At 44.1% G+C, this 288,358-nt stretch overlaps 5 protein-coding genes across 10 annotated transcripts in view; 1 reads left to right on the forward strand and 4 right to left on the reverse strand.

Moving 5' to 3' along the window:
• The window catches only part of LOC144600747 (uncharacterized), an 11,003-nt gene extending 10,869 nt beyond the window's left edge, over window positions 1-134 (reverse strand). Inside the window, exon 1 of the mRNA XM_078412668.1 lies at window positions 1-134. This exon is cut by the window's left edge and continues 2 nt beyond it. Within this exon, the coding sequence (XP_078268794.1) occupies window positions 1-80 (80 nt within the window). The 5' untranslated portion in view covers window positions 81-134.
• A 10,685-nt stretch (window positions 135-10,819) lies between these two features.
• Window positions 10,820-78,594, forward strand: map7d3 (MAP7 domain containing 3). 5 transcript variants are annotated; one of them, XM_078412249.1, is made up of 20 exons: window positions 10,820-10,895; window positions 36,119-36,223; window positions 37,678-37,758; window positions 38,450-38,613; window positions 40,074-40,188; window positions 41,053-41,145; window positions 42,056-42,166; window positions 44,952-45,053; window positions 47,015-47,140; window positions 51,071-51,222; window positions 52,377-52,582; window positions 55,718-55,956; window positions 62,620-62,731; window positions 65,957-66,137; window positions 69,060-69,164; window positions 71,035-71,088; window positions 72,784-72,862; window positions 73,590-73,734; window positions 75,377-75,642; window positions 76,763-78,594. In XM_078412249.1, the coding sequence occupies exons 1-20, from the start codon at window positions 10,850-10,852 to the stop codon at window positions 76,768-76,770; spliced, it is 2,490 nt and encodes an 829-aa protein (XP_078268375.1). In that variant the 5' UTR covers window positions 10,820-10,849; the 3' UTR covers window positions 76,771-78,594. The 5 variants fall into 5 exon arrangements, with proteins under 5 accessions (XP_078268375.1, XP_078268376.1, XP_078268378.1 ...); XM_078412250.1 differs by having other exon boundaries at window positions 51,095-51,222; XM_078412252.1 differs by lacking the exon at window positions 47,015-47,140.
• An 11,404-nt stretch (window positions 78,595-89,998) lies between these two features.
• Window positions 89,999-132,823, reverse strand: LOC144600551 (succinate--CoA ligase [ADP-forming] subunit beta, mitochondrial-like). Its single transcript, XM_078412255.1, has 11 exons — window positions 132,716-132,823; window positions 126,608-126,782; window positions 123,854-123,953; window positions 119,042-119,204; window positions 110,376-110,504; window positions 105,435-105,573; window positions 102,269-102,430; window positions 100,326-100,468; window positions 98,853-98,973; window positions 97,104-97,192; window positions 89,999-94,096 (listed from the first exon to the last, which is right to left on the reverse strand). Exons 1-11 carry the CDS (start codon window positions 132,821-132,823, stop codon window positions 94,022-94,024), a joined length of 1,404 nt encoding a protein of 467 aa, XP_078268381.1. The 3' UTR covers window positions 89,999-94,021.
• A 1,413-nt stretch (window positions 132,824-134,236) lies between these two features.
• Window positions 134,237-142,864, reverse strand: taf9 (TAF9 RNA polymerase II, TATA box binding protein (TBP)-associated factor). The gene is made up of 7 exons (XM_078411935.1): window positions 142,538-142,864; window positions 139,789-139,870; window positions 137,871-138,007; window positions 137,662-137,796; window positions 137,492-137,576; window positions 135,840-135,950; window positions 134,237-135,153 (listed from the first exon to the last, which is right to left on the reverse strand). The coding sequence occupies exons 1-7, from the start codon at window positions 142,571-142,573 to the stop codon at window positions 134,978-134,980; spliced, it is 762 nt and encodes a 253-aa protein (XP_078268061.1). The 5' UTR covers window positions 142,574-142,864; the 3' UTR covers window positions 134,237-134,977.
• A 22,042-nt stretch (window positions 142,865-164,906) lies between these two features.
• cysltr1 (cysteinyl leukotriene receptor 1) lies at window positions 164,907-184,265 on the reverse strand. Of its 2 annotated transcripts, none has more exons than XM_078411934.1 (2): window positions 184,159-184,265; window positions 164,907-167,654 (listed from the first exon to the last, which is right to left on the reverse strand). In XM_078411934.1, exon 2 carries the CDS (start codon window positions 167,649-167,651, stop codon window positions 166,557-166,559), a length of 1,095 nt encoding a protein of 364 aa, XP_078268060.1. In that variant the 5' UTR covers window positions 167,652-167,654; window positions 184,159-184,265; the 3' UTR covers window positions 164,907-166,556. The 2 variants fall into 2 exon arrangements, with proteins under 2 accessions (XP_078268060.1, XP_078268059.1); XM_078411933.1 differs by having other exon boundaries at window positions 184,154-184,244.
• Window positions 184,266-288,358: the final 104,093 nt, after the last annotated feature.

Here is a 288,358-nt window from a genome sequence, read left to right on the forward strand (position 1 = left end):
GCTAGCGCTGGATGTGTATGGATTAAGGTGAGAATTCCAAGGATCAGATGCCAACGGAATGAGTGGTGAGTACGAAACATTTCCGGTTCTTCACCGTCGAGGAGACTCTGATGTCAGGGAGTGAAATGTTAAACTGTAGTGAGACAATGTGGCGCTCATTCAATACCACCCCTCCTACAGCGCGGCGCTTCCTCAGCTCTGCCCCCCCCCTCACACACACAATGCGGCGCTCCCTCAGCTCTGCCCCCCCCCCCCCCCACACAGTGCGGCGCTCCCTCAGCTCTGCCCCCCCCACACACAGTGCGGCGCTCCCTCAGCTCTGCCCACCCCCCACACACAGTGCGGCGCTCCCTCAGCTCTGCCCACCCCCCACACACACAGTGCGGCGCTCCCTCAGCTCTGCCCCCCCCACACACACAGTGCGGCGCTCCCTCAGCTCTGCCCCCCCCCCACACACAGTGCGGCGCTGCCTCACCTCTGCCCCCCCCCCCCCCCCCCCCCCACACACACAGTGCGGCGCGCCCTCAGTACCGCCCAGGATGTTCTGTAAACTACTGATCTTTGCTGCCCTAACATTAATTATGACCGGTTCAGATCAAGTAAAGTCAAGTCAAGTCAATTTATTTGTATAGCACATTTAAAAACAACCCACGTTGACCAAAGTGCTGCACATCTGACCAGGAAAAAAAAGAAACATACAGTGGCAGGCAGTCGGCCCAACATTCATTCACCTGCTGTCGTAGCTGGGATGCGATGGCTGTTCACTGCCACTGGCCGCAGGTCTGAAGGCGATGGGATCTCAGCTCCTCTGAGCCACCCCCTACAAAACCATCCTTCCTAAAGCCCCTGTCGTGTGTCCCCGGCTGTTCGCGGCTTGATTGGGGCGTGTGTAAATATTACAGCGTTGTCTTGGATCCACGCACAGTGCGGAACAAAGTCTCATAAAACATCCCAAAGTTTACAGCATTTCTGTGACCTCCCTGACTCACAGCTCTCCGCCTTGTGTTATCTTTCAGTTAATTTATTGCCACAATTCACTTTCAAATTTCCTACATTTGCTTTTCATAAAACTGCACACATCTGTCAACATAACTGTATCACCATAATTCTGTCTCAACGCTGTAAAATACACATCTGATACTCTTGCAGACTGGGCAAGTATAGCAGGTACATTGGAATGTATGTAACAATTGTGCCTCCAGTTTTGTTTAGAGATTCAGCGTGGAAACAGGCCCTTCGGCCCACCGGGTCCGCACCGGGACCGCGCAATCACGGATCAACACTATCCGACACCCACTAGGGTGTGTTTTTACATTTACCAAGCCAATTAACATACAAACCTTTACGTCATTGGTGTGTGTGACGAAACCGAAGATCTCGGTGAAAACCCACGCAGGTCACGGGGAGAACGTACAAGCTGTCGTTTAAGTTCCTTGGAACCATCATCTCCAGGGACCTTAAATGGGGGCCCACCATCGACTCCACAGCCAAAAAGGCCCAACAGAGGATGTACTTCCTGCGGTAACTGAGAAAACACTATCTGCCACAAGCAATGATGGTCCAGTTTTATACAGCCATCACAGTGTCTGTCCTCACCTTCTCCATCATGGTCTGGTTTGGCTCAGCCACCAAGCACGACATCCGGAGGCTGCAGCGCATCGTTGGATCAGCCGGGAAGGTAGTTGCCTGCAACCCTCCCCCCATTAGCGAACTGTACACTGCAAGGGCCATGAAGCGAGCGGGTAAGATCATCTCTGACCCCTCTCACCTTGGCCACAAACTCTAAAGCACTTCCCGCCACAGCCAGACATAAAATAACAGTATTTTTCCACGTGTAGTAGCTCTACTCAACAGCCACAAGTCTGCAGCCTCTTTTTGCTCTGGTATTTTATTTCATTCTTCACATGTTTAAATTATAAGGGCTATTGAGGGCGTGCAGCGTAGGTTCACCAGGTTAATTCCCTGAATGGCGGGACCGTCATATGTTGAAAGACTGGAGCGACTGGGCTTGTATACACTGGAATTTAGAAGGACGAGAGGGAATCTTATCGAAACATATAAGATTATTAAGGGGTTGGACACGTTAGAGGCAGGAAACATGTTCCCAATGTTGGGGGAGTCCAGAACTAGGGGCCACAGTTTAAGAATAAGGGGTAGACCATTTAGAACGGAGATGAGGGAGATGAGACAGTCAGAGAGTTGTAAATTTGTGGAATTCTCTGCCTCAGAAGGCAGTGGAGGCCAATTCTCTGAACGCATTCAAGAGAGAGCTAAATAGAGCTCTTAAGGATAGCGGAGTCAGGGGGTATGGGGAGAAGGCAGGAACGGGGTACTGATTGAGAATGGTCAGCCATGAGCACATTGAATGGTGGTGCTGGCTCGAAGGGCCGAATGGCCTACTCCTGCACCTATTGTCTATTGTCTATAATGTTTTATTTTGAATTGACTACTGTATATCGTGTTGTTACTTGTGAGCAAAGCACCAAGGCAAATCCCTTGTATGTAAAAAATACTTGGCTAATAAAATGTATTAAATTCAATTCAATTCAATTATTGAACCAACCTGCACAACCCTAATTCCACCTTGCCAATGGAATACTGTTGATCACCTAGAAACACACAAAGTGCTGGAGTAACTTAGTAGGGAAGGCAACATCTCTGGAGAACATGGATAGGTGACGTTTTGTGTTGAGATCCTCATGTGGATCACCTCTTGCACTATAATGGACATTTTTTTCTGATTGTGTTTTGCACTAATATCTTGTTTTCGTTTTGCAAAATATTCCTTCCTTCAACTGTCTTTCTGAATTTTACATGTAATTTATGTTTTCAATTTCTGGTTGTATGTGTCTATGTGCCTATGTTGCTGCTGCAGCTGGATTCACGTTGTACCGGTACCTCACCCTACTTCTGCATCTGACAATAAATTCAATGGCTCAAATCTGCAAAATTGATCATAACCCACATTTAGAGACAAAATGGGGGAGAATCCCCATTCTAAATGGGGAGAGAATCCAGAAATCGGAGGTGTAAAGGGACTTGGGAGTGCTGGTGCAGGATTCCCAAAAAGGTTAATCTGTAAGTCGAATTGGTAGTAAAGAAAGCAAACGCAATGCTAGCATTTATTTCAAGTGGATATTTTTAAGGCAGAGATAAATAGATTCTTGATTAGTACAGGTGTCAGAGATAATGGGAATAATACAGGAGAATGGGGTTAGGAGGGAGAGATAGATCAGCCATGATTGAATGACGGAGTAGACTCAATGGGCCGAATGGCCTAATTCTGCTCTTATCACTAATGACCTTGTGAAAAGACTGCAGATCATGAAATCCTGACCAAAATACTACCTGATGGAGAAACTCAGCAAATTTTGTGGAGGTAATGGGCGGACGAGGTGAGAGGAAGGGATGGTGCAGAGCTGGCGTTTGTTTCTATCTGCTTGTCTCAGTGTGTCTGTGTGCGCGCATGCCCCAATGAACTGCTTCTTACCATCTCCTGGCGATCTACAAATGAAAAGCAACGGCAAGGAAACCAGCAGTGAATTGAGTTGCAAAGAAGGAAGCATGGTTTTACAGTTAACATTTGTAATTGTGTTTTCTAATTCATTTTATGTACGTTTCCATCAATGTTAAGGATTAAGGGATGTGAATACCTTCCAACTTGCATATAACCAATTATAAGGAAACATAGAAACATAGAAACATAGAAACATAGAAACATAGGTGCAGGAGTAGGCTATTCGGCCCTTCGAGCCTGCACCGCCATTCAATATGATCATGGCTGATCATCCAGCTCAGTAACCTGTACCTGCCTTCTCTCCATACACCCTGATCCCTTTAGCCACAAGGGCCACATCTAACTCCCTCTTAAATATAGCCAATGAACTGGCCTCAACTACCTTCTGTGGCAGAGAATTCCACAGACTCACCACTCTCTGTGTGAAGAAATGTTTTCTCATCTCGGTCCTAAAAGACTTCCCCCCTTATCCTTAAGCTGTGACCCCTGGTTCTGGACTTCCCCAACATCGGGAACAATCTTCCCGCATCTAGCCTCTCCAACCCCTTAAGAATTTTATATGTTTCTATAAGACCCCCCTCAGTCTTCGAAATTCCAGCGAGTATAAGCCTAGTCTATCCAGTCTTTCTTCATATGAAAGTCCTGCCATCCCAGGGATCAATCTGGTGAACCTTCTCTGTACTCCCTCGAAGGCTAGAATGTCTTTCCTCAGATTAGGAGACCAAAACTGAACACAAGAACAAGTCAGTGATTTGACCCTTTCAGTGCGGTCTACTCCAGCAGCCATGGAGTCGTACAGCACACAAACAGGCCCTTTGGCCCATTATCTCCATGCTGCCCATTGTAGCCATGTACACTAATCCCATTTACCAGCACTGGGTCTAAAGCCGTACTTCTTAGTCATTCAATTGTTTGTCCAAGTCCTTCTTAAACATTGTGAGAGATTTTGCCTCTCTCACCCCTCAGTCAGTGTGCCCCAGATTGCCACCACTCTCAGATCTCATTCAAATCTCTTACCACGTACCCCAAAGCCATGCGTAGGAAGGAACTGCAGATGCTGGTTTACACCGAAGAAAGACACAGAATACTGGACCCCAAACGTCACCCATTCCTTCTCTCCAAAGATGCTGCCTGTCTCGCTGAGTTACTCCTGTATTTTGTGTCGATCTTCACCCTAAAGCTATGGTTTCTGATTTTAGTCAGCCCTTGCTGAAGCCAGGAGTGCAAGTCTTCAGTCCTACAGCTGGGATGTTGGATGTTGTATGTCCACGGTGCTCTCAGCCTGTTCTGGAAGGGTGGGGGGGGGGGGGGGGGACCCACAAAAAGCACACCATAGTCCATCACCCAGGTCAGACAGCATCTTCCAAACCTGCGAATTTTACCAAGAAGGGCAGGGGCAGCAGTCGCATTCCCATCCTGACTGGGAAATATATCACTGGTCTCTCGTCCCCAAAGGATCGAATTCATGAAACCTCGCTCTCCAATGGCACGAGGAAGAAAAAGGATGAAAGCAGTTGGTGAAGGTAGCTCAGGAACCAAAGTAGATAGCTGGAGGAATTCAAACATCTGCAGAAGAAAAGGGTAATCGAGGTCCTACATCAGAACTGAGAGTACAGTGGAAAGGTAGCTGGTGAGAAGGAGTGAGGTGGAGGGTGGAGGCAGTCTGGTGGAGGTGGTTAATGCTTAAAACCAGATGAGCGGGGTGATGAGAGGATCATTTGCTGGGTGCAAAGGCTGGTGGAGTGACAGAGGAGAATGTCTCTCTCTCTCTCTGCTCTGTCTGAGGATGGGGGAACAGATATTTAGGATATGGTGGGACCTTGTGATGACCACGTCAGCTACTCCAGCCGTGTACTGGAGGGAGGAAATGTCAGCTGCTCAGTATCACATTCCCGAAGGCAATTAGACGGGAGCAATAAACGCTGGCCGTGACAGCGATGCCCAGCTCCAGAGACATGGATAAACACAAGAGCAAGGACATCCTACAAATATTTAATTTCTTTCACAATAAAGGTTCATGTAAACAGCAGCAAATTGGATTCTGTGGCATGTGCCGGAGTAGGTCGTGTTTATGGCAGCAGGGCGCAGTAACTATGGAGAGAGGTTTGATCAGTTACCTTTCAGTTGGGTTCTGCGGCCTTTCGCCCCATCTTGTGGAGTCAGTCACTCTGGGGTATGTGATCAGCTGACTGTATCTCGCAGCATCAGCTTTTATTTAAAATTGCGAGTATGCAAGGAACTGCAGGTGCTGGTTTACAAAATAGACACAAAGTGCTGGTTTAACTCAGCGGGTCAGGCAGCATCTCTGGAGATCATGGATAAACGACTTTTCGGGTCGGAACACTTGTTCAGACATTTTGGTGGTGGGGAGAGAAAGCTGGAATAGAAAGCTTTTCTCTTGCCCCCTTTCCCTTCCAGCTTTCCCAGTCCCACCACAGTCAGTCCGAAGAAGGGTCCCGACCTGAAACGTGACCTATCCATGTTCTCCTGGGATGCTGCCTGACTCGCTGAGTTAACCTTACACTTGTGTCTTTTTTGATTGTAAACTGACTTGTGAAGTTCGCATTAATTTTCACCGCTCCCCTTGTGCGAATGTTTCTGAATGGCACAGCTGAAACCCTGGTTCTAAATCAAAGACCCTGCCCATGATTCACACTCACGATCCTGAACAGTCGCAACCCACGCCCGTGAGTTCCCTCAACGTGTAACCCAGACTGTTGTAAAGGAGTTCAAACTAACAGGGAGGGGGTGGGGGGTAGATAAGGTTCGTGAATTTTACGAGACAAGGACAAGGTGATATTGATAACCATAAGCAGAGTATGTTGGGAGAGGACAGTAATGGCGCGGTGGCCAATAAAGTCAAAGTAGGGAGAATGGGGAAATGTTCAAGGCTGTTTATCTATATAATGGCTGTTTATATAGTGTCTGGATGAAGCATTCATAAACCGGGCAGCTGAACTAAAGGCAAACAATGCTAAATAGGTTTGTTCTAACTACGGGGTGCTGTCAATACGGAGTTTGTACGCTCTCCCTATGACCGCGTGGGTTTTCTGTGGGATCTCTGTTTCCTCCCACATTCCAAAGATCTACAGGTTGGTAGATTAATTAGCTTCTGTAAAATTGGAAATTGACCCTTAGGTGTAGGAAAGTGCTAGTGTTCGCTGGTCGGCGCGGACTCGGGGGGCCGAATGACCAGTTTCCACGCTGTCCCTCTAAAGTCTAATATTCTAGTATAATTGATATTTCAGAAGGACAATCAGAATGGAAAAGGACAGCACTTTGAGGCAGGGAGGACTGATGGTGGCACGGGGGATCAGGAAATGGAGTCGGTTTGGGTGGCTGGAGGGATGGCAGGAACCTGGTGGGGGTAGTCGCACAACCTATTAATAGTGGTCATGGTTCTGGACCCATCACTAGCAAATAACGGTGCTTTGTAACAAGGACTGTCATATTCATGTGGACTGGGAAGATCAAATTGTCTGAGGTAATTTTGAGAATGAGTTGATGGACCATGAAATCATCTCAACTATAATCCATGGAATATCACCAACAATTTGTCATGGTCCAACCACATGGACCCTATGGCTCCGAAAGCACACCACACCACACCACACCACACCACACCACACCACACCACTACCCCTTCAAATATGGAGGAAATTTGATATCTCTCTTACCAACTTCTACAGATGCACAGTGGAAAGCATCTTATCAGGATTTTCTCTCCTCTTTCTTTGGGCAAAAGGTATAAAAGCTTGCCAGATTTAGAAACAGCTTCTTCTCTGCTATTATCAGACTACCTAGTGGACCTCTCATAAGCTAAGGGTGTCATCTTCATCTCCCATTCGACCTCCAATCCTTGTGAATCTTTTCTGCACCCCTTCTTACTTAATCGCATTTTTCCTGTAGTGTGGTGACCAAAATGTAACACAGTACTCCAAGTGCAGTCTGACCAATGTTTTACACAACTATAACGTGATGTACCAGCAATTGTATTCAGTGCCTTGGTCCAAGAAAGCAAGCATACTATGTAGCTGCATTTCCACTTTCAGGAATTATGTACTTGCATCCCTGTTCCACCGTGGTAATTTCTTCTTCGCCCCAGTCCCATCGGGTAAAAATACCGAAGTTTCAAAGCGTGCACCAGACTCAGGAACAACTTCTCCTTTGTTATTATGCTTCTGAACGGTCCTTCCATAAGCTAGAGTACTGTTCAATTCACCTCCAACCCATTGTGGACATTGGACGTTGTCTATGGAATGGAAGCGCTACAATGCTGAGAAATCCCGAACAAACAGACTTAAGAACAGTTTTTACCCCAGGGCCATACGAGAACTGAACACTACCTTTGCACTAGGCAACACCGTTAAAAAATCTTGTACTTAATATAATTGTATTTATGTATTTATTTGTTTTTGCATTTATTGCATATATGTTTGTACGCACCGTCAGGATTGGCTATTTTTTAATTTCGTTGTACTCGTTGCAATGACAATAAATGAATATTATTATTATTATTATTATATTATATAACTATATTCTGCACTCTGTATCTTCCTCTTTGCTCTATCTATTGTACTTGAGTTTGGCTAGATTTTATTTATGTACAGTATAGAATTATCTGATCTGATTGGATAGTATGTGAAACAAGGTTTTTCACTGTACCTCGGTACATGTGAGAATTATAAACCTAAACTTTCCATATGGCCGCACTATGCACTTTTCTGAGTTAAATTCCATTTGCCATTCCCTCCCCACTTCCCCCGTTGCAACCGCTAACATCAGGAACAATGCAATTGCTCAGAACAGTGCATAGTGCATCCAATGTAGACAGGTTATTTCAGATCTGGTCATGTGTAATGAGGCAGGAATATTTTGTAGACAGAACAATTAACTTAAAATGATGGAATTACACATTCGGTTGTCGAGTATAAAGTTCCGTCTCAGACAAGATTTTTAATCTTAACTAAACGCAATTATATACGCATTGCCGCTGTGGTTAAAGTGGATCAGGAAATTAAGTAATAAAATAATAATCAGAATTACAACCAGGCCATAACTGGGATATTGTATTCAATTATGGTTAGCATACTTTAGGTCTATCAAAGTCCAAGAGAGGATGCAGAAAGGATTTGGTAGAATGGTTCAATGGATGAGGGATTTCCATGACAAAACCCTTCACATCACAGTTCACAATGTGACATTGGAGTATTAGTATATTTTGTTCTTCATTCATAGCATTGCAGTGTATTTTGAATACATGAAGGCTGAGCTGTGAATCGTTCGGTCGACCATTCCTCAACGCCTGTCACCATGGACCAGACACAGTCACTCCTACTTCCTGTGTCCTATCCATCAACCAACTTTAAATCCACACCAGTATATTAACGCCAAATCTACAAAATGCTGGGAGCACATCGCAGGTTCGGCAGCATCTACGGAAGAGAAACAATTAATGGTTTAGGTTCAAAACCCTACAGCAGAACTGGAAAAGAGAAAAACAAATTAGCTTAGGGGTTTGGTACAGGTTTATTATTGTTATGTGTACCAAGATACAGTGAATAACTTTGCACGCTAACCAATCATATCATATTATACAATTGAGCCATGCATAAGTAGAACAGGTACTGCAATGAGAAAAATGCTAGAGTGCAGAATATTGTGTTATAGTGTCCAGTTACAGAGAGAGGGCAGATAAAATAGTGTAAGGGCAGCAATGTGGTAGGTTGAAAGAACAAGACTACATCCTAGCTTATGGCAGGACCGTTCAGTGGTGCGTGTTTTCAAGATGGAAAGGGGGATGGGCTGGATTTCCCCGATAGGATAAGGTTTGATGACCTAACGTGGCAGTTAAGGAGCAGTTAAGATCAGAATAAGCTTCTTTGTCAGTTTAACTTGTTGCTAATGTAAGACTGTGGAGCATTAAATGAACAAGGCCAGGCTACATATAAACAAGTAACTGAGCAAAAATGATGAAGCAAGGAACTGAAGATGCTGGTTTATCAAAAAAAGACATAATGTGTTGGAGTATGTGTAAGAAAATAACTACAGATGCTGGTACAAATCGAAGGTATTTACTTCACAAAAAGCTGGTGTAACTCAGCAGGTCAGGCAGCATCTCAGGAGAGAAGGAATGGGTGACGTTTCGGGTCGAGACCCTTCTTCAGACTAATGTGTTGGAGTAACTCAGTTGGTCAGGCTGCATCACTGGAGAACATGGATAGTTGACGTTTCGGGTCAGGACAATTTAACATACTCATCAGTTTAAAGAAGCTTCCTGACCTGAATCGTCACATAGCCATGTTCTCCAGAGATGTTGTCTGACCCACTGAGTTACTCCAGCACTGTGTTTTTTTTGGAGCCAAAATGATCATCAGCAAACGCAGCCTGTCCTGATACAATCAGAGAGTGAATTACTTTAAGTTGGTAAATTTGATATCCAGCCATGGAGATTGAAACATGCCCAGATTGTGGATGTGGTGAGGTTCTCAAGCTTGTGTTGGGACTCAGTGTAACAGTGCTTTGGGTCTCATATGTAACAGTGCTTTGGGTCTCCTCTGTAACTCTTGGGTCTTAGTGAAACCATGCAGGAGGCCACAGACCAAATAACTCATCCATTCTGTGTTGAGTTTACACAGTGTGGAGAAGACTAGATTGTGATGGAATACAGAGGATTGGAAGTGCAAATGAATCACTGCTTCAGCTGGAAAGTGTTTATTTCCATGGCTGGTGGGAAGAGGAAAAAAACGGGTGTTGTACTTTTGTTGCATGGAATAGCATCATATGACAGGGAGTATAGTCATAATCATACAGCATGGAAACAGGCCCTTTTGGCCCAATTCATCCGTTCCAACCAAGATGAATACTGAATAGGTGTTATGTTGGAATGCATGTAGCACACAGAACAAAGTGGATGAGCTTATAGCTCAGTTAGAAATTGGGAGGTATGACATTGTGGCTGAGAGAGGATCTGAGCTCAGTGCTGAATATCCAGAGATTAGACATTATTGAATGGCGAGTACACTCGATGGGCCGAATGGCCTAATTCTGCTCCTGGAACATGAACCTGTTGACCTGAACTAATGGTATTTGCCCCTATTTGCCCTGTATTCTTCTAAACCTTTCATATCTATGTAACTGTCCAAATGTCCTTTTAAACATTGTAACTGTACCCACCTCTACGAATTCCTCTGGCAGCGAGTTACATATATCCACCAGCCTCTGTGTGATAACGTTGCCCCTCGTCCCCTTTACAGCCCCCCCCCCACCACAGGCCCCGCCCTCCGCGGCTTTACACCCCACGCATGCGCGCGCGTGCCGCTCGGTGACAAGATGGCGGAGGGCGCTACGTCGCTGAGGGAGTTGCGGGCCCAGTATGGTGAGAAGATGTGGCGCCGACTCGCCGGGTCGACTCCCCCCCTCCACCACCACCTCCTCTCACCCTCTCCCCCCCTCCACCACCATCTCCCCCCCTCCACCACCATCTCCCCCCCCTCCCTCCACCACCACCATCTCCCCCCCCCTCCACCACCACCTCCCCCACCCCTTCCCTCCCCAACCGGGGTCTACTCTTGCAGGGCAGCCGCTGCCGGGGGTCGGAGCGGGGAGGAGAAGGATGAGTCAGATTGATGGAGGGTGAATAGAGGGGAGTGTGGCGAGGGCCGGGGGCTAACGGGAGAGGGAGGTGAGGGCCGTACGGGGCAAGGAGGGGGGTGAGGGCCGGGGAGGTGGGAAAAGGGAGGGTGGTGAGGGCCGGCGAGAGGGAGCGTGGTGAGGGTCGGCGAGAGGGAGGGTGGTGAGGGCTGGGGAGAGGGAGGGTGGTGAGGGCTGGAGAGGAGAGAGGGAGGATGGTGAGGGCCGGGGGTCAGTGGGGTTGTGGGAGTGCTGCGGGGGGGGGGGGGGGGGAAGGGGAGGTCTGTGAGGGACGTGATGTCACTGGGTGGGAAGGGTAGGATTGTGGAAGAGAGGTGAATACTGGATGATGGGCTTTGAGGGTGGGGGTTAAGGGTGGAAGAGAAGGGGGAGGGTGGAGATGATGGATGGGGAGAGTGGTGAGGGCTGGATGGAGTGGGTGGATGTGAAGGTGGGTGGAGGGAGTTGTGGGGGGACTGGTGTAGGAGAAGGTGAGTATGGTGTGGAGGGAAGGATGGAATGGGGGTTATGCTGAGGCATTTGTGCAGAAGGGTGTGCTGAGGGCTGATTGATGGGGGTAAGAGGTTTGAGGGTGATGGGGAGCAGATGCCTGGCGTAGTTGAATGTTGCACTTTTTAACTGGTCTTCATTCCTCTTGGAATATGATTGGATTTGCCAGAAGCAGGTAGAGTTACAGTATTATTGTGTCAAACTGGATTTATTGTTCTCTGGCTTGCATCAGTAATTATCTGTTAGAATTTGTAAGCTTGATCTTTTCCTAGTTTCTTTAAATGATTGCTCCCATTCTGAAAGTGAATTGGATGCTCCATGGCTTGAGTTTTTCAGTGATGTAAAGGATGGTGAGAGCTAACCTTGATGTCATAGGAAACTTTAGATAATTTCAAATCTTGTTGCTTACAGTCATGAGAACCTGGTCTCAGGACAGGTTTTAAATATTTCATGGTTGTACTGTTCTAGTTTAATCTGAGGTGTTGATCATGGAAGTGAGTGGCACACTGCTGAGTGTAAAACACTATTGTACTGACATGGGAACATGCATCTCACCTGTTTCTTATTGGAAAGGAAAGAAATTAGGATTCTGTAATCTCGGGGAAACGCCAAATGCATTAGCCACTGCCATAGATCAGATTTACAAAAAAGATTAATTCAAGAAATGAAAGTGCATTGCCGCCTCAATCAAAACTCACAAAATATTTACTTTATTTAAATCATACAGCTGAGAAATTTCAGGTAAATATATACCATGCATTAGCTACACTTTAACATTCAACAGCAGTGCTTGCATCTATATACTAAAACTTGTTTGTTTGTTTCTGAACTACAGCCAAAACGGTACACGTTAGCATGACAATTTTAGGCCCACCTTCCTCATCGTCGTCCCTTTGGTGCTAATGGAAGAAATTTCATTGAAATCGGTGTTAAATGTTTAAGAGTTATTCACATTTTAAAGTTTAAATCTATCTCCTAATGGGGGAGGGAGGAGGAGGGGAGGAGAGGAGGCTGCACCAATGCAGGAGAGGTTTGGGCCCAACAGGTCCACTTGGTCTAGTGTCACTTCTTGCGTTTGAGGCAGCAGAAATTATGTAACGCCCTCCAGGCACTGTAGCCAGTGCAATGTGCTGTTGTCAAGGGCCGTGAGGTCCACCCCTCCACTAGGGGGACGGAGGACAGTGCAGTCGAAAATGATGTGCTGCGCTGTTTGCTGGTCTGCTCCGCACGCAGGCTGCTGATGAACGCAACCCCCAACGATGCGTAGTATCACTTAAATATGCACCAAAATGTTTATTCATTGTGTTAATTTCTCATAAACCAACTAGTATTTATATCTGTCATGAGTAATGTGGAGCATACTTGTCATTCAAATAAATGTTCAGTAAAAGTATTTCTCTCTTGTCCTTCACGTCATTGTAAGGATGTAAAACTGTATCTATGAAGTTGAGTGAGGGGAAGATATTCCAATCTGATCTAAAGGAACTAACTTCCTGCTGCTCTCTGAGAGATTGTGATGGGATTTTGTATGTCCATGAGAGAACAGTCCTGATTTACCATCCACTGAAGGGCAGCATGTTCAACATTGCAGCCGCACCTCTACACTGCAATGATGCATCCACCTGGAATTTTGCATTCAAGTCTTGCAATTTGAATTTCAGTCCATTCTTCCTAATTTACCCATTGAGCTGTTGTTGATATTAAAGTTTCAGGCAACAAGTTTAGAATTGTATATTAACCACTGACCTTATATATTCTACTAACTTGGTGATGCCCCTGTTTGTAGGAGTGTTGCCATTCGGCCAAAGATTGTTCATACATTAATATACTTAAGTTCATTGTAAATATTAAAGTATTCATAATAAAGTTATTCATAGTCAAAGACTAACCAGGAATCAATTCCACAATTTTCCACCATCTCTTGTCCCTCCCATCCCCTTTCTTGTCCACTGTCATAATTCTTAAGGGCATTCTAGTTCAGCATCTTCCTTTCCCAATGTGTCCTTACTCACTCACCAACAACCCCCTTTCACCATTGTTCACATTTATCCAGCCAATGTACACCCGTGGTCCCTGTTTCAGCTCCCATCTGATAAATTTAAGAAATTAGGAGCAGCTGCAGATCGTTTATCCTTTGTTGCCCGTGGCTGCCATTCAGTAGGATTAATCTGTTCCATTTTCCTGTCTAATTTCCAGTATAATTCCCCGCTTTACGAAGTGTAAGAGTAAAATTGTGCATTGCTGTAGTTGGTACAGCAATGCCACATGATACGAATGGCTGTGAATAACAAGTGCCATTTAGGAAATAAGCACTTGTAATTGGCTGGGAGTGTTCTATTAGAATAGTATATCAAGAGGTGTCAGACAAAATGCAGAGCTGTGAAGTGATGCACTTGGGCAGAGGGAGTGATGAGATACAAGACAGACTAGATGACGTTATCTTAAAGGCAAACCAGGTCATAGTGGGTTTGGTTAGGATTAAGGATAGCAATATACAAGAAGCTCTCTTTAGTGGTTGGTACCAGAAGTAAGAGGGAGGTTGAAATCAATGGATGAATGATGTGAGGAAAATATATCACAGAATGGGGTTATGATTCTGGACTTGCTCTCTGAACTGGTGTTGGAAACAGTCAGTGTCTTCTGCAGGGCTATGAGTGGAAGAGTAAAACTGCAACAATTAGCATGGAGTTAATAGGTTGAATGCCATTGTGCTGTTGGTAATTCAGGCCCGTCAGCCCACTGAGTTGTTCCAATCATCTATTTGTGCTGACATTGGGGGACCTGGTGGTGGTGGTGGGGGGGCTGCCCGCTGCCATGTATGGCGGCAGGCCTGGTTCACAGCTGCGACAAGATAAGACTGCTCAATGAACATTTGTAACTTTGTCGTCATCAGCAATGCGATGAGTCTTTGTGTGCTGAGGTGAGGTCTGCTGTGTATTTTTACCGAATTGTATGGAAAACAAAGAATTTCACTGTACCTAGATACATGTGACTATAAAGTATAATTGAATCATTGAAGTTGGTGTTTCAGAAGGTGAGATGTTCAGTAAGGTGAAGGTTCGAGTAGGTTAAGGTTAGACCAGGCATGATCTAATGTACAGATATTAGATTAGAGTAATATACAGATACAGATTAGAGTAATATACAGATGTAGACAGGAATAACTAATGAACAGAGAGAACAGTAATTCTACTGTTTAGGGTATTTTTCAGTTGAGTGCATCACAAGTGGGGGGCCACAGTGATTGGTGCTGGGCTTGAGCATTCACTATCTGTAATCAACACTTTGTTAGGAGCACCCAGTGTAATCTTACAATGCTTGCTGATGAAATAAAGCTGGGGAAATAGTGAATTGAGAAGAATGCACTGAGTCATTGAGGAGGATGGAGACAGAATTAATGAGAGCATGGCGGATGGAGTATAATGCGGAAAAGCAGTGATGTCATTCAAAATAAGTGGTTACCATTTAGGACAAAGATGAGGAGAAATTAACCCCAAGGGCAGTGAACATTTGGAAATGTGTACCAGCAGGCTGCCCAGGATTGAATGCTGAGTGCACTGAGGCAGAGCTTCAGTTTGGATGTTTGGTTATTTAGTGAATCAAAAAACATGGGGCTAATGCAGGAAAATATTGAGTAAAAGGATTAACCATGATCTTTTAAATTGTCAGCGCATGCATAAAAGGCTGAAGGGCCTAGCCAACCTGGGAGAGAGAGGAGCAAACAAAACAATGAACCAGGTTGTTTGGGTTTGCAGCTGTGGCATGACCCCAAAATCCTTCACTACATCACAGCAGTCGCCAGTAGAGAGAAGTGGCAGGGTCTGATTAATAACCAGACATATGCAAAGCTACATCTCTTTATTTGCCTGCTCACCGCCTCTTCTTCTGTTCTATCGGCCCAATGCTGGTTTTGGTAGAATTGCTGCCTCGCAGTGCCAGAGACCTGGGTTCAATCTTAACCTTGGGTGCTGTCTGTGTTGAGTTTGCTTGTTCTTCTGTGAAGGCATATGGTTCCTCTGTGTGCTACGGTTTCCTCCCAAGAAGGTGGAATAACATGGAACTAGTGCGAACGGGTGATCTATGGACTTGGTGGACCAAAGAGCCTGTTTCCATGCTGTATGTCTAAATTCTAAACCTGTTCCCTTTGACTATGATTGCCCCTTAATCCCTTTGATTATTAAATTCGGCTGCTTTTCTGGATCTCTGATATTCTTCCTGGGGAGGTGGTAGAAGCAAATACGAAAGCAATGTTAAAGAGGCGTTTAGACATGCACATGAATAGGCAGGGAATGGAAGGATAGACCATGGGAGGCAGGCAGATGGGATAGTTTAAAGTGATCATTGTGGGCTGAAGGGTCTTAATGCTGTTCTCTGGCGATTTGGAAAGGGCTGCTTTGAACACTTTCTCAACATTGGCAGATAATTCTGAAACCATAGCAGTTGTTATCGCTCTCAAGATTCAGAAAGTTATTGTATTTATTGTAAACATTTTGATTAAGGGACTTTGAGAGACAAACTGGAAAACTGAGGTGATAATTCAGATCATGCATCAGAATACTTTTGTCTAGGCTAGATCTATTTACTTTTTTCTGCTGGCTGTATGAGGTTTCTGCTGCATTTCTACTGTCTCCCCCATTTCTGTTGTGCAGCAGGGGTCTTTGGCTGTTACTGGAATCATGCAGGCTGGACATATCCTGGTGTTTACCCCAGGAAATGCAGATGCTAGTTTACAAAAAAGACACCCAGTGCTGGAGTAACTCAATGGGTCAGGCAGCATCTCTGGAAAACATGGATAGGAGATGTCTTGGGTTGAGACAATGTCTGGCAGGTGATAGGTGGATAAAGATGAAGGGCGGTTTTGACAGATGGATAGACAAGGGCTAGGGATGAAAGGACAAAATGTATGAGAGAAAGATAGAAGAGGCAAGAAATGTGAAACAAGAGGAAGGAATATAGGTGGAAGGGGACGAGGGGAGATATGGATGTGCACCAGCCAGAGGGAAGGGGGAGATAGAAAAGGGAATGTTGGTAAAATTGGAGAATTCAATGTTATTGAATACTAGCTCCCCTCCATGGCCTCATTCTGGCAAAAGAGGTGGCCCAGGGCAGTCAGTATGGGAAAGGAAGGGGAGTTAAAATTGTATTGCTAGATACCATTTAGATTAAGGAGCTTGTTGAAAACAGGAGGACAGGTGGGACAACCTGCATCTTGGTTGGCAAGGGCCGGTTGGGTTGAAGGGCCTGCTTCCATGTTGTATGACTATTACATTGAGAAGCTGATTAAAGATAGAATGTTGGAAATATTTGAATGTCATCATTGCTGGGGAGAGCAACCAGAGTTAATGTTTCAGGTTAATAACCTGTCATCAGGGCATACTGGATTCCTAGCATAATTAGTAAAGAAGTTATGTCTAGCATAATTAGTAAAGAAGGGTTGTCCCACCCCCCTGACATCAGTCTGAAGAAGGGTCTCAACCCAAAACGTCACCCATTCCTTCTCTCCTGAGATGCTGCCTGACCTGCTGAGTTACTCCAGCAGTTTGTGAATGAATACCTTCGAGGAGTATATGAAGAGTCATTTAACAGAGCATGGTGCAATGGACCAAATAGCTGCTTTGTTTTGAGCGATTCTAATGAGTGCCCGGAGATTCATTGGAGCTCCCAGGTGGTTCTTTGCATTGAAGATAGGAGGGTTTTATCAAATAAAGTTAATAGGTTTGTCAGAGCTTGATTCCTGCAGCACTCCAGTGTGTCCAGGCATCCTGTTGCTAGCTGAAGTTCTATTTTTACATTTATTTGCCTTGGGTTGGTTATATTTCTTCATATATTTCAAGAGAGAGTTAGATTTAGCTCTAAGGGGTAAGGTAATCAAGGCATATGGGGGAAAAAGCAGGAACTGGATATTGATTTTAGATGATCAGACTGAATGGCCAAATGGCCTACTCCTGCACCTATTTTTCTATGTTTCTATCTTTCATCGTGGCAAACAGCCAGAATGCAGCCCTCACGGTAGCGCAGCGGTAGAGTTGCTGCTTTACAGCTAATGCAGCGCCGGAGACTCAGGTTCGATCCTGACTACGGGTGCTGTACTGTAAGGAGTTTGTACGTTCTCCCCGTGACCTGTGTGGGTTTTCTCCGAGATCTTCGGTTTCCTCCCACACTCCAAAGACGTACAGGTATGTAGGTTAATTGGCTGGGTAAATGTAAAAATTGTCCCTAGTGTGTGTGGGATAGTGTTAATAGTGTTAGTGTGCGGGGATCGCTGGGCGGCGCGGACTTGGTGGGCCGAAAAGGCCTGTTTCCGCGCTGTATATATATGATATGATATAATAAGCTGCTAATTGAAGAATTTGTCAGGTAATATCAAGATTAAGTTGTTATATTGAGCATATTTCAAATCATATCTAAATAGTATTTCACTAACATTCAGGGGGAATGGGATCTGGGTGGCTTTGACATTTTGCAATATGCCTACAGGGTTGAATTGTTAATGTGGCTTCTGTTAATGTGTGCAATTAGTGAGTGTAGAAATTGATTGTTTTTGTAAATTCAAATTCCGACATAGGTTCACGTGCTTTAACACAGCAATCAAATTTACTGCCACAGTTAAAGGGCATTTCCTGTTTGATTTCCAATCTAAATACTTGCTGTGCTTTTTTCCTGTGTACCTTTATAACTTATGCAAGAAGCTAATTGACAGCAATACGAACCATAGTTCCTCAGCCCCCCCCCCCCTCACATACTCATCTCTCAAGGGTCAAACAAAATCTCGAATTCCCCAACTTTGGGTGAAGAGAACAGCCAGATATTCAACACAGGACAAATGATGGATCTGATGCTGGACTGTGGAGCATGGTAGAAATGTAATTTGGTAAGGGAGGAGAAATGTGCTTGTGACATGAACTTGCAGCACCTCAAATTATCTAGTGACATGAGGTGCCAAAAGGTTGAATTGGGATAATCAAGATTGGAGTGGTTAGAGGATGAGATGGCAGTGGGGCAGATAGAGGTTTAGGAAGGAATCATTAGCAAATTTGCAGATGATACAAAGCTGGGTGGTAGTGTGAACTGTGAGGAAGATGCTATGAGGTTGCAGGGTGACTTGGACATGCGTGAGTGGGCGGATGCATGGCAGATGCAGTTTAATGTGGATAAGTGTGAGGTTATCCACTTTGGTGGTAAGAATAGGAAGGCAGAGTATTATCTGAATGGTGTCAAGTTAGGAACAGGGGACGTAAAACGAGATCTGGGTGTTCTAGTGCATCAGTCACTGAAAGGAAGCATGCAGGTACAGCAGGCAGTGAAGAAAGCAAATGGAATGTTGGCCTTCATAACAAGAGGAGTTGAGTATAGGAGCAAAGGGGTCCTTCTGCAGTTGTACAGGGCCCTAGCGAGACCTCACCTGGAGTACTGTGTGCAGTTTTGGTCTCCAAATTTGAGGAAGGATATTGAGGAAGGGCGTGCAGCGTAAGTTTACTAGGTTATGAATGTTAGCATTCATAGCAAGAGGATTTGAGTATAGGAGCAGGGAGGTTCTGCTGCAGTTGTACAGGGCCTTGGTGAGACCGCACATGGAGTATTGTGTACAGTTTTGGTCTCCTAATCTGAGGAAAGACATTCTAGCCTTAGAGGGAGTACAGAGAAGGTTCACCAGATTGTTCCCTGGGATGGCAGGACTTTCATATGAAGAAAGACTGGATAGACTAGGCTTATACTCGCTGGAATTTAGAAGACTGAGGGGGGATCTTATAGAAACATATAAAATTCTTAGGGGATTGGAGAGGCTAGATGCGGGAAGATTGTCCCGATGTTGGGGAAGTCCAGAACTAGGGGTCACAGCTTAAGGATAAGGGGGAAGTATTTTAGGACCGAGATGAGAAAACATTTCTTCACACAGAGAGTGGTGAGTCTGTGGAATTCTCTGCCACAGAAGGTAGTTGAGGCCAGTTCATTGGCTATATTTAAGAGGGAGTTAGATGTGGCCCTTGTGGCTAAAGGGATCAGGGGGTATGGATAGAAGGCAGGTACAGGTTACTGAGCTGGATGATCAGCCATGATCATATTGAATGGCGGTGCGGGCTCGAAGGGCCGAATGGCCTACTCCTGCACCTATTTTCTATGATTCTATGTTAATTCCCGGAATGGCGGGACTGTCATATGTTGAAAGACTGGAGCGACTAGGCTTGTAAACACTGGAATTTAGAAGGATGAGAGGAGATCTTATCGAAACGTATAAGATTATTAAGGGGTTGGACACGTTAGAGGCAGGAAACATGTTCCCAATGTTGGGGGAGTCCAGAACAAGGGGCCACAGTTTAAGAATAAGGGGTAGGCCATTTAGAACTGAGATGAGGAAAAACTTTTTCAGTCAGAGAGTTGTGAATCTGTGGAATTCTCTGCTTCAGAAGGCAGTGGAGGCCAATTCTCTGAATGCATTCAAGAGAGAGCTAGATAGAGCTCTTAAGGATTATGGAGTCAGGGGGTATGGGGAGAAGGCAGGAACGGGGTACTGATTGAGAATGATCAGCCATGATCACATTGAATGGCGGTGCTGGCTCGAAGGGCCGAATGGCCTCCTCCTGCACCTATTGTCTATTGTCTATACGGTACTGGAATGATAAATATAGAATTACAAGTGCATGCAGTAATCTTACTGATGTTATACATTCTAATTGAATGTTACCCTGGGCTTTAAATGCTGTAGCAGAAGCACAGAATTGCAAATGCTGGTTAATACACAAAAGGACACGAATTGCTGGAGTAACTCAATAGGTCAGGCAGCATCTCCGGAGAACATGGATAGGTGATGTTTCGGGTCAAGACCTTTCCTCAGACTCTCAGACAGTCTAGTGGGAGGGGGAAGAAGAAAGCTGGAAAGGGGAAGAGGCAGGACGAAGTATGGTAGGTAATAGGTCAACATGGGTGAGAAGTTTTGGATAGGCATACTCTTGGAACAAAGGCCTGAAATAAGAAAGGAAGGCGCAAGATGGTTTGAAGCTTTGCAGATTGGAAAGTAGTGGGGGAGGTGGTGGTGGAGGAAAGAAATTGGAGTCCATGTGGGGGGGGGGTTGCTTTGTATGAGGTTACCCAAAATTGAATAATTCAATGTACATAACTGTTGGGTTGTAAGCTACCCAAGTGGAATATGAGGTGCTGTTCCTCCAGTTTGCGTGTGACCTCACTCTGGCAATGGTGGAGGCCCAGGACAGAGAGGTCAGTATGGGAATAGGATGGGGAATTAAAATGGTTAGCAGCCGGGAGATCCAGTTGGAACTGGGAGATGAAAAGATGCCTGTCCTCCCTTGTTTCTGAAGCATCGTGCCGCTCTGTACAGTGGATGATTGTTGTAATCTGCATGTTTCCAAGCAGCCAGCCAGTTGTGACGAGAGCAGAATGTTTGGAAAGTTTCAGATTGGGTAAGCAAGTTGTCCACTGAGGCAAGTCTGAACAGTTCAATAAGGCTTGAGAGGAAGGATTAATTGGAGATGCAAAGAACTTCAGATGCAGGAAGTGCCATGACTCTAAACAGCCTCTGTCCGTTTCTCTCCCTGGATTCTGCCTGGACTGCTCAGTTCCTGTAGCACTTTGTTTTTGGCTTCACTATGAAGCTTAGTTTGTAAGAATTGATACCATAACTTCTTTGAAGTGCTACTTGGGAGAACAGGAAGACTGATTCACAGCATTGCAACCAGTCCCATACTGATCCTTACTTATTCAATTTTGCAATGGCCGATTAACTAGCACTTCTTTCAAAGGTGGGAGGAAACCAGAGCACCTGGAGCAAGTCTGCTTGATCGTAGGGAGATCTTACAAACTTCACACAGCTAGCACGAGAGGTTACACTGAACCCAGAAAAATTGTGCAATCATCAGCAAACAACCCACTGGCAAACTTGCCAAGGCAGGAAGTCCATCAGTAAGAAGATGGTAGTTGGGGATAGAGCAGTGTCCTTTGGAATTTATGCAACAATATCTTGGGGTTGGGTAGTTCGACCCCCAACATCCTCGAGTCCCTTTTGCAAAATGTGCCTCTAGCCTGTGGTGTGTTTTCCCCTCAGTACCTATGAGTTCACTTTTACCTGAATTCCTTGATGAACACTGAGTCAAATATTGCCTGATGTCAGGAACAGCTCCTCCTTGCCTGTGGAATTCAGCTCTTGATCTACTTTTTATTGAAAACCAAAACTGGGCATTGGTGAGCAGGTTACTGGTGAGCAAGCACTTTTGATAGATCTGTAAATGTCAGTTTTCAGCACTTAAATTAGATTTGCAATGCTTTGGGTTGACTGCAGGAGGATGGGATTAGTATTGACAGGCACACGATGACCAGCACAGACATGGTGGGCTGTCGAGCCTGTTTCCATGCTGTATGACTCTGACTTTACTGATAGTGGAACATAGATTGAGAAGGTGATAATTAGGCAATTTAATTTGGGGAGAGACAAGAGAGCTCAGATAATGGAATCCGGAGCAAAGAAAATTGTTAAAGAAATCTGCAGTCAAGCAGCATCTGTGGAGCAAAGGGGTGGTCAATGCTTCGGGTCAAGACCATGCATCAGGACTCTGTTTCAGGCAACAAAGTGGATTTGTCCTCCTTTCTATGGACAGGGCTACCTTGGCATTGCTTGTCTCATCTAAGCAGTTTGTCCTCCTTCAAGCTTGCTATAATTTAACTTTGTGCAGCTCCCATTCTGCCTTTGTAGTTCCCTCTGACTTTGATAACTCAACTCCGCTGTTCCAGATGTCAACTTCTCTACATCGGCGAGACCATACGCAGGCTCAGCGATCGTTTTGCTCAACATCTTCGCTCAGTCCACCTTAACCAACCTGATCTCCCAGTGGTGCAGTACTTCAACTCCCCCTCCCACTCCCAGTCTGACCTTTCTGTCATGGGCCTCCTCCATTGTCATAGTGAGGCCCACCGCAAATTGGAGGAACAGCACCTCATGTTTCGCTTGAGCAGCTTACGCCCCAGCAGTATGAACATTGATTTCTCTAACTTTAGATAGCTCCTCTGTCCCTCTCTTTCCCCTCCCCCTTCCTTCCTAGTTCTCCCACTGTCTTCCTGACTCCAACTACATTTTCTTTGTTCCGCCCCCTCCCCTGACATCAGTCTGAAGAAGGGTCTCGACCCGAAACGTCACCCATTCCTTCTCTCCTGAGATACTGCCTGACCCGTTGAGTTACTGCAGCTTTTTGTAATACCTTTGATAACTCCACAGGTGACTGTGTCTTCAATTGCCTGGATCCTGAATGTAGAGGTTAAATTTGTTTACAAGGGCCATTCATAAAATGTTTTATCACCACTGCCCAGCTTTCGCAGAACTTTACTGAACTGACCTTGAACTTTTTGTTATTTGCCCTGCATTAAGACTGTTGTTTGAAGGGACAGGAGAAATGTTTTTTTAGATTTAGCTCTTTGGTGAGTTTATCTTAGAGTTAGTGAAGAAAAGATGAGTCTGGGAGGCTACTTCAAATTAAGAGATAGTGTTTAGATTTACTAGGTTTATTGCATTTGTGGAATGAGGTTCTTGGTGGGCTGATAGAGGCAGATACCTTACATTTATTTTTTTTAATTCCTGATTTGTTGCGGAAGAATCATGCTTCTGAATGAACAGTAGAATTTTTCTTAATGGTTGAGCTGAGATGAACCCGAATGCCCCCTCTCATCTGTAACATCCTTTGTTAATTGATGGTTGCCAAATATGGAGCACTAATCTGTTTGTAAAGGTAAAGCCTGGAGCCTTGGTGTGCATAAAACTTACCAAAAGACAGCTGTGTAAATCAATGTGAGGTTGTTAGTTAATGCACAGACTAAAAGCTGCAATAGTGTACTTGCAGATCCATTACTTAAATTATTCTTCTCCTTCCTGCAGCTGATATGTTGGTTTTTAAAAAGGCGGGTCTGTAATTGGTATCGGCAGCTGAAAGCGGCTTTTCATGCAGAAGGATTTGGATTTGTTAACGGCGCTTTCCATGAGCTATTAATGTTTTGGCAGCAAGGCAGTTCTTAAGAAGGCTAATAAGTCTGTTGTATGCAGCCCATCTAAATTACCAGACACCTGTTGAAGGAAGCTCCCTGTACACTTCTCATGGATTTCCACTGATACAGTAACTGTATCACATCTTTGCTCATTCCAATACATATTAACACTATTTGCTACTGTCATGTTTCAAAATATACCTATTCTGTGCACATGCAAGGATACTAATCAGATTGGTCTGAAATAACTTTTTGTGGCTTTCTGCTTCCACGCATTTTTTAAATAAAACGGCAAACTATGGAGTTTGTGCTTCAGAAACTGTCTTGACTGGTTCAAAGCAAAGGGTTTGGTAATGAGGACTTGGCAGACTGGAAACAACTTTTCCTGAGACTTACAGTGCTGTTGTAAACTCCTTCCTATTACTGCAAATTATTTTTATATTGCTTTAATTGTGTTTAGTTGCTTGGACATCTAATCTGCTACAGATCACCCATTGAAAGAGCCGAAAATGGTGACCAGTGTAGATGAATTGCTCCGGTCAGTTCGGTGATCTGCAGAGATCAAATGGGTGTCTGTTTGCTAGAGGTGGGGATGTTTTTGCTTGCACAACTACTGTATGACATGGATGGAAATGGGGTACAGCAGTGAATGCTGCTACGTCATGGCAACAGGGGTGGATTCAATCCTGACCTTGGATGTGGTCTGTGTGGAATTTGCATTTCTCCCGATGACTAGGTGCTCCTGTTTCCTCCCACATGTCAAAAGCAAGGCGCTATGTTAATTGGATACTGTAAATTACCCTTAGTGTAGTTATATGGCAACGGGGAGTTAATAAATATGATGTGAGACTGCAGATGCTGGAATCTTGAGCAAAAAAACAAAATGCTAAAGGAACTCTATTCCCTCTACAGATGCTCTACTCCCTGACCTGCTGGACTCCTCCAGTACTTAAAAAATATATAAACATGATTGTTGTTGTGTCATTCACCATAGAAACAGGCCCTATGGCCCTCCCTTGTGTATGCATTCATCAAGTACTTATTTATACTATTCTTACTTACCCACACCTGGTTGAAGGTATCACAAAATGCTGGAGTAACTCAGCAGGTCAGGCAGCATCTAGGAGAGAGGGAATGGGTGATGTTTCGGATCGAGACCCTTCTTCAGACTGAGGTCTTGACCCGCAACGTCACCCATTCCCTCTCTCCTAGATGCTGCCTGACCTGCTGAGTTACTCCAGCATTTTGTGATACCTTCGATTTTTACCAGCATCTGCAGTTATTTTCCTATCCATACCTGGTCCGCAGTTTACTATGCCTTAGCCATTCTGGTATTCTTCTAGACAGATGCTCCTTAAATGTCATGAGTCCATGTCTCCTTCACCTTGTCAGACTGTGCATTAGACCGTAACACCTCGCTGTATGAAAGCAAGTTACACTGATCTTGGAGCCTCTTACTCCTCACTTCATATCTTTAAACTTCTTGATTAAATCACCTCGTGGTCATTCTTTCTGAAGAAAAAGGCGCAGTCTGTTTGTCTGACCTGATGCCTACATTTGTGCTATTGTGCTTGTAAATGCTCGTCCCTGCCAGAGTATTGTCCCTGCAGTATTATAAAACGGCACCCCTAGACCATATCCAGTATTCTGAGTGGTTTTACAAACGTTTGATGAAGGTTTAGCATTACATCATGTGGGATACAGTGAGTTCTATGGCTGGGTCAAAATGATTGAAGATTAGAAGCATAAGTAGACTATCCAATCCCTTGTGTCCTATCAGCATAGATCATGGCTGATCTTTTACTCTGTGTGACATGGGGTCTGTCGAAGGCTCCACATAATTTCACTGAATTATCTTGGCCTATTGTTGTCACATGTACTGCAATACAGTAGAAATCTTTTGATTTGCATGCTAACCTGTCAAATTATGCCCTCCATGAGTACATCAGATAATGCAAGAGAGAAACATAATGCAGAAAATGAACATAATGTAGAATATAGTGTTGCAGCTACATAAAGCAGATAAACAGTGTAAGGACTGAAATCAGTTTTTTGACAGATCAGGAATTCATCCTTAATATATGAGAGATCCATTCAACAATATAATAACAGTGGGATAGAAGCTATTCTTAAATCTGGTGGAATGTGCTTTATACTTTTACCTTCTGCCTGATGGACAAATGCAGAAGGGAGAATGACCAGAGTGCAAGTGGTCCTTGATTGTGTTGGCTGCTTTCCTAAAGCAGCGTGAAGTGCAAATGGAGTTGACAGTGGGGTGACTAAGGTTAGTTCGTGTGATGGACTGGGCTGTGTTCACAACTCAGTAACTTCCATATCAAGTGTAGGAAAGAACTGCCGATCCTAGTTTACACCGAAGATAGACACTGAATGCTGGACCCCAAATGTCACCCATTCCTTCTCCAGAGATGCTGCCTGATCTGCTGAGTTACTCCAGCATTTCGTGTCTAACTTCCATATCAAGTTGTGATGCAACCCAATAGGATGCTTTCATCTGTAGAATTTGTATATCTGTAGAATTTGGGATGAGTCATTGGAGACATGCCAAATTCCCATGGCTCTCTGACAAGGCAGAGCCATTGGCACTGCTAAATTGTTGGTGACATTTGCACCTAGCTCTATCTCCACTTCAACACCATTGACACAGACGGAGGAGTATTTTCCTCTGCAGTTTCTGAAGCTGATGTCTAGCTACTTTGTTTTGCTGATATTAAGGGAGAGCTTGTTGTTTTGATACCATGCTACTAACCTGTTCATCTCCTTCCTGTATGCAGCCCTAAGGAACACTGGTGTTGAGAACTATTGTGGAGGAGGTGTTTGTCGCCTTTCCGGTCATTGCGGCCTTTATTTTTGTGCTCAAATACATTCACAATAAAAGCCAATCTACACTTTACGTTCCTAATTGCTTGCGCTGCCTGCAAGATAACTTCTTGAAATTCGCATATTAAGGCATGCAGACCTTTATAGCAAAATAGGAGAGCAGACCAGTCAGACTTTTGAGCCTACTTTGTTATTTAGGATTATAGCTAATTCTCTACTTTATTGTCACTTTCCTACTGTTTCTCAATGTCTCATGATGCGTTTTCATGTAGAAATCGATCTATTTCCTTCTTAAATCTACTCAACTGCAAGGTCACGGCAGCCTTCCGTGTGGACTACCCTCTGTGAAAACATTTTATCCCATCTCAGACCTAAATGTTTTGCCCTGAATCCTGAGACATGTCTCATGATTTAAATAATGCCGTATATTTCTATTTTTTTAAGCACAACTTGCATTGTCCACATTGTATTCCATTTGCCGTTCATGAGTCCGTCCACTATTGCAATCCTATTGTAATCTCTGCATCCTCCTCACTTTCCTTGCTCTGCTTCATATCTTCAGTAGATCTTGACTGGATATATTATTCTTGAATCCTCTTCAAAATTACTGAGCCCTGCACCTCCAAGATTTAAATCCTCTGACACAGAAATTACCTATTTATTCCAATCCTCTCATGGTCAGTCTGCATTCCCATGTTTTAATTTAACTTAATGGCTTCCTGTGGTATCGAAAACATTCAGATGCGCAGGTCCACTGGTTCACCCGTAGCCATTCTACTTGTAACAATCTCAGAACCCCCTCAATAGATCCTAAAACTTAAAATGGAAGAATAAAGGAGGAATTGAGACATGAAACTAGGGAACAGTGTACCACTGTAAGGAATATTGATGGTTAATTTACTGCAGTAATATGATCTGAATTAGAATTGTAAATTTATCTTTGTTCTCAGTTTACTGTCACCTGAAGCACATGATTGGATTGCATTTCCATTATTCATTAAAGGAATATAATTTTATCATGTAAGCCTTTTATTAACAGGACTTGTAAGAGTGATTTTATGCTGGGATGTTGTATGATTGGGCTTGGGGGGGTGGGCTGTGGGCTGTTTAAACCCGTGAGAATTTTAAATAGATGACCATTCGCAGAGACTAGAGCTAATGAACGACTGGGCAGGTGAAAGACAGGATAGAATTGGCAGCGTTTTGGGTGAACTGGAGTTTAGTAGGTGGTGAGAAGCCAGCAGGAGGACACCGGAATAGACTTTAGAGATACTGCGTGCCAACAGGCCCTTCAGCCCACTGAGTCCCAACTGATGAGCAATAGTACCCTTGCACTATCCTACACACTAGGGACAATTTACAGAAGCCAATTAACCTACAAACCTGTACATCTTTGGAGTGTGGGAGGAAACCGCAACACCCGGGGGAAAAAACTGTGTGATCACATGGCGAACACACAGATTCCATGCAGACAGCACCTGTAGTCACGATGGAACCCGGATCTCTGGCGTTGTAAGGCAGCAACTCTACCGTTACGCCTCTGTGCTGTCCTTACCGTGAAGATGGTAAAGCAGAAATTAAGAGTTTCAGCAGTATTCCATTATGTACAAAGCTGGTTCATTTACTGATAACCAACCCTCTGATTCAAAAAGTTGCCCCTGGGGTCCATCTTAAATATTTCCCCTCTCATCTTAAGACTTGCTGTTCACTTGATCCATGCCCCTCATGATCTTGTACACTTCAATAAGGTCGTCCCTCAGCCTTCTATGCTGCAAACAAAAAAGGCCTCAGCCTATTCAACCTCGCCGCATAACTCAAGCCAGTCAAGCCCAGGTGACATACTGCTGAATCAAAGGTTCTGCACCCTTTGCCACCTAGTGATCTCCTTCCTATAGCTGGGTGACCGGAACTGCACACAGTACTCTCCAATGACTTGTACAGCTATGTTGTGATGTCCCAACTTCTGTACTTTACCCTTCCCAATACAGGCAATCGTGCCAAAGGCCTCCAGCATACTGTCCATTTGACTCTCCAGGTTTAAGGAACCATGCACAAGTACTCCCAGATCACTATTCTGCAACATTCTCCAGGGCTCTACCGTTTACCTGTGTTAAGTCCTGTCCTGGTTTGACATACCTCTCCCTTTGCAATATTAAATTCCGCTTACCATTCCTTGGCCCACCATCCCAATTGATCTCAATCCTGTGGTAAACTTGAATTATAGATTGTAAAAGTTAAGGCTTTTGTTAATGCACAGCATATGTAGTGCAAAGTTAAGTTCCACTGAATATGAACTCCGAAAGCTATGAAACTCACGATTTTGGTCATGAAGCACTGAAATATGTTGGAGGGAAGAGGAGCCATATCTATATTTTGGAGAACAATCGGAGTTGAATTAGTACAAATCACCAGTAGCAGAAACCGGAATCAAGTTACAAATTGGGAAGTAATCAAAATGTTACATCACAGGAAGGCAAAAATTAATTGGCTGGTGATTACAGTAATGATTATTTCTTCTTGGAAGATTCATACTAATATGAGGAATCAGTGCAAATAAAATTAGTATTTTTAAATTTAATGATATTTAGATGGAATTATTAATTGGAAAACCTGTTGAAGTTATGATATTGGTATAGAAGGAATGGGTTTGAATTGTGAGACATTGCTATCAGTACAGAGGGAATGACCAGGACTGTACCTGATGCTTTAAATAGTTGGAGAGAGGATTCGGATGAGTGAAAATTTAGAGAATTAACGAAATTGGTAACAATAATGAAATGTTTCATTAGGAAGGTCAAAAGATCAGACTGAATATAAAAACAGGTATTGAATGACTGAAAGATTAATTTAAAAATTACTTTAGTAAATGAATCTAATCAAAAATATAAAAACAGCAAGTGTTATTGGTATTTAAAGAAAAGATATGAACAAATAATTAAACTCCATCTGCCATTCCTTGGCCCATCGGCCCAGCAGTGCGCCGAAAGTGAACATTATAGAAGGCGAGTCTTGTTAACAATGGAAAATGAGAAAGCAGTATAGAAATTAAAAGTGTATTTTTCACCAATCTTTAGTCTTAATGCAAGTAACATCCCAGAATTACCTGTAAATTGGGTAGAGAGGGAGGAATGTGAAAATGATACTGATCCTTGTAGTGATCACTGGTACTAATTAAATTGTGCAGTAGATTTGGAGAAAACTTGGAAAGAGTTGATTTTTTTGAAGAGGTAACCAAAATGATAGATGAGGGAAGTATGACCGATGTTGTCTCCATGGACTTTTACGGAGCCTTTGACAAGGTTACGAATAGGAGGTTGGTCAACAAGGTTGTATCACATGGGATCCAGAGCAAGCTAGCCATTCGGATACGAAATTGGCTTAAAAGTAGGAGACGGGTTGCTTTTCAGACTAGAGCCCCACAGCAAGTAATGTGTCCCAGGATCAGTGCTGGATCCATTTGTATTATATTGATGATTTGGTAGTGAATATAGATGGTGTGGTTTAGTAAGTTTGCGAATGACACCAAAACTGCTGGTATGGTGGGCAGTGAAGAAAGTTATCTAGGATCACATCTGGATCTTGAACAACTGGGCTAGTGGGCTAAGAAATGGCAGAAGGAGCCTAATTCAGATAAATGCAAGATGTTGCATTTGGTTAAATAAAACAAGGGAAGACTCCCAGTAAATGGTAGACACCTGGTGAATTGGAGAACAGAGACCAAGGAGTGCAAGTACATACGTCCATGAAGGTGTTTGGTATGTCTGCCTCCATTGGTCAGAATATTGAGTACAGGAGTTGGGACATTTTATAGTGGTACAAGATGTTGGTCCGGTCGCATTTGGAGTAATGTGTATGGTTCTGGCAGCCCTGCAACAGGAAGGATGTCATTAAGTTGTAAAGGGGGCAGAAAGTATTCAAGGATGTCACTGGAACTGGAGGACTTGAGTTATAAGGAGAGACTGGATAAGCTAAGACTCCGTGTCGGAGGTTGCATCCTTTGCACGCAATGACTGCTTGAAGTCTGTGATTCATGGACATCACCAGTTGCTGGGTGTCTCCTCTGGTGATGCTCTGCCAGGCCTGTATTGCAGCCATCTTTAGCTTCTGCTTGTTTTGGGGGCTAGTCCCCTTCAGTTTTCTCTTCGGCATATAAAAGGCATGCTCAATTGGGTTCAGATCGGGTGATTGACTTGGCCATTCAAGAATTGACCATTTTTTAGTTTAGAAAAACTCCTTTGTTGCTTAAGTAGTACGTTTGGGATCATTGTCTTGCTGCAGAATGAACTGCCGGCCAATGAGTTTTGAGGCATTTGTTTGAACTTGAGCAGATTGGATGTGTCCATATACTTTAGAATTCGTTATGCTACAACCATCAGCGCTTGTATCATCAATGACGATAAGTGAGCCAGTATCTTCAGCAGTCATACATGCCCAGGCCATAACACCCCCAACACTGTTTCACAGATGAGGTGGTATACAGTTCCTTCTCTCCTCCATACTTTGCTCTTGCCATCACTCTGATGTAAGTTAATCTTCATCTCATCTGTCCACAAGACCTTTTTCCGGAACTGTGGTTGCTCTTTTAAGTACTTCTTGGCAAACTGTAGCCTGGCCATCCTATTTTTGCGGCTAACCAGTGGTTTGCATCTTGTGTTTTGCGGCTAACCAGTGGTTGCAGTGTAGCCTCTGTATTTCTGTTCATGAAGTCTTCTGCGGACAGTAGTCATTGACAAATCCACACCTGACTCCGGAAGAGTGTTTCTGATCTGTCGGACAGGTATTTGGGGATTTTTCTTTATTATAGAGAATTCTTCTGTCATCAGCTGTGGATGTCTTCCTTTGCCTGCCAGTCACTTTGTGATTAGTAACCTCACCAGTGCTCTCTTTCTTCTTAATGATGTTCCAAATGTTTGATTTTGGTAAGCCTAAGGTTTGGCTGATGTCCCTAACAGTTTTATTCTTGTTTCTCAGTCTCATAATGGCTTCTTTGACTTTCATTGGTACAACTTTGGTCCTCATGTTGATAAACAACAATAAAAGTTTCCAAAGGTGATAGAAAGACTTGGTGCTGAGAACTCTCTTATACCTGCATAAAGGAGGCATTTAATCACACCTGAGAGATCACACCTGTGAAGCCATGTGTCCTAAACATTATGGTGCCACGAATTGGGGGGTACTATGTATACACACAGTTGTAATTTCTACACAATGAAACCAAAATGTATAAAAAATACCCTTTAACAAAATCTGACAATGTGCACTTTAACCACATGTGATTTTTTTCTATTGCCGATCTCAAATTGTGGAGTACAGAGGCAAATAAATAAATGATGGGCCTTTGTCCCAAACATTATGGAGGATACTATAGGCCAAGACAGACAGATGCTTGGTCCCCAAGGAAACAAAATGTTTTGGGGATAGAGCAAAAAGCTGGAGTAACTCAGTGGGTCAGACAGCATCTCGAGAAAAGGAATGGCTGATGTTTTGGTCGGGACTCTCAGAAGTGTTTGGAGGAACAGATAGGAAAGTGGAATTGTGGCCAAGAGCCACAATTGTATTCTTATTAATTGGTGGAACAGGTTTGTAGGGCCATATATCCTCATGCTGCTCATATTTCTTTGGTTCACAATGAATTGATAAAAAATATTCAGAAATTATTTGTTTTTCTGCCTGTACATCATCAATTTATTTGCTCAAGTGTGAAGCAAGGTGTTGTCAAGAGATTGGAGCTTACAGAAATCACTAAACTGTTGGCCGATGCAACAAATGTAAAAGCTTCCTGGAATGTTGGTTATTTTCCCAGGGGAGCTTGAACACAAAGAAGGAAGTTATGCTTTAGCCGTTGAAAGCTTTGGTCCGCCTTATGTCTGGAATGTATGTGTTCAAAAATGGGCTCTGCATCTTTGGGAAAGATTGGCCTTAAATAATTTAAACTGGTTGAAAGGGATAAATTACAGGAGTAGACTACACAGATGAAGTTTGTATTCTGTAGAATATGGATTATGGGCTGCAGAGGTGTTTAGGATCATTAAGGGAAATGGTTATACAAATGCTGGAATTTGAAGCACAAAATAAAACCGCTGGAGGAACTCAGTGGATTGAGCAGTATCTGTGGGTGGCGGGGAGGGGGGGGGGAGGAGGTAGGAATTGTCGACATTTCAGATCAAGACTGCATCAAATGGTGATGGAAATAAACTAGTTCCTCTAGTTGTGAAAATCTAGAAAAAAGGTATCCTTAAAATCAGCCGTTGGAAGCAGTTCTTCAAACAAATGGTGGCAATTGGAATTTTCCTCAGAGGAGCAAGCATTTTGTGGTTATTGCATTATTGAAGACATTGAATTAATGTATTTTACTTCCATTACGAATCGTTAACAATGCAGTACTGGATCAGGGTCTAACTGTTTGAAGTATTGCTCAGTTGATACTGCAATGGTTAATGTTGTTGGATTTCCTCCCAACCTTTCCAAAGTGCACTATTCGGTTTAATTACAATGCTACATTGTGCTGGTGGCCCTATGTTGTGTACGCAGCTCTCATTCTGTGTAATGCATGGATATGTGCAGTTGGTGTGGTCAGTCATCATGTCTGTTTGTGCACCTAGGATAATAAAGGAACTAATTAGAACTCATTGAGGCTTAATTTTATTTTTGGTTCATTGGCTTATACCTATTTCCTTATTACAATTCTATAGCATTCTTCCCAATCTTGGCAAGCAAAAAGCTGCAGATGCAGGAAATTGGAATCAAAGCAGAACTGCTGGAAATATATGGTACAGATGCTGTTTGACCTCCTGAGTTTTTCTTGTTATCGTATAAAATCTTGGAAAGTCCCAACATACTTTTCAACCAGTTGACGTAACGTAGGGACGAATAGTTAAGGAAAGATGGATAGACTTCTTTCTATTTAAGGAAAAGATTAAAATGTGTACTTTATTTTTCAAAGGGAAATTATGTTGGAATTTCACGTCGAGACGTGTTTAGAGATTATTCATTTTTACAAAGCAACACACAATGTTTGTAAATTTTATGGCATACTCATGGTCAGTTCACTATTTTAGAAAGTTTTCGTCAGAATGTTATGCATTGTTCCTCTGTCCTTGAGGGACATGCATGTTCACCTTATGCTGCCAATTCTTGCAGCCAAGTGTTAACTTGGTCTATGATATCTTTGATACAGCTTTCACCTGAGGCAGGAAGTTCTGGGTTAAACTTCACCCCAGGAGCTGAGTCACTATCTAGACCGACATTACAGTCAAAGACTGCACGGGCAGAAGGGAAGTGCTTGGATTGTTATATATTGAAATGTTTGAAGAATTTAATAGATTAAATACAGAAAAGAAAATTCCTCTTTTTAAAGGGGCAGTGTGCTGCGATGATGACAAGAAGCACTTCACAGAGGGAGAAGTTTGGACCCCTGAATACCCCTTGAATGTTAGATATCACTGGTGTATCAATCTAATTATTTTTTTGTTGAGTATGACCAGTTGCAGTAATTGCAGTCTAGAGAAGTACATTATGGAATATTTTGATGGGCTGCACAGTGTCAGCATGGTCCAAATGTTCCATGAGCACTACTTTCCATTGCTTTCCTCTTGGCCTTCTTTCCCTGTACAGATCCTCCCCAAGTTAGGGCAGGGTTCTGTTCCCCACAATTGTTTGTTACCTGAACAGTTCCTAAGTTGTAAATGTGGCCGTGAATAGAGTTCCCACACATCAGAAGATGCCTACAGCCTAGAGGCAGCTGCCAGTCTCCAAACAGTTCGTATGTACAAGTTGTACATGTCGGGCATCTGTCGACTTGGGAGGGCTTGTAATTACTGCTGTTCTCTTCGCATAAACAATAATCAAAGTAGCTTGCATTCATTTTGAACTGTCAAAACATTTGACCATGGTGAATTATCAGGCATGATTACAAGTCACATTGTCCTTCTCCAGGCTTTGTTATTTCATTTACCTATATATATATATATGCTTCATTTGTACAATTCATACTTTATAATCCATGCAACAGGCATTGCCAGTGTTTAGCAGAGTTTGCCTCTTGTGAATGTTCACAAAAATGCAGTGACCCAGATCTGACTTGGGGCTCCAAATTATGTTGACTGCATTCCTTAATGTTTGCAGATAGCATTATCTGTTTGATGCCTATCTATTATGCCTGCCTCTTAGAGCATCATCTCCCTGTCTATTATATTATACCGACTTGGTCCTGAGTGCACAGCACATTTCCAAAACGTGGAAGAGCATATGATAGCCATCGATTCAAGTTGGTGAAATGGGTGGATCGGTGGCAGATGAAATTTAAGCAGAGAGATGTGAAGTGTTACATTTTGGTAAGAAGAATGAGGAGAGTAGTAGACAATAGACAATAGGTGCAGGAGTAGGACATTCAGCCCTTTGAGCCAGCACCACCATTCAATGTGATCATGGCTGATCATTCTCAATCAGTACCCCGTTCCTGCCTTCTCCTCATATCCCCTGACTCCGCTATCATTAAGAGCTCTATATAACTCTCCCTTGAAAGCATCCAGAGAATTGGCCTACACTGCCTTCTGAGGCAGAGAATTCCACAGCTTCACAACTCTCTGAGTGAAAAAGTTCTTCCTCATCTCCGTTCTAAATGGCCTACCCCTTATTTTTAAACTGTGGCCGCTGGTTCGGGACTCCCCCAACATCGGGAACATGTTTCCTGCCTCTAACGTGTCCAATCCCTTAATGATCTTATATGTTTCAATAAGATCCCCTCTCATCCTTCTAAATTCCAGAGTATACAAGCCAGTCTTTCAACGTATGACAGTCCCGCCATTCTGGGAATTAACCTCGTGAACTTACGCTGCACTCCTTCAATAGCAAGAATGTCCTTCCTCAAGTTTGGAGACCAAAACTGCACACAATACTCCAGGTGTAGTCTCACTAGGGCCCTGTACAACTGCAGAAGGACCTCTTTGCTCCTATACTCAACTCCCCTTGTTATGAATCAGAGAGGTTGATAGGAATGTGGGGAGAGTAAATTAACATTAGTGCAAATGGGTGTTTGACTGTCAGCATGTAGTGGGCTGAATGACTCAAGTCAAAAAGGATAGAAGAACGTAGAGCAAAAAAATAGATTGTGGGATGAACTCAGCGGGTCAAGAAGCATTTGCGGAGGCAAAAAATGGAAATCACCATTTTTGGGTTGTGACGCTGCATCGGGACTACTGCTCTTCATTTGTGTTCAGAAAGAACTGGAATTGTGTGTGTAGTTTGGAAGTGGCAGTTGAGGAAGTGCTTGTAAAATCAAATGGTAAGCTGTGCCACTGTGAATTCTCAACAGACTCAAGGGGCCAATTGGCCTAATTTTGCTCCTATGTCTTATGGGATTCCTTCTCAGCTGCTGGATCTTTGAAATGTCGGCGGTCCATTTTCCTCCACAGGTGCTGTCCGGCTCGCTGAGTTCTTCTAGTGGAATGTTTGTTGCTCCACGTCCCAGCATCTGCATTTGCTTGTGTCTCCAGAAGTTTCAAGTTCTAATTTGTGGCCTGGCACTAGAAAGTAGCTATTGTATTTCAAGGAGGTACTTCGATTGGCCTTGCTGCTGCTGTATGATTGATTTTTTGTTTCTCTTTCTCCTACCCTTCCCTTGCTCTTAACCTGATACAGTTGCTGCAGCCCAAGCACAAGCAGATGAAAGAAGAAGCCAAAGTGTAAATAGTCCAGTACTTGCTGATCCACCACCAGTCATTGTGAAAGCACCAACCAAACCAGGTATCTACAGCACTGCTGAACACTGAATGCTACATTCCTGAGAAGGGATTTGCAATGCCAGCCTGTTGGACAATGTACCCTCTGTGGCACTTCCATCCTGTGTTTGTAATCCCCTTTGTTGTTGTGGAAATTTGAAAAGCATGTATTGATTCATTTGCATCATTTTTGTTTTAAACATACTCATTTATGAGGTTTTGGCTTCGCTAGCAAGGCCAGCGTTTATTGCCTATCCCGAACCGCACTTGTGATGGTGGTGGTGAGCTGCCTCTTCAGATGAAGCTGCTCCTAAATGGGTTGATTTTGAGAAGTTGCATTGATGCACAGTGGTGCAGCTGGTAGAGCTTCTGCCTCACCAGTGTCAGATACCCGGGTTTGATCCTAACATCGGGTGTTGTCAGTGTGTGTGTGGAGTTTGCATGTTCGCCTTGTGACCATGTGGGATTCCTCCGGGAACTCCGGTTTCCTCCCACATCCCAAAGATGTGCGGGTTTGTAGTTTAATTTCACCTCTGTAAAATTGTTGCTGGTGTGTAAGGAGTGGATATGAAAGTGGGATAACATAGAATTAGTGTGAATGGGTAGCAAAGAACTGCAGATGCTGGTTTAAATCGAAGATAGACACAAAAAGCTGGAGTAACTCAGCGGGTCAGGCAGATCCCTGGAGAGTAGGAATGGGTAACGTTTTGGGTCGAGGCCCTTCAGTCTGGATAAGGTCTCGACAGGAAATGCCACCCATTCCTTCTCTCCAGAGATGCTGCCTGACCCGCTGAGTTACTCCAGATTTTTGTGTCTGATGTGAACGAGTGATTGATGGTTGGCATGGACTCGGTGGGTTGAAGGGCCTGTTTCCATGCGGTATCTTGAAACTGAACTAAACACGAGGATGTAGTAACAAAGGATCTTAGTTAAAACTGAGGTGCATTGGAGTTCCTTCTCGGCTGCTGGATCTTTGAAATTCTCCATCCAGGTGGGTAGAGGAGATTTTTAAAGAGGTTACCGATGAATATTTGAAAGATTGGGGAATTGAGGACTGAGGGAACTTGGCACAGAAGAGAGCAGAGACGGATTGGCCATGATCATATTGAATGGCGGGGCAGGCTTGAAGGGCCAGGGAGCCTTTTCATATTTTCTTGTCTGAGCCAAGATGCCGTCCATGACATTGTACCTTTGATCTGATTGGTCCCTGGAAAGCACAGACATCTATCAGTTATTTCAAATTAAATATACATCCTCCATCCAACTCCATGCATTTTCTCATCAACTATTGTCCCAATTGGATTTCTCACCAGAGTTTCATTCACCAAACCCACTCTGATAGCCCAGTGATTTCTAATGACATGAAGGCATGTCCAATAATGCAAATATACTGCGTACATTTCTACTGTTAAGACTAAATCAAATCTTAATTGAACAGATTATTCTTTCTGTTTAACACATTGTGACTTCTCTTAACAGTAATAGATGGCTCAATTTTAAAGACTGTTGAGAGACAGAGATTAGCCAAGGCACGGAGAGAAGAAAAGGACAAGGAGATAGGTAAGTGGTAGTTCAAGTTCTCATCAGGGGAATCTTTGGCTGATATCCCACATCTTTCAGGAGGAGCATACCACTGTGCTAACTGCTATCCTGATGACAATCAGGACAACGAGGTTATTTAGAAAGGCCTTGCCTTGTCTTAAACTGCTCGAGCTCATCAAAAGTTCTCGATACAAAGCCTCAGCACTTACCACTCAAACACTGCACTTGTAACTCCAATGTTTTCTCCCAGGGATGTTCAGAGTTTGAGCACACTACCCGAGAGGGTGGTGAAAGCTGAGACCCTCAGAACATTTGAGGAGCATCTGAGCCAGAACTTGAATTGCAAGGCTACAGACCAAGTGCTGGTAACTGGAATCTTTATAGATAGCTGCCTTATGGTCTGCTTGGAGAGGATGTTCCACTGAGTCTTTTCCAATGCTGTATGATTCTGCTTCCTCAAAAGATCTCTTCCATCAGCTTTTAGTAAGCTGTCCTTGAATGACAGTGTCCCAGTTTGTTTTGTTGACACTCCTGTGAAGCCCTTGAGATGTTTGACTATAAAAGGCAATATAAATGATTGGAGTAATAATAGTTGTGGAATGTCTCAGTTATGCACTGATCTTAGAAGTGTGAAGTGTATCATTTTAGCATTTATGCTTAATATATTTTGTGACTTGTACTAATGAATTCCTTACTCCTATGTCATCAGCTGTGAAAGAATATCAACTGCTAGAGAAAGAGAAGAAAGCACAACTTCAGTACGAGAAGCAAGTGGAAGAACGACAGAAGAAATTGGATGAACAGAGGCAAAAGGAGCAACAGAAGCGAGTTGCAGTGGAAGAGAAGAGGAAACAAAAGCAGGAGGAGGAAAAGGTGAGTCACAAAGTTGTAGGTTGAATGTGTGAGGTTGTCCACCAATGGTCAGGGACCACACCTCGTACTGCACCCACCCTCCGTCTCGTCCTATGTCCTCAACAGGTGAGTACCAGTGATGTCAGTGGCGGAGGGGTGACCTGATAGAAATATATAAAATTGAGAGGAATAGATAAAGTATACACCGATCAGCCAAAACGTTATGACCACCTGCTTAATATGCTGTTAGTCCTCCGAGTGCCACCAAAACAGCACCGACCCCCCCGAGGCATGGACTCTACAAGACCCCTGAAGGTGTCCTGTGGTATCTGGCACCAAAACATTAGCAGCAGATCCTTCAAGTCCTGTAAGTTGCGAGGTGGAGTCGCCGTGGATCGGATATGTCGATCCTGCACATCCCACAGATGCTCAATCGGATTGAGATCTGGAGAATTGAGGCCAGGGCAACACCGTGAACACTTCATGTTCCTCAAACCATTTCCGAACAATATGTGCAGTGTGGCAGGGCGCATTATCCTCCTGAAAGAGGCCACTGCCATCAGGGAATACCATTGCCATGAAGGGATGTACCTGTTCTGCAACGATGTTTAGGTAGGTGACACGTGTGAAATTGATGACCACATGAATGGCCGGACCCAGGGTTTCCCAGCAGAACATTGCTCAGAGCATCACACTCCCTCCACTGGCTTGTCGTCTTCCCACAGTCAGTTTGGACCAGTCGGGATAGCCTTCTTGCCCTCACGCATTGATGAACCTTGGGCGCCCAACACCCTGTCGCCGGTTTGTGGTTTGTCCCTCCTCGGACCACTGTCTGTAGTACTCGCCACTACTGACCAGGAGCACCCCACAAGCCTTGCCGTTACAGAGACAATTTGGCCCTTGTCAAAGTCGCTCAGGTCTTTACTCCTGCCCATTTCTCCTGCATCCAACACATCAACTTCAAGAACTGACTGTTCACTTGCTGCCTAATATATCCCACCCCTTGACAGGTGCCATTGTAACAAGATAACCAATGTTATTCACTTCATCTGTCAGTGGTCAGAATATTTTGGCTGATCGGTGTGTAGTCAATCTTTTTCTCATGGTGGGGAGGTCAAATACTTGAGTGCCCAAGATTAAGATAGGGGTGGAGGTTTAAAGACGGGTTCTTGAGTGTTAGGTGCTTAGAATTGGCTGGGAGGTTGTGGAAACGGATATAATAACAAATTTTAAGAGATATTCATACGGACACATGAACAGGTAGACACAGGACACAGAGAGATACAGACCTCGCATTGGCAGATGGAATTAGTTTACATTGGCATCATGGTCAACACGAACATTGTTTACTGTGCGTGTATGTGTTCAATTTAATAACCTATATCCGCCGTGCATTTCTGTAAGTGGATTTCCATCAAAGTAACTCAGAAGTATGTAGTTCGTCAGCTTGTGCATTTTCACCCTCTTCTTGAAACATACAGGAACGCTATGAAGCTGTGTTGCGACGCACATTCGAACGGAGCCAGCGCTTGGAGCAGAGACAAAAAAGGTGGTCCTGGGGAGGAGCTCTGTCAACTGAGATGGAAACCTCAAATGGTAAGTGCCCCTCTTACATGGAGAAACCTCTGTAGAAATACTTTCCAGTATTTTTTACCAGATGTACAAATAACCTCCAGTACTGTATAATATTTAACTCACTGCCTTTAATGTGAATTTTATTTACAGGATGTGTTTAGTTCTCAAATACACTTGAATTTATATGGGAACATTAGCTTGTCCTTGGCCAAAGTGATGGCAGAATCCATTATTGAGAAAGAGAGGGAAAGTTGGCAGCTTGTTTTCCCTGGAAGGTCCATCAGTCTAATCAGTTGCAGGTGAATCTTACTGTCCCAGTAGTGGAAAAATCCTGGGAAAGCTGGAAAAAAATTCATTGGCTAGTAATAGATAATAGTTTTTGTGTTTATCACTTTATCAAAATAAAGTGTCACACTATTTATAAAATCACCTCAAACTCTTCCTTGACAATTGACACTTGCACAAACAATTTGGTTTCTTTTTCGCTCGTGTCTGATTCAGCAGGCTGAGAGCTTTGCTTCTGTACGTGCAACACAAACTCATCTCTGTACAACTTCAGTAATGTACAAGAAAGCGCTTGCATGAAGTTTGGGATTATATTTATAGGGAGGAGGAAAACAATCAAGTAAAGCTGGAAGCCATGACTTTGTTTGTGGGGGCTGGGGAGATGAGTAGGGAAGCTGTGTTTGGTATCATGAGATAGGGCTGTTGAGCAATGGGGAAAGAAGCTGGGTTCTCGGCATCAGAAACGGCCATCTTGCTCCCAATCCTGTTTCTCTTGTTCAGTTCCTCCCATCACTAATCACCGCATTCCCAGTTTTTATGCCACTGATGTTTGTTTGTCTTTGTTTCCTTTTCTTAAATGATGAATTCTCTTTTGTTTAGGTGTTCCTACCAGTTCCTTAACTCCATCTCTCAATCTGTCCGACTGCCCCCCTCCTTCCTCAGACTCTCAGACTTCCACTGAAGATGGTTCTGGTATCAGAAGTTTGAACTGACTTTCTGAAAAATTATATTAATCTTTAATGTGCTAATGGATGTTGCAAACTAACATTTTTAGTGGTGGCTGTAAGGGGAGGCCTGTCTCGGTCACTGCTGGCATGTCGTACTTGCTTCATTCCTTCGAAATATTTGGGCATGGATGTGTACCTGGTGTGTAGGAATTGTAAAGTGAGATGTTATCCTGGAAGTATTGACTTGGATTTGCATGCAGCTGTTGGCAAAAATGTACAGCACAGGAAGGCCATTCAGCCCCTCTTGTCTATACCAACTTAAAAATGGTTGGAAAACCTCTCCCATTTCCAATAAAATCAGATAATACTATAGGGTTATAGTGAACAGGAACTGAAAATCAGAAAAGTTGCTGATGCTGGAAATATGAAAAAAATTGTTCAGGAAAATACTCAGCCGTCTGGCAGCATCTGAAGAGAGAGAAACAGTTAACATTTCGGGTCAGTGATCCTGGTCTCCACCCCATTACCAGTATTCCTCTTCACTCCATACCTACTCTACAATGTAAACAGTTAGTTTCTTATTTTTGCAGTTGTGATGAAGTGTCCTTGATGAATTGTCAACTGCTTTTCTCAGATGTTGCCTGGCCTGCTGAGCATTTCCAACATTGTTTTATGTGCAATCAGCCATTAACTTATTGAACAGTGGTGCAAACTGTAAGGGCCATCAGTTGACTCCTGCTCCTTTTTCCTCTGTTCTAAAGCCATGAAAACCACTCTTCACAAATCAACTAAATTTGGTGTGGAGAAATTGAACTGATGCAAGCTGCTTCATCAAGAGTGTGCTTTCAGGATAAGATTAATCTCTCGCATGCATGGTGTGTTTTAAGATTCCAGAAACATTTTTCTTGTCTCAGTTGGACTCTTCTTTTCTGTAGCTGCAGACAAACATTCCACTTCCAGTGGGAATCTCATGAAACAAGCAGGGCCAGTAATGAGTAAGCGATTGTCTTCCTCCTCAACAGCTCTCCCAAGTTCTCCTGACAAAGGTGAGTGCCCTGTGCCTGGATAGCAAGTGTTGATATTCCAAATGTGTCACAACCTAGCTTTAAAGCATGGTATTGATTTTCAACAGATGGGCGTCATGAGTTTGGAGTATGTGCCTTTTACACTGGGTGGCACCGATGAACAACGGTAAACTGCGACCTCTCAAAGTCAAGCTGAATCGTTAAATCAGTGATTGCAAAAACTGATCTGGTTGCTTGGGATGAGTGGGCCAACATTAAGGACTTGCACTGGGCTCCTCTGTCCATATAAATGGGTGAAACTTTCCAGTATTTGGGACCATGAGGGTTGACTGCAATTAGCTTCTGCTGATGTTTTAAAAGGCAAATAACTTTAAATTGTTTCCCTAACTGACACTAAATGTGCAAGTCGCTAATGATGGACCTATTTGCCTTCACCTTGGGGGATGAATCAGTTCACATATACTGTTGACCATTTTCTGAAAGTACTGACTGCTGTGACATTGAGTGGTTTATATTGGCTGTAACCCCAACAGGGAACAGTATAGACCATACAGTTTGACCCATAGACTTTCTTAAATCTTGAATTGTTTAATTTTCCATGCATTGCTTAAATTAGGACAATGGTCAGTGCAGTTGTGCTGATTTCAGTAAAATGGTTCAAGTATTTGTCCTTGCTGCTGTGGTGTAAAGCTGTTTATTTTCAATCTTTCAGATTTACAGGTGCTTGCTTGGAAAAAAATACTAATTGACTTTAAAAATCTTTAGTACATCTGATTACCAACCATGAATTTTCTTTTAGAAACTATCTAATTATCTTGGCATGGTCACTTTGTTTTCAAGTTATTGCCTTATTGTATTCAAACTAATTCAATCAATTTTTCTTTGCATATAGAACCTTCTATTTAAATACAATTTACTTTAATTTTTAAAATCTTATTAAAAACACACCTAATGCTCTAATCTCACCATTGTGTACCTCAAAAACAGATGATCAATACTGGGCATCACTGTACTGATTAGAAGGAAGCATGTTGATGAGGATTGTGATTGGGTTAGAGTGGTGAGTGTGGGAACCTGTACTGATGTGCCTGCAGAAAACTAAAACCACTTGGTTAACCCCTACTGCTCAAAATTTTGCATGAAAGTCAAAGAGATAAGCATTTCTCTGCCTCTTTATATATCCCTTTCATAATGTTCCAAAGTATTTCACACCTAATTGTGCTTTTAAGATGGAGGCACAAGGGCCGACAGATGCTGGAGTCGGGCAGCATCCATGAAAGCAAAGGAATGATTGACAGTTCGGGTAAAGACCCTGCATCAGGTCTTCATTTCCTCTGGTAGTAAAACATCTATAAGATCACCCCTCGGATTCACATGCTCCAGGGAAACAGTCCCACCTTATCCAGACAATATTCCTGTGATTTTTTTAAAATATTGTCTCTTGCTCAATCACATTCTTCCTATCACATGGCTAGCAAAACGGCACAGACTACTCCACCTGCAGCTTAATCAAAGATTTGTATAAATGTAGCATGCCGTCCCAATTCTACACTCAATGTCATGGCAGATAAAAGCAAGTGTACAATAGGCCTTCTTCAACACTTTGTCTACCAGCATTGCCACCTCCAGGGAGCTGTGTACTTGTCATGCAAGGTCTCGCTGTTCAATAACACATTCCAGGGGATGGCTTTTTGTGAAGGGTAACCAGTTAAACTTCCCAGTTGATTTAGATCTTGTAGCTTCAGACAACCACCTTCACTGCCCATCACGCACCTATTTTGATGTCTTCTGTTAGCTTTGCTAATTATTGGTAGTACCTGTATTCCAGGTTTTTGTGAATCATGTGCCAGGCACCCTGATCCTCTGCATCTCATAGCAAAATCTTACTGTTCTGTTTGGAGATACAGCTTAGAAACAGGCCCTTTGACCCACCAAGTCCACGCTAACCACTGACCCCATTAGTGCATTCCCTTCGTGCATCATGAGTGCGTCACTACCTCTACATCACCGCCCCCACATTGTGGATCTCTCAGCACATTACTGCCTGTAGCATAGCACAGTGCTCCCTCTACATTTTGCTCCTCTGACAGTGTGGTACTCACATCATTGTCCCTGTAACAGTATGGTGCTCTCTCAGTCCTGCCCCATGACAGGTTGTGCAATCCTGCACAGTCCTACGGCATTTGTGTGTAATTCCTTCTGCACTGAAGCGTCAGACCAGATCTCTAGAGTGACTTAAACATCCCATGTCCTCACTCAATGCTTACAGTTTGGCATCTTGGGCTAACAGCCAAACTTAGTCCACAGAGCATTGATGGTCCTTTCCTGGGTAACAAAGTTTTCACTGTATCTTAATATGCATGACAATAATGAACCAAAACCAGTGCCAAGCTGTGTTTTCATTCGGTGTACACATTATTCAACTATCTTCAGCAAGTTTTCAGGAATCGCAATTGATTTGATATTTGTTTGAGAGGTGCAGTGCTTTATTAAAACAATGTGTCGTTAAGCTTCTCGGCTGCCACAGGAAGTGTTAGGCGGGGCCAGCAGGTTCAGAAAATGCTTCCTTGCCTTGTGAAATATGCAAATGTGTTATATCCAGCTTTCAATAGTCCTTTAAAGAAAAAACATAGAAGGCAATTCAATGTAGGGTGGATATTTCAATCGAGCTTTTATGTGCTTTTCATCAAAGTTAAATCAGAATTCGGCAAGTTTTAAGTTTTGGACATGAGCCCAGAACATTTGGATGCAATCTTTGTTGGTTGGGATGTTTCAATAAATAATGGACAATGCCCTTGATTCTTAGGAGATTCAGCAGAGAAGAAGAGGAGCTCCTCGTTGAATAGATTGGCCAGTAACCCTCGATCGTCTACGCAAGTAGACAAACTTCTAAGAGAAGATCATCAAGGTGGCTGATAATTGCATCAGGCATTTCACTCCTGTTTTGTGTCCTAAATGTAAAACATGTCCACGAGACTAACATTTAATTAATCCAGCATTAATCCCTTGTGGACCTGTGTGTCTGTGATGAAAAGTTGCACCAGCTGAAGTACATAAAACCTTCCATTTCACCATCTATTGCATCTGCTCCAGTGATGAGACTTTCCTTTCCAGGGCCTGAAAATGTCTTCCATTTTCATTCACTGTGGCTTTCCTTTCACTTAATTAATGGAGCTCTCAACAGTGTCCCCTCTATTTCCCCACACCGCAGCACACACAAAATCATCTTAGCCAGTGTAGAGTTATGGTTTTCTTCTTATTTCGTCTCAGGTCCATATTCATTAGATCAAGCTCCATTAGTTCCGTCACTACCAGTGGAATTACAGCAAGATACACATCTTCTCACCAGTTCAATCGGGCCATTCCCTCCTGGTCCATTCTTCTATCTCTATTAAGCATTCCCCTTCTCATGGCACTTCCCCATGCAACTGGGAGAAAGATAGCACCTGTCCTTTTCTCCAACTGCCAGCCACGGACCCAGTCGCTCCAAAAGCATAATTTTGCTTGCATTTCTTCCATTTTACATATTGCACTCTATTTTCCATCATTGGAGAAACCAAACGCCAATTGGAGATTGATTTGCAGGATTTCTATGGTCAGTATATAGAAATGCCCCAGAGCTTCCAGTCTCCTGTAACTGAATGCTCTGTTGCAATCTCCAGACTTGTCTTCAGCCACCTCCTACACTGTTCCACCGATACCAGGTGTGACCTTGAAGAGCACCTTATCACGTGTTAATGACATTGGAACTCAGTGGTCACTTGAAATTGTTAAATTATCATTGTTTTTCTTTTGCCTTCAAGTGCTGGTCTTTTTTAAAGTAATTGTTATTTTGACAGCTTTGGTCTTCATTATATTGCAGACATTCCCTTTATTTTTTCCCAGCCCACATACTGCCCCACACACCTTCCCACTTCCAAAATTCAATATTATGCTTGTTTGAACAGTCTACGACCTGAAACATCCACCGTTTCTCACCCCAAGTTGCTGCCTGACTTGCTGAGTGTATCCAGCATTCACTGTTTTTGTTTTGTAAAACCTCTGTTTAATTTCACTTTCTACTGGAGAACCTAAAAAATGTTCATAATGGCATTGAAGGCCATACTTTGTCACCATTGCCAACAATCTGGCCAGAAACCACGATATAGCTTTGCAAGTGAAAATGAACCACCTTGAGTTTGAAATGTAATTGCACACCATCCTGTTCAAATGTTAAATATTGAATTCTCTAACAGAATGTACTTGCTAATTGATAGCAGAAAGCGGCCCTGAATCAGAGTAATTCTCCTTTAGCTTGTTGAGATAATTTCCCATTTCTCATGCAGACTTGTTTGTTGCTGCTATCTCTAACTGCGTTTTACCATTTGATCACAGGAGGCTGTGGCAAGGTTGTGCTTACTGCAGAGTCTCTTGGATTCTGATTGTTGGAGTTGGTCATATCTCCACCCACTGACCCGCAGGTTAACATCATGCATCCACTCCCCGCTCACGCACACAATGAAGTGTTTGGTAGTGTATGTACCCCTTACAGCACGTGTGGCTCTTATTCTCATATTAATGAGATGCTGACTTAACCACCTTCAGTTTGAACATGTTTAGCTCGCAGTCATGCTTTTGTTTATTAATGACCAGGCTAGTGTGTTGTGTTTGGGCTCACTGCACCCAATTTAATTACCATTTCTTGGCCCATTATTTGCTTAGACTTGTATTGTTTCAGACGGTAACTTTTTTTAACCCTTTCTAGATTTTGTTTTCAATTAGCATTCACTAACCTACTTAACACATTTTGTCACTTGCATTAACTCTTCTCCCATCTGGCATCTTTAGTTAAACCATGTTGACTATTTTTGATTAATTCCTGTCCCTCAGCTCGACGTTCCCAGAACAGTCCCATGGATAGTAGTATAATCAGCCGACTGCTGACGCCCACGCAGGCCTCTTTAGCTAGGAGCAAGAGTGCCATTGCTTTACCAGAAGTTGGACAAGGTTCTGCAGGTAATTCTCTTCAACTAAAGACCATATCCCTAATATCTAGGAACTTGCTTCAGGTGACTGATTAACCTACTTGCCCCCTGACGTGACCGACACTGGCACGCACTCATACTGATGATGACGCTCCCATAAACTGAGATGTCACTTATGCCAAACTGGGATGGAAGGAAAGGGGAAGTGTAGGGCAGCGCAAAGGTTGACAGAACAGTGGCATAGGCTGCTGGGAGGTGGGATAGAGGGGAATGGGTGAGTAGATAGGGCATCAAGGCAGAGAGGAAGCAGCTAGGAGGGAAATGCAGTGGATGGGGATGGGTGTTCTTTTGATACTTGATAGCTGATGATGAGATAGGGAGGTAGTACCTGAGAATTGTTTTTTAAAAGACAATATTAAATCATTGCGTTAATGTCCTTAACCAATTGAAGGTTCATATTTAATTTGTTGACTGTTCCTTTTCTCATCCTACCACTGCTTAATATAGTAAACTTAGACTGTAGCAGGCGTAGGTCATTCCCCCCCCCCCTCCAAGGTTGTGCTCCAGTTAGAGTGCTGCCTTCCCAGAGGTCAGGCTGGTGCAGCTCTCCCTCATAATGAGTTTATCTTTCTTGAGTAAGGAGATGATCATGGTATACAATAATCTAGATGTGGTCTTGCCTAAGCTCCATATAATTGTTTTACAACATCCTCACTGCAACACTCAAAACATGTTGCAATGAAGTTCAACACGCTTCTTGCCTTCCTAACAGTTTGCTTCTCCATTCGTTTTCGGTGCTTGGTATTCAAGAACTCCTGTCCCTTTGATATTAACCTTTGCCAGTGTGTCCTCCCGTTATCTGACCGAAGTAGATGATTCGCATATATCCCTATTACACTGCAGCCACCATCTATTTGCCCACTCACTCAATTTGTTGAAATTGTATCCTTGTTATAACTCGCCATCACACTCAAATTTGTGTCTGTGGCAAATGGAGATACTACATTTGGTGTTCTCATTCAAATTATTGATGGGTATTATGCCACCTGAGAAAGCAGAGCAATTTTCGGTCCATGGCAGGGTATTGTCAGTGAACAGATGAACTGTAAAAATGCTGAAAATCCCAATGCAACCTGTTCAGTTATTCGAGCAGTTAGACTGTCAAAAAGAACTCTGGTAGGTTTGTCAAAGATGATTCCCCTTTCATAAATCTGTTGACTGTGTAATCTTTACTCTTGTATTAAGTGTCCTGTTCTCACATCCTTCATAATGTGCTCTAATGTTTTTCCTACTCTATAATTTTCTGTTTTAAACCACGGGGTTACTTTGCTGGACTCCAAGCTGCAGGGACTGTTCTGTAACCAGCTGAACTTTGGAAGGTGACGACAGAGGTATCCACAGTTTCCATGCCTGCTGCTTCGGATACCTTGGATGCAGATCATCAGGCGCTTGGGGGTTATCAGTTTTCTAGCCATGCAGTATTTTAACATTTAATTCTTAAATTTAATTTCCCCTTTTCATTTAACCAACATTTTTTTCATACTTCCAGTTATTCATAAGATGAAATATTTTAGAAGATAATGAAGTAAATGTGGACGCAGCTAATAAAAAGAAATGTTATTGGTAACTGTTAGAACTGATCAGTCAGCCGCAGTTTGTAACATCTGCCCGAGTCATTACCTGCTCCTGTGGACTGCATCCCCAGCACATAAATCTTGTGTTTTCCCTCTTACAGATGTGGAAAGATTCTACCTTCTCCATTCCCTGCTTATGTTTCATAATTGCAGTATTTACTTTTCTTTCAGATGATACTAATTATTGGTTAAATGTGAAAACTGGAGAGGAGAAACATGTTTTGAATTGTGAATCCCTGCTTTGTTTTATAGTTTCATGCTGGCATGGCATTAATGCATTCCCAGAGACATTTGGTTCCAATGTGTTTTACAGCATGTTATATGGGCTCAAACCTGAGTAGCTGAGCTGCCTTCAGTTATTCATTGGGCCCAGCCGTATGGAAGGAGCATACGGCTTTCTTATGCACAAAGGTTTTCAGTGTATCTGCCATCTATCTGAATATGGAAGGAAGACACAAAATGCTGGAGTAACTCAACGGAACAGACAGCATCTCTGGAGAGAAGGAATGGGTGTCGTTTTGGGTCGAGACCTCCCTTCAGGCCCTTCTTCAGACCAGTTTAGTCTGAAGAAGGGTCTCGACCCGAAACGTCACCCATTCCTTCTCTCCAGAGATTCTGCGTGTCCTGCTGAGTTACTCCAGCATTTTGCGTCTACCTTCGATTTAAACCAGCATCTGCAGTTCTTTCCTACACATCTATCTGAATATTCTGATCTGATGCTTATTTTCATTTCGGATAGAAGACAAATCGCCTTGATGCATGCTTTCATGTTTAGTCCAAGCTCTGTTACTTTGTTAAAATGACTTTTCTTCCCCCCCCCCATCCGGCATTCTGTAGTTTATAGCAGGAGGTAAACGCATGTGCCTCTGGAGCTCAGCCTGATAGTAATCCGATCCAGCCTAGTGTAGTCACCTTCTCCCCTGAGTCTTCATCACTGGCGTGTAATCTGATCCCCAGCAGACTAATGGTTGTTCCTTCAGAATGTTTAAAAATACTCCTTTCAAATAGTTTCATTACAGGAAATAACGTTTGCAGAAAACCCTTTTAAGCTGGAAAAGACATTTATCAGTCTATGTTCACTGATGTTCCACCATGTTAGCTGCCATTCTTATTTTTAGTTAATATTTTTAAGATCCAAAACAAATGCATGAAAATTAATCAGACTTCCCTGCATAGATTCCATTTCCCTCTGACTTCTTGTTCAAATACCTGTCCAGATTCTTCTTAAATGTTGTTACTGTTCCTGCCTCTGCCACTATCTCCGGCGGTTCATTCCAAACGTCAACTGCTGTGTATTAAATAATTGCCTCTCAGATTCTGTTTAAACCACCTCCCTCTCACCTTAAACCTATTTCCTCTAGTTTTAGGCACCCATATCAGGCACAGCACACTTTGGCTATCTATTCAATCTATGCCTCTTAATTTTATATACCTCTGTTGTGTCAACTCTCAGCATCCCCTTCAGAGAAAACGCACCCAGCCTAACTATCCAATCTTTCTTTATACCTCAATCTCTCCAATCCATGCAAGGTCCTGGTGAATTATTACCTTAAGCTCTAACTTATCACATCCTTCCTAAAGTGTGTAGCTGTGACTCTTCTAAATTGTAACCTGGTAGAAAGATTAGTTAAGGAGATTGGAGTCGATCTACCAAGATCTCTGCTCTACAATGCACTCATCTTGGAGGTTAATTTGATTTAATATTCTGATATGTGTTTAATGTCTTTTTGATGTTTGGAAGCTTTAGTTTTTATTGGTCGGAGATCTCACTTGTTTGTTTACTGTCTTCAGCATAATTTTAAACCTTTTTTCCAGTTTGGATTTTTAAATGGCTTTACCTGTACTGCATGTGACTTTGGCTGCAACATGGAGCCACCCTCTTATATAAACTTCAGCTGCTTATTTCTTCTTTGGGGTAGAACTTCTTGAACTGGAATGGTTAGAAGCTGTCTTGGGAGGAGTGCATGGTAATGCGCACAGGTGCATGTTCGCAGTTAGAGCTTCAATGATTATTCACTCACTGTGAAGTTAGCATCATGCTTTTCATTTGACTATATGGTGATCCTGCAATTTAACACATAAATATCACTACTTGCTGTTCATAGGGTGACATGGATCACTTTAGTACTTGAAAGCAAGTTCTCTAATTGCACTTTAATGTCCTGTTTCTTGCCTGATTTACTAATCATAGCTTGGTATTTCTGCTGATATTAAACTGTGGCAATGTGCACTTGGCATTTCATTTATCCTAATTACACAATTTCTTTCTCTTCTCTGCTTTTTCTTGGACTTTTCTTACTTTCCTGCTTCATATTCTAACTTTGTAGAGTCTCATCTCTGTCCTCGTTCAGCTTCAGCTGGCCCTGTGAGTCCCCCCATCAACCCAGCCAACAAGCCTTTGCGTAGCCGCAGCTCTGATCGGCAGAGGTCGATGCCAGGTGCCGCTGCTGGAGTACTAACACCGAGCGAGACCACACAGGTACGTCAGTGGGGAAGTGGCACCCTGCCGTAACTCAAAGCATTTCTAGATGGCTGATGTTCATGCTGTTCATAAACTTCATTAAACTTTGAGTTAGTGAGGAAATATTACTGCTGTGAAGAACCTTATTTTGAATCCCTTGTGATTATAATTGTTGACAGTTCAGTTATAATGTTTCCTGCTTCCTTTGTATTTTTCATTAAACTTTCACCCCTCGGTGTTTTTCTAAAATTGAGTTCAACCAATGTCAGACTTTATGGGTCAGCAAGTAAATATGAATATGAATTTCTGTGGCTGGAGCGACTAGGCTTGTATACACTGGATCTTATCGAAACATATAAGATTATTAAGGGGTTGGACACGTTAGAGGCAGGAAACATGTTCCCAATGTTGGGGGAGTCCAGAACCAGGGGCCACAGTTTAAGAATAAAGGGTAGATGGAGGTTGGTTTACCTTTCCTTAGTTAAACAAAGAGACATTGCTGACAACATTTTCAGGTAGCCATTTTCTTTACTGATCCTGCTTTGATTGATTTAGTGCTATATATGTGTTGAATTCACTACTTTGTGAGTGGGCCGTTGAGGAATATAAACAAAGCAGGGAAGAACCAACAAGAAATCAGGAGGGCTGAAAAGGGCTGTGAAATATCCTTGGCATGTAGGGTTAAGGAGAATCCCATGACATTCTACACATATAAACAAAAGGGTAGCTAAAGAGAGGATAGGATATGATATCTCCAGGACAAAGGGGGGAATTTAAACTTGGAGCCAGAGGAAATCGGGGAAGTTCTAAATGAGAAATTTTCATTGGTGTTCACTAAGTCGAAGGGCATGGAAGACAATGAGATGAGGGAGGAGTATGCTTGTATCCTAGGGCATGTTGCTATAAAGGAGGAGATGTTGAATCTTTTGCGGAATATCAAGGTGGATGTCTCCAGGGCCTAATGGGATCTATCCCAGGTTATTGAGAGAAGGTGGGACAGAAATTGCTGTGGCCTTGATATATTAAAATGTATTTTGTGTGTTCAGGTGCTTTTTATTAGTATGATGACTGTATGGCAAATGAAATTCATCGTATGTTGCAAAACATACTTGGCTAATAAAGTATGATTATGATTATGATAATGGCGAATGATTTTTGTTTAAAATTAACAGAAGCAAGTCAAAGAAAAGCGCCCTTCATCTCCTGGTTCTACAGCAAGCCGTAGACGTTCTCCCTCTCCAAACATAGCAAAGAGACCTGTGTCACCATCGACTATAGGAACCAGGAGACCCTCTTCACCATCGACCACAGGAGTCGCGAGATCCCCATCACCGTCAACCACAGCGGTGAAGAGATCAAGTTCGCCGTCAACAGTCAAGTAAATATTCTACATATTAAGAAATTAATTTCTAATGTATAAATATTGCTCTGCTCTCCAGGTATCTTGTAATACAATGAGCAGATGGTGCTAGTGGGTTTGGAATGTCGCGGGTAATGGCTGGACTTTATCAGTTAATCCCATTAACATGCAAGAAACAGTACAACATGGGAACAGGCCCTTCGGCCCACAAGGTCTGTGCCAACCATGATGACAATTTAAAGTAACAGCATGAAAATGGGCCTATTGGCCCAACAATGGTTCAATCGCACTTTATTGTCACATGTACCAAATTAGTTTGAAATTCATTTTTGCATACAGCTCAGTACGTATAACTATATAGGCATATCTTGGATGGAGTACATGTGTAAAAATAGTACACTGAGACAGAATACAAGAGTAGACAGATTTGACGCCATTTTCAAGACCCAGTTATAAGTGCAGAATTTGTTCACTTGACGGTGAAGGCCCGTTGTCCTGGCGGTGTTGCAGGGTTGGTCTGGCCAAGCCTGGACGTTCTGGTCCTCCCCTGCTGCTACTCCGCTTCGTGCAGTTGCAGGTCATGTCCTGTCCGTGCACGTGGCCTCTTCGTGCGACTCCTGATCCAGCCAAGCCTCGGGCTGCTGCAGGCCCTCCAGCGGCCCACACCACCGTCACGGTGCACTGGACTGCATCCCTCAGACGGTCCACTTATTGAGCCTCTGTTCCGCCTCCCTCCCCTCAGAGCGAGCAGGGGCCGAACTCTGTGGCTTCCGTCTCTGTTGGGTTCTCTGTTCCGAGGCGGGCGAGCCAGGACTCCTCTCAGTGTTTGGCTGCGGCTCGCCAGGATCCTTCTCACAGTCCTCGCTGACCACCAATCACCCGTTCACACTAGTTCTAAATTATCCCACTTTATCATCCGCTTCCTACACACTAAGGGAACAGTGAACCGAGAATAGTCAGCCTACAAACCCGCACATCTTTGGGATTTAAGGAGGAAACCGGAACGTCCGGAGGAACAGACACAGACAGCACCCGAGATCAGGATTGAACCGGGGCCTCGGACGCTGTGAGGCAGCAGCTACACCACTCTACTGCCCTCAAAACAGTGGGGTTTTTTCCTCTCCAATGTGGCCCAACTAATGTTTTTTTACAACTGCAACATTAATTCTTGACTTTTTGGTCAATTCCCTGGCTCATGAAGGCAAGCAAACCACCTTCAGCAAACTATGGACTTGCATCCAAAGATCCCTCTGTACATCTCTGCTCTTAAGGGTCCTGCATTTACTGTGAACTTTCCTCTTGCATTTGACCTCCCAAAGTGCAACTCCTCACTCGTCTGGATTAAACTGCATCTGCCATTCCTTCACTTGTTTCTAACTGAACACTATCCTGTTGCATTCTTTGACAACCTTCCTCACTACCCACAACTCCACCAATGGTTGTGTCGTCTGAAATCTTACTAAGCACTTATACTTTAATTTTCGTCCAGATCATTTGTATCAAAAACAGATCCCAGTATTGATCCTTGTGGAATGCCACCGGTCTATCCTTTCTAACCCATCACTAATATTTTTTAAGTTGCTGAACCTGTTCAGGGTCATCCAACTTCCTGTTATACCACCTACCCAAGCTTTTAACTGGTGTCTCCATTATAGAGAGGATTTCTTCTTCATCTGCATAAAACCTCTTCTTTACTGCCTTTCCTCTTGCCAAAGAAATACTCTGTGATTTACTAGGCTTAATCTTGAATCTAGCCCATGTAATATTATTTACCTTCTCTAATAACCTTCTTGTACAAGCTACTGTTGTGGTTACCAAGGTCATATCATCCATTTGGCCCTGATTGGAGGGAGGCGCAGTCCGTCCTGCCATCTCTTCCTGCCGACGACCCACCGTGATGCTCTAATCACTAGCTCTATCACCATTGTAAACGTTAATGGGAAAATAGTACACCCTGCCATGATGCCCATCTCTAGTCCCTGCCATGCTGTTGTAAAGTCTGCTGTATTAAAACACATTCAGACATCTTGGAAATATGCTTTCACTAAATTAACTATTGATCCTGGAACTCTAAAGAAATCAAAAGCACTCCAAATAAGACTGTGGTACAGATCCAAATGCATTTGCCAGGGCCAAAAACACTACATGCAAATCTCTTCTCTCGAGCTTGGCTGCCTAAATCTGGTGTCATATTACACTAATGTGTTCTAAACAACCTGCAAAACCTGGGACTCCTGCTTTCTGCACTGCGGTATCTATTAACCTGCCCCTTTCTAAATAATGTGCCAGCTGCTGTGCCACTATGCAAAAGAAAATCTTGCCTTCTACATTTGGGAGACATAGGCTTAAACTGACTTAACTCTGAAGACTCCCTGCTTCTCCCAAACTATTCGCAAGAGCTTCCACAAGAATCTAAGCCCATCAGGTGCACTTTTATATACCCGGTAATGGCCAAAGAAGCCTTTGCACGCCTTATTACAGCTTCCACTTAGTGGCAAAACATCTAACTTGTACTCTATCTCTCCTAAGGGTGGTATATCTGGAGAGAAACCCATTCCCCTTTTCTTTTCTGGATCTGAGTATGTCCTTTTTAAATATTCCTCTAACTCTTCTTTTGAAGTTTGTGCTTTCCACTTTTTTTTTCCTGACTAAACATTCTTGTAACAAATTTAAGCGGATCCGTGTAAAATGCTGACCTGACTCGCTCCTCCTTCTTTCTCATCCTCCTAAGGTGTTCTGCTCTCCTTAATATTGCTAACTGATTTCTTAACTCTTCTTGCAACACATTAATTCCCTCTCTCTCATCAACTGTAGCCTTTCTCCACTGCTTTCTCAACTGTCTCCTTTCCTTTACTAATCTCTTGATTTCTCTCTCTCGTCGAGACCTAACCACCTGTCTGTAAGTGTGCTGCATGTTTGTGGTTACTGTGAGCTAAATATACTGAAAGCGGGATCATCATTGTATTATTCATCAATCACATATCTAATTTGCATCATGGAAGCACATATTACAGCAGAACTACCTATAAATCTCATTGTTTTGGAAATGCTATTGTTAAGTTGTAATTTTGTTTTGTGGTGTAATAGTGACACTTTTTCAATATTAAGTATGTGTTTTTGATGTTAATTGATGTTTGATTTTATTTGACTTAGATCACGTCCAAAGAGCCGTCCTCCTTCTCCCAGCACGTTTAGGCAGCACCCTCCGTCCCCTACATCTGTCCATAAACCTCTGCCTGTGCACCGACTCCCTACTGCTGCCACTGGAGCAACAATAACCAAAAAGAAAACAGAGAAAGAGGGAAAACCAAAGCAGAAATCGGAAGTTACCGGTACAGAGAAATATTCCTCTGTAACATCTAGCAAATCCAAAGATTCTGAGCAGAAACCAGGTACTGCCTACTCAGATGAGATGCAACAGAAAGAGCCTCAGAACAATGAGGCAATGTCTTGTCCAGCACTCCCCTGTGGAATGCCCAAGTACTCCAGTAGCTAGTTATGTTGAGTGGCAGTGTGGGTTGTGAGGGTGATCCAGAGACTTTGGGGATATTGATAGTCATGAAAGGTGAGGGTTTGATTTGATGATGTTTGGAGGAACCATATACATGAATCGTTGAAAGTTAATGTGCAATAAGAGCAAACAATTATGAATTAAAACTCAAAACAAAGTGCCTGTGTACCTCAGCTGGCCAGGGGGACTCGGAGTATGGAGGGTTAGGTGATGAGCAGAGGGGTGGAGTGAAACAGGGTGGCAAGGAGAGGTGGGAGAAAGGTCTGTGCATGGGGGTGTGAGAAGACTAAACAGGGAGGGGAGGGTCAGAGGGAGTCTGTCTGAAGTTGGAGGATTTAATGTTGGTAGAAGGCTGTGGAGGCTGTCAGTGGATATTTTAACCGCAGAGATAGATTCTTGATTAGTACAGGTGTCAGAGGTTATGGGGAGACGGCAGGAGAATGGGGTTGGGAGGGAGAGATAGATCAGCAATTATTGAATGGTGGAATAGACTTGATGGGTCGAATGGCCTAATTTTACTTGTATTCCTTATGACCATTGGTTTGAAAGCTACCCAAGCGGAATATAAGGTGCTGTTCCTCCAGTTTGTGTGTGGCCTCACTCTGGCAATAGAGGAAGCCAAGGACAAAAGATAGACACAAAAAGCTGGACTAACTCAGAGGGTCAGACAGCATCTCTGGAGAAAAGGATTAGGTGATATTTCGGGTAGAGACCCTTCTTCGGACCGGAGAGTCAGGGTTCCTTTCCCCTGACTCTCTAGTCTGAAGAAGGGTCTCAACTCACAACGTCACCTATTCCTTTACTCCAGAGATGCTGTCTGACCTGTTGAGGTAGTCCAGCTTTTTGTGTCTATCTTCGGTTTAAACCAGCATCTGCAGTTTCTTCCTACACAGGCCAAAGACAAAGGTCGGTATGGGAAGGGGAGTTAAAATGGTTAGCAACTAGGAGATCCAGCATGCCTTAGTGGATAGCGTGCAAGCGTTTGTGAAACAGTCATGCAGTGTACGCTTGGTCTGCCTCGTATAGTGAAGGTCACATCAGGAACCCCAAATACAGTAGATGAGGTTGGAAAAGATGTTAGGTGAGGGGAGGTGTTGGGACAGATGATGCATCTCCTGCAGTTGCAGCAGAAGGTTCCTATGGAGGGGTGAGTGAACCAAGGAGTTGCAGAAAGAGAGTTCTTGGAGGTGGGGCTTAGTGGGAACCGGATACATGTGAGAGTGAGATCACATTAAAGGTGGAAATGTTAGGGAATGATGTGTTGGATGCAGATGCTATTGAGGTGAAAGGTGTGGACCTGGAGAATTCTATCTTACCTGGGGTGAGGGGGAGCGAGAACAAAACTGTGGAACACGAAGAGACGGGTGAGCGATGCAGGAGGGAAACACCATTTACTGAAGAAAGAGGACACCTCGGATGTCCTCAAGTAGAAAATCTCATCTTGAGAGCAGATGCGGCAGACAGAGAAACTGCAAGGGTTGACGTCCTTGCAGGAAAGAGAGTGAGAAGAGGTGTCGTCGAGGTAGCTGGGAAATTTGGTGGTAAATAGTAGATGTTAGTGGATAATCTGTCTTGTGATGGAGACGCAATGAGAAAGGGGAGAGAGGTGTCTGAGATAGTCCAGATGAATTTGAGGGGAGAGTATGTTAATGGCAAAATTGATGAAATCAACAAGGTCGGCACTGACAACAGTTCAGGACTCATCAGCCTGCTCATCCTTTCCTGTAAAATAATTCTTGTATTTCATTGGGTGGGTCCCTTCTTATTTTTCTAAAGTCTGGAGAATACAGGCCCACTTGACTTAATCTCACTTTGTGGGGAAATCCCTCCTCAGAAATCAATCTGAACCTTCCTCGATTATATTCCTCCTTTGGGAAGGAGGTCAAACCTGTATTTAATATTCCAGCTATTAACTCACAAGCATCTTGTGTAATTTCTGCACATGCTTTGTTAATTATATATTTTTGCGCTAAGGTTTTTTGCACAGACTTTCTTTTCACTGTCTTATATAATTTGTGAAAAATTACACTGCAGCCACAGTGGTGGAAGGAATGAATGCTCAGTGTGGTGGACGGATGTTGATCGAGCATGCTGCTTTGTCCTGGGTGGCATTAATTTTCTAGAGAGCTGCTGGTCCTGCACTCTGATTAAAATGGCAAACCAGGGACATTCATTGTCCATCACGTAACCGTGAGTGTAGACGTCCTGATGAATGTGATCTGGGGTAATGTTCCTGTGGTCGTGACCTACGGTGAATCTCAGAATGTTTGGCCAGATGATAAATAATCTGATTCCAGTTTAGAGATCGGGCAAAATGCTTCTAAAATTAAATTAATGATCTTCTGGATGAGTCTATGTGCCAGAATCAGATTACAGAACTGCCACATTGTTAAAGAGGGTGTAGAGGTGGTTCATTAGGCTGTTACCAGGGCTGGAGAATTGCAGTAATAGGGAGAGATTGATAAGGCTGGGGTTGTTTTTGGAAGTGAAGGCTGATTGGCAATTTAACTGATGTGTAAGACAGTTACTCTTGAATGAACAGGAGGGCCCAATTTCTTTGATCAAAGTTCAATAGCCGAAGTTCAAGTTGTGGAGCATGATAGATGATGCCTGGATTGGGGTCTGTGACTTGCTGTCAGAAAGGTTAAAGATCATATTTGAAAGATACCCACACAAATCATATCGTGCGAGACTCTGAGCAGGAAGTGGGATTAGCCTGAAAGCTTTTCTTTCATTGACACAAACACGACAGAGCACATGACTGCATCCTGTGCCATAAATATCTACGGTCTTATGATCAGCCCGTTGCTTATTCCTGGTTTGTGTATTCTGTGTAACAATTATAAAGCTGGTAAATTTCCCAACATCACCACAAAGCTGTCAACTGAAATGTTAAAGCTATCGAAAGAAACTGTTGGAAACAATGGGCCTGTAGATCACTGGGGCAGTCCTTGGTTCCCAAGGAGTGGAGTGGACAGGTGGCCTTCCTGTAACTTGAGTTGCCCCTTTATTAGTTATCCAGGCTGAAGGCGAACTTGGCCCATGGTTCATTTGCTGGCTTCCACCTGGCAAGCTGTGAGCTGGAGCAGTGAGGTTTGCAGATGCTAATGTGTCTGATCAATGAACACCTCTCCTCAGGCTTTCCTTATTGTATAAACTGCAGACAAATGAATTGAAAACCGTCACTCGGTGAGGCCTTGTTCTCTTCAGCTTGCGATTTAAGTGGCCTGCCATGTCTGGCTCTATTTGGAGCATCTTTCAGTCAAAACCTTGTGGATTTGAGGATAGCATTATCCATCCAGATGTTGTCATTTGTTTGATGCAGTGTTTTGAATAATGGATGCGGATATTCAGAGAGTTTCTTTTATATCAGAATCCTACTTGTTGCAAAATAGCCCCTCTCCACCACCTAAGTGTTGGAAAGATTTTTAATCAAGAGGTAACCCAACAAAAGGGCGTGTGTAGAAAAATACTCCTGCTATTGTACTGATTATTGAGTTGTGCATATTCAGAAATAATCTGGCATAAGACCCACTTTGACTAGGTATTTGGTATGCTGGAGGTACTCTGAATAAGTTTACTAAGGGTTACTGTATGGAGCTGGGAACATTGCAAAACAGCAGCAGGCATCAATCTACAAGCTCTTGGGCACAAATGGAAATTTATCTTCCCAAGAAATTTGGACAGGTACATGGACAGGAAAGGTTTAGAGGGATATATATATATATGGGCCAAATGGGGGGAGGTGGGACTGGCATAGATCAGGCAACTTGGTTGGCATGAGCAAGTTGGGCCAAAGGGCCTGTTTCTGTGCTGATTATGACTGTTATTGTAAATAAAAATTGGGAAGTAGGCAATCGTGGTTAGTATAACAGAAGAGAGCCATTCAGCTCCTTCTGCCTCAGGTAGTAAGGTACTTATCGCTTATCCAGTTGGTCTTGCTCAGCACCCGGTTCCCTGTGCTATTCATTTTTCTGTTCTAGTATTTATCCAAATTCCTTTGGAATGTTCCCATTGAATCTGCCTCCACTGCCTGTGCAGCTAATGCACTGCCAGTCACAGGTTGCTATGGTGAAAGAAAATTAAGGCGATTCTCTCATCCCCAGCCTGCTCAGCTTTCAGTGTGCTGAATCCGTGAGACACATCTCAACCCCCTTTACTGGCATCTCTAATTAACACTCATTTTTGTTTCCCATTCCTCCCCACAACCCAGGAATGCTTGCTGCCCTGCAACCAGCAGGGGCCTGCTGCCCATGGTTGTTAATGTGGGGGACCAGTGCAAGGAAAGTAAACGCATCATGCACATTGGCTCAACATCAGTCGACCTGCTCAAAGCATTGTCTTTCCCAGCTCCACATACAGCTCCAAACCTAAACCATGGTGTTCTATTTGCCAGACCAACCATGTTTGCTAGGTTAACAACCATATAGTAAATTTTTTCATATCCAGATCCTTCAGGATTTTAAGCTCAGTTCACCAACAGGCAGCAGAGAGACTTGGTCCAGCCCTGCCAACAAACCAGCAGTAATATTCAAACGTCCTCGTGCCGTGATTGACATTTGTAAATAAATCAAATGAATGCACAAACAGATACTGAGAATTGAGCAGCTTGTACATCTTACAAATGTTAAGAGACTGCAGGAAAATGGTTTGCGACTTGCAACCTGCAGATGTGTTGCATTGTAAACATGCTGTGCCACTTCCGTTGTATAAACGATGATCATAAAGTTGCTGGTCACAATGTTTCCATTGTGAACTGGAACAAATGTAAACTCTTCCATGGTGAAATTTAATGATCATTTCCTATGTTCCTGAGCTTAATTTCCTTGGACTTAATTTCCTTTCATTCCTTCACTGGATACTGTGATGGTCCCCGTCCTGCTAGGGTTTGCAGCTTTTAGACTGAGTTTTGTGTTTCCTTCTTGGATGTAATATTATCCCTCATTTACCCTGTTAGCTACAGTTGAGCCATACTTCCTGTTTTATATTTGCCCTAGATAGAAATGGATAGTTGTTATCGTTCATCTGCATTCGTTAAAATGTGTTAACATGTCGGGTTAGTCAGACAGTGGCACTGTATGGAAACTGGTCTTTCAACCCAACACATCTAAGCTGTCTGTCTCCTTTGCCCACATTAGACTCGGATTTCCCCTAAATATCTCCTGTTCACCGTAACTGTCCAAATATCTTTAATATTATTGTGCCTACTCCAACCACTTTTACTGGCAGCTTGTTCCATCTATGCATCACCCTCTGTCAAGTTCCTTTTAGATCTTTTCTCCCTTCACCTTAAACCTATGCCCTCTCGTGCCATAAACTTGGCAGCCTTATCCTTTACCCCAACAGAAAGATGCTGTCCCTGAACTCTTGCTATAACATTTAAAAACCTTCCACTTGCCTTGGGTTTCTTTACCTGAAAACAGTCTCACCTGATCAACCTCTGCAAGTTCCTGCCTACTGGCTCAATAATTGCCCCAATTTAGCACATATATTATTGAACTAGTCCTATATTTCTCCATAATTATTTAAAAACTGATAGAATGACGGTCATGGGTCCCAAATTGCTCCCACATTAACACTTCTGCCACTTGCCCTACCTCATTCCCTAAGAGGTGGTCCAGTGTTGCATCCCTTCCAGTAGGGCCCTCTATATAATGATTAAGCCGCTTCCTTGGATGCATTTAACAAACTCTATATCACGTCGAAACCCATTGCACTATCGGTGACCTAATCTATATTGGTGAAATTAAAATCTCCCACGAATAACCTATTATTGTTACAGCTATCTGCAATCTCCCTACATATCTGCTCTATTGGGGAACCTGTATTTCAGTCCCATCAGTGGTCATCTTTTTGTTTCTAAATTTCTACATATCTGGTCTCGCTGGATGATTCCCCCAAGACTGCTGTTAAGTCGTCTTTCATCAGCAACCCCCACCCTCTTACCTGTAGCTCTTTCATGTCTCAAGGATCTGTACGCTGAAGCTTTGAGCTGCCATCCTGTCCTTCTCTCAGCCATGTTCCTTTTTATAACTATAACATCCCAGTCACCTGAGTCAATCCACAAGCCTTCTGCATGGAAATATAGTTTAAACTACTGGTCTTTCCTGTCGATTTGCTGTAGTCCTAGTGAATTAATCTAGCTCTTTGACTTCTTTATTTGTTCCTAACTTGTCTGCCTCTTTTCTGCTCTGGACCTCCACCTCCCTGATAATCTAGTTTAAATCCTCCTGAAGTAGCAAATATCCCTTCCAGGATATTGGTTCCCTCTCTAGATTGGTTGCAGCCTGTCCCTGTTGTGTAGGTCACTTCTGTCTGAATGATCCAACAATATGAATCCCTGCACCCTGCATGTGCTCCTTTGCCACTCATTCATCTGGCTAATCCTTCTATATCAGTCTTCACAACCAAGGTTGAAGATTGTTCATCAGAAATGTGATTTAGCATGAAGTTTTTTGTATTCACATGATTTTGGGGCCTATAAATATTAAATTTGTAACTGCTGTATCCCATATTATTCATCTTCCTATTGGTGATATTGCAGGGACCACATCTGCTGAAGAAGCTGCTAAAATTCTGGCTGAGAACAGGCGTCTGGCTCGTGAACTGAAGGAGCGTGAAGAGCTGGAGAGACTGCAGTTAGCGGAAGCTGAGAAGTAAGTGTAAACAGACACGGCCTGAGGGTTATCTACGTTTGTTTGTAAGTTCAGGCTTTCTTGCATTGGCGAATGTGTTTTGGATTCAAGTTGCAGAGTCTGACAATGAGAACCATTTTGTTAGCATCCATAGTTTTAGCTTTGCATACCTAAAATGATGACTGCAGTTTCCACTGCATTACGTTACAGGAAACAGCTGGAAATGAAATCGCTGCAAGAACCAAGGAACAGTTGGAAGCAAGCGTTTCCTGGTTCTGCAGTGCTTTGCATTGAATGGTGCTTAATCCCGAGAAATGTTTCACAAAGGGCACTTTGATATATCTAAGACCAGAAAGCTGATTGTGTAGTTCTGTTTGTTTATCAGTGCTGTGATCTAATTTAGATTTTAGCAAAAGTGCACAGTGCAAGTGATCGATTCCTGGCAAAACACAAAATCCGACTGAAAGCTCCCAGTTATCACTAAACATTGAGGTGTGGCACGGTGGTGCAGCGGTAGAGTTGCTGCCTTACAGCGCCAGAAACCCAGATTCGATCCTGACTATGGGTGCTATCTGTACAGAGTTTATATGTTTTCCCCGTGACCATGTGGGGTTTTCTCCTGGAGATACCAATATCTGTGGAGCAAGAAACACTTAATGTTTCAAGTCTGACTTTTCATCAGAACCAGGAAAGGTTAGAAAATAGGCATTTTAAATTGTGGAGGGGAAGACAAAATGTTTGTGATAGGGCAGAGGCCAAGTGAAAAGACAAAACGGGTTAGTGTGAGCTAAGAGGGTGCTGAAGTCTTGTTGCTGGCAGCTAATCTGTCACAGATGTACGTAGAAGAAAACAGGGAAAAGAGGGGTAAACATTTTTGCAACTGTGGGGTAAATGAGAATACTCAAAGCCCAGCAGGTTGAGCAATATCTACGGAGAGAGACACTGAATCAACTTCAGTTCTGATGCAAACCAAAAACCTGAAATTGTTGAATTCAGCATTCACTCCTACAGATTGTAGCATTCTGAGACATCAAGTGAAATGTTGTTCTTCAACAATGCAGTGGACCAAAGGCATGGAGATGGGATGGAATGGAGGATTAAAGCCACAGGCATCTGGAACCTTGGGCTACCCTTGAGAACAATGTTCTGCAACGTAGTGACCAAGTACAGTGCCCTCCATAATGTTTGGGACAAAGACCCATCATTTATTTATTTGTCTCTGTACTCTACAATTTGAGGTTTGTAATGGGAAAAAATCACATGTGGTTAAAGTGCACATTTTCAGATTTTATTATAGGGTATTCTTATACATTTTGGTTTCACCATGTAGAAATTACAGCTGTATTTATACATAGTCCCCCCATTTCAGGGCACCATGATGTTTGGAACACATTGCTTCACAGGTGTTTGTAATTGTTCAGGTGTGTTTAATTGCTTCCTTAATGCAGGTATAAGAGGGCTCTCAGTGCCTGGTCTTTTTCTCCAGTCTTTCCATCACCTTTGGAAACTTTTATTGCTGTTTATCAACATGAGGACCAAAGTTGTGCCAATGAAAGTCAAAGAAGCCATTATGAGACTGAGACTAAAGCAACAAGGGAGTTTTTCAAAGCTAAAAAATGGTCAGTTCTTGAGTGGCCAAGTCAATCACCCGATCTGAACCCAATTGAGCATGCCTTCTATATGCTGAAGAAAAAACTGAAGGGGACTAGCCCGCAAAACAAGCATAAGCTAAAGATGGCTGCAATACAGGCTTGGCAGAGCATCACCAGAGAAGACACCCAGCAACTAGTGATGTCCATGAATCGCAGACTTCAAGCAGTCATTGCATGCAAAGGAAATGCAACAAAACACTAAACATGACTACTCTCATTTACATGACATTGCTGTGTCCCAAACATTATGGTGCCCTGAAATGGGGGGACTATGTATAAACACTGCTGTAATTTCTGCAAGGTGAAACAAATGTATAAAATTGGCCTTTATTAAAATCTGACAATGTGCACTTTAACCACAGGTGATTTTTTTCTATTACAAATCTCAAATTGTAGAGTACAGAGCAAATAAATAAATGATGGGTCTTTGTCCCAAACATTATGGAGGGCACTGTGTGTGCTTGGTTTCTCGGTTCTCTGTGGGCATTGAGTCCTATGCATTAAATTGAAGTACAACTAAATCCCTCCTTCACTGTGGATAGGAAGGGTTTAGAGTGATACGTCTAAAGTGGGCAAATGGGATTAGCTTAGATGCACATCTCAGTCAGCATGTGCGAGTTAGGCTGAAGGGTCGGTATCCGTGGTGTATGACACTGACTCTGACCTGTTTGGGCCCTGGATGGAAGGAAGGAAAGCGATAAAAGGGCAGTTGTTGGTGAATTGTGGTATGATGGGACGGTGCAGAAGTCGGAGTGGTTGGAGGTGCCAACATAAATTAGGTACGGTAGGATGTGTAAAAATGAGTATTTCATGTTTGGCGCAGACTCAATGGGCCAAACATTGAGCTGTACCTCTCTAACTCATGGGAAGCAGGGAGTCAGGAAAGAAATAATGCTCCTTCCAGCCAGACTCTGCTAATGTTTGTGCTGGCGAATAATCTTCCAGCTTGCCTCCCAGCTGTATACCAGACCTCCCTCCAGAACAATGTCCCGTTTTGGGAGTGTTGCTCTCTCCCTGCCCCATTTGTCGTTTTCACAGCACCCATGATTATTCAATGCTCAGTCTGGCTGGTGTGGGGATTGTCTCTAAAAGCTGATGGTCTGCTGTTCTTGCTGCGTAGCCAGGTTGTGAATTGCAGAGCCCAGTGCTGTCAGGGAACAAACAGCTCCTCTTTTAATGCGTCGTTCTGGGGATTTATTTTGTGTTGTTTTTGTGTTGATTCTGCTGCAAGTGAGCTTTTCATTATACCTGTATCTCGACATACCCGTCTTGACTTGAATGTCGCTTCAGTCATTTACTTGTTTTTTTCTTTGCTTTTGAGGGGAGAGGGGTTCCGATTAAAGCAGTAATTGTTTAGCACACCAAAAATCCAAGCTCTGGGTACGGAGAGAAGTAATTGGAAGGCTGCATGTGGGTGCACCGTGCACTGTTCCAGTTGGTGGTTCTGCAATTCACAGACCTAGAGAATAAATGTGGTGTATTGGCCCTGGTTTGTATTTGGGTAACAGTCAAGACTGACACTGCAGAGATTTCGTTTTTAGTTCATTGTAGTGTGTACTAAGGTACGGTGAAAAGCATTTGCAATTCTTTTAAGGCACAAGAAAGAAGAGCTAAAACAGAAGGAGGCAGAAGAGAATGCTCGCAGGGAAGAAGCAGCCTCCATGCAGAGAGAAGAGAGTAAGCTTGCAGAAGACGAGAATCAAAGAAAGGTGGACGAGGAGAGGCTTTTCCAAGAGCTTGAAGAGCAGGACCGCCTTGCTGATATAAAGCTCCAGGTCAGAGTTCTCCATTAATGGCAAAGAAAACATGCAATCTAATTTAAACCTTGAAATCTAAGAATATGTATAAACAAAGCTTCTTATGCCTTTTCCCTAAATATGTGATGAATTGGTTTTCTGGTGTGTACATTTAGTTGCACAATGCTTGGTCATTAGTTCTATGAGACTGGGCCAAATCACCTTTCATGCTACAAATGTTGCTTCATTCAGTCCACAGCCACTTTCCTTTTTGTAATCCAAAGTCATCCTGATCAACCAAACCTGTGTTCTTTTGAAGACCATACATACTTAGCCAATCAGTTTATTATAGACAATAGGTGCAGAAGTAGGCCATTTGACCCTTCATGCCAGCACTAACATTCACTGTGATCATGGCTGATCATCCACAATCAGTACCCCGCTCCTGCCTTCTCCCTATATCCCTTGACTCTATTGAATCAACCTGTAATAATTAAGATCTGTGCAATCTGTATATTTATTACTCCACAAAATATAGTACTTTGTTCTGTTGGATCTTTCCAGCAGTAACTAAATATTATCAGTCACATTCTGCTCAGTTCAGATTGAAATTATCTTTAGTCACTAGGTCAAGATAAATATACGAAAAGAAAGACCAGATGAGGAGGTCAATGTCTTGAACATTTGAGCTCTTTGAAGAGGAGAGGATGATGATATGAGGTAGGGCAATGGATGTTGGCCACATCGACTTTGGAAAAACTTTCAAAGGTCCTTGTTGAAACCCTAGCTAATTTTGAATCAACTCTACCACATCTCCGTGGATCCATAGCTGATACAGAAGATTAAGACACATGGAATCCATGGAGATGTGGTAGAGTTGATTCAAAATTGGCGTGGCCACAGAAGACAGAATGTAGAGGTGAAGAAGTATTATTATGACTGGATATGGCGGATCGCGAATGCCCTGATGGTTTATTATGACTGGAAGTTAGTGACCAGTGGTGTTATGCAGGGATCAGTAACAGGACTTCTGTGATTGTGTTTAAATGACTTGGACAAAATGTCGGTGGGATGATTAGTACATTTACAGTCAACATAAAAATTAAGAGTTTTGGATAGTGAGGATGGTTGTCAAATGATTCAGTGGGATATGGAGCAGTTATAAATATGGTCAGAGAAATTATGGATGGAGTTTAATTTGACACAGTATGAGGTGTTACACTTTGGGAGGTCAAATGTAAGGGGATAATATGCAATTTAATGGAATGACCCTTTACAGCATTGATGTGCAGAGGGATCTTGGGGTCCAAGTCCATAACTCCCTGAAAGTGACACAAGTAGCTAGAGTGGCAAATAATGCAAATGAAATGTTTGCTTTCATAGGTGGGTGCATTGAGTATGTGTCTGAAAGTCATGATGTAGCTTTAAAGGACTTTGGTAAGGCTGCATTTGGAGTATTGCTTGCATCTGGTTGCCCCATTACAGCAATAATGTGAAGGTTTTTAGTTGGGGCATTGAGTATAAGAGTCATAAGTCATGATGCAGCTCTGCAAGACTTGTTAGGCTGTATTTGGAGTATTGTGTGCAGGGCTTTAGAGTGGGTGCAGAGGAGATCCACCAAGAAATTGCCTGAACAAGAGAATTTTAGCTAGAAGGAGAGGTTGGATTAACTTGATTCATTTTCTCTTGAATAACAGAAGCTAAGGGGAGACCAGATAGAAGTTTATAAAATTCTCAGAGGTGTAGACAGAGTGAGTAGCTGGTCTTTTCCCCAGAGTGGAAGTATCAAATACCATGTGATGGGAAGAAAGTTTAAAGGAGATTATGTGGTAGTTTTTGTTTAGAGTGTGGTGGGTGCTTGGAACGCACTTCTAGGGGAGGTGGCAGAAACTGTTATGATAGGATAGTTTGAGGCATTTGAACAGACACATAAGTGAGTAGGGAGTAGAAGGATATAAACCATATGTTGACAGATATGCAGTTTAATTTGGCATCGTGTTCGACAGAGACATTGTGATCCGAAGGGCTTGATCCTGTACTGTTCTGTTCTATGTTAGTGGACCCAGCACCGATCCTAATGGAACACCACTTGTTATAAACCTCCCATCTGAAAAGCAGTCCTCTACTACCACCATCTGTGTCCTACCTTCAAGCCAATGTTGCACCCAATGGGCTAGCTCCACCAGGATCTTCCATACCAGCCTACTGGGCAGTATCTTGTCAAAGGCCTTGCTAAAGTCAGTGCAGATAATGTATACCGCACTATCCTCATCACAAACAATCATCGTGAACACTTAAAAAAACCAATTTAAATTTGAGACACGATTTCCCATGCACAAGGCCATGCTGACTATCCCTAATCAATTCTTGCCTTTCCAACTGCAGATAAATCCTGTCTCTCAGAATTCCAGCTCACCTTTTCTCTTCTCTCCCCCCCCCCCCCTCCCCCAACTCATGTTAGACTCACCGATCTGCAGTTCCCAGTCTTTTCCTTGCAGCCTTTCTTATCAACATAGCAGTTGTTCTGCACTATACCTATGTCCATTCACTTAATCTCTGTAAATCCACTCAGAACTCAGTTTACGCACTTACGCAGTTTACAGAGGATACTTAAAATTGCTCCTCATTATCTTTTGTGAAATAATTTGTTTGATAAATTGTATTCATCACCTGATACCCAGGTCTCCTGTACAATATCTGCAATGGGATAGCATACCCAGGATTGGCAGAATATTGCTGTTGTTTGCTCTTAACCCATTAATACACTGAAGTTCAGCTCTCAGCAGAAATCCATGTTAACAAGTCTGGCAGTTGGATCTATCCACATTTAATTCTATGGTTACCCCTTTAATCAATCATAAAAGATAAATTTAATCACATAAAGTCGGGTGGGAAGACCATTAGCTCTCTGTGCAGTTTCAATTTCTGAGTTGCATCTCTATTTCTTGCCTTGTGTTTCAGCGAGAGGAGGCAGAGGCGAAAACTGTGGAAGAAGCTGAGCAGCAGAGACTGGAGCGGGACCGAATCATGCAGCAGAACCAGCAAGAGCGTCTCGAGAGGAAGAAGGTAGGGTGCTGACTCTCTAATTGTTGATGGGCCAGGGCCCATTGCAGGAGAATGCAATAGAGAAGAGGCGAGGAGTGACTGATTAGTTGACATTGAATTAGGATTCTGAAGAGCTCCAGTTTATGGATAAGGGCTAAAGGGTGGAGAATCATGAAGTACTTGGGAAATATGGGGAGTGCAATCAGTGTGGTCTCAACACACAGAAGAGCCATGAATGTGTCTGTTGAGGTGCAGATCTGGTCTCAGTTTATGTCTGACCCATGGCCTTACTGAGCTTTAACTTTAGTGTCGTTGATGGGTTTCAGCTGAAACTAAAGAGACAAACCCACACTGAGAGGATGTAAGCTTCCCTTACCCCACACCATCTGATCAAACAGTAATCCTGTAGATCAAACAGAGCCACATTGCTCTGGTCTTTAACCCAAAGTGGGGCATGATCCCTCAACCTGGACATTAAGGTGGGATACTATCAGACGCCTGAGACTTTCTGGAGAAGGCTGTTAAAGTTGGCGTGCTTGAATTGTGGGGCAAGTTGGAAGCGCTGCTCTGTAATGTTAACAAAGACAGACATAAATAAATCCTATTGTTAATGTTCAGAGATTCGAGATTGGCCTGCCCAGGTACTCGGATGGTATTTTGAGTGCTGGACAGATTCCACCAGGTGCTGAGGTAGTGTCACAGATGTTTGCTAGGTCAGCCTTCCCCTTGAGTGTTCTGCAGTTGCTCCGAGACATCCTGGACCATGGCAACATGGAGGGAACACACCATCCTGCCGTCTTGTTTGCTGCCATAGAATCTCCTGTTAATTGCCCTAACTTGAGTTTCCTATCTCTGTCGCTCCATCTGACTCCATCCTTCCCGGATTACTGCCTTTACTTTTCCTGGTGTTCATCAACTACCTGAACGTTGCATGTGAGCACCTCACAAACGCCAGGCAATGACGCTGTTGCATGCCCGGTGATCCTGAGTGCGTCCAACTCCAATTCCTTGATGCAGTAAAAATGTTTACTTGCTGGTGAATTCTGTTGATACCAGATTGTTTGTGTCAAACTTGCTGGGGAATTTCGAAGCCCGAGGGCCGAGAAATCTGCAGGTGACCCTCGCCGAGCCCATGACGATTAGAGGAGTGTTGTGCCACGACTGCTCTCAGACTGAGTTGTGCCACGATTCTGCTCTCGGGCTGAGAGTTCTGCTTTCTGACTGCGTTGTGCCACGACTCTGCTCTCTGACTGAGTTGTGCCACGACTCTGCTCTCAGACTGAGTTGTGCCACGACTCTGCTCTTGGACTGCACAATTATGCAGGATGGCTCCAGTGTTTGCGGACACTTTAGCCTTACATGAGTCTCTGGATGGGTGATGTCAAATGAGACTCATCAAACTACCAATTTCTGGCTGCTTCAATGCTCCAGGCAGGCCTGGTGCACTGTTGGACCTGCAGAGGGAAGGTGAGGTGTGTGCCTCAACCTGGCTGCAGATGGCTGTCAGATTTAACAAATGGCACAGCTTCATGTTACTTGGTTTTTATCTGGGCCCTTCCAGCTGTATCATTGCCCTTTCTTTTGATCATGGTGTGATGCGGACCATGTGTCTGGGAGATGGATCCCCTGCCCTGATCATGTGTGGGTGACTGATCCCCTGCCCTGACCATGTGTGGGTGACTGATCCCCTGCCCTGACCATGTGTCTGCACTGAGGTTTTCACTCTGGGTTGGCTGGTACAAGAGGAAGGGGGGATTGGCTTCTGAGCTGGAATTAGTCTTGCCTCGATACTGGCAGCAAGTTCACATTCTTTACATATTTACACTGTGGCTTGAATATTTTTCAAATTCCTGATGCCCCAGGCATGTTAATGTTTTCCTGTAATTAACAGAGAATTAAAGAAATTATGAAGAGAACCAGGAAGGATGGTCAAGAACAATCAAAGGTATATTAAATTAATTGGAATTGGTTTTGTTTCTGCTCTCTCTAGTTTTGTTTATTCTGCCCCCCACTTGCTAACTCCAGGATAAAGACAAGCACCAAGGGAAAGGAAGATGGTTTAACAGTAGCATACCTGATAGAGCAGTTGTCTCAGTACCAGACAACTACGTTCGATCCTGACCTCGGGTGCTGTCTGTGTGGAGTTTGTGCGTTCACCCTGTAACCGCAAGGGCTTCTTCCAGGTGCTCTGGTTTCCTCCCACATCCCAAAGATGTGCGGGTTTGTAGGTTTTTGTAAGGAGTGAAGGAGAAAGTGTGAGATTGCATAACTAGTGTGAACAGGTAATTGATGGTTGGCATGGACTCAGTGGGGCAAATGGCCTGTTTCTAACCTTTAAACTTGTTCCCTTTGATATTACCATTGACAACTCTCTCACCATTGAACAGGAAGCAAACTGGGGTAGCCATATCAATCGCTACATGAACAGGTCAGAGACCCTGTGACACCTAAACCTTTCCACTACTTGGTGTCATGGAATAGAAAATTCTGCAAATACTCAGTGGATCATATAGCAACTGTGGAGAGCAATCTAGAGCCACCATTTCAATCAATGACCCTTCATATAGTTTGTACAAGTTCCAATGACTCAGAAAGCTCAACAGCATCCAGGTCAGAGCACCCCTTGATTAGCACCCCCAAGACATTCATTGCCACAGCATTATGGTTAAGTTTGTAACAGCTACAAAATACACTGCAGTTACTCATCTCGGCTACTTCAACAGCACCTTCAAATCTGTGACCTCTTCTGCCAATGACAAGGGCATCAGGCACGGCCTCGCCTGCAGGTTCCCTTCCAGTCCGCATACCCCTGACTGGAAATGTATCATCGTTTCTTCATTGTTGCTAGCTCAGTCCTGGAACTCCATACTCAACGGCAATGTGGAAGGACCTGTTTTGGAAGAACTTCAGGAAAGTGGCTCGCCATCTTTCGGACAATTAGAAATGAGCACTCAATGCTGGGCATACCAGCAACATGCAGATCTGAGGAATGTGTACATGAGAATGCAGTGCAGTGTACACCCTGAAGCACTGCAAACATGGTCAAAAACTAGTCAAAGTGGCAGCTCAGCCACGGCTGTGATCATCAAGCTCCCATTTACACAGTAATCCCATCAAGCCTACACACTTGGGGTAATTCATGTTGGCCAATTAACTTTGAAACGTGGGAGGAGACACCAGGGTATCCAGGGGGAAACCAGACTGGCGGAGGGAGAATGTGCAAACTCCACATAGACAACACCCTGCCAGAGAGCAGTTCCTCTGCCAGCTGTGCCATTGTGGTAGCCTACACAGCAGTGATCATGAGGAGAGATTTGATTCTGGTTTCAGACCGAATGCTGCCCAAGATCCACATGAAGGTGGTCACAAAGCCCAAGGCATCACACATGGCTAAAATCCTGGCGTAAGAATCATGTTTGCAGATTGTCTCTCCAAATTACAGCCAAGGTCGGGGTGCAGTTGAAAATTCCACTTATATGAGTAATAGATTATTTTTGGGTGAAAGGTGGGGATTAGTCGTGATCTACGGCAATGTGGAAGGACCTGTTTTGGAAGAACATGTTGCGTGTTGAACATTGCGTGTGGCATGGCTCGGGTGAGATGTGAATGACCATTGGTAAACATCTCATCATTTACACAGATGGGTGATATGACACATGACGCAGCAGGAGAGGAAAGCAGCGAGGATGAACCCAGGAATGAGGATGCAGATGAAGTGGGTGAGTGATTCAGCACAGATTCTAAATTGTTGCACAAAGCTCCTCAAAAACAGGAGGATCCTGAGCCCACCCACCCTCCCACCTCCCCTCCCGATCAGCTGGTAATGGATTCAACATATGGGTCTCAGCAAGTGGAAGTCAGTGCAGCTCCTGCACCTGATGCCAATGCCAGCATGTGCCTGGTACCCTATGGAGGTGCCGGCTTCAGAATGGACCTGCGTCAGTACACTGCACTCGGCTCTTGGCGGCTGCACCTGCCCCTTGCTGTTGCAGTGATCGTCACCAAGAACAAAGGGTAGCAGGTCTGTCAGTGTTTAGCCTGGGTGGAAACTCCCTCCAAGTCACGGTCTGGGGAGGGGTGGGGGGGAGGGAGGGAGAGAAAAACAAGCTCTCTCGTCCCACCCTGAGCCCCATGCCACAGCCCCCACCAGCAACCCCATGGCACTGCCCCTGCCCGCACTCCTGAGTCAGACCACCCTCTGTACAGTCCAGCCAGTCCTTTGTAACTGCTCTCTATCCCCCACGTTACTCTGACCAGCCTGCCTCTGCAGCAGACCCATGTACGTTGGTGCACATATCTGCCTAATTACTGATTGTTTTCTGCCCTGCGGTGCTAATGCTGCCACACAGGAAGGCTTGCAGGCTTTGTCTGTTTAAATCCAGATTAAGGTGTCTGCAGCAGTCATAGCACTTGCTCAAGTTCTCCTCACACCTATTGTACTTTCAGATAGTACTAATGGAATTGATGAACTACAAGACCAAGCACAAGATGGAGTGTCTGATGAAGCTATGGGAGATACGACAGGGTTAAATGCGGTCAAACAGACCAATAACATCACAGTGCATTTGAATGAGTCAGTGATGGGTGTAAGGTAGGTTTTTATACCTTGTACAGGGTTTGTGCAGTATCCAGCTCGATCTGAAGGGGGGGGGTGGAGAGAGATGACTTTTTGCAGGGAAACCTCAGCACTAGATGTTTTCTTACATGTGTATTTGCACCATTTTTTGTTTTGCGTTTCCAGTATTTCTTATTTTGATTGGCTTTCATGTACTTCCACCCATGTATAAATGTGTGGCTGTTGGCTGCAAGGAAGGATTTGCTTATTGAAGTTTCCTTTACTATTGGTTGTAATAACCCTCTTCATTTTGCAGCCTTGGATTTTCCTCTGGGATTCCATTCTGACTGACCAGCGCTTTGGTGCTGCCATGTTTAGCCCATCCATCACTCTGCCTCTCTTGTCAACACTGAGATTTTAATCTTTATGTCCCAGCCCCTCGATCAATAACTGAATATGTACAGAGCCTTTAACATTAAAACTACACAAGCAGCCTCCACCCTGGCTTCATCAGACATTATTTGATTCAAAGATAAATGAGATGTGGTAGATGATGAAAAGCAGTTTAAGAAGCAGTGTCAAAGAACTGGTTTACGGACACCCAGTCATTGCAGGAGGAGATTAGCCCGGCCAATCCCCACTGGTTCTGCCAACATTCCATGTAATTCTGGTCTCTAACCCTCTCCTTACTGCTCTGCAAACTCATGCCTTATTGGACCAGGGGGGATAGGGTGGTCGAGGTACGTGGAAATCATTTCAGTAGGACAGGAGCAGGCGGAAACAATGGGTCTGCCAGGGAAGTTGTGTTTATAAATTTTGGGGAGAAGGTAAAGCAGGGCTGGGAAGTGATAAGGTTGGAGGCTGTTGGCGGCAGACAGCCACAAGTGATAAAATCTAATGTTGCCCATGTACATCGGACTGTCACCTTGCGTTTTAAGTGTTGGGTCGCTGTGGAACAAGTTGATTGTTAATTTAAACTCTGGTTTTCTAACTCTGTTGTGGGAAAGTGTGGCTCTAAGGCCATGGATTGGTTGCAACTTCATCAATTAACGGAAGAAGCTCAGGGACCAAATAACCCTGCCTCCTGTTCCCATTCTTTGTCTCACTCATGTTGAAGGGGGCTTTCTGAGCATAAAACAACTCGTGTCAAGGACATCTGTAACGGGCAACATCTTCGGAACACGAAACAGTTAATATTTCAAGTCTAGGTTCCTTTGTCAAAGCTTGGCTCCACGTTGAGTGGATCTTCTTGCTATGATAAGCCACAAACATGTTTTCTCCTTGACTTCATAAGAACTTACCTGAGTCAGATTCATTGATTAAATGATTATAGGATAGAAAAACTGAAAAAATTGGGAAGTGAGCAAATGCTAGAAATCTGAAATCAAAACAGAAAATGCTGGAAATAGTCAGTTGGTCAAGCGGGATCTGTAGTGTAAGAAACTGAATCAATGTTTCAAGTGACTTTTTATTAGAATTGGTAATAGGATTGTTTAACAGGAGGCTAACCACTTACATGGATATCAATGGCAAATCCTAATAGTATCTACAACTATGGATTATAAAATCAGAGTTGTTTATTGAGTGAAAGACCTGTGAGTTATAACATTAAGAACGGCTGTTAATCATCCTTTTGGTTTCTCACATATTAATAGTGTTTATTATTCTTTTATTTAAGTGTGGTACCAAAGGACAACTGTGTTGTATCGGAACTTTTACATGTAAATGAAGTTGGTGACGGTATTGTACATCAGAATGGAAAGTCAAGTACATGGATCATTGATGAGTTTATTGAGCTTGGTGTTTGTTCAAAGACCAGCAAGTTAACTGTGGCTGCCTGCGATGCTGAGGGCTGTAACCAAAGCAATCCGGAGAGTCACAGCATTGGATGTGAAGAGAATGGAGGAATGACGTCTTTGACCACACCTATAATGGGGGCGACAGGTAGAGTCTGATTCTAGTCTTTCCAATGCTGGGGCTGTGTCCTGTCACTAACTTCAGGTATGGGTTGATGGGGAATGGGGTGGAGTAATATCATGCATTGTTTCAGAGCTAATAACATAGGGGAACGTAAGCTCAAACCATGCAGTGCAGATTCAGCATTTAAAGTTTTTTAAAGCACTTGCTGTAAAAGTGGCCACCTTTACAATTGGAGGGAGGCTGCATGGCAGTGGGTCAGGCCAACCAACTGGGAAAGATATTGACATAAGTGAGAACATGCTGGGAGTTGGTAACCATATCAGGTTCAACTTGTTTGGATTCAGACCCCAATTAGAATATTGTGCACAGTTCTATCATATGAAAGGTACCACAGAGCAATTACATAAAAGCAAACTAACACAAGAATTGAATGGAGATAATTATTCGTAAAAGAAAAACACAAGTAACCTCTGGAGGCATAGTGATTGTGGCCATTTCTACAACAGTTTGTGCTTTGCTAAAAGGGTCCTGTGGATGGTCAGTTGTTTAAATCTCCGAAGCCGAGATCAACTGAGTCCATGGGAATTATCAGTTCTGAGGTCGGGCGAGAAGTGGGGTTAATGTACAAAATCTGTTCCTTAGGATCTGCAGGGTGAGGGAATGTAGGTATATAGTTGGCAATTAATCTGAATGTAGGTTAGTCTGTACCTGGAGCGGGTGCATAAAAAGTGTAACTTGAATGAGCTGAAAAGCCTGCCTCCTGCTGTGCATTGTGTAAAACTGCTGCCTCAGAACTAGAGACCTGGGCTCAATGGCTCAATCCTGAACTCTAGTGCTGTCTGTGTGGAGTTTGCATGTTCTCTCTGTGACCTCGTGGGTTTCCACCGGATTTCCACTTTCTCCTCGCATCCCAAAGGCGCCTAGGTTGGCAGATGGGTTGGGCACTGTATATTGCCCCCAGCATGTGGGTGAGGAGTAGAATCTGGGGGGGGGGGGAGGAGAATTGAGAATGTGGGAGATTAAAAACTGGCATTAATGTGAGATTGTTGTAAATGGGTGAACGGTGTAGAGTCATTGGGCCAAAGTGGCTGTTTTCATGCTGTATGTCTATCTTTGTAATGTGAAATTTGTTCTATTTTCCCAGGACTCTGAATGTCTTGATTGAAGTTGCACATACATATTCAGTATTTTACCAAGTGCTGAAGGCCTTGTTACACGAAGCTGCTTATAGAGGACTTTTGTTTTGTGCAGAAGAATTAACGAGTCCATTACCAAGGTGAAGTGTTGCATAGGATGCTGGTTTACACCGTTCCATATTTCTGGAGCTCACTCCTTCACTGTGTTGTACTTTCTCTCAGTAGATTTGTCTAACCTGCTTTTTTGGGTTAATCTGTAAATTTAATTCCCTCGCTTGTCAAATGAGTTACTTGAATCCACCTTTATTTTCATATTGGTTAAGGTTAGCTCTGGTTTGTCACTTTAGGCACATGGTCAGGTTACGTGAATGTTGCTATATTCTGGCCTCTAACCGCAGGATGAATAGTGCCTACATTCTGTAGTTGCAACTAATGCCCTTCATTAAAGCTCTTTAAAAAAAAAAAAAAAATGACATAAAGCAATAAACTAGTTCACACAGACTGATGGAGTTAAAAGAGACTGTTGTGATTCACATATGAATCTATTTGACTTGAATTGCAAAATCAGACTTGTAACACTTAATTTTGCAATTGTCAACATATGATTGCCAATACAAAACCAGCAAGTACTGTACCGAAAACATTAGCCTCAGTAGTTATGATGGGATGAAGGAGGGAGTGACACACTCGCTCTCCTCATTCTCATTCCCCCCCATGACTGAGATCTTTCAATGGATCCGTCTCCATAAGGACAATGTTGGAAGGAATGGGAAGAGCTAGCAATGAATTGGGAGACTGGTTTTGAAGGGAAATGGTACAGTTATATTGGAGCTCACTGATATGAAAGCATTGGTTGACGTTAGCTTGCATTTACAGTATGTTTAATGTTGTACTGGAATAGGAATTGTGAATTAATCCATTATTTAACAGAATCCCTGTTTCCATCTTGTCCTTCTAGAATATTGTATCTTTAATAAGCCTGCACTAATGTACATTAAATTTCAGTCAGTAAACTCAGTTTATTTGTTGTAGCATCTTAGGATTTACATATGTTTAGCTCATTTTTATGGCAAGAAATTTTCTTTCACTTAATGTATTTAAGTTTCTCTGTATACATCATAGTGTTGTTATTTTGTTGTACATTCAAAACAGTATTCGGCCAGAGGGCCATTTCTTGGTCTTTTTGTCATATTCTTCCTAGTATCTTATTATATTAATGTGGTATTACTAAAACATCCCAAGGTGATCTGTGAAGAGTTGTTATCTTTAGACAGTTGCTTCACTGCAGCCTTGAACCAAGCAGGTGACATCATGCAGTCCTGATAGATCTGGGGAAACTGTTGCTTGCATTCTCAGCTTCCAAACTGAATTAACCGCTGCCATCCATAGGAAGCTGCATCTTTTTACAGTGCTCACTCCATCTGTTAAGTTATGGAATATTTTCTCCTTATTAATTACGCAACTGTTCCTTATTCATTTGATATGGGGCTCCAGGCTACAGTGAACACCTTTCTCAGCCATGTCCATTCTTAAAGGGAAACCATTACTTGGCTGCTTTTGCTATAATTTAACTGTTACCAGTGCAGTTTACAGAAATGGGAATCTTCTGGTCTGTAACACCTGCGAAAGGCAGTCCAGCTCACCTCGCAATGACAGTTGTTTAGACTAGAACAGTGCCTTAGATCGATCATCTTGTGTATTTTGTAAGATAATTAACTTGATCTTTGCAAGAAATGACAATCCCGAGCGGAACTGCCCCTTGCGCTGTGCAGATGTTGCTTTTGCTCAGTGATCTGTTCACAACTGTATGTAAATAGCAATATGTCTCATTTAAATAAATTTTCAGGTTTAAAATAACACAGGCTTATCTTGATTTTAACCAGGTTTCAGCTTGCTGCAACTACTTACTTGCACAGTTGTTCAGTGAACTCGGTAAGGATGGATCTGGGTTTCCTCGGGTGCAGTGGAGGAAATGGAGGGGGACATGGTCACACAACAGAAGCACTTTGGCTCACCATGTCCACACCAACCATAGCAGCCCTCTTTGCAGCTGGCAGGTGTGTCACATTGAGTGGCAGAGGGTATGAAGCTTTCCCCCAGGCAAAGGTTCCTAAAACTAGAGTGTAGGGTGGGAGGTTGGAGCAAAAGAGATCTGAGGAAGAGCTTTTCCTGCAACACTTGGGCAGCTCCCAGTCTCTGCCCCGAGGTAGTGGTGGTGGAAGCAGAGAGTGTTTCTGATGATTTCAATGGATCAAAGGCGTGGATAACTACGGATCATATGTTGACAGATCATATGTTGGTATAGATGGGTCCTTGATGGTCAGCATGGACATGGTGGGCAGAAGGGCCTGTTTCTGTGCTGTATGACTTGAAATACAGGGGGGCGTGTAAGCTTTGATTTTAATACATTGAGGAATGGTTTAATACCTTTGGACCATTTTCAACGACATTGTACAGTTGAACCAGTCAGGAGCAGGTTATTTGAGATCTTGTGTGATAAATCATCACAAGAACCACAATGCATCTTCCTGGATGCTCACGAATCTCAGAGGGTTCAGCCTGTCTGTTCTACTGGAGTCTGATGTCAGATCGCAGTGCGTCCTCAATCCTCCACTCGTACCTTTCAAAAGAATATTCATCAATCTTCTAACAAATGTGTACTGGATTACAGTGAAGAAGCTTCACAGTCCGTTGAGCCAGTTGTCCAAGCTACTGGTCTGTGCCAGCTCATGGCGCGGCAGCCCCCAATGCACCACCTATCCCCCACCACGTCAGGCCAAACGCTGGGAGCGGCAGGTAACATCAAAGCCATTCAGAGGCCAATGGTCCAGTTTGGGGGAAATACAGATGAGCTTTTATTAAAAGCTAATATTTTTATGCTCCAGATAATTCCGTTCATTGGACTCTGACTCTGCAGACCAACAGGATGATCCCTGTATATAATTAACATCAAATTTGTGCATGTCCCGATAAATGTTATGTCAATTTGGGTGTAATCTCAAACATTAGTTTAGAAACAGCACACAATTAAATATAATGAAGGAATGAATGTTTATTAGCCAAGTATGCACACATAAAAGGAATGTGCCTTGGTGCTCTGCTTGCAAGTAACAACACGAACATATAGTAAACATTTAAGAATAAGCATGAAACATTAAGACCTTAAGAATACATTATTACGGTTTGAGTGAAATAAACCAGAGCAAAAAGAGACTTCAGACTTTTGGTTGAGTAGAGCTATTACTCGTGGGAAAAAAAGCTGTTTTTATGTCTGGCTTTGGCTGCTTTGACCATCCGGAGTCGCCTTCCAGAGGGAAGTGCTTTAAAGAGTTTGTGGCCATGGCGAGAGGGGTCCGAGATGATCTTGCCCGCTCGTTTCCTGGCCCTTGAGGTGTACAGTTTGTCAATGGGGGGGGGGGGAGCGGGGAGTGGGTGGGACAAGGTTGCAGCCAACAACCTTCTCAGCTGATCGAATGATTCGTTGCAGCCTCTGGATGTCGTGCTTGGTGGCTGAGTCAGACCACACCATGATGGAGAAGGTGAGGACGGACTCAACGGTGGCAGTATAGAATTGGACCATCATTGCCTGTGGCAGATTGTGTTTCCCCAGCTGCCGCAGGAAGCACATCCTCTGTTGGGCCTTTTTGACTGTGGAGTTGATGGTGGCCCCGCCATTTAAGGTCCTTGGAGATGATGGTCCCAAGGAACTTAAATAACTCCCATCCTGGATCAGTCCAATCAAGTGTCATCTACAAACTTGAGGAGCTTGACAGAGGAGTCTGTGGAGGTGCAGTCATTTGTGTAGAGAGAGGAGGGGAGAGTAGGCAGCCTTGCAGTGCTCCTATGCTGAGGGACTGCGGGTCTGAGATGTGCTTTCCCAGCCTCACATGCTGCTTCCTGTCTGTCAGGAAGTTGATGATCCACTGACAGAGGGGTTCAGGCACAGTCAACTGGGAGAGTTTGGAGTGTAGTAGCTCTGGCACAATGGTGTTAAACGCAGAGCTAAAGTCCACAAACAAAATCCTTGCATCGGTCCCCTTGCGGTCCAGGTGCTGGAGGATGAAGTGCAGGCCTAGGTTGACTAAGCAAACACTTGTCAAATTCAAATAGGCCGAATATTGGTATGTTTAAATGATCAGCTCTGACTCTGCACCCTAACCCTGACTCGCACCTCTCTAGCACTGGCTCGCACCTCTCTAGCACTGGCTCGCACCTCTCTAGCACTGGCTCACACCTCTCTAGCACTGGCTCACACCTCTCTAACACTGGCTGGCAAGAGTCAGAAAAGTTCAGGGCTGGTGGGCATGGTTACAAGTTAGTTTACAACATGTTATTACTAATTTTATTTTAGTTAGAGGCTGATATATGGAAAATAAATCTACTGCTTAGAAGCACTGAATTGGTCTGTGTGCAGCAAGCAGCATTCACTACCACAAATCTTACAATAACTGTTCAGGGCAAGGTGCCCTGATTAAATTGTTCCAATCAATTCAGCTTCATGGGATACATCAGAAAAGTTTGTTTAAAACACATTAATACTAACTGCAACTTAGTAAGAGGCTGATAGGACTCTACAGCTTTGGAAACATTACATTTGTCTTTTGGCAGCAAGTAAAATTCACTACCATGAATTTAGTTTAGTTTACTGATACAGCAAGGAAACAGGCCCTTCGGCCCACTGGGTCTGTGCCAACCAGTGATCCCCACATATTAACACTATCCTGCACACATTAGGGCCACTTTTTACATTTATCAAGCCAATTTACCTACATACCTGTACATCTTTGGAGTGTGGGAGGAAACTGAAGATCTTGGAGAAAACCCATGAGGGGAATGTCCAAACTCCATACAGACAGCACCCATTGTCAGGATCGAACCCAGGTGTCCAAAACTGCAAGCGCTGTAAGGCAGCAACACCGCCACTGCGCCACCAGGCTGTGTTTACAATCTTGCAATAACTTTACAGAGCAAGGTGCTACAATCAGATAAATTACTCCTGGCTGGGATGTGCCGGCACCAGCAGGCCCTCGCTCTGACCATATTTCGCCTGGGCAGCTTGCAGCCCAGTGGTATGAACATCGACTTCTCCAACTTTAGATAGTTCCTCTGTCCCTCTCTTCCCCTCCTCCTTCCCAGATTTCCCTCTGTCTTCCTGTCTCCACCTATATCTTTCCTTTGTCCCGCCCCCCCCTGACATCAGTCTGAAGAAGGGTCTCGACCCGAAACGTCACCCATTCCTTCTCTCCCGAGATGCTGCCTGACCTGCTGAGTTACTCCAGCATTTTGTGGATAAATTACTCCAATTGGTTCAGCTTCATGAGATACAACAGAACAATTAGTTTACGACACGTTATTACCAACTACATTTTGGTTTTGGGCTGATATATGGAAGATCGTTGCAGCTTTGGAAACACTGAATTGGTCAGTTTGCAGCAAGCAATATTCACTCCCATGAATCTTACAATAACTTTTCAGGGCAAGGTGGTACAATCAAATAAATAACGCCAATCGGGTTATCTTCATGAGATACACCAGAAAGGTTAGTTTATAATATGTTATTACTAACTACATTTTAGTTAGAGGCTGAGATATTGAAAATCACTCCACAGCTTTGGGAACACTGAACCGGTCTGTTTGCAGCAAACAGCATTCACTTCCATGATTTGTGCATTAACGTTTCAGGACAATAATATAATGCTTCATGAGCTTCATGAGAAAATTTAGTTTACAACACATGATTATGGTAAATTTTAGTTAGATGCAATGTTTCTATGCTGATATTTGTAAAATAAATCTGCAGATTGGAAACACTGAATTGGTCTGTTTGCAGCAAGCAGCATTCACTTCCACGAATCTTTCAATAACCTTTCAGGGCAAGGTGCTACAGGCAAATTAATGACGCCAAATGCTCCCGCTCTCGCTCCCCCTCCCCCCATTCGTAACAAGGATAGAGTCGCCCTTGTCCTCACCTTCCATCCAATCAGCCGTCACATACAACAAATTAACCTCCAACATTTCCGCCACCTCCAACGGGATCCCACTACTGGCCACATCTTCCCATCTCCATCCCTTTCTGCTTTCCGCAGAGACCGTTCCCTCCGAAACTCCCTGGTCCACTCGTCCCTCCCCACCCAAACTACCCCCTCCCCAGGTACTTACCCCCCGCAACTGCAGGAGATGCAACACCTGTCCCTTTACCACCACTCTCGACTCCATCCAAGGACTCGAACAGTCTTTCCAGGTGAGGCAGAGGTTCACCTGCACCTCCTCCAACCTCACCTATTGTATCCGCTGTTCCAGATGTCAACTTCTCAACATCGGCGAGACCAAGCGCAGGCTCGGCGATCATTTCGCTGAACACCTCCGTTCAGTCCGACTCAACCAACCTGATCTCCCGGTGGCTCAGCACTTCAACTCCCCCTCCCATTCCCAATCTGACCTTTCTGCCCTGGACCTCCTCCATTGTCAGAGTGAGGCCCAGCGCAGATTGGAGGAACAGCACCTCATATTTCGCTTGGGCAGTTTACACCCCAGCGGTATGAACATTGACCTCTAACTTCAGGTAGTCCCTGCTTCCCCTCTCTATCCCCTCCCCCTTCCCAGTTCTCCCACCAGTCTTCCTGTCTCAAACTACATCCTATCTTTATCCCGCCCCCTCCCCTGACATCAGTATGAAGAAGGGTCTCGACCCGAAACGTCACCCATTCCTCTCCCGAGATACTGCCTGACCTGCTGAGTTACTCCAGCATTTTGTGTCTACCTTCGATTTAAACTAGCATCTGTAGTTCTTTTTCCTAAATAAATTGCTCCAATCGATTCAGCTTCAACAGATACATCAGAAAAGTTAGTTTACAACACGTATTACTAACTACATTTTAGTTAGAGGCCGTTATATGGAAAAGCTCACTCTGCAGCTTAGGATACACTGAATTGGTTTGTGGAACCTCTCTGATGTATCTCTGATGTAAAGCTGAATCGATTGTTTGATTGCAGCGCCTTACCCTGAAAAATTATTGCAAGATTCATGGAAGTGAATGCTGCTTGCTGCAAACACACTAATTCAGTGTTTCCAAAATGTAGTTATTTTCAGTAAATTGGCCTCTAACTAAAATGTTAGTAATAACGTTTTGTAAACTACCTTTTCTGATGCATCTCATGAAGCTGAATCGATTGGAGTAATTTGTTTGATTACAGCGCCATCTACTGAAAAGTTACTGCAGGTATTATGGAAGAGAATGCTGCTTGTTGGAAACAGACAATTGTAGTGTTTTCACAGCAGTATAGTTATTTTCGATACATAAGCATAGTTGGTAAAAATGTGTTGTAAACTTACTCTTCAAACTGAGAACGATGGGGGGGACCTGCCGAGCGGCCGCAGAAAACAGTGGGGGGAAGGGGAATTGCGCCTCCTGCCACATGCAGCAGCAGGCCTGGTTTGCTACTGCGAGCAGAAGATGGGACTGTTTAGTGAACTTTTGTAAATCTACCAGCGCCAGAAAAGTTGCGACTCTTGTGTACTGCCTAGATGAGGTCTGTTGTATGATTTTACAGGGTTGTATGCAAAACAAAGCATTTCACTGTGACAATAAAGTATCATTGTGATCGTTTAGAGCAAGCTATTGAGAAGGTCTACTTAAATAATAACAATTGAATGGAACATAGCTACTCTGCATTGGAGTTGATCAACTAGACTGTGTACAGTAAGTAAGCTACTTTATCTTACAACTAGCAATAACCTTTGCTAGGAAGATCATACAACCATATAAAAGTTTCCAATCGATACAGGAGCATGAGTTACACCAACCAAACTAATTTACAATGGGTTATTGTAAAGATTTGCTTGAACAATGGCAATTGAATGTAACATAACTGATTTATATTGGACATGCTAACTAGCCTGCTTGTGTAATGTTGAATGCTTTTTCATACAGTTTCCAATATCTTTTCCTGGGAAGGTTGTACAACCAAATAAACATTTTCAATTGATTCACAACTGTGAATGACACCAAATTAACTAGTTTACAACAGATTATAGTGAAGGTTTGCTTAAATAATGGCAATTTAATGTAACATAACTTCTCTGTATTAGATGTGCCTAAATGGATGTTGGCAGTAAGTGGAATGTTTTAACAAAAGGTTGGCAATACCCTTTCTGAGGAAGGCTATACAAGAAAATAATCATTGCCAATGGATACAGCACCATAAATTGCATCAGGTGAACTAGTTTATAACGTGTTATTGTAAAGGTCTGCTTGAATGATGGCAATTAAATGTAACAGAGCTGCTCTGCATTGGACGTGCCTAACTGGACTGCTAGCAGTAAGTAGAATGCTTCTTTCATGTGGTTGACAAAACGTGGTTGTATAAGCAAATACACATTTCCAATCGATTCAGCACCACGTATTTGATCTAAACAATTACACCGTGTTATTGGGCAGTTCTGCTGAAATAATGGTACTTTAATGCAACATAGCTATTCTGCTTTGGACGTGCCTAACTGGCCTGCTTGCAGTTAATAGATTGCTTTTACATACCGTGGCAATAACGTATCCTAGAAAGCTTCTACAACAAAATAAACGTTTCTAATCAATGCAGCACCATGAATTACATCAAGTAAACTATTTTGCAACAGGTTATTGTGATTGTCTAAATAATGGCAATTGAATGTAACATAGCTCCTCTGTATTGGAGACGACCACCTACACTGCTTGCTTTATTCTATGACTGCTCGGTAAGTCATACAACCATATACGTTTCCAATTGATACCACAGCATGAATTCAGCAAATTTATATTGGATGCTCCTAACTAGCCTGCTTGTGTAATGTTGAATGCTTTTCAATACAGTTGGCAATATCTTTTCCTGGGAAGTTTGTACAACTAAATAATATATTGCATTGGAAGCACCTGGGAAGACTGCTGCAGTAAGTAGATTGATTTTTCATATGATTGGCAATAACTTTTCCTATGAAGGCTGTGCATGCAAATAAACATTTCCTATCGATTCAGCACCATAATTTCCATCAAATAAGCTAGTTTACCACAGGCTATTGTGAAGGTCTACTTAAATAATAGCAATTGAATGTAACAGCTTCTCTGTATGGGACACACCTAACTACAGTGCTTGGAGTAGGCCGACTGCTTTCTCATACTAACCACTTTAACTGCCCTATTCATTTCCATACTGACCTTTCAGTTCTGGGCCTCCTCCATTGTCGGAGTGACGCCACAAACAAATTGGAGGAACCGATCCTCATATTTCACTTTGGTAGCTAACAACCCACTGGTATAAATTTTGAAATCTCTAATTTTAGTTAACTACAACAAACACCTCCCTCCAACCTCCCCCACTCTTTCCCCACCTTGCTCCACTAAAACTCAGTTAACTTGTTAACAGGTACAGGTGCTGTACCAGGGAACTTCCTTTCCTGAGGTCATCTGTTGTCGGCCCCGATTTGTCCTTTTTTTCCCTTCACTTCCAGTATTTTATTGCACTCTCTACTACAATTAGTCTGAAGAAGGGTTCTGACCTGAAACGTCACCTATCCATTTTCTTCAGAGATGTTGCCTGACCCGTAGTTACTCCAGCAGTTTGTGTCTATCTTCGGTATAAACCAGCACATGCAGTTCCTTTTTATTACACATTGATCTTCATACTCCAGTCACTCCAGCATTTTGTGTCTACCTTTGATTCTTCATACGATTGGCAATAACATTTCCTAGGAAGGTTGTACGATTAAAGAAATGTTTCCATTCAATTCACCACCACGAAATACATCGTAAACTAGTTTTCAACATGTTATTGTGAAAGTCTGCTAAAATGGCAGAATGCTGAATGTAACATGGCTGCTCTGTCTAACAAAGTAGTTTACAGGATGTAATTCATGGTGCTGATAAGACTGGACACGATTATTTGGTTGTACAAACCTTCCTAGGGAACCAGCCTAACTAGCTAGACTGCTTTCTGTAAGTAGATTGCTTTTTCATGTGGTTGGCAATAACTTTTCCTAGGAAGGTTGGAGAACCAAATAAACGGGTCCAATCTTATCAGCACCATGAAAAGTTATTGCCCAATGCAAGCAGGCTGACTGGCGTGTCAAATACAGAGTAGCTATGTTACATTCAATTGCCATTATTTATGCAGACCGTAACAATAACATGCTGTAAACTACGATGAAATTCATGATGGTAAATCGATTGGAAACGTTTATTTGATTGTACAAACCTTCCTTGAAAAATTTATTGCCAACCGTATAATAAAAACATTCAACTAACTGCAAGGAGTCTAGTTAGGTGCATCCAATACAGAGTGGCGATGTAGCATTCAATTGTCATTATTTAAGCAGACCATCACAATAACATGTTGTAAACTAGTTTACTCGATGCAATTCATGGTGCTGAATCAATTGGAAACGTTTATTTGGTTGTACAACCTTCCAAGGAAAAGTTATTGCCAACCGTATGGCAATCTACTAACTACAAGCTGTCTAGTTAGGCGCATCCTATACAGAGTAGTATTGCTACGTTCAATTGCCATTATTTTTGTAGATTTTCACAATAATTTAGTCAACTTGCTTATGATGCAATTCATGGTGCTGTATCAATTGGCAACATTTATTTGGTTGTACAACCCACCTGTGAAAATCTTTGGCAAACGTATAAAAAAGAAATGTTTGAGAGAGTAGAGAGAATCCGGGGAACGGTAGGCTGGTAAGCCTCACGTCAGTGGTAGGGAAACTATTGGCGGAAATTCTTCGATATAGGACTTACTCTCATTTAGAAGAGAATGGGCTAATTAGGGTTAGCCAGCATGGCTTTGCATGCACCTCGTGCCTCACAAACTTGATTGAGTTTTTGAGGAGGTGACAAAGGGACTGATGAAGTATATACATTTTAGAAAGGCTTTTGATCAAGTTTTTTTTATGGTAGGCAAATCTGGAAGATGTGTGGGATTCATGATTCATGATGGATTCTCATATGGATTTGGAACTGGCTTATTCATTGAAGACAGAGTGTTGTGGTGGAGGTCTGTGACCAGTGGAGTTCTGCAGGGATTTGTGCTGGATCCTCTGCTGTTTGTGATAGATATAAATGACATAGACGTAAATGTTTGTTGACAAAACCAAAATTGGAGGAGTTGCAGACAGTGAGGAAGGCAGTCAGAAGATATAGCGAGATATGGATGAATTGCAGAAATGAGCAGAGAAATGGCAAGTAGAGTTTAACCCGAGGAAGTGCAAGGTGTTGCACTTTGGGAGATTGAACGCAAGGTGTCTATAGTTAATAGCAAAACCCTTAACAGCATTGATGTGCAGAGAGATCTTGGAGTCCATATTCATAGCTCACTTAAAGGTATGCTTGCCTTCATTGCTAGGGGCATTGAGAACAAGAGTCAGGAAGTTGTAACGCAGCTCTATACGACTTTGGCTAGGCTACATTTGTAATATTGCGTGCAGTTCCTGTCACCCAATTACAGGAAAGATGCGGGAGCTTTGGAGAGCAGGTTTGCCACTATACTGCCTGGATCAGAGGCTTTCAGATACAGGGAGAGGTCAGGTAGACCTGGATTGTTTTCTTTAGTTTTAGTTGAAATATATAGTGTGGAAACAGGACCTTCGGCCCAACGAGTCCATGCCGACCAGCAATCCCTGTACACTAACACTATCCCACACGCTAGGGTCAATTTACAATTATATGGAATGTCGGAGGTTCATGGGTAGACTTGATCATGGAACAGGCCCTTTTGCCCACAATGTTTGTGCTGAATACAATACAATCGTCTGCCTCTACATGATCCATATTCCTCTGTTCCCTGCACATGCATGTGCTATTCAATTAAATGCCACAATCGTACCTGCCTTTACCACCATCCCCGGCAGTGGGTTCCAGGCCCCAAACCATTCTCTGTGTAAAAAAACTTGCCCTGCACATCTCCAGTAAACTTTCCCCCTCTAACCTTATAGCCGTGCCCTCTAGTGTTGGACATTTCTACCCTGGGAAAAATGTCTGTCTATCCTTTCTATCCCTCACATAATTTTATATACTTCTATCGTGTACCCTCACCCTCCAACATTACAAAGAAAACAGTCCAAATCTATCCGACCTCCCTGTAGCTGACATCCTCTAATCCAGGCAGCATTCTGGTAAACCTCCTCTGCACCCACTCCATAAACTCCACACTTTTCCTGTAATGGGACGATCAGAACTGTACACAATACTCCAACTACAGTCTAGCTAAAGTCCTATAGTGCTGCATCATGGCCTAACCAACATTTTATAGAGCTGCATCATATGGAAGACTAGAGGGCATAACTGCAAGCTATCATGGGGAAAGTTTAAAGAGGATGTGTGGGGCAAGATGTTTTATTCAGACAGTGGTGAGAACCTGGGACGTTGTGCCAGGGGTGATGCTGGGAAAGAAATGATGCAGATAGCATGGAGAGAGAGATTAGTTTAACTAGGCCTCATGTTGGCCATGGACATTGTGGGCTGAATGTCCTGTTCTGCTGCACTGTTTGTCCAATGTTATTTATGTTTGTTGCCATCTATGGGGATATATGGATGTGCACAAAGGTCACTCTGTTCCTGAATATTCCAATGTCCAGTCATAAACAATGTATGTTCTACCCTTGTTAGACCTCCATAACCACATCACCTCACATCATCTGCAAACCTACTAATCATTCCTACTTTATTCATATCCAAATCATTAAAACAGCACAAAGTCTCCATCATCATTATGGTACACGACTGTTCACAGGCTTTCAGTCTCAAAATGCTTCCAGTCATAAACTTCTTGGCTCAAAATTAATCAGTCCAACTGGTAAACAGAAATGATTTATCCTCCAGTCAATTTTAACTGACAAGTTGCTAAACTGTGGATAAATGAATTTCTTTAAAAAAAAATCAATACTGCCTTTAACATCCTTAGGCACTGACCCATTAACACACATTCAAAATTTAAAAAAACTTTGCCACATAAAATAAGACATGATAATTTCAAGTTACCAACCCTAACCCCTGTGCATTTAATGTACATTTGGGATTTTCAGATTGCTGCGCAGAACCTTGAACACAGTAATACCGAGAAGTTGTTCAAACTGACCGATACTTTACAATTGTTTCATTTCAACCAGTGCCAAATTATTAAATAACATCGACTGTGAAAGTGAAGGAAACTCAGAAAATGCAGAGGAAAAAAGAGCTTTGAACATCAATAAATAACAAATATTTGTTTATTGTTTTAAATTACATGTTTTCATATATACCACCATAGCTTCAATAAATGTATTTTATGCTGCACACCTCAATCATGTATGTAAAGTGCAAAATTGTACTTATACATTTAAATTATCACTTCAAATTCAAAATTTAAGACAAAAGTTCAAAATAGAATGAAATACCATCAAACAGCAGGAATATGATTCTGGCCTTTCACCATTTCAGCCTGAAGTTGATTATACTTCTGGATAAGAAAGGTAATTGTTCTCAGACCAGACTATCAAGCTACATAAACGCAAATATTTCTCAATTTTAGGTTATATGCTAGTCGATAATGCTATTTGCAGTTTTCTACTTTTCACTAAAATATAAACCAAATTCAGATTTATCTTTAAATCAGCGTACTTTTCCACACATAATTAGTGCATTCAAAATTAATGAATGTAGCTTATTGTGCCTTTAATTTAAAGTTTTCCTTTCAAAGGTAAGATTTTCACTCGGAGTTGTAAATCTGTGGAATTCTCTGCCTCAGAAGGCAGTGGAGGCCAATTCTCTGAATGCATTCAAGAGAGAGCTAGATTGAGCTCTTAAGGATAGCGGAGTCAGGGGGTATGGGGAGAAGGCAGGAACGGGGTACTGATTGTGAATGATCAGCCATGATCACATTGAATGGTGGTGCTGGCTTGATGGGCCGAATGGCCTACTCCTGAACCTATTGTCTAACATTTAGAAATTCACAGCTATGATTAAGTTAAATAATCTTAAATTCATTATTTTTATGTAATAAAACAATTTGATACTTGAATTACATTGTATTACTTCTGTATTAAATTACTGGAATTTAAGATAGAGAAACGTAATGTGTTGCATTTTGGAAAGTCTAACATAGGCAGGACCGACATGGTAGTGGTCCAGGAAGTGTAGAGCAAAGGGATTTAGGAGTGCAGGTACATAGTTCCTTGAAGGTGGCGTCACAGGTAGATGGGGTGGTCATAAAGGCTTTTGGCATGTTGGCCCTCATCAGTCAAAGTATAGAAATTGGGAGGTCATGTTGCGTTGTTACATATAAGACATTGTTGAGGCAGCATTTAGAATATTGTGTTCACTTCTGTGCACCATATTATAGGAAAGATGTAAAGTTGGAAAGAGTGCAGAGACGATTTACAAGGATGTTGCCAGGACTCTAGGGTCTGAGCTGTAGGGAGCACACTGGGACTCCCTGGAGCGCAGATGTATAAAGTCACGAGAGAAATAGGAGTGCACGAGATGTGTATAAAAGGAGAGGAATAGATTGGATATAGACGCAGGTTCGCTTGCCCACAGTAGGGGAATCGAGAACTAGAGGGCATAGTTTTAAGGTGAAGGGGGAAAGATTTTATAGAAATCTGATGGGTACTTTTTCATACAAAGGGTGGTGGATGTTTGGAACGAGTTGCCGGAGGAGGTAGTTGAGGCAGGGACTATGATAATGTTTAAAAAGCAATTAGACACGTACATGGATAGGACAGGTTTAGAGGGATATGGGCCAAACACAGACAAATGGGACGATTATAGATGGGACATGTTGGTCAGTATGGGCAAGTTGGGCCGAAGGACCTGTTTCCACACAGTATTGCTCCACTTCCATTGAAGATTGTTGGAGTGACAATGAATTTTTTCCACTAATCCCATCACAGGCACACATGAAGTTAAGTGCAATCAGTCCATATGAGATATACATTTCATTCTGAGCTTTTTCACTTTTTGCAGAGTATTTCAATTACATAGTTTTCAATGAATGAAAGTGATACAATTCAATGAGATTATGAACTAACAAAGCGTTAAAAAAATCTGCCTGGTCAGAAATGCTCCGCCTAGAAAGGCAAATTTAAAAACATAAGATTTTGAAAACAAAAACACCCTAACGTCCAGTATCTGTGAACAAAGAAACATAATTAATGTTTCAGGTTGTAGAACCTCCATCAGAGAGGGGAGGAAACAAAACGTTAGTTATGGCTGGATGGTACTTAAAACTAATTTGATTTCCCTCTTCCGTAGCTTTTACAAAAGGCCTTCGACTTGAAACATTAACTCTTTTCTATTTGCACAAATGCGACCTAACCTATGAGTTTTTCCAATATGTTCAATTTTATATTTTCCAGCACATACAATTATTTTTATTTTCATTTAGGTTTTCTTGCACCAATACTGGGAGCTAGTACAGTATAGACACACTATAATTCACTTCCCACAGTGCTGAAATCCACATTCTTCATATTGTATTTTTGTTGAATTATTCACAAAGATTTGTAACAATGGACTCACATGGCCAAAGCTCCACATCACCTGATATCTATCTCACCGAACAAAAATTGTTGGATTTGTCTTGATATTTCTCACTATTGTTGCATTGACAGCCTTTAAAAACATTTCCTACTGTAATCATGTTTATGCTGAATGAGAATTATTTTGATCCGTGTCTTAACAGTAAAAAAGGAGTGGCACGATAGTGTATTTTTAATACAGGAACAATTAAAATCATATGCAAAAGACACATGTATACGCTTATTAAGTAGACATATTATTGATGTTTTATTATAGATGTTGCTGAAATTATTCATGGATAACATTCATGAAATTATAAAAATTGCTTATATCATAATCTTCTGTGCGAGGTGAAGGAATATGTGGGAAGGTTTGGTATAAATAAGTTGTAAGCAATGCACTTAAACTATTTTTTCTTACTTATGGAAGGACAAAATCACACAAAACAGGACAATCACTGTTTTTGGAAATGCAAAGGTAAAGCTCAGAGAAGGAACTTGAAAATTATTTTTTCAGATCGGCATCATTGGCAAGATCATTTATTGTCCCTTCCTATTTGCCTTCCAACTAAGGGGCTTGCTAGGCTATTTTAAAGGGCAGCTAAGGTTCATGGTAATACAGCATGGAATCAGGCCCTTTGGCCCAAGTAGTCAGTGCTGACCAAGATGCCCCATCTCAGCTAGTCCCAATTGCCTGTCCCTCTAATTCACCAATATCTCTCCAAACCTTTCCTATCCATGTACCTGTTCTAGTGTCTTTTAAATGTTGTTCTAGTAACTGTCTCAACTTCCTCCACTGGTAGCTCATTCCACATATCCATCATCCTTTTATTTTAAAAAGTTGTCCTTCAGGTTCCTACTAAATCTTAACTCTCTCACCTTAAACCTATGTGCTCTGTTTCTTGATTCCCCAACTCTGGGTAAGAGACTCTGTGCATTCACCCTATGTATTCTCTGTATGATGTTAATGGCACCTTTATAAGATCACCCCTCAGCCACCTGTGCCACGAGGAATAACGTTCTAGCTTATATAACCACTCACTACAGCTCAGGCCCTCGGGTCTTGGCAACATCCTCATATATCAACCAGATTAATATAACTGTAGTCACATACAAGCTGCATCAGGTAAAGACAAGTTTTCCTTTCTTATGTGAGCCAGATGGGGTTTTTTTAACAACACTTTGTACTCTCATTAATACTGCTGAATCATTTTTGTTTGAATTCCAAAGCATGAATTAAATTTAAATTCCACAGCTGCTAGAGGATTTGAGTTAAGATCCCTCTAGATGGCTAATCCAATAATTGTACCATGATCTTGCATGGTCATTATGTGAAGGAATTAAAAGCTAGAAATTACCATTGATGATTTAATAAAACACTCAACATTTACATGACATGTAGATATTAAAATTTTACACATGCTGATTGCAAGATGCCAATTGGCAATCTGCACTGCAGCTGCATGGCACAGATATATCGTGCAGACTATGCAGTTCCAAATCTTTGACATTAATAAACTAATATGACATTTTTATGTTAATTTAACCATAATAAGGTAATAATGAGTGTTGCCTGTTTTTACAGACTTTTATTTTCCTTCCAAATAAATAAATAACCCCAGGCTGCTAACCATATTCCTTTTATTAAGCAAACATTTCAAGAAACACAAGCATATGAAAAATAAATAGGTGTTTCATTACTATCCCCTTTAAAGTCTCCAGCTTTGAGGTTGAAGTATCATGGTTAGATTGGAAGCTGGAAATTCACATTGACTTGTGCTTCTTTGGCCAGTGAAACAATTTCTGAAAGTTTTACAACCTGTTTGGAGAGGATAAATAGAGGTTAAATTGTTCCATTGTGACAGGACAGATAATTGTAATGACTGCAAATTTCTACAAGAACAGATTGAAAACATTTGCAATTCATAAGTTCGTAAGTAATCGGAGCAGACTACTCTGACATTCAATCATGGCTAATCTATCTTTCCCTCTCAACTTCATTCTCCTGCCTTCTCCCCATAACCTTTGACACCCTTACTAATTAAGAATCTCAATCTCCACCTTAAAATGGTGCACCCAATGACTTGGCCTGTACACCTGTCTGTGGCCAAGAACTTTACAGATTCACTACCCTCTGACTAAAGAAATTTCTCCTCATTTCCTTTCTAAGGTGCTCCCTTAAATTCTGAGGCTATGCCTCCTAGTTCTAGACTCTCCCACTAGTGGAAGTGGACATCCTCCACAAATTCACTCTAGCTAGGCCTTTCACTATTTGGCAAGCTTCAATGCGATCCCCCCTCATCCTTCTAAACTCCAGTGAATACAGGCCCAGTGCCGTCAAATGCTCATCATATGTTACCCCAATCATCCCCAGGATTATTTTCGTAAACCTCCTCTGAACCCTCTCCAATTCCAGCACATCCTTCCTCAGATAAGGGACCCAAAAACTGCTCACAATACTCCAAATTTGGTCTGACTGGTGCCTTATAAAGCCTTAGCATTACATCCCTGTTTTTATATTCTAGCCCTCTCGAAAAAATGCCAACATTGTCTTTGCCTTCCTTATTACTGATCCAATTCAATTTAAGCTTGCTCTTTAATATTTGTGTTCAGAATATAATTCACATTGGCAGCTATTCTATGAAGCAATATTTGTTCTTTTACAAAGAAAATAAACATCAGTACTGATCCTTTAATCCATTTGGCAATAATTTTGCTTACAACTTTATTTCATCGTAATTTTCCAAGTTCCTTTTAAAAGGAGGTGCAAATGCTGGAGTGACTCAGCAGGTCAGGGAGCATTTCTTGAGAACATGAATATGCGACGTTTCACGTTGGGACCCTTCTTCAGACTGCTTGTGGGGGGGGGGGGGGGGGGAAGGGAAGGTGTGTTAGAAAGCTGGAAGAAAGGTCGGGGTGGGCCAAAATCTAGCAAGTGATAGGTGGATACAGGCCGGGGTGGGGGTGTTTTATTAACAGATGGTTGAGACAAAGGCCAGAGATGAGAAGACAAAAGGTGTGACATAAGTTCTAGGAGCAGAATTAGGCCATTTGATCCATCAAGTCTGCTCCACCATTCAATCGTGGCTAATCTATCTTTCCCTCTCAATTCCATTCTCCTGCTGTCGCCCCTCAACCCTTACTAATCAAGAATCAGTCAATCTCCACCGTAAAAATATCCATTGATGTCCTCCACAGCCGTCTTTGACGGTGAATGCCGCAGATTCGCCACCCTCGGAGTAAAGAAATTCCTCCTCAACTTCTTTCTAAAGGGTTTATTCAGAGGCTATGGCCTCTGGTCCTAGACCTTCCCACTAGTGGAAACATCCTCTCACATTCACTCTATCCAGGCCTTTCACTATTGGGTAAGTTTCAATGAGGTCTGCTTTGGTGCTCTTTCTTTGTCCACCCTTCCCATTTTCATTTGTCCATCACCCACACCTATCCATCTGGGTTTCAAACATCCCTCCTTTTGACCTTATGATTGAATGATTGATGAAGCAGCTGAAGATTGTTGGGCCCAGGGCACCTCCCTGAGGAACTCCTACAGAGATGTTGTGTGGCTGAGATGAATGACCTGCAACATTCATAACCAACTTCCTTTGTGCTGGGCATAATTCCTACCAGCAGAGAGTTTTCTCTGATTTCAAATGATTCCAGTTTAGCCAGAACCTCCTTGATCCCGACAGATAATGCTATCTTGATATCAAGGTCAGTTACACTCATTACACCTCTGGAATTCAGCTCTTTTGTCCATGTTTGACCAAGGCTGTAATGAGGTCAGCGGCTGAGTGACTTTGACCAGGTAAGATGGCAAATATCCTCCCCAAAGGATAAGTGAACCAGATGGTTCTTTAAAACAATCAAAAATGGTTTTCATGGTCACATTAAACTGTTTAATTCCAGAATCTAAATTCAAATGAATCGCTAACTGTGTAGTGAGATTCAAATAAGTCTCCAGGACTAATCTGAAAGGTCTCAACCCGAAACATTCCTTTCACAGATGCTGCCTGACCCTCTGAGTTCCTCCAGCATTTGAGTTTTTGCTCCCTGCAGAATAACAGTGTTGAAACAGGCCCTTCGGCCCAACTTACTCTTGCTGACCAACATACCCCATCTACACTAATCCCACCTGCCTGCGTTTGGCCCATATCCTTCTAAACCTATCCTATCCATATACCTGTCCAAATGTCTTTTAAAACACTTGTTGCCCATCAATAAAAACAGCCTTCCATCCCTCCCCTCTGCTTCTTACCACCATGCCAATACTGGATCCAATTAATTAGCTCGTTTTGGATCCCACATGCTCTAACTTTGTGGACCGACTTACAATGCAGGGTCTTTTTAAATGCCTTATTAAAAATCCAATTGTCAACATTGATGAAAGCAGGGCAGGCAATCTTTGTTACCTCCTGAAAACACTAAATCACAATGAACTCTGTCCAAATTTGTCTTCACTCAAAGATCTACAGCAAAGAAATAATCAATATACCAAATAAACGGTATAATTTATATATGTATATGCATTGTATCTATTTATTAGCTGATCAATTAGTCTGGGCACATCCGATTTAATTCAAAGCAAATTTGATCCTATGCAATAAATCCTGTTTATAATACTAGATAAGCAAAAGGCTCATTCTTGTATCTAGTGGGCAGATCAAAGACAGTTTTATCCAAGCTGCATGCAAGTAATTAAATTCTCAATGAATTGAGAGTGGAGATTAGGAGCAACATGCAGCTGGGTTAGTGCTGCTTTGTTGTTGATTACAAAGTTTAAACTTTAAAAGCTTTACATAAACGCCAGGTTACAGAATATATATTACCATCCGTGCAGCATCATCCAGGTCATCACAGGCAAGAATTTTCAGGCTGCTCGCTGCTATTATTGCTTTCGCATCATCGACACGTGTACCTAAATGACATGGAAACAGTTCCATCAAAATTCAATATGATCGTGAAAGAAAATCCACTAATTCATCTTGATTATCTGTCTCCTGGTCTCTTTCTACTTTCCAAGGTGGAACGGTATCACTGGTGTTCTGGCTGATGAAGGCTAGTAACGCCTGCTTCACTATCAATTACATCACTTTCTGGGAACTATATACTTGTACTCCTTAATCTCTCTTCTCCAACACTCCCCAGGGCATTACTGCTCACCGTGAAAGTCTTACCCTGCCTGGTTTGACTTCCCAAAATGCAACACTTTGCATTTATCCAAATTGAAAGGCTTTGGCTGTTCCTCGGCCTATTTACCTTGCTGATCAAAATACTGTTGGAAAAACAAGGAAATGCAGATGTTGGTTTACACAAAGGTACACACTATGCTGGAGTAAGGTGGCAATGGGTCCAGCATCCCTGGAGAACATGGATGGGTGACATTTTGGATTGGGCCCCTTCTTCAGGCTGATTGTCGAGTAGGGGGAAAGAAAGCTGGAAGAAAGGAGAGGCAAAATAAAGCATGGCAGGTAATAAGGTAATTCTGGATTTGGTTATGTGTAATGAACCCGATTTGATTAGGAAGCTTAAGATAAAGGAACCCCGAGGAGGTACTAATAATATGATAAAATTCAACCTGCAGTTTGAGAGGGAAATTATGAAATCAGAATAATTCAGACCTAGGATGTTTTCATCCCAACGAGAAAGATTCTAAGGGAAGAATGAGGCAACCGTGGCTGACAAGGGAAGTCAAATATGGCATAAAACTAAAAGAAAAGGCAAATAATATTGCAAAGATTAGTGGGATGCTATAGGATTGGAAAGTTTTTAAAAAACAACAGAAGGGAACAAAAAAGGCAATGCTAGGCCAGGCTGACTGCTGCTTCTACCCTTGCTACCAGGACCCCAGGCCTTAAAGTGAGAAAATAAGAAATTCCATATCTCAATGGATCAAGATTAGATTTTTCATTCTTTTTCATTCTTGGAAGTTGCAAGATGTGCCGCCGGAACATGGCGACACTCTTTGTGCTGTTCTAGAAGAGAATCTATGGTACTTGTGTATAGTATAATTTGCCTGGATACTACACAAAACAAGCATTTTAAGCATCTCAGTTCATGTGACAATAAACTAAATATTGAATGGATTAAATTATTCTGTTTAAATCTCAGATTTTGACATCTTTAAACTCTAACACTACTCTCCATTCTAACTACCAGCAAATTTTCTGCTCTTATTTTTTAAAAGGTTCTTGGAATCACTTTTTCACGTAAAAATCATTCCATAGTATATTCACCAGAGTTTCTGAAATCATTAAGAGCTTGAGTGATTGCAACCACACCATACAGATCTCTCTGCTAACTTCAGAATGATCACTCCTAAATTCTGGTCTAATTTTTCTAATGCACTAACCACCACTACCCTATAAAATTCCAAATCATCCACAATTCCAGAATCCTCCCAATAACATTCTCCCTGTCAACTTCCACTTAATTGTCCAGTCTTGTGGTTATGTGTTGACTGTGCAAGATTAAAGATGCTAATTATTTTAAATAAAATGCTATACAAAAAAAGTTAAGTTATTTTGATCATGTCAGAATACTTACATTCAAGTTGAGAATTTTTTATATGTTCTCACCTTGTAATCGAACGACAATGGGAATTTTTAAATGTAGATCTGATACAGCAGTAATGATTCCTTGAGCAATTATGTCACAACGCATAATCCCTCCAAATATATTCACCAGGATTGCCTGAACCTAAGGCCAACAAATAGAAAGATATTATCGACCAGTTATTCAATGGAAAAAGCAATGAAAATTTAGATTTATTATGCAAATAAAATAATTTCACAATATAATCTTAAGAAACTAAACAGTGCTTTTTTGGAATTAAAAAATAATTAGTTTAATTTGGCATCATGGTCACAGCAGATAATGTGTGCTGAAAGTCCTTTCCCAGTGTTCTACTAATCACGATATTTTCAAATATGTTTAAACTTACGTTTTTTTTGCAGCTTGAGACTGCCTCCCCACCACTAATTTTTGTAAGTTTACATGTCTCCTTCATTAATATCTAATTACAATGAAGTCAGGCGTCACAGTGGTGCAGCTGGTAGAGCTGCTGCCTCGCAGTGCCAGAGACCTGGGTTCAGGATGTTTGAAACTTACTGAACAGCGAAAGGGCTGAATAGAGTGAATGTGGAGAGAATGTTTCCACTAGAGGGAGAATCTTGGACCAGAGGCCACAGCCTCAGAATAAAAAGACGTGCCTCCAGAATTGAAATGAGGAGGAATTTCTCTATTTAGCCCTTTCACTGTTCAGTAAGTTTCAAACGTCCTCCTAAACTGCAGCAAGTACAGATCCGCAGTCGTCAAAAGTCTCATTGTACGTTAACCCAATTATCCCTGGGATCATTCTCGTAAATCACCTCCAGACGTTCCAATGGCAGCACATCACTCCTCGGATATGGGGCTCAAAACTGCTCATGATACTACAAAATCAGTCTAACTAGTGCCTTATAAAGCCTTATTGCATCTTTGTTTTTATATTCTAGTCCTCTAGAAATGAATGCTAACATTGCATTTACCTTCCTCACTACCGATTCACCTTGCAAATTAAACTTTCGGGAATCCTGCACCAACACTCCCAAGTCCCTTTACACCTCAAATTTCTGAATCCTCTCCCTATTAAGAAAATAGTCTACGCCTTTATTCCTACTACCAAAGTTCATGACATTGCACTTATATACAGGGTACGTGGGGATGAAAAAACTGGAGGGGAGAGATTTAAGATGGACCCCAGGAGCAACTTTTTTCATTCAGAGGGTGGTGAATCTGTGGAATTCATAGGTACAGACAGCTGTGGAGATCGTCATTGGGTATTTTTTAAGCGGAGATTGGCAGGTTCTTGATTAGTAAAGGTTATGGGGAGAAAACAGGAGAATGAGGTTGAGAAGAAAAGATAGATCAGCCATGATTGAATAATGGAGTAGGCTCGATGGGCCAAATGCTCCTATGACATGCCTGCTCCTATGTCTGCTCCTATGACATGAACTTCAAATTACCAAAAAATCAATTTTTGTTTGAATATATATTTCTTAGATGCGTACCTTTCTGTCTGAAGTGATAAGCTTGAAGGCCTGTGTAACCTGCTGGGCTGTTGCTCCACCACCCACATCTAGGAAGTTGGCTGGAGTACCACCATGAAGTTTTATAATATCCATTGTTGCCATAGCCAATCCCGCACCATTGACTAAGGAACAAAGAAATAAAAGGACTTCAAAACCTGCACAAGTATGCAGGCAAGAAAACAAACATTAACAATGTTTAAACTTTATTTTTGAAAATCACATTTGAATTGAGAGAATGCCCTTTTGGATACTGTTGGGGAGGATGATCTTTCAGGGGAAAGCAGCAGCAGCCAGGTCTGTGGTACCCGAGCCTGGCACTTAGGCACAGCAGAATACGTTGAAGTCAGGCAGAGTGGTAGTGACAGGAGACTTGATAGTTAGGAGACAGACAGGAGATTCTATGGCTGCCATCAGGACTCCAGGATGGTCTGTTGCCTCCTTGGTGCCATGGTCTTGGATGTCTCTTAACTGCTGCAATACATTCTCAAGCAGAAGGAGGGTGGGCAGCCAGAAGTTGTTGCACATGTCGGCGCAAATGACATAGGTAGGAAAAGGTGTGAAGTCCTGCGGAGTGAATATAGGGAGTTAGGCAAAAGGTTAAAATGCAGGACCTCGAGGGTGGCAATCTCTGGATTACTAAGTGCCACGTGCTAGTGAGGGTAGCAATAGGACGATAGGACAGATGAATGTGTTGCTGAGGAACTGGTGCAGGGGACAAGGATTCAAATTTTTGGACCAATGGGATATTTTCCTGGGCAGAGGTGATCTGTACAAGAGGGACGGAAATTGGAGAGGCACCAATGTCAATGTAGGGAGGTTTGCTAGAGCTACTCGGGAGAGTTTAAATAGAATGGTGGGGGGCTGGGGAGAACCAGTGCATTAGGTAAGCAAATAGAAGGGCTGATGAGAATGTGGAGGTTATGACAAGTTTCAAAGGAAGGACAGGCAGGGGGTAGTTCATCAATATGATGAAGATGAAGGGCTGAAGTCTTTACTTCCATGCAAGGAATATTGTGGGTAAAGCCTGGATTTGTGCTTGAAATTATGATGTTGTGGCCATTACGGAAACTTGGTTACGAGAGGGACACTACTGCTCGAAGTGTCTGAGATAGAGAGAGAGAGAGAGAGGAGAAAGAGGTGGAGGATTTGATTTACTAATCAAGGAGAACGTCACAGACAGGATATACAGGAGGGTAGGTCTAATGGGTTGTAATTTGTTGAGCTAAAGAAAAGAAGCAATTACTCTAATAAAGCCTGTTTTCGTACTGTATCTCTAAACTAAGCTAAATATAAAATTTTGATATGGTCCCCCGTGGTAGGCTGATCCAGAAGATTACGATGTACGGAATTCACAAAAACTCGGTCGTATAGATTGAGCACTGGCTTGTTCATAGTAGACCAAAGGTTGTGGTGGAAGATAGATACCCCGGCAGATGATACAGCGGGATATAGACCACTGCAAAGAGTGCAGAAATGGCATATGGAGTTTAACCCTAGCAACTGTGAGGAGATGCACTTTGGGAGGTTGAATGTGAGGAGAGAGTATAGAATAAAAATGGCATGACACTTAACGGCATTGATATGCAGAGCGTTCTTGGAGGCCAAATTCATAGATCACTGCACATGGCAGCACAAGCAGTTAGGGTGGTTGAGAAAGTGTTGTCCCCAGGGACTAGTGTGAACCACAACAAGAGCCATGTCAACTGGACCGTGCGGTGTGAAGAAGGGTTTGCTGGTGCATCTTGCGAGATGGGGATGGCATCGGAAGCCAGAGCAGCGGCAGTGGCGTGAGCAGGTCCGTCCACTATAACCAAAATCCAATATAAAGGGGTCTGTTAAAGTGAGGGTAGGTGGGGGAAAGGAAATAGAAAACAAAACATGAGGAATCTGAACCAATTCTTTCCAACTGCATTCTTTCCTACCCAAACAGCCAATGTTGCCATTCAGTCCGATGTAGTTAAGGTCTGCTTTTGCTGCTTCCTGGTCCCTTTCATCTTCTTGGCTCCAGTCTTGCAAGTCAAATACTTGCTTTTGGCGGTATGCAGCATTAGAATCAAAAGTGATCTTTGCATCCATGCACATAACTGGAACAAAAGGGTTGAGAAATTTACTGATCCAAAAACAAATCGACACAAATGCTGTAAACCTGCAAATAATCAACAATCTGGTAAATATTAAGGATAGAATAAGTGGAGGGAAGAACAGAGTTGACAAAGTGTGAAACCACACACCTCCAGGGACAATTTCTTCTCAGATGTTATCGGGCAACTGAATCATCCTACCACAAGCAGAGAGCAGTGCTGAACTACTATCTACCTCACTGGTGACCCATCAGACTATCCTTTGTTGGCTTTACCTTGTACTAAATGTTATTGCTTTATCATGCATCTATACTCTGTGAATGGCTCGATTGTAATCATGTATTGTCTTTCTGCTGAATGGATAGCACGCAACAAAAACTTTTCACTGTACCTCGGTACACGTGACAATAAACAAAACTGAACTGATCATCTCACATCAAGGACCTAATCAGAAAGTTGCAGTTAGACCTTCAAGATCCGAGGAGTGGAGAGAACATGAAGTCTCATGAAAGAGTGGCAGACAGGAGAGTTTAATTGTCAAAGGTAGTAAGGGAAAAAAGGGACTACAAGCACCAGCGAGTAACTAGAGTTAATAAGATGGCAAATTTACGAGATAAATGTAAAAAATATGATAATTGAAAAGTAAAACAATAAAACTGTTGAATTCTGAGCCTGAGGCATTGTTAGCAGGAGTTGGCCGCTAGATGCTACACCACCAGTCAACAAGGGCATCATGAGATCATAAGAGTCGGAGCATAGAAACTTCTCAATGATGACCAAGATGCCCCATGGTAGCCCTATTTGCCCACGCATGTTCGATATCCCTCATTCTTCCCTATCCGTATAGCTGTGCAAATGTCTCTTAAATCATATCATATCATATCATATATATACAGCCGGAAACAGGCCTTTTCGGCCCTCCAAGTCCGTGCCGCCCAGTGATCCCCGTACATTAACACTATCCTATACCCACTAGGGACAATTTTTACATTTACCCAGCCAATTAACCTACATACCTGTACGTCTTTGGAGTGTGGGAGGAAACCGAAGATCTCGGAGTAAACCCACGCAGGTCACGGGGAGAACGTACAAACTCCTTACAGTGCAGCACCCGTAGTCAGGATCGAACCTGCGTCTCCGGCGCTGCATTCGCTGTAAAGCAGCAACTTATTGTACTTGTAAGTTGTAACTACTTGCTCTGGCAGCTTATTCCATATACCCACCACCGTGTGCGGAAAAGATGCTCCTTATGATTCTATTAAATCTTTCCTCGCTCACTTTAAACCTATGCCCACTGATTCATGATTCCCCTACCCTTGGAAAAAAGAATCTGTGCATTCACCCTATCTATTCCCCTAAAGATTTTATACACCTCTCTAAGATAACTCCTCAACTTCCTGCACTCATAAAAGTCCTAGCGTGTCCAACCTCTCCATATAGCCCAGGTCCTCAAGTCCTGGCAACAGCCATGAAAATTATCTCTGCACTCTTTCCAACTTAATGGCATCTTTTCAATAGCAGGAACACACTACTCGTGCAGCCTCATCGGCATTTTCTACACAGGCAAACATGACTGGCACATGTAAGCAAATTGTCAGCATGGACGAGTTGGGCAGAAGGACCTGTCTGTGTGCTGAATAACTCTACAACTCAAAACTAGTTGTGAAAATAAATCGCAGCTTCATCGAATGATGAGAAGGGTGAATGGGCAGGAGTAGCGTTCCCTGAAGTGGCCTAAAGTGCCATGCGAATGGGAATGGGTCAAATGATGGAACTGAGAAAAAGAACATTTCAAATTTTAGGTTAGTTTTGTTTAGAGAAACAGTGTAGAAACAGGCTCTTCAGCCCACCAAGTCCACGCTGACCAGCGATCACCCGTACACTAGTTCTATCCTACACAGTAGGGGCAATTTACATAAACCAATTAACCTACAAACCCGCATGTCTTTAGAATGTGGGAGAAAAATGGTGCACCTGGAGAAATCCTCTCAGTCACAGGGAGAACGTACAAGCTCCGTACAATCAGCACCCATAGTCAGGATCGAATCTGGGTTTCTGGCGCTGTAAGGCAGCAGCTATATTGGTGCGTCACTGTGAGCCTAGATGGATAGGTTACTATGGAATACAGGAATCTCGTAATTTCTGAATTATTGATTCAGTGTTACTATGATTTAATCGAATCTTCAGAAATGGGAATTAGAATTGAAATGAAATCAACCTGAAAAGTACTGTTTTTCTTTCCACAGATACAGCATGACAGGCTGAGTGGCAACAACATTTCTGTTTTATTTCAATTCATTGCAGATATTTAGACATCTTATTTAAACTTAATAAATCTGCAATAAATGTATGACTTTGAAGTGATGGTGCTTGCTAGAATGATTTTTAAAAAATGTTTTGGTGCAGAATAGTAATGTCTACAATATGATAGCATACAATTTAGTTTGAAAGAGTGATAGGAGCATAATCGTACTTGAGTAGAAATAAGCAATAATTCTTCATGATGCATAGTGTTCATTACTCTAAAAAGTCTTAAATAAAGATTCCATGTTCTTTTGCCATTTTTCTATAACTTGTGCTAATTTACACATCACATCCTAACTAAATTATGTTTTTGGAGACACATGAACCTGCAGATGCTGGAATCTTGAACAAAACATTAAGTGTTAGAGGAATTCAACGGGTCAGGCAGCATCTGTGGAGGGAATCACTGCCTCCCCAGATGCTGCCTGACCCGCTGAGTCCCTCCAGCACTTAGTGTTTTGCTAAATTACCTTTTAGTCTACCAAAATGCTTACAAAAAAAGCACAAGTTGGCAATGAACCGGCATCTCATACTAAATCTCATACTAAATGGAACTGTTTTATTTCATGAAATGCAATGTTCCAAAAATATTGGAAAATAACTATTGTACTTCAGAACAGTTAAATTACATTTTCTGTTTCTTTAGTAAATGTTCTTTAATGCGAGTAAATTCTAGAATTGAAAACTCTAAGAGTTACTTTACCCACGCCTGACGAGTCTTCCACCATTGGGTTTATTTCAATTAGAGTAGCATCATATTTCAAAAAGAGTTCATACAAACGTACAATCACATCAGCAGCATCATCTATCAATGAAGCTGGGAAATCCATTTGCTGTGCAACCTATTATAAAATTAAATACAAACAACATAAGCTGTGGCTACAATCAAAAAAGCGAAATGAAATCCTTCAACAACATTGAACACGAGGTGAAGGAGATATTTTCTGTCTTTGTAACTTAAATATCATTTGTAATAATTTAAAAAAATCAGAGATATATTTTTAAAAATCACAGTAAACAATGGAAACCAAGTCATAGAACCCAACTCGCCCATGCTGACCAGGTTTTATAACTGAGCTGCTCCCATTTCTCTGGAACTGACCCATATCCCTAAATCTATCCCCGACTCCCTCTTCTCCCCTCTCCCACAAGGCAAGCAGCACAGTAATTTGAAAATGAATACCTCCGGATTCAGGGATAGTTTCTTCCCAGCTGTAATCAGAAAATGGAAAGGTTTATAGGACAATCCCATTGGAGTGCTTGCTCCTCACTTATTTCGAAGCCTTATCCATATTGGCCAAGTGGACAAATCCTTTAGTGTGTCCTTTCTGAGTGCCGCTGTGACAGTTTCCCTGATTAATAGCGCAACTCCTCCACCTATTTTGTCTCCCTCTCGATCAAGTCTGAAACACTGAAACCGTGGAACATTGAGCTGTCAATTGTGTCCCTCTTGCAACCATGTTTCTGCAGTGTCTACATCATAGTCCTAAGCACTGATCCAGGCTCTAGTTTATCTGCTTTCCCCCACAATACTCCTTGCATTGAAATAAACATACTTCAGCCCAACAGCATCACCATTTAGGAATATAGGATTTCAATGTTTCACCTCTCCCTACCTGTCCTTCCTTTGAGACTTAATGGCACTAACCCCTTCTCCCAACATTCCTTCCAATTTCTGCCAGCCATCCCCTTCTTCTTTAGTTTAACCCCTCTGAGTAGTTGTAGCACCCTGGAAGAATATTGGTCCTCCTTCAGTTCAGATACAACCCATTCCTTTTGTACAGGTCACCTCTGCCCCAAAAGTAATCCCAATGATATCCCAATGAATATGAATCCCTGCCCCACTGCACCAACCCATGAGATATGGTTTCATCTGTTTTATCTTCCTATTCCAACCATCACGAGCGCATGGCACTGGGAGTAATCCGGAAATTACTACTCTCAGGGTCCTGCTTTTTAATCTCCTGCCTGACTCCCTATATTCAGTTTGCAGGACCTCATCACTGTTCCTATCTATGTCATTTGTGCCAATATGCACAGCAACGTCCGGCCGCTCATCCTTCTCCTGGAGAATGATCTGCAACTGCTCTTTCCTGGACCCAGGCAACAAGGATGCAACAAATCTCCTGGGGTGTTGTTTGCTACCACAGAATCCCTTGTGGGTGCCCCTAACTAACAAGCCTCATTTCACGATAACTATGTCTGAGTTTTCCCTTCCCCACTGTGCCTCAGAGCCAGACGTGACACCGGAGACCAGTACATTGCTGCTGCTTCCTCGCCTGACCGGTCATCCCCCAGGAATATCCAAAGATGCGTAGCTGGTGTCAAGGGCAATGGCCAAAGAAGACTCCAGCACTCTCTGCCTTCTCCCTTTCCTGGTATTCACCCATCTGCTTTCTGTACATATCCTCGGTGTGACCACCTCACTGCAACTCCTATGACCTCCTCAGTCTCCTGGACGATCCTGAAGTCATCCAGCTGCTGCTCCAGTTCCTAACGGCATCTGTAAGAAGTGCCCATGGCACTACCCTAACTGCTATCTTTGCTGCACTAGACAAAGGAAAGTTTTAGAAAAAAAAATCATACCTTCTTCTGCCATCAACCTCTGTGCCGAATTTTCTCATGTCAAAGCCTTTCACTTACCCACCACACAGCACTACTACTCTCAAGCTAAGCCTCACACCCTCCACATGACACTTGCACCTCCACACGGCCACTGCCAACATAGTCAATCTGCTTGTATCTACCTTCCTTTTATACACCGAGGAGCAGTCACTCCAGGATGCTAACTGCTTTCAGCTTGTCCAACTGAAACTCAGTTTGTTAACTGTTATTTTTGCATGTTTGTCAATCACCTTCATCTATACCCTCCAGTACTTGACAAATAGAACCATTATTTACTATATCCAATCACAACTACTGGGCTAAGGTGAACCCATTTTTCCACTCTTACCCACATAACTAAAGTCACTCTTTCGTGGAGGTATTTTTGAAATATTTTCTGTACCAGCTTGCTAACTTGCTCAAGTTAATTGGAGTAGGATGTTTGCAGGTGAAGAGGCACCTGGAAAGTGGTATGCTTTTAAAACGTGGGAGCCCTGGATGAGATGTATGAATCATCATGATGACAGGGTCTTATGTGGCAGATGACTGGAGGCTGGCTAACGTGGTATCTCTATTTAAGAAGGGCTGCAAGGAAAATCCTGGAAACTATAGACCAGTAAACCTAACATTTGTGGTATGCGAGTTACTGGAGAGGATTCTAAAAAGATAACACAAAGGTAGACACAAAATGCTGGAGTAACTCAGCGGGACAGGCAGCATCTCTGGAGAGAAAGAATGGGTGACATATCGGGTTGAGACCCTTCTTCAGACTGATCCTATTCTAAAAGGATGTTATATATGCATTTAGATATGTAGGAGCTGATTAGGATAGCATGGATTTGTACATGGGAGACTGTCTTATGAATCTGATAGTTACTTTGAAGAGGTAACCAAAAAGGTTGATGAGAGCAAGGTCGGAGCTATTGTCTATAAAGACTGCAGCAAAGTGTTTGAAAAGTTCTGCATCGTAGGTTGTTCTGAAAATTTAGATCATATTGGATCCAGGGAGAGCTAGTTCATAGAAGGAAGCAGAGGGAGGAATGTACTGGAAAGGTGTATTTTGGACTAGAGGCCTGATGTGAACGAGTTAGATGAGAATGTACAAGGCATCGTTAGTATGTTTGCAGATAACACTAAAGTGGGTGGTATCGTAGATGGTGAAGATGGTTATCAAAAATGACAGCAGGCTCTTGATCAGCTGCACAAGTGGGCTGAGGAATGGCTAATAGACTTTAATGCAGATTATGAGGTGTTGCTAAGTCAGACCAGGGCAGGACCTTCACGGTAAATGGTAGACCCCTGGGAATGTTGCAGAGCAGAGGGAATTCAAAGTACAGGTGTATTGTTTCCTGAGAGTGGTGTCACAGGTAGATAGGATGGTCAAGTAAGCTTTTGGTATATTGGCCTTCATCAGTCAGGTTATTGAGTACAGAAGTTGAGACATTATGTTCCAGTTGTATAAGGCATTGATGAGACCACACTTGGAATAATCATCAATCTGAAGAAGGGTCCAAAATGAAAACATCAACTTTCCATGTACTCCAGAGATGCTGCCTGACCTATTGAGTTACTCCAGCACTTTGTGTCATTTCTGTAAACCATAACTTCTGCAGCTACTTGTTTCTACTCGGAATACTGTTGTTTTCAGTCACCCTGCTATAGGAAGGATTGCATTAAGCTGGATAATGTGCAGAGAAGATTTACGAGGATGTTGCCAGGACCTGAGGGCCTGAGCTCTAGGGAGAAGTTGGGCAGGATCACAGGAAGCTGAGGGGTGATCTTATAAGGTGTATCAAAACAAGAGAGTAATAGACAGGGTGAATTCACAGGGCAGCTGAGGGATGTGGGTCTATGGAACAAGCTACGAGAGGAGATAGTTGAAGCAGATACTTTAACAGCATTTAAAAGACACTTGGATAGGTACATGGATAGGAAAGGTTTAGAGGGATATGGGCAAAACACAGGCAAATGAAACTAGCTTGGATGGGACATCCTGCCGGTACGTACGAGTTGGGCCGAAAGACCCATTTCCGTGCTGTATGACTATGACCAGCTCAAGGTTTTCACATCTTTTCTAAGATTGCAGCATCCAGAAATAGACATTTTCTACTGCCACATAGATTTTCTCAATGATTCAATTCAATACTTTATTGTCCCATGTACCTAGTTACAGTGAAATGCTTTGTTTTACATCCAACCCTCTGTAGAATCTTCTGGCCTTAGAGGGAGTACAGAGAAGGTTCACCAGATTGATCCCTGGGATGGCAGGACTTTCATATGAAGAAAGACTGGATAGACTAGGCTTATACTCGCTGGAATTTAGAAGACTGAGGGGGGATCTTATTGAAATTTATAAAATTCTTAAGGGGTTGGAGAGGCTAGATGCGGGAAGATTGTTCCCGATGTTGGGGAAGTCCAGAACCAGGGGTCACAGCTTAAGGATAAGGGGGAAGTCTTTTAGGACCGAGATGAGAAAACATTTCTTCACACAGAGAGTGGTGAGTCTGTGGAATTCTCTGCCACAGAAGATAGTTGAGGCCAGTTCATTGGCTATATTTAAGAGGGAGTTAGATGTGGCCCTTGTGGCTAAAGGGATCAGGGGGTATGGAGAGAAGGCAGGTACAGGTTACTGAGCTGGATGATCAGCCATGATCATATTGAATGGTGGTGCAGGCTCGAAGGGCTGAATGGCCTACTCCTGCACCTATTTTCTATGTTTCTATGAATCATATAGCAGATCTCAACTAGAGATTACACAGGTGTCACCACGTTTTTAACGCTGACAAAGTACAAATGTGCCCTCGTTCTCAGCAACCCCCTGCCCCACCCTCCCCGTCGTTCTCGGCGTCCCCTCGCCGCCCCCCCCCCCCCCCCCCCCGTGTCGTTGTCAGCAGCATAGGCAGTAAGCAAAGTTGCCTTCACAGTAAAATGACAATTGGTTGTAATGAGGGATATTTTGAAATCAACATCATGTGAAATTACGGCAAGAGGCATATCGAATGCATTTTACTTTCTCCATTAAAAAGATTAGTCACAATACCTTGACAGCCTGTTCCCCATTGATTCCCTCCATAATATCCACAGGTTCTTTGATAATAGCTTCTGGTGTCTCAGCTGCCACATCTTCAATGTTCACACCTCCATGACTGCTCCCAATGAGAACTGGCCCCTTCAAGAAGAAACATGCAGAAATTTAAAAAAAACCTTCACACGAGATCCAAAACACAGTTTTTATCACATATAAAGGTCATGCAGGTTTATAGGTTAATTGGCTTCCATAAATTGTCCCCAGTGAGTGTTTAGTTCACACTATGGGAACAGGGGGAGAAAAAAGGGGGGGGGGGGTGGAAGAGAAATTTATGAAGATTGAATGAAACAACATGGAATCTGGGATATCCCCCAAATACTAACAATTAATTGCTCATTTTGTTCAAGTACAAAAGGTTCTCAGGACCCACGTAAACACACCAAGATGTCAGTTAAGTGTCATTCAGCAAGGAAACAAGTCCTTTGGTCTACAGACTTTGCCTTCAAGTACCAAGTTAAACCATTCCATTTGGGCAGCACGGTAATGCAGAGAGCAGTGTCACTGTACCCAGTCCTGATTCTGGTGCCATCTGCATGGTGTTTGCACATGCTTCCTGTGACCATGAGAGTTTCCCTTCACATCATAAAGACATGGAGGTTGGCAGGTTAATTGGCCTGTGTATGTCAACCCTCGCGTGTAGGTGAGTGCTGGGATCTGGAAGGGTGGGGGAAGGGTGGGAACAATTTTGAAAAATACAGAATTGATGCAAATGGGTACTAAATGTGAACTGTAGCCTTTTGTGCCACAGCCTTGAAGTATAGAATGTGACAGAATCTGTTTTCACCACCATCTCAAGGGGCAAGTTCCGGTTCTCAATCATCTTCTGGTTTAAAAAGAATCCTGACATTCCTGCTGGGTCACCTATCTGTTGCCTTAAACTTATGCCCTCAGATTTATACATTCCTCTGTTAGGGGGAGACGTTATTCACCATCTGCCCAATCACTCAACATTCAACATTCTCAACATTCCATACCTCTATCAGGCCTCACCTTAATTTTCTCTTCTTTAAAGCAAAAAAATGAGACACTCCCTCCCATGCAAACCCCACTGCACTCTCCTCAAGGTAATGACACTTATCGTATAAGTGAGTGTACATAGATGTGGCTAACCAATGCTTGTTTAGTTATATCATAACCTCCATGTTCTTGCATTCTACCCTTCAAGTAACCATTCAACAGTAAAATAGTGGAGAACAGATAAGGCTGAGTTGAATTTTTTTAAATCGTAGGTGTAAAATTACAACCGGAAAAATTAATTGGGCTAGAAGACAATAAATTCAGTGGACCCAATGACCTCAAGCTCAGGATTTGAAAGAGGTGGCAAAGATAGTTGTCAAAAATTGCAGCAGCATCTTGCAGCGTTGTAGAGCAGAGGGATCTAGGAGTGCATGTAGAGTGCAAGGTCATTGTTTTGGGAAACTTTTAACAAGGCTAACCTCAGTCGTGAGCTCCCAAAGTACAAACTTCATGTTACCTGCCCCACCAGAAGGGAGGTATGCGTTCAATCAAGAACGCATATCGCTCCGTTCCCTGGGCGGCTCTGGAACTCTCTGATCATTGTTTAGTTCACCTTATTCCGACCTACAGGCAGGAACTAAAATCTGTTAAGCCTGTGGTCAGAACAACGAAAAGGGCATTGAAAAACTACAGTCCTGCTTTGACTGCACTGATTGGAATGTGTTCAGGGAAGCAACCACAAGCCTTGATGAATATACAGACACTGTGACATCCAATGTCAGCTTTTGCGAGGACAGTTGCATTCCCAGATCTGGTTCAACAACGACAAGCCCTGGTTCACAGCAGAACTCAGACAGCTCCGCCAGTCTAAAGATGAGGCCTACAGGAGCGGGGATGCAGACCTCTACAGGCAGGCCAAGTACAAGCTGAGAAGAGGAATCCGAGCTGTCAAGGAAAGGTACTAGAAACATAGAAACATAGAAAATAGGTGCAGGAGGAGGCCATTTGACTCTTCGAGCCAGCACTGCCATTCATTGTGATCATGGCTGATCGTCCCCAATCAATACCCCGTGCCTGCCCTCTCCCCATATCCCTTGATTCCACCAGCCCCTAGAGCTCTATCTAACTCTCTCTTAAATCCATCCAGTGATTTGGCTTCCACTGCCCTCTGTGGCAGGGAATTCCACAAATTCACAACTCTCTGGGTGAAAAAGGTTTTTCTCACCTCAGTTTTAAATGGCCTCCCCTTTAGTTTAAGACTGTGGCCCCTGGTTCTGGACTTGCCCAACATTGGGAACATTTTTCCTGCATCTAGCTTGTCCAGTCCTGTTATAATTTTATATGTTTCTATAAGATCCCCTCTCATCCTTCTAAACTCCAATGAATACAAGCCTAGTCTTTTCAATCTTTCCTCGTATGTCAGTCCCGCCATCCCAGGGATCAATCTTGTGAACCTACGCTGCACTACCTCAATTACAAGCATGTCCTTCCTCAAATTAGGTACTCTGAGAAGTTGAGGAGTAAGTTCTCAGCTAATGACACTTCTTCAGTTTGGAAGGGCTTGCAAGAAATCACCAGCCACAAGAAGAAAACCTGGACAATCGTCAGCTGACCAACGACCTGAACGAGTTCTACTGCTGATTCGACAAACAGAAGCATAACCCTGGGACCCCCTCACCCCCCCCCCCCAATCACCACTTCACACCTACTTACAGCCTGACTCCAGTCTGCAAAGACAGGTCCCTCGTCCACTACCCACCCCCTCCTTGTTGCCCAACATCAGTCTGGCCACTTCTCCATCTCCAACAATAGAAATTGAGGAGGTGGAGATGCTATTCAGGAGACAGAAAAGCCGGAAATCTCCAGGACCAGACAATGTTTCCCCCTCTACCCTCAAGCTCTATGCCGAACAACTGGCTACACAGACATTTTCAACCAGTCCCTGCAAACCTGTACTGTCCTTGCCTGCTTCAAAGTATCCACTATTGTGCCTGTACCCAAAAAGACAAGGATCACTGGTCTGAATGACTGCAGGTCTGTCACACTGACCTCTGTAGTCATGAAGACCTTTGAAAGATGTGCTGTCACAGACGAAAAACATCACAAACCCCTTGCTGAACCCTCTGCAGTTGGCATACCGGGCCAAAAGATCGGTGGATGATGCAGTCAACCTTGGTCTGCACTTCATCCTCCAGCACCAAGACCGCAAGGGGACCTATGCAAGGATTTTATTTGTAGACTTTAGCTCTGCATTTAACACCATTGTGCCAGAGCTACTACACTACAAACTCTCCCAAATGACTGTGCCTGAACCCGTCTGTCAGTGGATCATCAACTTCCTGAGAGACAGGAAGCAGCATGTGAGGCTGGGAAAGGCTCGGGCCCGCAGACCCTCAGCATAGGAGCACCGCAAGGCTGCGTACTCTCCCCTCTCCTTTACTCTCTCTACACCAATGACTGCACCTCCACAGATTCCTCTGTCAAGCTTCTCAAGTTTGCAGATGACACAACTCTGATTGGACTGATCCAGGATGGGGACGAATCTGCCTACAGACGGGAAGTGACACAGCTGGCATCCTGGTGCCATCGCAACAACCTGGAGCTCAATGCTCTTAAGACAGTGGAACTGATTATAAACTTTAGGAGAGCTCCCCCTCCCCTCCCCTCACTCACCATCAACAACACCATAGTCACATCTGTGGAGTCATTTAAGTTCCTTGGAACCATCATATCAAAGGACCTTAAATAGGGGGCGACCATCGACTCCACAGTCAAATAGGCCCAACAGAGGATGTACTTCCTGCGGCAACTGAAGAAACACAATCTGCCACAGGCAATGATGGTCCAATTCTATACTGCTATCATTGAGTCCGTCCTCACCTTCTCCATCATGGTCTGGTTTGGCTCAGCCACCAAGCACGACATCCGGAGGCTGCAACGAATCATTCGATCAACTGAGAAGGTTGTTGGCTGCAACCTTCCCCCCATTGACGAACTGTACACTGCATGGGCCAGGAAGCGCGCGGGCAAAACATACTAACCGACCCGTCCACTTTTACATCCAAGTTGTTTATATATGACAAACAACCGAGGTCCCAGCACAGATCCCTGCGGAGCTCCACTGGTCTCAGACTGTTAGCCAGAATATCTACCTTCCACTACTACCATTGGTCTTCCATAAATAAGCCAGTTCTGAATCCATATAACCAAGTCATCATGAACCCCGTGCATCTTAATATTCTAAATCAGCCTACCATGGGAGACTTTGTCAAATGCCTTACTAAAATCCATGTAGACAACGTCCACCGCCCTACCCTCATTGATGACCTTTGTCTCCTCTTCACAATACTCAATCAAGTTAGTTAGACATGACCTGGCACGTACAAAGCCATGCTGATTGTCCATAATCCATTCCCTTCCAATTGAGTATAAATCCTATCTCAAAAAAACAAGATATTGAATCCCCCTTTGCCTCATTCCTCCAAGGCAATTTTCAATTCTCAATTAGAATTCTGTGCAATCTCACCTTCCAGACAAGCCTACCATGTAGGACTAGGCAAGATCATCTCTAACCGTTTTCACCCTGGCCACCCAACTCTTTGAAGCACTTCCCTTTGGAAGGCGACTCCGGACTGTCAAAGCAGCCACAGCCAGACATAAAAACTGCTTTTTTCCGCAAGTAGTAGTGTGGAGTTAGAATGCTGACTAGAGTAAAATCAAAACTGATCAGTTGACTAAAGAAAAATGAGCTAACCTACTTGAGACAATACCTTGCGTAATGTTTTACAGAAGTGTGTGCTGAGTTAACAAATGTGCAGTCTTTATCAGTTATAACCGATGTGTCCTCAGGAGATTTAGCTGAGGAAGCGAAACGACCACCGCTCTGCAAAGGGCAAAGATCATGAGTTAGGGCAAGATAGCAGCTTGTGACCTTATAATGATATATTGCTTAATTACTAATGCTGATTGGGGATAGATACCATGCTTGTGGTTTTTCGGAACAAATACGAGCTAAAACTTTGGAGCAGTGGACTTTTTTCCACTAGCCCCGGAGTTAACGACTCTGTGTGTGCTTTTAGAAACTTGTCTGAGAGCTCTCTAATAAACGAAGGTTGAATCATAAGTCTGTGCCGCGTCTGATTATTGACAACCGACTGACCGCGAACCGAACACGACAGTAGCTCTCCTCAATAACCAAAAGTCTGTATTCACAAAATGCTGAAGTAACTCAGCAGGTCAGGTCAAGGCCTTGCTATAACATTGTTACAGACTGCATCCACTCAAAACAAAAATCTGAGATTTGTGAGACACCATTTCCCACACAAAGCCCTGATTAGCCCATGCCCATCTAATGCTGTAGATCCAGTCCACAAGAATCCCCTCCAACAATAGGTGCAGGAGTAGGCCATTCGGTGTGTTTAATTGCCTCCGTAAAGCAGGTATAAGAGAGCTCTCAGCACCTAGTCTTTCCATCAGTCTTTCTATCACATTCGGAAACTTTTATTGCTGTTTATCAACATGAGGATCAAAGTTGTGCCAATGAAAGTCAAAGAAGCCATTATTAGACTGAGAAACAAGAATAAAACTGTAGAGACATCAGCCAAACCTTAGGCTTACCAAAATCAATTGTTTGGAACATCATTAAGAAGAAAGAGCGCACTGGTGAGCTTACTAATCACAAAGGGACTGGCAGGCCGAGGAAGACCTCCACAGCCGATGACAGAATTCTCTCTATAATAAAGAAAAATCCCCAAATACCTGTCCGACAGATCATAAACACTCTTCAGGAGTCAGGTGTGGATTTGTCAATGACCACTGTCCGTAGAAGACTTCATGAACAGAAATACAGAGGCTACACTGCAAGATGCAAACCACTGGTTAGCCGCAAAAATAGGATGGCCAGGTTACAATTTGCCAAGAAGAGCAACCACAGTTCTGGAAAAAGGTCTTGTGGACAGATAAGACGAAGATTGACTTATATCACAGTGATGGCAAGAGCAAAGTATGGAGGAGAGAAGGAACTGCCCAAGATCCAAAGCAGACCACCTCATCTGTGAAACACGGTGGTGGGGGTGTTATGGCCTGGGCATGTCAGGGCTGAATGTACTGGCTCACTTATCTTTATTGAGGATACAACTGCTGATGGAAGTAGCATAATGAACCCTGAAGTGTATAGACACATTCTATCTGCTGAAGTTCAAACAAATGCCTCAAAATTCATTAGCCGGCGGTTCATTCCACAGCAAGACAATGATCCCAAACATACCACGGACGCAACAAAGGAGTTTTTCAAAGCTAAAGAATTGTCAATTCTTGAGTGGCCAAGTCAATCACCTGATCTGAACCCAATTGAGCATGTCTTTTATATACTGAAGAGAAAAGTGAAGGGGACGAGTCCCCAAAACAAGCAAAAGCTAAAGTTGGCTGCAATACAGGACTGGCAGAGCATCACCAGAGAAGACACCCAGCAACTGGTGATGTCCATGAATCGCAGACTTCAAGCAGTCATTGCAAGCAAAGGATATGCAACAAAATACTAAACATGACTACTTTCACTTACATGGCATTGCTGTGTCCCAAACATTATGGTGCCCTGAAATGGGGGGGACTATGTATAAACACAGCTGTAATTTCTACATGGTAAAACCAAAATGTATAAAAATGGCCTTTATTAAAATCTGACAAAGTGCACTTTAACCACATGTGATTTTTTAAAATTACAAATCTGTCACAAAAATAGGCAGAGAAATAGATTTGTGGAGAAAAAAGGGGATGGGGAAAGAGACAGGAAAGAGGGGAGGGAAAAGGAAAGAGGGGAGGGGAAGGGAAAGAGGGGAGGGGAAGGGAAGGAGGGGAGGGGAAAGGAAAGAGGGGAGGGGAAGGGAAAGAGGGGAGGGGAAGGGAAGGAGGGGAGGGGAAGGGAAAGAGGGGAGGGGAAGGGAAGGAGGGGAGGGGAAAGAGGGGAGGGGAAGGGAAAGAGGGGAGGGGAAGGGAAGGAGGGGAGGGGAAGGGAAGGAGAGGAGGGGAAGGGAAGGAGGGGAGGGGAAGGGAAGGAGGGGAGGGGAAGGGAAGGAGGGGAGGGGAAGGGAAAGAGGGGAGGGGAAGGGAAGGAGGGGAGGGGAAAGGAAAGAGGGGAGGGGAAGGGAAGGAGGGGAGGGGAAGGGAAAGAGGGGAGGGGAAGGGAAAGAGGGGAGGGGAAAGGAAAGAGGGGAGGGGAAGGGAAAGAAGGGAGGGGAAGGGAAAGAGGGGAGGGGGAAGAGGGGGAGGGGAAAGAGGGGGAGGGGAAAGAGGGGGAGAGGAAAGAGGGGATGGGGAAAGAGGGGGAGGGGAAGGAGGGGGAGGGGAAGGGGAAGGGAACGAGGGGAGGGGGGAAGGAGAGGGGGGTGCACCAATGCAGGAGAGTTGATGTTTCGGGTCAAGACCGGTGGATATAACTACAGTGAGAGGTTGGACAGGATTTAATTATTTCCTCTGGAACACTGGAGGTTGCGGGGATACCTGATAGAAGTATTAAACACGTTGGTAGGGTCGAAAGAACCTTTTTCTTCAGGAAGGAAAAATCAAATATTGGAGGGCATAGTTTTACAGTGGGAGGGTCAAAGTTTAAAGGAGATGTGTCAGGCAACTTTTTTTAATATACAGTGGCGAGTGCCTGAAAGCTTCCGGGGCTGGTGGTTGAGGCAGATACAAAAGTGGTATTTATGAGAGTCATGGTCTTACATGGTCTTTGGCTCAACTTGCCCATGTCGTTCAACATGTCAAATATACACTAGTCTCACCTGCCTGCATTTAGCCCATATCTTTCTATGCTTGTCCCACCCATGTACCTGTCGAAATGTTTCTTAAACGTTGCGATGGTACCTGCCTCAGCTATCTCCTCCGGCAGCTCGTTCCATTCACACCACTCTTTGTGTGAAAAAGTTACCCCATAGGTTCGTATTAAATCCTTCATCTCCTTAAACCTATGTCCTCTGATTCTCGATTCCCTTACTCTTGGCAAGGGACTCTGTGTCTACCCGATCTATTCCTCTCATGATTTTGTACACCTCTATAAGATCACCCCTTATCCTCCTGCCCTCCAAGGAATAGAGTCCTAGCCTGCTCAACCTCTCCCTTCGAATCCTGGCAACATCCCCGTAAATCTTCTCTGCACCCTTTCCAATTTCAGTCCCAGTCTGAAGAAGGATCTCGACCCAAAACGTTACCTGTCCATGTTCTCCAGGGATGCTGCCTGATCCCAGTGCTTTTGTATATTAATATATAATTTGATGGTACTTACTACATAATCTTATACAAAGATTTCAATTAGATGAAAAGTCAAGCAGTGTCAGTATCCTGAAGGGCAAAATAATTGGATGGAACTAATTGGTCCTAACAAAAAAATGCTATAGTGAAATGTAATAGCACCAATCAAAAATAATGCTGGAACTACTCGAGGTTAGTCAGTATTTGTGGAGATATAAATTTCAGATCAATGAGCTTTCAATACAACAAAAAAAAAGTTTTTATTTCATCACATTTTCAGCATCTTCAGTCTTGGAACTGAAAATCTAAACAGTTTTGCTTTTAACAAACATTATCTGACCTGCTAAGTTTTTCCAACCTTTCCTATTTATCAGCAGTATCTTGCTTTCAATGCTACCATTATGTTAATTACCTACTTGATAAGATCTGTCCATTGTGATGGCAAAGTAGTATTCCCTTCGTGGATATCTGCGTTCACAGATAAACACCTTGTTGCATATCCTTCCTTTCTCTCCAGTTTGTTTAGTGACTAATTTTCTTCCAATCATCCTTGAAGCAATATCCCGGACTTCCTCTGGGCTGCAAGAGGACCAATATTTTATTGAACATGATTATAGGAAAGCACAATCAAAATCAATAATCATCAATACAAGAAATGTATTTTAACATTCTTTTCAAATTATCACCTAATTGATGGAAGAATGTAAATCTATATATTACTAAAACTCTCTGTCAGTGTGTACGATGTTAGTTTGGCTGAGGTTTGTTAGTTTGGCCGCCTGTGATATGACCGTCACATGGAGCGTGACAATTTTAGGACCACCTTACTCACCTTTGCACTGGGGACCCTTTCATCCAAGTTTCATTCAAATTGGTCTTATATTTTTAAAGTTAGAGAGATTTCAAAGTTTAAAAATTCTGTTGCTTATTAAACAGAAGCTTGCCAAGGTTCGGTCACAAAATAGACGTTTAAAATACCCATTAAAATAACCCGTTTGCTTAATAAAGTTTTCTCATTCAAAACAAAATTAGCTTACATAAGAAAAAAAAATAGTTGTAAACATTCTTAAAAAAAATACGCTTGACGCCCGATTGGTCCGGGTCCCATGTTGGGGGGGGGGCTCTGCCCCCACTCTTCCCGCTGAAATAAACTGCCTTCTCCTTCGAGCTGCATGAGGCGGCCGCCACCGTTCGCCTCGCCGCTGATCAGCGCGTCATGCACGGAGCACAGGTAAGTCGCTTTCACCGCCAACGGGTCAACGGATCGGTAGGGTGAGGCCCGTTGATGTTGAGAGAGGATGGTGTGGGTGAATGACAGGGGGTTGGGGTAGGGGGTGTTGGGTTGGGGTGGGAGGAGGGGGGGGGGCAGTGAAGGGTGAGGGGGCAGTGGAGGAGGAGGGGGAGTGCAGGGGGCAGGGGAGAGGGTGAGTAGGGGAGGCGAGTGGGGGTGGGAGGGGAGGAGGAAGGGGAGAGGGTGGGGGTGTGGGGATGGAGGGAGATGAGGGGAGGTTGGGGGAAAGGGCGAGTGGGGGTGGGGGGATGCAGATTTTTTTCTAAAAGTTTAACTGGTTCCTCAATGTCCTCCAGGAAATTCCAAATGTCTGATCAATGCTTATTTCTTTATAAAATAATCTGGCAAGTCAGAGTTGCACAGCCAATTGCTGAGCCATTTTCGACAGATAATTGACAAATACCTTGACAGACATTTTTTCTAGGACCTATGCACAGAACACATTACGACTATCCGCCCAGTTTAACCAGTGTGGTGTAGCTTTCCAATATCTGGGAACTGGACCCAAATAAGAATGCCATTACACAAATTAGAAAGCAACAGCATGACATTATCATATTCTCAGTATCGCTGCCACTCTGCATCGTGGTTTCACTTTTGAATCAATAATTAAGAGCGGGACGGTTTAAAAGGACAGCCATTGATTGAGACCCCATAGTTGTCGAGCTGAGGTGAATTTCAGTTGAGCAAAAGCTGAAAACAGTTAGCATCCTGTCGTGACTGTTCCTTGTGGATGAATAAAAGGAAGGTAGATACAAGTGGAGCAGCGGTGCTGGATGCGTCAACTGTCCTGTGGAGGGGCAAATGCAAAGCTTTGGCTCAAGAGGCTTAGCGTTGTGTGGAGGGTAAGAAGTGTTCAAGAGAGTTCAGCGCAGAGGGTGACAGCAGGATAAGATATAGTCTTTTTGTTTTTTTTATTTTGTGAATTTTCCTTTGTCTCGTGCAGTTAGGGCAGTTGTATGCTCCTGTAGGATGTAGGAAATGAGGGAGACTTTAAGTCATTGAGGACAACACCGGTGCAAGGTGAAGCTCCTTATAGACCACGTTAGGGAATTGGAGCTGAGGTCACATTGATAACAGGTGTGCCCCTTTGGATAATTTTGGGGGTGATGACTGGTCAGGTGATAGTGGCAGCTGCAGCAATGTGATTCGTAGCTTTGGGCCTGACTCTGAGCTACAGCAGAAAAAGGAAAGGTCAGAGACATAGTGACAGAAGACCATTACTTAGGGGCACAGACAGAAGATTCCGTGGCAGCAGACGAGACTCCAGGATGGTGTGTTACCTCCCTGGTGCCGGGGTCCAGGATGTCTCCGAGCGGCTGCAGAACATTTCCAAGATGGAGGGCGAGCAGCCAAAAGTAGTTGTGCACGTTGGCACAAATGACGTAGCTAGGAAAAGGGATGAGATCCAGCAAAGTGAATATAGGGACTTAGGCAAAAGATTACAAAGCAGGACCTGAGGGTTGTAATCTCCAGATTACTGCTGGTGCCACGCTAGTGAGGGTAGGAACAGGAAGATAGGACAGATGAATGCGTGGCTCAGGAGTTGGTCTAGGGGACACGGATTCATATTTCTAGACCATTGGGATCTCTTCCGGGGCAGAAGTGACCTGTACAAAAGGGATGGGTTGCACCTGAACTGGGGAAGACCAGTATCCTGGCAGAAAGGTCTGCTAGTGCTAGTGCTACTACGGAGGGTTTAAATTAGAGATGTAAGGGGTAGGGCCAGAATAGTAGGACAGAAATTGGAAGGAGTGATGGGAAAGTAAAGTTAGAATCAGTAAGTCTCAAAAGCAGAGCAGACAGGGAGATGTAAAGAGATATGCTGATGCTAATGTGTTGAAGTGTGTTTATTTCGGTGCAAGGAGTATTGTGGAGAAAGCAGATGAACGTAGAGTCTGTTCAATGCTTGGGACTATGATGTTGTTGCCATTGTGGACACATGGTTGCGCAAGGGACAGGATTGGCAGCTCAATGAGACAGGGTTTCGATGTTGAGAGGAAGGCAAAAGAGGTGGAGCAATTGTGTAACCATTCAGAAAGATCACCATGGAGGCACTCAAGAGGACACACTGGAAGGTTTGTCTGGAGACGATATGGGTAGAGTTTAGAAATAAGAAGGGGGTAGGCAATAATGGGATTTCACTGCAAGGCCACCAATAGCAAGTGGGAGTTAGAGGAACAGAGAAATGAAAGATGCCAGAGCAACAAGATTGGTTTATTGAGTGATGTTAACTTCCCCAATATTAACTGGGACTTTATCAGAGGCTTAGACAGGACAGAATTTGAGGTGTATCCAAGAGAGTGGATAGTCCAACCCGAGAAGGTTTCATACTTGTGATCAAAAATTAGCCTGGCCAGGTATCTGGTGTTAACGTGGAAGAGCATGTTAAGGGTAGTGATCACAACACCAATAACTTCAAGACTTTTTTTTAATGAAGAAGGCTGGGCCATCTAAGAAGGTATTAAATTGGAGTAAGGTAAACTACAACGTTACCAGGCTGGAGATCAATGCGCTCAATGACTCCATTATGGCAAACAAGCTGCTGGATGAACTCAGTGGGTCGAGCAGCATTGTGTGGATATAAAAATGTTGATGAATCAATCCTGAAGCAGGAACTCAACTAAAAACAGCAACATTTCTCCCCCCCCCCCCCCCTTCTCCCTACCAACCCCTAACAGATGCCTCTTGGTCTTTTGAGGTTCTCCAGCAGATTGTTTTGTTGCTTTAAATTCCAGCATCAGCAATTTCTTGTTACTCCATATACTACTAGGTGTTTTCAAGCTTCTTTCTTAATCACATTGCTACTGGCTCTTTAATTTCACAGGTCAATTTTTTTTAAAAAACATAGCTTTCCGTGTGGGTATTTATTTTTAAAATTCATAAAGACATCTACAGCTTTCCCTTCAACACAAACTTTTCCAAGTGCCTATGTTTTCCAAGATTATATTTTCTAAAAGCGTTCTTCCAAAACGATATACTGACTACACATAGTAAGCATTTAAAGTTATTCTATCTATATATATATATTAATATTTTATATACTTAACCTCTGTTGCTTTTAATTAATTCTACATAATTGAGTTAGGCATCTAAATATATAATAAATGTTGCTAGATACCTTGTCACAATTTCACTAATGCTGTATTCCTTTTATCCACCTACGGATATGGCTATTTTGCTCCAGAAGCCAGAGTTCTAGATCTTGCTATGTCATAGGCCTCAGGACTGAGAGGAAGATCTTGGAGAGGCAAACTTTAAAGATAGACTTCTGTGTTGTCTGCTAAAGAATAGTGTATCAATAAATAAGGAAACTCAAGGATTTAAATTAATTGCTCACAATAAAATGATGAATGTGATAATGTTAACGCATTCAAGCACATAATTACAGGGCTCATCAACATTCATGTTTCTAACAGTAACATAACAGACAACCACATGGCTCATCAACATTTATGTATTGTTTAAGATCTATATGCTTGTAAATTTTAATAATTTCGTTGAATTTTCCATGTATTAGTTTGAGACACAGGGAGCTCTACTATAAGGTGATAGTTGCGATACAAAGTTTACGGGCCCAATAGCTTCAGAGTCGCATAAATAAAGGCATTTTTCCCCACAGGTTCTTCATAAACAAAGTCTTATTAATAGCAAGTATACAGTACATTTTGAAATGGTTCAACTTGCATAAAGCAGCGTGACTTCAGCAACTTGATCAACTGAATATTCAGTTTCATTCTTGAAATGATCTTTCGTTTACCAAGATAATCAAGAGGGAAGTCACCCATTACATCAAGAAGCTCTGCTCAGCAAAAGACTTTGTTCTCGTAGAGAGCCCTTGTCACCAACCTCAAAGTTAGGGTGGGGGAACCTTCTGTGGAAGTATTTCATTTCATTTACAGCACATTTAATTCTCAAATGAGATGATCAGACTTACGAGTAAACGATTTTCACTCCTCCCTTTAGACCACCTTCAAATTCTCCTTTCCCCCGACCACCAGCAAGAACCTGAGCTTTCACCACCACATCCTTTGACCCTGTTAGAGCAAGATGGATTTAATCAATCCTACAAGCACAAACATTTGACATTTTTCTGTGAAGGGCTAGAGGGAATGCCAAAGCTAAAGAAAGATGAGACAAAGGAGAAATTGTTCTCTTTTGGTCTGGCAATGTGTATTAGCCCTTGCAGTTAACTGTCAATGAAGTGAGCTTGTAGTGTAACTACTGCTGGAAAATATAGAAGCCAATTTCCAAATTGTACGATGCCACGCAAAGAGTTGAGAGAAATGACCAGATAAACTGTTAATATATGGATGCATGATATTTGCTTTCCTTCATCCCATGGAATGCAATGGTGTGGTCAGGACTTGCGATCTATTTAAAAATTGTACTTGTTAATGGGACAAAGCACACAAGTTTGTTGAGATGATGGACTTAGGGAAAAAATGTGCAAAAATCCAAAAGATGTTGAGTGAAAAAGAAAGTGGCAAATTATGTGTATTGAGGAAAATATTAGCTTATTCATTTTGGTAGGTATACCCAAACATAAGGTTTAAAAGATAAAAATCTATGAAATGTTGGCTTACAGATGGAGCAGGGAGTGCTGGAGCAGGAAATGCAGGAAACATACAGCAAACAAACAAAAATACATTAATGCATGAGAGTTAAAGTATAAAATAAGAAAATCGTTCCACGACTTATCTCGCGTTTGGCAAGACAATATAGAAATTAAGTTTTGGAGAGTTATGGATAGACACAGAGCAGGCCCATGGGTTAAAATTCTAATTTGGGGCAAGGCCAACTTTGAGGGTATGAGACAAAGAAATTGTTCAAGTTGACTGGAGTAGGTTGTTTGAAGAAAAAAGAACATCAGGAAAGTGGGATGTTTTTAAAAGTGTGCTGACAAGAGTCTAGGACATGCATATTCCTGTTAAGGGTGAATGGCAAGGTAAGGAAGCTTTGATGACTAGGGAAATAGAGGCTCTAGTGAAGAGTAAGAAGGAGGCATGGGGCAAGTATAAGCAGCTGGGATCAAGTATATCCCTGGATGAGTTTTGGGAACTAAGGAGCAAGTTAAAAAAGGAAATCAGAAGGGCAAAAAGGGGACAGGAGATAGCTCTGATTTTATGTATATAAAGGGAAAAAGGGCAACCAGAGAGAGTAGGACCCCTCAGGAATCAAAGTGGTCAATTCTGCATGGAGCCATAGGAGATGGGCAAGGTCCTCAACTAATATGTCCCCTCTGTTTCTATGTGGAGAAAGACATGAGAACTGAGGAGCTTGGGGCAGTCAATGGAAGTGCCTTGACAGTGGTCAATATTGCAGTCGGAGGTGCTGAAGGTCCTGATGCGCATGAAGGTAGACAAATGTCCCGGGCCTGATCTGATATATCCGAGCACACTGTGGGTAGCTAGAGAAGAAATTACAGGTGCCTTAGCTGAGATTTATGTCGTTATTAATTACTGGTGAGGTGCCAGAGTCTGGTGGAAAATGTTGTGCCTCTATTCAAGATGGGCTGAAGGGATAAGTTATACATGCATTTAGATGGACAAGGACTAATTAGAGAAAGTCAGCATGGTCTTGTACATCGGAGATTGTGTCTCATGAATCTGATTGAGTTTTTTGATTATGTGACCAAAAATGATGACAAGGGCAGAGCTGTAATCATTGTATATATGGATTTCAGCAAGGCATTCGACAAGGTTCAGCATGGTAGGCCACTCTCGAAGGTTAGAGTGCAAGGGATCCAAGAAAAGATACCTGATTGGATAGAAAATTGGCTTTACGGAAGAAAGCAGAGGGTGATGAAGGAAGGTTGCTTTTGGGACTGGAGGCCTGTGACTTTCAATGATTTGGATGAGAACGTACATGGCACGATTAGCAAGTTTACGGATGACACAAAAGTGGGTGGTATTGTAGATAGTGAAGATGGATGTCAAAAATTGCAGCAGGATCGTGATCGCTTAGCTGGTAGGCTGAAGAATGGTTGATGGAATTTAATGCAGAGAAATATGAGATGTTCCATTTTGGGAAGTCCAACATGGGCAGGACATAAACAGTGAATGGTAGGTATCTGAGGAGTATTGTGGAGCAGAGGGATCTATGAGCGCAGGTACATAGTTCCTTGAAAGTGGCATTGCAAGTAGATAGGGTGGTCAAAAAGGCTTTCGGCACTATGGCTATCTTCATTGAGTCATAGAGTGATACAGTGTGGAAACAGGCCCTTTGGCCCAAAATGCCCAACATGTTCCAGCTACACTGGTCCAACATCCTCGTGTTTGCCCTATATCCCTCCAACTAATCCCTGTCATTTTTTTCCCCATTACTCCATGGTATATGTTAAATATAGTGACTCACGCCACGCAGTGATCAAAGATGAGTACTACAAAAAAACTACTGCAAGGACATTGTTCTATGCATATTTCAATGTAAAACATAACCTGTCTATTCAGCCCCTTAATGATATCCAATTACCTGAAATAATACTTAATTCTTCATATATTTCCTCCTGAAGAACCAGCAATTGGCCATTTGAATCACCTTTCCTAAGTCTTTGCTCACCATTTGCTCTGAATCAAAAGGTTTATTTTAACAAAAAAACATGGTATCAAACTGAACAGCATATTTAAATCATCACTTGAACGTTAAACCTTTCACATTAGACTTCCTCAATGTGCATGCAGATCCATACCTATTTCTTTGGCAGCCCAAAAAGCCTCATCAGGAGAGCTGGCAACTTGTCCTTTTGGGATTTTTATGCCGGCATCTTTCAGCAAATCCATGCTCAGATACTCATGAAGGGAAAGATTTCTTTTGCATTGTTGCTGAGCTTCATTCCCAGCTAGTTTTAAGGACCCAGCAGAAATCTAAATAGTAAAAAGAATGATTAAAAATATGGTACAGTAGTTAAGAGCAATATTAAGCAAAAAGCCTTGGCTCTAATAACTCAGTGGGACTGGCAGCATCACCGGAGAGAAGGAATGGGTGACATTTCAGGTCAAGACCATTGAGACTGAGAGTCGGGGGAGAGGGAGTCTAGAGATATGGAGGGGTTAGGTGTGAAAACAACAGATCAAAGTATACAATGATAAAGGATTGTAGAATGGTTCATTGTTAGCTGAGGGGAAGGTGACAAGGAGGCATACAATCAGTAAAATTAATCAGAAGGACAGTGAAACTAGTCAGAGAATTGGGGTGGGCATGGGATGGAGAGAGAGGGAAAGCAAGGGTTACGAAGTGAGATAAATCAATATTCATACCACTGAGTTGGAAGCTGCTCAAGCGAAATATGAGATGCTGTTCCTCAAATTTGCGTTGGGCCTCACTCTGACAGTGCAAGGTGACTAGGAAAGAAAGGTCAGTGTGGAATGGGAAGGGGAGTTAAAGTGTTTAGCAATTGCGACATCGCATAAGCCAAGGCGGACTGAGCAGAGCAGAGGTGTTCAACGAAACGATCGCCGAACCTACGCTTGGTCACGCCGATATACAAGAGTCCTCACCTGGAACAGCAGATATAATAGATGAGGGGGGAAGCTCGAGTGAACCTCTGCCTCACCTGCAAGGATTGTCATGGTCCTTGGACAGAGTCGAGGGAGGACGTATAGCGACAGGTGTTGCATTGCCTGCTGTTGCAGGGGAAAGTTCCTGGGGAGGTAATGGTTTGGGTCGGAAGTGATGTTAACCAGGGAGTTGCAGAAGGAACGGTCTCTGTGGAAAGCGAAAGGGGTGGAGATGGAAAATAGTGGCTTGTGTTGGGATCCCGTTGGTATGGCAAAAATGTCAGAGAATTATATGCTGTATGCGACGGCTGATGGGAGGAAAGGCGAGGATTAGGGGGGCTCCGTCCCTGTAACAACTGGGGGGAGGGGAGGAAGAGTGGAGCTGCAGGATACCGAGCAAGGAAACCCGTTTGAGGGCCTCATCTATGATGGAAGAGGGTTAGGGAACCCCTTTTCCCTAAAGAATGAGGACATCCCGTATATCCTGGTATGGAACACCTCATCTTGGGCGCAGATGCGGTCGGTGTGGATGGAATTGGGAGTAGGGAATGAAATCTTTACAGGAGACAAGGTGGGAAGAAATGTAGTCTAGATAGCTGTGGTAGGTTTATAATAGATGCTCGTCGATAGTCTATCTACTGTGATGGGGATGGTGAGATCAAGAAACGGACCTTTCACCCTGTCAGCCGTTGCATACAACACATAATCCACCAATATTTTGCCACCTCCAATGGGATCCCACCACTAGTCACATCTTCCCTTCTCCACCCCTTTGTGTTTCCGCAAAGACCATGCCGACTGCAACACCCTGGTTAACTAATCACTTCTCACCCAAACCACTCCCTCCCCTGCAACCGCAGACGATGCAACACCTGCCCCCATACCTTCTCCCCCCACTCCATCCCAGGACCTCACCTTTCAGGTGAGGCAGAGGTGCTCTTGCACCTCCTCCAAACTCATCTACTGTATCTACTGTTCTAGGTGAGTACTCCTATATATTGGCGAGACCAAGCGCAGGCTCGGCGATCGTTTTGCTGAACACCTCCACTCAGTCCATCTAGTCCAACACGATCTCCCGGTTTCTAAACATTATCTCTCCTTCCCGTTCCCACACTGACTTTTCTGTCCTGGTCCTCCTCCACTGTCACTCCTCTTATTTTGCTTGAGCAGCTTACAACCCAGTGGTATGAATGATTCTCAGTCTGAAGAAGGATCTCGACCTGAAATGGCACCCATTCCTTCTATCCCGAGATGCAGCCTGTTCTGATCAGTTACTCCAGCATTCTGTGTCTATCTTCAGTATGAATATTGATTCCTCTGACTTCAAGTACCCCTTGGTTTCCCTAACGCTCTGTCTCTCCCCCACCCTAGTTCTCCGACTCCTTTCACTGTCCTTCTGATTAATTTTACTTATTGAATGCTTCCTTGTCACCTTCCCCTCAGCTAACAATGGACCATTCTACATTTCCTTACCATTGTCGGCTTTGATCTGTCGTTTTCACAACTTACCCCTCCATATTTCTAGACTCCCCCTCCCCTGACTCAGTCTGAAGAAGGGTCTCGACCTGACATGTCACTATTCTCCCCAGAGATGCTGCCTGTCCTGCTGTTACTCTAGCATTTTGTGTCTATCTTCAGTGCAAACCAGCATCTGCAGTTCCTTCCTACAGCATTTACGATAGATTCGATTATTTTTTTAAGTAATCACCGTTACCTAAATAATTTCATAGAAAGAGAATTAGGCAGTAACATTTCAAAAAAAGTATTTGCTGAGAACTTTAGCATTTTATATATTTATATTAATCTATAGAATACAATGGTCAACAAACTTTCAATTGATTGCCACAATATGTCATATTTTTGTCTGCCGTAATATGTCAAAATTGCTGTATAAAACATTATTGCACTCTTCAGATAGAGAAGCAAACTTCACTTAATAGCACAACGTAAGTGCCTTTCTAACTTCTAGGTAACCATTACAGCTCTTTCAAATAGACTTGTGTAAATCAAATTAATTGCAAGATAAGATGGGCATTGTTAAAAACACAGATTTATATCAATAACTCAGCGCATGCTGAGTTCCATATTCAACTTTATATGAAGAGATCAGAAAGAACCCAGTAAAGGTTAAACTTGAACATTGCCTCTTTTCAACTGTGTTTCAGTGCTACTTTCAAGCCAGGGCCTTGAGATGCAAAGGAAAGACTGCAGACTATAGTAGCTGGTCAAGGAGTAGCCAGGTGGAAGTTGTCAGACTCACAAAACCATGCTTCTTGGATGGATCCAAGGATTCAACTCGAAATGTCAACCATTCTCTTGCTTCCACTGCTGCTTATCCAACTAAGTTCTTACGGCAGTTTTATTTACTCCTGAAAATAAAACTTACTGGCTCTTCACTCATGGGACAAATCTTCGCAGTCAGCCTAGAATGATCGATAAAGGTCCCCTGACATGAGGATATTGCCAGGGCTTGAGCGCCTGAACAAAATAGGGAGAGGTTAAGCAGGCTAGGACTTTTCTCCTTGGAACGCAGAAATAGTGAAAGGCTTGGATAGAGTAGATGTGGATAGGAGATTTCTACTAGTAGGAGTGTCTAGGACCAGAGGTCATAGCCTCAGAATTAATGAAAATGTTCCTTTAGGAAGGAGATGAAGGGGAATTTCTTTAGTCAGAAGGTGGCAAATCTATGGAATTAAGGGAAGGGTTTGGGGGAGGAGGGGGAGTGGATTAAGGGGACGGGTAGTGGGGCAGGGGGAGGAGTAAAGAAAACATAGAAAAATAGTTGCAGGTTTAGGCCATTCAGCCCTTCGAGCTAGCACCCCGTTTCTGCTTTTTCCCCATATCCCTTGATTCCTTTAGCCCTAAGAGCTAAATTTCACCCTCTCTTGAAAACATCCAGTGAATTGGCCTCCACTTCCTTCTGCGGCAGAGAATTCCACAGATTCACAACCCTCTGGGTGAAGTTTTTCCTCATCTCAATCCTAAATGGCCTACCCCTTATTCTTAAACTGTGACCCCTGGTTCTTGACTTCACCAACATCGGGAACGTTTTTCCTGCATCTAGTTGTCCAATCCTTTAATAATTTTATGTTTCTCTCAGATCCTCTCACATCCTAAATTCCAGTGAATACAAGCCAGTCGACCCATTCTTTCATCATATGTCAGTCCCACCATCCCGGGAATTAACCTGGTGAACCTATTCTGCACTCCCTCAATAGCAATAATGTCCTTGCTCAAATTAGGAGACCAAAATTGCACACAATATTCCAGGTGCAGTCTCACCAGGGGCCTGTACAACTGCAGTAGGATCTCCTTGCTCCTAAACTCAAATCCTCTCGCAATGAAGGCCAACATGCCATTAGCTTTCTTCACTGCCTGCTGTACCTACATGCTTGCTTTCAGTGACTGATGTACAAACACACCCAGGTCTCATTGCACCTCCCCTTTTCCTAATCTGACACCATTCAGATAATGTGTAGGTACAAAACTGCAGATGCTAGTTAAAATCAAAGGTAGAAACAAAAAGCTGGAGTAACTCAGCGGGTCAGGCAGCATCTCGGGAGAGAAGGAGTGGGTGACGTTTCTGGTCGAGACCCTTCTTCAGGCGTCTTGACTCCAGCTTTTTGTGTCTACCATTCAGATAATAATGTGCCTTCCTGTTCTTGCCACCAAAGTGGATAACCTCACATTTATCCACATTATATTACATCTGCCTTGCATCTGCCCACTCACCTAACCTATCCAGGTCACCCTACAGCCTCATAGTATCCTCCTCGCAGCTCACACAGCCACCAAGCTTCGTGTCATCCATAAACTTTTAATTCCCTCATCTAAATCGTTCATATATATTGTAAATAACTGGGGTCCCGGCACCGAGCCTTGCGGCACCCCACTAGTCACTGCCTGCCATTCTGAAAAGGACTCGTTAATTCCTACTCTTTGCTTCCGGTCTGCCAACCAGTTCCCTATCCATGTCAATACCCAACCCCAATACCATGTGCCCTAATTTTACACACTAACATCTTGTGTGGGACCATGTCAAAGACTTTTTGAAAGTCCAAATACACCACATCCACTGGCTCTCCGTTATCCATTCTTCTTGTTCCATCTTAAAAAAATTCCAGAAGATTAGTCAAGCATGATATCCCCTTCATAAATCCATGCTGACTTTGATCAATTCTATCACTGCTTTCCAAATGCGCTGCTATTAACAATCGACTCGAGCATCTTCCCTACTGCTGATGTAAGGCGAACTGGTCTATAATTCCGTTTTCTCTCTCCCTCCTTTCTTAAAAAGTGGGGTTACATTGGCCACCCTCCAGTCCACACGAACTGATCCAGAGTCGAGAGATCATTGGGAAATGATCATCAATGCATCCATGATTTCTAGGGCCACCTACTTGAGTACTCTATGATGTAGACCATCAGGCCCTGGGGATTTATCTGCCTTCAGTTCCAACAGCTTACCTAACACCATTAACACTAATGTGGATTCCCTTCAGTTCCTCCCTCCCACTAGATCCTCAGTCCCCTAGTATTTATGGGAGATCGTTTGTGTTTTCCTTAGTGAAGACAGAACCAGAGTCCTTGTTTCACTGTTCTGCTATTTCCTTGTTTCCCATTATAAATTCACCTGTCTTTGACTGTAAGGGGCCTACATTTGTCTTCACTAATCTTTTCCTTTTTACATGCCTAAAGAAGCGTTTAGAGTTAGTTTTTATATTCCTCACAAGCTTTCTTTCATGACCCCTTTGTTGAGTTGTAAATAGTGCTAAGGGGAGGGGTAAGGGCGGGGATTAAGGGGAGGGGTAAGGGCGGGGATTAAGGAGGGGTAAAGGCGGGGATTAAGGGGAGGGGTAAGGGCGGGGATTAAGGGGAGGGGTAAGGGCGGGGATTAAGGGGAGGGGTAAAGGCGGGGATTAAGGGGAGGGGTAAAGGCGGGGATCAAGGGGAGGGGTAAGGGCGGGGATTAAGGGGAGGAGAAGGGGGGTTGAGGGAAAGGGGTGGAAGGGGTAGTGGGGCGGGGGTTAAAGGGAGGGGTAGTGGGGTGGAGGAGTAAGGGCGGGGGTTAAGGGGAGGAGTAAGGGCGGGGAAGTTGAGAGGAAGGGGTGGAGGGGTAGTGGGGCGAAGAGAGGAATAAAGGCGGAGGTTAAGGGGAGGGGCAGGGGGAATGTGCAGTAATGCCGATATGTGAAGCGACCCACGCTCGGGCAGGCCCAGACCAGTGATCGCCGTGTCGCGATCCTCTTTGTCCGCACCCGGGGATAGATTCAGTAGCCCGTCTCTGCAAAGCCACCTACCCTTGAGGCGCAGAAAGCCGCGGTTCTCCGGTTTGACCCGAGCCAGAGCCGAGAAAGGACACAAGCCGCCATAGTTGTCCGAACTGGAGTCACTGCGCAGGCGCGCATCAGCGCCGCGGCTACTGGGCCCAACGCGCGTGCGCGGCTCTTCCCGTGACGTCACACCCGCCGTGGCGGTCGGTGGCGACCGTGGGGCGGGTCCGTGCAGAACCAGCACTGAACACAGGGTCTGGACCCGAAACATCACCTATTGCTTTCGTCCAGAGATGCTGCCTGCCCCACTGAGTTACTCCCAGAGTTCTCCTCCTGATCCCCTATTAATATCCCTCCATCTGGCTTTATATTTCATTCCTCTTCTTTCCTTCTGTTCTTTTGTCTCCTTTTGACCTCCAGCCTGCCAATATGTACAGGCCCCCAGTGAGACCGCACCTGGAGTACTATGTACAGTTGCAGAGAAGCAATAAATCAATAAATTAAAAAAAGTAATCACTTGTCCACATGTCTGCAACATTGCAGTAATTTGGATTTAATACTTTTGTCTATCAGAAAATTGAATGGAACACTTTCAGGGTGGCTTTTATTTGGAACAAGATAGACAAAAGAAAAATCTAGATCTGGTCTATGGGAATGTTCAAACCTTTGTTGCATTTCAAACAAAGTAATGCATTATGGGATTTTGCTGCACATCATGAAATAACATTTTAGATTGGAAAACAAAAACGACTTTGATAAAACACGAGACCCGTTGGGTCCAAACCTCCTGCATTGGTGCAGCAACCCTCCCCTATGAGGAGGGTATGGGGAGAAGGCAGGAACGGGGTACTGATTGAGAATGATCACATTGAATGGTGGTGCTGGCTCGAGGGGACAAATGGCCTACTCCTGCACCTATTGTCTATTGTTGTGTACCGTTTTGGCTGTGTAGAGGGCATGGTACACACATAAACATATACACACAAACAAACCGAGTTTTAGTAATATAGAGATATATATATATATATATATATATATATATATAGATAGATATCAGTTCAACAATTGGCTGCTTTTCATAGGAGAGAAATGCACAATATATTGTATATTTTTTGGATATTCCTGCAATTTAAATAATTAAAGTCTGCTGATATCTTTTTGCTTTAATAGTTTTGTGGAAATATTGTAAGGATTGGTAAGGATTTTTGCATTGTTCATGATTAAGACAAAATAATAATTTCAGTTGCATATTCAAGGTATCAACATTAATAAGGAAGTTTTGCTGAAATAATTTTAATGGGATTACAACACTGGGACACCCAAGTATGAGCCACTGACATCTGTTCACGGGTCATGCTCAGCTATTTTCACTATCTCAATTTCAAAATAATTATTCCTTAAATTTTGAGACTGTTTTAAACATCAGAGTTAAATCTCTAAAACAAAAGAAATTTAAAACAGAACTGTTATGTAAAATTCACCTTAAGTTGGCAAAAAATTAAGTTGAAAGAGTATAATTTCCTTTTATATAAAAATGACTACCCAATGAACAGCAAAGTAGCCTTTAATAAAAAAACAAAAATAATTGTAAAGTTATATGAAACTACCCTCTGTTAAGTAATAAAACACGACATCAGATATAGTTTGGAATACAAATTGCTTTTCCAAGTAAAGATGATACACCAAATGTTTGTTGACAAAGAATGTTTCACTGGAAAATAATAATAATCACAATACAACTAGAACGAGCAAATAATTCTGTAAAATTGCAGAAAACGCAAACTTACTTTACAGAGTAGACAAAAGTGAATTCGATAGTTGCAATATTGCCAATTATTAAACTTTTTGGACATAAAAATGTAGATAATGGTAAATTGCACAAACAAAAAGAACAAATAATCAAAAATCAAAGCATAGGAATAATAAAGTTAAATGTGGGAAACTTCCCACATAAAAAATAATTTAAACACAGAAATGACTACAAAAATAGAACAATTTCAAAATGAGCTAATGGCAAGTAGTGAACCGAGACTTGAACTAATGATGGTACTGCAATGGCACATTTATTTAATTTAAACAGTAGTAACATCCATACCATATTTTAATTTATACACAAGCCAGATGAACTGCATTCGCTTAGCATTACTGTACATACCCCTCAGCCTTTCCAAACTGGAATTAATGCTAGCAACCCCAAACTGACCTTGGCAGATCACCTTGAGCAACTGAGTGTGTCAAAATATTGGCTATATCTTGAAATTTTTTTTGAAAGATGGGTTATGTCCACTTTTAGGAGGCATCATAGTCATCATCATCTTCATGTTTCCGTTTCAATGGGTTTATTAACTCAGTGGTGCTACTCGGGTTTGAGACCATGTTAGTTGTGATAAGAATATTTTTGGATCCAATCAGAGATGGATTTATCAGCACATTTTGGACTGAAGTTGTTGAAGAGATCCCAGTAGCTGCAAGATAAAGTGTGCGATCGTTGAAGAATCTATCCAAAAAGCATATTTACAAAACCAAAGCAAAGAAACAAATTCATTAATTTTACAATATAGTCTAGTTTAGAGATATAGTGTGGAAATAGGCCCTTACTTGGATTTACTATGTATTGTTGGGTCACTGGTGTCACTGAACTACAATGCTTAAAGTAAACTGAAATATATAAAGAATGTCAATGTAGTAGAATAATGCAAATTCTTTTAACAATAAAGTGGGAAGTAGAAAAATACAAGTCCTGATTATTCCCAGACCCCAAATAAATATAATGCATTTATTTTCTGTATGGTTTATTTTTATATTTACTTATTATATGGGAGGCCATTCAGTTCAGCGAGTTGATGGTGGATCATAAAGCATTACCATCATTCCCACCCCTCCCCTTACTTGTAACTTATTCTCCCAGATGCCCATCAACTCCACCACTTCTCCTTACAAGATGTATTTGGTATGAGAAGAAACCAGAACGTCCGAAGGAAAGTTAAGTGGTCACAGGAAAAATATGCAAACTCCATACAAACAGCACTTGAGGTCAGTAGCAGGCCGCTGGTGCTATGTAGCAGCAGCATTAATACATTAAATTATTCATTATATTTAGCACTGCCTGTTATTAAAAGAGCATTTCCGTAATTTAAGATTTCAATTTTACCTGGCTTAACAGTAGCTTGTGAAGAAGGGATCTGTACTGTAAACCTCTGTCCAGCTAATGATGCAGGCGTTCCAACTTTTGCTGTAACTGCCAATGTTTGTGATTGTGTACCTGCAATAGCAAATTTAATACATTTGAAATATATAGAAATTTACTCAACATTCTGAGGAAGTAGACGCTACTTCAAAATGTAAAAATTGAAGTTTGTTCATAATATTTGAAGTCCTTCCTTGTTCTAAACAGTTCATGATGGTGTAGTCTGTACCAATTTGTAGACACATTAGTAGCCATGCTTGATGCATGTCAACCATGTGCATCATTTTAAATTGGGTAGAAATAAACTCGTGTTAAATGCAGCAATTATATAATCCTATTAAAAAAAAGTCCTCCCCCATATCTATAATTTTAAGGGATATTATAAATATAGCCGAGGGCTCAGGCCCAAAAGCTATCAAACTGTTGAAAGGGTGCACCGGCCTTCTGGGAAATGAATGGTTATTCATCAAACTCAAAAAGTAAAACAACTACTTGGGAACTGCCACCTGTATTCTAATTACCATCATCAGCTGAAGCGTCTCAGGCCTGAAATGTTAACTATTTATTTTTTCTAGACCAGCATGACCTGCGGAGTTTTTCCAGGATTTTCTGTTATATTTTAAATTTCCGTTATCTGCAACTTTAATATTTTTATGAATAATATTATTTTAAGAACATACCATCAGTCAAAAGTCATACAACTTATGAATAGGCCATTTGGCCAACTGCATCCACATCATCCATCAAAAACCCACCTGCACTGATTCTAATTTTTCTCTCACGTCCCCAACAACTTCCTTCTTCCCGACTCACCTCATCCCAATTTTCTTCCACTCAATGGGTAGTTTAGTCACCAATTAATCAACCAGCATATCTGTGGCAGTGGGCGGAAATTTGTGCGCCAGAGGAAAATCCATACAATCATGCCAACAATGTACCAAACTCAACCCAGTCATGGACTGATCATTTGTCTCGTCCCTTCTCTCTATAAAGGGATTGGATTGCATCATCTATGAAATAAACAACCTCAAGAGTGCATTAGTTATTTTTGTGTAAAGCACAAAGTTTGAGGTACTCAGCGAGCCATGCAGCTGTGGTTGAATGGACAGGCGAGATTTCAGGTTGGGACACTCCTTTGGTCACCTTTATAAATAAGGAATACCAGAATGGCACAGGCGAGCAGCAGTAAAGTTGCTGCCTTACAGTACCAGAGACCTGGATTCGATACTGACTAAAGGAGCTGACTGTACAGAATTTGTATATTCTCCCTGTACTGTGTGCTCTGGCTTCCTCCCACAGTCCAAAGACATACAGGTTTGTAGATTAATTGGCTTCTGTAAATTGTCCCTAGTTTGTAGAATAATGCTAGTGTACAGGCGCTTGCTGGTCAGCACGGACCTGGATGGACCGAAGGGCCTGTTTCACTCTGTGTCTCTAAAGTGTAAAGAACAAGGACCATGACACAGTGACAATACGCAATGCGATTACAATTGCTGGGGAATGTTGTGGGGAATTCCCTGTTTTGTACAATGTTTTAAATATAACAATCATTCTTACTTCCATTTGTAAGCATGCAGCATCAAAAATGTATTAGTATCTGTAAAACTGCAACTTACCCAAAGTCGGTGTGCTGGGTCGACTGGTTACACAAGCTCCAACACTTAATCTTGGTACAGTTATTCTTCCAGCAGATGATGCCAACTTCAATGTTAGGGAAATATAAAATTAGTTCAGATGTGCAAAACTGAGTTAGTATCAACTCTAAAGATGCCACATTGATTCATACCTTCTTGTGTAGTGACTTCAATTTGTAGTTCGGTGCGGTTAGACAGTATCTATCTGGAGGTAGCCTGGGTCCAGCATATGGTTTTATCAATGGTAGTGGGTTTTGATTCTTCTGTCGAGAAATCTCCAGCAGAAACTAGAGGTGTGAAAATTTAAGTTAGGGTAGTGCTACTTATCATAAACAAAATCCTTTTAATTATTAATACTTACATCTCTAGGAGGAGGAGATGTAAATGAATGGTCCATTCGACACTGAATAGCCAACCTGACATCATCGGCATCAACACTTGCCTTTTTAGCATGACTAGAATAAATTTTAGCATCTTCCAATATTGTGGTAACATACCCTGAAAAGTACAGAAATATCCAAATTATATTTTCCCATCTTGTAACAGAGTGATCACACTCACAAACATCCTATCACAAACACTCACCCTCTAAGGAAGGGGCATTAGAGGGTGAAATGACTGAGGGACTAAAATAAGAAAAACCAAACAACTCCAATCTTTAATAGAGGTTGATAGAGTGCTGGAGTAACTCAGCAGATCAGGCAGCATCTCTGGAGAAAAAGGATGGGTGACATTTCAGGTCAGGACCTTCCTTCAGACTGAAAGTAAGGAGGTGGGGGTGAAGTGCTGGAGGTGAGAAAAAACCAGGACCAATCAGGGCCGACAACAAATGACCTCAGGTAGGGCTGTGTCTGGGGCACCCATTGTGGCATAAGGGCAGCACGGTGGCATAGCAGTAGAGCTACAGCCTTCCTGCTCCAGAGTCCCAGGTTCGATTCCAACTATGGGTGCTTGTCTGTACGGAGTAAGTACGTTCTCCCCGTGACCTGCTTGGGTATAAATGTAAAATTGTCCCTGGTGTGTTGGGTATTGTTAATATGCGGGGACTGCTGGTAAAACAATTAGGGTGGAGGAAGGGGGCCGGGGGGGGGGGGGGGGGGGGGGGGGGGGGGAGTGTAATTAGAAGTTACTTAAAATAAGAGAATTAACTGTTCATACCAAAGACAGATACAAAGTGCTGGAGCACGTCTAGAGAAGAAAGAAGGGTGACGTTTTGGGTAAGAGCCCTTCTTCAGACTGAAAGGGGGGGGGGGGAACGGACTGGAGGTAGAAAAAGGCCAGAACAAATCAGGGCCCACAATAGATGAACAAGGAGGGCCCATAATGGCCCATTGTTGGCTGGGAAATGGTGATAATGAATGTCGACAGAGGTGTGAACAGTGGAACTGGTAAGAAGAGGGTGAGGGAGGAAGGGAATGCAGGGGTTACTGAAATCGGAGAAAATCACGTTCATACCACTGGGTTGTAAGCTACCCAAGGAAAATATGAGGTACTGATATGCGCGTGGCCTCACTCTGATATTGGAGGAAGCCCAGGACAGAAAGGCAAGTATTGCAATGGGAAGGGGAGTTAAAATGTTTGGCAACCAAGCCAGACTCTGCTTAGGTGTTCAGCGAAATGATTGCCCAGTATGCGCTTGGTCTCGCCAATATATATGAGCCCACACTGAGAACTGTAAATGAGATTGGAGAAGGTGCAAGTGACCTCTGCCTCACCTAAAAGGAATGTCATAGTCCCTGGATGGAGTCGAGGGAGGAGGTATAAGGACATGTGTTGCATCTCCTGCGGTTACAGGGGAAAGCTCCTGGAGAGGGGTTGGCTTGGGTGGGAAGGGATGGATGAAACGGAGTTGCGGAGGGAACCGTCTCTGCCGGGAAAGCCGATAGGGGGGGAAATGGGAAGATGTGACAGGTGGTGGGATCCTGTTGGAGATGGCAACATTTTCAGAGGATAATGTGATGTCAGATCTAAATATTCTCCAATTGTCTGATTCCTGCAAAAGCCTCAAGTGACATCCAATACATTGCCATATTCTATTTATTGTCCATACGTCAACATTTCCTTACAATTTCAACAATATGTTAACCCCTCATTGCAAGTGCTATTAAATTACCTGCATCTGCCCCACTCCATATACCTGACAGTCTGCCTATCAATCAGGAAAACTCGATTTTTTTCTACTGCAGCGTCTACTTAAATTCCATTCACATTTCTTATCCAAGTATCCCACTCTTGTTCTTCTCCAGGTTCTGAAAATCATGCCTTATGTGTTTACTTACGATAAGTAAATTCCAACATTTGATTAATAACTCTTGGTTCATATTCTGTGATCCCCATATCCTTTAGAATCTGAGCCATAACCTACAGGAAAAAAAAAGAAATATAAACATGAGAGTTGCCCCTTAATTATAATTACGGAATATTTTTTAGTATCTTGAAGTGTACCACTTTGTTTTGTTAAATCCCAAATTGTCAGAAATCAACAAATTTGATTAATAAAACTAATATTCTCAAAATAGAAACCTTGCTGAGTTTGCTACTGCAAACAAAAAATAAATTAATTGTGTGCAAAGGAATCACTGTCCACATAAGCAGTTACATTTTTATTGGTGGTCAATGCTCGGTGCAGTCGCACTGGGTTGAAGGATCCATTTAGATGCTGAATGTCTCTGAGACCTAGATGATCACTGTTCCGGCAACCTGGGTTTAATCCGATCGTCTGATACCTTTGTGTGGACTTGGCTTATTTTCCACTTTGATAGCATGGGATCCCATAGTTACTCTAGTTTCCTACACATTCCAAAGACATGCAGGACTCTTAGCACTTATTGAAGTTGAGTAGTGAGAGGTTAAAGATGCCCTCTGCTAGCTGAGTCGCTCAGGTCCTGGGGATGCAGCCAGGGACTCTATTCGGACCAGTTGTTTTCTGTGGATTCAGCCACAGGAAGGCTGATCTTATGCCTGTGAGAGAAGCCATTGATACAGGCACACCCAAGACTGGTGGGGCTGCTGGCATTCCAAAAGCATATAACATTTTGACAGTTAGAAATCGGATAGTCAGTTTTTCTTTTAGGGTGGAAATGTCAAAAATTAAAGAGCACAGCATTAAGGTGAGAGGAACGTTTGAAATAAATGAGGGGTACATTTGTTTTACAGAGTGGTGGGGGCCTAGAACGTGCTGCCAAGGATGGTGATGGAAGCAGATACGATAGTGGCATTACAGAATCATTGAATAGGCACATGGATATATAGGGAATGGTGGGATACAGATCATGTGCAGCCAGAGGGAATTAGTTTAACAATATGTTCAGCAGTCATTGTAGGCTAAAGGTCTTGTTCCAGTGTTGTACTGGCCTATGTTTATGATTTCCTTCCTTCCCAGTCCACTTTCGTGGTAAGTTTTATCAGGAAGGCAGGAAGTACCAATGGTCCCACTGGCCATTCCCTTTTCTCTCTTTTACTTTCTGGAAGAAGATACAGCAGCTTGAAAGCTCAGATGCCCCAAACTTAAGCAAAGTTTCTTCCTCACTGTAATCTGACTCCTGAATCAATCACCTCTTTAACACCCCATTCCCGGCGATATGCTGCCATATACTCTCACTCTTAACTGTATTTTATTCTATTGTTAGATTTTAAAATTATTTTCCACTACTCTGATTTTGCAGTACTGTCTTTCACCATTCTGTTGTTTTGCACTTGTATTTAAATGGACACCTCCTGCAGCTGACCTTGAGGGACCCCCGGTTCTCCTTACCTACCCTTTGTCCACCGTCCACCACCGTTGCCAACACCCTGCACCTTCCAGTTCCTGGTATTTTACCCTTTCTGCAATGTGAGATATATCCTCCACATTTTCTCACACATAAGAGATCATTTTGACATGATGAGTCTATGCCAATTCACAGGGCAATCCAATTATTTTTCTCTGTAACCTATTCCCTCCACATTCTCATCAATTTCCCTCAAAATCTACTCGTCACCTATGGGGAATTTACGTAGAACATTATAGCCCTTCAGCCCCAGATGTCTCTGCTGAAAACGTTGACACATTAAACTGATCCCTTCTGCCTGGGTGATGAGTGAGATTTTTAAGAACTATGAAGTTGATCATGGAAGCTAAGGAATGAAGAGAAATGAGTTGTGATGTCTTGGACCAGATACAAATTAACAAAGAGGAGCTATTGGCGGTGTTAAAGCATGTTAATGTCGATAAATCCTCAGGGCCTGACCAATTGCATCCTCACACCTCAGAGGGAGAAGATTGTTTTTTGGACTGGAGGCGTATGATTGGTGTGCCTGAGGAATTGGCACTGATGCTGAGGTTTATATCAAGAAATTGTATGAGAATGTACAGGCCATGATTAGAAAGCCTACAAAAACTTTCCAAAAAGACCAGAGTTTAAACAGCAGTCCAGCTCCACCAACGCTACCTGCTTTATATGTATCCTCACTCTCTTTTCTCACCATCCATAGATGGAGACTATTCATTAGTCATGTGAACTAAAAAAAATATATTCCGGTGAAAATCGTGATCTTCGTTCTTTTGCGTTTTTGATCCTGCTGCAAGCTTGGCAGGTCCAAATCACCACGTTGTTTGCATTTATTGGTGTTGCTGCCGATAAACTATAGGCCATGAGTTCTCGAAACAATTTTACAAGCGCGAACCCCACCGCTACTTGGGAACTCACCACTGGAGCACTGATTCGTCTGATCTTAAACCTTTCCCAGAAACTTCACGTAGTCTAGGGGGGGGGGGGGGACTGCGTCTCACGAAACACTACACAGTCAGACACCCTTTGCAAAACATTAATAGGTTGCTGTCGGGTCTGGCTTCGCGCTCCTTTCCCACAAGTAACTGCTGGCAGGCAGCCTGTGAGAATCTGTTGTTTCCAACTCGGCTTTTCCTTCTCTCTGTCGAACAGGAACGCGATTCCGCGAACGCTACAGCGTGTCGGAACACCGATCATTCGCAGCAGTAAGTAAGTAAGCCAGGCGTCGAGGACACCTTTGAGGGGCTCAAACCCGTACCTGCGCATCCCGTGGAACACTCTTCGGCGCCGCCATCTTTTCCTGTCACTTCACTTCCGCCAGCGCGATGCCTCGCTTCCCGTTCCCGGAGCGGCCCAAAGACACGAGAGGCCGAGGCCGAGGCCGAGGCCCGGCCCCTGGTGGCGCTGCTTCACCCACCGAGGGAGCAGAGCACCGTGGACACACCGAGGTCTCGTACAACTATAATATAATATAAACACAAAATGCTGACGTAACTCAGCGGGACAGGCAGCTTCTCTGGAGAGGAGGAATGGGTGACGTTTCGGGTCGGAACCCTTCTTCAGACTGAAGGAGACTTTAGTCTCAAGAAGGGTCTCGACCCAAAACATCACCCACCCACCCATTGCTTCTTTTACGGAGATGCTGCCTGTCCCGTTGTTACTCCAGCATTTTGTGTCCATCTGCGGTGTAAACCAGCATCTTCTGGTCCTTCCTCGACATTCATTCGGTAGCGGTTTTTTCACGTTCAAGGTTGGAGTATGTTTGAAATTCAAACAGTACGTTGCTACCAGTTGAATATTTGAATGGAGATGTTAATCCTCGTACTATCTTTGATCTGACTTTCCTGGCTTTATCTTGCACATGACGTTATTCCCTTATCATGTACGCTGTGGATAGCTGACTGTAATTATGTGTAGTCTTTCCACTGACTGGTTAGCATAACACAAAAGCTTTTCACTGTACCTCGGCACAGGTGACAATAACCTTAACTAAAACTAACTAAAACATATCCATTTATTTTAAGTTGAGCGAAGAACAGCAGATAGCGAAAATTTGAATGACATTTGAATGAAAATTCGGACATAAAATAAACTAAGCCTGAAGTGCTCACTTCACGAGATCAGAGGAAGGGTACATTATGTCCGCACTGGTTCCCTGGGGAATATTATACAGTAAGAGTCAAGAATGTTTAATTGTCATATGTATCGAAACAGAACAATGAAATTCTTACTTGCAGCCGCGGTACAGATTTGTAAATGCACTACTCAATAGATAACATAATCCAAAAAAACAAAAGTTCAATAAATAGACAATAGGTGTAGGTGTAGGCCATTCGGCCCTTCAAGCCAGCACCACCATTCAATGTGATCATGGCTGATCATTCACAATCAGTACCCCGTTCCTGCCTTCTCCCCATACCCCCCTGACTCCGCTATCTTTAAGAGCGCTATCTAGCTCTCTCTTGAAAGCATCCAGAGAATTGGCCTCCACTGTCTTCTGAGGCAGAGAATTCCACAGATTTACAACTCTCTGACTGAAAAGGTTTTTCCTCATCTCCGTTCTAAATAGCCTACCCCTTATACTTAAACTGTGGCCCCTGGTTCTGGACTTCCCCAACATTGGGAACATGTTTCCTGCCTCTAACGAGTCCAATCCCTTAATAATCTTATATGTTTCAATAAGATCCCCTCTCATCCTTTTAAATTCCAGTGTATACAAGCCAAGTCGCTCCAGTCTTTCAACATACGACAGTCCCGCCATTCCGGGAATTAACCTAGTGAGCCTACACTGCATGCCCTCAATAGTAAGAATATCCTTCCTCAAATTTGGAGACCAAAACTACACGCAGTACTCCAGGTGCGGTCTCACTAGGGCCCTGTACAACTGCAGAAGGACCTCTTTGCTCCTATACGCAACTCCTCTTGTTATGATATCTAATATAAAACATCTAATGTAGTGCAACCAAGACAGGTGGCAGTTCAGTTTAGTTTATGTTGTGTTTAATAACCTGAAGGTTTATGGGAAGAAGCTATTTCTGAACCTGGACGTCAGTTTTCCGACTTCTCCGTGACAGGAGTGAAGTGAGAGCGTGGTCAGGTTTATGCGTGTCCCTGATGATGCTGGCTGCCTCTTTGGAGGCAGCATCTCTTATAGGTCCCTTCTATGTTAGGGAGGTCAGTGTCCGCCTCTTTTTCTCATCTCCTGTGTTCGAGTTGCTATAACGCAACCAGTCAATATGCTCCCTACCATACACTTGTAGAAGTTCAAGAAAGTATTTGTTCACATACCAAATCTCTTCAGTTTTCTAAGAAAGTTGAGACATCGATGAGCTTTCTTTATGATTGCATCATAGTGCTGGGTCTCGGACAGATGTCAAAAGATGTGCATGCCCAGGAACTGCCTCTCCCTTTCCCCATTGCCTCCGTTTGGTCCAAGTGGTGAATGGAGAAAACTTAAAGCTGGGGGGCTGAGTCTGGGGAGCTGGGAGTGAGCCATTTCTCTGACATAGAACACACAACATTTCTTTATCACTCTTTGATAAAACAGCCTTCTCCTCAACTTCATTTTGAATGGTGGGTGAGGGACATTGTAGACCACGGATTCAGCTTTACTTGCAAACTGCCATGACACCAGGGAATCCCTTACGATCGGTTACTCTGTTACTGTCGGGAAAGCACAGTAGTGCTAATCCATTTAAATGGACGAGCAGCTTGTCAGTTGCAGCATGATTTGTGCTATTTCTTTAATCCAAATAGGTTCAGAACTGTTATATTTGATCCTTTGCAGTTGTACTGCTGGCAAAATGTCGCCACAGTATGGCACCTTATGGGGTCTTGGAGTACAGGTATATAGTTCCCTGACAGTGGCATCACAGGTGAATAGGTCACCTGCCAATTTAATTCTCCGACCCACTCTCTGTTCTCTTTGTCCATCTCTGTAAGTTTATACTGAAATCTCACTTTTCCAATTTTGATCAAGATCTTTGACACAAAACGTTGACTTCTGTTTCTATGCCCATGAATTTTAAATTTGTCAATTATCCTGCTGCAAATTGAAATGGATGCATATCTGATAATATGTATATGGTTAGTATTATTGCCCGTGACTCATTAGAAGAGAAAAAGCAGGATCATTCCTAGAGAACAAGAGTGCTTAATTGTCATCTCCACAAACTTCTGAGGAAATAGAAGCATTGATGAGTTTTCTTTGTGATTGTATCAATATGTTGGACCTAGGATAGATCTCCAGAGATATGCACACCCAAGAATGGAAAATATTGACTCTCCACTGCCATCCTGCCAATGAAGACAGGTACCTGGATCCTGAGCTTTCCCTTTCTTAAGTCAACAATCATCTCCAGGGTTTTGTTAACAGTAAGAGCACGATTGTTGTTCTGGTACCATTGAATTAGATAGTGATTTTCCTCATGTACTCTGACTCATTGTTATGTGTCCAACAATGCTGGTACCTGGCTACACAATCATGGGTATAGAGAGAGAGTAGAGCAGGGGACTGATCATACAGCCCTGAGGTGCCCCTTTGCTTATGATCAGCGAGGTAGAAGTGTTTCAATTTTTTAGATTGTATTTCCTATTTCTCCCCATTTTCAACTTCCAACCCATGTTCCTTTCCACCCACTATCCGTCCCTCTGGTTCTATATTTCAGTACCTATCTTCTTTTATCAGATTCCATAAATGCACCCTTTTGTCTCCACTTCACCTCTTGCCTTGGTAACTATGTCCACCCATTTGCCAATCATTGTTCCTTACCTATCACTTGCTACGTCTTGCTACGGGCCATGCTGGAGGTCTGGTGTGCTGCCAAGAACAAAGGGGGACCGGGCGAGGGGGGACCGCCGAGAAATAAGAGGGACCTCAAATGGAATAATTTATATTAAAATGGAATGCTTTGTAACTTTGTCTGCGCCCTTTATGTGGCGACTCTTTGCATACCTGTGGAAGGAAATGGACAAATAAAGTAGAGGGGAGAAAGCTGGGGGATTCTTTGTCACAACAAAGAATCTCACTGTGACATATCACATCTATATACTAAAACTCTCGTTTGTTAGGTTGTTTGTTCCTGAACTACAGCCAAAAAAGTACACAATAGCGTGACAATTTTAGGCTCACCTTACTCGCTGTCGTCCCTTTGGTGCTAATGGAAGAAGTTTCATTGAAATCGGTGTTATATTTATAAAGTTATTCACATTTTAAAGTTTAAATCTATCTCTTAGGTAGGGAGGGGGGGAGGAGGGAAGATAAGGGGGATTGAGGGGGACGGAGGGGGAGGGGGGGAGGGGAGAGGGGAGGTGAGTGTGGGGGGAGAGGGTGCTGCACCAATGCAGGTTTGGGCCCAATGGGTCCACTTGGTCTAGTGTGATAATAAAGATTCACTCATTAATTCATCCCGCTCAACTCTCTCCCCCAGCTTTCTCCCCTCTACTTTATTTAAACAAGCTCCTGATGTGAAACGTTGTTTGTCCATTTCCTTCCACAGATGCTATGCTACATGGCTTGCCGAGTTCCTTCTGCACTCTGTTTTTGTGAAATAAACTCTAATAAAATAATTATCACCTAAACGTTTTTTTGTTGAATGTTTTGGCAAAGATATTTTGCATTTCAACACAGATCACATCTCATGAATTTGATTGAGTTTTTTGAAAAAGTAACGGAAATGACTGATGAGGGCAAGGCCATAGATGTTTTCTATATGAACTTCAACAATGCCTCCAATAAAGTTCCGCATGGTAGGAGGTTAGATCGCATGATATCCAGGGAGAGCTAGCTGCCTGATACAGAATTAGCTTCATGCAAGGAAGCAGAGAGCATTACTAGAAGGTTGTTTTTTGGACTAGTGAACTGTGACTCGTGGTGTACCTTGGGGATCTGTAGTGGGCCCACTGCTGTTTGTGGTTTATATCAACGACTTAGATGAGAATGTGCAAGACATGATTAGTTATTAGGAACTGCAGATGCTGGTTTACGGAAAAGGACACAATGTGCTGGATTAACAGTGGGTCAGGCAATATCTTTGGAGAACGTGGATAGGTGATGTTTTGGGCCGGTACCCTTCTTCAGATTGACTAGTAAGTTTGCAGATGACATTAAAGTAGTTCGTATCATAGACAATGAAGATAGTTATCAAAAATTACAGCAGGATCTTGATCATCTGGGTAAGTGGACTGAAGAATGGCTAATGGAGTTTAATGCTGTTTAAGTTGAGCTAATGGAGTTTAATGTGAGGTGTTGCATATTGGGAAGTTAAACCAGGGCAGGACCTTCCCATTGAATGATAGGGCCCTGGAGAGCCCTGGGGACCAGAAGGATATAAGAGTAGAGGTACACGCTTCCTTAAAAGTGGCATCACAGGTGGACAGGCTGGTAAAAATGATTTTTGGTACATTGGCCTTCATCCGTCAGGATATTTAGTGTAGTGGTTGAGAGGTAGAGGCCACATGCAAAAGGGAGGAACAGCACTTCCTATTTTGCTTTGACAGTGGTATGACTTTTGATTTCTCTAATTTTAAGTGACCCTTGCATTACATCTTTCCATTCCGCTCTCACCCGAGTCGTCTTGCTAGTTTCCCTGTTCTTATCCCTTCGTTGTCACCTCCTCCTCAGCCAACAATGGACCATTGTGGGCTCGTTGGCCAATGGTAGCGGCTCTGATTTGTTCTGTACCTTTTCACACCTCTAGTTTCCCTCTCCCCTGACTCTCAGTCTGAAGAAGTGTCTAGCCCGAAATGTAACCTTTCCTTTTCTTCAGAGATGTTACCTGACCCGCTGAATTTCTCCAGCATTTCGTGTCTATAGAAGCTGAGATGTTATACTCTAGACATACAAGACCTTGGTGCGGCAACATTTGGAATATTCTACTCAGTTTTGGTCACTCTGCTATAGGAATATGAGCTGGAAAGAGAACAGAGAAGACTTACAAGGGTCTTGCTAGAACTCAAGGGCCTGAGCTAGAAGGAGAGATTGGGCAAACTAGGATTTTATTCCTTGAAGGAGGCTAAGGGACGATCTTACAGAGAGGCATAGATAGGAATTGATGGGGTAAATTCACAGACTTTTACACATCGATCAATATCCAGGAGACATAGATTGAAGGTGAGAGGGGGAAGATTTCATAGGAGCCTGAAGGGCAACTTTTTCATTTGAAGTGTGGTGGGTACATAGAATGAGCTGCCAGAGGAGGCAGGTACAATAACAACATTTAAGACACTTGGAAAGGAACATGGATAGGAAAGGTTTAGAGAGATATGGGCCAAATGCAGGCAAACAGGACTAGCTAGTCAGCATAGACAAGTTTGGGGCGAATGACCTGTTTTGTGCATTATAACTCTAGGAGATTAAGGCACATGGGATCCACAGTGACTTGGTTGAATTCAAAATTGGCCTGGCCATAGATGTGGTAAGTAGTGGAGGGGTGTTGCAGGTTGAACACCGATTTTCCAGCACCCTCAGTTCCAGAGAAGCTTTCTGGATAATCCATTTTTCTGGATCAACAGAGGTCACATGATAATGAAATGACAAGACTCCACTGTCCCGCTATTGACACCCCCCCCCCCCCCCCCCCCCGGCCCGTGTCTCTAAAGCACTGTAGAGTGCCAGAAACTTAAGTAAAACAAATATAAAATGTAAACTGAATGTGAATGGAATGCCCACCGTCTCCACAGCCATTTAGAGCCCTGGTTCCCCACGCCACTCACGACTTGGAAGGTGCATCATTGAGCCTTTCTTTATCCTCCGAAAGGACACAAAGTGCTGGAGTAATTCAGCGGGTCTGGATTTTTTGAGAATATGGATAGGTGACATCGGGACCCTTCCTCATCCTGATTCAATCGGCTGAGATATTCCAGCACTTTGTGTAATTTCACTTTAAAACTAGGCACCGATTCCGCTGGTCTGCACCAGCGAACGCTTCTTCACCACGGCCGGCCATTGTTGAAGCTCGGGTTGGTGCTCTTCACTGTGCCCCCTCGGTCACCGTGGGGCTCCCTCCCTTCTCACCTGCTGACGAGGATGTTGCCACGACTTGGCCTGAGCTACTGTATCGGGAGAGGTTGAGCAGACTAGAACTCTATTCCTTGGAGCACGGGAGGATGATGGGGGTGATGTTATAAAGGTGTACAAAATCATGCGAGAAATAGATTGGAAGATGCACAGTCTCCTGCCCAGAGAAGGGGATCAAGAACCAGAGGACATCTTGAGAATAATTCTTAAAAAATCTAAAGATTTTTTGTTTTTGCACCTGTTGTAATTAGAATGCATCCTGATTACACAAATAATATTGAAGCTTCTGTAGCCGCTTATCTATTTTCACCAGGAATATTTTTGGTGATGAATTTACCCTACATATTGGCCTGGTAAATGAGTGCAGCTGTTACATGTGGCACAAAGACCTCAACAAAGTGTGTGTAGTTTCCTCAGGGGCTCTTCACATACTGTATTGTCTCTGGAAAATTTTATATTCGTTGTTGCATTGCAGAGAGCAGTTAATCATAATGATACAATCCTTAAAGCTTTAAGGCAATAATTATTATTCACTGACAATGTTACGTATACTTCTCAGAATCTCTCACTTGCTATTATGAATTAGACTTGGAATTCAGTTGCTATAATCTGTGATGGTTATTGTTGGCAGGCTATCTTTCTGAGGAGTGCAGAAGTTGAGTGTGGTCCTAAAACACCTTTTGTCATCAACATACATACATGTTCTTTCTCGTGGCTAGTGGGAAGCACTAATTATTGGATTAAAATAATCCAATGAGGCTGATAGACCTCATCTGGCTAATTAGCCTTATCAGATTATTTTGCCCATTATATGTGAAAAATCTACCCCTCAGAATATGTTAAATTGTGGGTTGGTTGGATAGCAGAAGGCAAAGAGTTGCAATAAAAGGCACTTTGTCAGGTTGGCAGCCAGTGACTAGTGGAGTTCTCTAAGGGTCGGTGCTGGGGCCGCTTCTCTTCATGTTGTATATTAATGATTTGGATAAGGGGATTGAAGGCAAGATGTGCAGGAAAGAAAACTGCAGATGCTGGATTAAATCAAAGGTAGCACAAAAATGCTGGAGTAACTCAGCGGGTCAGGCAGCATCTCTGGTGAAGAAGGGTTTCGACCTGAAACGTTACCCATTCCTTCTCTCCAGAGATGCTGCCTGACCCGCTGAGTTACGCCAGCATTTTGTGTCTACAGGAGATTGAAGGCTTTGTGGTCAAGTTTGCAGGTGATGCTAAAATAGGTGAAGGGGCAGACAGTGTAGAGGAAGCAAGACTCTGCAGAAGTACTTGGATAGGTTAGGAGAGTGGGCAAAGAAGTGGCAGATGAAATTCAGTATAGTAAAGTGCGGAGGCATGCATTTTGGTAATAGGCATAGAACATTTTCTAAATGGAGAATCCAGAAATCGGAGGTGCAAAGGGACTTGGGAGTGCTGGTGCAGGACTACTAAAAAGTTAATTTGCAAGTCAAATTGGTAGTAAGGAAGGCAAATTCAATGCTAGCATTTATATCAAGAGGACTGGTATACAAAAACAGAGATATAATGTTGAGGCTCTATAAGGTGCTGGTCAGGCCACATTTGGAGTACTATGAGCAAATTCGGGCCGCATATCTGAGGAAGATTGTGGTGGCTTGGAGAGGATCCAGAGGAGGTTTACAAGAATGATCCCAAGAATGAGTTAGTTAGCATATGATGAGCACTTGACAACACTGGGTCTCTACTCGCAAAAGTTTAGAAAGTTGAGGGGGGACCTTATTGAAATTTACAGAATAATGAAAGGCATAGATCGAGTGGATGTGGAAAGGATGTTTCCACTGGTGGGAGAGTCCAGGACCAGAGGTAATAGCCTCAGAATGAAAGGGCGCTCTTTTAGAAAGGAGGTGAGGGGGAACCTCTTTAGTCAGAAGGTAGTTAATCTGTGGAACTCATTGCCACAGAGGGCTGTGGAGGCCAAGTCAGTGGATATTTTAAAGGCAGATAGACAAATTCTTGTAGAACGGGTGTCAGGGGTTATGGGAGAAGGCAGGAAAATGGGATTAGTAGGCATAGATCAGTCATGATTGAATAGCGGGGTAGACTCGATAGGCTGAACGGCCTAATTCTACTCCGATAACTTGTGAAATATCAATCTTCTCACCTTATACCCGTATCCTCTGGTTTTAGATTTTCTTACAATGGGAACAAATTGTGCTTGTCTTCTTTGTCTATGCCTCTCATAATTTTATGTATCTCCATCATGTCATTTTTGTCCCCTTTTCACCAGGGAAAACAGCCCCATCCTATTCAATCACACCTTTTAACATGAATTGTCCAGTCCAGGCAACATCCTTGTGAATCTTTTCTGCATTCTCTCTAGCATAATCATATCCTTTCTGTAACATGACCACTGGAACTTAAAACAATACTCTATGGTGTAACCAACATTCTGTACAACTGTAAAATGACACCCCACTCCTGTACTCAATGCTACCTCTAATGAAGGCAAACCTGCCATATACTTTCTTCACCACTGATCTGATGTTGTTGAAATTAGTCTTCCCCCACTCAACACAAAAAATGGATACTCTATTACATCACTGGAGCTGATTACCAAGCAGATAAAGGAAATGTTTCAAGGACGTTGCCTTCTTAAAAGGAGATAAATATTCTCATTGTCAATTCTTGACCCAAAGTGATGAAGAAGTATTTGGGATGGCAATGAGAACCTCAATTTCATGCAACCTGCTATATTATCCCATGGAGCCCCAGCAAAAATGGTGGAAGAAGCAAAGCACCTTGCACACTACACATCTCCCGTCTGGTATTTTCAACCTGTGGCACACATGAGTCATGGATTATGAGGGAATGCTTAAGCAGAAAAGCATAATTTATCATAACCATTTGAAGGTAGGTTCTGTGGATTGCTTTATTCATCAAACAGTATAATGTGAATGAGGAGGGGAACTGCAGGGTCTGGAATTTCAGTGGTCATTTTCTAGACATAATTTAAGTTTGTTTTTATGTACACATCATTTTGGAGCGCAATGCGAAATAATAGATATGGCCACTCACAAGAAAATATATTGCTTCTTCCATAAGACAAAAGTATATACTCTACAATAGACTAGTTGTCCAATCAGCAGCAGTAGCAGCAATCAGCAGCAGTCAGCAGCAAGTAGCAGCAATCAGCAGCAAGCAGCAGCAGCAGCACCAAGCTGTGTTGCTTGGGAAGTATTGTGTGGGGATTGTGTGGGGATAGTAAGGAGTAAGACCTGTGTGATCTCCCGGACAAATTTCGATCGCCTAGCTTGGGGTCGGAGAGGAATTTCCCGGATTTTTTTTCTCCCAAATTGGCCTGGGTTTTTAATCCGGTTTTTCGCCTCTCCCAGGAGATCACTCAGTTCTTTGGGGTGGGCGGTTGGAGCGGCGGCCGGGCGGTAGGTTTAGTAACCGAGCACAGGGCTTTGTTTGGGGAGTATGAGTGCCAGGGCAGATTTTTGTTCTGGGTGTCGGATGTGGGGAATCTGGGAGTCTGATAGTCTTCCAGACATCCACATCTGCGCCAGGTGTGACGAGATGGGGCTCCTAAGGGACCGTGTTAGGAACCTGGAGCGGCAGATTGATGACCTCCGTCTAATCAGGGAGAGTGAGGAGGTTATAGATAGGAGTTACAGAGAGGTGGTCACTCCTAGACCACGGGAGGTAGACAAGTGGGTCACTGTTAGGGGAGGCAAGGAGCAGAGGCAGGGACTAGGGAGTACCCCGGTGGCTGTACCCCTTGGAAATAAGTACTCCTGTTTAAGTACTGTTGGGGGGGACAGCCTACCTGGGGGCAGCGACGGTGCCCGGGCCTCTGGCAAGGAGTCCGGCCCTGTTGCTCAGAAGGGTAGGGAAAGGAAGAGGAGAGCGATAGTAATTGGGGACTCTATAGTGAGGGGGTCAGATAGGCGTTTCTGTGGACACAGTCGGGAGACCCGGATGGTGGTTTGCCTCCCTGGTGCCGGTGTCCGGGATGTGTCTGAGCGTGTCCAGGATATCCTGAAAGGGGAGGGAGAGGAGCCAGAGGTCGTGGTACATATAGGTACCAACAATATAGGTAAGATAATGGAAGAGGTCCTGAAAGGAGAATTTAGGGGGCTAGGAAGAGAGTTAAAAAAAAGGACTTCCAAAGCAATAATCTCAGGCTTACTGCCTGTGCCACGCGATAGTGAGAATAGGAATGGCGTGAGGTGGAGGATAAATACGTGGCTGAGGAACTGGTGCAGGGAGCAGGGTTTCAAGTTTCTGGATCATTGGGACCTCTTCTGGGGGAAGTATGACCTGTACAAAAAGGACGGGTTGCATCTGAACCTGAGGGGAACCAATATCCTGGCGGGGAGATTTGCTAAAATAATTGCGGAGACTTTAAACTAGTACGGTTGGGGGGAGGGACTCAAACACAGATAGCTAACAGGCAGTGTGTGAGGCAGGAGGCAGAAAAGGGAAACACTCAGACCCAATATGTAGGAGAGAAAGAAGGGAAATGAAATAAACTGAGAATAAGAAATGATGGGTCCCTTAAATGTGTATATTTTAATGCTAGGAGCATTGTAAGAAAGGTGGATGAGCTTAGAGCCTGGATTGACATCTGGAAGTATGATGTTGTGGCAATCAGTGAAACATGGTTGCAGGAGGGTTGCGATTGGCAATTAAATATTCCAGGATTTCATTGTTTCAGATGTGATAGAATCGGAGGGGCAAGAGGTGGGGGTGTTGCATTGCTTGTCAGGGAGGATATCACAGCAGTGCTTTGGCAGGACAGACTAGAAGGCTCGATTAGGGAGGCTGTTTGGGTGGAACTCAGAAATGAGAAAGGTTTAGCAACATATAGACCGCCAAATAGGGAACGAGAATTGGAAGAGCAAATATGTAAGGAGATAGCAGATATTAGTAGTAAGCACAGAGTAGTGATTGTGGGTGATTTCAATTTTCCGTATATAGACTGGGAATCACATTCTGTTAAAGGGCTGGATGGTTTGGAGTTTGTAAAATGTGTGCAGGATAGTTTTTTGCAGCAATACGTAGAGGTGCCTACCAGAGAAGGGGCAGTGTTGGACCTCCTGTTAGGAAATGAGATGGGTCAGGTGACGGAAGTATGTGTTGAGGAGCACTTTGGGTCTAGTGATCACAATGCCATTAGTTTCAATATAATTATGGAGAAGGTCAAATCTGGACCAAGGGTTGAGATTTTGGATTGGAGAAAGGCTAATTTTGAGGCGATGAGAAAGGATTTAAAAGGAGTGAAATGGAAATTTTTGTTTTATGAAAAGGATATAATAGAGAAATGGAGGATATTTAAAGGTGAAATTTTGAGAGTACAGAGTCTTTATGTCCCTGTTCGGTGGAAAGGAAAGAATAATAATTTGAAAGAGCCGTGGTTTTCCAGGGAAATTGGACACTTGGTTCGGAAAAAGAGGGAGATATACAATAAATATAAGCGGCAGGTAGTAAATGAGGTTCTTGAGAAATATAAAGAATGTAAAAGGAATCTTAAGAAGGAAATTAGAAAAGCGAAAAAAAGATATGAGGCTGCTTTGGCAAGTAACAAGTAGAGTAGTGATGGAAATTAGGAGGATTAAAGAAGAGGAGGTACGGACACTTTTGAAAAATATAAAAGTGGATAAGTCTCCAGGTCCTGATAGGATATTCCCTAGGACATTGAGGGAAGTTAGTGCAGAAATAGCAGGGGCTATGACGGAAATATTTCAAACGTCATTAGAAACGGGGATGGTGCCGGAAGATTGGCGCATTGCGCATGTTGTGCCTTTGTTTAAAAAAGGTTCTAAAAGTAAACCTAGCAATTATAGACCTATTAGTTTGACGTCTGTGGTGGGAAAATTAATGGAAAAGATACTTAGGGACAATATATATAATTATTTGGATAATCAAGGCCTGATTAGAAACAGTCAACATGGATTTGTGCCTGGAAGGTCATGTTTGACTAATCTTCTTGAATTTTTTGAAGAGGTTACCAGGGAAATTGATAAGGGCAAGGCTGTGGATGTTGTCTATATGGACTTCAGTAAGGCATTTGACAAGGTTCCACATGGAAGGTTGATTAAGAAGGTTAAATCGTTGGGTATTAATAGTGAGGTTGCAAGATGGATTCAACAATGGCTGAATGGGAGATACCAGAGGGTAACGGTTGACAATTGTATGTCAGGTTGGAGGCCAGTGTCTAGTGGAGTACCCCAAGGATCTGTGTTGGGTCCACTGTTGTTTGTCATTTACATTAATGATCTAGATGATGGTGTGGCAAATTGGATTAGTAAATATGCAGATGATACTAAGATAGGTGGTGTAGTTGATAGTGAGGTAGATTTTCAAAGTCTTCAGAGAGACTTGGGCCTTTTGGAAGGGTGGGCTGAAAGATGGCAGATGGAGTTTAATGCTGATAAGTGTGAGGTGCTGCATTTTGGTAGGACAAATCAAAATAGGACGTACAGGGTAAATGGTAGGGAATTGAGGAATGCAGTGGAACAGAGGGATCTGGGAATAACTGTGCATTGTTCCCTGAAGGTGGAATCTCATGTGGATAGGGTGGTGAAGAAGGCGTTTGGTATGCTTGCCTTTATAAATCAGAGCATCGAGTATAGAAGTTGGGATGTAATGTTAAAATTGTACAGGGCATTGGTGAGGCCGAATCTGGAGTATGGTGTGCAGTTCTGGTCGCCAAATTATAGGAAGGATGTTGACAAAATGGAGAAGGTACAGAGATTTACTAGAATGTTGCCTGGGTTTCAGCACTTAGGCTACAGAGAGAGGTTGAACAGGTTGGGTCTGTATTCTTTGGAGCGTAGAAGGTTGAGGGGGGACTTGATAGAGGTTTTTAAAATTTTGAGAGGGACGGACAGAGTTGACGTGGGTTGTCTTTTCCCTTTGAGAGTGGGGAAGATTCCAACAAGGGGACATAGCTTCAGAATTGAGGGACAAAGGTTTAGGGGTAACATGAGGGGGAACTTCTTTACTCAGAGGGTGGTGGCTGTATGGAATGGGCTTCCGGTGGAAGTGGTGGAGGCTGGCTCGATTTTATTATTTAAGAGTAAATTGGATAGGTATATGGATATGAGGGGATTAGAGGGTTATGGTCTGAGTGCAGGTAGATGAGACTAGGTCAGGGAGAATGGTCGGCGTGGACTGGTAGGGCCGGACAGGCCTGTTTCCATGCTGTAGTTGTTATATGGTTATATGGTTATAGTATACAATGGCACAGGAAGTTAGAATGTGGTTTCCTTCTACTAATTTCTTACATACTGAGTCAACATTTGCCAGATTTAACGAAGGCAGGATGCAAAAGAAAACCACTTCCTCAAATGAAAAAGGTCATGCCATGTCATGCATATCTCAGCACCCATAAGTCATAGATTCAGAATAGCACCGATAAAGGTTATCTTCTCACTCCACTGATATCATCTCCCATCCCCCACCTCATTGGAAAAATGTTGTAAAAAAATATCTAAAGAAAGATGAATGTAATTGGAATACCTTTGTTTTAATATTGAAATATTATTCAGCAAAATGCTGGGTGCATAGCAAATAAAATGGGAATTATTTTTTAAAAGGGATGACATGTGAGTGTGACTACTGTGTCAGAGTTAAGCTAATATCAGCCTTTCAAGATGAGAACTGAATAATTGGTGTAAATTCTTTTGAAATCAACGATCAGTATTTCACCATGTAATAACTGGAACTGTCATTGCAACTCAGTGAGAGTTTGTAGTTCTGCTATTAATTCACAGTTCAAGTGCCAATGCAGAGAATTAAACATGCAATAAACCCATTTCACCTGAGGTATTCTTTATGCAAGTTATTCCCCAGCCACTAAAACAGTGATGTTATCTTGTGGCTGTGGAATATGAGCATATGAATTTGGAAAAGAGACAGGCTATTTGCCCCCTCAAGCTTCTTGCACTGGGCAGCACAGTGGGGCACTGGTCGAGCTGCTGGCTTACTGCACCAGAGACTCGGGTTCAATCCTGACTATGACTGCTCTCTGAATGGAGTTTGGAAGATTTCCCTATGACCTCATGGTTTTTGTCCAGGTGCTCTGCTTTCCTCCCACATTCCAAAGACATGCAGATAAATTGGCTTCCTTAAATTGTCCATAGAATGTAGGATAGGACTAGTATATGGGGTGATTGTTGACCGGCATAGACACTGGGCTGAAGGGCCTGTTTCCTTGCTTTATTTCTAAACTAAACTACCACTTAATGAAATCATGGCTGCTCTGATTATTAGCTAAACTTCTGCATTCTAGTCCACCTGCAGGGATCCTAAACGTCTTTGCTAATCAACTGAATGTTGCGAAACACAGTTTAACTGGTGAACATGTGTGAGAAAATAAGTTGCAGTCAATACAAATAAGGGGAGATCGGGTTGATGGAATTCCTTTACTGGGCACTTGCATGGACCCAATAGGATGAATGGCCTCATTCTGAGGTAAAAAATAGTTATTTATCTATCTCTGTCTTAAAGATATTCAAAGACTGAATGCAAAAGTAGATGGGTTGATTTGTAGGTTTGCAGATGACACCGAGATCGGTGGGGTTGCGGGCAGTGAAAATGGCTGTGAAATGATACAGCAGGATGTAGATCATTTGAGATATGGATGGAAAAATGGCAGATGGAGGCTTTGAAGAGAGTGCAGATTTATCAGAATGCTGCCTAAATTAGAGAGGTATTAGGTACAAGGAGAGATTGGACAAACTTGGATTGTTTCATCTGGAGTGTCAGGCTGAGGGTAGATCTGATAGAAGTATGTAAAATTATGAGACACAGATGGGATAGATAGGAAATAACGAGAATAGCATTTTGTGCAAGATAAATTCCAGTATTGTCTGTCAAGGAGAGTCCAAGGGCCTCCAATGAGATAGATAGTAGCTCAGGACTGCTCTCTAGTTGGGGGCAGGATGGTTCAGTTGCCTGATAACAACTGGGAAGGCCTGTTTCCGCACTGTATATCTAAAGTCTAAAGAGATCCAGTGTGGAAACAGGCTGTTTGGCCCACGTAGTCCACGCTGACCAGCGATCACCCTTACACTAGTTCTATCCTACACACTAGAAACCCAGTACCCAGAGAAAACCTGTGTGGTCACAGGAAGAATGTACAAACTTCGTACATACAGCACCCGTGGTCGGGATTGAATTCTGGTTCTCTGATGCTGTAAGGCAGCAACTCTACTGCTACACCGCTGAGTAATATTGAATCGGAGTATAAGAGGAAGATTGAAAATGTAATTGAATAATGTACAATAACAATCTTGCTCAACGTCAGAGCTGTTTGTTAACTTCAGGAGGGGTAAGCAAGGATCCACAAACCTTTCTTCATCGATGTGACCATGGTGGAAAGAATAAATGGCTTCAACCTCCTAGGCGTGCATATCTCTGATGATCTGTCCTTGGCCCAGGACATTAATACATTCAATAGACAATAGACAAATGGTGCAGGAGTAGGACATTCGGCCCTTCGAGCCAGCACCACCATTCAATGCGATCATGGCTGATCATTCTCAATCAGTACCCCGTTCCTGCCTTCTCCCCATACCCCCTGACTCCGCTATCCTTAAGAGCTCTATCTAGCTCTCTCTTGAATGCATTCAGAGAATTGGCCTCCACTGCCTTCTGAGGCAGAGAATTCCACAGATTTACAACTCTCTGACTTTTTCCTCATCTCCGTTCTAAATGGCCTACCCCTTATTCTTAAACTGTGGCCCCTGGTTCTGGACTCCCCCAACATTGGGAACATGTTTCCTGCCTCTAACGTGTCCAACCCCTTAATAATCTTATATGTTTCGATAAGATCCTCTCTCATCCTTCTAAATTCCAGTGAAAACAAGCCTAGTCGCTCCAGTCTTTCAACATATGACAGTCCCGCCATTCCGGGAATTAACCTAGTAAACCTACGCTGCACGCCCTCAATAGCAAGAATATCCTTCCTCAAATTTGGAGACCAAAACTGCACACAGTACTCCAAGTGCGGTCTCACTAGGGTCCTGTACAACTGCAGAAGGACCTCTTTGCTCCTATACTCAACTCCTCTTGTTACGAAGGCCAACATTCCATTGGCTTTCTTCACTGCCTGCTGTACCTGCATGCTTCCTTTCAGTGACTGATGCACTAGGACACCCAGATCTCGTTGTACGTCCCCTTTTCCTAACTTGACACTATTCAGATAATAATCTGCCTTCCTATTCTTACCACCAAAGTGGATAACCTCACACTTATCCACATTAAACTGCATCTGCCATGCATCCGCCCACTCACACAACCTGTCCAAGTCACTCTGCAACCTCATAGCATCTTCCTCACAGCTCATACTACCATCCAGCTTTGTAACATCTGCAAATTTGCTAATGGTACTTTTAATCTCTTCATCCAAGTCATCACACTTCATTCTAAAAGAAAGTTCATCAACGCCTCCACTTCCTTAAAACATTGAGATTTGGTATGTCAATGAATAGAATGTTAAACTTCGACATGTGTATGGTATTGAGCACACTGACTGATTGCACCATTACCTGGTTCAGCAACTCAAATACCCAAGTGTGAAGCGAGTGGTTTATTGAACCTGGTCCATCACAGGTATGACCTCCCCACCATCGAAGGGATCTATGGAAGGTACTGCCTCAAAAAGTCTCCAATAACACCAAAGACCCACACCACCCTGGCCATACTCTCATTTTGCCTCTATCGTGGGGAAGAAGATATAGTAGTTTGAAAACTGTGACAACTGGGTTCAAGATAGCTTCTTCCCAGCAACCATCAGGCTCTTGAACACTACAAAACGCTAATATCAGCAATTATGAACCTCAATCGACCGTGTCCTTCTTTACACGGTGGGCTTTGGTTTTTGTACTATTATGCTTACCTAGTTTTATGGTTATTAATTTATTGAATTTGCTGTTTACTTTATAGGGCTGTACAATGGTGCAGCAGTAGCGTTGCTGCCCTACAGCGCCAGACATGAGTTCAATCTTAACTACGGTTGCTGTATATATGGAGTTTGTACGTTCTCCCTGTAAAATTGTCCTAAGTGCGTATAGGGTAGTGTTAATAGAATGTTAAACTTCGACATGTGTATGGTATTGAGCACACTGACTGATTGCACCATTACCTGGTTCAGCAACTCAAATACCCAAGTGTGAAGCGAGTGGTTTATTGGACCTGGTCCATCACAGGTATGACCTCCCCACCATCGAAGGGATCTATGGAAGGTACTGCCTCAAAAAGTCTCCAATAACACCAAAGAGTGGGGATCGCTGGTCGGTGCGGACTCAGTGGGCCGAAGAGTCTGTTTCAGTGCTGTATCACTAAACGAAACTAAACTCAGTGGGTCAGGCAACAAGTCTGAAGGCCATGGGTAGATGATATTTCGGGTCAGACAGAAGGGTTCCGACCGAAACGCCACCTATCCATGTTCTCAAGAGATGCTGCTTGACTGGCTTCGTTACTCCATTTTGGGTCTTTTTTTTTAACCAGCATCTGCAGTTCCTTGTGTCTCTAAATTGGAGTAAGGTAGATTACAAGGTGATTAGAGAGGAGCTAGGGAGGGTAAATTGGGAGCAGCTGTTATTAGGTAAGTCAGCATCTGACATATGGGAGTCATATAATGAACTGAGATCAAAGTTTAGGACCGCCAGGTTCCAGGAAGGAGAAGGGATAAGGAGTGTTACATAAGGGATCTTTGTTTGACCAAAGAGGTTATAAATTTGGTCAGAAAGAAAATTAAGGTGTATATAAGGTTTAAGAAGAGGAAATCAGTCAGGGCCTTTGAGAAATATAAAGCAAGTAGTAAAGAACTCAAGTGGACAATTAGGCCCAAAAGGGGACAGGGAATGGCTTTGGCAAGTCAGATTGAAGAAAATACTGTACATTAAAAACAAGATGATAACCAGGGAGAAGGCAGGAGTGCTCAAGGATAAAGGAGGGAATTTGTGCTTAGTTAGAAGATGTAGATGGAGTACTAAATTAGTACTTTGTATCTCTAATCACCAAGGAGATGGACTTGGAGATCGAGGAGGCAATGTTAAGGCTCATGAAGAGCATTAAGATTAAGATGGATAAATCTCCAGGGCCTAATGAGATCGATCTCAGGTTATTAAGACAGGCAAGGGAGGAGATTGCAGAAGGCTTAGCAAAGATCTTTGCATTTTCTCTTGCTAGGAGAGTAGCCAATGTTGCTCCTTTGTTTCTGGGAAGTAGAGAAAATCCAGGGAATTTTAGGCTGGTGAGCCTCATGTTGGTGCTAGGGGAGCTATTAGAGAAGATTCTTCGAGATAGGATTTACTCACATTTGGAAGAGAATGGATTATTCAGCATGGCTTTGTATGTGGCAAGTCGTGTTTTATTAACTTGATCAAGTTCTTTGAGCAGGTGACAAAAGTGATCAATGAGGGTAGGGTGGTGGATAATGCCTACATGAATACTTGTAAGGCATTTAATAAAGTCCCCCATGGTAGGCTCATCAAAAAAGTTAAGATGCACAGGATTAAGTGACTTGGACGTAGATTCATAACTGGTTTACTGATAGAAGACGTTGGTTGTGGTTAAAGTGCGTTATTCAGGCTGGATGTTGGTGACCAGTGGAGTGTAGGGATCTGTGCTGGGACTTCTATTGTTTGTGAGAGAGATATATACTAAGATTAGTGGAGTTGCCACTGTGAGGAAGACTGTCAAAGTATACAGCAGGATAAAGATATACTACAAAAATGACCAGAGAAATGGCAGATGTACAGTGGAATTTTGGGGTCCAAGTCCATAAAGTGGCAAAACAAGTAGTTGGAATGCTATGGAAGGTGTATGGTATCGGCAGTTTACAAGAATGATCCCAGGAATGAGTGGGTTAATATATGATGAGTGTTTGATGGCATTGGGCCTGTACCTGTTGGAGTTTAGAAGGATAAGGTGGGACCTCATTGAAACTTACCGAATAGTCAAAGGCATGGATAGAGTGGATGTGGAGAGAATGTTTCCACTAGTGAGAGAGTCTAGAACTAGAGGTCATAGCCTCAGAAATAAAGGATGTTCATTTAAGAAGTTGAGGAAGGATTTCTTTAGTCAGAGGGTGGTGAATCTGTGGAATTCTTTGCCACAGAAGGCTGTGGAAGCCAAGTCAATAGATATTTTTAAGGCAGAGATAGATTCTTGATCAGTACGGGTGTCTGGGGTTATGGGGAGAAGGCAGGAGAATGGGGTTAGGAGGGAGAGATAGATCAGCCATGATTGGATGGTGGAGTAGACTTGTTGGGGTGAATGGCCTAATTCTACTCCCATCACTTATGACCTTATGACAGGAGGAAGATATAACAGAAACCTGAGGGGCAACCTTTCTACATCGAGAATGGTGGGTAAATGGAATGAGCTTCCCGAGAAGGTAGTTAAGGGAGGAACAATAACCACATTTAAAAGTCATTTGGACAGGTGCAAATAGGAAAGGTTTTGAAAGGATATGGCCCAAATGTAAGCCAATAAGTCTAGCTTACATGGTGCATTGTCAGGAGTTGTGCTATTATTTCAAAATGCAAGCACTGAAATGACCCTTAAAAACAACAGGGAAATGGTATTATTAATAAAAGATGTGTGCAGTCCATCTGGTTACTGCTTATCCTTAGTAAACAAATTTCATTGTGCCTAGAGTTGAGATGAACAAATAAAGCTTGGTCTCATGGAGGAGAAGATTAATCTCCCAAGCATCCTTATTCCAAAGTGAGACGAAACAAATGTGGAAATTAAAATAAATGTATTATTTTCCTTACTGAAAAGCGATATAAAATAGATTAATGACCAAACATTGCTTTCTGTTTCATGATATTAAAATTGTGAACTTATAGTAACATTTGAGATATTTAAAACTATAACAACATTACAGCATCTATTCTGTTAAATTTAATATTTCAAAATACATTTGATGGCAAATTTTAACATAAATGTGCTGAACTATTAAAATATACAAAATCACATGTGAAATTAAGGAAAGGTTACTACATTTTTTCTCCTTAACTAGATCTTTGCCTTTGTTTTTAATTAACTGCCTCATTTGAAAAGTCTGCAATCATTTCCCAGAAATATTCAGATGAATTTTAACTTTTTTGGCAATGGGAAGTATTGCAGAGATGGAATGTTATTGGGTGGGAGTATAAATCATGATGTTCTCCAGTTATTTCATTTCTGCTGCCAATGCTCTGAATGCTTACTCATGGTAAAGATAAATTGAACTAGAAGCACTAATAGCCTCACCATTATCAAAGTGTTGCAACCTAACCGCTTTGCTTTTGGAAGTCAGTGCATTTTCATTGTGAATACTATTAACATTTTTATACATATTTATTTCTCAGTGCATTACACTGAAGCAGAACTATCCAAAACATTTTGAGAGAGAATTTCATGACTTTTAGGTGCCATCTATAAAGTCTGAATCAACATTCAATTAAGTTGCTTAAATATCAAGGTGAGCTTGAGGCTGATGTTTTATTTAGCAGTTTATTCACCAATGATGTTACATCAATGGGAATAATTTTATTAAAATATCCAGATTTACTTTATCAAATTGATTAAGTTCCCAACTGGTTTGCAAATCAAAAAGGACTACATTGCCTGGCTGTATAGGCTAGATAGCATATGTTTACGAGTCATAGTTTGGATATCCTAGCAATGAGCTATGATAAATTGACAATAGACAATAGGTGCAGGAGGAGGCCATTCGGCCCTTCGAGCCAGCACCGCCATTCAATGTGATCATGGCTGATCATTCTCAATCAGTACCCCGTTCCTGCCTTCTCCCCATACCCTCTGACTCCGCTATCCTTAAGAGCTCTATCTAGCTCTCTCTTGAATGCATTCAGAGAATTGGCCTCCACTGCCTTCTGAGGCAGAGAATTCCACAGATTCACAACTCTCTGACTGAAAAAGTTTTTCCTCAAAGAAAATTAATGTAGCAATCAATACTCTCTGCCCCAACATAGAGTAGACCATTTGTCTGTTCTGTAATTCAGTATCATGGGCAATGTCTTAATTCAGTGACACTCTCCCACAGTAATACCGTGTTGAAAATACTCCACCTTGAATCTATTCAGTAACAGAAACTTCACAATCCGCTTCACTTGTAAGTTTGTAAACATCGTGATTCTCTTGGCAAAAGTTTAAAAAAAATATCTTGCTAACAATCAAAATCTTACTTTAGAAGGATGAGGGGGGAATCTTATTGAAACATATAAGATAATTAGGGGATTGGACACAATAGAGGCAGGAAACATGTTCCCAATGTTGGGGGAGTCCAGAACAAGGGGCCACAGTTTAAGAATAAGGGGTAGGCCATTTAGAACGGAGATGAGGAAGAACTTTTTCAGTCAGAGAGTGGTGAAGGTGTGGAATTCTCTGCCTCAGAAGGCAGTGGAGGCCAGTTCGGTGGATGCTTTCAAGAGAGAGCTGGATAGAGCTCTTAAGGATAGCGGAGTGAGGGGGTATGGGGAGAAGGCAGGAACGGGGTACTGGTTGAGAGTGATCAGCCATGATCGCATTGAATGGCGGTGCTGGCTCGAAGGGCTGAATGGCCTACTCCTGCACCTATTGTCTATTGTCTATTGAGACACTAATCCCACATTCTCCATTCCCATGTCCGTGGTAACATTAACTCTATATCTACCCTTTCAAATTGTTTAACATTTTGTATGCTTTGGTGAGTTTACCCACATATTTCTCTTCCCTCACATGTTTTTGCTTAATTTTACTTAATTTCCACGAAAAGTTTTAATCTTGACAAAATACTGTGCATAGTAAGGTCACTGGAATTTACCCAGCACACCCTTTTTTCTATTTAACTTTTGCAATGAGACCATGCTGATGCACAGAAGGAAATCAGCTTGCGTAAAATAGTTCAATAGGAAAATAGTGACAAATTTATATACATATTTAAATTTAAACCACAAAATCTAGGCATGTTTTTAAATGCAAGAAAACATTGAAGGAAAGAGTCAGTTTCTATCAGGATTGAGTTTTTTCTTATTCTTCACCATTGCCCCATCATTTCCACAGATCAGATGTTCACCCACTTTCATTTAGAAGAACATGAATCAAATCAGGTAGTTCTGCAATAACGTAATAGTTGTGTTCCCAAGAAACTTTATGTCGCAGAGCATTAAGTTATAAAAACAACTGTGAAAGAAAGGAGGCTAGCGGCTAGAGTTTTATGACTCTATGACTCACAAAATCAGTGCTTCTATTTTTTTTTGCTACAAGCTAAAGTACTAAAGGCTGTAAACATAGTTCAATCGCAGTGAGACTGGTAGCCTTAAGAAACAACGGTATCTCATTACTATGTGTTAGTTACCAATTAAAATAGCATTATAACCAATTTGGCCCGCGTAATAAAATTGGTGTTCCCTAGTTCATCAATCGTGTTATACCTAATTCACATTATGGAAACCAACGTTATAGTAGAACTACCTGTATTGATATCAGCAAACATTTTAACTGTGATGTAAGGTCACAGCCTAAGATCAGTGACAACTGAGACAGAGGCCCTTCCAGTGCACATTGAGGAAACAACTGCTCAGATCCATTTTTTGATGCTTGTTATTCTTCAACCTGTGCCCTGTAGTCCAGGCTCAACACGCTGTTCAAGCAATCTGTTAAAAGACCATGTTTAAGATTGCTCAGCTTTAAATGAGATCATATCCCTTCATATTTCTTCTTTAATTGTGTTGTATCTCTTTTTAAATTTCTGTTCAATGGATGAATGCTTGAATTCCATGGTGCCATGGATTCTGTGAAACCCCAAGTCCCAGAATCAGCACCAACAGTGGTTTTGATGCAATCATTACCCCAATATCAATCAGAATGAAGAGGCACATCAGAATGATGAGAAATCTGGCAAGAAAAATCTACTTCAGCAAAATAACACACTGCAGGATGAACTCAGCCAGCATCTGTGGAGGGCAATGGATAGACAATGTATCACGTGGGACTCTTCTTCAGACTCGTGTGTGTCCAAAATGAAATTCAGCTTTTGCATGTCAAATTCATTCTGCAACTGTGCCTGAAAACAAAGTTTTTTTCATGGCGACCATGTCTTTTTATAAAATCAAGACTCCAGTAATTCTAAATAGTAACATCTAATGAGGAGGCATTTGTTCCAATGATTGAATTTAAGGGCTTAACAGCAAAATTTGATTTGCATTTGTTTTCTGCAATGGATCAAGATTTTAACAAAATTCTGCACTTTGAAAGGTTGTTCCAATGCTTCTCTGCAACAGATTTAGTTTTTATTGCTGTTGCTTCCACTTGTTCCTGTACGAGTGCAAGGATCTTCATCAGATTTGTCATTTTCAATTTGCATCAATGAGCGTTTCCTTTTGTTTGACATACGATTGCTTGACACAGATGATTTTCTACTGAAAGAAATTGTGAGCCTTCGTCTAAAATTCTCCCCTGAGAAGAAGTATAAGAGAGGATCAAAGCAGGTGTTTGCAGCAGCCAGACAAAGTGTGACTACCACTGACTTCTGCATGTAAACAATGTCATCACAGCTGTGCATTTGCTGATTCAGGGAATGCAAATGTATTGTGCGCTGGATGTGATATGGCATGAAGCTGATCAGAAAGGCAGCTAGCACAATTATAATTAGATGCACTGCTCTTCGACGTGATGTTTTCTTCTTATGAATGGTTGCTGTGCTTTTCATTAAGGTCCTTACAATAAATGCGTAACAAATAAGAATGATAAGGAAGGGTAGGATGAAGCCTAAAACCAGAGATACATAATTCATTATCAAAAGGCTCTTTAGGCGCCCTTTTCGTCCAGTAGTTGGAGGTTCAAAGCACTTTGTTTTGTTTCCATCAATGTAAGAGCCTGCCATCAGGAAAGGAGTACTTGTCAATATCACAAAAATCCATATCGCAACACAAACTATCTTGACCTTCTTAACATTCACTATTTTCAGATTCTTAACAGGGAATACAATGGCCAGGAATCGGGTGAAACTCATGGCAGTCATGAAGTAAATGCTGCAGTACAGATTGACATAGAGAGCGTAAGAACTGATTCTGCACAAGAGGTCCCCAAAGATCCATTTGCCTTTGTAAGTGTAATAAATCACTCGCAAGGGCAAGGTGCATACACCCATCAAATCTGACACCGCCAGGTTGAGCATGTAAATGTTGAAAGCTGTTCTTTGCTTAAAAGTCTTCAAGAGTACATATACAGCAAAGGCATTTCCTGTCAAGCCTACCACAAAAACTAGGGAGTATACTGAAGAATAGACTTGATTTCGAAAGTCATCAATCATTGGGCAGCTGGACATATTGCTAGATTTGTTCGACGTCATTTCAACCATTTCGCTGAATGTCTTCATAACCTATGTGGTAAAGCACAAATGAAAAGCAATCAATATTTTGGAAATTGACATGCAAAACACTTATCTCAGAGGTTAATAAAACCTTTGAATGTGTACATTTTATTCAATACTAGCATAAATGTGTCACTTTGTTTATGGCTCAACCATAATTGCTTCTGTGAATTGATGGTCAGACGCTTTCTTGAACTGCTGTAGTCAGACAAAAATAATCACAATGCTGCCATGTGGTCGATTTTAGGATTTTGATCCAGTAACAATGAAGGAATGCAAATATTTTTTCTAGTCAAGATGGCATATGATTTTGAGAGCCTGGAGATTCTGGTATTATCAAGTGCTTGCTTGCATATAGTCAGAGAGATTAATGGAGTCATAGAGCTGTACAGGATGGAAACAGGCCATTCGGCCCACCCTGTCTAAGCCAACCAAGTTGGCATATTGGGCTCATCCCATTTGCCTGCGTTTGGCCCACAACATTCTGAAACCCTTTTCTGTCCATGTATCTGTTCAAATGTCTTTTAAAGTCATAATTGGCAGCTCATTCCAGAAACAGACTATCCACTGAGTGAAAACATTGCCCTTGAGGCCCCTCTTAAATCTCTTCCTTCTCACCGTAAGCTGATGGCTTCTGGTTTTCAAATCCTCTACCCTGGGAAAAAGGCTGTGAGCTTTCATTTTATCCATGTCCCTCATTACCTTGTACATCTCAATAGGTTTGCTCCCCAGTCTCCTGGCAATGTCTCTCACGTCTCTGTACCCTTGTTTAGTGGCTGTACTGTGGCTTATAGATGGTAAACATTGCAGAGACTGTGAAATGTTGGTGAAAATGGAGGAATTGAATGCTTATGATAATCAACTGGGTGCCAATCAATTGGGTGCCTGATTTGTTCAGGATATTGTTTAACTTAAAGTGGTGTTGAACTGCAAACATTCAGGCAAATGGAAAACTGGCAGAACACCGAACAGTTCAGCACAAGAACAGACCTTCTGGCCCACAATGTCTGTGCCAAACATAATGCCAAGACCATCACTTATCTACCTGCACATAACCCACTTCCTGCAAATCCATATGCCTATCCAAAGGTCTTCTAAATGCCACTAATGTATCTGCTTCATCCTCCATCCCGGCAGCGTGTTCTAGGCACTCATCATACGTAAAAGATTTGTCCCGCACATCTCCTTTAAACTTTGCCCATCTCACTTTAAAGCTATGCCTCTAGCATTTGATTTTTCCATCCTGGGAGAAAGATACCAACTGTCTACCGATTTATGCCTGTCATCATTTTATATACTTCTATTAGGTCTCACTGCAACCTCTGGCATTCCAGAGAAAACAATTCAAATCTGTCCAATATTTCCACATAGCTAAGCCCTCTAATCCAGGTATCATTCTGGTAAAACCTCCTCTGCGTCCTTTCCAAAGCCTACACATCCTCCCTATAATGGGGTGACCATAACTACACACAATATTCCAAATGCAGCCTAACCAATATTCTATAAAGCCGCAGCATGACCTCCTGACTCTTACACTCAACGCCCCGACCTTTGAAAGCAAGCATACTGCCTTCTTTACCACTCTACCTATGTGTTGTCACTTTCAGGGAGTTATGGACTTGGACCTCTAGATCCCTCTGTACATCAATGCTGTTAAGGGTCATCCCACTAATTGTATATTTTCCCCTTACATTTTACCTTCCAGAGTGTGAAACCTCACACTTGCTTGGATTAAACTCCTTATGCCATTTCTGCACCCATTTCTGTAGCTGATCTATATTTACAGTTAACCGTGACACCTTCCTCACAGTCCATGATCTTGGTGTCATCTGCAGCCGTATTAACCAACCAGTCTCTGTTTATATCAAAGTCATTTATGCGGCACGGTAGCGCAGCGGTAGAGTTGCTGCTTTACAGCGAATGCAGCGCCGGAGACTCAGGTTCGATCCTGACTACGGGTGCTGCACTGTAAGGAGTTTGTACGTTCTCCCCGTGACCTGCGTGGGTTTTCTCTGAGATCTTCGGTTTCCTCCCACACTCCAAAGACGTACAGGTATGTAGGTTAATTGGCTGGGTAAATGTAAAAATTGTCCCTAGTGGGTGTAGGATAGTGTTAATATACGGGGATCGCTGGGCGGCAAGGACTTGGAGGGCTGAAAGGGCCTGTTTCCGGCTGTATGTATATGATATGATATGATGATATATCACAAATAGCAGCAGTCCCAGCGCAGATTCCTGCAGAATGCCACTGGTCACAGTCTGAATATTGTACTTCCATCACAACCATTTGTCTTCGATCAGTAAGGCAGTTCCGAATGCATAAACCAAGTCACTATTAACCCCATGCATCAATGGGCACTCTTTATTAACTCTTTGAAAAATTCAGTCAAATTGGTCAGTCAGGATGTTTCTTAAACTAAAGCATGATTATCTTTGCATTCTTACATTACCAACTATAGATGATTCATTTATTTATTTAAGTATAAAACTGCATATTTGCACTTATTTCACCAAAGCTCACATCCTGTTGAGACTGCACTCTCTGGCATTGCTTACTTGGTGGCATATAGCAAAGAAAGTGTAGTGGTGGAGGAGTATTATCCTGGTTTGAATTGGTGACCAGTAATGTTCTGCGACCAGTGTTGTTCTGCAGGGATCAATGCTGTGACCTCTGTTATTTGAGGTAAAAGACTTAGGTGAATATATAGATGGGTTGATTATTAAGTTTGTAGATGACAAAAAAAAAATGGTGGAGCTGCAGACAATGAGGAAGGCTGTAAAAGGATACAGCAAGATGTTACAGATGTCGCAGAGAAATGGCAGATGGAGATTAATCTGGTCAAGTGATAGGTGTTGGGAGGATAGTGCTAGGGTCAGAGATCCAGAAGACTGGATGAACGACCCGTTCAAACTGGACACCAAAATGGCTCTCAATGTCCCCCTCATGCGCCAGGTCATGACGGAGGCTGTTCTCCTGAAGATCGATTGAGATCAGAGTAATATCTGACCACACCTCCCCAAAACCACAGCCTTTCCTGACATATTTGAAGCTGCAACAAAGGCTGAAGAGCCAGGTGATTGCTGGTCGGCACAGGCTCGGTGTGCCGAAGTGCCTGTTTCCACGCAGCATCTCTAAAGTCTACTCCGTGTGATCTCGCACAGAGAGGAGATCTCTCACCGCACTGGAAAAACTGAAAGTTGGAGCTGCAGACAGGAGAGATTTGTTCAAAAATGACAGCTTTTGCGAGTGGGCAGTGGAGTGTAGTGCCTGTCTCTTCGGGAGATTTGCTCTGCGAAAATTGTGTGTTTTTCAGAGGAGTCTTGGGAAGGTTTGATGGAGACAGCAGCAGCTGCAAGATCGCGGGGATGAGACTACGAGTCAGAAGGGAGCTGATGGAATTGACTTTCATTGTTACTTTTGGTGAACTCCCTCCCTAACCTGTTTCGTCTCGCCTCAGTTAACTGGGTGCTGGAATGTTCGGCGGCATCTCAGACCTTCGTGGGCTCTTGCTAAAAACTTGCTACGTAGGCCTCTCCTGAGCTGTGTGGATTGATGTGAATACACCATCGACAAACCGCATTCCTGGACTACACCCACTGTTTACTCTCTCCTGGGCTCTGATCTGCAGAAAAGTGCTTGGTACTGCTCTACGTTGACTTTAAAATGGCTAATCAATCTCGTGCAGGTGCTCAGACAAGCTATGCTAATGTAGCTGCTACTTCTTCCACTCCTGTACCCCAGTCGCCATTCAGAATGTTAATCTTTAAGAGTGGTGTGAAAAGTTGTGTCAATCAATAGACAATAGTCGTTTATTTGTCACATACACATAAATGTGTAGTGAAATGAAACATTACTCGCAGTTGAAACATTAAGACCAATAAGAATAATCAATAAAAATGCAATAACACATACAATCATAAACTAACACCAAACAAAAGAAACATCCATCACAGTGAGTCTCCTCCAGTCCCTTCTCACTGTGATGGAAGGCCAGAATGTCTTTTCTCTTCCCTGCCGTCTTCTCCCGAGGTCAGGCTGTTGTAGTTGCAACGTCGGGGCGGTCGGGGCTCCCGACATTGGAACGCCGCGCCGGACGGCGAAAGATCCACGGCCTATTCCAGGCCGCGCCGGACGGTGAAAGGTCCGCGGCGGGCCGACCCAAGCCCCGCAATTCGGGGCGGGCGAACACGCTGCCTCTGCCGGAGCTCCCGATGTCGGCCCCCACCCAGGGGCCTGTGGGCTTCCGACGTCCACGCGGCCCGCACCGGAGCCTCCGGAGACGAGTCGCAGCCGCTCCCGCAGCATCCGAAGGCGGCCAGCGCCGCAGGTGGTGAGTCCGGGCCGCGGGCTCTGCGAACCAGAGCCCCAGGTGGTCCCAGGTGCATGGCCGCTGGTAGGCCACAACGGGAACGGAGACACGACACAGAAACAAAGGTCGCGTCTCCGTTCGGGAGAGAGAATTTTTTTTACAGTTCCCGTTCCCTCCCACCCCCTCCCCCCCACATAACATACAAACACTAAACCATATTAAAACTACAACTCATACAAAAACAACAAAAAACACAAAAGACAGACGGACTGCAGGCAAGCCGCAGCTGCGACGGCAGCGCTGGCTCCTCCATCCTAGGATACAGCTGAAGTGCACCCTGACATGAATATTGATGGCGGTGTAAAGTCAATGGCTGGGGTTGTTGGCTCTTCTGCCTTTGTTGCAGCTTCAAATATGTCAGGAAAGGCTGTGGTTTTGGGGAGGTGTGGTCAGATATTACTCTGATCTCAATCGATCTTCAGGAGAACAGCCTCCATCATGACCTGGCGCATGAGGGGGACATTGAGAACCATTTTGGTGTCCAGTTTGAACGGGTCGTTCATCCAGTCTTCTGGACCTCTGACCATACATGGTCACATGTCTGCAAAGGAGTGGGACACTTTTGAAAAGTGCCACAACTTCCATCTCAGCAGCTCAGGATGGCTGCACTAACCCTCCTCTCCATCTGGTGCCAGGAGTGCTGCACATTGAGGTATATTGTGTTACGGGCAAGGGGGGGGAGGTTCATACATTGGGTGGAAAGGCAAAGTTCCCCTGAAGGCTTGCAGAAAGAAAAGGAGGCACACTTCCTCTGAAGCAGAAGGCTGCCCTGAAGTACAGAAGCCTTTTGTGGGGCAGGATTTACCAGCTGTTACAACCGTGTGCCCGTGTCACAAGTCTTCTGGGTTGATGGGTGGCCCTGCATTGCACCAGGAACATTGTGGTGGGGGTGGCCCATGAGGGTCATATCATCCGTCCAGAGTCTGCGCTTGCCAGTGAGCAATCCACCTTGGAGACACGTTTCTTTTGGACCTTGTTTCCCCAAGTCCGGAGACGGTGAGCAGTGGCGCTGTACAGGTTCTGGTTCGCTCTGCACTAGGATACAGCTGTGGCTGATCCTTGGAGCTGGGATGATTTGGGCAATCCTTTGGTTTGAGTCCTGAGTTGGAGAGGAGGCCACAGCCCTTCTGCTGGCATTGGGCCCAAGTTCCTCAGCTGTGACTGGGGAGGAACCCTCTACAACCAGTCCTGGGAGTGGGATCAGATTAGAGATGGGGCTGGCCGGCCCATTCCTGTGTCTTCTTCAGAAGAGGTTGATGGGTGTGGCTCTCTGCTGGCTGTGTGTATAGGTGGTCCCCTCAGCCTACACTGATGACATGCACCTCATGGTCACCGATCCCATTGGCCTATGGAGTATGTTCGAGTGCCAGCAGGTTTTCCTGCCTGTGTCCTCAGCCAGGATCAGTTGGGACAAAATTTTCTGGCTTTTATTGCATCCTTAGCAGGTGGACTCCCTGCCGGAGGAGATGAGATCGTTTGCATGGAGTACCATTCACCTCCTCTACCTGGAAGTCCAACTGAGCCCCATCGAGGAGACGTGCCCGATAAACTAATGGGACTAGGGAAATAAAAGTTGTTGTCTGGCTAGCCCAATGGTCAGGTCTGGTCGGAGTACTTTCCTGCAGAGGCAGAGCCAACTGGTGGCCTCCATTTTGTGGTACCAGTTAGTCGCTTTGGTCCTGCGCTGGGACAGCTGCCATTTGTGATACTTTGATATAAACAGAGACTGGTTGGTTAATACGGCTGCAGATGACACCAAGATTGCTGTGATCATGGACTGTGAGGAAGGTGTCACGGTTAACTGTAAATATAGATCAGCTACAGAAATGGGTGCAGAAATGGCATAAGGAGTTTAATCCAAGCAAGTGTGAGGTGTCACACTCTGGAAGGTAAAATGTAAGGGGAAAATATACAATTAGTGGGATGACCCTTAACAGCATTGATGTACAGAGGGATCTAGAGGTCCAAGTCCATAACTCCCTGAATGTGACAACACATAGGTAGAGTGGTAAAGAAGGCAGTATGCTTGCTTTCAAAGGTCGGGGCGTTGAGTGTAAGAGTCAGGAGGTCATGCTGCGGCTTTATAGAATATTGGTTAGGCTGCATTTGGAATATTGTGTGTATATTTACAGTTAACCGTGACATCTTCCTCAGTCCAGGATCCACAGACTGCGGCAGAGACCCAGTGCTTCCATCACCCCAGAAGAAGTGTGCCAACATCCGCAGGATCCTGGCATCAAACTACACACTGTGTTGCCAGTGTGGTGATCCTCAGGGAAAGGGGGGTGCAGTGGCCTGTCCCCATCCAGTCACAGTGGGTGTCGAGGGTCTTGCGAGTGTGAAGCCATTTCTACCGGGCTTACCCCCGCTCAGTCGGAATTGCTCATCAGACCCAAGCCCTAGATCTTCACCAGGTGCCTGTCCCACACAGCTCCAGCCACCTCTTGGCATTGCCATCTGTATCTTTTTGTAATGCAGGGAAATGTTTTTATACCGACTGCTCTTGCATGCCCTGATGCCCGGACACATCGTGGTTGTCCGTTTTGTCTCTGGCAGCCAGTGAGGTCCCCAGTAACCATCTCTGTGCCGGGAAGAAGATACAGTGCAGAAGCAGGCCCTTCGGCCCACCGGGTCCGCGCCACCCAGCGATCCCCGCACATTAACATTATCCTACACCCACTAGGGACAATTTTTTGTTTTTTTACATTTGCCCTGCCAATTAACCTACAAACCTGTACGTCTTTGGAGTGTGGGAGGAAACCGAAGATCTCGGAGAAAACCCACGCAGGTCACGGGGAGAAAGTGCAAACTCCGTACAGACAGCACCCTTAGTCAGGATCGAACCTGAGTCTCCGGCGCTGCATTCGCTGTAAAGCAGCAACTCTACCACTGCGCCACCGTCTCATTGCATCGGGGACCTGGGGTGGAGAGTGTTACATAGAACTGCACAGTGCAACCACTTTTTGAATTGGTTCACGGATTCCTCAGCCGCCTGCCGCTTCTGCAGCCAGGAGGAGTCAGTGTACCACGTGTACATGGCATGAGTGTGGTTGCAGCTACACTTTGAATATTTAAAGGGGCTGCTCATCAAATTCTGGTTACACTTCAGTCCCATCCTTCTGATCTTCGGGCAGCCGGTGTAAGGGGGGGGGGGGGCACTGGTGGGCTGGTCAAGGGATCTTTTAGTAAATTTGCTGCTGGGCCTGGCCAAGCTATCCATTCGTGGGCTCTACCCAGGTCGACTGCCTGCCCCTCTTTCGGGCTTTCAGCCGTGCCTGGAAAGGGAACACGGTGCTCACAGCACCTCGGGCTTGAGTGTTTGTTAGGTGGAAGTATCAACTTTTTGGTTTGATAGTTATATGTATGTTCCTCATTTTAGATAGTCTCCTTAGAGTAGTGTTTCCAATGTCATTTTGACCCTGTAAAATAAACTTACTTTTGTAAAAAAAAATGTGATCTCACCAACGACTTGTACAACTGCGCGTCTTAGTGTCCCAACTTTGTTGACCCAACATAGTTTCCGATGAAGGCAAGCCTGCCAAATGCCTTCCACACCACACTGTACATCTGACTCCCTGTTCTGTAAAAACTCACGAGAGCTCTAGCATTTACTGTATAAATCCTGGCCTGGTTTGACATACCTCACCTTTGTCAGTGTTAAATTCCATTACTTGACCCACCTTGCCAACTGATCTAGATCTTGTTGTAAACGTAGATAGCCTTCTTCACTGTCTACTATGCCACCTAATTTGGTATCAGCTGCAAACAGTGTTAACTACCTCGTCATCCAAATCATTAATGTATTTGTTGTATGGGTTATAGGGTCTTCTGCTTCTTGCGTTTGAGGCAGCAGAAATTATGTAACGCCCTCCAGGCGCTGTAGCCAGTGCAATGTGCTGTTGTCGAGGGCCGTGAGGTCTACCCCTCCACCAGGGGGACGGAGGACAGTGCAGTCGAAAATGACGTGCTGCACTGTTTGCTGGTCTGTTTCACACACGCAGGCTGCTGATGAACACAACCCCCAACAATGCATGTTGGCAATGAATGTAATGAATAGTGAGGACTAGAATTAGTGAATAGGGATATGGATTGTGCTAATGTGGTGGCAGGAAACCACAGACAAAGTCAGCACACAGGATTGTGTCATTGATTATGCATGTACCTACTCGACACAATCTCCTGAAATCAATACCAATACCCTGCACAAAACCAAGCTGACTCCTGATTGTGAAGAAGGGTCTCGACCTGAAACGTCACCCATTCCTTCTCTCCAGAGATGCTGCCTGTCCCGCTGAGTTACTCCAGCATTTTGTGTCTACCTTCGATTGAAACCAGCATCTGCAGTTCTTTCCTACACAAATTAATGAGTAACTTAGGTAACTTATGAAACCATGAATACTTTGTTTATCTTCAAAGCAGGAAAGTATTCTACTGCCCACAAAATGATTTGACACATCCTGGTGACATGATTCTCCCATGCATTTATTGTTGCCTATGTTTACTGGAGTTAGCAATAAATCAGAGAACACTCCAAACACTCCTGAATAACTTTGAATTAAAAACATTGTAAAACATGCAAAGTCACACCCTGGAGCATTCAACATCAAGGTTCCACACATTGTCTATGTAAACATTGACAGTTCAACATTTGGGATGACAGGCCTTATTTTCCTCATTAATCTTATTTTCTTCCTTCAACCAAGTAATGGTCTTGGCTCACAATTCTCACGCAACTTGTTAACAGCAACTCTCGCAACTATAATTGGCGTAACTTAATGGGTCAGGCAGCATCTCTGGAGGATATCGATAGGCAATGTGTATAAGAAAATAACTGCAGATGCTGGTACAAATCGATTTATTCACAAAATGCTGGAGTAACTCAGCAGGTCAGGCAGCATCTCGGGAGGCAATGTTTCAGGTCGAGAACCTTCTTCAGACTGATTTGTGTTTCATTCAAGATTCCAGCATCTGTAGTTCTTGTGTCTCTATAATTAGGAGTAATTATATTATAACATTGTACACTGTTAAGTATACAAATGTTATGGATAATAAATGGGGATTGAAAAAATAAAAAGACCATACAAAAAAACCCAACAAAACTAAAGGCCAATAACAACAACAAAAAAATGTTGACAATATATTAAGCATATTACTGTTATGTGGCAACTTTTAAAGTTTGGATACTGTGCAGATTACTGACCAAATACATATTCATTGAATAGCAATGGGCTTTGAAGTTGTAATTAGTTTGGTACTTCTGGAAACTACGTTAATGTAATTAATTTAGTTAATTCATAAAGGTTTCATAAAATCTAGAAAATCTAAAAATCTGCAGTTTTGCAAAATGATAAATGAAAAAAATTTAAACTGCACTAAAAATGAAAACCTATAAAATTCAATTGTTAGTATTAATGTATTATTTCCTATCACAGACCAACAGCGTTATAAGTTTGTACATGTCTATGGGCAACGAGGGGAAGAAGATAAATTAAGTAAAAGAAAATAGTAGTAGAGGATAGACATTGCCAGAACATAGAGCAGTACAGCTCAGGAACAGACTCCTTGGTTCCCATTTTTCTGTGATGAACATGATGTGAAGATAAATCAATCATCAGTTCAGCCACAACTGATGTCCCTCAATTCTGTGCACATCCATTGCCTATCTAAAAGCCTCTTAAACACCACTATCAAATCTGCCACTGCCACCACCCCTGACAACGCAATCCAGGCACCACCACCCTCAGTGTAAAAAAAAAAGACCCATCCCTCTTTGTCCTAGTCTTTCACATTTCTGTCCTGGGGTTCCAAATGTCTACCCTACCTATGCCTCCCATTAACATATACTTTTATCAGGCCTCCCCTCAATCAATGTCTAGTGCTCCAAAGAAAACAATCCAAGTCTGCCCACAGTGCAACTCCTCACACTTGCTCGGATTAAATTATGTGTGTCATTTCTCTGTACATTTTCCTCTAGCTGATCCATAACCTGCTGTATACTTTGACTGTCTTCCTCACTGTTTGCAACTCCAGCAATCTTAATGTCATCTGCAACCTTACCAATGAACACATCTATAATTTACATCCAAGTCATTGATTGATTGATTGAAAGATTCAGCATGGAAACAAGTCGTTCTGCCATTCAAGTCCACGTTGACCATTGATCACCCATTCACACTAACTTATCCCACTTTTGCACCCATTCCCTACACACGAGAGACAATTTACAGGGGCAATTAATCTACAAACCCACACATCTTTGGGATGTGGGAAGAAACTGAAGCACTCAGAGGTAAACTACGCGGCCACAGGAAGAACACACAGACCTCTTGCCATATCACAAACTGAACTAAAAGTAAAACCCTGTAAAAATCAAGCCCTAGTATTAATGACAAGAAAAGAAATGGAAGAATAAAAGGAAGATTGTATTAAAAGCCTCAACAAGAACCGGACAATGTTTCCCCCTCTACCCTCAAGCTCCGTGCCGAACAACTGGCACCGATCTACACAGGCATTTTCAACCAGCCCCGGCAAACCTGGAGAAGGGTCTCGACCCGAAACATCGCCCATTCCTTCTCTCCTGAGATGCTGCCTGACCTGCTGAGTTACTCCAGCATTTTGTGAATAAATACCTTTGATTTGTACCAGCATCTGCAGTTATTTTCTTACTCTATCTATCTATCTATCTATCTATCTATCTATCTATCTATCTATCTATCTATCTATCTATCTATCTATCTATCTATCTATCTATCTCTAAAACGCTGGTCTTATGTGTTTGTTTGTCGGGTGTCTGTTTGTACGTACCCAAAATACAGGCAAAACGGTATGCGATAGCGCAACAATTTTAGGCCCACCTTACACACTGTTGGCCTCCAGTTCATATGGTTGTTATATTTTAAAACTTATTCACTTTTTAAACTTTAATAAATGCCTTTTCCACTTGCCCTGCCTGTCAACCGCGCCTGCGCAGAGATACCTCCATGTTCAACATCACAATGGGAACCCAATGAGTCTGCGCCTGCGCAGTTGGAGCCCGTTGATCTAATACAGATGCTCCCTGACTTACGATGCTTTGACTTACGATATTTCGACTTTGCGATGGTGCAAACAGCCGGGGGGGGGGGGGGGGGAGAGGGAGATAAGGGGAGTTGAGTGGGATGGAGTGGGTCAGTATGGGGGGGAATGGAGTGGGTGAGGAGGGGAGGGCGGGGAGGAGAGGAGGGTGCTAGACCAATGCAGGAGAGGGTTGGACCCAACGGGTCCACCCTTTTCTAGTTGATTTGAAATTGTATCTCAAAGGAAGAGATGGTGAGATGGGGAAGGAGAGAGGTTTTGAGAAGGTAATTCCAGAAACTACCGTCCAGGCAACTGATAGACTTTCCTTCAGATACCAGAACTGTGGATGGAATGGAGCAGAGAACTATAAAATAAAGATTACAGTTTAGAAATGGTGACGGTTGTTTTGTCTGCTGCCTGTTTTTTCCGAAAAAACAATAGTTCCATATGTGGCTCATCTGTTTTTTTTTCATGTGGATCCTTTAAATTCTTGGGCGCTTTGTTCCCACGCTCCTTTTAAACCCACCAGAGATCTTTTCCCCATGCCTTTTAAACTGACTTGTCAAGTCTTCTTGAAAAGTTTTTATACTGAAGATAGACACAAAATTCTGGAGTAACACAGCAGGACAGGCAGCATCTCTGGAGAGAATGGGTGACATTTTGGGTTGTGACACTTCTTCAGACTGTACCAAAGTTATTATACTACTGTGTAACAAATAAAAAAGGATAAATTAAATAGGTGTTACAGTAAAGTAAGAATAAGATTAATGAGCAATAGTCCAGAAACCTGCCAGTCTAGTACCATTAATGTACCAAGGGTTATTCATACAGTGGAATTTTACTATACACCAGCAAGTACAGTTAGAAAGTACTTGATAACATTGCACTTGTTTTTTCCCTTTGAATCTGGAATTGAAAGTCATCTATATATTAAAACTCTAATTTGTTTGCTTGTTCCTGAACTACAGCCAAAACAGTACATGATAGCATGACAATTTTAGGCCCACCTTACTCACCGTCGTCCCGTGGTCCTATGGAAGATGTTTCATTGAAATTGGTGTTATATTTTTAAAGTTATTCACATTTTAGTTTGAAAAGAGGCGCATGCGCAGTTGGGGCTCCGTTGATCTGGTACTTACGTAAGATGGCCGCCGCAGCTGCGCGTGCGCAGAACAAACGCGTCCATGCCTGCGCAGTTGGGGCCCGTTGAGCAGGGCCTGGGCCTGGACGTGACCGGGTAACCGCGAGCCTGAGGTGGGCCAAGGGGAAAGGCGGCAGCAGCAGCAGCGGCGGTGAGGCTGGACGTTGGTGGAGGCCGAGGCCTGGGCCTAACGCTGGGCCTGCCCTCAGCTTCCCCATCCCTCCTCCTCTCCCCAGCCGGCTCAGTGCCTTCCCCACGCCACCCAGAGTCCAGTGCTCAGCATCGTTGGGGGAGCCGCCGCTGTCTACCACTGAACATCCCCGCACCAGGACGGGGATTCGACGAACAGCATCCCATATTTTAGCTTGGGCAGCTTACAACCTAGCGGGATGAATATTGATTTCACTCTCTTCAGGCAGCCCCGGCACTCGCTCTCTATCCCTCTCCCTTCCAAGTCACACTAGCTTCTCATTTTCACCCTACAAACAGCTAACAACAGCCTGTTTCCTTTATCATCATTTGCATTTCTTTCATTGATTGAACTTTATCCCTCCACATCGCCATCTTTATCTCTCGTTTCCCTTATCCCTAACCAGTCTGAAATAGGGTCTCGACCCGAAACGTCACCCATTCCTTCTCTCCAGAGATGCTGCCTGTCCCACTGAGTTACTCCAGCTTTTTGTGTCTATCTTAGACTATTTGTTTTCTGCTCTGTCCTGGGCATTCTCCGACCGGCATTCATAGACTCAATTGGTGAAATATGGTCCAGTTTTCCTGAACTTGTTTGCTGTGCAGAATAGCAACAAAAGCCTGAAGGTTGGCATGTTAGGATTCCTTGGTTGACCAGAAGCCGATGCAGATCTCATCAGCAACTGGCTGCAAGAAACTTGACAATGATGAGTCCAAACAAAGGAAGATACACAAGCAAAAAGTAGAAAACAAGCTCCGAAAGAAAAAAGGCACCCTCAAAACTAAAAGTGGATAAGCAGTGACAATGCTATCAATTCACCTATTTAGTTCTGAAGTACTTTTCAAATTCATCTTCCTCTTTCTTTTACCCTCCCTTTTAATGCCAAATCGTTGACCTCTTCGCACCATACCCTCGATTGGAGGCTTTCCTTTTTCAACCTGCTACCATTCAACCAGCATTCCTGGGACGGAAATTGGCACAGAAAGGGGTCATGATAACATGACGTATGAAGCGTTGTAAAGGAGAAAAGGGGATTTAAGGGTTAAGGTGTATGTGACCAAATGCTACATGAAGATGAACTGTCACTAAATTAAAATGCATACCTCAGATGCCGGCAAGTCTACCTCTGTGTAGATGCTGGCTTGAGATTGCAGAAGGGGTGTTGTAATCTTACAAAGGACAGGATACGGATACAGAAGAGCACCAAGTAGAGCCTCTTAAACAATTATCACAAGGTTGAGCCCCAGGAAGATGTGTTTATGTTAATAGACTGAGCCTGTTACAATCACTCTAAAGTTGAGCACTAGGAAGATGTGTTTATGTTAATATACTCAATTGTTAACCTCGGACAATGGCCAATGATAGTGGGTGATGATTCATTGAACTCCCATCCTCTTGCAAGACCACCTGTCTGGAGTGTCTGGTTCTGTTATCACTTCTAAAAACCCATTGTATTTGGTGCATAAAAAGGTTGCTGAAACACTCTGTAAGGGAGTGGGGTCTTCGAGTGGCTGTTGCAGCTCTCCCACTCCCGCTGGCGTAATAAAGACTCTAATGTTTTACCACTTTATGGTATTGTTGTCTGTCTATTAGAATCGAACTTTAACAGCGTTGTATAGTTAGAGCGCGGCCTCACCCATGAAGTTGCGCAGATCCAGCAATGAATGGCCTCACGGTTGGTGAGAATGCCCCTCACAGTAGGGGGCTGGTGACAGACAGCCGGCCTGAGCGCTGCGGCTACACGGCTGTGAGATGCGGACTGCAGTTACTGTTGGGGGCTGAGCATGGCTACAGATCACCGAGCTCACTCACATCTATTGGATGTGTAAGAAAATAACTGCAGATGCTGGTACAAATCAAAGGTATTTATTTCACAAAATGCTGGAGTAACTCAGCAGGTCAGGCAGCATCTCAGGAGAGAAGGAATGGGTGACGTTTCGGGTCGAGACCCTTCTTCAGACTGATGTCAGGGGGGCGGGACATCCGCTGCTCTAGATGTCAACTTCTTTACATCGGCGAAAACAAACGCAGGCTCGGCCATCGTATCGCTCAACACCTTCGCTCAGTCCGCCTCAACCAACCTGATCTCCCCGGTAGCTGAGCACTTCAACTCCCACTCCCACTCTGACCTTTCTGTCATGGGCCTCCTCCAGTGCCATAGTGAGGCCCACCGCAAATTGGAGGAACAGTACTTCATATTTCGCTTGGGCAGCTTGCAGCTTGCAGCCCAGTGGTATGAACATTGACTTCTCTAACTTTAGATAGCGAATGGTATGTTGGCATTCATAGCAAGAGGATTTGAGTATAGGAGCAGGGAGGTTCTGCTGCAGTTGTACAGGGCCTTGGTGAGACCGCACCTGGAGTATTGTGTACAGTTTTGGTCTCCTAATCTGAGAAGACATTCTAGCCTTAGAGGGAGTACAGAGAAGGTTCACCAGATTGATCCCTGGAATGGCAGGACTTTCATATGAAGAAAGACTGGATAGAATAGGCTTGTACTCGCTGGAATTTAGAAGACTGAGGGGGGATCTTATTGAAACATAAAATTCTTAAGGGGTTGGAGAGGCTAGATGCGGGAAGATTGTTCCCGATGTTGGGGAAGTCCAGAACCAGGGGTCACAGCTTAAGGATAAGGGGGAAGTCTTTTAGGACCGAGATGAGAAAACAATTCTCTGCCAAAGAAGGTAGTTGAGGCCAGTTCATTGGCTATATTTAAGAGGGAGTTAGATGTGGCCCTTGTGGCTAAAGGGATCAGGGGGTATGGAGAGAAGGCAGGTACAGGATACTGAGTTGGATGATCAGCCATGATCATATTGAATGGCGGTGCAGGCTCGAAGGGCCGAATGGCCTACTCCTGCACCTATTTTCTATGTTTCTATGTTCCTCTGTCCCTCTCTTCCCCTCCCTCTTCCCAGTTCTCCCTCTATCTTCCTGCCTCCATCTATATCCTTCCTTTGTCCGGCCCCCCTGACATCAGTCTGAAGAAGGGTCTCGACCAGAAACGTCACCCATTCCCTCTCTCCTGAGATGCTGCCTGACCTGCTGAGTTACTCCAGCATTTTGTGAAATAAATACACATCTATTGCATGATAGTTTTCTCTTTATTTTACTGCACTGCTCTCCCCGGCAGAGAAACATCCGTGGAACAAGCTCAATAGCCAGCGAATACTAAGTAAAAAAGACCACCCCAATAACAACGGCGTGTCCGAAAGGGGCCAATTATATCGCATTGATTACTTCCCCACTTCGAGGGGAGCTTTTCATTTTTTGGGAACATTTCCCTTTCACTAGGAATCAGTTTGCTACCTGTTGCCACACAGAACGTCATTTCTTTACACACAGGCCGTTGATAAACACGGATTGAAAAGCAAAAAATAAGTAATTGACAGAAACCCTTTCACAAATACTGCCTGACCTATCCAGAATTCCCAGTATTTTCTAGTTTTCTTATAAAATTTTGGATTGTAGTTTAGTCTTCTGGTTTTCTTACGGAACAATGATTAATTTATCTGATGTTACTATCCGGGCCATATTTCTTGTAACTTTACAACATAATCTCAATATTATCAACTCCAGATGCAAAGAAATACTTGATTTAATGTTGCTGACTGCAACAGATGTTCATCTGAAATATGTACACAGCTGCGATCAATCGCTACACTCACTCTGATCTAAATCAACGGCGTTGCTTTTCTTTCAGTGTAAAAGTGTTGCGTTTTTTACGATTGGAGCACAAAACAGTTTTTCCTACCTCACCTTACGAAGCTCGTCCCGACTGGTCGGCTTTCTTCCGATACTCGCACCCGAGACTTCGGGCTCTGCTGTGGCATGTGAAGATACGAAAACTGGACACAGAACAGGAAATCCACCCGTGTTGTTTCTGTAAGACGGTATGCAGGGTCAGAGAGCCGTCCTCCTTTTTATGCAACAACACATGTAACTGGCGAAATGTGAGAGAATTGCAATCGTCAGGAGCTTCAAAAGTAACCCTTGAGTAACCCTTTCCTGCTAAACCAGTCTTTTTCCCACTTTTAATTCCTATAGTGTGCAATCCTGACCTGTTTCCCCTGATTATTTTCCTATCCAATCTAGTTCGGGTTCTCTGCTTCTACAGAAACCAGCCCTCCATCTGCCATTTCCTCACCTTTCCATTCCATCTCCCCCACACCTGACTCATATCCATTTCAACTCACCCAGTCACGAGTCCTCTCTATCCAATGCTTCCCCCATTTGATGTTTTGTTTGCCAAGTCAAATTCCCTTAATTTGAATCGTTATTAGATCAAACTGGCGTGACTCAGAGATGGCACTGGGACCATTGCCGATTGGCATCTATTTCAACAACTTGCACAAGGCATAATGAGTAAGTTTGCAGATGACAAGAAAATAGGTGGTATTGCAGTCGGTTAAGATAGTTATCAAGAATTACAGTGTGATCTTCATCAGCTGGGAGTGTGTGCGGTGGAATAGCAAATAGAGTTTAAATCAGGTAAGTATGAGGTGTGTAAGATTTGAGAAGTTTTCCCTCATTCTGAAAGCAACACCAAACCAAAGAGCTGCAGTTTGGACATTTTAAACGGGAGACTGGGGCTGATAGCGGAGAAAGGCTGCGGTCAGTTTACCAAGGGATGTCACAATCTGTGGGTTGTAGCGACCATAGAGAATGGTCCAGGTCGTCGAACCCTCGGATTGGCCAGCGAGGTCACGTGGGAACGCGACCATAGGGATTGGTCCAGAGAGCGACATCGCTGATTGGCCAGCGATGTCATGTGCGCGTTTGGCGCCCGATTTAGTCAGTTCGGCGAAGTCTTCAAGGAAGACAGTAAGTTTGTATTGGTTGTCCCTTACCTTGTTGTTTAACTCTGTATTCGAATATTGCGGCTGCAATAAACTCCTCTTACAACCAACAAGTTTCGGACTCGCTATATTGGTGACCCCGACGTGATCTGGACGATCACCGACTGAGCAGGAACCCGACGCCTCGTTGACGATGACCGAGCAGGGCACACCGGAGTCAAGCGCGGCAGGCGTTCATCTACCGTTGTTTTGGACGCACGCACCGCAAGCTTGGTTTATCCACGCCGAGGCTCAATTTCATATAAAGAAGGTGTCGGACGAATCCACGAAGTACTTCTACCTCGTCAGCGCTCTATCGCCGGACACAACCAAGCGCGTGATGCGGTTCATCGTGAATCCACCTGCGGAAAACAAGTACGAGGCCATGAAGAAAGTATTACTGCGAACCTTCGGGTTTAATAAGCATGGCGGTGCGGCAAAACTTCTGCACCTACCGGATCTTGGAGACCAACTGCCTTCAGTCCTCATGGCCGAAATGATGATGCTAGCCGGTGAGCATACGGATTGCCCTATGTTCGAACAGGCATTCCGCGAGAAACTTCCCGAGGATGTCCGACTGCTGCTCACGGATTGTTCTTTTAAGGACCCCGAAGCATATGCAGCGAAAGCGGACGCGCTCGTAGCGGCAAAAAACAAGGCAAGTGGTTCGATCAACAAAGTCTCGACATCAGTGACCACGCCACAGCGATGGCAAGATGGCGCCACGTCTCCCGCCAATTCTCCGAAAGCCCGCCAAAAAGATCCGCACAAGCGCGGCTGGTGCTATTATCACCTACGATGGGGTAACGGATCCCGCAACTGTCGTTTGCCTTGTACCTTCGCGGGAAATGCCTCGGCCGATCGTACATAGGGGCAGTTACGATTGGCCAGAACCGGCGCCTCTATGTCCATGATCGATTCACGGACACAGAATTTTTGGTAGACACGGGAGCCATCGTCAGCATAGTGCCGCCGACCGACCTCGAAACCAGATCGGGTAAGACAGGTCCCACCCTCATCGCGGTTAATGGCAGCCCAATTCGCACTTTCGGTACACGGAAGATGTCCCTTGTGTTAGGCCTCCGCACGTACGAATGGCCATTCATCATAGCCGACGTCAAACAAGCGATCCTGGGCGCAGATTTTCTCTGGGCTTTTTCACTGGTTCCTGATGTCCGCGGTAACGACCTCCGACCCTCTGCCGAAGATGAGCACGTCGCTCCGACAATCGCCTCCTCGCCCAGCCCTACTGTCCAGGCCATCGTCGCGGCCCCCGACTCGTATGCTGCGATTCTGGCAGAGTTTCCAGAGCTGCTCGTCCAACGTTTTGACACACCTTCGGCTAAGCACGGTGTGGTCCATCACATCCGCACCGAAGGCCCTCCCGTTTTCACTCGGGCCAGGAGACTACCGCCAGACAAACTGGTGGTGGCAAGGGCGGAGTTCAGGAAGATGGAAGAAATGGGAATTGTCCGTCAGTCTGACAGCCCGTGGGCCTCGCCGTTACACATGGTCTCCAAGGCATCTGGGGGGTGGAGACCATGTGGCGATTATCGGCGTCTCAATGCTGTCACCACGGCTGATCACTACCCCATACCGCACCTACAGGATTTTTCATCTGGGCTGGAAGGAGCGGTGGTGTTTTCCAAAATCGATTTGGTGCGAGGATACCATCAGATTCCGGTGCGACCGGAGGACATACAGAAAACTGCAACTATTACTCCGTTCGGGTTGTTTGAATGGTTGCGTATGCCTTTCGGTTTAAAGAACGCGGCACAGGCTTTCCAGCGACTGATGGACCGCGTGGCCGGGGTTTACCCTTTTTGTTTATTTATTTAGACGACATCCTGGTCGCCAGCCCCTCAGTGCAGGAACACCAGGCCCATTTGCGGACCGTGTTCCAACGGCTACAAGACCACGGGCTCATTATCCAACCCTCCAAATGTCAATTCGGCCTTCCTGCTCTTGATTTTCTAGGGCACAGAATTACCCCTGCCGGCGCCTCCCCTTTGCCCGAGAAGGTGGAGGCTATCCGGGCATTTCCCAGGCCCACCACAGTAAAAGGGCTGCAGGAGTTCGTAGGCATGGTTAATTTCTACCATAGGTTCGTTCCGGCAGCGGCGCGAGTCATGCGCCCGCTTTTCCAATGCCTTGCAGGGAATCCGGTAGAGTTGTTGTGGTCCCCGACCGCAGAGTCGGCTTTTACAGCAGCTAAGGCAGCCTTGGCAGACGCCACCATGTTGGTCCATCCGAGCCCCTCCGCCCCCACGGCCCTGACGGTTGACGCCTCTGACGTGGCGGTGGGCGGGGTTCTGGAGCAGCAGGTCGGTGGCCGTTGGCAGCCTTTAGCGTTTTTCAGCCGGCAACTAAATTCGGCCGAGCTGAAGTATAGCGCATTTGACCGAGAGCTTCTGGCTCTCTATTTAGCTGTTCGTCACTTCAGGTACTTCCTCGAGGGCCGCCCATTTGTGGCATTTACGGACCACAAGCCATTAACATTTGCTTTTTTGAAATTGTCTGACCCATGGTCGGCCCGCCAGCAGCGGCACCTGACTGCTATCTCCGAATTTACCACCGATGTCCGTCATGTCGCGGGTAAGCTTAATGCCGTTGCTGACGCCCTGTCTAGACCTGCTTTTCCCCCTATTTCGGCGGTGGACTGCGAAGTGGATCCCCAGGAGCTTGCGGAGGCACAGCTCCTAGCGGATACCGTTTCGGCTTACCGGTCCACCACTTCGGGATTGAAGTTGGCCCAGGTAGCTTGTGGGTCGGAGGGCACGAAAGTCTGGTGCGATGTTTCTCTTCCCCGTCCCAGGCCGGTAGTACCGCCCTCCCTTCAGCGCCGGGTTTTCGATGCCATTCATGGGCTGGCGCACCTGTCCATCCGCTCCACCTCTGCTTTGGTAGCAGCGAGGTTTGTCTGGCATGGCCTGCGGAAACAGGTAGCGGGGTGGGCACGTTCCTGCGTGCCCTGTCACACCGCTAAAGTCCAGCGCCACGTCCAGCCGCCCGTACAGGATTTCTAGGTCCCGGCTGTTCGTTTTTTCCACATCCACGTGGATTTGGTCGGGCCTTTGCCTTCCTCCCGGGGCTACACCCACCTCCTCACGGTGGTGGATCGGTTCACCCGGTGGCCAGAGGCTTTCCCATTGTTTGATATTTCATCAGCGTCTTGTGCTAGGACTTTGGCCCTTCATTGGGTAGCTCGTTTCGGGGTCCCGGCAGTTATTACCACTGACAGAGGGCCACAGTTCACTTCGTCCCTCTGGGCCGCGCTGGCAGAACTGTACGGGTCCAAGTTACAACCCACGACTGCATATCACCCCCAGGCAAATGGACTCGTAGAAAGGTTCCACCGCCAACTTAAGGCGTCCCTCAGTGCAAGGCTTGAAGGCCCGGACTGGGTAGACCAACTCCCTTGGGTTCTTTTGGGCATCCGGACTGCTCCTAAGCCAGATCTCGGTGCGTCGTCCGCAGAGCTAGTATATGGCTCGACACTTCGAGTACCCGGAGATCTGTTTCCGGACCCTTCAGACCTGCTGCCTACAGTCCCATCAGTGTTAGCATCTCTCCGGGAACGGGTGGGCTCCCTGGCTCCAGTTCCGACTTCACGTCATGGGTGTCCCATGGTACACGAACCGTCTTCCCTGAAAGACTGTGAGTTTGTTTTTCTGCGTAAAGATGCCCATCGCGCCCCGTTGCAGAGGGTCTATCAAGGGCCGTTCCGGGTTTTACGTAAGGGAACGGCTACCTTCACCTTAGACATGTGCGGCAAGAGTGAGCTCGTCTCGGTGTCCCGGCTCAAACCTGCCCATTTGGACCCGGATCAACCAGTCCTGGTCGGTCAAACCCCTAGGAGAGGCCGACCTCCGTTAGTTCCGCTCAGTACGGGACCCCCCGTTCCGACAGTTCCTCCAGGACCCCCCGTTCCGGCAGTCCCTCCAGGACCCCCCGTTCCGGTAGTTCCTCCAGAACCTCTCGTTCCGGCTGTTCCGCCAAGTCCGGAACCTCCGGCTCCTGTGGTTCAGGCTGTCCCTCTCCGTACTCGTTATGGTCGCGAAATCCGGCTCCCTGCTAGGTTCCGCACCTCGGGTTCTGGGGGGGGTCATGTAGCGACCATAGAGAATGGTCCAGGTCGTCGAACCCTCGGATTGGCCAGCGAGGTCACGTGGGAACGCGACCATAGGGATTGGTCCAGAGAGCGACATCGCTGATTGGCCAGCGATGTCATGTGCGCGTTTGGCGCCCGATTTAGTCAGTTCGGCGAAGTCTTCAAGGAAGACAGTAAGTTTGTATTGGTTGTCCCTTACCTTGTTGTTTAACTCTGTATTCGAATATTGCGGCTGCAATAAACTCCTCTTACAACCAACAAGTTTCGGACTCGCTATAGGGTCCTAAAATGGCCGCAGGACCTCGTGACCAGCCACAAAAGCAAAAACCTTACAGCTCAGTCTCTAGGTTTCTGCAAAGCCACGGCCAGAACAATAGATGGTATTGGCCATGCAGAAACCTGCGAAACCAGGTCGAAGTCCAGACACTAGGGCGCTGACACCAGCATACTCACAATGCCCCAAGCCGACCTACACAGTTAATCTCGTTAAGGGGGCACAATAGCCCATAGAAAACTACCTGGTAGGTGATGGGAAACCAGTTAAACCCATCACCTCGCAACGAAATACTAATTAACACCGTCTGGCCATTCCCGGTACCTCCGGACATAAGCGCAGATCAGAGAGAAAACTCATACATATCTTTTAAACAAAGGGATCCCAAGATCTGGCGGGAGATAGGATGGGTCAGAATAGAATAACTGGCCACGACTTTTGGGTTTTAAACTCATGCAAGAAAGAAGTCAAAGGAATGCAAGGCAGAAGTCAAACGGATGCAGGAGGAAGAAAAGACAGGCAAGAAGAAGCGAAGTGCAAGAGAGAGGAACCGGCACGCAACTCGAGAAGAAATACTGCAAGAAAACCTGCAAGGAACGCAAGAAACGGAAGGAAGAAACTCAGGGGACAAGCACAACCCTCACGGAAAGCAGCGGAGAAGCAGCACGAACAGCCAGTAACCCCAGTAATAACCCCATGGTGAGCATGTACCCCGATCCTGCATATCCTGGACATAGTTTAGTGTAGAGGGGAGGGTGGTTTGAATAAACGTGGGTGTGTAAAGGAATATGTGTTGGTCAATTTTGCGATGTGTCGTACGTTCCCCATCTTACAGTCGTGTATATATCTTGTAGAACTGTGCGTTTTAGAATTGTATAAGTATTCATGGACAATAGTCCCATAGCGCTCAATAAAAGCCTTTTCCATTTAAACCCTGGTCTTCAAATCTGGTCTGGTTGAATTTTTCTGCACTATAAACGCTCCTGCATCTAAGTCCAGTGTCTAGAACCGTAGGGGGTGAGTGGGTCGAACCACTCACGGGGAACCAGTGTGCGCGGCCTGGTCAAGGGATCAGAGCAAGGCACGGGGACCTTAGGTCGGGTGAAAGCTCGGCGCAGAAACCCCTTACAGATAATGGCGACCACGAAGGGACACTGGCAGCAGGACGATAGTGTACCAGAAAAGGATTTTAAAACTAGGGATGTAATGGACGAGCGCATTGCGGACTATGTTTTTAGCAAGGTGAATATCACCAAACAATGGATGTGTGGTTTGTTAGAGGACAAGCGCCCACTGGATGCAGCGATCCGGTGGACGGCCAGTAAAGCCCACAAGAAATCTGTAGAGAAGGCGGTCTGGCTGACCTGCTATAAAAAGCAGGTCCAGCTTTTGGACCGCGTGGTTGTGGCACAGGCAGCCCAGATCAGGGACCTTCAGGAGGAGGTACAGGAGAAGGCTGCGGGTGGGAACCAATTGATCGAGGCTCTGGACTCTTTAAACAAGGAGCGCCGGGTCGTGACCAACCGCCACGAAGCCAGGGTAGAGCTGATGGAGTGCCAGATCACTGAGGCTATGCTCAGTGAGGGCAGGCTCAGGGAGCAGTGCACTTTCCTGAGCCATCAGCTGGAGACCCAGGAAGAGAACCTTAAGGGAGTTAGGGCAGCCTATAAAATGGTTTTGGAGGACAGGTCGGAAGGGGCCGACCACGGGGCCTGCCTGCAGGAGATAGAGGGTCTGCGGGGTGCTTTAAATAAAGCAAGCGGGCTGGTCTGTTTGATGAACCCCCCCACGGGCCAGTCACTAGCGGGTGCGAAGGTCCCGGTTTCGATCCCTAGAAAGACCATGGTGGCTTCGGCCCCCAGACTCCGCGATCCCCCTAGCTACGAGGCATCCTGGAAAAGGGGTAGTGTAGGGGAGAGAGAGAGAGGGGAGCTCCCGGTCGAGGACTCGGCACCGGCGCCCATGTGCCCGGTCCTGGAAACCAGACGGGGACCCACCGCGCTGAATGGGGACGCCGGACCCATTCAGAGCGAGATCGTGGTGCCCCACAGCTCCCAGCAGTTAAGAGCCATGATCGGGCATGTTGCAAAATTGTCCGAATCAGGGGACCCTTCGCTGCATTTCAGGGAGATAGAGCAAACCGCCGCAATCAACGGTTGCGACGAGGGAGAACGGGCAAAATTGTTGCAGTTCTCCCTGGACAGCTCGATCCTCCAATGCCTCTCAGATGAGAGTAAAAGAGGGACCAGGACCTACGTTCTCCTACGGGACGAGGTCCTGGAAGTTTTGGGGATGGGCGATGAGGGTCCATTTGCCCGATTAGAGAAGACCCTCCAGATGGAGGGAGAACCCTCCGGCGCGACTGTGGACAGTGTATCAGAGCAGCTGCCCGCACGTCCCCGCGCGGGATGTCCTGGTCGGGAATGGGAGAGCCCAATGGCTCCGATGTTTGGTGTCAAACAGCCTGGCGGCCGTCAGGGAGCAGGCGAAAGCCTGGTTTGATCCCACAAATAGTACAGAGGAGGCGGTTTTGGACCGTCTCACGGTAGGGTATAGGAACACCCGGAGTACGTCTACCCGACTAGTAAAAGGGAAGGTGCACGTAGCGGAGGCTACTGCACTGGTCCAAAAGGGGTGGCGACAGGAGGGTAACCCTACCACACAGTCCAAGTGTTTCAGGTGTGGTAAGGTGGGGCACTGGCGGAAGGATTGCAGGGCCCACACCAAGGAAGATAGGGTTGGCACCACCCTGCGCGCCGATGTCCCAGTTAAGCCCGAGATTATCGAAACGATGATCGAGGTGATGCGGTCCCTCATGACCGCACAGGGGAAGGTGGCAGTCGCTACCGGCTCCCCGGGTGCGGGGGGGGCACTGGACATTCCCCAATGACATCAGCCCGCGCAGCCCGCCTACCTGTGTCCTCTCCGCTACGATGCATGGAAGAGGCCGCTTGTGGAGATGGTAGTGGAGAGGCAAAGGGGCAATTATCTGTTGGACACGGGGGCTTCATGCACCGTGGTCCACACAGAGGAACCCTTTGACTCTCCCCTGTCCACAGGGGTCCCTTTCGCACTGGCGGGGTTCACAGGGAAGGAACAGGCTGGCGCACGTTCCATCCCGCTGTCCGTTCATTTGGGGGCACTCCATACTACATGGGAGTGTATCCTGATGAAGTGGACAGAAGGGGGTGGAAAGGGGATCATTGGATCCGATTTTTTAGTAAGCCATGGGATCCTCGTGGACTTACGGAACCACTGCCTTTGGGTGGACAAGGGCGGTAAAGGGGAGATAATAGTAATTAGGGGAAAGGAGGGGAAAGGGACTCTGTGCACCATGAAGCCACCCGAGGGTTACGACGTCGAGTGCATGGTGGCGGAGGTCCCGGCCGAACTACAAGAGTGTGTGGGAAGCAACCTGAACGCGTTTGCGACCCACAAACACGATTGTGGTAGGGTAGTGGGGTTCGAGGTCAGCATAGACGGGGACCCCATGACCAGACCCCAGAGGCAGTACAATTTCCCCAAGGAGGCGGAACCCGATTTGGAGATAGCCATATCTTCATTGGTGCAGCAGGGCGTGCTGAGGCCAATAGCCACACACGTAAACTCTCCATTGTGGCCGGTTAGGAAACCGGATAACTCATGGAGGGCCACGGTGGACTACCGGGTCCTCAACAGTAATATCCCCGCCTGCGCACCCACGGTGGCAGCAGTTGCCGACCTCATAGGAAGTATCCCAGCATCCGCGACCACGTTCACGGTGCTGGATATTTCAAATGGGTTTTGGTCCATTCCGCTGCGGCGGGAGGACCAGTACAAGTTTGCCTTTACTTTTAAAGGGCAACAGTATACCTGGAACTGCTTACCACAGGGTTTCCACAACAGCCCCAGCATTTTTCACCAGTGCATGGCGGATAGCCTGAGGGAGTTTAGCCAGCGCCACCAGGTCGTGCAGTATGTGGACGACCTCCTCTTGTTCACAGACACAAAGGAGGAGCACGGTCCACTGCTGGCCGAGCTGCTAGAGCTGCTGGCTAGGAAGGGTTTTAAGATAAACCCGAAGAAGGCACGGATCGGTCTGCCAGAGGTAAAATACTTGGGTCTGACCATCCGCGCCGGGGAAAGGCCTATAGATCAGGCTAGGAGGGAGTCAGTGCAGGAGTTGCCGATTCCCTATACAGTAACGGGTGTGAGGTCTTTCCTGGGACTGACCGGGTATTGCAGAGACTTCATCGAGAACTATGCGGCCACCGCAACCCCGCTACTCCGACTCCTACACAAGGGAGTGGAGTGGTCTTGGGATGAGGGTTGCCAGGCCGCGTTCGAAAAGTTGAAAGGGGATCTGCAAACCGCACCAGCCTTAGAAGCCATAGATGGGGAGAAAGGGTTTTCTCTGGAGGTGGCAGCCAGTGGGGACAGCCTGAGTGCCGTGCTGCTGCAGGAACGGCACGGTAGGCTATGACCAGTGATGTACTCCTCCAGGGTGCTCACCGATGTGGAGAGGAGTTTCTCCAATTGCGAGAGGCACCTTTTAGCCACGCATTGGGCTGTGAAGAGGGCTTTAATCTTCACAGGAACCTCTCCAATCATTCTCCTCACCCATCACACACCCACCCAGATGCTTCTGGATGGAAGGATCAAGGATGGGACTGTCAGCAGCGCCCGCATCGCGCGCTGGACCCTCCTCCTTTCACAGATGAATCTGAAGATTGAAGGTCTGTGCGAGCCCAAGCTCGCAGCAAATTTAGTATATCCCGGAACGGCCCATCGGTGTTCCGTGGAGGGGGTCTGGGACGTCGACATAGGTTTACGGGCTGGGATCCATCCCACAGGCCGGGAAATCTATGTGGACGGCTCCAGCACGGTGTCAGCTGGCGAACGACTCACGGGATGTGGATTTTATGACCCCAAGGCAGGCATTGCCTTGGCAATTAAGCTCCCCAGTCTCATGAGCGCGCAGCAGGCCGAGCTGTCTGCAGTGGCGTACGTTGTCACCCACCCAGAGAGGTTCCCAACCCCGTACACGATCTGCTCGGACAGTATGTTCACCTGCAATTCGTGTACCGAGTACCTGGCCATCTGGTCCCGTCGCGGATACACTTCCTCAGACGGGAGGCCTTTAACTGTTAAACCCCTGCTAGAGCAGATTTTGGCTGCAGTAGGGGAGAAAGGGGAGGTTTTTATACATAAGGTGAAGGCCCATTCCACCACAGAGCCCCGGTGGGAGGGCAACAAGCAGGCGGACGCCCTGGCTAAGGAGGGCCCCCGCAGTGGCATTTTCTGGGACCCCTATGGGCACAGGCAGATAGCAGCGATCCAGGGTAAGGAGGGTAACGTCGGGACCCCAAAGGTCACATTGCCTCTGGACCTGAGGACCGTCCAAGCTCAGGATCCTGCTTTAAAAGCCGTCCTCAGAGCTGTTAGTGAGGGCGAGCAGGTAGAGGGTCTCTACGGTAAGGCGACCCTCTCCGTAAAAGAAGGCATGCTCTTCCATGCCGAACAGTGGGTTGTGCCACAGCAGCACAGGAGGGAGTTCCTCCAGCTGGCACACGAGGGTCCAGGGGCAGGGCACCCCGGACCGGAGGTTACATGGCAGCGGGTAGAGCAGGTGGGATGGTGGCTGGGGCTTAGGGACGAGGTCCGTGAGTTCTGTGCCAGCTGCCTCGTCTGTGCTGCCAATAACCCAGACCCCCAGAAAAGGAAAGCGCCCATGGGACACGTCAGGAGGGTGGAGGGACCATGGCAGTCGATCCAGATCGACTACATCGGGCCCTTGCCCACCACCCAAGGAGGCTATAAGTACTGCCTCGTCCTCATTGACGTGTTCACAAAGTGGGTGGAGGCTTTCCCCTGTAATGCAGCTACGGCACTGGGTACTGCTAAGATCCTGGTCCGGGAGGTGTTCTCACGGTGGGGGCTCCCTCGTTTTGTGGAGTCCGACCAAGGGAGTCATTTCACCGGACAGGTAATGCAGAACACCCTCATGCTCCTGGGCATTGAAGGGAAGTGGCACGTAGCCCACAATCCCCAATCATCAGGGATTGTGGAGCGCATGAACCGGACACTGAAAGAAAGGTTGAGGAAGGAGGCTATGGGCTCGCCCCAAAAATGGGCGGAGGTCCTGCCTCTAGTCCTCATGGGGATCAGGGCCAGCCAGTCTAAGAGCACGGGATATTCCCCGTACGAGCTGATGACTGGCAGGGTTATGCGCACTCCCACCCATGTTCTGGCCCCGGTGTTCATGGAAGGTCAGCTCTAAGAGGTTAAGAGGGACAGGTTTGTCCAGAACCTCTTCGAGCATCTGAAGCAGGTCCACGGGCAGGCGGCTGGGAACATGGGAAGGCAGCACCTGGGCAACAAGCTGTTGATGGAGCCGCGCAAGCTGCAGGAGTGGGAAGTAGGAGAACTAGTGATGGTTCGGAACTACGCTAGGGTAGGTAGTTTCGAACCACTCCACACGGGGCCCTACAGCATTGTAGATAAAGCCAGCCCCATGGTCTATGCCGTGAAGATGCCCCGGCGGATTAAGTGGTTTCATATCAATCAATGTAAATTGTACAGGCCGGGAGCACAGGGGTCAACCACAGGGGCCAGCCCTGTGAGTGGGGACTCACAGCCAAGGATGAGGCAGGTCACGCAGACAGGCAAGGTTGCCTGCGTGAGGGGGGAGGACATTCTCCAGGAATGGAGGGTCTCGCATTTTGGGTGGGATTCAGATGAGGAAGAGCCTGATCAGCTCGACCAGGGGCTGGATCCCATTACGGAGGAAGAGGAGTCGGAGGGGGACGACAGTAACGTCCCCGACTCAAGCACCAGGAAGGCGGGGGTAGCGGGCGGAGGCTCACCACCTGTAGGTACAGGCAGGGTGAGGCCGGATGCCGCGGGTATACCCAGCACCAAGGGGGCAGAGCTGGATGAGGCGGGGCCAGGGTCGGCAGCTGCGGGGGGTACCCGAGCTGCGGCACGGCAGGAACCGGTCCTCAGCCAGGCTGTCCAGGGGGCAGTGTCTAAGGTGACTCTCCGTAGGTCTAGCAGGGGACCCCAACCTAGAAAGTTTTGGACAGAGGTCAATCACGCCCCGAGGTACGGGAGCCAAGTAAGGAGGAGGGAGCTTACGTTTCAGAGGAGGTTTAGCCCCCGCCAGGCAGCGACAGGCTGCGGAGGATCAAAGGTGGGAGACAGCGTGGTGCAGCCGCAGGAGAAGACCCGCTGCAGCCCTGACAGGGATTAGCGGAGCCGCCCGGGGAAGGCGGCACTGTATTATATTTTAGATAGATAAGGATTAGGTAATATAGATAAGTTTTGTGGGGATAGTTGTAAATAAAGTTGATGCGTCCAGGATGTGTGGGTGTGGGGTGCAGGCTGGGGGGTCAAGAGACCCGCCCGCAGAGGCGTTAACAAAGCCAAGCGCTCCCCAAGAGGCTGGCTGTACCATATTTTATCTGTTTTTCTGGAGTGGAAGGAGGCACTCGTATGGTGGATTGTTGCCACGGCGATCGGATGTGGGTTGGCCTATCGGGGCCACACCAAGGACATCATCATTTACGGCTGCTCCGGGGACACGGCTCCCATCGCGACCGATTGGACTGGAAGGAGAGAAGCGGAGGAGACCGCAGTTCACTTCCATGAAGGCCGGTGGCCGGGGTGGCTGGGATCGAACTCTTCAGAGTATTCCAGCGCCTCAGGCTTTGCTTATCGGGACATTTCGTTATTGTGCCCGAGAGTCAAGATCATCGCCCAAAGAGTAAGCGCCACCGTTGGCAAAAGGATCTGCCTGCTATGCACGGGAAAGGTCCCTGCGAGCAGGCGGTGGTGGCTGAGGAAAACGAGCAGGACAATGGCCAACTCCACTGTTGAGTGGGAGAGACTTGACAACGACACTCACAGGACTATTTCTGGGACTAAAGAACAGTTGAGTGTGTGTTGGGACAAATGGTGGGAACCGGATGAGGGGATCTATATGTGTATGTGGGATTCGAGGTATCGCTGACGTGCGGGTGGGCGAGCAGGACCCAGCCGCAAGCTGCTAGGAGGACGGGCCCCGTCCGCACCGTGTGAACTGTGATTTGCATTTTTTTTTCTTCCAAAATTGTATAAAGTGCGATTATGAAGGAATGTACAAAATGTAAACGTTGTAATATAGTTTTTCCCAGGACACGGGCAGTAAAGATCAGCCTAAAAGATGGGGACTGTACGTTTGCAATGGAACACTAGTTAGTTAAAACCTCAGGGGTCTGGATGTGGAGAATCGGGAAAACATTGCTCAACCACATTATTTAATTGATTCGATAAGCTGGGGTTATGCAAATCAACAGGAGGGACTGTAAGATTTGAGAAGTTTTCCCTCATTCTGAAAGCAACACCAAACCAAAGAGCTGCAGTTTGGACATTTTAAACGGGAGACTGGGGCTGATAGCGGAGAAAGGCTGCGGTCAGTTTACCAAGGGATGTCACAATCTGTGGGTCCTAAAATGGCCGCAGGACCTCGTGACCAGCCACAAAAGCAAAAACCTTACAGCTCAGTCTCTAGGTTTCTGCAAAGCCACGGCCAGAACAATGGATGGGTATTGGCAATGCAGAAACCTGCGAAACCAGGTCGAAGTCCAGACACTGGGGCGCTGACATCAGCATACTCACAATGCCCCAAGCCGACCTACACAGTTAATCTCGTTAAGGGGGCACAATAGCCCATAGAAAACTACCTGGTAGGTGATGGGAAACCAGTTAAACCCATCACCTCGCAAAGAAATACCAATTAACACCGTCTGGCCATCCCCGGTACCCCCGGACATAGCGGAGATCAGAGAGAAAACTCATACATATCTTTTAAACAAAGAGATCCCAAGATCTGGCGGGAGATAGGACGGGTCAGAATAGTATAACTGGCCACGACTTTTGGGTTTTAAACTCATGCAAGAAAGAAGTCAAAGGGATGCAAGGCAGAAGTCAAACGGATGCAGGAGGAAGAAAAGACAGGCAAGAAGAAGCGAAGTGCAAGAGAGAGGAACCGGCACGCAACTCGAGAAGAAATACTGCAAGAAAACCTGCAAGGAACGCAAGAAATGGAAGGAAGAAACTCAGGGGACAAGCACGACCCTCACGGAAAGCATCGGAGAAGCAGCACGAACAGCCAGTAACCCCAGTAATAACCCCATGGTGAGCATGTACCCCGATCCTGCATATCCTGGACATAGTTTAGTGTAGAGGGGAGGGTGGTTTGAATAAACGTGGGTGTATAAAGGAATATGTGTTGGTCAATTTTGCGATGTGTCGTACGTTCCCCATCTTACAGTCGTGTATATGTCTTGTAGAACTGTGCGTTTTAGAATTCAGAGTAAAAGGTATTCGTGTATATGTCTTGTAGAACTGTTGAGTTTTATGATTCATAGTCAAAAGTATTCATGTAATTCGGTATGTGTCTTATAGATATGTCTTATAGAACTGTATAAGTATTCATGGACAATAGTCCCATAGCGCTCAATAAAAGCCTTTTCCATTTAAACCCTGGTCTTCAAATCTTGTCTGGTTGAATTTTTCTGCACTATAAACGCTCCTGCATCTAAGTCCAGTGTCTAGAACCGTAGGGGGTGAGTGGGTCGAACCACTCACGGGGAACCAGTGTGCGCGGCCTGGTCAAGGGATCAGAGCAAGGCACGGGGACCTTAGGTCGGGCGAAAGCTCGGCGCAGAAACCCCTTACAGGTGACAAATTTATTTGGGGCATTTTGGGAAGTCAAACAGGGCAGGACTTTACAGTGAACAGTAGGGTCCTGGTGCATGTCTATGAGCAGAGAGACCTAGGCAAATCAGTACATTGTTCCCTGAAAGTAGTGTCGCAGATAGGCAGGGTGGTGAAAAATGCTTTTAATATATTGGCTTTCATCAGTCAGGGAATTGAGGAGAGAAGTTGGGTCATAATTTGCACAAGATGGGTGCACCAGCTGGGTGAGACTGTACTTGGAGTGTCATGGTCCTACCTGTGGTAGGAAGAATGCTATTAAGCTGGAAAGAATGTTGAGAAAATGTATGAGGATGTAGCCAGGACTCAAGAGCCAGAGATAGAGAGAAAGATTGGACAGACTGGAACTTAATTTGTTGGAGCACTGGAGGCTGAGAGGTGACACTAAAGAGGTGTATAAAATCAGGGGCATGGAAAGGGTAAATGCATAGTTTTTCCCAGGGAACCAAAACAAGTGGACATAGGTTTAAGGTGAGAGAGGATAGATTGAATAGGTACTTTTTCCACATAGAGGATGGTGGGTAAATGAAATGAGATGTGAGAGGAACTAGTTGAGGCAGGTAAAATTAGAACATTTAAAAGACATTTGGATAGGTACATGGATAGGAAAGAATGGTACAGTGGCACAGCTGGTAGAGCTGCTGCCTCACAGCGCGAAAGATCCGGGTTTGATCCTAACATTGGGCACAGTCTGTTTGGAGTTTGTTCATTCTCCCTGTGACTGTGGGTTACCTTCGGCTGCTCTGGTTTCCTCCCGTATCCCAAAAATGTGAGGGTGTGTAGGTTAATTGCCCTCCCAGTTTGTCGGGAATGGAATAACATGGAACTACTGTGAACAGGACAGTGTGGACTCGTGGGCTGAAGAGCTTGTTTCAATGCTGTATCTCAAAGGAAAGGTTAAGAGGAATAAGGGACAAATGCAGATAAATGGGAGGGCATCTTGGTTGGATGAGTGAGTTGTCGGTTGAAAGGGTATGTTTCCGTGTTGTACCATTCTATGACTAAACCAGCTCTCCAAAAATATCTCATGTTCTCCATCACAGATTCCTGTTCGTCCCTCTGCAGTTCTTTTGGTCGTCAGAGACCACTAGAATCATAGAGATATAGAGCACAGAAGCAGGCCCTTCAAGCCATCTTGCTCATGCCAACCAAGTTGCATTCTACATTCATCCCATTTGCCTGCATTTGGTCCATTTCCCTCTCAACACATCCTATCCATAGTTCTGCCCAAATATTTTTGGGGTGGCACAGCAGTAGAGTTGCTATCTTACAACCAGAGACCCAGGTTCGATCCTGAGTTCGGGTGCTGACTGTACAGAGTTTGTACGTTCACCCTGTGACCCTATAGGTTTTGGCCGGGTGCTCTGGTTTCACATGCAGGTTTGTAGGTTAAATGGCTTCTGTAAATTGTCTCTTAATGTGTAGGATGAAACTAGTGAACGCGTGATCATTGTTTGGCGCGGACTTTGTGGGCCGACGGGCCTGGTTCCACACTGTATCTCCAAACTAAACTACCTACGGACTGCCTCTCAGTGGGTATGCCTGAGGTTCCTCTTAAACTGCTCTCTTCCCACCATCAACCTATGCCCTCTAATTTTAGAATCTACTCTAGAAAAAAGACTGTCAGTATTCACTTTATCCAAGTCCCTCATGATCTTGTGCACTTCATTGAGATCAACCCTTAGCCTTATATCCTCCAATGGAGTCCTAGTCTATTCAACCCCTCTATATATTGTAGCTCAAGCCTGCAACTCCAGGTAACACCTTGGTGAATCTTTACTGCATCCTTTCAAAATTAAAAATGTCCTTCCTGTCGCTGGATGACCAGAGCTGCACTCATTACTCCAAGCGTGGCTTCACCATTGACTTGTTCAGCTGCAGTTTCAGGAATACATATCTAACAGAAAGAATTCAATCAGTGAATTAAATGGACCAAAATGGCCCATGAAATGTCATTGGCAAGTTGGATTGAAGAAGATTCTAAGGCCTTTTTTGCCCAGGTTGTTCATTGCATGCACTATCTCGGCCTTCAGGAGAGAGTTTCTCATTGCTTTGGAAGTTTCTAATCAGTCCTCAGCAAGTGTTGAGATCCCAAACATTGACCAATAGCTCAGGATCACTTTCTTATGATTCTCCTTTATTTCTAACTACTTCTGGATTTGGGGGATTGTAAGATTTGAGCAGGTGAATATAAGTCACATAGCTGAAGAATTTGGCACCTACCGTAAAGTAAGTTAGGGATATTGGTCTGATTTTGTTCTTGGCAGCTATTTTTACTCAGTTCCTTGTGGATTTATACCATTGCATTTCCTCCTTGTGAGGCATATTTCTATTCATCTGAAAGCCCCCTTAGCCTCACTTTGCAGCAACTTCACTGACAACACACTACAACCCAACAATCCACAATTTCAGTTAATACTAGAAACCTACCAACTCCCACAGTTATCTGGTCTACACTTCCTCCCACCCTGCCGCTCGTAAATATGTTTCCCCTGCTCCAAATGTCTCCATCTCCACAGCATCCTTTCCATTCTAGGTTATCCAAGATGTCCTTGATCTTTAATAAACGTGATATCCCCCGTGCTTTCATAGATGACTCCCACACCTGCGCCTCCTCTGTGTCCTGTAATTTTGCTCTCACTCCCCCTCCCTTCATATAGAACAAGGATAGAGTTTCCCTGGTCCTCATCTTTCACCCCACCAGCCTTCGCGTCCAACACATCATCCTCCGACATTTCCGTTCGCTCCAACATGATCCCACTACCAGTCCCATCTTCCCAACCCCACCCCTTCTCACCTTCCGCAGAGGCGACTCCTTGGTTCACATCCCTTCCCACCCAACCTACCATCACCCCCCCACCCCATATTTTACCTTGTAATTGCAGATGTAACACCTATCCCTATACCCCCTCTATCACCTCCATCCAAAGACGGCAGCAGTCCTTTCAGGTGAGACAGAGGTTCACATGCCTCTCCTCTAACCACAGGAGAAAGGCAAAGTCCGCAATGAGTATCACCCCTCTGTTTTTACCGTGAAGAAAGACATGAGGTCCGGGGAAATTGGGGCAGTTAATTGAAGTGGCTTGAGTCCAGTCAGTGTTAAGTCTGAAGAGGTACAGCATGTCTTAATGCATATTAATGTAGACAGATCTCTTGGGCTTGATCAGTTATTTCTGTGGATACTATGGGAAGCTGGAGAAGAAATTGCAGGTGCTCTGGCTGAGATTATCATCAAATGCAGGTCAAGTGCCAGGAGACATAAGGCAGCAAATTTGTTGCCTCTATTTGTCATCTATATCAATGATTTGGATGAGAACATAAAAGGCATGATTACTAAGTGACGATGACAATAAAGTGGCAGTATTGTAGATAGCGTAGATGGTTATCAAAATTTGCAGCAGTATCTTGATCGGTCAGGCAGATGGGTTGAGGAATAGTTCATTATAGACAAGTGCAAGGTTTTGCATTTTAGAAAGTCTACCCAAGGCACTACCTACACTGAATGACAGGGCTCTGGGGAGTATTGCAGAGCAGAGGAATCTCGGAGTACAGGAACATATTTCATTGAAAATTGTGCCAGGGGTAGATAGGTTGGTCAAAAAGGCTTTCTGCACATAGGCCTTCATCAGTCGGAGTGTTGAGTACAGAAGTTGAAGGTCATATTACAGTTGTATAATACATTGGTGAGGTCACATTTAGAGTATTGTGTTCAATTTTGGTCACTATGTTATAGGAAAATGTTAAGCTGGAAAGGGTGCAGAGAAGATTTACGACAATGTTGTCATAACCTGAGGGCCTGAACTGTGGGGAGAGGTTGAGCAGGCTAGGAATTTTTTGAATGAAGGCAAATGAGGGGCGATCTTATAGAGGTGTGTATAAGATTATGAGAGGAATAGATATGGTAAATGTCTTTTACCTAGAGTGGGGAAATCAAGAATCAATGGGCATAGATTTATGGTGAGGGAAGAAGAATTTAATAGGAAACTGAACGGAATTGTTTAACACAAAGGGTGGTAGGTATATGGAGTCAGCTGCCAGAGGAGGTAGATGAGGCAGATACAATCACAATGTTTAAAAAACATTTGGACAGGCACAGGGGTATGATAGGTTTAGAAGGATATGGGCCAAATGCAGGCAGGTGGGACTCAGAGCATGTTGGTCCAAAGGGCAAGTTTCCACACTGTATGACAATACGAAACGATATAACTTTATTTATCCCAGGAGGGAAATTGATCTGCCAACAGTCATAAAAGTCAGGGGGGGTGGGGGAGTCAATCTCAGTCTACCTCACGACAGGGGAAGGAGTTGTACAGTTTGGTAGCCACAGGGAAGAATCTTGGAAGGGGTGAGCTGTATTGTCCAGGATGCTCCGCAGTTTGAGGAGTATCCACCCCCCACAATCACAATGTTTAAAAAACATTTGGACAGGCACAGGTGTATGATAGGTTTAGAAGGATATGGGCCAAATGCAGGCAGGTGGGACTCAGGGCATGTTGGTCCAAAGGGCAAGTTTCCACACTGTATAACGATACAAAACGATATACCCTGTGGCATTCTGCCCTGCATCTTGGTGGAACCAGTCTGTTGCTGAAGGTACTCCTCAGGTTGACCAGTGTGTCATGAAGGGGGTGAGCTGTATTGTCCAGGATGCTCCGCAGTTTGAGGAGTATCCACTCCTCCAAGATCACCTCCCATGAATCCAACTCCACCCCCAGGACGGAGCCAGCCTTCTTGTTGAGTTTGTTGAACCTGTAACCTTCGCCCTGCTTCCCCAGCACACGGCAGCGAAGAAGATGGCACTGGCTACCACTGATTGGTAGAACGGTAGCGCAGCGGTAGAGTTGCTGCTTTACAGCGAATGCAGCGCCGGAGACCCAGGTTCGATCCTGACTACGGGTGCTGCACTGTAAGGAGTTTGTACGTTCTCCCCGTGACCTGCGTGGGTTTTCTCCGAGATCTTCGGTTTCCCCCCACACTCCAAAGACGTACAGGTATGTAGGTTAATTGGCTGGGTAATTGTAAAAATTGTCCCTAGTGGGTGTAGGATAGTGTTAATGTACGGGGATCGCTGGGCGGCACGGACTTGGTGGGCCGAAAAGGCCTGTTTCCGGCTGTATATTTATGATATGATATGGTATAACATCTGCAGCATCTTATTGGCGACGTTGAGGGAGAGGAGAGTTCTCAAAAAGTACAGGCGGCTCTGTCCCTTCTTGTACAGGGCCTCAGTGTTCTTGGACCAGTCCAGTTTACTGTCCAGGTACACTCCAAGATATTTATACTCCCTGGTAAACTGCACATCCACACCATAGATGGAGACAGGGGGCAGGGGTGTTCCACTTCTCCTAAAGTCTACCACTAACTCCTTGGTCTTGTTGGTGTTGAGCTGCAGGTGGTTCAACCCACACCACTCAACAAAGTCGTTGACTACACCTCTGTATTCAGCTTGTGAAAAACCCTTGGAATATCATGACTTAAATCTTCAGCAATATACTTAATATAGAATCTAATCTTTGGTGGAGTTGACCTATTTTCCTTTAGTCACGACAGAGGATATTGAGCAAGAAGTTGAATCTCTTTCTTTGATCAGATTTTTTTCTGACAAAGATGTGTGTTTTGTGTTTCAGTATTGGTTCCTCTAAAGAATGGTAGAAATTGCTTTTGGGTGTTCTGAGACTTTGGAGAATTCTACATAAATGAACAATTTTATTTTCAAAGAACTTCATATTTTACACTGCGAATGCCTATTTTCAATGAGAGATATTTCCGATTCAATTAGACGAATGGTGCAGCACCCTCCCTCCCTCCCTCCCTCCCTCCCTCCCTCCCTCCCTCCCTCCCTCCCTCCCTCCCTCCCTCCCTCCCTCCCTCCCTCCCTCCCTCCCTCCCTCCCTCCCTCCCTCCCTCTCCCCTCCCCTGCTCCCCCTCCACCTATCCTCTCCCTCCGTCCTCCCTCCCTCCTCCCCCTCCCCTCCCTCCACCCCCCTCCTCCTCCCCATCCCCTCCTCCCCTCCCCCTCCCTCCACCCCATTTCCATCCCCCCTTCCCCTCCCCCCTCACTCCAGTCCCCTCAACCCCACTTATCCTCCCCCTCCCTCCCTAGGAGATAGATTTAAACTTTAAATTGTGAATAACCTTAAAAATATAACACCGATTTCAATGAAACTTCTTCCATTGGCACCAAAGGGACGATTGTGAGTAAGATGGGCCTAAAATTGTCGCTCTATCGTGCACCGTTTTGGCTGTGGTTCAGGAACAAACAAACAAACAAACAAACAAACAAACAAACGAGAGTTTTAGTATATAGATTAACTTGTGATGAGTAGGTGGCCATTCTGCTCCTTATGAAGTATGTAAATTCCTCAAGAAACGGCAGGTGATACAAACAAGCACACTTTTTAAACAAAAAACCCTTGGAATATCATGATTTAAATCTTCAGCAATATACTTAATATAGAATCTAATCTTTGGTGGAGTTGGCCTATTTTCCTTTAGTCACGACAGAGGATATTGAGCAAGAAGTTGAATCTTTCTTTGATCAGATTTTTTTCTGACAAAGATGTGTGTTTTTTTGTGTTTCAATATTAGTTCCTCTAAAGAATGGTAGAAATCGCTTTTGGGTGTTCTGCGACTTTGGAGAATTCTACATAAATGAACAATTTTATTTTCAAAGAACTTCATATTTTACACTGCGAATGCCTATTTTCAATGAGAGATATTTCCAATTTAATTAGATGAATGGTAAAATTTCTTCAGCTCTGTTTGCATAATGAGAAACACATTGTGGCATTGTTCCTCATATCACATCCTGTGGCCTCTCGCAGATAAATCTGAGGTCATTTTTGTGCTACGGAACTGGCTTGGTGTTCATAAAATTGAGCTACACCTTTTTTTTAAGGCTAGTGTGTGAATGTCATATTCACAACTTCTAGATTGTGAACGTTTTAGTCAAAGCAAGCACTTGAAGAGGTGTACTTGTCGGCCCTGGCTCTGAGGCACACCGCGGAAGGGAAAAGTCAGACAGACCCATAGTGTTAAGAGACTCATTAGTTAGGGGCACAGCATAAGATTCTGTGGCAGCAATCGAGACTCAAGGATGATGTGTTGCCCCTCCTGGTGCTGGGGTCCAGTATGTCCCCAGGTGGTTGCAGACCATTTTCAAGGGGAGAAGTCGTTGTGCATGTTGGCACAAATGACAAGGAAAAGGAATTAACTCCTGTGAAGTGAATATAGGGAATTAGGCAGAAGATTAAAAAGCAGGACCCCGATGGTAGGAATCTTTGGATTACTCCTAGTGCCACGTGCTAGTGAGGGTAGAAACAGGAAGGTAGGACGGATGAATGGTTGACGCATGATTGGTTTAGGGGGCAGGAATTCAGATTTTTATGCCATTGGGGTCTCTTCTGAGGGAGAGGTGACCTGTACAAGAGGAATGGGTTGGATATGAACTGGAAGGGGACCAGTTTCATGCAAGGATATTTGCTAGTCCTAATACTCGGGACTGTTTAAACTAGAATGGCAGGGAATGGGAACCAGAACATACAGTTAGAAACGGGTGAATTTATAATGGGAAACAAGAAACTGGCAGACCAGTTGAACAAGTACTTTGGTTCTACCTTCACTAAGGAAGACACAAACAACCTCCCAGAAATACTAGGGGATCGAGGATCTAGTAGGAGGGAGGAACTGAAGGGAATCCATATTGGTCAGGAAATGGTGTTAGGTAAACTGTCGGGACTGAAGGCAGATAAATCCCCAGGGCATGATGGTCTGCATCCCAGAGTACTCAAGGAGGTGGCCCTAGAAATCGTGGATGCATTCTGATCATTTTCCAATGTTCTATAGACTCTGGATAAGTTCCTGTGGACTGGAGGGTAGCTAATGTAACCACACTTTTTAAGAAAGGAAGGAGAGAGAAAACGGGGAATTATCGACCAGTTAGCCTTACATCGGTAATGGGGAAGATGCTCGAGTTGATTATTAAAGATGTATAAGCAGCGCATTTGGAAAGCATTGGTCAAAGTCAGCGTGGATTTATGAAGAGGAAGATTTAGCTCTTTGGGATAACGGAATCAAGGGATATGGGGAAAAAGCAGGAACAAGGTACTGATTTTTGATGATCAGCCATGATCATACTGAATGGCAGTGCTGGCGGTATATTGAATGGCGGTGCTTTCAAAGGCCGAATTGTCTGCTCCTGCTCCTTTTTTCTATGTGTCAGTGTAGTACATCAGAAATTCGAAGGTGTGATGAGAAGGTAGAGGCCAGGACTAGTAAGAAACCAGTAAATTTCAAAGGAAGAACAGTCATGGAGAGGTGAAGGAATGTGATGACACTGATGGGCTGAATAGTGCTTATTTCAATGCAAGTATTGTGGAGAAAGCAAATGAGCTTGGAGCCTGGATTCACAAAAGATCATAAAGTGCTAGAGTTACTCAGCAGGTCAGGCAGCATCTCTGGAGAACATGGATGTGGTGTTATTGCAATGTGCCTTTAAGACTACACAGGTCTTTTGGTAGAGGGGTCATCAGAGGGCGACAGAGAGAGGGGGAGAAGCCCGGCGGGAGCAGATGTGCGGTTGAATAAACACTCACGTAAAAACACAGTCGGACTCACTGTATCTTTTTAAAGAACACAACATGGTGTCAGAAGTCCTGTAGGGTGCGTGAAGTGTACTTTGAGTCGGACAACTATCGTTTGGAGCTCGTTGACGGCAAAAGAGAAAGAAGAGTGCGACATGCAAGATGACAACGCACAGAGAGCCCCGGTAGGCCCAAATGCTACATTTAGCATCCAGCCTCCGGAGTCCTTCGACTTTTCAAAGCCGCAAGAGTGGGCCAAATGGATACGGAGGTTCGAAATGTTCCATCTGGCAAGTAACATGAATGCCAGCTCCGAAGATAATCAAGTTAACACGCTGATTTATTGCATGGGAGACGAGGCGGACGATGTTCTGCGCGGGTTAAACCTGACAGTAGCACAAAGCGGAACGTACATAGGGGTGCGTGATGGCTTCCAACGATTTTTCATAGTAAAGAAAAATATAATCTATGAGCGTGCCAAGTTCAACATGCGCAGGCAGGGACAACATGAAACAGTGGATGCCTTTGTCACTGCGTTATATGCGCTGGCAGAGCACTGTAACTATGGGGTGCTACACGACGAGCTGATACGCGACAGGCTTGTTGTCGGACTGATGGATAAGCGGCTGTCCGAACATATGCAGCTTGACGCAGAATTGACGCTCGAAATGGCAGTCAATATGGCGAGGCAGAGTGAGGAGGTGAAACGGCAACAATCTTCTCTGCGAGGTGACACCAGGACAGATACAAGTGATGCTAAATCTGTGGACAGAGTGTATAAGAGCAGTAGTAAAGGTGCCAAAAACAAACCTCACCAGGCTTATGGCCACCAACTCAAAACACACAGCGCCCAACACAGCAGGGGGAAAAGTGTACAGTGCCATAAATGTGGCAGCTCTCCGTCCCATCCAAGGCAGGATTGCCCGGCAAAGGATGCGAAATGCCATTTATGTGGGAGAAAGGGACACTACAAGCGTGTGTGTAGATCACCCAAAACCGTGCAGGAAGTTGAAGAGGACGAGGATGTTATGTTCCTAGGCAGCGTCACAGCCGATGGAGAGCCATGGATGGTAAACATCGACATAAATAATAAAAACGTGTCATTCAAAATTGACACCTGCGCCGATGTTACAGTCCTACCCCACACCGTGTTTAAAGAGATCTATAGAGACAGCGATCCACCTACCCTACGTAAAGCAACCAAGCCACTGCTGGGACCCGGGAGGAGTCCACTAGAAGTTGTGGGCGTCGCTGGGCTGTTCCTGGTGAAAGGAGAGAAAAGGGTGATGGAGGATGTGTACGTCACACGACACCTGCACACTGCATTGCTGGGGAGGCCTGCTATCGGCAAGCTGGAGCTTGTGGTTCGGCTAGACAGCATCACCATAGAGACACTTAAGACTAGCTACCCGAAGCTATGCAGCGGTCTCGGGGAGGTACGACAGCAGTATGCCATCAAGCTGAAACCAGGGGCCCAACCGTTCTCATTGAAGACACCCAGAAGGATTCCGTTGCCGCTGATGGGTAAAGTCGAGCGAGAACTGTCCCGCATGGAAGGCCTGGGGGTGATCACCAGGGTTGAAGAGCCTACTGACTGGTGTTCAGGCATGGTGGTGGTGCCGAAAAAGACAGGAGCCGTACGCATATGCGTCGATCTTACTAACCTCAACGAGTCGGTGTGTCGAGAAAAGTACATCCTGCCATCGGTGGAGGAAACACTGGGGATGCTGGCTGGAGCCAGAATATTCAGCAAGTTGGATGCCAACACGGGGTTTTGGCAAATACCCCTGACCGAAGACTCAGCAAAATACACAACATTCATCACACCCTTCGGTCGTTACTACTTCAAGCGGCTGCCCTTCGGCATTGCCTCTGCCCCCGAACACTTTCAAAATAGGATGGTGTCAGAGGTCACGGAGGGACTCGAGGGAATCGTTTGCCACATGGATGATGTACTGGTCTGGGGCCAAACACGAGAGGAGCACGACGCTCGTCTGCATACTGTGCTGGCGAGGATCCAAAAGGCGGGCATTACGCTTAACATTGACAAATGTGACCTGTCGAAGGAAGAGGTGACCTTTCTTGGTCATGTCCTCTCCTCCAGTGGCATTAGTCCTGACCCGAGCAAGACTGAGGCTGTAAGGAAGATGGAGGAGCCGACCAATGTGAGTGAGCTGAGGAGCTTTCTCGGAATGGTTAACCAGCTGGGGAAGTTCATCCCGCAACTAGCAGAGAGAGACAAGGCTCTGCGAGACCTCCTGTCAAAGAGGAACTGCTGGCTGTGGGGCGTCGACCAGGCAAGAGCATTTCAAGATTTGAAAAATGCACTGGTATCCCCACCTGTACTAGCCATGTACGACACGAACCGTGAATGCAAAGTCTCAGCAGACGCGTCATCTTACGGCCTGGGAAGTGTACTTCTCCAAAAATGGGATGAGGAGTGGAGACCGGTAGCCTACGTGTCGCGATCTCTCACACAGACGGAGCAGAGATACGCGCAGGTGGAGAAAGAGGCCTTGGGCCTGACCTGGGCTTGTGAAAGGTTCCGCAACTTTCTCATCGGTAAACACTTCCAGATGGAGACGGATCATAAGCCTCTCCTGAGTCTGCTGGGGTCACAGGCACTGGATGCTCTCCCTCCACGGATTCAGCGTTTCCGGATGTGCCTCACGCGCTATTCTTACTCTATTTCTCATGTGCCAGGAAAGTGTCTGTGGACAGCTGATACGCTGTCGCGTGCTCCTGTGAAAATGGGGGAAACGCCTGACGAAAAGGAGTTGTTTGAGAATACAAACTTCTATGTGGATATGATAATACAGAACCTGCCGGCAAGCACTGCCTACCTGGATGAGTTGAGAGCGGAGCTAAAAAGGGACAGTGTGTGCGCACGGGTAATGCAGCTGTGCCAGGAAGGATGGCCAACGAATAGCAACAGTGAACCGGCACTCAGGCTGTACTGGGCAGAACAATCAATGCTCACGGTAAATGACGGACTGTTACTCAAAGGGGACAGATTAGTCATACCCTCAACTATGAGGAACGACGTGCTGACCAGACTACATGAAGGTCACCAGGGAGTGGTGAAGTGTAGAGAGCGTGCATGACGGTCAGTGTGGTGGCCTGGACTAAGTCAGCAGCTGAACGAATTGGTCCTCAACTGCCGGACATGCAGCAAAGAGAGACAGAACCACACAGAGCCGCTGATGCCATCACAATACCCAGGCCGACCATGGCAAAAGCTGGGAGCTGACTTGTTCATGCTGGGAAGCAAGAACTACCTGCTGGTAGTGGATTATGCATCGAGATACGTGGAAATCGCTCCACTCAGCCCCACCAAGTCGACAGATGTAATCCACCACCTCAAATCAATGTTTGCACGTCACGGCATTCCAGAGACATTGGTCACAGATAATGGGCCTCAGTTTACCGGAACCGCCTTTGCTGCGTTTGCAAAGTCGTATGGTTTCCGCCATGTCACAAGCAGCCCGAGATATCCTCAGAGTAACGGGGAGGCCGAACGTGCAGTCAAGACAGTGAAGGGTCTCCTGAAGAAAGCGGCGGATCCCTACCTCGCTTTACTTGCATATAGAGCGACCCCACTGCAAAACGGGTACAGCCCAGCCCAACTCCTTATGGGGAGAAGGCTTCGCACTACGGTACCAACACTTCCAGCCCTGCTGAATCCTGCTCTTCCCGACAATGAAGTGGTTGCGTGGAAGGAAAAGGAGAAGAGAATCAGAGATGCACAACGGTACAACCTGCGGCATCGTGCATGGAGTCTCGACAGTCTCTTTCCCGGACAAGAAGTGTGGGTCACGGATCAAGGCGAAGCTGGAGCTGTGATCGGCAGCCACACCGCCCCCCGCTCTTACATCGTGGAGGGACCTCATGGGACGGTCAGGCGAAACCGTCGCCATCTAATTCCCATGAAACCCTTGCCGGACCAGAGTGGGGGTGGTATGAAAGAGCAACTCCCGGGTTGCATTCCAGAGCAGAGCTCAGCAGAACCACCAAAGGAGAACATTCCAGAGCAGAGCTCAGCAGAGCCACCAAAGGAGAACATTCCAGAACTGCCATCCACTCCCAGAACCAGGTTTGGGAGAAGAGTGGTGAGACCAGATAGGTTGAACTATAAGTGAAAAAAAAAGAGAGTTTCACTAAGACAATGTGTTTACATGTACTTATGTTGAATTAATTTAGTTCAGATAGGAACAGACCTTCCAGCTAAAGAGGCAGAATAATCCTCTAAGGTCTGGTGAATCAACCGCAGTCTACCGATTGATTCTAGAAAGGGGAGATGTGGTGTATTGCAATGTGCTTTTAAGACTACACAGGTCTTTTGGTAGAGGGGTCATCAGAGGGCGACAGAGAGAGGGGGAGAAGCCCGGCGGAGCAGATGTGCGGTTGAATAAACACACGTAAAAACACAGTCGGACTCACTGTATCTTTTTAAAGAACACAACAATGGATAGGTGACGTTTTGGGTAGAGACCATTCTTCTGGATTGATGCTTGCGATTATGGTGGCTTGGCTACAAACCTGTACATCTTTGATGTAGTTTGTACCCAACATCCTGGCTACTGTTCGGATGCCTTTATATAATTTCCATTGGGATCTTTTTACCCTTGCCGTTTCTTAATTCTACCCACAAGGATGTGGGTAGAGTTAAGTTACCCTTTTCTAAGGACTGAATTTAATTTCTTACCAGCAGAGCTACCCCACCCCCTCTGTCCACCTGTCTATCTTTTCAATAGCACGTGTAACCTTGGATATTCAGCTCCTAGCTCTGATACTGTTTCAGCTATGTCTCTATGATGCCCACAACGTTGTAACCACCAATTTCTAATTGTGCTACTAGCTCATTCACTGTGTTCCATAAAATGCATGCATTCAAATATAACACTCTCAGGCAGAAGATACAAAAGCCTGAAAGTCACCTATCATCAGATTCAAGAACAGGTTCTTACCTGCTGACTCTTGAATTCCCGATCTTCCAATCTACCTCATTGCAGCACTTGGACTTTTTAAAAATCTCTGTAGCTGTAGCAATATATTCTACCCATTGTTTGTTTTCTCTTTTGCACCACTGATTTATGGTATGATTTGCATGGAAAACAAAGTATTTAACTGTATTTTGGTACATGTGACAATAATACATCAATTCTAATACCATGTGTTCATTTTAGATCACCAGCAAACCTATCTCACCTGAAACCTATGGCCTATCATTATAGACACAGTTGCTGTGGAGAATAGTTTATGACCACCTTATCATAATTCCATCACGCTGCACCTTGGCCTCCTCTGTTCCAAGGAAAACAAACCCAGAATATCCACATTCTCATCACAACTTGAAATACTACATTCCATAACTCAAACTAGTGAATCTTAGCTACATGCTCAACAATGCATTCACATATTTGCTGTAGTGTGGCAAGCTGAGCTGTACAATGGCCGAGCCAAAATTTTATATAGATGGACTATAAATTCCCTGCTCTTATAAATGCATTCTCTTATAAAGGCAAGTATTCTATCAGCCTTCTTGGTGTTGCCATCTTTTGGGATCATATATCACACCAAGGTCCCGCTCTTCCTCAACACAGCCTTTGGCATATTCTGACCATATTGGTCATCACAAACCATCATTAGTATCACCTCACACTTATCAGATTTACATTCGTAATCTGCCATTACTCTGCTCATTTTAGCAACTGATCAATATCTTCCTATATTCTACAACTATTTCCCTCACCGTAACACCAACAATTTTTGTGCCATCTTCAGACTTACTAATCATAACTCCAGCATTGATGTCCAAACTATTTCACCTCCACACATAGGCAAGTTGGGAGAAGGCCTCTTTTGTGATCATGTGAAAAAAGTAAATAAATAAACACAAAATGTATTTGTTTTCAACTTGCATTTCTTGACGCACGTGCAGACAATGGGCCTTCATATTCGTGGAAATTCATTACATGAATCGTTTTCTCGGAACATGTTGCAGGGAATTGTGTGTTTAATCTGCACTCTGAAATTTGCTTTCATGTGGGGTCCAGTCGCCCTCTTAATTACAGCTCAGTTCAGGACAGCACACAAAGCAATCTCATAAGGCTGTGGTTAGTTTCTCGAACATGTCGGTTTATTCAGGCCTTGGCAGTATACGTTGGGAATCACTGAGAGGACCCCAACTGCGTCACTGACACAAAATAGTTACATGATTTTAGACTAATTCCTTCCTCTGGTGTCACAATTCACAGCTCTTCAATTCTTTTGTCACATATCTTCTGTCTTTTCATTTCTACCTTTGCCCAACCATCTATCTGCTTATCAAAAAACCCTCCACACCAGTATCAACCTTACAAAGGTTACAAAATATCCCCTACTCCCAATTCCTCCGACTACGCCACATCTGTGTCCAAGATGAGGATTACCTTATCAGGTCATTGGAGATGTCCTCATTCTTTAGGGAACAGGGGTTCCACTCTTCCATTATAGATGAGGCTCTCACAAGGGTCTCCTTGATATCCTCAATATCCTGCAGCTCCGCTCTTGCTCCCCCTCCCCCCATTCGTAACAAGGACAGAGTCCCACTAGTCCTCACCTTCCACCCCATCAGCCGTGGCATACAGCATATAATACTCTGACATTTTGGCCACCTCCAATGGGATCCCACTACTGGCCACATCTTCCCATCTCCACCCCTTTCTGCTTTCTGCAGAGACCGTTCCCTCTACAACTCCCTGGTCAACTCATCCCTTTCCACCCAAACCGCCCCCTCCTGGGGGGACCCGGACCCCGACAATCTTTTCAGGTGAGGCAGAGGTTCTCTTGCACCTCCTCCAACCACATCTACAGCATCCAGGTATATCGGCGAGACCAGGCGCAGGCTCTGAGATCGTTTCGCTGAATACCTCCGCTCAGTCCGCCTAAACCTATCTGATCTCCCAGTTGCTCAGCACTTTAACCCCTCCTCCCATTCCCAATCTGACTTTCTTAGTGTCTCCGACTACATTTTATGTTTGTACCGCCCACTCCCCTGACATCAGTCTGAAGAAGTGTCTCGACCGAAACGTCACCCATTCCTACTCCCCAGAGATGCTGCCTGACCCGCTGTTACTCCAGCATTTTGTGTCTACCTTCAATTTAAACCAGCATCTGCAGTTCTTTCCTACACACCAACCTTTTACCTGCCAGGCTTTATCTTCCAAGTTTCCTCCCCCCCCCCCAAACCTCCTAGAATCCATCTGAAGAAGGATCCCAAATCAAGGTATCACCTCTCAATGCTCCCCAGAGATGCTGCCTTACCTGCTGAGTTACTCCAGCACTTTATGTTTTATTTTGGAACCTGGCATCTGCAGTTCCTTGCTTCTACAGTCCTCTTATTTGACGATCAATTTTATTGCCCTCAGCCTGGTTTACAGCATCCTTTGTTTCACTCCAAATCCCAAACCTAATTATCGCCGCACCTATGAATCTTTTAGTTATCTACAGTATGTTTGCCTCATTTCTCACCATGCTTCTCCAGCATGTAAAGCTCTTGGGTTAACCATATTACAGTTTAATTTAGTTTAGAGATACAGTGTGGAAACAGGCCTTATGGCCCACTAAGTCCGCGCCCACCAGCGATCCCTGCACATTAACACTATCCTACACTCACTAGGGACAATTTTCAATTTTACTAAGCCAATTAACCTACACATCTGTACATCTTTGGAGTGTGTCTCCGGAGGAAACCGGAGCTCCCAGGGAAAACTCACACAGGTCACGGGGAAAACATACAAACTCCGTATAGACAAGCACCCATAGTTCGGATTGAACCCGGGTCTCTGGCATTGTAAAACAGCAACTCTACCGCCATGTCACCGTGCCGCCCTATTACGGACTTGCGCAATTTTCTTATAATTTCAAGAAATTCCTATATCATCTCCCCTTAGGTTGTAGCCATACTCAAGTAAGTCATATTACATAATATCATCCAATACATCTTCTGAATTGCTGCCTGACCATCTCACTTCATAGATGCTTGACTAATATCAGGATCTTCAATGTACTACATTGCTTACTATTATGTCAAAATAGAAAAGTCAAAACAATTAGAATAAATAACTGAGCAAATACTAATGCAGGTGATAAAATTCCTAATCCATTGGTGTACATTGTCATTCACTCTCCAGTTCCAATTAGCATGGAGGTGAGATATTGGCAAAAGCTTGGTCACAATAAATCTCCTAAATATCTAATTTGAGTCATTTTGCGGCGTAACATATATTACTCTTGACAAATATTCTTCGAATGGTACTGTCAATTCCTGGTCTCTGGTGTTAGATTATGACTGAGTAGGGTACAATTCTGGCCATATACCATTTAGCAGAGGTAATATTTTCCCTGTGATTGTGCAACACTCACAAAGGAGACATTAGCTTTTACACCAAGTGTAAGCTTACATCTATATACTAAAACTATCCTAAATCTATCTCCATGGAAGGGAGGGGGAGGGAGAGGGGGGAGGGAGAGAGGGGGAGGGAGAGGGGAGGAGCGAGCATAAGGGGGTTTGAGGGGACTGGATTGAGAGGGGAGGGGAAGGGGAGGGGAAGGGAAGGGGGAGGGGGTGGGGAGAGGGGGGGGAGGCGGGAGAGGGAGGAGGGAGGGAGAGGGGATGGGGAGGAGGAGGGGGGGTGGAAGGTGGGGAGGGGAGGAGGGAGGGAGGATGGAGGGACGAGGGAGGGAGGGGATGGGGGGGGTGGAGGGGGGAGAGGGAGGGAGGGAGGAGAGGGGGGAGAGGGAGGGAGGGAGGAGAGGGTGCTGCACCAATGCAGGAGAGGTTTGGGCCGAACGGGTCCACTTGGTCTAGTTTATAATAATGTGTAAATCCACAACCAGACTTGAGCACATTTGGTATCTCTTCTGGGCAAGCCCAGTAATTCCCTCCTTGATGACATCTATCAAACATGATAGCCCATGGCTCCTCATCAATTATTACAGCATAGTCTAGAGCAAGGGTTCCCAACCTGGGTCAAATTTACCCCCGGGGGTAAATTTGGCCTAACCAGGGGGTAAATTTGAACCAAATAATAATGTTAAAAACAGTATCTTAAAATTTCCACTTTGCCAGTTCCTTTATTATGGTAGAAGTGTAAACTCAAATTTCTGAGCAAATCAGGGTGGGGATAAATTTACTTTTGAAAAGTTGCCAGCAGTAAACGGGATGAAAAAGGTTGGGAACCCCTGGTCTAGAGCATTGTGTACTGTTATCTTGTCCAATATTGCGCATTTTGTTTAGGATAAAAGATTTATTCCTCAGCTGGTGTGGGACACAAAGAACAATCTCTACAACATATGTTCCTCAAGTATCCAGGCACGACTGATCCAATTGACTGACTATAGTCAGCGATTGTAGGTGGCAGTAAGTAGTTTTCGTTATGAGTCAACTTCCAATTGGGGACTTGGTGGTTGGCTAACTGTAGAATGAAACCCTGTACCTGGGATGCTAGATCGGTGAGAACAAGTGTAGACTAGGCAACCTTTTCGCAAAACACGTGCTCGGTCCATCAAGACCTACTGGATCTCCCTGTTGCTAAGCATTTTAACTCTCCTTCCCCACTTTGAAACTGATGTTTATGCCCTGGGCCTCCTGCATTGCCAGAGTGAGACCACACGAAAACTGGGGAATGGTCCCAATCTGCAATGTCACCCTATTCATGTTTTCCAGGGTCAGTATGGAAATGGGAAGGGGAGTTAAATTGGTTAGCAACTGGTACCAGGAGATCTAGTTGCTAACAACAGCATTGCTGGATACTGTAGATGAGTCTTCATCCATCCATCATCCACCTGCTCCATCGTTCCTATACTCACCTGGATAAGTCCGGAAGCATTGTGAGAGTCATGTTTTTTGACTTCCCCAGTGCTTTTAACACCTTCCGACCTGCATTGCTAGGGAGCAAACTGACGAAGATGCTGGTGATGCTCCATTGGTGTACTGACTAGACGACCACAGGACAATTACCTGACTGGACGACCACCATATGTCAGGTTACAGAACTGTGCCTCGGACATGGTAGTGAGCAACACAGGGGTTCCACAGAAGACAGTCCTCTCTCCCTTCCTGTTCGCCATCTACACCTTGGACTTCAGATGTAACTCGGTCTTCTGCCACCTGCAGATGTTTTCAGATGACTACAATGTGGGCTGCATCAGTGAGGGGAGGGAAGCTGAACGCAGAGGTGTAGTCAACGACTTTGTTCAATGGTGTGCGTTGAACCACCTGCAGCTCAACACCAACAAGACTAAGGAGTTAGTGGTAGATTTTAGGAGAAGCGGAACACCCCTGTCCCCTGTCTCCATCTATGGTGTGGATGTGCAGTTTACCAGGGAGTATAAATATCTTGGAGTGTACCTGGACAGTAAACTGGACTGGTCCAAGAACGCTGAGGCCCTGTATAAGAAGGGACAGAGCCGCCCGTGCTTTTTGAGAACGCTCATCTCCCTCAACGTCTGCAATAAGATGCAGCAGATGTTCTACCAATCAGTGGTAGCCAGTGCCATCTTCTTCGCTGCCGTGTGCTGGGACAGCAGGGCGAAGGTTGCAGATGCCAAAAGGATCAACAAACTCAACAAGAAGGCTGGCTCCGTCCTGGGGGTGGAGTTGGATTCATGGGAGGTGATCTTGGAGGGGTGGATACTCCTCAAACTGCGGAGCATCCTGGACAATACCGCTCACCCCTTCCAAAATTCTTCCCTGTGGCTACCAAACTGTACAACTCCTCCGCCTGTCGTGAGGTAGACTGAGATTGACTCCCCCACCCCCCCTGACTTTTATGACTGTTGGCAGATCAATTTCCCTCCTGGGATAAATAAAGTTATATCGTCATACAGTGTGGAAACTTGCCCTTTGGACCAACATGCCCTGAGTCCCACCTGCCTGCATTTGGCCCATATCATTCTAAACCTCTCCTACCCCTGTGCCTGTCCAAATGTTTTTTAAACATTGTGATTGTATCTGCCTCATCTACCTCCTCTGACAGCTGACTCCATATACCTACCAAAAATTCCTAGCCTGCTCAACCTCTCCCCACAGTTCAGGCCCTAAAGTCCTGGCAACATTGTCGTAAATCTTCTCTGCACCCTTTCCAGCTTAACAACGTTTTCCTATAACATGCTGACCAAAATTGAACACAATACTCTAAATGTGACCTCACCAATATATTATACAACTGTAATATGACCTTCCACTTCTATGCTCAATACTCCGACTGATGAAGGCCAATGTGCAGAAAGCCTTTTTGACCATCCTATTTTCAATAAAATATTGTACTCCGAGAATCCTCTGCTCTGCAATACTCCCCAGAGCCCAGTCATTGAGTGTAGGTGTGCCTTGGGTAGACTTTCTAAAATGCAAAACCTCACACTTATCTATAATAAACCATGAACTATTCCTCAACCCATCTGCCCAACCGATCAAGATACTGCCGCAATTTTTGATAACCACCTACGCTATCTACAATACTGCCACTTTATTGTCATCGTCACTTAGTAATCATGCCTTTTATGTTCTCATCCAAATCATTGATGTAGATGACAAATAGAGGCAGCAAATTTGCTACCTTAAGTCTCCTGGCACTTGACCTGCATTTGATGATAATCTCAGCCAGAGCACCTGCAATATCTTCTCCAGCTTCCCATAGTATCCACAGAAATAACTGATCAAGCCCAAGAGATCTGTCTACATTAATATGCATTAAGACATGCTGTACCTCTTCAGACTTAACACTGACTGGACTCAAGCCACTTCAATTAACTGCCCCAATTTTCCCGGACCTCATGTCTTTCTTCACGGTAAAAACAGAGGGGTGATACTCATTGCGGACTTTGCCTTTCTCCTGTGGTTAGAGGAGAGGCATGTGAACCTCTGTCTCACCTGAAAGGACTGCTGCCGTCTTTGGATGGAGGTGATAGAGGGGGTATAGGGATAGGTGTTACATCTGCAGTTACAGGGTAAAATATGGGGTGGGGTGGTGGTAGGTTGGGTGGGAAGGGATGTGAACCAAGGAGTCACCTCTGCGGAAGGTGAGAAGGGGTGGGGTTGGGAAGATGGGACTGGTAGTGGGATCATGTTGGAGCGAAAGGAAATGTCGGAGGATGATGTGTTGGACGCGAAGGCTGGTGGGGTGAAAGATGAGGACCAGGGAAACTCTATCCTTGTTCTATATGAAGGGAGGGGGAGTGAGAGCAAAATTACAGGACACAGAGGAGGCGCAGGTGTTTGAGTCATCTATGAAAGCACGGGGGATATCACGTTTATTAAAGATCAAGGACATCTTGGATAACCTAGAATGGAAAGGATGCTGTGGAGATGGAGACATTTAGAGTAGGGGAAACATATTTACGAGCGGCAGGGTGGGAGGAAGTGTAGACCAGATAACTGTGGGAGTTGGTAGGTTTCTAGTAGATGTCTGTCGATAGTCTGTCCCCTTTGACGGAGACAGAGAGATAAAGAAAGGGGAGAGAGGTGTCAGAGATAGTGCAAGTGAATTTGAAGGCAGGGTGGCAGCTGGTGGTTAAATTAAAGTCATTAAGGTCATAAGTGAAAGGAGTAGAATTAGGCCATTCGGCCCATCAAATCTATTCCACCGTTCAATCATGGCTGGTCTATCTCTCCCTCGTATCCCCATTCTCCTGCTTTCCCATAACCTCTGACACCTGTACCGATCAAGAATCTATCTATCTCTGCCTTAAAAATATCCACTGACTTAATAATAATAATAATAATGCATTACATTTATATAGCGCTTTTCATACGCTCAAAGACTTGGCCTGCACAGCCTTCTATGGCAAAGAATTCCACAGATTGACCACCCTCTGACTAAATAAATTTCTCCTCATCTTCCTCTTGTCCCGTATTAGGCCCAGGGGTCACTGTAGGCCCGGGCACTATAGGTGCAAGAGAGGAGGCTCATTCTCTGTGGCTGTATCGACATTTGTAAGAGTGCCGAGACGGCTGAGTCACATCTCCAAGCTTTCACCGACGGTGAAAGTAACAGGTCTGCTGCTACGGTCCACAAAATAAGACAGCCGACCGACAAGAGGGGCTCTGCGGTGTGCCAGCCACACAAACAGACGTGTAAGGCATGCGGCAGTCTCAACCATTTTGCCAAAGTGTGGAGAAGGAGTAAAGTGCACAAAGTGGACGACCAGACTGGCAGTGACACGAGCACCGAGTTCATTAACAGCGTCAAGCTCACAGTCAACATGGTGCAGCCTAGAGATGACGTCTACGCATCAATGCTCGTCAATGGGAAGCAGGTCGACTTCCAAGTGGACAGCGGAGTGAGCGTGAACATCTTGCCACGTAGATATTTCCACGGTGTAGATCACACACTGACCCCATGTCATAAGAATCTCATGATGTGGAATAAGACGACGATGGACGCAGAAGGAGTTTGCTGGGTTAAGCTGCTCGATCCCAAGACAAACCGCAAGTATTCCGTTGAGTTCATCATGGTCAGTGATGACTTCACGCCGCTGTTAGGGAGCAGAGCTAGTCAGCGAATTAACTGGATCACAGTGAATGACGACAGTTTTCACTGTGTACACACATCGTCTGTCGTAACGGTGAAAGTGTTTAAGGCTAAAGAACGCTATGCGGAGGTGTTCGACGGTGCACTGGGAGAGCTGCCAGGTGAAGCCCACCTGCAGATTGACGAGGAAGTGCAACCCACAGTCTTACCGCCACAGCGTTTACCTCACTCGATAAAGCAGAAAGTGAAGAAGCAACTGGAGTGCATGCTAGAGCGTCACGTGATTGCACCAGTGCACGAGCCGATGAGTTGGGTCAGCCAGCTTGTGGTGGCGGAAAAAAAGAATGGTGATCTCCGGGTGTGTATCGATCCATGACCACTAAACAAAGCATTGAAGCGAGAACACTACCCGCTTCCAGTCATTGAGGACATCTTGCCAGACCTCGATCAAGCGAATGTCTTCAGTAAGCTAGACATGAGCTCAGCTTTCGGGCAGGTGAAGCTGAACGAAGGGTCTAGCAAACTAACGACGTTCAATATGCCTTTCGGTCAATATCGGTGGCGCCGACTGCCATTCGGTATGAGCGAATCATCAGAAATCTTCCAGCGAAGACTACATCAGGCGCTCGAAGGGCTACCTGAAGTGATTTGCATCGCAGACGACATCCTAGTCTACGGCAAAGGAGAGGCGAGGGAAGACGAGATCATCGACCACGACTCGAGGCTCGAGCAGTTGCTTCAGTGATGTGTACAGCAGCACATCAAGCTCAACCTCTCGTACAAGGAAAGAAGGGTTGGGAGAAAGCCATCGTTACTCGCCAGCTTGATGAGTGATCATATGAGGTTCAGACCCCGTTTAGAATCTACCGACGCAATTTGGACAGGTACATGGATAGGATAAGTTTTGAGGTATATGGGCAAACACAGGCGGGTGGGACTTGTGTAGCTGGGGCATGTTGGTCAGTGTGGGCATTGGGCTGAATGGCCTGTTTCTACGCTGTATGACTCCATGACTATGAACTATTATCTGCAGCAGATCTTGTTGCAATGCTAAACTCTCAATGTTGGTTACACCTTGCTTCTGTAATTGTTGGTATTTCATATTGCCGCCTTCATGAGTGGTTACAAAGCCTTCAGCCAGCATAGCACCACTCTTTGGAGCTCTCTTCTGAAATTCCTCTTTTTATAACTTTTCTTCCTTTAACGATCCTGTTTGAAACCATCTTTTCAAGTCCTGACTCTTGATATCTCTAAAAGCACCAAGGCTCACAAAACAACTATTTTACATTCATTACCTTACATCTGATCATATCAGATTTCCTCTTCATGTTGTTATATGAATCTGTAAAGATAAGAGAATCTTATATTTTCTCATTCTCATAAAACATTATTTCTTCATTCAAATTTCGGGCAATATTTCTTTATTTAACTTTTTGAAAAAAAACATCTTATTTTTTTTCAGTTGTTTTTGTCCTTTTGCATGCAAACAAGAGAGTATATTCTTTTCAGATAGGCAGTCTGTGCCAACGAATCAGGGTTTAAGTGTCAGGATGATGGCTTTTGATCAGAATTAATGAAAAGCTCCTAAAATATTAACTCGTTTTCATTCTTCACAAATATTGGTGACTTTTTTATTATAGATTTTCAGCATGTGTGGTTTTTCTTTTTATTACAGTTTCTGCATGACCCTGTTTCACTTCTGCTTATCTTTTATTTTTCATTTCCTTTGCATTGATCAAGATGTGTGTGCAGCTGGATCAGTTAACATAAATGCTTAAATAATCTCCTTAAATGGTTCTCCTTATTGAAAATATCTTAAAAAGGGATATTCATTTGATTATGAATTTTTTTAACATCTTCGAATATTTGCTCAATATTCAACTCTTAGTGAAAACTAAAGCTATTGAACCATGCTTCCAAGCAATTTTGAAAAGTACTCAAATTATTTTACAATGCAGTGATTCTCATTCAATTTAATTAACTGACCAACTTGCATGAAGTACAATTCTGAGAATATAATTGTCTAAAAAAGCATGATTGGTGATGAAACTCAGAGAAGGTTGGAAGCAATAAAGAGACATTAATACGACAATCAAGTTTGGACAGCACAGAAACTGGCCCTTCAGTCCACTATGTCTTTGTCAACTGTCAAGTCCAGTCTATACCAATCCCACTTTTCAATAGAGTCAAGGAGTCATAGAGTGATACAGTGTGGAAACAGGCCCTTCGGCCCATCTTGCCCACACTAGCCAACAATATCCCAGCTACATTAGTCTTATTTGCCAATATCCCTCCAAACTTGTCCTATCCATGTACCTGTTTAACTATTTCTTAAATGATGGGATAGTCCCAGCCTCAACTACCCACTCTGGCAGCTTGTTCCATACACCCACCACCCTTTGTGTGAAAACGTTACCCCTCGGATTCCTATTAAATCTTTTCCCCTTCACCTTGAACCTATGTCCTCTGGTCCTCGATTCCCCTACTCTGGGCAAGAGACTCCATGCATCTACCCGATCTATTCCTCTCATGATTTTGTACACCTTTATAAGTTCCCCCCTCATCCTCCTGTGCTCCATGGAATAGAGACCCAGCCTACTCAACCTCTCCCTATAACTCACACCCTCTAGTCCTGGCAACATCCTCGTAAATCTTTTCTGAACCCTTTCAAGCTTGACAATATCTTTCCTATAATATGGTGCCCAAAACTGAACACAATATTCTAAATGCGGTCTCACCAACGTCTGATACAACTGCAACTTGGTCCCACCTTCTTAGCCTCAGCAAATCAAGTGTTAAAGACGTTTTTAAATGTTGCAAGAGTACCTGCCTCCACAATCTTCCCTGGAAATGCATCCCAGATTGCCACAACCCTCTACTTAATTTTTTTCCCCCTCATATCTCTTCTTAATCATCTGGTCACTTACATCTAGTCCATCAGATCTCAGACAACTTGACCACGTGGAGGTTTTTTTTACTCTCTATCCTATCTATGCCTCTTGTAAATATTTTGTATGCTTCTTTCAGATGGGACTTGGACTGTTTAATCTAGAATGTCAGAGGTGCAGGGGAGATCTGAAGAGGCTTTTAGACAGGCAGGGGATGGAGGGATATGGATCATGTACAAGCAGTGGAGATTATCTTGGCATCATGTTCAGCACAGACACACAAATGGACTGTTTCTGTGCTGCACTGTTCTATATTCAAGCACAAACAAGCTTGGCAAATTCTCATATATGACACATTCCATGTCATGCAACTTGCTGGTGAATTTGAACATAAAGTGCTGGAGTAACTCAGCGGGTCAGGCAGCATCTCTGGAGGGCATGGATTGATGGCGTTTACCAGTTTCACATTAGAAGATGTAAAGGGATCTTTGGATGTACAACAGTATCCCTTTGATCCTCAATATTCTACAGAGCACCAACATAGAGTCATACAGCATGGAAACAGGCCCTTCAGCCTAACTTGCTCATTGCAACAAAGATGTTTATGCTCATATCCCTCTAACCTTTCCTCATATTTGACTCATATCCCTCTAACCTTTCCTATCCATGTATCTGTCGAAATGTATTTAAAATATTATGGTACGTGCCTCAACTACCTCCTCTGGCAGCTCATTCCATGTACCCACCAACCTCTCTGTGAGAAAGTTATACCTCAGGTTTCCTATTAGATCTTTCCCACTCACCGTAAACCTATGACGTCTGGTTCTTTATTCCCCTAGTCTCGGTAAAAGACTCTGTTATCCAGCTGCTTTGCTGGGATTGACGGAGAAGAATAAGCCTTTCTTGCTGCTAAATAGCACAATTCCTGTACATGATTCACATCAGGCACTAGCTGGATTATGAGATTCCAGTCTGGCAAAGCAGCTGTCTATTTAGGATACCTCTGCCTTGGACCATGACATATACTCCAACTGAGTAGCTTTGTGTAGATGTGGTAAAATGTGCACTTGCATAAATAAACCAGTCTATCTGCATCCAAAAGACAAAAGAAGCACAAGTCAACCCAAGTCCGTGGTTTGTGGCTTCCGATTTACTTCCAGTTGTTCCAAAGACTACATTGCATTTCCTGAATTTAACAGCAAGGTCACAAAATATTGATAAAAAAGGAATACTAAAACAAATGAATACATTATCAATACCTCATCGAGATATGAGAAGAGGAAAACATATTTGAAATGACTGATTCTAATGCATGATTAGTTCATTTTGGTTTGTCCTGAAGGGAGATTTTGCACAATCTGCAGTATAACTAAAGAGTTTCATAAAAGCATTAATTCATGAGTGTTAATTTACTTTGACATTAAATTGGTCCAATTGACTCAAAAATGCATCAAATGACGTGGCTGACATTTAAATAGCCTCAAAATAAATTACAAATCTGAATCTAAATGGAAGGTGGTTATTTGCATTCTCTGCCATTTACATGTTCTAACCCTAACTTTCTATCAGTTCTTGCAGTCGTTATCTTCTTATCAGTTTGGTTTTGTTTAACATTTTTACTGAGAATTGTAAATTGTATTTGTTCCATGCCAAGCATCAGAATAATTTGGCTATCTTCTGGGTTTCATGCACATAACTTCCAAGAAAAACAACTTGAACTGTTCTCTGAAACGGAACTTAAAAATGTGGACATTTTATAAAAGTGGAAATTGACCAAAGAGTATTTTACAATCTTTCAATGAGTGCAGCAGAGTCTTTGCCAACTTAGCTGAAAGATTTTCTTTATTTTACATCAATGTCATGTAAAATTCTTTTAAAATTTACAAAGATCATTTACATTTCATGGAATTTCAAGGGAGGAATTTCCTGTTGTCGATTTGAATCCTGACAACTACAGGAGCTGCACGTACATCCAGAGTAAACTGAGCCTAATTATAATTACAATTTTAGGATGGCACAATGCTATAGCTGGTAGGGCTGCTGTCTCACAGTGACAAGGTCCCGGGTTCAATCCTGATTTTGGGTGTTGCTTGTGTGGATTTTGCATGCTCTCCCTGTGACCAAGCGCGTTTCCTCTGGATGCTCTAGTTTCTGCCCACATCCCAATGATGTGAGGGTTCGTATGTTATTTGACTTCTGTAAATTGCTCCAAGTGTGTAGGGAGTAGATGCAAAAGTAGGATAACGTAGAAGGAGTATGAATGGATGATCGATGGTCAGTGTGGACTTGGTTATACCGAAGGACCTGTTTCCATGTTGTATCTTTTCATCAATTAAAAAGCTTTCCACCTGCATGGTGTATTGGATAACTCATCTTCTCACCTCATAGTGATCTTACAATTATAATTCCCTGCATGCTATTTCTTGGTTCATATAAAATACTTGGTAATGTTTTGGAATGGGACCAACATCTGCAGTTTCTTGTTTCTCCATTTTCTCCTATTCATGTTCTCCAGAGATACTGTCTGTCCTGCTGAATTACTCCATTGCTTTGTGTCTTTATACTGTAGACAAGCATCTGCAGTTCATTGTTTCTATAAAGTATGAAAGAGTCTGAAGAAGGGTCTCGATCCGAAACATCATACATTCCTTCTATCCAGAGATGCTGTTTGCCCGCTGTGTTACTCCAGCATTTTGTGTCTATCTTTGGTGTAAACCAGCATCTGCAGTTCCTTCCTACACATGAAAGAATCCGTGGTGTGATTCTGCAAAAGCAGCAATACTCTCTTTGATGTGTTAACCAATATTTATCCCCCAATAACTAATTGAATATAGATATGACTCCAATCATTGCAGTGTTTTCTTAATCCTTATCCATTTTTAACAGTTGTATGAAGCATTTATGGATGTATCAAGACTGGGAAAGACGCTGTAGAAGGGGGGAGAGGGAGGAGAGGAGGGGGGGTGGGGGGTGGGGGGAAGGGAGGGGGGGAGGCTAAGATAAACTATCCAGACATCTTAACTAATAATGCACATAGAACATAAAACAGTAAAACATAAGAAGATGCCCTTTGCCCCACAACATGCTAATTAAAACTGCCAGTTTGTGATCAAAATCTCTCCCCACCCTCTTAAATGCCAGCATTGTTCCTGCCTCTGTAACAACCCCCTGGTGGTGAGTTCCAGGCACCCACCATTCCCTGCATAAAAGAACTTCCCTGGCACATCTCTTAATCTTTTTTTCCCTGTGACCTTAAAGTTAAGCCTTCTAGTCTTTGTCATTTCAACATTGGGAACAACGTTCCAATCACCTACCTTTCTCTGCCTCTAATATTTTTATATACTTCTATTTGATCTCCCCTCAACCTCCAATGCTCCACAGAAAAGAATCTAAGTTTGTCCACAGCTAATAGCCTCTAACCCAGGCAGCATTTTGTTAAACCTCTTTTGCATCTTCTCCAAAGCCCTCACATCCTTCCTGAAATGGGGAGACCAGAACTACACACAACACGCCAAATACAGTCTAACCAAAGTTTTATAAAGCTGCATAATGACTACCTGACTCTTACAGTATATTCAAGGCCTCAACTGATGAACATATGCCTTCTGAAGAAGGGTCGTGACCCGAAACATCACTCATTCCTTCAATCCAAAGATGCTGCCTGTCCCGTTGAGTTACTCCAGCATTTTGTGCCCATATGCCTTCTCTAACATGGAAACATAGAAGCATAGAAAATTAGTGCAGGAGTAGGCCATTCGGCCCTTCGAGCCAGCTCAGATGTACTGAGGTACAGTAAAAAGCATTTTGTTGCATGCTATCCAGTCAAATACATGACAATACATGATTACAATCGAGCTATCCACAGTGTACAAGTAAAGGGAACAAGATTTAATGAAAGATAAATGCTGATAAAATCTGATTGAAGATGGTTCAAAGGTCCCCAATAAGGTAGATGGGAGGTCAGGACCACACTCTAGCTGGTGAGCGGACGCTTCAGTTGCCTGATAACAACTGGGAAGAAACTGTCCTTAAGTCTGGAGGAATGCAATAGTGATAGGGGCCAGACTGGGGATTTTGTGACAGCAAACCAGACTTCAGGATGGTCTATTGCCTCACTAGTGCCAGGGCCACGGATGTCTCGGAGTGTCTGTGGAACATTCTCAAAGGGGAGGGTGAGCAACTAGAAGTCGGGTGCAGAAGTTGGGAAGTCATGTTGCAGTTATATAAGACATTTGTGAGGCCGCATTTAGAGTATTGTGTTCAGTTCTGGGCACCATGTTATGGGAAAGATGTTGTTAAATTTACGAGGATGTTGTCAGGACACAGGGGTGTGAGCTCTAGGGAGAGGTTGATTCGGCTAGGGCTCTATTCCCTGGAGCGCAGGACGATGAGGGGTGATCTTATAGATGTGTACAAAATCATGAGAAGGGTAGATCAGGTAGACAGACAGAGTATCTCGCCCAGAGTAGGGGAATCGACAACCAGAGGGCAAAGGATTAAGGTGAAGGGGAAAAGATTTTATAGGAATCTGAGGGGTAACTTTTTCACACAAAGGGTGGATCTATACACTGTAAATGGCTTAATTGGAATCATGTATTACCTTCCTGCTGATTGGATAGCACGCAACAAAAGCTTTTCACTGTACCTTGGTGCATGTGACAATAAACTAAACTGAAACTGAACTAAACTGAAAGGTGAATGGAACGAGTTGCCGGAGGAGGTCGTTGAGGCAGGGACTATCGCAATGTTTAAGAGGTCAATTAGACAGGGACATGGATAGGCATTATTATTAGGCAGGAGCTAAGGAGGATAGATAACAAATCTGTTAATATTGGGTAAGTCCATAGAGGAAATGGGAGCCATACATTGGCCAGCCGGTGAAAGTGCAGGATGTTCCAGTAAGGAGGAGGGATGGGCAGAGTTCCACAGGGATCTGTGCTGGGACCTCTACTGTTTGTGACATATATAAATTACTTAGATGTAAATGTAGATGTGTTGGTGAGTAAGTTTGTTGATGACACCAAAATTGGAAGAGTTTCTGACAGTTAGAAAGGCTGTCAGAAGATACAACTGCACATTGACCAGCTGCAGATATGGGCAGAGAAATGGCAGGTGGAGTCTAACCCGAGCAAGTGCGAGGTTGAATGTAAGAAGAGAGTATTCAGTTAATGGCAAGACCCTTAACAGCATTCCCACTAAGACCCGGATCTGGTTCAACAACGACAAGCCCTGGTTCACAGCGGGAACTCAGACAGCTCCGCCAATCAAAAGATGAGGCCTACAGGAGCGGAGATGCAGACTTGTACAGGCAGGCCAAGTACAAGTTGAGAAGAGGAATCAGAGCTGCCAAGGAAAGGTACTCTGAGAAGCTGAGGAGTAAATCCTCAGCTAATGACACTTCTTCAGTTTGGAAGGGCTTACAAGAAATCACCAGCAACAAGAGGAAACCCCCCCGCTCCTTGGACAATCGTCAGCTGACCAACAACCTGAATGAGTTATACTGCAGGTTCGAGAAACAAAAACATAACCCTGGGACCCCCCCTCCCCCCCCAATCACCACTTCACACCTACTCAAAGCCTGACTCCAGTCTGCAAAGACTGGGCCCTTCCCCACCCACTCCACCCCAATCACCACTTCACACCCACTAACAGCCTGACTCCAGTCTGCAAAGACTGGCAGACTGGCCCCTTCAGCACTTCACACCTTCTTACAGCCTGACCAGTCTGCAAAGACTGCCCCCCCCCTCTGCAATCACCACTTCACACCTACTCCCAGCCTGACTCCAGTCTGCAAAGACTGACCCATCCCCCCCCACCCCTTTACCCCTCTGCAATCACCACTTCACACCCACTTTCATCCTGACTCCATTCTGCAAAGGCAGGTCCCTCGTCCACTACCCACCCCCTCCTTGCTGCCCAACATCAGTCTGGCCACTTCTCCATCTCCAACAATAAAAATTGAGGAGGTGGAGAGGCTATTCAGGAGACAGGAAAGCCGGAAATCTCCAGGACCGGACAATGGTTCCCCCTCTACCCTCAAGCTCTGTACTGAACAATTGGCACCTATCTACACAAATATTTTCAACCAGTCCCTGCAAACCGGTACTGTCCCTGCCTGCTTCAAAGTCTCCATTATAACAGTATAACAGTATAACAGTATAACAGAGCTTTATTTGTCATTCGGTACCGAAGTACCGAGCGAAACTACATAGCAGTCATAGAAAAAAAGAACACAAGACACATAGCCCCAACACAAACGTCCATCACAGTGACTCCAAACACCCCCTCACTGTGATGGAGGCAACAAAACTTCCACTCTCTTCCCCACGCCCACGGACAGACAGCTCGTCCCCGACCGACCCGCACAGTCCCCGCAAGGGGATGGAAGTCCCCGCGGCCAAATCGCACCGGGCGCTGAAACGTCTCGCGGCCGAGCCGGGCGATGAAAGGCCCCGCGACCAAGCCTTGCGCAGCTAAGTCCCGTGGCCGAGCCGCACCAGCGATGAAAAGTCCCGTGGCCGAGCCGCACCAGCGATGAAAAGTCCCGCGGCCGAGCCGCACCAGCGATGAAAAGTCCCGCGGCCGAGCTGCACCGGGCGATGTAAAGTCCCGCGGCCGAGCCGCACCGGGCGATGTTAAGTCCCGCGGTCGAGCTGCACCAGCGATGAAAAGTCCCGCGGCCAAGCTGCACCGGGCACTGTTAAGTCCAGCGGCCAAGCCGCACCAGCGATGTAAAGTCCCGCGGCCGAGCCGCACCGGGCGATGAAAAGTCCCGCGGCCGAGCCGCACCGGGCACTGTTAAGTCCAGCGGCCAAGCTGCACCGGGCGATGTTAGGCCCCGCAGCCGAGCCGCACCCCGCGCCGTGAGGAAGAGAAAAGTTTCCCCCACCCCCCCACCCACACCACCACCCCCCACACATACACAACCAAAAAAAAATACAAAAACCATCTCAACATCGACACACAACAAAAAAAAAAGAAAAAAAGACGAACAGACTGCTAGCGAGCCGCAGCCGTTAGGCGCCGCCACTTCACACCTACTCCCAGCCTGACTCCAGTCTGCAAAAAGACAAGGATCACTGGTCTTAATGACTACAGGCCTGACGCACTGACTTTTGTAGTCATGAAGACCTTTGAAAGACGTGCTGGTCCAGCTGTAAAACATCACAAACCCCCTGCTGGAACCTCTGCATACAGGGCCAATAGATCGGTGGATGATGCAGTCAACCTAGGCTGCACTTCATCCTCCAGCACCAAGATCGCAAAGGGACCTATGCAAGGATTTTGCTACTACATTACAAACTCTCCCAGGTGACTGTGCCTGAACCACTCTGTCAGTGGATCATCAACTTCCTGAGAGACAGGAAGCAGCATGTGAGGCTGGGAAAGCACATGTCGGACCTGCAGACCCTCAGCATAGGAGCACCGCAAGGCTGCGTACTCTCCCCTCTCCTTTACTCTCTCTACATCAACGATTGCACCTCCACAGACTCCTCTGTCAAGCTCCTCAAGTTTGCGGATGACACTACCCTGATTGGACTGATCCAGGATGGGGAGGAATCTGCCTACAGACGGGAAGTGACACAGCTGGCATCCTGGTGCCTTCATAAAAACCTGGAGCTCAATGCTCTCAAGACAGTGGAACTAATTGTAGAATTTAGGAGAGCTCCTCCTCCTCTCTCCCACACACCATCAAAAACACCACAGTCACATCTGTGGAATCATTTAAGTTCCTTGGAACCATCATCTCCAAGGACCTTAAATGGGGGGCCACCATTGACTCCACAGTAAAAAAGGCCCAACAGAGAATGTACCTCCTGCGGCAACTGAAGAAACACAATTTGCCACAGGCAATGATGGTCCAGTTCTATACTGCCATCGTAGAGTCTGTCCTCACCTGCTCCATCATGGACTGGTTTGGCTCAGCCACCAAGCACGACATCCGGAGGCTGCAATGAATCATTCGATCAGCTGAGAAGGTTGTTGGCTGCAACCTTCCCCCCCATTGACGAACTGTACACTTCAAGGGCCAGGAAGCGAGCGGGCAAGATCACCTCTGACCCCTCTCACTCTGGCCACAAACTCTTTGAAGCACTTCCCTCTGGAAGGCGACTTCGGACTGTTAAAGCCACCACAGCCAGACATGAAAACAGCTTTTTTCCAAGAGTAGTAGCTCTACTCAATAACCAAAAGTCTGTAGTCTCTTTTTGCTCTGGTTTATTTCACTCACATGTTTAAACTGTAATGTTGTATTCTTAATGTTTTATGTTTTATGCTTTATTCTTAATTGTTTAATGTATGTTCGTGTTGTTACTTGTGAGCAGAGCACCAATGCACATTCCTTGTATGTGTACATACTTGGCCAATAAACTCATTCATTCATTCATTCATTCATGTGAAGAGGGATCTCGGAGTCCAACTTCATTGTTCACTAAAGATGGCAACACAAAATGGCAACACTATGGTTGCAAAGAAGGCATATGGTCGTGCGGTACTGGATGGAGCTGTTCCAAACCATATTGTGATGCATCCTGATAAAATGCTTTCTACTTCTGTAGACGTTGATGAGGGCTGTTCCGGACATGTCAAACTTTCTAAGCCTTCTAAGAAAATAGAGGCATTGTTGTGGTTTCTTGGCCATAGCTTCAATGGGCTGGTCCAGGACATATTCCTGGTGATGTTTATTCCTAAGAACTTGATGCTTTCAATCATCTCCATTTTGGCACCATTATTGTATAATCTGTGTTTACTGCTTCACTTCCTGAAATCAATCTCCTTTGTCTTGCTGCCATTGAGCAAGAGATTGTTGTCTTAGGATCGGGTTATGTTATCTCCTTCCTCTCTGTCGCTTCATCATTATTTGACTGTTACGATGGTGTAGTCTGCAAACTTGTAAATTGAGTTGGAATGGTATTTGGCTGCACAGTCATGAATGCACAAGTTGAGTAAAGTACGGGGCTGAGTACAGTACGGGGCTGAGGATGCAGGGCACCAGTGTTGAGGATTATCGTGGAGGATGATTTGTTACCTATCCTCACTGATAGGTTTAGTTTAGTTTAGAGATACGGCATGGAACCAGGCACTTTGGCCCACCGAGTCCGCGCCGACCAGCGATCTTCACACATTAACACTATCCTACCCACACTACCGACAATTTACAATTTTACCAAGCCAATTAGCCTACAAACTTGTATGTCTTTGGAGTGTGGGAGGAAACCAGAAATTCTGGAGAAAACCCGTGCAGAACATACAAACTTCCATGCGATCATAAGGAGGACGTACAAACTCTGTTGAGACAGCACCCATAATCTGGATCAAACCTGGGTCCCATGCTTTGTAAGGCACCAACTCTACCATTGGACCACTGTGCCGTTGCCTTTATCCTTTAATATTGTTCCATTTATCAATAACATAGTAAAAGGGCTTGTATAGATTTCATGGACATTTGTTCTTATATTTTCCTCAAGATTTGATAACTGGAATCATTTTATTCTGAACTTCCTCGTCATGAAGCTCACAATAATTCAAGAAAAACAAGGGTGTAGATAGAATTATCGTAGAATGTTATAGTACTGAAACAGACTGTACAAACCATAAGTCTATTGCCAAATCTCATTTAAAATCCACTGAAATATTTAATAATTTTTTTGCCAAACTGTTTTTTAACCAAGTTATCAAGCTTAACATCACCATGGAAGAGCCTTCCTCTCTTCAGGATTATACGCCGATGAGCCAAAACATTATGACCACTGAGAGGTGAAGTGAATAACATTGATTATCTTGTTACAATGGCACCTGTCAACGGGTGGGATATATTAGGCAGCAAGTGAACAGTCAGTTCTTGAAGTTGATGTGTTAGATGCTGGAGAAATGGGCAGTAGTAAAGACCTGAGTGACTTTGACAAGGGCCAAATTGTTATGGCCCGACGACTGGGTCAGCGCATTTCTGAAACGGCAAGGCTTGTGGGGTGCTCCTGGTCAGCAGTGGTGAGTACCTGCCGACAGTGGTCCGATGAGGGACAAACCATAAACCGGCGCCAGGGTGTTGGGCAGCCAAGGCTCATCGATGCCTGAAGGCAGTGAAAGCTCCAGGATGCACTGTACGAAGACGACAAGCTGGTGGAGGGAGTGTGATGCTCTGGGCAATGTTCTGCTGGGAAACCCTGAGTCTGGCCATTCATGTGGACATCAATTTGACACGTGTCACCTACCTAAACATCGTTGCAGACCAGGTACACCTCTTCATGGCAATGGTATTCCGTGATGGCAGTGGTCTCTTCCAGCAGGATAATGCGCCCTGCCACACTGTATACATTGTTCGGGAATGGTTTGAGGAACATGAAGTGTTCACACTGTTGCCCTGGCCTCCAAATTCTCCAGATCTCAATCCGATTGAGCATCTGTGGGATGTGCTGGATTGACAAGTCCCATCCACGGCGACTCCACCTTGCAACTTATAGTACTTGAAGGATCTTGCTGCTAATGTTTTAGTGCCAGATACCACAGGCCACCTTCAGGGGTCTTGTAGAGTCCATGACTCGTCGGGTCGACGCTGCTTTGGCGGCAACTGCATATTAGGCAGTTGGTCATAATGTTTTGGCTGATGGGTGTAGAGTCCTGCTTTGAACATTCCCAGAAAAGAATTATATTGTGTTTTCTCCAGGTGCTCCGGTTTCTTCCCACACTACAATTATGTACATATTTGTAGGTTAACTGGCTTCTGTAAACTGTATATGGTCCCTACTGTGTAGAATACTGTGAGTATACAGAGTGATCTATAGTCAGCACGCACTCACTGGGCCAACAGGCCTGTTTCCATGATGTATCTCGAAATGGGCCCATTCCTTCTCTCCTGAGATGCTGCCTGACCTGCTGAGTTACTCCAGCATTTTGTGAATAAGTATCTCAAAAGAAAGATTGGATTCTGATCCATTACGCTTAAGCACACTTGTGCCATGGAAAATTACACCATTCACACACATTCTCTGAGTTCCCCTGTCCATTTAAACACCTAATAAAGGATCTTCTCTGTATAGCCAATGTGCCATCTACCATTGAATATACTGTAAGATTCCTGCATAATTCCAATATCCAGATTGTAATTTAAAAGGAGCTTTGCCAATGCAGCTGCATCAATATGAATAAATGGTAAACACGGATGTCCCTTACTGCCCCATGTGACACATCATTTCCATTCGCCTGATTTTCACGTGAAGTAAAGCATTTTACTAAAAAAAACAACTGGAAACATCACATTTCACGATGAACTGGAGAAATTGACCCATGCAATACTGGAACAATTCACAATATCAATGCTTATTTGTACTGAATCTTTAATGTAGAAGAGCATTCCACAGCATTTAGCAGAAAATATTATTGGACAACATTTGGATCACAGAACTTAGGGCAGAAGTAATTTTTAAGGAGTACATTAACGGGGCACAGAAGATAAGAGAGGCAAAGAGATTTAGAGAGAGGATCAGTTTGAAGGCCAGGCAGCTAAAGACACTGGCACCAATAGTGAAATTAAGGATGTTCAAGATGTCATATTCAGAGGATTGCATCTTTCCCAAAGAGTTGCAAATGACTGGAAAATAAATAATTATGTTTTTAAACCATGAAAGCAACACTTTTAAATTGAACCCTGGTTACATTTCAAATATGGGATTATTTACAGAATACCATTTCATCAGTAAGATGAGTAACTGAAATGGGTCTTATGATTTCTTGATGGTGGCAAGACTCTTAGCATTCTGAATTTGATTCCCCAAAAAGACCACTAGGTTCTCTGTCAGTATAAAAAAAAACGAAATAATCAAGAGAGCTGGAATACGAGTTGAAGTTATGTTATCACTATATGAAATTCTACAGTTCTTAATTCATAGAAAATAGGTGCAGGAGTAGGCCATTCGGGCCTTCGAGTCAGCACAAATCTTTCATCTTATCATTGCATTGGGTTAATGTGCCTTTTAAGCTACAGCAAATAAGAATTTCATCGTTCCATTGGTTGTACGTGCAATAATCAAACACTTTTAATTCCTGATCTCAAAGAAGGTGTTCATTTTGGAAAAGGTGTTGGGCAGATTAATCAGATCCAATGTTAAAAATCTTAAAATATGTATTAGTCATGATAAATTACACAAATTTCCCCTTGAAATTAAAAGTTAAAGGGTAACACAATTGAATTATTTCCTGGGGATATTCAAAGCAGGACTGTTTAGATCTGAAGAGTAGATCCTTCAGTGTTGATGTTCAGGAACTTTACAAATAGGTGCTCACAACTGAATTTCTAGAATGAGTCCACATGCAAAGTGGAGGAACAACACCTCATATTCCACTTGAGTAGCTTGCGATACAATAATAATAATAATAATGCATTACATTCATATAGCGCTTTTCATATCTCAAAGATGCTTTACAGAGATTTAGAGAACATAGGGAAATGAATAAATAGATAAATAAGTAAATAAGTAAACGAACAGAGAAAGGAGACAGAAGGTGAGGTAACCTTCAGTGGTTGAAGGCAGTACTGAACAGGTGAGACTTCAGCGATGTTTTGAATGTGGTGAGTGTGGAGGAGTCTCTAACGGTTTGGGGTAGTGAGTTCCATAGGGTGGGAGCAGCGATGGAGAAAGCCCTGTCCCCCCAGGATCTGAGTTTGGTCCGGATGTGGGGGGATAGGAGATTGGCAGCAGCAGAGCGGAGGGTGCAGGTGGGAGTGTGCCTGTGAAGGAGGTCGGTCAGGTAGGATGGGGCCAGGTTATGGAGGGCTTTGTAGGTTATGAGGAGGATTTTGTACTGGATTCTCTGGGGGATGGGGAGCCAGTGGAGTTTGTAAAGGACGGGGGTGATATGGTCACGGATCGGGGTGTGGGTGAGTAGACGGGCAGCGGAGTTTTGAATGTATTGAAGTTTACTGATGATTTTTGAGGGTGCGCCATAGAGGAGGCTGTTGCAGTAGTCCAGACGGGAGGTGATGAAGGCGTGGATGAGGGTTTCTGCAGCTGTGGAGGAGAGGGATGGACGGAGACGGGCAATGTTTTTGAGGTGGAAGAAGGCTGTCTTTGTGATGTGTTTGATGTGTTTGTCGAAGGAGAGGGTTTGATCAAAGATGATTCCAAGATTCCGGATGTGAGGGGAGGTGGATACTGGGAGACCATCAATGTTGAGGATGAAGTTTTGGGTGGATTTGGTGAGCGTTTTTGGACCAATGATTTCAGATTTCAGATTTGTTGCAATTGAGTTTGAGGAAATTTGATTGAAGCCAAGATTTTATTTCAGTGATGCAGTTTGTCAGTGTAGAGTGTGTGGTGGGGGAGATTGACTTGGTGGAGATGAGGAGCTGGATATCATCGGCGAAGCAGTGGAAGTTGAGACCATGACGGCGGATTAATTGACCAAGGGGGAACAGGTAGAGGATGAAGAGGAGGGGGCCAAGGACTGAGCCTTGGGGGACACCTTGGGGGAGGGGAGCGGTGGGGGATTTACAGTTGTTAATGGAGATGAACTGGTGTCTGTCAGAGAGGTAAGATTTGAACCAGGATAGGGCTGTGCCGGTGATGTTAAAGGAGGTTTCAAGTCGGGTGAGGAGAATGGAGTGATTTATGGTGTCAAAGGCGGCGCTGAGGTCAAGTAGGATGAGGATGTTGAGGTTGCCAGCGTCGGAGGAGAGGAGAATGTCGTTTGTGATTTTGAGGAGCGCAGTTTCAGTACAGTGGTTGGAGCGGAATCCGGATTGGAAAGTTTCATACAGGTTATTGGTAGAGAGGTGGTATTTTAGTTGGGAAGCTACAGCACGTTCCAAAACTTTGGACAGAAAGGGTAGGTTGGAGATTGGTCTGAAGTTGTTTGGGGTGTCAGGGTTTAGACCAGGTTTTTTCAGAATGGGGGTGACAGCAGCGATTTTGAGGGATGGCGGGACGATGCCAGTGGACAGGGAGGAGTTTATTGTTGCCGTGATAAGTGGAGAGAGAGCAGGAAGGCAGGCCTTGACAAAGCTGGAGGGGATGGGGTCCAGAGAGCAGGTGGCAGTTTTTATTCCTGTGAAGAGGTCAGAGAGGTCGGTGGTGGAGACTGGGGAGAACTGAGGCAGGGGTTGACAGGATAAGGGGGGGGGGGGGCAGGTGGTATGGTATGAATGGTATGAACACTGATTTCAGTTATTTTAAGCAATACCACCCCCAACCTCACACTCTTGCCTGTGACCCCCCACCCCCCATCCATTTTTTGCACTATCCTGCATATTTTTCCTTTTTTTCCCAATTACTCAGTCCTCATTTCCTCCACTTGTTTCCTTCCACCTACAACTCTCCCCTTGGCTTTACATTTCAGTCCTCTCTTTATCTGACACCCTTTTGTTTCCATCTAATATCTGGCATGCTAGCAGTAACGGGATCATTCCGAGTCAGCATGGATTTACGAAGGGGAAATCGTGCTTGACAAATCTACTGGAATTTTTTGAGGATGTAACTAGGAAAATTGACAGGGGAGAGTCAGTGGATGTGGTGTACCTCGACTTTCAGAAAGCCTTCGACAAGGTCCCACATAGGAGATTAGTGGGCAAAATTAGGGCACATTGGGGGTAGGGTACTGACATGGATAGAAAATTGGTTGACAGACAGAAAGCAAAGAGTGGGGATAAATGGGGCCCTTTCGGAATGGCAGGCAGTGACCAGTGGGGTACCGCAAGGTTCGGTGCTGGGACCCCAGCTATTTACAATATACATTAATGACTTAGACGAAGGGATTAAAAGTACCATTAGCAAATTTGCAGATGATACTAAGCTGGGGGGTAGCGTGAATTGTGAGGAAGATGCAATAAGGCTGCAGGGTGACTTGGACAGGTTATGTGAGTGGGCGGATACATGGCAGATGCAGTTTAATGTAGATAAGTGTGAGGTTATTCACTTTGGAAGTAAGAATAGAAAGGCAGATTATTATCTGAATGGTGTCAAGTTAGGAGGAGGGGGAGTTCAACGAGATCTGGGTGTCCTAGTGCATCAGTCACTGAAAGGAAGCATGCAGGTACAGCAGGCAGTGAAGAAAGCCAATGGAATGTTGGCCTTCGTAACAAGAGGAGTTGAGTATAGGAGCAAAGAGGTCCTTCTACAGTTGTACCGGGCCCTGGTGAGACCGCACCTGGAGTACTGTGTGCAGTTTTGGTCTCCAAATTTGAGGAAGGATATTCTTGCTATGGAGGGCGTGCAGCTTAGGTTCACTAGGTTAATTCCCGGAATGGCGGGACTGTCGTATGTTGAAAGGCTGGAGCGATTGGGCTTGTATACACTGGAATTTAGAAGGATGAGGGGGGATCTTATTGAAACATATAAGGTAATTAGGGGATTGGACACATTAGAGGCAGGAAACATGTTCCCAATGTTGGGGGAGTCCAGAACAAGGGGCCACAGTTTAAGAATAAGGGGTAGGCCATTTAGAACGGAGATGAGGAAGAACTTTTTCAGTCAGAGAGTGGTGAAGGTGTGGAATTCTCTGCCTCAGAAGGCAGTGGAGGCCAGTTCGTTGGATGCTTTCAAGAGAGAGCTGGATAGAGCTCTTAAGGATAACGGAGTGAGGGGGTATGGGGAGAAGGCAGGAACGGGGTACTGATTGAGAGTGATCAGCCATGATCGCATTGAATGGCGGTGCTGGCTCGAAGGGCTGAATGGCCTACTCCTGCACCTATTGTCTATTGTCTATTGTCTATTTGTCACTTACACCTACCATCTGTCAACCAAACATCCTGACCTACATCCAACTGTCATTTGCTAGGCTTTGTCCCGCCCCATCTCTCTTTTCCAGTTTTCTCCCCCCACCACAGTCAATCTGAAGAATATATTGACCCAAATCATTGCCCAACCATTCCCTCATCAGATAATGCCTGACCTGCTGAGTTACTCCAGCACTTTAAATTGTATATTAGAAACAGAAACATAGAAAATACGTGCATGAGTAGGCCATTTGGCCCTTTGAGCCAGCACTGCCATTCAATATCATCATAGCTGATCATCTAAAATCAGTACCCCATTCCAGCTTTTTCTCCATATCCCTGGATTCCCTTAGCCCTAAGAGCTAAACCTAATTCTCTCTTGAAAACATCCAGTGAATTGGCCTCTACTGCCTTCATTGGTGGAGAATTCCACAGACTCACAAATCTCTGGGTGAACAAGTTTTTCCTCATCTCAGTTCTAAATGGCCTACCCCTTATTCTTAAACTGTGGCCCCTGGTTTGGGACTCCCCAACATCAGGAACATGTTCCCTGCCTCTTGCGTGGCCAATCCTTTAATAATCTTATATGTTTAAATATATTCTTAAACTGGTTCTGGACTCCCCCAACATCGGGAACATTTTTCCTGCATCTACCCTGTCCAATCCTATAAGAATTTTATATATTTCTATAAGATCCCCTCTCATCCTTCTAAATTCCAGCGAGTACAAGCTCAGTCGACCCATTCTTTCATCATACGTCAGTTCCGCCATCCTGGGAATTAACCTGGTGAACCGACGCTGCACTCCCTCAATAGCAATAATGTTCTTCCTCAAATTAGGAGAACAAAATTGCACACAATACTCCAGGTACAGTCTCACCAGGGCCCTGTACAACTGCAGCAGGATCTCCTTGCTCCTAAACTCAAATCCTCTCGCAATGAAGGCCAACATGCCATTGGCTTTCTTCACTGCCTGCTGTACCTGCCTGCTTACTTTCAGTGACTGATGTACAAGCACCCCCATATCTTCCTTATCTGACACCATTCAGATAATAATCTGCCTTCCTGTTCTTGCCACCAAAGTGGATAACCTCACATTTATCCACATTATACTGCATCTGCCATGCATCTGCCCACTCACCCAACCTATCGAAGTCACCCTGCAGCCTCATAGTATCCTCCTCGCAGCTCACACTACCACGCAGCTTTGTGTCATCTGCAAACTTAGAGATGTTACATTTAATTCCCTCGTCTAAGTCGTTAATATATATTATAAACAACTGGGGTCCCAGCACCGAGCCTTGCGGCACCCCACTAGTCACTGCCTGCCATTCTGAAAAGGACTTGTTAATTCCTACTCTTTGCTTTCTCTCTGCTAACCAGTTCTCTATCCATGTCAATGCCATACTCCCAATACCATGTGCTTTAATTTTGCACACTAATGTCCTGTGCGGGACCTTGTCAAAGGCTTTTTGAAAGTCCAAATACACCACATCCACTGGCTCTCCCTTATCCATTCTACTTGTTACATCCTCAAAAAATTCCAAAAGATTACCCCTTCATAAATCCATGCTGACTTTGACCGATCCCATCGCTGCTTTCCAAATGCGCTGCTATAACCTCTTTAATAATTGACTCCAACATCTTCCCCACTACTGATGTAAGGCTAATTGATCTATAAATCCCTGTTTTCTCTCTCCCTCCTTTCTTAAAGAGTGGAATTACATTGGCTGCCCTCCAGTCCACAGGAACTGATCCAGAGTCGAGAGAACATTGGAAAATGATTACCAATGCATCCACGATTTCTAGGGCCACCTCCTTGAGTACTCTGGGATGCAGACCATCAGGCCCTGGGGATTTATCTGTGTTCTGCCCCAGGCTTTTGAGTTCTTTTAGCACTGTTCTAGTGCCCCTAGTGGTGATTTGTTTGATCAGGAAGTGGGTCTCTTGTGACCTCAAAGCAGCCATTTTCTCCTCAGGCAGTCCAAGAAGCAAACTTGTATATCTGCAGCCATCCTTTCCTTTAAGCTTGTGAAAGCATCATCTGTAAGTTTCTGTGTTATGTAACCCTATATTCTAATTGTATTTGGTGATATTTGTGAGGAGAACGCTTTTGGCAACTTTGTAAGATTTATGCTGTAATTGCTGAAATGTTACATGTGCCTGGATGGTGTGGAGCCGAAATGGGTTGAAACAGAAAGTAGGCCGTTCTGAAAACTACGTTGTATTTAAAGTGCATTATTGTAATTTAATATACATTTATAGTAATAATTCAGACATTTTTGGGTTATTTAAAATTCATGTAGTATATAGCAGCAAGCCATAGCTACCTTGTCATTACACTTGTTCTAACACTATTGAAACGCTTATGTATTTTGTTGTGTTATTCTACAGTTTCACTCTTGATTCATGAACGCACCTACAACGGCATCTTAATAAAAGGCACAACTAAGATGATCCCTGACTCTTATGCATTTATTGGACGGAGTTTGGCTGGCTGTTAAATTGTGTCGCCACATAATGAGAACAGTACAGTGAAAAGATGTCAATCCTACAAGCGAGGCAAGCTTCATGGTAGACGGCAGACCAACGGCCCCTGCAGAGAAAGACAAGGCCATCGCCATGGCAGCGTCATCACTCTACACGATGGACCATACATCAGAGGCAGGCTCAGGACGTTCTGGTTCATCACGACTATCACGTCGATCTGGGTCATCAGCTGCTGCTGCAGCCGCCAAGGCAAGCGCTCACGCTGAAGCCGCTCGGACACGTGCACAATTTACACAGAAGGAAAATGCCATCAAACTTGATAAAATTAAACTGGAGACGACCCATCAGCTTGACCGGGCCAAATTAGAGGCAGACTTAGATATGTTACATCAGGAAAAGGAGGCAGCCGCGGCTCTGGTTCAAGCCGAAGTACTAGAGGCAGCAGCGGCAGCAGAGCTCGATGAAGAGTTCCCGAGAAAGTCAAACCATGCCACCTCAGTGCAAAGCAGAATGGATCGTACGGGAGTCTATGTAAGGGCACAAGCTCACTTCACTAAGAGGGCTAAAACAAACGCAGAACGCTTGTGCAAGAGAGAGCCGCCTTTCCAAAATCATCCCGATTCAGCCAATAGGAAACAGCTCATTCCTACACACTGCGCATACCAGGAAGGCATTTCAGCACATCCAAAGCTAACCAAGCTCGAGTCTCCCGACCCCCATCCATATTACTCCAGACATGGAGATGACCTCAGGGCAGGCTCACACCCAGCACCCCATCACCAGCCAGACTCTCGAGACATGTTAGACTTTGCTAGATTCTTAGCACGTCGTGAACTCGTTAATACAGGTCTCACGAAGTTCGACGACCGACCAGAGACTTTCAGGGCATGGAAGTCAGCTTTCATCAACGCCATTCACGGCCTAGATCTTACAGCTGGCGAGGAACTGGATTTACTCACAAAATGGTTGGGCAAGGAATCATCAGAGCATGTGAGGAGAATTCGATCTGTCCACGTGTCTGACCCCAGTGCAGCTGTAGAAATGGCTTGGGGTAGGTTAGCTGAGTGTTATGGCGCACCCGAGATGATTGAAAATGCGCTTTTTAAGAAGCTGGACACCTTTCCTAAAATCTCTAACAGAGACTACACTAAGCTTAGAGAACTTGGAGACCTTCTTATGGAGCTACAAGCGGCCAAAGACGATGGATACTTACCGGGACTGGCTTATTTGGATACCGCAAGGGGAGTAAATCCGATTGTGGAGGAGCTGCCCCATTATCTACAAGAGAGGTGGATTTCTCATGGCATGAAGTACAAAGAGGAAAACTATGACTGCTTCCCTCCATTCTGGTATTTCACCAATTTCATCAGCCGTGAGGCAAAGGCGAGGAATGACCCTAGCTTCACCTTCCTCAGCAGTAACCATACGAAAGGTGACAAATTTACACCCAGGGACAACAGTCAGAGAATGGCCATTGCTGTTAACAAAATGGATGTCTTCCACAAAACACCCTCCTACATAGATCCATCTCCTGAAGAAAATGACCCTGGTAAACACTGTCCTATTCATAATAAGCCTCACCCCTTGAGGAAGTGTCGAGGCTTCCGTATGAAGACACTGGAGGAGCGGAAAGCTTATTTGAAGGACAATGGCATCTGCTTCAGGTGCTGTGCATCTTCCTCTCATTTGGCAGGTAATTGCAATGCTGTGGTTAAGTGTACAGAGTGCGACAGTGAAAACCACAGCACTGCCCTCCATCCAGGTCCACCCCCTTCAGCTTCTCAAGCATCCAGCCCCTCTACAGGTCATGGCGGGGAGGGAACCTCGTCTTCATTACCATCCGTGAACAGCGCATGTACAGAGCTCTGTGGCAAAGGTCTTACAGCCAGGTCCTGTTCAAAGATTTGTTTGGTCCAAGTCTATCCAAAGGGTAGACGTGAGAATGCAGTGAAGATGTACGCAATGCTCGATGATCAAAGCAACCGATCGCTAGCAAAGTCGGAGTTTTTTGAGCACTTTCACATCAACGGTAAAGCATCTCCTTACTCATTGAAGACCTGTGCCGGCATCACAGACACAGCCGGGAGAAGAGCTGACGGTTACCAGATCGAGCCTGTACATGGTGGAGTTAGTCTGTCACTCCCAACACTGATAGAATGTAATGAAATACTGGATAACAGATCTGAGATACCTACACCTGAGGCTGCCCGTTACCACCCACACTTGAATTTCATTGCCCCAGAAATCCCAGAGCTGGATGAGAAAGCTCAAATCCTCCTACTGCTAGGCCGCGACATCTTGAGAGTCCACAAGGTGAGGAAGCGAGTGAACGGGCCTCACGACGCCCCCTTTGGCCTCAAGCTGGACCTGGGGTGGGTTCTAGTAGGTGATGTGTGTTTGGGCAGCTCTCATATGCCAAGAGTGCAATGCTTCAGAACCAGTGTGTTAGAGAATGGCAGGCCTTCAACCTTCACCCCGTGCGAAAACCACATCCATCTCAAAGAGAAGCTGAGCATCAGAGATGACAAACATGGGTTTCATCATGCCTTCAAAGGTGACTTGACAGGCAAAACAGACAAAGATCACGTTTCACGATCCGTTCCTGCCTTTCAACTTAAGAATATAAATTGGCTTACAGGGCCAAATTTCCTCTACAAGCCATCCACATATCACCTTACCACACAAGTCTCCTTCGAACTGATAAGTCCAGAGATCGACTCTGAGATTCGCCCTCAGCCCCAAGTCACCACATCTTCCACCAGAGTGAAAGACAGACAACTTGGTTCAGAACGCTTTGAGCGTTTCTCCACATGGGACAGTTTGCTGAAGGGAATCGCTTCACTTATCCATGTAGCCCGCTCTTTCAAGTCCTCCGCTGTCAATCGATCACACAGATGCACTGGTTGGCACCAGTGTCAACAACCGCATCCTCAAGAGGAGCTAGTTCAAGCCAAGACTGTAGCTATCCTCTCTGTTCAAAGGTCAGTTTTCCCCGAGGAATACAACGTTCTCATGGAAAAGATAAACATTCCCAAGAATAGTCCTCTGGCTATGTTGAATCCTGTCCTCGCTCGATGAGAATGAACTAATAAGAGTTGGCGGTCATCTGGCACATGCACAACTGAACAGTGAAGAAAGGAATCCTGTTGTCTTACCAGGCCGCCACCACATCTCCACCTTATTGATACGTCACTATCATAACCGAGTCCAGCACCAGGGCCGCCTGTTCACTGAGGGAGCTGTGCGCACTGCGGGATTCTGGCTGATCAGTGGTAAGGCATGTGTCAGCATTGTTCTTCACAAATGCCTCGTATGCAGGAAGCTCCGTGGGAAAAACCAACACCAGGTGATGGCCAAACTACCAGAGGAACGAGTAAGCACATCTCCTCCATTCTCATATGTCGGCCCGGATGTGTTTGGTCCTTTCACAGTCACCGCACGCAGAACTAGAGGAGGGCATGCTCATGGCAAGCGCTGGGCTGTGTTTTTCTCTTGTATGAGCACCAGAGCAGTCCATATTGAAATTATCGAGACGATGGAGACTTCAAGCTGCATTAATGCTCTCCGAAAGTTCTTTGCTATTCGAGGACCTGCAAGACAGTTGCGCTCTGACTGTGGGATAAACTTCGTAGGAGCAAGCAAAGAACTGGGATTCCACAAGATGGCGAAGGAACCAGTGGTTCAGGAATACCTGAGGGACCACACTTGCACATGGGAATTCAATCCGCCCCATGCCTCCCACATGGGAGGGGCCTGGGAGCGTATGATAGGGATTGTCCGATGGATACTGGACTCTATGTTGAAGCAGGTCAAGTCACAACCTCTCTCTCATGAGGTTCTCTGCACATTCATGGCAGAAATCTCTGCGATAATAAATGCAAGACCATTGACTCCTGTGTCTACCGACCCAGATTCACCCTTGATACTTACCCCAGCCATGCTACTTACCCAAAAGGTTGGATTACCTCCTCCAATTGGAGTGTTCTCAGAAGGCAACCACTTCAGACAGAAATGGAAATGGGTGCAGAGTCTTGCTGACCAGTTCTGGTATCGCTGGAGACGTGAATATCTTCCCACTCTGCAGACCCGCCGCAAATGGAAGTCAACACAGCCGGATATTCAGAAGGGAGACCTTGTTCTGATGAGAGACGCTCAAGTAGCGCGCAATGAGTGGCTGATGGCACTTGTCTCCGATGTCTTTAAAAGTCCAGATGAGAAGGTACGCAAGATACAAATCAAGGTTTCCAAGGAAGGATCGTGCAAGACATACCTCAGACCAGTCACGGAAGTCGTACTTCTGTTGTCAAGATGTAGTAAATGGGCTTGTATAGATTTCATGGACATTTGTTCTTATATTTTCCTCAAGATTTGATAACTGGAATCATTTTATTCTGAACTTCCTTGTCATGAAGCTCACAATAATTCAAGAAAAACAAGGGTGTAGATAGAATTATCGTAGAATGTTATAGTACTGAAACAGACTGTACAAACCATAAGTCTATTGCCAAATCTCATTTAAAATCCACTGAAATATTTAATAATTTTTTTGCCAATCTGTTTTTTAACCAAGTTATCAAGCTTAACATCACCATGGAAGAGCCTTCCTCTCTTCAGGATTATACGCCGATGAGCCAAAACATTATGACCACTGAGAGGTGAAGTGAATAACATTGATTATCTTGTTACAATGGCACCTGTCAACGGGTGGGATATATTAGGCAGCAAGTGAACAGTCAGTTCTTGAAGTTGATGTGTTAGATGCTGGAGAAATGGGCAGTAGTAAAGACCTGAGTGACTTTGACAAGGGCCAAATTGTTATGGCCCGACGACTGGGTGAGAGCATTTCTGAAACGGCAAGGCTTGTGGGGTGCTCCTGGTCAGCAGTGGTGAGTACCTGCCGACAGTGGTCCGATGAGGGACAAACCACAAACCGGCGCCAGGGCGTTGGGCAGCCGAGGCTCATCGATGCCTGAAGGCAATGAAAGCTCCAGGATGCACTGTACGAAGACGACAAGCTGGTGGAGGAAGTGTGATGCTCTGGGCGATGTTCTGCTGGGAAACCCCGAGTCTGGCCATTCATGTGGACATCAATTTGACACGTGTCACCTACCTAAACATCGTTGCAGACCAGGTACACCTCTTCATGGCAATGGTATTCCCTGATGGCAGTGGTCTCTTCCAGCAGGATAATGCGCCCTGCCACACTGTATACATTGTTCGGGAATGGTTTGAGGAACATGAAGTGTTCACACTGTTGCCCTGGCCTCCAAATTCTCCAGATCTCAATCCGATTGAGCATCTGTGGGATGTGCTGGATTGACAAGTCCCATCCACGGCGACTCCACCTTGCAACTTATAGTACTTGAAGGATCTTGCTGCTAATGTTTTAGTGCCAGATACCACAGGCCACCTTCAGGGGTCTTGTAGAGTCCATGACTCGTCGGGTCGACGCTGCTTTGGCGGCAACTGCATATTAGGCAGTTGGTCATAATGTTTTGGCTGATGGGTGTAGAATCCTGCTTTGAACATTCCCAGAAAAGAATTATATTGTGTTTTCTCCAGGTGCTCCGGTTTCTTCCCACACTCCAATGATGTACATATTTGTAGGTTAACTGGTTTCTGTAAACTGTATATGGTCCCTACTGTGTAGAATACTGCGAGTATACAGAGTGATCAATAGTCAGCACGCACTCACTGGGCCAACAGGCCTGTTTCCATGATGTATCTCGAAAGAAAGTGTAAGAAAATAACTGCAGATGCTGGTACAAATCAGAGGTATTTATTCACAAAATGCTGGAGTAACTCAGCAGGTCAGGCAGCATCTCAGGAGAGAAGGAATGGGCCCATTCCTTCTCTCCTGAGATGCTGCCTGACCTGCTGAGTTACTCCAGCATTTTGTGAATAAGTATCTCAAAAGAAAGATTGGATTCTGATCCATTACGTTTAAGCACACTTGTGCCATGGAAAATTACACCATTCACACACATTCTCTGAGTTCCCCTGTCCATTTGAACACCTAATAAAGGATCTTCTCTGTATAGCCAATGTGCCATCTACCATTGAATATACTGTAAGATTCCTGCATAATTCCAATATCCAGATTGTAATTTAAAAGGAGCTTTGCCAATGCAGCTGCATCAATATGAATAAATGGTAAACACAGATGTCCCTTACTGCCCCATGTGACACATCATTTCCATTCGCCTGATTTTCATGTGAAGTAAAGCATTTTACTAAAAAAAACAACTGGAAACATCACATTTCACGATGAACTGGAGAAATTGACCCATGCAATACTGGAACAATTCACAATATCAATGCTTATTTGTACTGAATCTTTAATGTAGAAGAGCATTCCACAGCATTTAGCAGAAAATATTATTGGACAACATTTGGATCACAGAACTTAGGGCAGAAGTAATTTTTAAGGAGTACATTAACGGGGCACAGAAGATAAGAGAGGCAAAGAGATTTAGAGAGAGGATCAGTTTGAAGGCCAGGCAGCTAAAGACACTGGCACCAATAGTGAAATTAAGGATGTTCAAGATGTCATATTCAGAGGATTGCATCTTTCCCAAAGAGTTGCAAATGACTGGAAAATAAATAATTATGTTTTTAAACCATGAAAGCAACACTTTTAAATTGAACCCTGGTTACATTTCAAATATGGGATTATTTACAGAATACCATTTCATCAGTAAGATGAGTAACTGAAATGGGTCTTATGATTTCTTGATGGTGGCAAGACTCTTAGCATTCTGAATTTGATTCCCCAAAAAGACCACTAGGTTCTCTGTCAGTATAAAAAAACCCGAAATAATCAAGAGAGTTGGAATACGAGTTGAAGTTATGTTATCACTATATGAAATTCTACAGTTCTTAATTCATAGAAAATAGGTGCAGGAGTAGGCCATTCGGGCCTTCGAGTCAGCACAAATCTTTCATCTTATCATTGCATTGGGTTAATGTGCATTTTAAGCTACAGCAAATAAGAATTTCATCGTTCCATTGGTTGTACGTGCAATAATCAAACACTTTTAATTCCTGATCTCAAAGAAGGTGTTCATTTTGGAAAAGGTGTTGGGCAGATTAATCAGATCCAATGTTAAAAATCTTAAAATATAAGTATTAGTTATGATAAATTCTCTATGTTCTAGTAATCCCTGTAAAGCGTCTTTGAGTGTTTGAAAAGCGCTATATAAATGTAATGCATTATTATTATTATTATTATTATTATAAATTACACAAATTTCCCCTTGAAATTAAAAGTTAAAGGGTAACACAATTGAATTATTTCCTGGGGATATTCAAAGCAGGACTGTTTAGATCTGAAGAGTAGATCCTTCAGTGTTGATGTTCAGGAACTTTACAAATAGGTGCTCACAACTGAATTTCTAGAATGAGTCCACATGCAAAGTGCAGGAACAACACCTCATATTCCACTTGAGTAGCTTGCGATACAATGGTATGAACACTGATTTCAGTTATTTTAAGCAATACCACCCCAACCTCACACTCTTGCCTGTGACCCCCCACCCCCCCACCCATTTTTTGCACTATCCTGCATATTTTTCCTTTTTTTCCCAATTACTCAGTCCTCATTTCCTCCACTTGTTTCCTTCCACCTACAACTCTCCCCTTGGCTTTACATTTCAGTCCTCTCTTTATCTGACACCCTTTTGTTTCCATCTAATATCTGGCATTTGTCACTTACACCTACCATCTGTCAACCAAACATCCTGACCTGCATCCAACTGTCATTTGCTAGGCTTTGTCCCGCCCCATCTCTCTTTTCCAGTTTTCTCCCCCCACCACAGTCAATCTGAAGAATGTATTGACCCAAATCATTGCCCAACCATTCCCTCATCAGATAATGCCTGACCTGCTGAGTTACTCCAGCACTTTAAATTGTATATTAGAAACAGAAACATAGAAAATACGTGCATGAGTAGGCCATTTGGCCCTTTGAGCCAGCACTGCCATTCAATATCATCATAGCTGATCATCTAAAATCAGTACCCCATTCCAGCTTTTTCTCCATATCCCTGGATTCCCTTAGCCCTAAGAGCTAAACCTAATTCTCTCTTGAAAACATCCAGTGAATTGGCCTCCACTGCCTTCATTGGTGGAGAATTCCACAGACTCACAAATCTCTGGGTGAACAAGTTTTTCCTCATCTCAGTTCTAAATGGCCTACCCCTTATTCTTAAACTGTGGCCCCTGGTTTGGGACTCCCCAACATCAGGAACACGTTCCCTGCCTCTTGCGTGGCCAATCCTTTAATAATCTTATATGTTTAAATATATTCTTAAACTGGTTCTGGACTCCCCCAACATCGGGAACATTTTTCCTGCATCTACCCTGTCCAATCCTATAAGAATTTTATATATTTCTATAAGATCCCCTCTCATCCTTCTAAATTCCAGCGAGTACAAGCTCAGTCGACCCATTCTTTCATCATACGTCAGTTCCACCATCCTGGGAATTAACCTGGTGAACCGACGCTGCACTCCCTCAATAGCAATAATGTTCTTCCTCAAATTAGGAGAACAAAATTGCACACAATACTCCAGGTACAGTCTCACCAGGGCCCTGTACAACTGCAGCAGGATCTCCTTGCTCCTAAACTCAAATCCTCTCGCAATGAAGGCCAACATGCCATTGGCTTTCTTCACTGCCTGCTGTACCTGCCTGCTTACTTTCAGTGACTGATGTACAAGCACCCCCATATCTTCCTTATCTGACACCATTCAGATAATAATCTGCCTTCCTGTTCTTGCCACCAAAGTGGATAACCTCACATTTATCCACATTATACTGCATCTGCCATGCATCTGCCCACTCACCCAACCTATCGAAGTCACCCTGCAGCCTCATAGTATCCTCCTCGCAGCTCACACTACCACCCAGCTTTGTGTCATCTGCAAACTTAGAGATGTTACATTTAATTCCCTCGTCTAAGTCGTTAATATATATTATAAACAACTGGGGTCCCAGCACCGAGCCTTGCGGCACCCCACTAGTCACTGCCTGCCATTCTGAAAAGAGCGGTAAAGTTGCTGCTTTACAGCGAATGCAGCGCCGGAGACTCAGGTTCGATCCTGACCACGGGTGCTGTACTGTAAGGAGTTTGTACGTCCTCCCCGTGACCTGCGTGGGTTTTCTCTGAGATCTTCGGTTTCCTCCCACACTCCAAAGACGTACAGGTACGTAGGTTAATTGACTGGGTAAATGTAAAAAATTGTCCCTAGTAGGTGTAGGATAGTGTGTTAATGTGCGGGGATCACTGGGCGGCGCGTACTTGCTGGGCCGAAAAGGCCTGTTTCCGCGCTGTATATATATGATATGATATGATATGATACGACTTGTTAATTCCTACTCTTTGCTTTCTCTCTGCTAACCAGTTCTCTATCCATGTCAATGCCATACTCCCAATACCATGTGCTCTAATTTTGCACACTAATGTCCTGTGCGGGACCTTGTCAAAGGCTTTTTGAAAGTCCAAATACACCACATCCACTGGCTCTCCCTTATCCATTCTACTTGTTACATCCTCAAAAAATTCCAAAAGATTACCCCTTCATAAATCCATGCTGACTTTGACCGATCCCATCGCTGCTTTCCAAATGCGCTGCTATAAACCTCTTTAATAATTGACTCCAACATCTTCCCCACTACTGATGTAAGGCTAATTGATCTATAAATCCCTGTTTTCTCTCTCCCTCCTTTCTTAAAGAGTGGAATTACATTGGCTACCCTCCAGTCCACAGGAACTGATCCAGAGTCAAGAGAACATTGGAAAATGATCACCAATGCATCCACGATTTCTAGGGCCACCTCCTTGAGTACTCTGGGATGCAGACCATCAGGCCCTGGGGATTTATCTGCCTTCAGTCCCAACAGTTTACTTATCTCCATTTTCTGACTAATGTGGATTCCCTCCAGTTCCTCCCTCCCACTAGATCCTTGGGCCCCTATTATTTCCAGGAGATTGTTTGTGTCTTCCTTTGTGATGACAGAACCAAAGTACTTGTTTAACTGTTCTGCCATTTCCTTGTTTGCCATTATAAATTCACCCGTCTCTGACTGTAAGGGACCTACATTCATCTTCACTAATCTTTTCCTTTTTACATACCTATAGAAACTTTTAGTCAGTTTTTATATTCCACACAAGCTTTCCTTCATGCTCTTTTTTTCGCCCTCTTAATTAACCCCTTTGTCCACCCCTGTTGAGTTCTAAATTGCTCCCACTCCTCTAGTTTGCTGCTTCTTCTGGCCAATGTATATGCCTCTTCCTTGGCTTTAACACTATCCTTGACTTCCCTCGTCATCCACGGTTTTGCCGCCTTCCCAGTTTTATTTTTTCGCCAGACAGGGATGAACAATTTCTGGAGTTCATCCGTGCCGTCTTTAAATCTTCGCCATTGCATCTCCAATGTCAACCCTTTAAGTATAATTTGTCAGTCTTTCCTAGCCAATTCCCATCTCATACCTTCAAAGACTCCTTTATTCAAGTTCAGGACCCTAGTCTCTGAATTAGCCGTGTCACTCTCCATCCTAATGCAGAATTCCACCATATTATAGACCGTCCGGCGCGGCCTGCAACCACAACAACCTGACTGCGGGAGAAGACGGCAGGAGAAGGGAAAGACATTGTGGCCTTCCATCACAGTGAGGAGAGGACTGGAGGAGACTCACTGTGATGGATGTTTCTTTGATGGATGTTTCTTTTTTTTGTGTGTTTTTGGTGTTGTGTAATTTTAATGCCTATTTAATGCTTTTATTGTTGGACTGTGGGTGACTGAATTTCGTCCAATATTGGATGACAAATAAAGCTATCTTGAATCTTGAATCTTGAATCTTGAATCTTGAATAGACAATAGGTGCAGGAGGAGGCCATTCGACCCTTCGAGCCAGCACCGCCATTCAATGTGATCATGGCTGATCATTCTCAATCAGTACCCCGTTCCTGCCTTCTCCCCATACCCCCTGACTCCGCTATCCTTAAGAGCTCTATCCAGCTCTCCATTATGGTCACTGTTGCCCAAGGGGCCTTGCACAACAAGATCGCTAACTAATCCTTCCTCATTACACAATACCCAGTCTAGGATGGCCTGTCCTCTAATCAGTTCCTCTACATATTGATTTAAAAACCCATCCCGTATACATTCCAGGAAATCCTCCTCCTCAGCACTGTTACCAATTTGGTTGGCCCAATCACGATGTAGATTAAAATCACCCATCACGCGTGTTCCTTTGCTACACGCATCCCTAATTTCCTGGTTGATGCTATCCCCAGCTATCCCCAACCTCCCTACTACTGTTTGGTGGTCTGTGTTTAACTCCAACAAACGTTTTCTGCCCTTGGCTATTTTGCAGTTCTACCCATACCGATTCTACAGCATCCAAGCTAATGTCGCTCTTTGCTATTGCATTAAACTCCTCTTTAACCAGTAATACCTCCCCACCACCTCTTCCTTTCTGTCTATCCTTCCTGAATATCGAATACCCCTGCATGTTTAGCTCCCAGCCTTGGTCACCCTGGAGCCATGTCTCCGTAATTCCAACTTTATCATATCCCTTAATACTAACTGTGCATTCAATTCATCCATCTTATTTCGAATGCTCCTTGCATTAAGGCGCAAAGCTTTCAGGTTAGTTTTTCTTATCTCCCTTCTACTTTTTGCTTCTGTCTTCAATTTATGGCCCTCTGTCTCCTTGCATTGGGTCCCATCCCCCTGCCCTGTTAGTTTAATCGTGAGCTTTCCTACACTGTCTTTCCCGTTAGCTGCATGGATACGCGTCCACGTTGTTGACTCCACCCCTCCCCCACCCCCCACTTTTCAGTTGGTCACAATTGAGCTCATTTGTAATCACAACAATACATTCCCGCCAATCCCTGGTTACTTCTTAGCTGCATAATTATCAACATCTGTCATGAATATTCAAAAATCCTGCTTACATTCATTTTTTAAGGAAGAGTTCCAAAACGTCAGAATCCAGTATCACATCTCTCTTAAGTGGAGCGCATTAGTTTATACAATAACCCCATCCCACCTCAGTTCTAGATGGTTTGACTAAAGGAAACAGTCTTTCCAAACCGGTCATTGACTGCTTTAAATGTACCCGTTGACGTGACCTCCACATCAGTCTGTGGCGATGATTTCCACAGATTCACCAAGAAAGAATTCTTCCTTGTATTCTTTCTAAAGGTACAACCTTTTATTCTGAGGCTGTGTCCTGTGATTCTAGACTCCCCCACTAGTTAAAACATCTTCTCTACATGCAGTCTATCCAGTACTTTCATTACTCGATAAGTTTCAATGAGCTCTCCCCATATCCTTCTAAACTCCAGTAGGTAGAGGCCTTTATTCCTACTACCAAAGTGGAGTGCCACTATGCTACATTTCATCTGTCACTTGCTTGCCTATTCTCCCAAGCTATCCAAGTCATAGATAGTCATACATCGTGGAAACAGGCACATCAGCCCAATTTGCCTATGCTGACCAACATGCAACATCTACACTAGTCACACCTGCCTGCATTTAGCCCATTTCCCTCTAAACCTATCCTATTCGTGTACCTATTCATGTCCAAATGTTTTTTAAATGTTGTGATAGTACCTGCCTCAACTACTATCTCCGGCAGCTCGTTACATTTGTGAGGAATTCATTTGAAAGCTAATTTTCCCTTTATGTCGACAATGAATGGATTGCATATCGACAAAGAATGGAAGAAATTAATTGTTGGAAGGTAATATTGTTGCTCAGGTTTCCCAGCATTGCCAAGATCTCTAAGAATTTTAGATCACTAGATCAATTATAGAGTCTAGTTTAGTTTAGAGATACAGTCCTATGGCTAACCAAGTCTGCGTTGACCAATGATTACCGAGACACTCATTCTCCCCTACACACTAGGATCAATTTACAGAAGCCAATTAACCTACAAACCTGCACGTCTTTTGGAATGTGGGAGGAAACCGAAACATACAGAGAAAACCCACGCAGTCACGGGGAGAAAGTGTAAATTCTACACAAACAGCACCCTAGTCAGGATTGAACCCAGGTCTCTGGTGCTGTTAGGCAGCAATTCTACTGCTGTGCCACTCTGCTGCCAATCATAGAATCATACAACACAGATGCAGACCTTTTGGCCCAGCCTGTCCTTGCTGACCAAGGTGCCCCATCTACGCTAATCCACCTGTGCTGGTCTGGCCCATTTCCCTCTAAATCTTTTCTATCAACGTACCTTTCCAAATGTCTTTTAAATTGGGACTGTGTCAACATCTTCCACCAGCAACTAGTTCCATATACACACCACCCGTTGTGTGAAAAGGTTGCCCCTCAGATTCCTATGAAATCTTTCCTCTCTCACCATAAACCTATGTCCTCTGGTTCTGGATTCCCCAATCTGGGTAAAGACTGTGTGTTCACCCTATCTATTCCCCTCATGAATTTATACCCCTCCATAAGATCATACATCATCCTCCTGCACTCCAGGGAATAAAGTCCTCGCCTGCTCAACCTCTCACTATAGCTCAGGCCCTTGAGCCCAGGCAACATTCTCGTAAATCTTCGCTGCACTCTTTCTAGCTTAACGAGATCCTTCCAAACGAGTGACCAAAACTGATCACAATACTCCAAATATAGGCAGACCAACATGTTGTACAACTGTATCACAACATCCCAACTTCTATATGCAGCACTCTGACTGATGAAAGTCATTGTATCAAAAGCCTGCTTGACCACTCTATCTACTAGTGATGCCACTTTCAAGGAACTATGTACCTGCACTCCTAGATCCCTCTGCTGTGCAACACTCCTCAGACCTCTGCTATTCACTGTGAAGGTCCTGCCCTAGTTTGACTTTGCATAAGGTGGAGAAAAATGTCAAAATCAAATTAGGGAGCATTAATAGACCAATCAAATCTTAACAGTGAGAAAAGGAAAAATATCCGAAGCTTGAGTCCACAGAGGTTAAATATTCGCAAAATTGTTAGTATGTTCAGCAAAATAAAAACTAGAAAACATCACTCAAGTCAAGCAGGCCCTACCTTTGTGTTCTTCCCAAAATGTCTAATTCCTGTTTCTCCACGAATTAGGAGTTGAGACAATTTTAACTTGGGCTATGACATATTGATGCAATTTTGATGGGACCAAGCCTGTTGGGCAGGCAGCAATGATTTAGTTTTTAAAGTGTCTGTGCGTAGGTAAAGGGAAATATGAAAAATGTTAGTGAGCATTGGCAGAGTTTCATATGAAAAGAGGTTGAGAATAGGAGGCAAAGATATATCGGGAGAGTGCTAATAGAAAAAAAGGTAATATTGTTGCTGCTGAGTATTTATACAAGTGGCGCCAGAGATTTGGAATAATGTGAGCTGCTTCCGCCCTTTATAACATTCAGGAAGTGAAGCTCAATTTGTTCACTGACCCTAATATTAATCATTGCTGAACCTAGTTCAAGGGAAAGTTGTGAATAGATCCACAAAATGACAACATAAACTGAGATAGACTTCCCGAGAATTTGCACAGAAAATAAACATCTTGACTAAGTGGAAAATCTAAAAATAACTGAAAATATAATACACAATGAACAAGCCCGGCAGCATCCACCAGTTAGGCTGAGCTTCTGCATCTAAGACTTTTATTGACCTGCGATGTTAGCTCTGTTTCGTCCCACGAATGCTGTTCCATATTTGAATCATTTCAATTGAATGATAATTGTGTAGCTGGGGCCATCTTTCTCCTCATTGGCATGTCTTAATACTTTAACACTGCTGACCTTACTACCCACTCTGCTGCATTCATCGTACTACTTGTACAACAGCCTGTGTTGCTTAATAGAACATTTCCACCATTTAACTATTTGAGGAGATTATAACAATTGTTGTTATTCCCTCAACAGACTCCTGTTCCCCAGCTATGAATTCCTATTTGTTCTCTCTGTGTCTGCTCTAAGCTGAATCAGACTCTGCGCTTTTAACATTGTTTCAAAGATGAGATTTGTACTCTTGTAGCAGCTGCCTGATTACATTTTCCTCCATGTATCTGCTTAACATTACCCTACCATAGAGCCTCTTACAGCTTATCTGCTGTTGGAATTCTTATCTCTTTGTCAGGATATCTCTTCCAATGTTATCCTTGGCAGCTTCTCTCATAGTCATATCCACAGTCAGAGAGTGAGACAGTATGGAAACAGGCCTTTTGGTCCAACTTGACCACACTGGCCAACATATCCCAGCAACACTAGTCCCACCTGCCCGTGTTTGGTCTATATCCCTCCAAATCTGTCCTATCCATGTACCTGTCAAACTGTTTCTTAAATGTTGGGATAGTCCTTACCTCAACTATCTCCTCTGGCAGCTTGTTCCATACACCCACCACCCTTTGTGTGAAAAAGTTACCCCTCAGGTTCCTACTAAATCTTTTCCCCTTCACCTTCACCCAATGTCCCCTGGTCCTCGATTCACCTACTCTGGGCAAGAGACTCTTACACAAGTGCATCTCCCGATCTATTCCTCTCATCCATTTGGTTTCTTCTAAACTCTGATAACCATGCCCTATATCACATAATTCTTTTTATCGTACTGATATACAGTACATCTGTTTATCTGTTGTAGTATTTAATTGGTTCCATATTTATTTCTATATCACCTATACATCCCTCCTCTTTGTCTCTATAATTTCTTGTAAAAACTTTTCAAGGGCTCAGCAAACATAATTCTGGCCTCTTATCCATCCCTGGCTTTGATTGTTCGACCATTGGCAGCCTTGCTTATACCTACCTGGACTCAAGGATTCAGAGCATTCCCTAGGCCTCATTGTCCTCATCACTCCAAACTTCCCCAAACCTTTCCCATCCTTCCCCACTATTAGTCAAGGGCAATTAACAATGTATAATAAACGCTGAGGACCATATTTTCCAGGCCAGTGCTTACCACTTTATCAAGAAATTCACAAGCAGGCAGAAAATAGTAACCTGAAATTCAAATGCTCAATAAAAATGAATACTGAGATTGCAGTGCTTATTATTCACTCATTTACCGATTAGAAATTAAATCTTTGGCAATGAGAATGTGATTGAGGCAGAACATCACTGAATAATAATGCAAATATGGAAGGAACTATTTTAAGTGTTAAGAAATTACTGGAAGTTTCATTTCAGTTGTTTCACATGTCTTATCCTGCATGAATATATTTGGGGAAATTGCACATCTTGTGTCATTTCCTGTTTTATCTGTCGAAATACCAAGACTGGGCAAGACAGCACAGGCCTGGGGAAAGAAGAATTGAAATGTATTCTATAATTTCAGAAATTACTTAACCTAGAAATGCTTGATTTATATTAAAGTATTGATGTGCATTCATTCAAAGAAACCAATACAATTCCCAAGAACAAATGGCATTTAAGACTTGTAGATAGGCATATGGGATGGCACAGTGGCACAGCGGTAGCATTGCTGCCTTACAGCGCCAGAGACTCAGGTTCGATCATGACTATGGGCGTTGTTTGTACAGAGTTTGTACATATTCACTGTGACCTTGTGGGTTTTCTCTGGGTGCTTCGGTTTCCTCTCACATCCCATGTTTGTAGGTTGATTGCTTTTGGTTGTAAATTGTCTCTCGTGTGTAGAATAGTGCTAGTGTACAGGGATCACTAGTTGGTGCGGACTCGGTGGGCCAAAGGGCCTGTTTCCACACTGTATCTCTAAACTAAATTAAATATGGATATTTAGAAAAATATTTAGGGAAAGTCTACATGTTCTATTTGGGAGAAGGGTGCAGCATGAACAGAACTGCTGGAACCAGAGGAAACGTGGATGTAGGCTTCATCCACAACTGCAGGGGAAAACATCTTTCTTGAAGAAAGAGGACATTAGATGCTATAGAGTATAAAGCTTGATCTTGAGAGCAGATGTGGTGTAGATCGACTCACTGAGAGAAGGGGGTGGCATCCTTGTAAGAAAGAGGGTGGAAGTAGATGTAGTCAAGGTAGCTGTGGGTTATAGGGACATCCAGCACTGAAATAGACCCGTCGATTCAACTTGTCCATGCCAACCAAGGTGCCCCATCTACGCTGGTCCAATTTGCATGCATCTGGCCCATGTCCCTCTAAATCGTTTCTATCCATGTACCTGTCCAAACGTTTTATAAAAGCTGACACAAGGAACTGCAGATACTGTTCACAAAAATGACACAAAGTTCTGTAGCAACTCAACATGTCAGGCAGCTTCTCTGGAGAAGATGGATAGACAGGATTTTGGGTTGTGACCCTTCTTCAGACTGATTGTAGTACGAGGAGAAAAAGCTGGAAGAAGGTTGGGTCAAGACAAATTCTGGCAAGTGCAAGGTGGATATGGGCGAGGGTTTTTTTACCATGCAGCTCTTCCACTCAGCTGCTTACTCAACAGTAAAACTAACTTGACCTCATGCCAACGGTTGTTTTTGAAATCTAACGCAGCACTCACTTAACAGTGAAACAGTGCCAGAGGCGGTCCAAGTGAATTTGAGGGAAGGGTGGAAGTTCGTGTAAAGTCAATGGAATTGGTTACTTCTGAATGGATGCAAGAGGCATCCCCAATGCAGTCATTGATATCGCAGAGAAAGAGTTGAGGAGTGGTGCCAGGTAAGCTTGGAACAAAGTGTGCTCAATGTAGCTAATGAAAGGGCAGGCATAGCTGGCTCCCATGCAAGTGCCCATGGCTACACCTTTGATTTGAAGAAAGTAAGTGGAATCAAAAGAAAAGTGGTCTAGGGTGAGGATGTTTTGCTTGTTGGAGGAGAATGCTAGTTGAGGGGAACTGCCTGAGTCTAGGAGGAAATGGAGGATCCTGAGACCTTCTTGATTGGGAATGGAAATGAGCAGGGACTGGAAATCCATGGTAAAGATGAGGTGGTGGGAGCCATGGAATTGGAATTTGTTGAAGTGGTGGATAATGTGTGAGGTATCCTGGATGTAGATGGGAAGGAAGTGGACAAGAAGGGACAAAATAGAGTCAAGGCATGAGGAGCTGAGTTCAGAGGGGCAAGAGCAGGCAGAAACACCAGGACTATCAAGGTCGTCCAGTTTATGGCAGAACAAATGAGTCTACCAAGGCAGTCCAATTTATGGATCTTGGGTAGAAATGGGCAGTGCAGGTTTGAAGAACTATCAGGTTGGAGGCTGTGGAATGGAGATTATCAGGAGTGATGAGATAGTTCGAGAGACGATGGCCTGTTGTTTAATGGTGGGGTCATGGTCAAGGGGGAGATACGAGGTGAGGTTTGAAAGTTGTCACATAGGTAGAGGCCAAAACCTTCCATTTGTGCTTACATGTGTAGATCTGTCCTTGCACCAAAGACAATTTTAAAATGCACAGCTCTATTTAATTGCATGCTTGTTTTACAAGATAATATCAGCACTCTGACTTATCAGTACCAAATCAGGTTACCACAGATATGCAGATTTTGTGCTGACTTAAATATTTTACAAAAACAATTTTATTTTAAGTGCTTTAAGATAATTGTTAGATCCAAAGACTAGACATTCACACAAGACTTGGATCCGCCTCACACCCTCAGGTAAAAGCTTCATTAATTAAGTCAAAAGTCGAGATCTTGTAAGATACAGAATAATGTGATAAAGGCAGTACTCAAAAGGAAATATAAGCAATACAGTCTAAACGACATGTATAGGGTTCCATACACACTGTTAATCTTTTGAGTGGTAGTAGGTCAAAGGTGCTTGTGAATACAGTGACCCGGATAAATTTAAGAATATCAAAGCCAAGAATGTAAACAGGTCTAGTTATGAAAAAGAGCAGAGAGGTTGATGGAAACTTTAGGTTCTGTGTGAGACTGGTTAAAAAAAACTACCAAGTACTCTAATAATGAAAGCCATGATGGAAAATATCAAGACCAGAAAAAAAAGGGAGGTTGTGAATATTTGTTACAAAAGCTAGTGCAATGTGATGAGAACACAATGGAACTTGGAATCTGACCCCCAGATGACCAATAATAATTAGGGTTGCTTGAGTGATGTCGGATTGAGAACTAAAAACAGTTGTGATCTCGTGATTTTATTTATAAGTTTATAGGTCGTTGGACAGTGTAAGCTGCTTGAAGGTACGTCGGACGGCATAACCGAGAGGGAGCGGGAGACATTACATGCGAGGAGCAAGCGGCCGGTAAGAGGTTGATGCCTCCAGTGCCTTTAGCTCAGCCGCAGCAGGTGTCTCTGGGACACAAAGATGGCCGGGCAATGAGAGGAGAGTGACGCCACCGGGTCATGGGGACTGCTCCAGTACTCCGGCACGACCGGACTTTGGAATGGCACCAAAAATGGAGGTGCCTTCATGTGTAATATATGCAAGAAGAATTTTACTCTACAGTTGCATGTGACAAAAAAAGCACCATTGAACTAACTCTAGCTGGTGATTTAGATTCTTTTTAGATTTAGAGATACAGCGCGGAAACAGGCCCTTCGGCCCACCGAGTCCACGCTGCCCAGAGATCCCCGCACATTAACACTATCCTACACACACTAGGGACAATTTTTACATTTTACCCAGTCAATTAACTTACATACCTGTACGTCTTTGGAGTGTGAGAGGAAACCGAAGATCTCGGAGAAAACCCACGCAGGTCACGGGGAGAACGTACAAACTCCGTACAGACGGCGCCCGTAGTCAGGATCGAACCCGAGTCTCAGGCGCTGCATTCGCTGTAAGGCAGCAACTCTACCGGAAGGTATGAATGAACCAAATCGTTATATGGGGAGTGGTCTCTACGGAAAGAGGAAAGGGGTGGGGACATTTAGTTAATTGTTTAATTTAGTCTAATAGTAAATACTTGATTATCTATTTAGTTAGTTGTATAATTTCATATACAGATAGTATTCAGTTAGTTCAATTTAATGCATGGGAATAGTTTATGGTTTGCATGGGTGTTTATGTTTTAAATGGGAAGAAGTTAGTCTGCACAAGTCTAGCTATAAGAATGGAGCATATGTTGAGAAACATGAACTTTCATGAGCTATTTGGTTCAGCACGGAAGCAGCCCTTCAGTCTAACTCGTCCATGTTGACTGAGATGGCTACCCGAGTTATCTCCATTTGCCTGAAACTGGGCCATTTATCTCTAAACATTTCTTATCCATGTACCTGTCCAAATAGCTTTTAAAAATGGTAATGGCATCTCTCTCTACACTTTTGCTGGCAGCTTTTCTCATATGCCTGCCACCATTTGTGTGAAAAAGTTGTCCCTCAGGTTCCTTTTAAATCTTTCCCCTCTCACCTTGAATCTATGCCCTTTAGTTTTACTCCACTATCCTGGAAAAAGTTGTGACTATTCACCTCATCTATAATTTTAGAAAATCACCTTCACTACAGAGAATACAGTTCCAGCCTATAGAGTCCATCCTGTCCAACTCAGGACGGCCCAGGTAACATCCTTGTAATTTTATCCTGCAGCCTACTCTAGCTTATTCACTTCCTAGAGTGTGGCGACCAGAACTGATTGCAATACTCCGCATCCAATCTTTCCAACATCTTCTACAGCTGCAACTTAACCTCCCAACATTCTGCCCCTGTGTGAGTTTGGTTTCAGTAACATTAGAAAAGAAATCCAGAGACACTAAAAACAGCACCAGTGGAAGCTGTTTGAGGATGATGTTGGCAAAGCCTGGATCGTGAAGAGATAGGGGAGACTAGATATTTGCCAGGTCCCAAAGAAATTATGGTAGGTTAATAGTTATTGCTCTGGATAGATGCAAGTGGGATATAGTGAGGGAGTACGAAGTTTACTACACAAGAAAAGTGCAAGAAAATAAAATTTGTCTTTGGATTCAGAGGATGCTGGCAAGGAAATAAACAAGTACTCTGCATTGGTCTGAGGATGCTTGCAAGATGTGGAGGCTTTGGAAAAGGTGTGCAAGAGGTTTACCAGAATGATGCCTGGATTAGAGGTTATTAGTTATTAGGAGAGGTTGGACACACTTGAATTTGTTTCTCTGAAAGACTAGAGGTTAAAGGGAGATCCGATAGAAGTATGTAAATTATTAGAGCCACAGTGAGAACATTGTTCCTAGGGTGGAGATGTCTGTGGATCTATGCATGGACCTCTACTGTTTATGATACATATAACTGACTTAGTTGTAAACATAGACAGGTTCTTAGTAAGTTTGCAGATGACACCAAAATTGCTGAGGTCACAGATTGTGAGGAGGGCTGTCAAAGTATATAGCAGGATATAGATCAGCTACAGTAATGGATAGAGGAATGGCAGATGGAGCTTAATCCAAACAAGTTTGAGGTGCTGCGCCTTGGGAGGTCAGGATCAAGAGGAAAACACACAATCGATTGCATGACCTTCAACAGCACCGATGCACAGAGGTACTTTGCTTGGTTAGCTTACATCCCAACGGTACGAACATTGATTTTTCTAACTTCAAATAGCCCTTGCTTTCCCTCTCTCTCCATCCCCTCCCCCTTCCCAATTCTCCCACCAGTCTTACTGTCTCCGACTACATTCTATCTGTCCCGCCTACTCCCTTGACATCAGTCTGAAGAAGGGTCTCGACCCGAAACGTCACCCATTCCTACTCTCCAGAGATGCTGCCTGTCCCATTGAATTACTCCAGCATTTTGTGTCCACCAAGCGAAGTATAGATACAAATTGAACCCGGGTCTCTGAAGCTGTAAGGCAGCAGCTCCATCTCTATGCCACAGTGCCACCCACATTTTGTTTATTGTTTTTGGCAATAAAACACCTTTGCGAGTCCACAACTTGAAGTTCACAACTCCTTGAAACCGGCAACACAGGTAGATAGAGTGGCAAAGAAGGCACAGGGCACACTTGCCATCACAGGTGGGGCCACCGAGCACAAGAATCAGGAAGTCACGGCCTTGCCTAAGCTTCACCGTGAACACTGCCTGCAGCTCTGTTTGGATTGAGAAATCCTATGTTCATTGGAAGTAATCAAGAGATCAAAAACATTTGTAACTGGTTTCCTGTAAAGGAAATCTCTACCAGTGCCATCTCAGCCTTAAAACTTTTTTTTTTGAGCAATACCAGATTGTTCTTGGAAGTTAGCTATGCGTAAATTAAATACTAATTTCCCAAGTTACAACTATGGATCTATTTCCCATTAGCCATAACGTTCTTTGAGGTGCCTTGAGGTTATGAAATATCTTTTCCTGATTTTGATGTGAATCAATTTGCTAAGCAACTTCTGCTTTTGACAACATAACTCTAAAAGTAAGTGTTATTGTTTCTGTCTGGTGGACAGAGGAGTGTGTTTTTAATCTGCTAAATGGCCACCAGTATATATCTATATACTAAAACTCTCGTTTGTTTGTTTGTTTGTTCCTGAACCACAGCCAAAACGGTACATGATAGCGTGACAATTTTAGGCCCACCTTACTCACCGTCATCCCTTTTGTGCTAATGAAAGAAGTTTCATTGAAATCGGTGTTATATTTTTAAAGTTATACCCATTTTAAAGTTTAAATCTATCTCCTAGGGAGGGAGGATGGAGGATAAGGGGGGTTGATGGGGATGGAGTGGGGGGGGGGGGGGGAAGGGGGGAGGGGGAACGTGGGAGGGGAGAAGAGGGGGTGGAGGAGGAGGGAAGGGGAAGGGGGAGGGGGGGAAGGGGAGATGGTTGCACCAATGCAGGAGGGGTTTGGGTCCAATTGGTCATAAAATGACCACCAGTATATATAGTATATAAAATGACTAATATATAGGCTATATCGCTCAAATCTCAACAGATTGGTTTATTTTGTTTAGAAAAGCAAAAAGGCATGGAAATAAACATTTTTCATTTTGTTTCTAATTATCTGGACTCCTGGCAGGGAGTTAAGTTTAGCTCTCCTTTTAGTAATGCAGTTATTTATAATCTAGAGTTTTGGAGTCAAAGTAAATGAATTGATTGATTGACAGACATTGTGTTAATCATGATTAAGCAACACTTAGACAGGTACATGAATAGGATAGATTTGGAGGGACATGGGCAAATTGCAGGCAGGTGGGACTAGTGTGGATGGTCGGCGTGGGAAAGTTGGGCCGAAGGGTCTATTTCCACATTGTATGTGTAAGATTTGAGAAGTTTTCCCTCATTTGAAAAGCAACGCAAACCAAAGAGCTGCAGTTTGGACATTTTAAACGGGAGACTGGGGCTGATAGCGGAGAAAGGCTGCGGTCAGATTAACAAAGGATATCACAATCCGTGGGTCCTAAAATGGCCGCAGGACCTCGTGACCAGCCACAAAAGGTAAAAACCTTACATCCCAGTCTCTAGGTTTTCTGCAAAGCCATGGCCAGAACAAAGGATGGGTATTGGCCATGCAGAAACCTACGAAACCAGGTCGGAGTCCAGACACTGGGGCGCTGACATCAGCATACTCACAATGCCCCAAGCCGACCTAAACAGTTCATCTCAGTGAGGGGGCACAATAGCCCATAGAAAACTACCTGGTAGGTGATGGGAAACCAGTTAACACCCATCACCTCACAATGAAATCCCAATTTACACCGTCTGGCCATCCCCGGTATCCCCGAACATAAGGCAGATCAGAAGATAAACCTCATGTATATCTTTTGAACAAAGAGATTCCAAGATCTGGCGGGAGATAGGACGGGTCAGAAACAGTATAACTGGCCACTACTTTGGGTGAAAAAGTTAAGACGGACAGGAGGCAAGAAGCGCAGAGAAAACCGGGTTCGAAGTTAACTGAAGTCAAGAAGAAAGTCGGAAAGAAGAACGGATGCAAGAGAGAGGAACAGGCACGCAACTCGAAAAGAAATACTGCAAAAACCGAACAGCCAGTAACCCCAGTAATAACCCCATGGTGAGCATGCACTTCAAATCCTACATATCCTAGACATAGTTTAGTGTAGAGAGGAGGGTGGTTGTAAATAAACGTTGGGTGTGTATTAAAATATGGGTTGGTCAAGGTTGCGATGCGTCGTGCGTTCCCCATCTTACAGTCGTGTATATGTCTTGCAGAACTGTGTTTAAGAATTCATAAGTAAAAGGTATTCGTGTATATGTCTTATAGAACTGTGTGTGTTTTATGATTCATAGTTATAAGTATTCGTGTGATTTGGTATGTGTTTCATAGTCATGTATTATAGAACTGTATAAGTATTCATGGACAATAGTCCCAAGTGCTGAATAAAAGCCTTTTTCATTTAAACCCTGGTTTTTAAAATCTGGTCTGGTTGAATTTTTTCTGCACTATAAGAGCTCCTGCATCTAAGCCCAGTGTCTAGAACCGTAAGGGGTGAGTGGGTCGAACCACTCACGGGGAACCAGTGTGCACGGCCTGGTCAAGGGATCAGAGCAAGGCACGGGGACCTTAGGTCGGGCGAAAGCTCGGCGCAGAAACCCCTTACAGATGACTCGATGACTATATGGCAGACACAACAATGAAACAGGACCTTCGACCCAGCGATTCCACTCCGACCATCGATCACCCATTCACATTAGTTCCATAATATCCCACTTTCTCATCCATTCCCTTCCCCATTGCTGGAGATTTTACAATTTTACATAGACCAATTGACCTATAAACCCGCACAAACTCGGGATATAGAATGAAACTGGAGCACCCAGAGGAAAGCACAGGGAGAATGTGCAAACGCTGCTTAGTCAGCAGCTAAGGTCAGAATCAAACCCAGGTCTCTGGTGCTGTGAGGCAGCAGCTCTCCCAGCACAGAAATAGACCCTTTGGCTAATCACATATGTACCACTCAATTTACCAACCTACACTAAGCCGATGTCCCTGCAATCAGTTCATAATGTTTTACGCCTTGGCAATTAAGTATTTGTCCAAACATAATCTTGTCCCAGATAACCCCATCATGGGAATTAAATTGTAACTATCTACACTCCTTTTCCCACTCATTATCTTATATACTTCCATTCGGATCACCCTTCGGCATTGTCTGTTCAAAGGAAAACAGACTCAACCTATCTATCCACACAGCCCGATTTTATCTTCTCCCCAAAATCCACAAACAGAACTGTCCTGGCAGACCCATTGTTTCTGCTTGTTCATGTCCCATCGAATTAATTTCCACATGCCTCGACTCTATCCTATCCCCCCTGGTCCAATCCCTCCCTACTTATGTCCAAGACAACTCACACACTCTTTGTCTCTTCAATGACTTCTGTTTCCCTCATCTTTACTATGGATGTCCAGTCGTTCTACACCTCCATCCCCAACCAGGAAGGTCTTAAAGCCCATCTTTTCTTCCTCGACCACAGAACCAGCCAATTTCCATCTACTCATACTCTCCTCCACCTAGCAGAGCTGGTCCTTACTCTCAACAACCTCTCTTCGACTCCTCCCACTTCCTCCAAATCCAAGGCGTAGCTATGGGCACTTGCGTGGGCCCCAGCTATGCCTGCCTCTTTGTAGGGTACGTCGAACAATCACTGTTCCAGGCGTACACTGGCTCTATCTCCAAACTCTACCTCCGCTACATTGATGACTACATCGGTGCTGCCTCCTGCACCCATGCAGAACTCACTGACTACATCAACTTCACGACTAATTTCCATCTTGCATTCAAATTCACTTGGACCATCTCCGGCATCTCCCTACCATTTCTAGATCTTACCGTCTTCATTGCAGGAGACAGACTATTGACCAACATCTATTATCTATCCAGTGACTCCCATAGCTGTCTAGACTACACTTCTTCCCACCCTGCTTCCTGTAAAGATTCTATCACCTACTCCCAATTCCTCCATCTATGCCGCATTTGTGCACAGGATGATGTTTTCCATGCCAGGGCATTGGAGATGTCCTCATTCTTTAGGAAATGGGGGTTCCTTTCCTCCATTATAGATGAGGCTCTCACTAGGGTTTCCTTGATATCCCGCAGCTCTGCTCTTGCTCCCCCTCCCCCCATTCGTAACAAGGATAGAGTTCCCCCTTGTCCTCACCTTCCACCTCATCAGCCGTCACATACAGCATATAATCAACCAACATTTTGGCCACCTCCAACGGGATCCCAACACTGGCCACATCTTCCATCTCCACCCCTTTCTGCTTTCTGCAGAGACCGTTCCCTCTTGCAATTCCCTGGCAAACTCGTCCCTTCCCACCCAAACCACCCCCTCCCCAGGTACTTTCCCCTGCAACCGCAGGAGATGCAACACCTGTCCCATTACCTCCCCCCTCGACTCCATCCAAGGACCCTGACAGTCTCTTCAGGTGAGGCAGAGGTTCACTTGCACCTCCTCCAACCTCATCTACTGTATCCGCTGTTCCAAGTGTCAACTCCTGTACATGGGCGAGACCAAGCGCAGGCTCGGTGATCGTTTCGCTGAACACCTCCGCTCAGTCCACCTTAACCTACCTGATCTCCCGGTAGCTCAGCACTTTAACTCCCCCTCCCATTCAATCTGAACTTTTTGTCCTGGGCCTCCTCCATTGTCTAAGCCCAGCGCAAATTGGAGGAACAGCACCTCATACTTTGCTTGGGTAGCTTACACCCCAGCGGTATGAACATTGATTTTTCTAACTTCAAATAGCCCTTGCTTTCCCTGTCTCTGCATCCACTCCCCCTTCCCAATTCTCCCACCAGTCTTACTGCCTCCGACTACATTCTATTTCTGTCCCACCCACTCCCCGACGTCAGTCTGAAGAAGGGTCTCGACACAAAACGTCACCCATTCCTACTCTCCAGAGATGCTACCAGTCCCGCTGAATTACTCCAGCATTTTATGTCTACCAAGCGAAGTATAGATAGAATTGAACCCGGGTCTCTGAAGCTGTAAGGCAGCAGCTCCATCTCTATTCCACAGTGCCACCCACATTTTGTTTATTGTTTTTGGCAATAAAACACCTTTGTGAGTCACCCTAACAATATTTGTAAAATGCACTTAAAAAGCAAGAACTTCAAATGTAAAGTTCAGAGAAATGCATTGATGAGTTTCTCGATGTGGTAGGCCCTGCTCGGTCATGGCTGACCATGGGTGATGCATCCTAGTTGTTGGCTGCTTGCTCCAAACCTCGGTTAGAGCAGTGTCGCTTGTGGCTGAAGAGACCAGCGGATACAGTAGATGAGGTTGGAGGAGGTGCAAGTGAACCTCTGCCTCACCTGAAGAGACTTTCAGGGTCCTTGGATGGAGTCGAGGGGGGAGGTAATGGGACAGGTGTTGCATCTCCTGCGGTTGCAGGGGAAAATACCTGGGGAGGGGGTGGGAAGGGTGGGAAGGGTCGAGTTTGCCAGGGAATTGCGGAGGGAACGGTCTCTGCAGAAAGCAGAAAGGGGTGGAGATGGGAAGATGTGGCCAGTAGTGGGATCCCGTTGGAGGTGGCCAAAATGTTGGTTGATTATATGCTGTATGCGACGGCTGATGGGGTGGAAGGTGAGGATGTCTTTTGGAATATGGCCATCACCCATGCGGTGTACATGGCCCAGCCACCGCAGTCTATGCTGCCTGAGTAGAGTGTACATACTGGGAAGGCCAGCGCGAGACAGAATCTCGACATTGGACACTCTGTCCTGCCAGGATATACCCAGGATGCGGCGGATGCTTCCAAGGTGGAAGGTGTTGAGTCTTCTCTCCAGTCTGGCATATGTAGTCCATGTCTCACTGCCGTACAGCAGCATGCTGTTGACACAGGCGTTGTAGACTGCTATCTTTGTCTTCACTGTCAGCTTGAGTTGGTCCACACTCGAGTTGTGAGGTGAGCGAGAGTTGTGGCTGCCTTCCCGATCCTCTTGTCAATCTCCGTGTCCAAGGAGAAGTTGTCGGTGAAGGTGGATCTGAGGTACGTGAACTAATGGACAGCATCGAGTTCGTAGTCATCGATGGTGATGACAGGCGGTGCCTCTGTATCCTGTCCCAGGACGTTCGTCTTCTTCAGGCTGATGGTCACCCCAAAGTCCTTGCAAGCCCGATAGAAGTGGCTCATCAGTGACTGTAGTTCCTGCTGGGTGTGGGACACAACTGCTGCATCATCAGCGAACAACATATCTCTGATGAGAGCTTCACGTACTTTTGTCTTGGCTCAGAGGCTGGTGAGGTTGAAGAGCTTGACATCTGATCTAGTATGCAGGTAGATCCCCTCTGTTGCGGTGCCGAAGGCATGTTTCAGGAGCAGAGTGAAGGAAATCCCAAAGAGTGTGGGAGCGAGAATGCAGCCTTGTTTGACGCCACTGCGGAGAAGCTGCCATTGAACTGCACTGTCCCCTTTGTGTTGATGTGGAAGGATTCTATCATGCTCTGCAGTTTTGGTGGGCAGCCGATCTTTGGGAGAACCTTGAATAGGCCATCTCTGTTGACGAGGTCGAACGCCTTGGAGAGGTCAATGAAAGTAACACACATGGGTATCCGCTAAACTGCACTAAAATGGTAGGTTTCAGTTGGCCACTTCCTGTTGATGAATTGCAATGTGTAGCATTTGTTACAGTGCAAGACAGAGATTGTGATCTTTACAAGCAGTTCTTACAGGGAAATACAAACAACACTCTTTCAGCAACACAAGGACATTGTCCGTGAACAAATGAACTGCAGTGATGAGTGGCAGAAGATATTCCCAGGGATTTGGAAGAACTGGGACAGGCATGTGAATAATGGTGCCCCTTTACAGGAAGGATATGGAGGTTTTAGGGATGGTGCAGATGAGTTGTACCAGGATGCTGCCTGGATGAGAGGGTTTCAGCTACACAAGAGGTTGGATAAGGGGATTGTTTTCTCTGGAACATCAGAGGCTGAGGGGAGACTTGATTGAATGGCCTGGAATGCATTGCTAGGGGTGGTGGTGGATGCAGATAGGATAGTGGCGGTTAAGAGTCTTTTAAAGAGGCACATGGCATTGCAAGGAATAGAGGGATATGGATCATGTACAAGCACGTAAAATCCGTTTAGCTTGGCATCACGTTCGGTGTAATCATTGTGGGCCAATGGCCCCTTTCCTGTGCTGCACTATGTTCTACTGCTCTATTACCATGAGCTGGTTCTCCTGGTGGAAGTAGTTGGGACAATCTCTGTAAGGGGCTAACAGTATCAGTTGAATTCATGCTCACGATGCCTTCAGGATTGAAGGAAGTGCAAATGTTGCTCCTCTTCATCTCCAACCCTTTCTCACCCAATGCAGCAATGAGCAGCAAACTCAAAACATGTAGCAGAGGATAGACACAAAATACTGGAGTAATTCAGCGGGACAAGCAGCATCTCTGGATAGAAGGAATGGGTGACGTTTTGGTCCAGACACTTCTTCAGACCCGGGCAGCCCCTAATCAAAATAGTTTAATGATAAAGTACTTACCCCACAACTGTGCTCTCTTAACTGATTTACCTTTTAGCTGAAATCCACTCCTCCTAAATACTTTTGTAAGATTACTTAGCATACACGAGATGATCCAACGTAATCATTCTTTTGCATAGCGGCAATGCTCCATCTAGTGGGTGTGCCATGTTACTAATTGGATGATACCTGAAGGATACAATTGGAAGTGTTTCATGCAAACAGCCACACGTTCAGGAGCAACACTGACTTGGTAGATGGATGATTAAGGATAAATCCCTCCTTGTTTGGCTCATAGAGTCGGAAACAAGCCCATCGGCCCAACTTGTCCATGCCGATCAAAATGTTATATCTTTGCTAGCCCCACCTGCCCAGGTTTGGCTTCCAAATCTTTCCTATCCACTCATGATTCTTGTGGATTTCTATGTATAGAAAATGTTACCTCCCCAAAAAGAAATGTCACTGCACCACTCCAGGACATTTCCCAGTATCATCGGACTGATTCCCCATGGGAAGAAGCATTTCTCAGAATTTAGGGCCAGCATATTCCCACAAGAGTGAAAGGTAAGGACAGCAAATTCAAGGAACCTTGGATATAAAGGAATGCCAAGTACTGGATTATAAATAGATACTGTATGTGGCAAGTACAAACAATTGAAAATGTAGAAATCACCTCAGCAGTAGAAAAACTATGCGTTTTGAACAGAATACTTAGAAGGAAATTTAGAGGGCAAAAAGGAAGCCTGAAAGATCACTGTTGGGATATATTAAGTTAAAGAAAACTCCAGCACATTTTATAAATATATTATGAGCAAAAGGTAACCTGGAAAACGCTGGGATCCATTAAGGGCCAAAGTAGCAATCTCTGTGTGAAACCAGGTGACACATGCAAGGTCTTAAATAAATATCAACCTCTACTTAAGCAGAATTTTCTCTAACTAAATATTGGTAAGATATGGAACCCTGCATACAGTCCATTCCCATGCCATCAATTACAAAATTGCTTGGGGCAAAGAGTGAGAAGGTGGGAGTTGAGGGTTGTTTTTCAGATTGAAGGTCTGTAACCAGTGGAATGCAGGGATCTGTGTTAGGTTCACTATTGTTTGTCATCTTTATTAACAAATGAGATGAGAACCTAATTGGCATTGTTAGTAAGTTTGCAGATGACACTAAAATTGGTGGCAGATTGGACAGCGAAGAAGGTAATCTAATAGGATCTGGATCAAATGGAAAATAGGTCACGGAATGACAGGTGGGATTTAACTCAAATTTAAAATGCAAGGAGATTTATTTTGGTAAGTTTAACTAGGACCTGCACATTAATGCACAATAATGACAGGACCTGGAGAGTACTGAGAACAGAGAAGCATAAGGGTACATGGCAGGCCACCAGAGAAACCGAGGGGCAAATGACAAATATGCGACAGGTCATGGCTTACCAATTTGATCAAGCTTTTTGAGGAGAAGATGAAGGTGAATGATGAGAGTACTGCGGTGAATATTGTCCATGTGAATCTTAGTGACAACTAGCTTACTCATAAAAGACAAGAGGGTTGTGGTGGAAGTACAATATTCAGGCTGTAGGTCTGTGACTAGTAGAGTTCTGCAACATTTTGTGCTGAAATCTGTTGTTGTTTGTGATCTATATCAGGGGCCTCCAAACTTTTCAGCATGAGGGCCACATTACATATTTGGCACATTTTTGCGGGTCGTAGGGGGAAAAAAGAAATGTCTTTTATAAATTTAACGAACTCAAAAAAGAACTTAAGTAAAACAAATGGAAGAAATTCAAAACAAAACTTGTAGCCATCAATCAAGGTTAACCAACGATATCATAAAGTTTTATGCAACCACATTAATGGGAAGGATGGAACTGCTTTTTTGATTTCAAAATTTAATTGAATTGAGGTCCAAATTTGAGGAGCTAATGATGAGGATAGACTTCAAATGCTCATCAGATAAATCTGCTCGATATTTAGACTTGACATGTTTCGTTCTTGAAAATGTTTGTTCACAGAGGTATGTTGTACCAAAAATGGACACAAATCTAAAAGCAAATTGCCTCAAATTTGGAAACTGCTCAGGCTTCAAAAATGTATAAAACCCAATCAAATTTCCTTCTTTATACTTGTCTTTCAGTCTGTCATCTGCCTGAAGATCAATCATTTCCATTTGAAACTGACTTGGGAGATTTTCAACTTTGCAATCGAATGGATTTTGAAAGAGCCTGATTTCATTTGCTTTGGCATCAAGGTCAGAAAACCGCTCCTGAAATTGTTTTTTTCAATCCTAAAATTACTTCATTTGCAAATGAGGAAGGAAATTCTTCTTCACTTTCTTCATGAAATTCTTCTCAACATGGGAAATGAGCTAAATTATGAACTTTCACCTGCCCTTCAAGTAGTATCAGTTTTGCGCTGAATGCCTTGACATGAGCAAAAAAGTCACCAATCAAATTTTTTCGCCTTGAAGCCTCAAATTTAGTTGATTCGTATGGCTTGTCACATCTGCAAAAAATGTCAATTTCCAAAGTCACTCAGTCTGATAAAAGCGGTTGAGGATGATTTTTCTCTATGAGAAATGATTTGCCCAACCAAACCTTTCTTCAGCCCAGACATGTTCATTCCTCCATCAATTGTCATGCATTGCAGTTGATTCTACTTCAGGTTATAGTCTGACATGGTTTTTTGCAATTCATTGAAGTTGTCCTCTCCAGTTACTGTACTTTGATACTATGAACTGATGCTAGTTCTTGGGTGAGATTACATTTACTGTCAACACCACGGGTGAATACTAGGAGTTGTGAGGTATCGCACACATCAGTTGGTTCATCCAATGCGTGAGAATACCAGCAAAAACTTCTTGCTTTGTCCACGATTTGCTGAACTATGTTACTTCCTAAATCTTCAATTCTATGAGCAACAGTATTTGGCACAAAACCGACAATTTTAAAGAGATTTGCTTTTTCTGGGCATAACTCTCCCACCACTTCCATCATACACTCTTTGATGAAATCTCCATCAGTGAAAGGTTTTCCTCTTTTCGCCAACACATAAGCAACTTTGTAACTGGCCCTGGTTAAAGCTTCATTTTCAGTTTTTTCCTTTGTAAAAATAGCTTGTTGGGAACACAAAATGCGTTGCAATGATTTAAACTTTTCTGAACGCTGCGTTCCTGTGAACTGGGAATAACTTGAGCCATGTTTGGTCTCATAGTGCCGACATAGATTGTACACCTTCAAAACAGCAACAGTGGCTTTACATACGAGGCATCAGGCTTTATCATTTGCTTGCACAAAAAAGTAATTTATGCCCCATTCTTCATTAAACAAACGACACTCACTGTCCACTTTTCTTCTCTTTTTTCCTTCCATAACTGAGAAGTACTGAGAAGGGGGCGGCACGGTGGCGCAGCGGTAGAGTTGCTGCCTTACAGCGAATGCAGCGCCAGAGACTCAGGTTCGATCCTGACTACGGGTGCTGTACTGTACGAAGTTTGTACGTTCTCCCCGTGACCTGCGTTGGTTTTCTCCGAGATCTTCAGTTTCCTCCCACACTCCAAAGACGTACAGGTTTGTAGGTTAATTGGCTGGGCAAATGTAAAAATTGTCCCTAGTGGGTGTAGGATAGTGTTAATCTGCGGGGATCGCTGGGCGGCGCGGACCCGGTGGGCCGAAGGGCCTGTTTCTACGCTGTATCTCTAAATCTAAAATCAAAAAAAAAATCTAAATCTATAGGGATAAAATTTATATCTGAAAAATCAGAAGACGTAAAGGTTTGATGTAGTGGGTATTTCAAAAGACGTAAATTTTTAATGTACAGGATGTTTCAAAAGGAGCACATTTTTAAATGTATTTAGAGAGCTTCCTAGAGAAAACCATGCGGCTGCAAACATAGACCTGACAGCGGTCGGTCGCTCTTGTTTGACGCCTCAATCACTTCACTCAAGTGAATAATTCATTACGAATTCTATTTTAATTCATGGATAATATTTTAACACGTTCTGTTCAGGTTAGATTAGGTTAGTTTAGATTAGGTTGGGATGGATTATAATAGGAAAGGTTAAACTAAGTTAGGTTAGATTAGGTTAGTTTACATTAGGTTTATATGGCAATAAATAAATAATACTAAATTTTTTTAAAAGAGCTTGAAATATTGGATTATATATATATATCGTAGGTATACAATTATTTATAAAACAGAAAAAATACAGTGACCACCAGTGGGCATGCAGATCCAGGGATGTTTTCAAACTGCCAATTATTGCAAATCCATGGCCCTTACCCACTCAAAGTTTGGGGTGCCGCTGATAACATCAAATGATTTATTGAGAGCATTCAGAAGCTAAGCATATCCAGCAGACGGAATGAACCACCACAAAAACTACCCATCTTTCCACACTATCAGACACCTCTGACCCATTTGTGGAAGAGTCTACAGTTTCCACTGCAGAAGACACCTCAAAACCCACAGAATTACAATTGAAGCGTCATCCTCAAACTCATGTAACTGTTCATGCAGAAGGAGATTATTTCACAAAATGCTGGAGTAACTCAGCAGGTCAGGCAGCATCTCAGGAGAGAAGGAATGGGTGACGTTTCGGGTCGAGACCCTTCTTCAGACTGATGTCAGGGGGGCGGGACAAAGGAAGGATATAGGTGGAGACAGGAAGATAGAGGGAGAACTGGGAAGGTGGCGGGGAAGAGAGGAACAGAGGAACTATCTAAAGTTGGAGAAGTCAATGTTCATATCGCTGGGATGCAAGCTGCCCAAGTGAAATATGAGGTGCTGTTCCTCCAATTTCCAGTGGGCCTCACTATGGCACTGGAGGAGGCCCATGACAGAAAGGTCAGACTGGGAGTGGGAGGGGGAGTTGAAGTGCTCAGCCATCGGGAGATCAGGTTGGTTAAGGTGGAGATCAAACCCTAGATTTATTTGTGGAAGTTTTTCAGTCAGAGGGTTGTAAATCTGTGGAATTCTCTGCCTCAGAAGGTAGTGGAGGCCAATTCTCTGGATGCTTTCAAGAGAGAGCTAGATAGAGCTCTTAAAGATACTGGAGTCAGGAGGTATGGGGAGAAGGCAGGAACGGGGTTCTGATTGTGAATGATCAGCCATGATCACATTGAATGGTTGTGCTGGCTCGAAGGGCCGAATGGTCTACTCCTGCACCTATTGTCTATTGAATGGTGAATTAAGACAGTGCATACTTTGTGTCTGATATTTTATCTTATTTTATGTGAAATTTGCATTAACATTGCAAATGTAAGTGTAACTGACAAGAAAGATATGCATAAATAAAAGTTCTGTAAAACATGTTTTTCACAGAGTGGGTGGACAGCTGGATAGATTAACCAGCAGAGGTGGGTGTTGAACTGTTAATGGAAGTGATTACTTAAAGGGAAATTGTCTGGAAAAAAAGCTACTCAAACTTCATGCATTCAAAGCACAGAATCTTGGCACATTTTACTTAGAAATTATGAGGAAAGCCAAAGACTCGTACATCCCATGCATGAGAACTGAATCTTTTACTTTTCAAGTAATTACTTGAATTTAGTGCACTTTTTTGCTTGTCACCGAGAAACAATAGGATAAGTTATAGTCATATCAAAGTGTTGTAAGTGCCAATTGGCTGCACAGTGCAAAAATATAGGTGGTACGGTGGCGCAGCGGTAGAGTTGCTGCCTTACAGCGTTTGCAGCACCGGAGACTGACTACGGGTGCTGTCTGTATGGAGTTTGTACGTTCTCCCCGTGACCGTGTGGGTTTTATCTGAGATCTTCGGATTCCTCCCACATTCCAAGATGTACAGTTTTGTAGGTTAATTGGCTTGGTACAAGTGTAAATTATCCCGAGTGTGTGTAGGATGGTTCTAATGTGTGAGGATTGCTGGTCGGTACGGACCTGGTGGGCCGAAGTGCCTGTTTCCATGCTTTATCTCTAAGCTAAAAAAAATTAAAATTGATAAGGCTTGTAACCTTCCCAAGTTATGGCATTAAAGTAACAAAGCCAAGAACACAAATTCTATGCTTTAGTCATGGCTAATTCATTGCCATCATCAAGAGTCAAAAGAGCTTAATTAAGAGCATACCGATCGGTTGCATCACATCTGGATCTGGCAACCTGAACCCCCCAGGAGCAAAGGAGGCTCTAGAGAGTATCAGACATTGCCCAGTCCATCACTGGTACTGACCTCCCCACCATTGAATGGATCTATAGGAGGCACTGCTTCAAAAAAACAGTTAATGTCACCAAAGAGCCACAGCAGGCAGGATGCTTTCAAGAGAGGGCTGGATAGAACTCTTAAGGATAGCGGAGTGAGGGGGTATGGGGAGAAGGCAGGAACGGGGTACTGATTGAGAGTGATCAGCCATGATCGCATTGAATGGCGGTGCTGGCTCGAAGGGCTGAATGGCCTATTCCTGCACCTATTGTCTATTTCACTACCATCATTGGGAAGAATGTACACGAGTCTGAAAAGTGTGATCTCCAGGTACATAAACAGCTTATTCCCAGGCTCTTGAATACTGCACAACACTAACCATTATCTCATGAACTGTGATCTACTATAGACTTTGTTTAGGTTGGGCTAAGGACTTCTGTTTTTGAACAATTGTGGTTTGATTACAGTATTACTGATCATTAATTTATTGTATTATTGATTATTGTATATTTATTTGTTGTGCTGTTGTATTAATATGTCTGTAAAGCTGCAGCATGTAAGAAATTCATTGTTCTGTTTCCGATACAGATGACATTTAAGAATCAAGTATGTTTGACTGTCACACATACTGGCAAAGGAACAATGAAATTATTACTTGTTGCAGCTTTACAGGTGCATTAATGCAACACACAACAAATAAATATCCAATAAACAATAATACTGAATAAAGTTGGGTGCCCTGGCTTTCCTTCTGTCTCTTATCATTTAGTTATGAATTTAGAAGGATGAGAGGAGATCTTATCGAAACGGATAAGATTATTAAGGGGTTGGACACGTTAGAGGCAGGAAACATGTTCCCAATGTTGGGGGAGTCCAGAACAAGGGGCCACAGTTTAAGAATAAAGGGTAGGCCATTTAGAACTGAGATGAGAAAAAACGTTTTCAGTCAGAGAGTTGTGAATCTGTGGAATTCTCTGCCTCAGAAGGCAGTGGAGGCCAATTCTCTGAATGCATTCAAGAGAGAGCTAGATAGAGCTCTTAAGGATAGCGGAGTCAGGGGGTATGGGGAGAAGGCAGGAATGGGGTACTGATTGAGAATGATCAGCCATGATCACATTGAATGGTGGTACTGGCTCAAAGGGCCGAATGGCCTCCTCCTGCACCTATTGTCACTGTACCGCCACTATAATGATTTCAATAATTATCTAGATTTTTCTGAGTGTCTGTTAGTTACTGCAACATTCTTTCCCCCCCACAGAATTTAGAAAAATAGAGCAACAGAGCCTCAAAAGGTTGCCGCTCCAAACCTCCACCCAGGTTTATGAATTTTTGAAGAGTTCAAGGTGCAATTGGAAGCCACATTGCCAATTCATAATTTCTGTGAATGCGTGCAATCAATTTTATCAAACTCATCTAGGAACCTCAGTTATATAAAGACTAATACTTCATGACATGTTAGCTTTTCATCTCTGAGTATTTACTCTTGCCAAATCACCATTCTTTCCTTGCACATGTTTAATGGTTTATTTTTAAATTACTAAAATTATGCAGAGCCACTTTAATAATTATTTGAATGCCTCATGTGCTCTTTTCAAATTATGTTAAATATCTGATCTCTGTTCTTCATTCTTTACTGATAATTTTCAGTCGTGGTTCCTTTGTTAATGATTCAAGAGCTATTTGGAAGAATTTTGAACTGCTTCTAACTGGGCAACCCCAATTCCAGGTAAAAAGATCCAATTTTCATTCTAGTCTATTTACCAGTGTTATTTTAGAGATATTTTTAGTTTATTTTCCACTGAAAATATGGGAAGCGATAGAAATGGCAGAAACAGATGATGGTGTAAACTTTTATAATACAGAAGTCCATATCTCTTTGCAGATGTTCATCAGTTAATTAGTTCATAAATTATAGGAGCAGAATTAGGCTATTCAGCCCATCAAGTCTACTCAACCATTCAATCATGGCTGATCTATCTTTCCCTCCCAGCCCCATTCTCCTGCCTTCGCCCCGTAAGCCCTGACGCCCTTACTAATGAAGAATCTGTCAATCTCTGCCTTAAAAATATGCATTGACGTGGCTTCCACGGCCATCTGGGGCAATGAACTCCACAGATTCACCGCCCTCTGACTAAAGAAATTCCTTCTCATCTCCTTTCTAAAGGAACATCCTTTTATTCTATGGCGATAGCCTTTGGTCTTTGGCTCTCCCACCAGTGTAAGCATCCTCTCTACATTCACTCTATCCAGGCATTTCACTATTTGGCAAGGTTTTTTGGTAGCTGCTTAGAAATCAGATTATGTAGTATCACATTTTTGCCTGCATTAGGAATTGATTGCAATGAAAAATTACAACTCAAGGAAAATTGTGGATAAACTGTGATACTTAAAAGTTCCATCCATCTGTCTACCACTGCCATCTGCTCCAATCCCCGACTGTATCCACCTATTACCAGCCTTGCCTGGTTCTGCCTTTCCTCTCTCCCAGCTTTCTTCAAGCTCCCCCCACCCCTACAATCAGTCTTTAGAAGGGTTGCAACCCGTAATGTCACCTATTCATGTTTTCCAAAGATGCTGCCTGACCTGCTGAGTTACTCCAGCAGTTTGTGTCCTTTTAAACAAGCATCTTGAGTTACTTGTTTCTACAAACATAAAAACATATTCTCCTCAATCTAAGAAACATAACTTTTAGAAATGACAGCGGAGATAAGACCTATAATTCATTTTTAAATTTCAACATTGCTCAGTCTATTTTGAATAATAAACGGCAATATTGGATAAGATTAGGGTCGAAATCCTCAAATGAATCTCTAAATAGGGATTAAATTTGCCTCAAATCACTTCCTCATGATTAATCACCAAAGATAAGAGGATTTATCACCCTGCCTGCTCACAAATTATGGGGATTTTACACAATGCTGTGAATTATCAGATTGCATGAGAAAGAATGGAACTGTTTTATAAATCTCTCTCCATTTCATTTTTACTGAGCCATATCCACACCTACTTTCTTGATCCAGGTTTTCCAAGACAGTTGCTTAGAAATCAGATTATGTAGCATCACATTTCTGCCTGCGTTAGGAATCAATTGCAATGAAAAATTAAAACTAAAGGAAAATTGTGGATAAACTGTGATATTTACAAATATTGTGATTTTATTTCAGGTCTTTCATATGTCCAGTGTGAACATGCATGGTGGAGCTCAGACATGAACAGTGGAAGGCTGTGGTCTGCGACAAACCTGGACTACTTCTTCTTTCGTTTGTCAACTACAAGTCAAAAGTGGCAATTGGTGCTTCAGAGTACCGTAGTTGACGCTTTGCTGCAAGTTTTGCCAGTTCCGTAGAATTACCCAGGGTGGACGACGAGGACGTAAAGCAGCTCCCACCCTGAACCTGAACTCAAATTGTGTGACTGTGTGGATGTATTATTGGCCTGCAGGTGGTGCAGTTCCTCTTTCAGTAATATATTTGCTGAGCTCCCACTTGGGGCTCTGCAGCAAATATCTTCTTGTTGTGACACACACCCTCTCCATGCCAATGATCATTCCACATTATGCAGCAAATAATGACCATTGCAGATCAGAAGCTGGACGAAGCACAGGCGTGGAAACATGCTTTAAGCCACGGGATGAAGCCGGCTCCCTCCAACGTGCTTTGTGAGAAAACAGGTAACTGTAAAACTTAACCCGTGGTGGGTGCTGGAGGTCGGTAGATGACGCATCGCTGAGACCCAGTGTTGGGAGAACAAAGACGGACCACTGGGGACTACATTGAGCATTTTTGCATACTTTGTGTATGGTATGCAAAACAAAGAATTTCACTGAGACATGTCACATGTGACAATAAAGTATCAATCAATCAATCAATTAATTTTCACAACTGCTGACCAGCTTCCCAACCCTTCACATGCCAGACCACTGATTCTGCCCTGATTAACTCCAACTACCACCTTGACTACCACCCCTCACTTTCGAATGCCCGAACTACTGAGGTCCCTACCCATCTCTTGGCTACCACTGCCAATCCCTGTGACCATTCAACAACCGATCAACTGCCTATGAAATTGACACCCCCAGATGACAGGTCCTCCAAGTACAATGTCACAATTAAATCAATCTTCATCACCTTCATCAATCTCTTCCGTCACTTCCTCACAAAACTCAAGGACAAGGGGGACTCTGTCCTTGTTGCAAATGGGGGGAGGGGGAGCAAGAGCAGAGCTGCGGGATATCGAGGAGACCCTAGTGAGAGCCTCATCTATAATGGAATATAATGGAGTGAGGCTCTCACTAGTCCTCTTGTCCTCACCTTCCAACCCATCAGCCATCGCACAGCATATAATCCTCCAACACTTTCACCACTTCCTACAGGATCCCACTACTGGCCACATCTTCTTATCTTCACCCCTTTCTGCTTTCCGCAGAGACCGTTCCCTCCGCAACTCCCTGGTCAACTCGTCCCTTCCCACCCAAACCCCAAAACCCCTCCCCAGGTACTTTTCCCTGCAACTGCAAGAGATGCAACACCTGTCCCTTTAGTTTCCCCCTCGACTCCATCCAAGGACCCCAACAATCCTTTCAGGTGAGGCAGAAGTTCACTTGCACCTCCTTCAACCTCATCTACTGTATCTACTATATCCACTGTTCCAGGTGTCAACTTCTGTACATCGGCGACCAAGTGCAGACTCGACGATCGTTTCACTGAATACCTCCGCTCAGTCCGCCATAACCTACCTGATCTCCCGGTTGCTCAGCACTTCAACTGCCCCTCCCAGTCCCAATCTGATCTTTCTATCCTAGGCCTCCTCCATTGCAGTGTGAGGCCCAGCGCAAATTGGAGGAACAGCATTTCATATTTCGCTTGGGTAGCTTACACCCCAGCGGTATGAACATTGACTTCTCTAACTTCAAGTAGCCCTTGCTTTCCCTCTCTCTCCATCCCCTCCTCCTTCCTCATTCTCCCACTGGTCTTACTGTCTCTGACTACATTCTATCTCTGTCCCGCCCACTCCCCTGACATCAGTTTGAAGAAGGGTCTCGACCCGAAACGTCACCCATTCCTTCTCTTCAGAGATGCTGCCTGTCCCGCTGAGTTTCTCCAGCATTTTGTGTCTACCTTCGATTTAAACCTGCATTTGCAGTTCTTTCCTAAACAGAACAAAATCCATTGTCTGGCTGTAAACATCATGCTGCTTGTTCTTTACAATAGATCACTGTTCAACCAGTGATATTGCTGCACAACAGTTAAGCTAATTAATTACTGTTAGCTGGAGATGAGCCAAATTCTGTCATGGTAGCTGGGGATTACAAATTTCAATAATTCATTTAATTTGGATTTTGAAAAACACAATCAATTGCAATGACGACTGTGAAACCACTATGTTGACTAAAATACTTACTTGCTTTATTATCCAGGGAGGAACCCTTCCTCAATTGTAACTCCAGACCAATGCAGTTACCTATCATAAAGTATCACATTGCTGAGGCTGTGGCCTGAGGCAGAACTAATATTGTATCAACACTATCAACTGTAATAACAGCATTCTTCGATGCCAATCATCCTCCAGCATCTCTTATTCCTTACTCTGAAAACGGAAAAATGTTCTCCTAACTGCTGACAGTTCAAAACATCCTTGGTCCTCATATTTTGTATATGCTTTCATAAGTTGTAAAGATTATTGCCAAAATTCAGCTTTTATTGCTTTAATTGCCCCAATACTTACGATCAAAAAACAAAGATCATCAAAATATTACTGTTACTACTACTTCTGCAGATACTGCCTGATTTGCTGGGTACTACCTGCATTTTCTGCTTTTATTTCACTCTGCAATGAACTACAGTTTTCTTTCTCTGACGTACAGTATTGAATCAGTGTTTTCGAATGTTCAATATCACAGTACTGCAAATATTTAACTCCTTGTTGATAACATAAATTTGCAGATGCTGGAATCTAAAAGAAAATAACTCAGCTAGTCATGTAGCTTCTAGGGATAGAGAAAACAATCAACGTCTTGGGTCAGTGACCCGTTCTCAGAGCTTGGGGGCAGGTTAATAGGTGTTAGATCACAAAGCAGAGTCGGGGCATGGGGCCTCTGAGGAGTAAAGCAAATGACGGTATGGACTTAGATTAAGACAGATCACAATAGACAATAGACAATAGACAACAGGTGCAGGAGGAGACCATTCGGCCCTTCGAGCCAGCACCGCCATTCAATGTGATCATGGCTGATCATTCTCAATCAGTTCTCCGTTCCTGCCTTCTCCCCATACAACCTGACTCCGCTATCCTTAAGAGCTCTATCTAGCTCTCACGAATGCATTCAGAGAATTGGCCTCCACTGCCTTCTGAGGCTGAGAATTCCACAGATTCACAACTCTCTGACTGAAAAGGTTTTTCCTCATCTCAGTTCTAAATGGCCTACCCCTTATTCTTAAACTGTGGCCCCTTGTTCTGGACTCCCCCAACATTGGGAACATGTTTCCTGCCTCTAGCGTGTCCAACCCCTTAATAATCTTAAACATTTCGATAAGATCTCCTCCCATCCTTCTAAATTCCAGTGTATACAAGCCTAGTCGCTCCAGTCTTTTAACATACGACAGTCCCGCCATTCCAGGAATTAATCTAGTAAACCTACACTGCACGCCCTCAATAGCAAGAATATCCTTCCTCAAATTTGGAGACCAAAACTGCACACAGTACTCCAGGTGCGGTCTCACTAGGGCCCTGTACACTGCAGGAGGACCTCTTTGCTCCTATACTCAACTCCTCTTGTTATGAAGACCAACATTCCATTGGCTTTCTTCACTGCCTGCTGTACCTGCATGCTTCCTTTCAGTGACTGATGCACTAGGACACCCAGACTTCGTTGTACGTCCCCTTTTCCTAACTTGACACCATTCAGATAATACTCTGCCTTCCTATTCTTACCACCAACATGGATAACCTCACACTTATCCACATTAAACTGCATCTGCCATGCATCCGCCCACTCACCCAACCTGTCCAAGTCACCCTGCAACCTCATAGCATCTTCCTCACAGTTCACACTACCACCCAGCTTTGTATCATCTGCAAATTTGCTAATGGTACTTTTAATCCCTTCATCCAAGTCATTAATGTATATTGTAAATAGCTGCGGTCCCAGCACCGAGCCTTGCGGTACCCCACTAGTTACTGCCTGACATTCTGAAAGGGACCCATTTATCCCCACTCTTTCCTTTCTGTCTGTCAACCAATTTTCTATCCATGTCAGTACCCTACCTCCAATACCATGTGCTCTAATTTTGCCCACTAATCTCCTATGTGGAACCTTGTCAAAGGCTTTCTGAAAGTCAAGGTACACCACATCCACCGGCTCTCCCCTGTCAATTTTCCTAGTTACATCCTCAAAGAATTCCAGAAGATTAGTCAAGCATGATTTCCCCTTCGTAAATCCATGCTGACTCGGAACGATCCTGTTACTACTATCCAAATGCTCCGCAATTTCGTCTTTTATAATTGACTCCAGCATCTTCCCCACAACTGATGTCAGACTAACTGGTCTATAATTTACCGTTTTCTCTCTCCCTCCTTCCTTAAAAAGTGGGACAACATTAGCTACCCTCCAATCCACAGGAACTGATCCTGAATCTATAAAACATTGGAAAATGATCACCAATGCAGCCGCAATTTCTAGCGCCACCTTAAGTACTCTGGGATGCAGACCATCAGGCCCTGGGGATTTATCAGCCTTCAGTCCCATCAGTCTACCCAACACCATTTCCTGCCTAATGTGGATTTCCTTCGGTTCCTCCGTCACCCTAGGATCTCTGGCCACTAGAACATCTGGGAGATTGCTTGCATCTTCCTTAGTGAAGACAGATCCAAAGTACCGGTTCAACTCGTCTGCCATTTCTTTGGTCCCCATAATAAATTCCACCGCTTCTGTCTTCAAGGGACCCACATTTGCCTTGACTATTTTTTTCCTCTTTACATACCTAAAAAAGCTTTTACTATCCTCCTTTATATTATTGGCTAGTTTACCCTCGTACCTCATCTTTTCTCCCCGTATTGCCTTCTTAGTCATCTTCTGTTGATCTTTAAAAGAGTCCCAATCCTCTGGCTTCCCACTCTTCTTTGCTTTGTTGTACTTCTCTTTTATTTTTATGCTGTCCTTGACTTCCCTTGTCAGCCACGGGTGCCTCCTACTCCCCTTGAAATCTTTCCTCCTCTTTGTGATAAATTGATCCTGCAACTTCTGCATTATTCCCAGGAATACCTGCCATTGCTGTTCCACCGTCTTCCCTGCTAGGGCTTCCTTCCAGTCAATTCTGGCCAGCTCCTGCCTCATGCCTCTGTAATCCCCTTTGCTATACTGTAATACTGACACCTCCAATTTTCCCATCTCCCTCTCAATTTGTAGAGTAAAACGTATCATATTGTGATCACTGCATCCTAATGACTCTTTTACCTCGAGTCCCCTTATCGGATCAGGTTCATTACAGAACACTAAATCCAGAATTGCCTTCTCCCTAGTAGGCTCCAGTACAAGCTGTTCTAAGAATCCATCTCGGAAACACTCCACAAATTCTTTCCTGGGGTCCATTACCAACCTGATTTTCCCAGTCTACCTGCATGTTGAAATCTCCCATACAAGGGGGAGGGATTCAAATTTCTAGGACATTGGAACCAGTTCTGGGGGAGGTGGGACCAGTACAAACAGGACGGTCTGCACCCGAGCTGGAATGGAACCAATGTCCTTGGGGGAGTGTTTGCTAGTGCTGTCGGGGAGGATTTAAACTAATGTGGCAGGGGGATGGGAGCATGAGCAGAGAGACAGAGGGGTGTAAAATGAGGGTAGAAGCAAAAGGTAGCAAGGTGAAAAGTAAAAGTGGCAGGCAGACAAATCCAGGGCAAAAATCAAAAAGGGCCACTTTTCAACATAATTGTATAAGGGGTAAGAGTGTTGTAAAAACAAGCCTGAAGGCTTTGTGTCTCAATGCAAGGAGCATTTGTAATAAGGTGGATGAATTGAATGTGCAGATAGTTATTAATGAATATGATATAGTTGGGATTACGGAGACATGGCTCCAGGGTGACCAAGGCTGGGAGCTCAACATCCAGGGATTTTCAATATTCAGGAGGGATAGACAGAAAGGAAAAGGAGATGGGGTAGCGTTGCTGGTTAGAGAGGAGATTAACGCAATAGAAAGGAAGGACATTAGCTTGGAGGATGTGGAATCGATATGGGTAGAGCTGTGAAACACTAAGGGGCAGAAAACGCTAGTGGGAGTTGTGTACAGGCCACCTAACAGTAGTAGTACAGTTGGGGATGGCATCAAACAGGAAATTAGAAATGCGTGCAACAAAGGTAAAACAATGAGTTACTTCAATCTACATATAGATTGGGTGAATCAAATTGGCAGATGTGCTGAGGAAGTGGATTTCTTGGAATGTATACGGGATAGTTTTCTAAACCAACATGTAGAGGAACCAACGAGAGAGCAGGCTATTCTAGACTGGGTATTGAGTAATGAGGAAGGGTTAGTTAGCAGTCTTGATGTGCATGGCCCCTTGGGCAAGAGTGACCATAATATGGTTGAGTTCTTCATTAGGATGGAGAGTGACTTAGTTAATTCAGAAACAACGGTTCTGAACTTAAAGAAAGGTAACTTTGAGGGCATAAGACGTGAATTGGCCAAGATAGACTGGCAATTGATTCTTAAAGGGTTGACGGTGGATATGCAATGGAAGGCATTTAAAGACCGCATGGATGAACTACAACAATTGTTCATCCCAGTTTGGCAAAAGAATAAATCAGGGAAGGTAGTGCATCCATGGCTAACAAGGGAGATTAGGGATAGTATCAAAACAAAAGATGAAGCGTACAAATTAGCAAGAAAAAGCAGCCTACCAGAGGACTGGGAGAAATTCAGAGTCCAGCAGAGGACAAAGGGCTTAATTAGGAAAGGGAAAATAGATTATGAAAGAAAACTGGCAGGGAACATAAAAACTGACTGCAAAAGCTTTTATAGATATGTGAAGAGAAAAAGATTAGTTAAAACAAATGTAGGTCCCTTGCAGTCAGAAACAGGTGAGTTGATCATGGGGAACAAAGACATGGCAGACCAATTGAATAACTACTTTGGTTCTGTCTTCACTAAGGAAGACATAAATAATCTGCCGGAAATAGCAGGGGACCGGGGGTCAAATGAGATGGAGGAACTGAGTGAAATCCAGGTTAGTCGGGAAGTGGTGTTAGGTAAATTGAATGGATTAAAGGCCGATAAATCCCCAGGGCCAGATAGGCTGCATCCCAGAGTGCTTAAGGAAGTAGCCTCAGAAATAGTGGATGCATTAGTGATAATTTTTCAAAACTCTTTAGATTCTGGAGTAGTTCCTGAGGATTGGAGGGTAGCTAATGTAACC

This window comes from Rhinoraja longicauda, chromosome 15 (genome assembly GCF_053455715.1).
Source record: "Rhinoraja longicauda isolate Sanriku21f chromosome 15, sRhiLon1.1, whole genome shotgun sequence".
NCBI classification, from domain to species: Eukaryota; Metazoa; Chordata; class Chondrichthyes; order Rajiformes; family Arhynchobatidae; genus Rhinoraja; species Rhinoraja longicauda.

Bases quoted from the DNA above. Each gene is read 5' to 3' on its own strand.
- map7d3 (XM_078412249.1), top strand. From the start codon at position 10,850: ATGGCGGAGGGCGCTACGTCGCTGAGGGAGTTGCGGGCCCAGTATG. The intron at 40,189-41,052 runs GTAAGTGCCCCT...TCTTTTGTTTAG, and splicing joins TGAGATGGAAACCTCAAATG to GTGTTCCTACCAGTTCCTTA. The intron at 47,141-51,070 runs GTAATTCTCTTC...CTAACTTTGTAG, and splicing joins AGTTGGACAAGGTTCTGCAG to AGTCTCATCTCTGTCCTCGT.
- LOC144600551 (XM_078412255.1), bottom strand. From the start codon at position 132,823: ATGCGCGCCTGCGCAGTGACTCCAGTTCGGACAACTATGGCGGCTTGT. The intron at 126,783-132,715 runs GTAGGTGGCTTT...TTTACTATTTAG, and splicing joins CGGCTTTCTGCGCCTCAAGG to ATTTCTGCTGGGTCCTTAAA. The intron at 102,431-105,434 runs GTAAAGTAACTC...CTTTTGTTCCAG, and splicing joins GGAAGACTCGTCAGGCGTGG to TTATGTGCATGGATGCAAAG.
- taf9 (XM_078411935.1), bottom strand. From the start codon at position 142,573: ATGGCGGCGCCGAAGAGTGTTCCACGGGATGCGCAG. The intron at 137,797-137,870 runs GTAAGTATTAAT...TCACACCTCTAG, and splicing joins CATCTCCTCCTCCTAGAGAT to TTTCTGCTGGAGATTTCTCG. The intron at 137,577-137,661 runs GTATGAATCAAT...CTAACATTGAAG, and splicing joins TGAAGTCACTACACAAGAAG to TTGGCATCATCTGCTGGAAG.
- cysltr1 (XM_078411934.1), bottom strand. From the start codon at position 167,651: ATGAAGACATTCAGCGAAATGGTTGAAATGACGTCGAACAAATCTAGC.